The sequence below is a fragment of the Zalophus californianus genome, chromosome 17 (genome assembly GCF_009762305.2).
Source record: "Zalophus californianus isolate mZalCal1 chromosome 17, mZalCal1.pri.v2, whole genome shotgun sequence".
NCBI lineage: Eukaryota > Metazoa > Chordata > Mammalia > Carnivora > Otariidae > Zalophus > Zalophus californianus.
In genome coordinates this window covers 27,699,829-27,907,219 of record NC_045611.1, presented here as the reverse complement: position 1 = coordinate 27,907,219, position 207,391 = coordinate 27,699,829, and the positions used below count along the sequence as shown (strand labels likewise).

General features: G+C 44.4%; 9 protein-coding genes and 1 non-coding gene across 13 annotated transcripts in view; 7 read left to right on the top strand and 3 right to left on the bottom strand.

The window, feature by feature from the left end:
* Positions 1–660: 660 nt before the first annotated feature.
* On the bottom strand, positions 661–47,927 carry AMFR (autocrine motility factor receptor). 2 transcript variants are annotated; one of them, XM_027619602.2, is made up of 14 exons: positions 47,509–47,927; positions 38,145–38,237; positions 34,645–34,809; positions 32,950–33,102; positions 30,681–30,721; positions 30,391–30,523; positions 28,614–28,747; positions 27,635–27,745; positions 16,385–16,575; positions 14,253–14,356; positions 8,862–8,996; positions 6,017–6,100; positions 2,874–3,058; positions 661–2,212 (listed from the first exon to the last, which is right to left on the bottom strand). In XM_027619602.2, exons 1-14 carry the CDS (start codon positions 47,761–47,763, stop codon positions 2,065–2,067), a joined length of 1,932 nt encoding a protein of 643 aa, XP_027475403.1. In that variant the 5' UTR covers positions 47,764–47,927; the 3' UTR covers positions 661–2,064. The 2 variants fall into 2 exon arrangements, with proteins under 2 accessions (XP_027475403.1, XP_027475404.1); XM_027619603.2 differs by lacking the exon at positions 6,017–6,100.
* A 6,409-nt stretch (positions 47,928–54,336) lies between these two features.
* Positions 54,337–70,135, bottom strand: NUDT21 (nudix hydrolase 21). Its single transcript, XM_027619604.2, has 7 exons — positions 69,880–70,135; positions 66,415–66,615; positions 65,490–65,553; positions 60,960–61,049; positions 56,904–56,979; positions 55,724–55,838; positions 54,337–54,378 (listed from the first exon to the last, which is right to left on the bottom strand). Exons 1-7 carry the CDS (start codon positions 69,993–69,995, stop codon positions 54,357–54,359), a joined length of 684 nt encoding a protein of 227 aa, XP_027475405.1. The 5' UTR covers positions 69,996–70,135; the 3' UTR covers positions 54,337–54,356.
* Positions 70,136–70,340: 205 nt separating this feature from the next.
* Positions 70,341–94,030, top strand: OGFOD1 (2-oxoglutarate and iron dependent oxygenase domain containing 1). Its single transcript, XM_027620348.2, has 13 exons — positions 70,341–70,556; positions 72,229–72,374; positions 77,371–77,417; positions 80,302–80,402; positions 83,220–83,336; positions 83,880–83,971; positions 84,178–84,306; positions 84,590–84,703; positions 86,116–86,195; positions 86,486–86,799; positions 90,644–90,766; positions 91,203–91,261; positions 91,755–94,030. The coding sequence occupies exons 1-13, from the start codon at positions 70,403–70,405 to the stop codon at positions 91,914–91,916; spliced, it is 1,638 nt and encodes a 545-aa protein (XP_027476149.1). The 5' UTR covers positions 70,341–70,402; the 3' UTR covers positions 91,917–94,030.
* Positions 94,031–97,909: 3,879 nt separating this feature from the next.
* BBS2 (Bardet-Biedl syndrome 2) lies at positions 97,910–137,498 on the bottom strand. Of its 2 annotated transcripts, XM_027619824.2 has the most exons (17): positions 137,218–137,498; positions 132,068–132,295; positions 127,688–127,813; positions 127,361–127,423; positions 126,085–126,162; positions 122,525–122,629; positions 122,355–122,441; positions 119,126–119,261; positions 118,745–118,884; positions 117,521–117,665; positions 117,262–117,433; positions 116,702–116,831; positions 115,271–115,402; positions 114,645–114,782; positions 113,409–113,521; positions 99,360–99,508; positions 97,910–98,361 (listed from the first exon to the last, which is right to left on the bottom strand). In XM_027619824.2, the coding sequence occupies exons 1-17, from the start codon at positions 137,332–137,334 to the stop codon at positions 98,255–98,257; spliced, it is 2,166 nt and encodes a 721-aa protein (XP_027475625.1). In that variant the 5' UTR covers positions 137,335–137,498; the 3' UTR covers positions 97,910–98,254. The 2 variants fall into 2 exon arrangements, with proteins under 2 accessions (XP_027475625.1, XP_027475626.1); XM_027619825.2 differs by lacking the exon at positions 132,068–132,295.
* On the top strand, positions 136,030–146,318 carry LOC113936513. Of its 2 annotated transcripts, none has more exons than XM_027619826.2 (4): positions 136,030–137,250; positions 139,015–139,121; positions 140,802–140,897; positions 146,192–146,318. In XM_027619826.2, exons 1-4 carry the CDS (start codon positions 137,070–137,072, stop codon positions 146,294–146,296), a joined length of 489 nt encoding a protein of 162 aa, XP_027475627.2. In that variant the 5' UTR covers positions 136,030–137,069; the 3' UTR covers positions 146,297–146,318. The 2 variants fall into 2 exon arrangements, with proteins under 2 accessions (XP_027475627.2, XP_027475629.2); XM_027619828.2 differs by lacking the exon at positions 146,192–146,318 and adding an exon at positions 140,989–141,134.
* A 16,525-nt stretch (positions 146,319–162,843) lies between these two features.
* LOC118355948 (metallothionein-4-like) lies at positions 162,844–171,900 on the top strand. The gene is made up of 3 exons (XM_035725308.1): positions 162,844–162,934; positions 171,030–171,095; positions 171,663–171,900. The coding sequence occupies exons 1-3, from the start codon at positions 162,844–162,846 to the stop codon at positions 171,752–171,754; spliced, it is 249 nt and encodes an 82-aa protein (XP_035581201.1). The 3' UTR covers positions 171,755–171,900.
* Positions 171,901–184,404: 12,504 nt separating this feature from the next.
* Positions 184,405–186,011, top strand: MT3 (metallothionein 3). The gene is made up of 3 exons (XM_027619083.2): positions 184,405–184,618; positions 184,869–184,934; positions 185,772–186,011. Exons 1-3 carry the CDS (start codon positions 184,588–184,590, stop codon positions 185,879–185,881), a joined length of 207 nt encoding a protein of 68 aa, XP_027474884.1. The 5' UTR covers positions 184,405–184,587; the 3' UTR covers positions 185,882–186,011.
* A 7,189-nt stretch (positions 186,012–193,200) lies between these two features.
* LOC113936790 lies at positions 193,201–193,386 on the top strand. Its single transcript, XR_003524365.1, has one exon. It is a non-coding gene; the product is annotated as a U2 spliceosomal RNA (small nuclear RNA).
* A 9,473-nt stretch (positions 193,387–202,859) lies between these two features.
* LOC113936020 (metallothionein-2) lies at positions 202,860–203,852 on the top strand. Its single transcript, XM_027618841.2, has 3 exons — positions 202,860–203,019; positions 203,341–203,406; positions 203,599–203,852. Exons 1-3 carry the CDS (start codon positions 202,992–202,994, stop codon positions 203,688–203,690), a joined length of 186 nt encoding a protein of 61 aa, XP_027474642.1. The 5' UTR covers positions 202,860–202,991; the 3' UTR covers positions 203,691–203,852.
* Positions 203,853–206,871: 3,019 nt separating this feature from the next.
* Positions 206,872–207,391, top strand: part of LOC118356439 (metallothionein-1-like) — a 1,703-nt gene continuing 1,183 nt past the window's right edge. The window contains exon 1 of the mRNA XM_035725068.1: positions 206,872–207,026. Within this exon, the coding sequence (XP_035580961.1) occupies positions 206,999–207,026 (28 nt within the window). The 5' untranslated portion in view covers positions 206,872–206,998. The remainder of the gene's footprint in view (positions 207,027–207,391) is intronic.

Genomic DNA, 207,391 nt, shown 5'->3' with positions numbered 1-207,391 from the left:
GTGCAGGACTGAGAACCTAAAATGTCAACATAGAAAATGGAGGGAGTAACAGGGACCAATTCCAAAAGAGCGCAGAGAGGGCAGGGGCAACTCCGCCGCCACTCCCCACAGGCCCTGCTCTCAGCTGACAAACCTGAGCCCGCAGCCCGGCCGAGCACAGACCAGGCGCCCGCGGCCTGCACACAGCCAGCACCCGGGAGGTAGAGCGGGGTGGGAGCCGCCGCCCCCCACCCCCCAGTGTGGCAAGACCCTGGCCTGGCCTCCTGCCACCGCCTCGGTCCCAGATGCCCCCAAGAAGTGACAAAAGCCAAGAGACTGTATGGTGTCCAGGATCTTTTACTATCCAGGGACAAATTCTAAGGGTGCATTTAGGACTTCTCTTCTTGGGTCATTTAAGCAACGGATGGCGGGTCTCTGCTTTGATCACGGTCGGATTGCTTTATTCCAATGTCTCAACACCCTCTAAAATGGTCTCCAAGCCATTCCCTCTTTTCACACTTTTGAAACCGAAGAACGCACAGAATTAGGGTCACCTTAATGTGTGCAACATGCAGGGTGTATGGGCGGGGAGAAAACCCTCTAACGGAAAACACAGTGGGACCCAAGTCTGGCCCTTCTGGAAGAAACTGCCTTAGCTCCCAGCCACACACAACACACTGGAAGAGTTTGCGTTTTTATTATTGTTTTACAATAAAAACAAATAGCTATGGTCTCAGCAAAACAAAACCAATTTTTTTAAAAAAATCACAGAAATCTACTAACAGCATTTCAAGGTAAGGCTTTTGAAAGATTTATTCAAATAAATTATCTTGGCCTAAGCATTTACTCATCACTCTTTTCAATTACTTGTCAACATTCCAAAAACTTTAGTTGTGTAAAATACATTTAAACTTTGCCAATAATTTTAAATACTGGGTTCTTCCCCAAAGGACTACCATAAAACTATGCTTTAAAACAAAACAAAAACAAAAAAAAAACAAAAACAAAAAACTGAATCCAAGAGGACATAAAACCGAACTATGTAGCCTGTGACTGCATGTTTCAAATCCTGAAAGTTAATTTGTGTGAAGAATTTGAAGAACAAGTTCAGGACCTGGGTCTGGTCCGAGGGAGGTGCACTTAACATCTTACCTTTCTGTTTAATGAAACCAACAGGAGCAAAGTGATGAAAACAAAGAGCTCCAGGGAAGATACAAAAGAGATCTTTATTTCTCCAAGAAAGCCCTCCAACTGTGACTGGCCCAGTTTGTAAGGCCCTCCTTTTCTCTAAGGACCAAACCCACAGACTTCGGCATCACCTCATTTACTTGCCCAAGGAATTCAAACTGTAACCCAAAGCTTGCTGCTCAGCCCCCATGTCTGGGGTGGGGGGCTGTGACCTCCCGAGCTGGGGACAGACACGCAGGGGTGCTCGTGAGCTGCCAGAGCACCAGCGTTAGCGGGTCAGGGCTCGGCGGGCAGTCCCCGACGGACTGGGACACAGCAGGCCACCTCCTCCCACTCTAAGGCCCCGGCCTTTCCCCTCCTCCGCTCCACCTGGCAAACCAAGAGTCACTTTTCCAAGAGGCCCCGCCGGCCTGGGGCTCCAGGAGCCTGGAGCTCTGGCGTCGGGAGCGTTTTGAGAGCAGCGGTCAGGCAATCAGACGTACCCGGCGGAGGAGTTGGGCCCGGGCCGCACAGCCCACGTGGCTCCTTAGGAGCCCTGCCCCCGGCCCGCCTGCCAGAGTTGGAGCTAAGGACACCAGCGGCCACAGTGCCCTCTCCGAGCGGCTGCGACCCAGGAATCAGAGCTGCTGGCTTCGGGGGTCTCTAGCCACCCTGTTCCTCTCGGTCACCCCACCCCTAAGAAGTCCAGTCAACACCAGAAGAGATCATGCCTCAAATTAAAATGTGCAGGGTTTCTAAAGGGAAGAGAAATGTCACATAGAAAGTATTACAAAAAAGGATTAAGTTTGTCAGCCGTCCGAACACTATTAGACCACATGCTTTATACAGCACAGCGCGGCCAGGCCGGGCCTGGGCGGCAGTGCTGCCGGAGGCCACGGAGGGGGCGGCGAGCGAGCACTAGGAGGTCTGCTGCTTCTGGAGCCTCCGCTCGGCGGCCGCGGCCAGCATCCTCCGACGCAGGGTCACGGGGTCAGAGGTCATGCCCTCTGACGGGAGGCAGCTCTCGGAGGCTGAGTCAACTTCAGAACTTCTGTTCAGGAAACGCCTACAAAACCCAAAGGACTTGCGTGAGGGGCGAGGGAAGCTCCGGAACACAGACCCGCAGAAACACACGGGCCGTGTCTTCATCTACCGTCCCCCCGCGCCGTTTCACAGACACCTTCATGAGGCGGTCACTCGGCAGCAGCCCGTGAAGAAGACACGTGGCCCTGGACGGGAGCAGAAGCTCTGTGCCGCAGGGACGAGGCCCGCCGAGGGCCACCCGCAGGGACACCCCGAGCTCCAGCTGCAGGCCCGGTGGCTGGGAGGGCGCGCGCCTGGGAGCGGACAGCAGGCCGGGCTTAGCCTCTCTGGGCCTGTTTTTTCAGCCCTACATCTGTCACGTGAATGCAGTGACAGTGCTCCCTCTGGGAGGTCAGAGACTCTGACTCATCACCACAAAGGGCTCGGGTCCCAGGAGCACACAGGTGCTCTGAGGGTGGCCGAAGCCGTCCTCGGGAGACAACCAGCCTGCCGGAGTTACAACCAGTTAGGCCCAGACCCTTTGGTTTTCCAAGAAAGGTTTGGAATCTGAACGTTTCTAAAGGTTTTTCATTGTTGGCCATCCGTTTAAAAAGGCACGACGTGGGCCTGACGTGACAAGGAACTCTGGGCCACCGGGTTGTGACTGGAGATTTCTATGAGCGAGAGCCAGAGGATCAACTTACTTGCGCGCCTGCTGCAGGAGGTCATCCTTACGCTGGACCAGCATGCGCTGCCTCTCGTCCGCAGACTTGGAGAAGCGGCTGCCCCGGGCCTCAAAGTCTTCCCCCTCACTGGGCTCCACCTCCACCTCACTGAAATCCAAGGCCTCCTCCAGCCGGGGACTGAGGTCTAGCGGCACACGCTCAGTCTGGGCACAGAGGAAGCAAGGGACCGCTGTGACCACAGGCTAACCTCCCAAGCAGATTCCCCACCCAACCTAAGTGCCCCAAACAATGTTCTTCTGGACCCACGGGGAGGTATGCTGCCAGGTGGGAAACCAGCAGCATATGTGTAATGGCCGATGTGGGCTCTGAAAGGCAGGCTGCTGCATCAAGCTTGCGCACCACTAGGAACAGCACCTGACTCAAGCTAGATGTTCAGTATTAGTGAAATTTATTGTACAGGATTACCAGCATGAAAAACATAGGCACCTTGAAACTGTACTCTCAGAAAATAATAAAGTTTGCATTCTGGGAAGTTTTTGTTCAGCTCTACAAATCGCTCCAACACTTAAACAAGTCTTATCACATTTACTGCACAAATTTTACACCTTCACTTGACTCCGAAAACAGAGGCAGGCAGATTAAAAGGGATAAATTCTAAGACTCTTTTAAACAGCTATAAATCACATGATTCCTTGTGTAACAGGATTATTAAAATGGGACTCTCTCAGTTTTGGCTGAAGCTCTGAACACTAAGACAATGCCCAGGCGCCTCCACACACTTAGGCCGGTGCCCGAACATCTATGCTCCTGCTACCGGACGGACCCAGGCTGGCCAGTGTCAGCCCAGCACCTACCTCTAGGTGACAAGAAAGTTGAGGTGGAAGAGGCTGAGAGATTAGCCTCTTTGTAAGACTTCCTCTGTGCGGCACTTATCTGTCACGCAGCATCACCACCCTTCCCTGCCTTCAGCCTAGCGAGTGAGGCGACTTGAAGAGAGCCATGTGTCCAGACTAATATTCCCTGGAGTTTGAGGGCCCTGGGAACTGGTGGTGACTCACACACCTGAGGAATCTCGAGACAAAGAAACCTGCTTGTGGCAAATAAAAAAAGGCCGCGAGGGGAGCAAGTTCAACTGGCATGGACTCCAAGGCCCTGCTGCGGGCCCTGCAACCTGAGGTTGTTAAAACAGACTTTGCCCAAAGGCCCACTTGGAGGGTGATATGGCCTCCCCAAAGGTAGGGGTGGTCATAAATAGCCAGCCCAAGTTAGGGTTTCCAGTGCTAGATGGGGCAGGGGGATCTGTGAGGTAACAACTGTAATACACGTGCAAGTGCGCGCGCGCACACACACACACACACACACACACTGGGGTCACGTGGCCTAAGCCACCCTCCTCCTGAGCCTGACTCTCACACACACACACACACACACACACACACACACACACACACACACACGCCTAAGCCACCCTCCTCCTGAGCCTGACTCACACACACACACACACACACACACACACACACACACACACACACACACACACACTCTGGGGTCACGTGGCCTAAGCCACCCTCCTCCTGAGCCTGACTCGGGAGGACGTGGAAAGAGCAGCTGGTGAATGGAGAAAGAGATGAAGGAAGGAAACAAATGCCCACCCCCAGCCCTGCCGGCTCCCGAGCCAGCCTGAGCTCAGGCAGGAGAGAGGCTCTGCACTCAGTGCTGGCACAGTTAATGCCATGCTTGGGCTACATTGAGGTCTTTGCTAACAGACTGTTATCCAAGGACTTCTTACTTCTTGAGAATGACTAAAAACGCTATACAGCATGCTCCTTGTGAAATAAGTAATTTTCCTTCACTGTGCTAGAAAAAATTCAGAAATCTTCACGTTAACTGTAAAAACAGAGTTGGGGAATCAGGACAGAAACTGAACGTGCTCTCCCCACAGCGGCCCCCAATGAGCCCAGCACTCAAATCTAGGCTGGACCAGCTATCCAAAATCCCAGGAATGCAAAACTGAATCCCTTCTGCAAAAGCCAGGCACCATTTTATAAATGCGGCCCAATCCAAACGCGGATTTGGATTTGAAAACCTTAACTCAGCAAATGGATTTGAAAATGTCTTAGTCTTAGGGTTTCCCATCTGCAGGGAAACCACACACAAGGTGAAAGCAGCTTCCATGTCACTCAGCCATTAAAGCAGCTGCTTCAAGAAGCTCTCCGACTCCCTGCTCCGCGGGGAGCCTGCTTCTCCCTCTCCCTCTCCCCCTGCTTGTGTTCCCTCTCTCGCTGTAGTCTCTCTCTGTCAAATAAATAAATAAAATCTTTAAAAAAAAAAAAAAAGTGCCCAAGAGACCCTGGGGGACAAGGCGGCACCAGTGTCGAGCCCTAGCCCCGTGAGTAGGAAGCCCCACATCACAAACGCAGACACAAAATGACAGGGTGGTTTTGGGGTTTTTCCAGTCTCTTAAGAAAGTTTCTGGAAAGTGTGGTCATTGATTAAGCAAATGAGAATTACAGACGAGGGGTGTGAACCGAACCCCCAGGGTGGGGGACTAAGTGTGTGCTGAGGGGAGCACCTCGGCCCTGGAAACCAGAGGAGCTGCTTGTGAAAGGGGCGGCCACCCGAGTCACCCACGTGCGTACCTAGGCAGAGCTGGCTCCCAGAATAACCACACTCCTCCCACCTCCACACCGCTCAAGAGGGTCTCATCTGCGTGAAGTGCATGGAAGTATCTGGAAATGCCGAGTTGGGCAAGTGAGGTGTGGGGAAGAACTTGAGAGAGCCAAGCCCCATTCGGTCACCTTCTGGGTTCAGATGTCCAATCACCCTGAGTCCTGCCTATGCCCGGCTTCCCTCTGCCCCTGCTAGTGCTCAAGCTCAAGGTGGCAGAGCTGGCCCGGGGACAGCATGACTCCGTTCTCCTCCGGGTCCTGAGGATAATGCCTGGGGAGCTGGCTGCAGGCCCTGGGTAGAAATGCAGGCCATGCTGTGGGCAGAGCTTGGTTTGTTCATCTGAAATCCTGGGACCATGTGGCACAGGGCCTTCTCTGCCACCCCGGCCCCAGGCCTCATGAACATCAGAGGCGGGACTGAAGACCACCACCAGGCACCACAGGACTGCCCCTGGGGACCCATACACACTCTCTCCGGGGTGCAGACCTTACCTGCACAGAAGCTTCTCCCTCCTCCTGGTCTCCGTTTGGCCTTTCCACAGGACTATTCAATGCAGGCCTGATGCCATCTGGGCGCTGCAAGAGAAACGCCCCCACAGACAGTAGGGAGCTGCTCGGGGCTAGAGGAGCAGGGCCGGGGAAAACCTGGGGTACAGAGGGGGCATGGGTCCCCAGCGCCGTCTGGGCTTTGACAAAGTCTGTGGCAGCAAAGAAATGAAGCTACCAATATCAAAGATAAGACAAGGGAGCCCAAGTATCCAAAATCTATAAAGAACTTCTCAAACTCAACACCCAAAGAACAAATGATCCAATCAAGCAATGAGCAGAAGACATGAACAGACATTTCTGCAAAGAAGACATCCAAATGGCCAACAGACACATGAAAAAGTGCTCAACATCGCTCGGCATCAGGGAAATCCAAATCAAAACCTCAATGAGATACCACCTCACACCAGTCAGAATGGCTAAAATTAACAAGTCAGGAAACGACAGATGTTGGCGGGGATGTGGAGAAAGGGGAACCCTCCTACACTGCTGGTGGGAATGCAAGCTGGTGCAACCACTCTGGAAAACAGTATGGAGGTTCCTCAAACAGTTGAAAATAGAGCTACCATACGATCCAGCAATTGCACTACTGGGTATTTACCCCAAAGATACAAATGTAGTGATCCGAAGGGGCACCTGCACCCCAATGTTTATAGCAGCAATGTTCACAATAGCCAAACTTATGGACAGAGCCTAGATGTCCATCAACAGAGGAATGGATAAAGAAGATGTGGTATGTATGTATGTATGTATGTATGTGTGTATGTATGTATGTGTGTATAGATATATAGATATATATATAAAATGGAATACTACACAGCCATCAAAAAGAATGAAATCTTGCCATTTGCAACATGGATGGAACTAGAGGGTATTATGCTAAGCGAAATAAGTCAATCAGAGAAAGACAAGTATCATATGATCTCACTGATATGAGGAAGTTGAGAAACAAGACAGAGGATCATAGGGGAAGGGAGGGAAAAATGAAATAAGACGAAACCAGAGAGGGAGACAAACTATAAGAGATCCTTAATCTCAGGAAACAACCTGAGGGTTGCTAGAGTGGTGGGGGGTGGGAGGGATGGGGTGGCTGGGTGATGGACATCGGGGAGGGTATCTGCTATGGTGAGCACTGTGAATTGTTTAAGACTGATGAATCACAGACCTGTACCCCTGAAACAAATATTATATGTTAACAAAAAAACTTTAAAAAATAAGAAAACAAAACAAAAAACAAGACAAGGGAGCCCGAGGCCTGAGCTTGAGTTATCAACTGGCTCCCATTCAGTGTCTCCTCGGGAGCAGTGACTGCACCACAAGAACAAATCGACAGCAGGTAACACTGACTGAGCACTTGTTGGAAACCGGACATGACCATCTCATTGATCTTAACACCCTGTGAAGTAGCTACTGTTGCTCTTCTCATTTGTAGCCAGTCTGAGATCTTGGCCAAGGCCACAGATGCTCTGGAGCCCTGCCCATCTCCCTGAAAGGTCCTGCCACCTCAATGCTGGCTTGCCAGTCTCTGTGCCTGAGAACTCACTCTGGCTGCACAAGGTCACTGTGCATCCCACCCCAAGTGGCCCTCAACCAGCAGCTGATGGGAAGTGGCATCCAAACACTCCTGCTCGCCGCCCCTCCAGAGGCCCCCCATGGGATCAAACTCTAGACATCCGCGACACTAAGCTGCTCTAACAAGCCTTTACTGGCCGCCTTCCCTCCCCCATCTCACAGCCCCACCTGCTGCCTGTGTGTCCTGGAACCTTCCCAAATGACCCCCTGGCACTTGAATCCTTGAACCAGGGTCTGCTGCTGGATAATCCAAAGTCAACGGCCAGGTCAAAAAGGGAAGGACAGATGAACCACGTCTAACGTCAGCCCGTTTGACTCCAAACTCCAGGCTCGTTCTCTCTTGAAAAGGTTCTCAAGTTTTAGGATTTTATTAACAGATTTCCATATATTCTTATACATGAAGTTGAATGATTTGAATGACTCCGTGGTCATGTATTGATCCCTTGGGCCCGCCAGAAAGCTTGCTTCAAAATGTTAATACTTCGGTCAAATCACTATGTCATACATCTGAAACACTGTACATCAAAAGGAAACATAATATAACATTGTAGGTCAACTACTTTTCTAAAATTTAAAGTAAATAAATAAATAAAATGTTCCTACTCCTTGTACTCGAAGAGGTTATAGAATGGGCCAGGCAATCTGACCTTGTTAATACACTCACACAGCGATTACACCCAATGGAAAATCACGTCAATGTGCAAAGCCAACCAGGGACAGAGGGCATTACCTCCTAGAGCCGGGGGTCAGCAAACAGTAGCCTGCAGGCCAAATTCACCCTCCACCTATTTTTGTAAATAGATGTTTCCTAGAACACAGTAAGGCACCTGCACTCACATACTGTCCGCGGCCACTACGGTGGCAGAGCGGAGACCTTACAACAGGGACCCGTGGCTCACAAAGCCTAAAATATTTCTATCTGCCCTAAAGAAAAAGGTTGCCAATCCTTGTCCGAGAGGAACCAACACTATGACCTCCTGGACTGGCCAGGCAGGGCAGGCAGATTTGCAGCGTCTACCTGTACAAAAAATTTCCCCAATACATTTGTCTTTGTCTTACTCTGAGCCCCTGGGGTGGGTCTGTCCTCAGTTAAAATTTGCCAAGTTAGGAAATTCACAGAAACCCTTCATCAAATCATGAATGATATTCAATTAAGGAACTAAACAGTTAATCTTACAGGATTAAATCTTTGTGAAGACAGAATCCATTTTTCACTTACCTGTGTAGGAAAAGGTACTTGAATCCGTCCTTCTAAAATGTTATCTGTTGTTATTTCTACCGAGCGTGTCAGCTGGAGGTCCTGCAGCACGAGGTGGTATGGAACCTGGGGAAACATTTCTTGAATCTGATGAGCCTGGAGGAATACAAATACAGAGGCCATGGAGACGTTTGCTCGCAACAGTTACTGCTCGGGGCTGCGGGGTATGGCAAGCTCTGCACCGTGAACCTGGCATCCAGCCTTGGAAACACCAGCAACGGGCCCCTCTATTCTGCACGTCCCTGTCACACCTCACTCCTTCTGGCGGGTTTTTCCAGGATGCCAAACAGGTAACTTGGGACACCATCAATTTCAAAATAAAAAGAGCACAGAAATCCAGCTGCATCCCAAAACAGGCTCAACGAGAATGTTCCAGTTTTAAAAAGTGTTCATTTTAAAGATCAGTGTAACTCAGGTATTAAAAAAAAAAAAAGCGTCCTCCTTAAAGAACACTGCCGAAAAGGAACAAACTTCTGATACACAGCCACATGGATGAAATTCAAATGCATTAGGTTAAGTGAAAGAGCCTGACTCACAAGGCTATGTACTACAGAATTCCATTTCTATAGCATTCTAGAACAGGCAAAATCAAAGCGACAGAAGACAGGTAGGTGGTTGCCAGAGACTGGGGGTGGGGAGAGGAAGTGATGACAAAGGGGCACAATGTCATCTGGGGGAAGGGAGATGGAGCTGTTCTAGATCTTGAGGATGGTGATAGCCACACAATTGTAGGAGTTTGCCAAGATGCACAGAATCGGATACTACAAAGTGTGAATCTACCATATGTAAATTATACCACAACCAGAAAAAAAAGATTAAAAAGCATGTAAACTCGGAACACTAGAGCTGTAGGTTTCAAACCACACTCGAGAAACATCGGCGAGTCCACGTTGTGCTCTGAGCGGCAGCCGGGGTGCAGGGGACGATGGCACAGGTCTCCGCACACCACCACCCATACTCATATCAAAGGGGCCCAGATTTTGTTTTTCATGTATGTATACTCATTTCACAATGCTTACATTCATGGTTTTATTTGTGGAAAAGCCCCAATGATCAAAAGGAAAAAAGAACAGGAAAAATGGGATTACTTTAGAGGCACAGAGAAGTCTACCACTGGGACACTAGCTCGGCAGAGCACAGCATTACAGCCGCGGGAGGGGAAGGCATCCAGCCTCAGGGCCTCGAGAGCCGAGATCAGGGTGAGCCATGCACAGAGTCTGCTTAGTGTCTCACTGCGGTGGGAGGGCAAGACAAGCAAAGTCCAGCCACAGGACCCACAGCCCCCACATGCCTGGAACCCCTCAGGGTTTACAGGAATGGGAGCTGAGCATTTTTTTCTCCAGGTCAAATCAAAGCTAAGTGGAGAAAAGTCCATAAAAACCTCAACAATCAGGTAACATTCTTCTCTACTCTTAAACAGCTTCCCCTTCATTTCCCAAATAAAAACATGCCTGAGATTCATTTCACAAGAGCAAAGCTTTTCTTCCAGAAAATCCAGCGAGTTCAATATTGGATCTTTATAAAAAATGTATGGGTCCAGTACATTCATTGTGCTAAAAATACGCTATTCCAATCCGTCATGGAGCTGGAGGAAGAACAGCCAGAGCCTATCTGAGAATTCTAAATACCCCAACTTAGTCCTGGAGGTTCACGTGCCCAGGATTCTGATTTTTTCAGGGAGCAGGTGAGGTGATCCACCTGCAGAGCTTCAACAGCTGCCAGAGCCCAAAGTCCACAGACACAGAGCCTGACACCACCCGGTGGGTGGGCGCATCAGGCCACTCCACTGCAGACCATCTAGGCCCATTATGACATCACTCACACACTGCTGACGTGGCTGAGCGCTGCGCCAAGGAAGGAGGCGCCAGCAGGAACCCAGGCCTTTTATTAGGATGATGATTATTGCGGGCAAAAACATATAACCATCTTAACCAATCTTTCAAACCAGATGCATGTTACTGTGCAACACATCTCTAGCACTTTCCCATGTTGCAAAACTGAAACACTGAACAGCACCTCCCCAGCACCCTCTCCCCGAGCCCCTGGCAACTACCATTCTACTTTCTATTTCTAAGACAGTGACTAAGTTACATTCCTCACTTAAGTGGAACTGTGCGGTGTTTGTCTTTTCTTAGCTCGTGTAATATAATGTCCTCAAGGTGCATCCATGTCGTGGCACATGGTAAGATTTCCTTTTTTATTTTCATTTTTTTTTTTAAGATTTTATTTATTTATTTGAAAGATAGAGAGACAGCGAGAGAGGGAACACAAGCAGGGGGAGCGGGAGAGGGAGAAGCAGGCTTCCCGCAGAGCAGGAAACCCGATGTAGGACTCGATCCCAGGACCCTGGGATCATGACCTGAGCCGAAGGCAGACACTTAACGACTGAGCCACCCAGGCGCCCCAGATTTCCTTCTTTTTTAAAGGTTGACTAATATTCCACGCTTTCAGAATCCATTCACCTCCGACGGACACTCAGGCCACGTCTTGGTTACTATGAGCCGGGCCATCTATTTAAACCATTTCTCAATGGCACACCTGTAGCCTCCATTCCTCCTCCTAGCAAGGGCAGCTGCCTCTCTCTCCCGCTCTGGCTCCCAGCCCTGCCAGCCAGCCCAGGGTCTTCGCTCTTCCATGTTTACCTTCCTGTTTGTGCTGCACCTTTGAGCTCTCCCTCTCTAGTGATCACTCCCATTCACACCCCAAACATGCTTTCGAATCGATCTTTTAAAAAGGCCCATGGGTACTCAAAAGAACTGAAAGCAGAGCCTCCGTGATATTCGCACTTTCATGCCCATTGCGGCATTATTCACAAGAGCCAAAAGGTGGAAGCAACCCAAGGGTCCATCAGTGGAGGAATGGATAAGTGAAATGTGATCTACCCGGGCAATGGAATGTTAGTGAGCCTTAAAAATGAAGGAAATTCTGACCCCTGCTCCAACGTGGCTGAACCACGCTAAGTGAAGTAAGCCAGCCAAGAAAAGACAAACACTGTGATCCCACAGCTGTTCCTGGGCCAAGGGCTTGGGTGCATGGAGGAAAGGATGCGAGCGTGACTTCGGGTCCTTCTCCACAGCTTCTGAAACTTGTGTATAAATGGCCTGTTCAAAAACCTTAAAAAAAACTTAAAAAACAAAAACTCCCCTGATACCATAACCCTCTCAAGCCACCACCTCCATTCCTCCGCCCCCTTTTACAACCCAGTTTCTCCAGCTCCCACTCATTTCCAATCTACCTCAAGTACCCAGTCCCACAGGCCACGGAAACCGCTTACTCCTCTGCAGCGAACCCACCATCTGCATTCGGCGGAGTCCAACGTGTCCCCCTCCGACCTCACCCTCTGAGAACTCGTCCTCTCCTCCTCGCGAGCCAAGTCCTCTCCTGGGAAAAGACCGGGTCCCTGCCTCCAGGAGCACCTGCAGACCCAGGACTCCCAAGCGTCCCTCTCCAGCTAGATCAAATCCGCGCGGTCCAGACACCGCCACGGCATCTGCACTTGGATGGCTCCGGCCCAGCCGGAGGGATTGCAGAGGCCCTGGCCTCAGTCCTGCTCCTGCCCGACGCGGTATGCGGGCCCCCACCCACTCCGCAGCGTCACTGACACCCACGGCAGCGGCTGCCGCTCTCCGCTTCCCTTGCCCCCCGCCCCTCCGCCCAAAGCAATGTCGTCAAGTCCTGTCAGTTCATCGCCCGGTAAGTGTCTTCCTGCTGCCCCTTCTTTTCATCCTCACCTCCAACACCCTGGGCCAACCACCATCTTTCTCACCTGCACTACTGCAGCCTCCTGACTGGGCTCACGGCTTCCATCTCTGCCCCCCTGTAATCGTCTCCCAGAAGCAAATCATTCTGTTAATGTCCTGTCCATCCCCCAAGGGGAGGAAAAAGGCCTTGAACAACCTTCTAATACTTCCACGATAAAATCTAAACCGGAGGGGCACCTGGGTGGCTCGGTCAGTTAAGGGTCTGCCTCCGGCTCAGGTCATGATCCTGGAGTCCCGGGATCGAGTCCCGCATCGGGCTCCCTGCTCAGCGGGGAGTCTGCTTCTCCCTCACCCCTTCCCACCGCTTGTGCCTGCTCTCTTATAAATAAATAAAATCTTAAAAAAACAAAAAACAAATCTCAACTGGACTGTGGCCTACTAACCCCTGCGTGACTGGGCTCTGCAAGCTCACTCCACGTCACAGTCTTGGCCTCCAACTTGCTAGGTCACTTCCACAGGGACCTCCCTGCCTCCAGTGCTTTCTCACCTCATCGCCTACGGTTTGGTTTCCACTGCCTCTGTTTCCCCCAACTGCCTCCGTTTCCCCCAACTGCCTCCTTCTTGTCCTTCAGGTCTCAGCTGAAGTCTCGGCCCCTGGGAGAGAACTCCTCAGACGCCTCCCCTAACACAGCCTTTACCCCCCCATGCTAACCCTGCACATCGCTGGCCTTACTCCCTTCAGAGCACTCACTGCACCAGCGATGAGCTCTCTTGTTTGTGGTTGCAATCAGTCTCCCCAGCTGGAATCTACACCTCCTGGGACTGGGGCCCACATATGCCTTGTTTATATGGCAGGTGCTATGTGACTGTTTACCCCGCACAGTGCCTGCCGCAGGAATAGGCTTTCAGGACAGCTTTTCAAGTAAATTCACGAAGATAAAGGAACAAATGGGCAAATGAACCAGTGACGCTCTGAAGTACTGACCAGGCTTACCCAGGTCAGCCAGAGGCCCTATCTAAGCAGGACTAAGGTAGTGAGCATTTTAAGATTCCTGCATTTACCATCACAGTGAACACTAAGTTGCAATGATAATGACACATATTTCTCTAACTCTATAGAACAAAAATACACACCATATGATAAAGCTTTAGAAAAATACAAAGAATATTTGAAGAATATCCTTGAGCCACCAGCATGCATTGCATGCCTTCAGATCTCAAGGTATACACCCGTACCTCCACAGATGTGTGTGTGCTTGCTTATTTGGGGGAGCAAGGGGGACAGGGGTCTGGAAAACACACTTAGTAGGCCTAATACAACTTTTAATAAAAGGCCCATCGTTCTCTCTAGTCACTAAATCTCCAAATACTTTTGGCTACAATCAAGGAGAGTCCCAAGATTGGCCTAGATCACGACAGAGTGAGCATGGCAGGGCTCAGAAAAGGATAAAGTATCTGCCACACAACAAAAATGGAAGCTGGTTTCCAAAGCAGTTTCAAGTTTTAAAACACAGGAATTTAAGTGGTCCCAGTGAGTAGAGACAATGCCCCTGAAAATCCTGCTATTCTGCCCGAGTGCAGCATACACACTGCACACACGGTCAGCCCCTCTTCGATTATTCACCATCTGGAAGCGGTTAGTGCTCCTTACCATTGCATTCAGCTGCGAGTTGCTGGCCTGCGTAATGCCGAGAATGTTGGTGGTATGCATCACTTCAACTGAAAAACTCGGCAGCCAACTGGCGATCCGGGACCCTAGGACAAACAAGACCCCAGCACAAATTAGACATCTCTTTCCCAGTGTTGTCTACCCTGGAGTCAGCCACTCTGGGACACCAGCTGGTGCCACTGAGGCCTTACTACAGGCCAGGCCTTTTGTACCGAGAGATTCACATGGATTAGTTCACTTCATCAAGTCTAAAACCTCACATGGTACCATCTACTTTGATCCCCATTTTACCCTTCTCAGAGATGCCTCGGTGCCCTTGGTGTTTTGTCCCCAGAGCGCTCAGAAGTTAGATAACTTGCCCTAGATCATACAATTTAATTATGAGGGACAGCATCTGAAACCAGACTGGCAGGTTCCAGAACACTTCACCACCAGGCTCTCCTGCTTTCCCGTGGCTCTGGATCCACATGTCAAGCTGCTCGCAGCCTAGCAAATAAGGGAGGTTTTCAAGATTCTACAGCTGCTACAACAGGGGGGGTTTGTGCTCCTCTCTTTCACACTATACACAATTACTACTCGTGTGGACACATCACTTTCACAATTACGTTCAAGAAGTATTTTCTATTTAATCATCTGATTTGAAGACCCTGATTTTCTGATTTGATTCAAAATTGTTTTCAGAGTCCCATGACATAAGCTTATGGACTAAAGGCACCAAGAAGTCGGCTTCTTCTGCCATTTCCCTAAGAAAAGGGGAGCCTAAGATAAAACACCACCAGGGGCACCTGGGTGGCTCAGTCGGTTGGGTGTCAGACTCTTTCAGCTCAGGTCATGATATCAGGGTCATGAGATCGAGCCCCATGTTGGGCTCAGCACGGAGTCTACTTGAGATTCTCTCCCTCTCCCTCCCCCGGTTAGCTAGCACGCTCTCTCTCAAATAAACAAAATCTTTAAAACAACAAGAAAACACCACCAAGTATTGGCTGTGAAACAACCTGCTATCAAAGCCACACGTTTAGGGGTTATTTTTCTCTCCTTCACAAAGAGTCACTGAGGCATGGAATATAAAAAACAGGCTAAACAGCTGTCTCAAGGTCTTGCCCAACAAAACATGCCTGTTAAAAAACCGGATACTTATTTCATGTACTTACCAGGGAGAAAGAAAGTTGACTTCTCTATTTTGACTAAGTTTTTAGTAATAATTCGTAAACAGATTACACCGCTGGGCCCCAAGTGCACGATCTGCTGGCGTATTTCCGAGGTCATACCTGACAGAGGCCTTAACTGACAGCCAACAAAGCAGCCGCCTCTAAGCCCTCCAGTGGCCGTGGCCCAGCCAGCCAAGCTACCTTATCTCCTGCTCTCTGAGGCTGGACTCTCCTGCCCTTGATCCTTCTATCACAGGTCTCACCAACACACCATGGCTCCCGTCATGCTCCACCCTCAGAAACTCAAATCCCAGGTCTGAACAGCACACCTCCTAACAAAATTCCAGGAATGCCCATTTTAGGGTAACAAATAGGAACTCACAGAACTCAGTGGTATCAAAATTGAGGAGAATCCACAACAGCTTACCGTAATGTGAATTAAGGAAAGACGGTCAACCAGCCCCTGATGTGGGGCCCATGGCTTCAGAATTTTAAATATAGCTTTTACTACAACTCCTTGCAACACTGCCAAGAGGTAGAACATTCATATTTTATGGACAAGGAAAAGGTTCTACCTTGGATTCCACTTCTGATACTCACGGGAAAGGCTGCTCCATGATCCTGCATTATATGCTTAAGTACTATACCAATGCCATCAATTAGCGACGGTTAACTATTAAACTGATTAAGTGTGTTCCTCATAGGCATGGTTGAGTCAATACCTGGAGCACCTCCTCCTCCCCACTCCCACCCCCATATTCACAGAGAATCCAGCAAATGCCCAGCACAGAGTAACTCCCCAGGGCTATCCATACCTACTGAACACTTTCAATTAAGAGGGAAATATTTCTATTAAACTGGCCTACACCAATTTATAATTGGCCTACACATGACAATTTGTAGTTAAAACAGCATCCTCTTAGGGGAGAAAGCCCCTCAGGTACGGTTTTAGAGGTTGAGACGAACCATCAAAGTGGAAGAAGTGATTGTGCTGGTTCAGGCGAGGTCGGCCTTCGGCGGCTGCTACAGGCACCAAGTTCTCATCCAAGTTGTCTCCTTGCTGGTCCTCCCGGACCCGGTTATTGTCAGCAATATTAAGAGACATTCTGCATGTTGGGCAGGAGGTGTCTTGTTCTAGCCAGGAACGAAGGCAGGAGCTACGAAAAAGTCCAAAATAAGATGTCCTTAGCATATTTTGTGAGAATTCACCAGAAGCACTCTGAATGTAGCAAATGTGTTGCAATTTTGGCTTGTATTTAACAATAGTGAGATTTAAATATTGAGAAACGTTTGCTGACATTACCTTTTCACTGATATACTTCTAGCGTGTTCTGCCGTGAACATCAATTTGTCCACATACATAGTCACCTAATGAGCTCCTGGTCATGACCCTGCTCAAATAAGACTCCATCACATGGCCTGCCATCTTCCTTTCCAACTCCATTTGACTACTTCAAAATCCATGTGGCTGAATCACCCAACACCCTGGCCTACCGTGAATCTGAATCTTCTACTCCAGGGATCTGTTCTCTCAACTCTCCTTCAGCTACCCACGAACATGGTCATAACCTTGGCTTTCTCTTCAAACTCTTGACTTCAAAGATCTCACTCTAACTAAAGCTCCTCTCCTTCCAGCTCACCCTGAGGCCCTTATTTGCTGAGAGCACCCATCCACGACGACACCACTTTCTCATCAAGCATCACAACCCCTCACGTCCTCACTCTTTACCTCACTTACCTACAACCATTCCCTTATGCCCACCACCTCAGCTCCTCCAACCCTCTGTTGTTTGTACTTTGCTTTCCCGAGGCTGGAAGCTTCTTTTGTCCTCTCTCTCAGGAAATGACAATGCCCTAATTATGCCAGATGCAATAACTACTTGGGCTGTCCGTTAACAGGAAGTGAACTAACAAAACCAAGAAGGTGGGATGAAATGATCTCTAAGCTCCCTTCCTATTTTATGATAATACATTACCTTTCTTCTCAGATCTCAAGAAGCCTTCCCATCCCATAACATATTATCTTTCCTTTAAGAGTTCAAGGAGGGATACACTGTTGGTGGGAATGCAAGCTGGTGCAACCCCTCTGGAAAACAGTATGGAGGTTCCTCAAACAGTTGAAATTAGAGCTACCGTTCGATCCAGCAATTGCACTACTGGGTATTTACCACAAAGATACAAATGTAGGGACCCGAAGGGGTACGTGTACCCCAATGTTTATAGCAGCAATGTCCACCATAGCCAAACTGTGGAAAGAGCCAAGATGCCCATCGACAGATGAATGGATAAAGAAGATGTGGTATATATACACAATGGAATATTATGCAGCCATCAAAAGGAATGAGATCTTGCCATTTGCAACGACGTGGATGGAACTGGAGGGTGTTATGCTGAGTGAAATAAGTCAATCAGAGAAAGACATGTATCACATGACCTCACTGATATGAGGAATTCTTAATCTCAGGAAAGAAACTGAGTGTTACTGGAGTGGTTGGGGTGGGAGGGATGGGGTGGCTGGGTGATAGACATTGGGGAGGGTATGTGCTACGGTGAGCGCTGTGAATTGGGCAAGACTGTTGAATCACAGTTCTGTACTTCTGAAACAAATAACGCAACATATTTTAAGAAAAAAGAAAAAGAAGAAGATAGCAGGAGAGGAAGAAAAGGGGAGTATGTCAGAGGGGGAGACGAACCATGAGAGATGATGGACTCTGAAAAACAAACTGAGGGTTCTAGAGGGGAGGGGGGTAGGGGGATGGGTTAGCCTGGTGATGGGTATTGAGGAGGGCACGTTCTGCATGGAGCACTGGGTGTTATGAACAAACAATGAATCATGGAACACTGCACCAAAAACTAATGATGTAATATATGGTGATTAACATAACAATAAAAAAATTTAAAAAAAAAAAGAGTTCAAGGAGGGACTGAATAAAAAGTGCTCACAACCTCTGTGTCATTTTTAGTATCTGGGGACATGGGCACATATCATGTTAGGAAGGAGAGCCTCACCCCAATGCAATGATCCCCAGAACCCCTGGCAACCTATCAGTACTTAAGTATCAAAATTGTCCCTGAGGCCAGGATAGAGCTACTTCTTACCATCTGTGCGCCAGAAGAGTTTATGATAGTAATGTGACCAAAAAATGAGTGTCTACAGCCAATTCTATCACATTTGAAAATATACGTCACCTATGTATAAAATACCTGTTTGTGATCAAATAAATGATTATATTTTTTAAAAGTTCACTTCCCTTCCTCATAATAAGTAGATAATTAATTAATTAAAGTCTGTTTCCCTAATGAACACCCTTAAATCCCACCACCAGTAAAATTAGCCTTGTGTGGGACTACAGAAGTATGTCAAGATCCTGGGCACCCTCCAATAATGCTACACTGTGACACACTTTTCATCAGCAAACCTAATTTTATTTCGTATTCTGCAAAAACCTCCCACATCAAATACAATAGCCTGAAAACTCCAAGGTGAGAACAACCAGATACAGTGGCCTTAAAAATAAAATGCTAGAGTTCCCCAGCTAAAAAAACCAAACCTCAGAGAAAACAGGTTATTTTTTATGACTATACTAATACTCTATTGAAAGAATATTTCTCCCCCTTCTAAGTATGACACTTCAATGTAATGAAATATTCATTGGATACTCTGTAAAGACATCTTCTATGAAAACAAATTATCTAGCTATACAACCTGCTGGAATATAGACATTTAGTTTTATCACAAATTTAAATGCATTTGCCCTGTTTACTGTAGCGTAAGCCCTTGACAGCTGGCTTTTCTTTTTGTGTTGCAAGTGCCTGCTTTAAGCTTCGACGGCTGAGGCACTCACCTCCAAGATGACTCTCTCAAATAAACACACCGCCAACCACACGACTAAAGAGCCAGCAACCCCCCAATTTGTCTTAGAGATCTTGGTTGATTTCGATAACTGACCAAAGTAAGGTAGGTTATACTTTCTCTTCCTCTTTAACTCCTATTCTTACATGCTTTAAACTCCTATTCTTATATTTTAAATAAAGACTTATTTTAGAGAAAGGGAATGGGCGAGTGGGGGTAAGGGCAGAGGGAGAGGGAGAGAAGCAGACTCCCTACTGAGCTCAGAGCCCCGGCATAGGCCTTGATCCCATAACCCTGAGATCACGACCTGAGCCGACATCAACAGTCAAAACGCGTAACCGACTGAGCCACCCAGGTGCCCCTTTATTCTTATGTTTTAAATTCACCAACAGTGAGCCCACAAAACACTGGGCTTCCACCCTCCACCCTAACAAAAGCAGAACCCTAGGCCCACGATTCCATCCTAGTGACAACCCCACTGTGTGGCCCCAGGTGTTCCATGTGCTTTCTAAGACCTGTGATGTATAAACCCCTTTTCCCCAAACTTTCCTGATGGTTATTGCTAATGGTGTCTTGCAGTCATAATAAGAACCACAAGGACCAGTGCAGCCCCAATACTGATTATCGATAAGCTGAGACCAGCACAAAACAACTATCATCCCACCATCCCGTTCCCATTCTATTAACCAGAGCTACAGTGTAAGGCAAATCAAGTGGTCCTATTAATGTTTGCTCACTCAACCCAAGGCAGGTGAGTATTCTAAACACTAAACACTTGAGCAATTAGTAAACACTCTGAGAAAAATGAAAACAAAAACACAACATAGCAAAACTTATGGGATATAGCAGAAGCAATATTCAGAGGCAAATTTTATAACTAAAAATGCATGAAAAGAAAAAAGATTTCAAATTGAAAGCGTAACTTTGTATCTTATAGAACCAGAAAAAGATCAAAGAAACCCAAAGTCAGAAGAAGGAAATAATACAGATCAGAGAAGAGGTAACTGAAATACAGAACACAAAAACAATAGAGTAACCAATGAAATCAAAAGCCATTTTTTTTGTTTTTATTTATTTATTTATTTATTTGCCAGAGAGAGAGAGAGAAAGAGAACGCACAAGCAGGGGGAGCGGCAGGCAGAGGGAGAAGCAGGCTCCCTGCTGAGCAAGGAGCCCAGTGTGGGATTCAATCCCGGGACCCGAAGATCATGACCTGAGCCAAAGGCAGACGCTTAACCAACTGAGCCACCCAGGCATCCTCAAAAGCTGGTTCTTAAAAAAATATCAACAAAAGTGACAATTTTTAGGTAGACTAAGCAAAAATATAGATACAAAAATTAAAAGCAGAAATCGAAGTATGGAAAAAAAAAGAAATGAAAGTATGAACATTACTACCAACCTTACAGAAATGATAAGGATTATAACAGAATACTAGAAATAATTGTAATACAACAAATTAGAGAATACAGAGAAATACAGAGAAAAAATATAGGGCAAATTTCTACCAACACTGAAATTACCTAAATTGACTCAAGAAATAGAAAGGGGCGCCTGGGTGGCTCAGTCGGTTAAGCATCTGCCTTTGGCTCAGGTCATGATCCCAGGGTCCTGGGATCAAGCCCTGCGTCAGGAGCCTCTCCCTCTGTGCTCTCTCCTTCTGTCTCTCAAATAAATAAAATCCTTAAAAGAAAAAAGGAAGAAGAAATATAAAACTGCAACAGATTTATACAAGTAAAGAGACTGACTCAGTCAAAAAATCTCCCAGAAAGGAAAAGCCCAAGACAGGTTCACTGGTAAATTCTACCAAATATGTCAAGAAGAATGAACACCAATCCTACTCAAGCTCTTCCAAAATACAGGACAGAAAACTTCCTAACACATACTCTGAGGCCAGCATTACTGATACCAAAACCAGACACAGACACCACAAGAAAAGACAACTGCCAACCAGTATCTCTTATGAATATAGATGCAAAAGTCCTCAACAAAATACCAGTGAACCAAATTCAACAGCACATTAAAAAGATTACACACACCACGAACAAAAGGGATTTATTTACCCTAGAAATGCAAGTGTGGTTGAACATAAGAAAATGAATCAGTGTTAACACACCACATTAGAACAAAGGAAAAAAAAACATGATAATCTCAATAGAGGCAGAAAAATCATTTTACAAAACTGAACACTCTTTCATGATAAAAATACTCAGGAAACTAGGAATAGAAGGGAATGACCTTAAAAGACATTCATGAAAAACCCACAGGTAATATCACACTCAACTGAAGAAGACTGAAAGTTTTTCCTCAAAGCTCAGGAACAAGAATGCTTGTTTTCACCACTGCTATACAACATTGTACAGCAAGACCTAGCCAGAGCAATTAGGTAAGAAAAAGAAATAAAGGCTTCCAAATTGTAAAAAAAAAAAAAAAAAAAAAAAAAAAAAAAAAGGAAGTAAAACCAACTCTACTTGCAGATGATATGATCCTAAACTACTATAGAGCTAATCATCAAATTCAGAAAAGTTGCACAGTACAAAAGCAACACATAAAAAGCAATTATATTTCTAATCCAAACAGGAAATTTAGAAAACAATTCCATTTGTATCAATCCCAAAAGAATAAAATACCTAGGGCGCCTGGGTGGCTCAGATGGTTAAGCGTCTGCCTTCGGCTCAGGTCACGATCCCAGAGTCCTGGGATCAAGTCTCACATCGGGCTCCCTACTCCTTGGGAGCCTGCTTCTCCCTCTGCCTCTCTCTGTCTCTCATGAATAAATAAATAAATAAATCTTTAAAAAAAAAGAATAAAATACCTAGAAATAAATTTAACCAAGGAGATGAAAGTCCTGATACTAAAAACCACAAAAGATTGCTGAAAGAAATTAAAGACCTAAATAACAGGAAAGACATACCATGTTCATGGCTTGGAACACGTAATACTATTACAACAGTAATATTCTCCAAAGTGATCTACAGATTCAACACAATCTCTATTAAATTCCAAGGGCCTTTTTTGCAGAAATGGGAAAGTGGATCCCCAAATTCATACAGAATTGTAAGGGGCCCCAAACAGCCAAAACAATACTGAAAAAGTTGCAGGACTCACCATTTCCCAGTTTCAAAACTTACTACAAACATAGAGTAATCAAAACACCACAGTAGTGGAACAAAGATAGGCCTATAGACCACTGGAATAGAACTGAGAATCCAGAAATAAACCCAGTATCTATGGCCAACTGATTTCAGCAAGGGTCCCAAGACCATTCAATGGGGGAAAGAATAGATTCTTCAACAAATGAGGTTGAGCAACTGGACAACCACATGTAAAAGAATGAAGTCAGACCCCTCCTTCACTTCATGTAAAATTATTAACTCAAAATGGACCAATGACCTAAATATAAGAGCTAAAACCATAAAACTACTAGAAGAAAACAGGGGTAAATCTTCATGACCTCAGATTTGGCAATGGATTCTTAGATTTGACACTAAAAGTATCAGTAACCGAAGAAAAAATAGGTACACTGGACTTCAAAATAGTGAAAACTTTGTGTACATCAAAGGACATTGTCAAGAAAATGAAAATACAGCTACAGAATGAAAGAAGATATTTGCAAATCATACATCTGATAAAAGGTTAGTATCCAGAACACAGAAAGAACTCTTACAACTTATTAACAAAAAGACAAACAACCCAATTAAAAAATGGGCCAAGGAGTTGAAGAGACACTTTCCAAAGAAGATAGACAAATGGCCAACGGGCACAATCAATGTTCAGCATCAATGGTCATTAAGGAAATGCAAATCAAAATCCCAATGAGATACCACTTCCCACTAGCACAGCTATCAGAAAAACAGAAAAAATAAATGTGAAGTATAAAATGTGAAGAAATTAGAATCTCCATACATTGTTGGTGGGATGTAAAATGGTGTAGCTGCTAGAAAACAGTTTGGTAGTTCCTCAAGAAGTTAAACAGAGAATTACACATGACCCAGGAATTCCACTCCTAGGTATACCCCAAAGAATTAGAAACAGGTACTCAAACAGATACTTGTTCACAAATTTGATCATAGCAATATTTGCAATACCTAAATGGTAGAAATAACCGAAATGCCCATCAACAGATGAATGAGTACATAAATTGTTTATTATAAAATTATTTAAATTCAGCCATAAAAAGGAATGAAGTGCTGATATTTGCTACAACTTGGATTTGAAAACATTCTGCTGAGTGAAAGAATCCAGTCACAAAAGGTAGGATTCCTTTTTTATGAACTGTCCAGAAGAGGCAAATCCATAGACAGAAAGCAGATTAGTGGTTGCCCGGTGACGGAGGAGGGAGAAATGGGGACTCATTACTTTAATGAGTACGGGGTGTTACGCTGTGATGATGAAACAGTTTTGAAACTAGAAAGAAGTGGTAGCTACATAACACTGAATGCACTAAATGCCACTGAATTGTACATTTTAAGAAGGTTAACTGTATGTTACGTGAATTTTGCCTTCATCAAAAAAGGAAATCATAAACTTAATCTAATCATGTGCTTTAGATTTCTTCTAGACTAAAGTACACTCCTGGAGTTAGTCTTTCCAACTGTCTCTAAGCTCCTTTGGAGAAATGTGTGTGAATTCTCTGGTCTTCCAACCTCAACCAGCACTATACGTGCAGTTACCCAGCTGCAAAACCAGGAGAATCCCTGATTCCTCTTTTAGACTTCATTCTCACAGCCAATCCAGTACCACATGCCTGCATTCCTCTGATCTGTCCACTTCTCCCCAACCGCCTTCCACCACTGTAGCCCAAGCTACTCTCAACACATGCCTGAATCACTGCAGCCCTTACTAACTAGTCCCCCTGATCTTCTCAAGCTGCAAATCTGATCCCCAACCCCTCCTAAAACCCTTCAATGACGTCTCACCTTTTCCACTGGCCCTCAAGCCCCTGCCTGCTTCTCCTGACTCAGCAAACACCACTCCCCTCCTATGCTCTAAGTCCTGGTCACACCAGTTCTCTTCCAGTTCCTCCCACACACCCCATTCCCTCCTGCTAGAGGGTCACTCTCCTTTTGCTGACTCAAGTCCTACTCATCACCAAGAGTCACTTCCTCCAGGCTTGAGTCAGATTCCTTTGCTACAAGTTCTCAAGAATCACATTCCTTTCCTTTACAGCACTTCACTCAATTTATACTTATACATTCAGAAATGCGCCTGGCTAATTTATGTTCATCTCCTCCATTAAACTACAAGCTGCACAAAAGCAAAGACCATATCTGTGGTTTCCGTTTTATCCCCAGACCCCAACAGAACACCCAGCACATAAAAAATTCTATCAATATCTGTTCTCCACAAATGGACCCACAACTCTATGGTCAACCAATCTTCGACAAAGCAGGAAAGAATATCCAATGGAAAAAAAGACAGTCTCTTCAACAAATGGTGTTGGGAAAACTGGACAGCCACATGTGGAAAAATGAAACTGGACAAAAATTAATTCAAAATGGATGATGTGAGACAGGAAACCATCAAAATCCTAGAGGAGAACATAGACAGCAACCTCTTCGACCTTGGTCATAGTAACTTCTTCCTAGACACATCACCGGAGGCAAGGGGAACAAAAGCAAAAATGAACTACTGGGACGTCATCAAGATACAAAGCTTCTGGGGCACCTGGGAGGCTCAGTCGTTAAGTGTCTGCCTTCGGCTCAGGTCATGATCCCAGGGTCCTGGGACTGAGCCCCGCATCGGGCTCCCTGCTCCGCGGGAAGCCTGCTTCTCCCTCTCCCACTGTCCCTGCTTGTGTTCCCTCTCTTGCTGTGTCTCTCTGTCAAATAAATAAATAAAGTCTTTAAAAAAAAAAAAAAGATAAAAAGCTTCTGCATAATGAAGGAAACAATCACAAAACTAAAAGGCAGCCCACAGAATGGAAGAAGGTATTTGTACACAATGTATCTATACGATAAAGGGCTAGTATTCAAAATCTATGAAGAACCTATCAAGCTCAACGCCCCAAAAAGAAATAACCCAGCTAAGAAATGGGCAGAAGACATGAACAGACACTTTTCCAAAGAAGACATCCAGATGGCTAATGGACACATGAAAAGATGCTCAACACCACTCATCATCAGGGAAATGCAAATCAAAACCACAGTGAGATACCACCTCATAACCTGTGAGAATGGCTAAAATTAACAATACAAGAAACAACAGATGTTGGCGAGGATGTGGAGAAAGGGGAATCCCCTCTCACTGTTGGTGGGAATGCAAACTGGTACACTCTGGAGAACAGTTTGGAGTTTCCTCAGGAAGTTAAATATAGAACTACTGTATGATGCAGCAACTGAATTACTACCCAAAGGATACAAAAATACAGATTTGAAGGGGTACATGCACCCCAATGTTTATAGCAGCGTTATCGACAATAGCCAAACTATGGAGAGAACCCAAATGTCCACTGACTGATGAATGGATAAAGAAGATGTAGTATACATATCCACTGGAATATTACTCAGCCATCAAAAAAATGAAATCTTGCCATTTGCAACGATGTGGATAAGCTATTATGCTAAGTGAAATAAGTCAGTCAGAGAAAGAGAAATACCATATGATCTCACTCATGTGGAATTTAAGAAAAACCTGAACATATGGGAGGGGGAAAAGAAAAAAGGAAGAGAGGGAAATGAACCATAAGAGACTCTTAACGATAGAAAACAAACTGAGAGCTGATGGAGGGAGGTGGGTGGGGGATGGGCATTAAGGAGTGCACTTGTGATGAGCACTGGGTGTTATATGCAAGTCATGAATCACTGAATTCTACTCCTGAAACCAATACTGCACTATATATTGGGGTGCCTGGGTGGCTCAGTTGGTTAAGCGACTGCCTTCGGCTCAGGTCATGATCCTGGAGTCCCGGGATTGAGTTCCACATCAGGCTCCCTGCTCAGCAGGAAGTCTGCTTCTCCCTCTGACCCTCCCCCCTCTTATGCTCTATCTCATTCTCTCTCTCAAATAAATAAATAAAATCTTAAAAAAAAATTGCACTATTAACTAAAATTTAAATTAAAAAAGTATTTAAATTTAAAAAATTAAAATTAAAGCATATGTATTTAGCTACTGATGCTCAAGCTCCAAAGCCCTTCTAATATTAAAAAAAGAAGAAAAACAATTTGGGAATAAAAATGAGAAAAGGAAGATTAAAGATGTAAAGATGAAAACTTTCTCAACATGCAAAAATGATCACAGATGCAAAAAGCCAAAGATACCCCATAGATACCTCAACATCAAAAAAAATATCCAATCCAGGGCATCTGGGTGGCTCAGTCTTTACATCTGACTTTGGCTCAGGTCATGATCTCAAGGTCCTAGAATCCAGGCCCCTGTCTGGCTTCCCGCTCAGCAGGGAGTCTGTTTCTCCCTCTCCCTCTCCCCCTGCTCATGCTCTCTCTCTCTCAAATAAATAAAATCTTAAAAAAAAAAAAAAAAAAAAAGACGTCTACTCCATAGACACAGTGATTTAGATTAAACAGATTCAGCCCCTATGAGATCTCTAAGAATGAACAAGTAAGGCAGTGAGGGCCACAACACAGAGAGAGGCAACAGGACTCCCTGCCAGAGGAACAAACCTGTCCTGTCCTGCCCACAGATCTGGCGCATTCTTAAGAGATTTTCTGGGGGTGCCTGGGTGGCTCAGTCAGTGAAGCGTCTGCCTTCAGCTCAGGTCATGATCCCAGGGTCCTGAGATCGAGAGCCCTGCATCGGGCTCCCTGCTAAGCAGGGCATCTGCTTCTCCCTCTCCCGCCGCCCCTACTCCCCGACTTGTGCACAGGCCCTCTCTCAAATAAAAAAATAAAATCTTGGGGGGAAAAAACAGACTTTCTGAAAATGCTGTTTTGTTCTCCCTGATAATATAGTCACAGTTTTTCTGGACTGTTCAGTGGTCCTGGTCCAGTCCCCAACTCAGCCAACCTCCCTGGCATGTTGTTTCTCTGTTACTTTTGTGCATGTGCAAAATGGAAAAATACATTCTCTTGTCCCAGTGAGTGCATAAGCTGTTTGAAAGCAAGGATTCCCCCCATCCCTTTCTTTTAAATCTTACAGGCATACTTGTTCTACCTCAGGGCTGACATTGACAAGGAATATGAAGAGAGTCAGCAGACCCAGAAATTAGGATGGCGGGTTTTGAGTGGGGAACGGTCCTGCCATAGAGTGATGAGGCTGAGGGATGAAGGAGGACAGCCCAGAGCTTCCCACAGCACTCACTGCCAGCTCCACAGCCAGTCGGAGGTAATGTCCCCACCCCCTTGCCAGGACTGGTCCGGAGCCCGGGCACAAACAGCACCCCACGCCCTGGGCAGAACCCCAAGCCCTACTTGTGGAAAAGATGTCCGCAGGGCAGTTTCCTCGCGGCCTGCATGGAGTCCCAGCAGATGGCACAGTCGTCATTGTTGACAGCCAGCTCCTCCGGAGTTGCTACAGCAAACCTGTAAAAGACGAACGCAGCCAGCAGACCTCCGTCAGTTCCACACACATACACTGAGTGCCACGCCATAAACTTCGCCCTCTGACAGCAGTTACAGAGGAATCTGGGGCAGTTAAACGTTCCCAACCATCAAAAACATTACACCTGCTTTCTCTTCATAGCCCACCAAAGAGCAAGAAACGTAAACACGGAAACAAACTCTGTCTTAACAACAGCTGTTAGTTCCTTCAACATAACACATCAGCTAAAAATGATTTGAGGGAACATTTCTGGGCAAACCAGAGGAGTTAAGACCCACCCCTGGAGAGCCAAACTGTTCCCCTGGACACTAAAAGGATACCCATTCATCTCACATCTGCAGGCTGGCAAGTGAGTCCCTCCCTTGGTGAGCTTAAGAGCATGTGTGTAAACATGCATGTGGAAGGAATTAAGTGAGACCCACTTCATAAAATAGAGGACAGAGCCCAAGGAAGCTTCCGCTTAATGATGATGATGATGATAAAACTAATGGCAAAATAAGAACCACCTAGTATTTATTGAGCAGCTACTACATACCCATACTGTTCTAAGCATGTTACCTGCACTACCCCACTGGCTCCTCCCAGCAGTTCCAGGACAAAGGCTCTGCTATCATCCCTAGAGTGGAAGCAACTGAGGCACAGAGATTTAATTAAGGTGCCCCCAAATCACACAGCAAATCCTCACATAGGTAGGATTCGCACCTGGCAGTCCTTCTCCAGAGCCTCCACTTATCCTCTTCACCCTTCAGTTAACAGCTAACAAAAGTGGTTCTCGGATCACCTGGGATCTGTTATTATAAAAGATCTAAAACGAGTCCAGCTGGGCAACATCAGCGTGTGCTCACGCACCTGGCCTCCATGTTGCCAACCACACGCAAGTAGTTCTTGTGCCGGCGGATCCGACGCTGCACTTCGTGGAATAGGTAACGCAGCTGCATGAAGATGACCAAGCTGGCCATGGATAACCAGATGTTGCCAAATAACTTTGCAGGAAGGAAAGAGAATGAAACACACAATAAAAATGAATGTGAACTTGCTAGTGACAAAGGTGACGTATGTAACAGAAGCTCTTATTGGTGGTAAACAGGAACTGGAACAATCTTTCACCAAGCAAATGCAGGTATTTATCTCACTACCATAAACAATGTACACGCTCTTTGGCTTAGTCATTCCATCATCAGCTATCTTTTCTCAGGAACTAATCCGAAATTTAAAAGCTTTATGCACAAAGATATCCATCCATGCAATTATAAAAAAGAAAACCAGGAAATTAGCAAAATGCCCAGTAGGGAAATAGGTTGTAAATTCATATAATGTAATAGTATATAGTCATTAATTACATTTTTTATGAAATAAAGTTATATATTATACTATATTTACATATAACATTTTTAAAGATTAATTACATGGGAAAATATTTAAGTGAAAAAAGCCAGATAAAACTATCTCAAAAAACTAATGTGATAAACTATGTAAAGATGTGAAAATAGCAAACAACTGAATACAATCTAAATATCCATTATGAGGGTTGGTTAATTAAATTACTATACATCTATATGATGGAATTCTTATCCTGAAGGCATTAAATGGTTCCGAAGAACGGTGGCTAGCACAGAACAATACAGATAATACATTAGCTAAAAAAAAAAAAAAGCAAAACTAAACTGAATGTCCAAAATACAATCTCAATTTATGACTGTATGTATTTGAATATAAAAGGAAGCAATAAATACAATAAAACGTTAATAGTTATCCCTGGGCATTCGAGGGAGTTTTAAACAAAAGCTATACATGTTTTTTTTTAAATATGTTTTCAAAGTTATTTTCAAAAAGCATACTTAGAAATGTCCTGTGTCTAACCCAGTCATTTTTTTTAAAGATTTATTTATTTATTTGAGGGGGGGGGTATGGGGAGAGGGAAAGGGAGTTATAAGCAGACACCACTCAGAGCGTGGAGCCTGACTTGGGGCTCAATCTCACGACCTGAGCCAAAACCAAGAGTCATTTAGCCAGCTGTGCCTCCCAGGCGCCCCTAACCCAGTAATTTTTAAATGCATCTTTAACAGGCTTATAGTATAAATCAACTGCCCACCAAATATGTTGATTCTCACCATTATTAGATCACTGAAGTGCTAACCACGGAAGCAGATTTTCAAAACTGTAATTTCTTGCACAGCAAAGTAAAATGTAAATGATGAAGTAGGAGGAATTCCGTACAAATGCTTTCTTTTTAATTATAAAGCAGAAACTTTATGAATCCATGAAGTAGCTAACATTACGAGAGTTCCCATTACCCCCCACAAAGTAACTGCCATGTATCAGGAGCCACAGAAACTAGGGGGAGCATACGGAATCCTCTTAATTTCATGGTAGAAGAATGACCAGTGACTAGGTCAGTGGAGGTCACGGAGTGCCCTAGGAGGACAACAAACTCAAGCTGGGCTCCAGCCAAAGTGCACGCCAGTATTCTATACCCAGCGGCAGAAAGACAGACAGGCACAGCTGCGTTTGTTTTGAGAGACTTTACGCAGTTTATCCACAAATGTTTCATTTCTTATGGACTAACCAGGGTTTCTGATTCTAAAACACTTAGCTCTCTGTTAGAGCTCCTTCTGAGGAAGCTTACCAACATGTGAATATGGTGCATGAGGTCCAGGGACAAGAGAGTGAGCTCCATGACAAAATCTGTGTAATAGACATAGGTTCCTTTTCCCTCCCACGTCCCTTCATGGTTGAGGTCCCAGAGGTGAATTACATATCTGCAGTGAACAGAGAAAAATCGTTTTAGCAATTTACTGTTAGTTTAATCTGGCTTACACATGATGCAGTATAGTCACATTTTTATAGATTTTAAACATGTGACATCTTAAAAACTGTATGAGACCTCAATCGCCTCCCTCCCAAATTTCTACTTACCGTAAAATCACATGAGCAGTCCTCACTGTCACAAGAAGAGACTATAAAGAAAGATGTATTTTTTTCTTTAGTAAAATTTGGAATTGCTCAGGCCAAACTTAAATTTTACAAAAAGATAAAAGGCAAGCATTTCTCAGTTCAACTAAAACACGGGTTATTCAAGGGAGGGGGCGGTGGGGGCATGGGATGAATGCGGTCAGAAAGTAGAAACTCCCAGTTACAAGATAAATGAGGACTGGGGATGTAACGTCCAACATAATGACTGTAGTTAACACTGCTGTGGTACATCTGAAAGTTGTGGAGAGGGTAGATCCTGAAAGTTCTCATCACAAGGGAAAAAACCCTTTTCTTTCTTTTCCTGTATCTATAATGAGATGATGGATGTTAAGGAAACTTACTGTCATAATCACTTCACAATCTATGTCAGTTAATCATTAGGCTGTATACCTTAAACTTATACAATGCTGTATGTCAATTATATCACAATAAAACTGAAAGAAAAAAAAGGAGGTTGTTCAAGCTTACCAACTATTTTTTATCTGCTTCAAATTTCCACAGAATTCATGACCTAGAAACCAACTTCCACTGAGCCTTTTTTCTGTTAATAGGTGACAACTGATTACACCTGTCCATCTCCTGGGGCTGCCTCCTATAATCTTGAGGTTCATTCTAGTAATTTGACAACCACTTCTATTTTACACAGCAGGAAGTTACCATCGTTGATTACTACAAAGGGTGTTTGAATACTTGGTGATCCTCTACCCAAAGTATAGTTCAGGTACCCCAATCCAAGATGAGTACCTGCCCTCTACACAACGCTTTGTATACTCCCCTTGCCCACACAAAAACAAATAGAACGAAGGAAATAAAAAATAAGCCCTTCGCAGTATTTTGTATTATAGAAATTGGTATTAAAAAAAATCTCCTCTTAAACTACCAAAATAGAACTGTTACATTGTTTGAGATTTGGAAATCCCAATTTATAAATGGAAAATATTTTACATAGATTAACACTATAAATATAAAAATATGATTAAGTTCAAAATATAAAATCTCTAACATTATTATCTTGAAACAATCACAGTAATGAGCTAAAATAAAAATATGTACTACAGTAAAACCCAATAGGCCTAATTTAAATGTCTTTATTTTTAGGTATACCTTTTCCAAAGTTTGGCTTAATATTAATTAAAGTAAAAAGCAGGAAAACCAGACTATCATGCAAATGATGATTTATTGTAAAATATATCTGAAGCAAACTAATAACAGATCAGTGTAAAAAAATTTTTAGATTTTTTTCAAGAGAAATATACACATATAGACAGTATTCATTTAGAACTGCAAATGTTTTACTAAGTACTTAAATGTTCCCTTCCTAATTTTATACTACTACAACATATTCTGAAATCAATGTTATTAAGCAAAATTTAAAAAATTTTTTTTAGTTTCTAAAATGAACTCTTACCTCCAACATGGGGCTTGAACTCACGACCCCCAGATCAAGAGTCACACATTCCACCGACTGACCCAGCCAGGCACCCCAATAAATGTTAACCCTATTCTAACAAATTCCCAAATAGCAGTTCAAACTTAGTATTTTGATATTAGCTAATTAACTTTAATAATCTATTATTTCATTTTTTTCCTTAATAGTAGCAATTTTGGTAAAGATAAAAATATTTTGCCTTTGGCCTGAGGAAAAAAGCAAAGATAGCAACTGAATATAAGGACATACAAAAAAATTTTTATTTCTATTGAACAAAAATTTGTATTTTCAAAGGTTTAAAAAGTAAATTTAAAATATACATGAATATCTCAGATTAGTCTTCCAAAAGAAAGAATATAGCTTACATATTTATATTATCCTATAAAATTTTAATTTATATCCTAGCTAAAAAAATTCAATTTTTGGACTGTGCCACTGATCACTCTGAAACCTTAAATAATTCACTGCACCCTCTACACCAGTTTCCCCATTTATAAACAGGAATAATAAAATGAGTCAATACACTGCAGGTATTTACAGCAACCCTCAGCATACAGTAAGCACTACAGAAATGTGGGCAAAAATAATTATCTTTTATTATGTTGTAGCAAGGATTACAGGAAATCATACATTTTCCCCTTCAATACCAGTATGCAACACAAAAGCAAGGAATTCAAAACATGCTTGTTAAAACAAAAGACCAAATATCCCTCAGTCACAACATGGGTGACTTGAAAACATACAGGAGTATGATCCGAACAAAAACCCACGTCCACACCTTACCTCTGCTGCCATGAAAGCCAGAGTGTGCATCCCGTGGGTGTAGCCTGTGACACAGCAGACGACTGCCAATCCACAGCAAGAAAGCAGCATTGCGATCAACAGAGACAGAACTCGCCCGTGGCTACTCATGGGTGTGGTGGGAGAAAAGGAAAGCTGAAACGTACAAAACAGGAGAAGGAAGCTCATTCTTCACGGCACTGTTAAGCATCCCTGAGAAACTCAAGGGTAGTCTCCGTGTCTTTGCTCAGGAACCTGGGCTTAGCAGCGCCGCCAAATGCCAAGCACAGAAAAGCACCCCAGTGCCAGATGGTCAAATTCTTCAACCAACCTAAATATGAGCACGAGCTGATATTCAGAGATCTTTATCACTTACTTTACAGAATATTAACAATATACATCATATTTCCATCTCAAATTCTCAAGGATCCTCCTCCTACCAGTGGGATGATAAGCCTTTCTCTAAGCAATTTTCCAAAGGTATTTAAGTCTCTCAATATTCAACAGCACTCCAGACAGCACCAAGTTCTTTTTTTTTTTTAAAGATTTTATTTATTTATTTGAGAGAGAGAGAGAATGAGAGAGAGAGAGAGCACGAGAGGGAAGAGGGTCAGAGGGAGAAGCAGACTCCCCGCTGAGCAGGGAGCCCGATGTGGGACTCGATCCCAGGACTCCAGGATCATGACCTGAGCCGAAGGCAGCCGCTTAACCAACTGAGCCACCCAGGCGCCCTGGACGGCACCATGTTCTGTTGTGTTTCTTTCTCGATCTTGCTCTCCCCCTCCTCCTGAAAATTCACTGGGGGCATATTCCTACAGGGTTCGGGGCTGGGACAAGGGAAATGTCATCCAGGTGCGGAGCATCCCCTACCACGATGCTAGGTTAACAGTATACAAGGAGAGGCAACAGCGGGGACAGAGGTCTGGGCTGGGAGTCTGAGCAGGAGGGTGGAGATAACAAACCCGTTAGGGAGGTTGCGCGCTCCTGCTCCTGACCCCTGAAGAGCTTTCAGACAGAGATGAACTCACACAGAGGTGCAGGGACCACCTGTCCCCAAGGACCGGGTGAAGCGAAGAGCAAATGAGGCCCCGGAGTGGTGTAACTGAGGGGCAGAACTATAGGTGTGCGTTTACCCAGGACCCCTGACATTCGTCCAGGGGCACTGAAGAGTAAGGGTTCACCCCACAGCTCTGATCTGAAGTTGAGAGACAGATCTTGTACCCAGACAGAGAAGGATTCACTTCTCTCAGGACCCAGGGAGATAAGAGGGCTAATTCAGTCCTTGCCCAGGGGTGGAAACAGTGTAAACTAGTCCAAAAGAAGGTTCCAAGAATCAGAGGAAAAAAACGGAAGGAGACTGGAACAGAAAATATCTGGAAGACAGCCGCTTTTATTCAGCTTATACGTTAAGCTTTCCTCGAGCTGTGATGGGAACAGTTTGTGTAGGTGAACTGACCCCACGCCGGCTGTAACGCGCTCTGCTAGTGGGGAGGGGAGGGAACCTTCAGCAAAGACACTGATCCTGCATTCTGTGGCCGCTACAGGAAGTTCCTTAAGAAATAGGCGGTTGCTACCTGATCTGGGAGCCTTGCCCTGGAGACCTACCCAGGACGTGCCCGTTATGGCTCCTTCATCTTACACAATTCAAACCTGGCAAATGTGTGACTAAGCAAGCAGAGAGCTTGGCTAAAAACTCACATATTCAAATCGGTCCTTGCAGAGCTGAACCATCAGATGTAGAAATACAAGTCCAGCAAACCAGAGGCACCACATGACCACCTCTTCCACCGTCTGCACATTCAGCACACCAAAAATGAAAATGAACTTGTAGAAAATAAAATTCCAGAACTTGTCTTTGAGGTGCTGAAAAGACAAATATTTATAAAGGTTAGTACTGTTACATTTAACCTATTTAAGAGAGGTTAACACAACAAAAACTGCCTGCTCTGGAGAAAATACATTCTACATTCAGCTTTCTAACATTTGTTCGCAAGACATTAGAACGTAAAGAAAAAAATTAACTCTCTAAAGAATAAAGGTAAGGCACCTAGAAAGTCATGTGTAGACTGAATTGTAATCCCTCAGTTATAAAATTTTAGCCATCAAAAGGGGAGTGATATTAGTCTAGTACCTTGTATATTAAGAATAATACAAATACTTCCAACACAAAATTTTAAAAATGGTGAAGTCTATAAGTATCATTTTTAATACTTCTGCTCTTTGGATTTGTAAACAGTAGAAAAGATTTGGCTTTTTCTTTTTAAACATCCTTCAGATTAAAAAATAACATATGCTCATTCACCAGCCTATAATCCGTAAAAAGAGTAAAACAAAAATGCCTTAGCATTTTTATGCATTTTTCTTGTCTTCTCCTAATGTGCAAAACCTTAATTTTTGTGTACACTGCTTTATTTCACTTCTCATATTGTGAGAACCTTACTAGCATCAGTGAATAATCCGTGAATGTACCATTTTAGTGGTTACAGATGGACAATGAAATTGTTTTTGTCTCCCTTTGGAAAATGTTGCAATGAATATCTCTGCCAGAGTTTCTATTTCTTCAGCATTATGGAATCAAAGGTTACAAATGTTTTTATGGTTTCTAATAAGTACCACCCACCTGGTTTCCAAAGAAGTTGTATAAATGTACGCTCTCAGGGTTAGTGGGAGAGTACTTTGCCTACAAGGAGGCTATCCAGTTTTTAAAATCTTCACTACCCTGAAGAAAAAGGTCAAGGAGTGGAGTCTAGCCCCTAAAATACACTATCGAGCCATCTGTGGGAGGGGTGGGAACTGAGTAAAGACATGAGAATCGGGCGCCTGGGTGGCTCAGATGGTTAAGCGTCTGCCTTCGGCTCAGGTCACGATCCCAGAGTCCTGGGATCAGGTCCCACATCGGGCTCCCTGCTCCTTGGGAGCCTGCTTCTCCTTCTGCCTCTCTCTCTCTCTCTGTCTCTCATGAATAAGTAAATAAAATCTTTAAAAAAAAAAAAAAGACATGGGAATCAAACAGGACTCCTAAGTATATTCTCAGAAATAGTTCTGAATCACATAAATGTTTCACAAATTCAAACAATTAAAACAGAAAAAAAGCAAAACTGAATAGAAACAGAAATAACTGAGCCTAAATGTGTAACAAAATGAAGGATTACTGAAAGATGAGATTATTACTTTGAGGACTTTTAGCCACTCTCCTGACTGTACACCATTTGCACAAAGAACAAAGGGAACTAGGAACCTTTGGTGAACGCCTATTTCCAGATCTGGGACAGGTGAAGTACAAGGCAAACCCAGGACATCTTGTACCTGGGTTTTGAATCTTCACCCCACCGTGTATTTGCTGTGTGACTTGTAACGAGTCACTTAACATTCCCGTGCTTTGGTCTCCCCATCTATAAGATGGGCCTTATGAGCCTGGTATCCACCTCACAGAACTGCTGGAGAAACTCAACTAAGCTACTATATGTACGGTGCTGGGACATGTGCCATAGCAGGCATTATGCGCCTTAAAAAAAAAATTCCTTGCTCTAAACCTCCCCGGAACAGTTTCTTTTTTATCCTGCTTTCGGTATTCAGTGTCTTTGCCTCCAGCATGACTTTATTTCTTGAACTTTCTTGAATCACCCACAGAGCAAACCCATGTCAATTCTGCAGAGTTCTAACTCAAACTAGTGCTTGATAAATGCCACTGGATGACACTCATCAAAAAAAAAGTCATCACGGTGGTGAGCACAGCATAATGTGCACAGAGCTCTGGAATCACTGTTTGTGTAGCTGAAACTAAGGTAACACTATGTGTTAATTATACTCGAGTAACAAGTTTTAAATAAGTAAGTAAAATAAATGAAAGATGTGATCAGTACTGAAAAACTCAAAGTAGGATAACAGATGTGCCCGTTACCTCTAGGTATTGTAAAAATCTATATAACGCTCCAAGGTAATGTGTTCTGAAAATTTTGAACGGATATTTAACATTTCAGGAAAACGAAAGCAGTGGATTAAGGCCCACTGGTGCCAGATCAATCCACCAGCAAGGAGATGGCTTCCCTGGCCTGATCAATTTCTGGCCCGCAAGCCAGAAATTCTTCACAAAGAAAGAAGCATCAAAAGGAGCTTTTGATTCCTACCCCAAAACAACCTTCCACAGTGCTACCTGGGAGACCTCTGGAGTTGATATTTTCGAGAAAGTGCTGAATACTCACTAATGAAAACTCTCTGGGAGAACAAACAGTCCTGCTCATAACAGCATCCAAGGGCTCAACCACACAGTAACCTTGGTTTAGCTCTGAACTAGGACTTCAGCTGATCTGATAACAGGGGACTTATGTTGAAAGGGTAGGTAAGGAGCGAGGCCAATGCAGGTTCAAGGTAGCAGGTCCCTGTGTCTCATCGCAGGGATAAGATAAAGTGAAATCTAGTTCTGTTTGTATGTTGTTGTTTTAAGGCCAGTTCTAAATTCTTATTTTTAAACACACCGTTCTACATTCTATGCTAAAATCCTTGGGGGCCTGCCAATCTGTACGGTATGCTTGTGGCACATTCTTTATTAAAAGCATGTCCTGCTCATATACCTGCACCTTTTGGGAGTAATGTTCCAATGTCAGACTATCCCTAATCTTCTGCTGGTGGAATGACGAATCTTAATTTACTTGTCCAAAGGGAGAAATCTAAATCTCTCAGTAATTCCTTTGGAAAAGAACCTATATTCTAAAGAGTGATGTTTATTATTATTCGAACTAAAACAAATCTATGCTTCTTTAAAAACTGCATTCATGAAAGTCATGGGAAAAACAGCTATAAAGAACAGTATCAGGTCAACCTGGCTATACTGAATATGGACTGTGGATTCCATAAAGTATTTTATCAATGCTAAGTTTCCTGATTTTGATCATTGTGCTATGGTTACATAAGAAAATGTCCTTGCTCTTGGGAAATACATGCTGAAGTATTTGGAGGTCCAAGGGTATGACGTCCACAACTTACTCTCAAATGGATCAGAAAAAATACGTATAATATAAATAAAGACAAATGTGAAAGCAAATGGGACAGAATGTTGACAACTGTGAATCTGGATAAGGGTGTATGGAAGCTCTTCAGAGTATTCATGCAACCTTTCTGTAAGTTTAAAATTATATCAAACACAGAGTTAAAAAAAAAAAATCGGGTCACTAGAATCCATCCTTGCTGTTTGGACTTACCTGCCTCTCACTCACTCGAAGAGGGCCAAACACAATACACTGGATTAGCTTAGCCACCAACATCAAAACACAGCATGCAGTATTTACTAGAACCTGTAAACAAATCAAAGAAAGAAAGTTTATTTCCTCCTGTTGAAAAATAAAAGGTCTAAAAATTTTGTATTAGGAATTCAACATTTCTAAGGACTGAGCTTCCACAGTTCCCTACCAATACAAGATAAGTAATATTTGAAGGGGCACACTTTTATGGGTGGTGGGAGTAGAGATGAGGAGTGGGAAGGAGAGGCACCAGCTTACCAGTTAATCACAGAGCCCTGTCCCAGTATGCACCATCCAGCAGGCCACCTTTCCCTTCACCCTTTACTGAACTGTACGTAAACTTTACACTGAACATACAAAACTGTATGCGCACTGTAAGCCATAGGTGTCTCTTAGGTATATCATTTCCTACACTAAGATTTTGATAGCCTTGAAGAAAACTTTTCTCGAAATTGAGGTTATCATGAACTAAAATCCAGCACCCAAATATCTTACTCTGCCCTTCCAAACAAACAGCAGGTGAGGAGAGGGGTGATGGTCACAGAAAAGCCACAAGACCATAAAAAAATTGAGAACCCCCTATACATATATAGGGGTATGTGTATATACACATACATACTACAATGGGACATCATGTCAGCCAAAAGATAAATGTTCTCCATGCTCAGTGTTGGCCTTCAAGTAATGGTTCTGGGGCATCCGAGGGGAATGGAACTGAGAAACCAAAAAGAAGGAAGAAGCAAACTGGCAGGTGTGTCTGAGAACTGGAAGGCAACCAGAAGCCACCAATGCAAAACCAAGGCCTTCTTCAACAGGAGATGGGAAATCTCTTTACTTAGATAATTAAAAGATGGATATCCCGACACCTAAACAACAAATATAATGCTCACAAAATGAAAGAGTGGGCTGCCCTTGACCAAGAAACTAGTGGGGCACATCTTACCACCTACACTCAAATGATTTTAAAGGACCTTGATAAAGACAGTAAATATGACTTTCATTGAGAGCAATGGAAATGAACCCCAACTCAATGTAAAGACTGCTTTAACTTTTGATTGACTAACTTTACTGGAAGGTGGCCATATTCTTCTTCCTGGGTCATTCTTCCCTCTATTTTTAAAAGAAGCAAATGATATTGTCAAAGGAAAAAAAAGATGACTGAAAAAGTAATGCAAGAAAACAAGCTCCTTAAGATCTATCTCTTTAGGTCCTCCTTAGTATCTCACACCATGCACCCCTTTGGGAGAACATATATAATGGCAGCCCTGATTCATTACAAAAAGATTAAATTATGTTTAGTCCTATTCTGCCTAATGGGACAAGGAAATATGTGATATATTTTTAAAGAATTAAAAAAAATAGTTTGGCTGAAACAGTTCTGGTAATTAAATCCTGCAAATAATCAGGAAAAAACCCAAATCAGTTATCCAAAACATCCTATATATCCCTAACTTGTGACTCCCTGTCAAACAGCCCTATTTGAAACGGTCCAAAAAAATAGCTTAGAATACTAATTTTTAAGGAGATGAAATAGATGTGGAGAAGGTTCATTTTCATTGTGTTCTAAACCAGCCAACGGGAACTTTAGTCATGTTAATTAAGAAAAACTTCATCAGACAAAACCACAACCACAACCCTTCATGCCACATCTCCTAGCCGAGATTTTTTTTTTTTTTTTTAAGTAAACTCTACCCCCAACGTGGGGCTGAACCTCTTGACCCTGAGATCAAGAGTTGCATGTTCTTGCTTCAGGCAGCTGTGACCATGTCTTTAGAAACTGTGAGAAATAATTTCAAAACAGATGGGAAAAAATAATACCTTTTACAAATCATTTAGATATTCAACTTTCCAACATTATTATTCTGTGTGGTTACAGCATAGAGGGTCCATTTTAGTAATGTGTCAAACAACGTTCAACAGAGGAGATAAGACTTTTAGGTGGTTTGCAACAAAAAGATGAGAAAGTGGAAAAATGAGTCAATTGTAGGACTAAATAGTGATCCTCCACAAAGACTAGCCAAAGAGGCATTTAGCAATTAAAGAAATTTAAAATTAAAAAAAAAAAAAAGAGTTGCATGTTCTATTGCCTGAGCCAGCCAGGTGCCCCTGAACAGAATTTTTTAAGTCAGCCAAACATCCCCCAGCCTAATTACAACACAATTTAAAAAAAGAATTCTTGCTGGTTTTGCATGTAGGCATAGGAAATAAAGAAATAAAGTCCACACATTTAGCACCTACTTGTTCAAGGCATGTCGGAGGTTAAGAGACATGAGGGAGCTCTAGACCCCGCATTCAAAGACCTTTTAGAATCTACAGGACACAGAACTTGATAAGCATCTAACAGTACACCAAGCAGGCTACTGGGAGAGCAATCAATGCAGGAGAAGAAAGTAAATCTGGGGTGGCTTAATCATTGCTCTATCCAAAAGCACATTCTCGTATATCTTGGGTTACAAAACAAAAAGTAAAGTATTATTTACTATTTCTCAGTTACATTTCTTAAAGTTCAAAAATACAGTTTAAAAAAATTAGTATCTTTTTTTTTAAAGTGGAAGTCTGTCACAATCCCATCACTCATAGATAATCATTTCTTATTTAATTTCAATGGAAGATTTAAAAATTAGCAAGGCTAAGAAGGGAAAAAAAAAAAGCTTGAGAAAATATACTGATATTAGAAAGGGAATTTATGTAAAAAGGAGGAGCTAAACTTTTGTGAACTTTATATGAAAGCTAGAGCTACAGAGAATTGGAGGCAACTAAAAATTATTTTAAGATGATGAAGTGTTTTTTAAAACACCTTAGCGATTATTAATAAACTATTTATTCTATGTCTATTTATAAAAAATGACTTAATATAGGATAAATTCTCAACTTTAAAACTGATAAAGCCTTGAAAAATTGCAAATATGGAAAGAAATACAATGGTAGCATTCCTCACTTAAGAGCAAATCCCACCAACACTTCAATTAGAAAAAAAATCACCTGTACAAAAAAAAATTGGGGGGTGCCTGGGTGGCTCAGTCAGTTAAGCATCTGCCTTTGGCTCAGGTCATGATCCCAGAGTCCTGGGATGGAGCCCTGCATCAGCCTCCCCGCTCAGTGAGGAGCCTGCTTCTCCCTCTCCCTCTGCCTGCCACTCCCTCTGCTTGTGCTTTCTCTGTCAAATAAATAAATAAAATCTTTAAAAAAAATTTTTTTTTTACTGTGGTTCTATGTGTGAGCATTTGCTAAATTTCACACTGTATAAAATCGTTTGTTCCTGGGCCTCTGAATAGGAGAGAAAAATAAATGGATGAGATAAGTGGTGTTTTCTAACTGAAATAAAATATTTCATTCTAAAAAATAAATTAAGTAAATACATTAAAGCAAGTCCTAGATCAGATTCCATTAGGTCACCCAGTAATATTCTTACAGAAACACTTTAGCCCAGTTGTACATCCATAGAACCAGGACGAACCTTCTCACTTCCAACAAGCAAAACGAGGCTCACCTCCAGCACGCCTGGTCTGAACCACCACTTTATCCACATAGACCACCCTAAAAGTACTGACCTCATTTTATTGTTCTATGCAACCAGCTAGTTTTTCCTTGCAGGCAGAATCCAGACATAAATGTAAAGACAAGGGGTTCACTGGAGCACTGTTCACTAATAGCAGAAAAATGGTGGGAGGCAAGTTCAATAAACTGCCAGCCATTCAGTAGAATACAATGAAGCCAGGAAAACTAACTCAGCAGCTCTCTTTTTTACTAGCATTGTATGGGAACTTCAAGATCACGTGTTCACTGAAAAAAAAGCAAGGTGTAGAAACGCCATTACCATGTTACCCTGTATGTAAAAGAGAAAGCATATGCATACGTACACACAGACACATTTGTATAATCATAGATGTGAACAGTGTCAAGGACTTAATCAACCTGGATGTCTCCTGGTCTTCTACTTCACACCAGCATTAATTACAAGAAAATGGTAATAGGGGGCGCCTGGGTGGCTCAGTCAGTTAAGTGTCTGCCTTCGGCTCAGGTCAAGATCCTGGGGTCCTGGGATCAAGCCCTGAGTTGGGCCCCCTGCTAAGTGGGAAGCCTGCTTCTCCCTCTGCCTCTGCCCCTGCTTATGTGCTCTCTCACTCGCTCTCTCTCGTTCACTATCTCAAATAAACAAAATCTTAAAAAAAAAAAAAAGTGGTAATGGCCACTTCTGGGAAAGGGAAGCAGAAGAGTTACTTTTCACTGTACATCATCTGTGACTTCTGTACCGTGATCATGCATTATTTATTTTTTTAATTTTTCTAAAGTTTAGAGCCTAGTAAACTTTCTGACCAGTTCTGAAGTTCCACATTTATTTTTCTCACCATGACGGGAGACTGATAACTAGCAATCCCAAACTGGGTGGCCTCAATGATCCTCTTACATGGTATTTCTACTATATTAAAATGCTTCAGAAGTTTCTCTTATTTATAGCAATGTAAAAACCTTAAATAATATTTTTTAAGACCCCACCAAACATCTTTCTTTTGTATTAGCCTACACAAAATAAAAACAAGTTTTGTTTGTCCCTGAGCAGCCTATAACAGAAAACATCAGATAGTACTGACCCAAGGAACCCCTACCTAATCAGGCTTAAAGTAATTCCCTTTAAGGCTCCATAAGAAAATTTCCCTCCCAGAATGGTTCTATTGTGCTACCTGAGAACAACAGAAACTAAATTATAAGACAGTCTGGCCTGAGAGGAAAAGAGAAGAGAGCAGGTAACTCTCTTAAATAGCTTAGCCACGTTTATCACTGTGTAACCCTGGAGGTATTTTTGATCCTGTAAAATGCTGGCCACCAATGGGATGTTACTCATGAGCTTGTGATGAAATGTGGTTAAAGTACCAGGAACTGTTTCAAGAACAGGATCAATATGGATATTTCTTAGTCTCCTACTTAACACCAGCACTAACCACCACCTCCCCCACACAGCATTGTCTGTCTCTTCCCTGAAAGAACAACTGGAATATGTTATCTCTCTGCAGGCTCCCTGTGACAAGTATAAAATGCAAGAAAGGGGCACCTGGGCCGTACAGTTGGTTGAGTGTCCGATTCTTGGTTTTGGCTCTGATCATGATCTCAGGGTGGTGAGACTGAGCCCTGGGTTGGGCTCCACACTCAGTGTGGAGCTGGCTTAAGACTAAGACTCTCTTTCCCTCTCCCCCACCCCCCCGCCCCCGCTCTCCCTCATTCGTGCTAACAAATGAATACATCTTAAAAAAAAAAACAAACCCAATAAAATGCAAAGATGTATACTCCCCCTTATTACATGGATGATAGTGTTCCTCTTTTCACAATATCAGGGAAATAAGTGAGTTTATGTATACAAGGCACTCAGCATGCACATAGCAAGCAATCAAATTGTCTCTTTCCCCTCACCCTGAGGATCTTTCCTATATTTTTAAATTGTTTATCTAGGCTTATATCCTATTATTTAGAAGTGTACTTTTTCTTTAGCTGCCCCAACATTTCTAAAGCTATTTTTCTCTAAACTTCATTGGAATATTCAACTCATAAAGACTCAAACCTAGTAAATTACTTTTAATCCCGAAGTTTCGTAATTATATGAAAATGGGCTCTTTAAAGGAGTCGGCAACTTTTTCTCTAATGGGCTATCAGATAATAAATATTTTAGGCTCAGTAGGCCACACACTCTGTGTCACATAGTCTTCCCCTTAAAAAAAAACAACAAAACTTGAAAAACATAAAAACCATCGTTAGCTAAATAGACTGTACAAAACAGGCCAGGCCAAAAAGGCCACCAATTTACCCATCCCTGCTCTAAATGGTCAGTTCACTTTTCTCCATTTCCGTTTTTGATGGTTCCTTCCCTCCTACCCCACCCCCCGACTTCTATTTAAATTACTTGATTTGCATATAACTATGTCAGAACCTTCACACTTCTTTCGTATTCCCATTTCTCCATTTTACCATGTCCTGCTCTTACAACTTTAGAAGCAAATCTGTAAAAAAGGAAAATAAAAAACCAGAAAGGAGACAGTAATGAAAATAAGACAAATAAAGAAGTGGAAAAGCCAAATACACCTGTATAATTCAAAACAATATGGAATGGATCAAGAGGTACTTTAACGGAAGGGTCACCTGAAAATTGTAAAATAAGCCTAGAAATGAATAACAAAACCTAATCTCGAATGAAACTTTAGAATGAAAGTTCTAGAAAGACACGAAGAAACAAGTGGTCACATCAAACCTGGGGATTTGCTAGTATGAGAACCCTGGAGCCTCCCTAGGACCTCTTCTCAACACCCACACCACAATGCCACCTGGAGAGACCTCCTTGGGGGAGGTCTAACTCACAGTATCTCCTGGCCTCTTCCCATCCTCACCACTGCTGCCTCAGGGCACCCCTGAGAAAACTACCTCATCATGACAGTCCCTCCTCTCCTCCACTCCCACTTAAACCCTATGGCCCACAAAATAATGTCCTTGCTCCTTAGAAGGGCTGGCAAGGTTTACAAAATCTGACCCTCACCCCACATCCTATCCTCCCTAATCCATTTCTCAACCATCAGTGTGCCTAAAAAATCGCCGGGGACATTTAACAAAATGAAGATTCCAAGGCTCTGCCTTTCCCCTTGAATTGATCCCCGGATTCAATCTGAGAAACTACATTTTTCAAGTACCAGATTGTCATTTTCAGAAATACACCTTTATAGGGGTTGGTTACTTCCCTCACCTCCTGCAACTCCGAGGCCTCCCCTTTACCTTCCCAACTTCCCTCTTAATCATAGGACCCAAAGGAGTTGTAATTTAAGAGCCCAGTCTATGGGCCGCTCTGCAAAGGCCCTGCACTACCTTTCATACAACATCTGACCCTCACATGCTGTTTTCTCTACTTGTAATACATCATGCTGCTTGCTGAGATCCTTCTTACCTCCCAAGGCTGGGTTCAAATACCATCTTCCAAGCATCCTTCCCCTAGACATTACTTTCTCTTTCCTCCAGACCCTGCCGTATTTTTTTTTAAATCTATCTATCAACACTTATCAAATTTTGCTTTATTTGTACATGGATTGCTTTGAGGGTAGGGGAAAGGGTTCACAGCTATGCCCTCCAGAGTGCCCCAAATGATACCTCTGAAAGGTTCTGAATTGAGTTAACCAAAACCTCCTGAGATGCTATCAGACCTATATTAAATTGTGCTCTACAAGGATAAGTTTTAGAGATTCCAATATGCCAAATAACAGCCAGCAGGATTTGCAAATTGGCAGAAAGATCAGTTTTTGTTTTATCTTGCTTGGTTTTTTAAAAAATTGAATCTGAATGTCTTTGGGCAGGGTGCCAAAGGGATCCATTTTGACCAAGGCCCTACCATATATTCACTCAATCATGCTATCCATCAGGCTAAGGAAGCAGCCTTTTGAGATTGTGGCTCCTGCTCGGCTACTAAAGCATCCAGGTGCCATGGATGATGAGGAAAGCTTACAGAGCACACATGGAGTGTCTGAGAAACCAAGGCAGGCCAGCATGAAAGTGGTAAAACCACGAGGAAAGATGTTAGAAAAACTGTTAAGAAGATCAACTGAAAAAGGAAAACAATCATCAACAGATCAGGAAGAAATGAGAAACCTGCTCTAGGTAAGATCTCTAATGAAAAAGCCGAATGAAATAATAATTTCATTATTTTAATAATGAAAAAATTACTAGAAGAAATAATTTTCGCAGGAAAATCAACAGGCTTTATGCGGTGTTTTATGAAGAGGAGTTAACCTTGGAATTTGAACATGAGTTTGGTAAAAACAAAAACAAAAAACTCCTGGGAGGGGAAAATCACTAAATAATACTAGCAGTTGTTCTATAGTGGTTCCGTCTCAAAGGCTTATTTAGGTCTCATACTTACCTATCAAAGAATACATTATAATCTTAACATTTGGCAGAAACACTCTTCACATCACTTTAAGTTGTTTACCTGCTAACTCAAATGAAAAAATAGACTGGAGATAAGACAAAAGAGAGGTGAGTTGAGTTCTTTCTTTTCTCCCTTCTTCGGTTTACACAGTACCAAAATCAAGTACACAGCAGTGAAAGAATAAAACTTCACTCTTCACTGCCTTCTACTAATCTCTTCATTAGAAGGACCGGGAGACTTAATCCACAGCCCACCAAATTCATAAATCCCACAGCTTCCTGATGAAGCACAGTGGGATTAATTATAACAAATGAGTTGTATATCATTCTCTATCCTTGAAATATTAATCTTAGTCATTTACAGCCTACTCTTAACCCCAAATGGGAACTGTGGGAGAGAAGACAAGCCCCAAGACACCACAGTAAACCCAAGTGACAGACTTACATCCTGGAGCAACTTTTCTTATCATTTTGTGTGTGTGTGTGTCTGGGCACACACGTGTGCATGTACACGCATGGCATTTAAGGCCAAGGTGGAAGCAAAGTTCTTTAGCCAAAATACTGTTATCTGCCCAGCCTGAAATTATCTGTCCTAACAAGCGAAACCGGCATTTATGCCTTGTAGGTGCTGCTTATCTTGCACTGGCAGACAAACTGAAAACGTTTTAAAATGGATCACTAAAAGGCGAAAATCCTGAGTGAAAACGATGAGGCAGCTCTTAACTCTGAATGTTTTACTGCCCTCAGACATCAAAGGAAACCGTCATGAATCACCAGGTAAAGAGAACAGGGAAGGAAGCACGTTTTGTATGTGTGTGTGTGAGCCAAACAGGACAATCATATATACAAATGGCAAAAAAAAAAAAAAAAAAAGTTATGGGAGACAGCCAGTCTCCTCACGGAAATGTCCCAACACACCCAGATGCGTACAATTCTCCCCTAGCCAGCACAGGATTCGTCTCTGCCCCCTCCTCTTCACGGGCAACCCGCTAACATTACCGGGCCGACCGAGCCAGAAAAGCCTTTCAACTTCCCTCCACAATTCACTGAACCGCCGGGGTAACCGACTCCCGGAGGTCCTCGAGTTCCCTTCGGGGTCCCTCGGACACCCCACCCCCACCCCCACCCCCCCTCGCCCCTTCCCCTCCCCGGGCCGGGCCGCGTGCCCTAGCGCCCTCCGCGCCTCCCGGAGCCCCTTCCTCAAGCCGCCCCCGCTTTCGGCCCCGCCGCTCCCCCGGAGCCCCGCGACCACCGCAGCCCCTCAGCCTTGGGTCTGGCGGCGCGCTCGCGGGCGGACCCCGCCCCCCAGGCCCCGCACCCGGGCCCGGGGAGGCGACCCCGGCCCAGCCACGCCCCCTGCACATAATGGGTGACATGGCGGCCCCCCTCCGGCCCGCTCCTCCGCGGCGGCCCGGGCAGCCTCGCTCACCCACACGAACAGGCTGTCCGAGAGCAGGTACTGGGCCACGTCGCGGGCACGGGGACCGCCGGCGCTGGGCCGAGAGGGCACGGCCGGCTCCGTCTGCACCGGGGCCGTTGGCCGCTCCGGCTCCCCGGGCCCGGCCTCGGGCTGGCTGAGGGCGCGGTAGGCGCTGACGATGGTGCCGAGCAGGGCCAGGCCGCTGAGGCCCGTGTAAGTGCGGAGGCTGGGCCAGGGGAAGCGCTCCAGGAAGAGCAGCGGCATGGCGGCAGCGGCGGCCTCCAGGCCCCAGGCCTCCCCGCGCTGCGGCCGGGCTCCCGCGGCGGCCTCGCGAACGACGCCCTCGGGCTCTGGCGTCGCCGCCGCCGCCGCCGCCGCCGCGCCGGGCCGGGCCGGGCCGCTCCTGGCCGCTGGCGCCGCTCCGCCCCGCGCCGCTCCCGCTGCTGCCCCTGCCGGCGCGGAAGAGCCTCGGCGGGCTCGGGGCGGGCCGCCGCCCCCAGCGGGGCGCGGGCGGGATGGGCGCGGGGGCGCGGCCTCCGTCCCCCGCCCCCAGCAGTCGCGCCGCCGCCTGGCGGGCGAGGGCCCGGGCCGCAGGCTCTGGGGCCCGGCACCCAGCATGACCGTTCGCCGACAGCCCAGCTCGGCGGGGCCCGCGGACGCGGCCAGTCGAGCAGAAGCGTTACTCTGGCCCGACGGCGCTGGCGGGCGGTCGAGCCCAGGCAGTGTGGCGGGTACGCAGGGCGCGGGGACCCGGACACTCGGCCCTTGATTTCCTTAACCCATTCCCCCCCCCCCCCCCGTCCCGCTTAAGCAGGTTACTACCCCTGAGCACCCCTGTGGGCCTAGCGGCTTCCCGGGTGGTCCAAAGAGATGCTGCTTAGGGAGTAATAGAGGACCCTCAAAGAAAGAATATAATCGGTCTTTTTTCTCGCCAGTAAGGTTATCTTAAGTTTCTGTTGTGTACTAGTAGCCAGGAGCAGAGTCTAAAATGGACTTGATCTAGCAGGAAATGAAAATGTGTTCCCTCATACACCAGGTAGGTATATAAAACAGTGCAGCTTCTTTGGAAAGTTCCTCAAAAAGTTAAAACACACGGGTAACCATTTGACCTAGGGATTCCACTCCTAGGCATATACCCAAGAAAAATGGCAACAGCTCAAAACAAAATTTGTACACAAACTTTGGTAACAGCATTATTCATAATAAATAGCCAAGGGTGGAAACAAGCTAATGTCCCTCAAGTGATGGATGGGTAAGTAAGGTATACTCCATACAATGGACTGTTACTCAGCCATGAAGGTGAATGAGGTACTGACACATGCTACAACATGGAGGAATCCTGAACTTGTTAGGTGAAAGCAGCCAGACACAAAAGGCTACACGTTGTGGTTCCATTTATATGAAATATCCAGAATGGGCAAATACATATACAGACCCAGAAGGCAAAATAATGGTTGCTGGGGGGGGGGGGGGGGCAGGGATGAGGGAACTGGGGGATAAAAGCAAAATATGGATTTCTTTTTTTTTAATTGTGCTGTCGGCTCCACAACTCTGAATATACTAAAAGTCCTTTCGTTGTACACTTTCATAAAGCTGTAACCAAAAAAAAAAAAAAAAGTGTGTGAGCTTGGGGGTATTATTCCTCATTGTAGCTCCAAGGCCTAGAATTGTGCCTGCTCCAGAGTAGGTGCTCAGTATTTGTTGAATCTTACAAATTTTCAAAAGAAAAGGACTAAACCATTTTTGAGTCTCTTTAATGCCTAATATTCTAAAACTCTACTAATTAGAAAACAAAGACCTCTCAAAGTTATTACCATCCACTTTGGAATTTTTAGAAACATCCTATTCAAAAGCCTGTGATGGAACAAAACAATTTGGCTGGAGGGCGGGGAGGCATGGGTTACTTACACACACACATTTTAAAGTAGGCTTTACACCCAGCATGGAGCCCAGCAAGGGGCTTGAACTCACAACCCTGAGCTTGAGGCCTGAGCTGAGATCAAGAGTTGGATGCTTAACCGACTGAGCCACCCAGGCACCCCTCTGAAGGATTTTTTTTTTTTTTTTTTTTTTTTTAAGCATGGTCAAAACCCACCTTCTAAAATCAATTCATGTTTCTGGTTCTTTGCACTGTATCCTACTCCATGAGAGGACCTGGGGAGGAGGCAAGACACAGAGTAATGAACACTTAGTGTCCCCAGGAAGGCTGGACATAGGTATAGGGACGACCTTTCTCAGTTGAGTCCTAAAGCCCCGTGTGGCAGGAAGGCAACCACACCAAACCTTAAGGGGCCCGTCCAGCTTAAACAAGAAAAGTATCTTGAAGCTAGAGCTCTCTGCACTCCCACCCTCATTTCAGAATACCACTTATGCTTTCTGGATTCCTTGGAGACTTTGAGTTGGCCCCCCAGTCTCCCAATAATGACTAAGAGACTGAATTTTCTGTCGTCTTTATAGGATGGTGGCTCTGACTTGGCTTGATTTAAAGGAAATTTTTAAAAAGTATCAATTCAGGGTGCCTGGGTGGCTCAGTTGGTTAAGCGACTGCCTTCAGCTCAGGTCATGATCCTGGAGTCCCGGGATCGAGTCCCGCATCGGGCTCCCTGCTCAGCAGGGAGTCTGCTTCTCCCTCTGACCCTCTTGGATCTCGTGCTCTCTCTCTCTCTCTATCTCTATCTCATTCTCTCTCTCAAATAAATAAATAAAATCTTTAAAAAAAAAAAAATAAATAAAAAATAAAAAGTATCAATTCAGACAAACCAGCTTATGTAGATTAAGAATCACACCTACTTTACTGTTATTTACTTTTTAAATATCTGAAATCCTTTCATATTTATGACTTCATTTGATTTTCACCATTCTTTGAGAAAGGCTGAGTAGTTTTTTTTTTTTTTAAGGCTGAGTAGTTTTGTTGTTGTTAGAAGATTCTCAACATCCTAGAAACTGAACTACCTTATCTAAACAATAACCTTAAGTGTACTCCCACAGAACTCTGGGTGTTTCATTAGCTGGACCAGTGTGTTCCACTACTAAATCTAGCAGAGGGGGAAACAATAACCAACTCAAGTTGCAGGAGAAAAAGTAAGTTAATGGGTATACTTCAATTTTTAGCCTTTCTTTCATAACTTTTCATAGCTTTTTGGTACCTGCAATATACAAGCAGTAAAACTTCCATAGAAACTTTATAATAACTTTATCAGGTTTTGTTCAACTTTTGTTCAGATATAAAACCTTGAGGCTGTGATCTTATGACACAGGTGTTCTCATCTTTTGGGTACACGGTTTCTATTTAAGATGCTGAAATTACATTACACAGTATTACATAAGCAGCAAGCACAGTGTCACAGAACATGACTTCCAGGCAAGTCTGAGGGAAAAGAAGCCTAAAGGAACCAACACAGAGATTTATAGATGAGGAAACCGAGTCCCCCAATGATACAATACAGCAAAATCGTGTGCCAACTTCTAAATCCCAGTCTTCAGGTTCCAAATCCAGGGATTTGGAACTTCACAATGCAGGAAACTAGATCTGCCTAAGATCACAGTTAACACACAATGGGGGAGCGCCAGAGAGGGCAACATCAATGTCCCAGTTCTTCAGACCCTTGCTATTCTGTCAAGTGTCTCTTACCTAATGGCCCTTGGCCAACAACAATGAAAAAGAACCGTTTTCTAATGGCACACTAAGGTTAGAAGCCACACACAATCAGAGTCATTCTGTTTTATTTTTTTAATTGAAATGAACAATAAAATAAAATTTAAAAAGAACAGTGACCATTGTAATCAAACTTTTACTTTACAAATATAAAAATATAACCAAAACTTCAGTTTCTTTTATACATTTTAAGTGTAATGCCATAAAAATTCTCAAAGCCAAACCATAAATGATGCTAGTACACTATGATGTAAACACAGTAACCAAGTTTTAAGTTTGTGAATGCACTGATCTTTCCCTCAACAGATAACATAATACATTTTTCCCAATTCTTCTCTAGTCCTATGGTACAATTCATCACTAAGATACAAATTACACCTAAACTGGCTTCATTAAGACTCACTTAGGTTTTAGTCAGTTTTTTGTTTTTGTTTTTTGTTTTTTCACAAAAACAAGCTTGATAAATACGAGCTAATATTAAAATGTGTTTTATGGCTCAAGTCAAATTATAATATTATGTTTCTCATCACATCTGAACAACAAAGGAAAACTACTTGAAATGAGTCCAGTTTAACCCAAATAATAAATGATGCAAAACAAGTGGAATAATTATAGGAAATCAAACCTTTGCTACGGAAGCGGACTTGTTATACAGTCAAAAACCACTAAGGCTTCTCTGGCGAAGCAACATACAAAACCGCACACCCTCTGAAGCAGTCTTAGTGAACGGCACGTACTGTCCCGAACACTATGAAACAGTAAAAACATTAAGTCTGAGAAATTCTGACGTGGAAAAGCTACTCCAAGCATTTCATCTCAAGTGACTGAGCAAGTACTTAAAAAATATAGTCATTAAAAACCTGAGAGCTTAAGAGTCACATCATTTAAGAAAGGAAATTTTAAGTTGCTTGCTTGCTGGCCTGTTGAATTTAGAGGACCTCTACCTCTCACTTTAATTAAGCATGGAAGAAAACAAACTGGCTAATTTGGCTATGTTTTATATGCCAATAAATGCTAATTTAATGGAACCTGTAAATAAAATAACTGAACCACAATAAGCTAAGACAATGATAAAAAATAAGAACTCTCCCTGATCTGCTGTTAAAAGTATAAATTCATAAACAGAATCATCACAATGCCACTTTAAGCATTATCTACTTACTAAAAAATCATAATAGTCGTCATCACTTAGGAAAAAAAAATAAATTTCACTTTTCTTCAAAGGGATGTCAATTCTAATTATGACTGAAAACATTTGATTAAAACTTTTAGTGTTATCCCCCAACATATAGATGACTGACTCAAGCACTTACACTGCGAAGTAATGATCGAGAAAGACTTTCTAGGTCAAAGCTTACGTTGCAAAGGACATGAGTAGCTTCAAATCAGATCTCTTCAACTTATACAGCATTTTATAATAACACCAAGAAAAAGTCCACTTCTTTCCACCCTCCCCAAGTGGCAAGCGCTAGCACATCTGAAATGTGGTTACTATAGCTTTTCACTTGGATGCCAGAAGCAACCATAGAAAGTGGGCTGGATCAAGCTGTTTCCATCTCTGCCTTCCCCAATCTTGATAAGGCTCAGCTAACCAGTGAACTCACCAGTAAAATTATAGTAAGTTATAAATATGCTAATGTAAATCACGGGGGGGGGGGGACTAGCCCTTGAGGGAAGAGGACTATCTACAGAATTAGCGGCTTTTAAGGAAATCACGAATTATTTTTGGTCCTAGAGCCTGTTGCTAACCTACTAAGCATGAGCATGATCACAATCACAACTTGACACAACCTTGTGAAGGCTTGAGGGGACCTCAGCTAAATAAACTTGAACCTTTATTGACAGAGATGTTCTTGGTCTGATTTTCTCAAGTCTAAATAGGGAAGAATTTACAATATACCTTTCAACTCACCCAATATTTAAGAGACAAGGCCTGTGATCCTATCATAAAGATGTAAGAACTAATCAGCAGTTCACTTCTATCTCTTAAAACAGCTACCTCTCTTCTTTAAGTAGCTGCATCTTACAAGACCTCCTTTTCATTAAGCCTATAGTCAACACGCTTGTTATAAGGCATGCACAACATACTCGGACCATTATGCAATGACACAGCCAGCACACTCCTTTGCCCTAAGAATAATTTTTTATTCCCCAAAACCTGACCCTAATTTAGCAGTGTTATTTTAAAAAACTTCAAAATTTGGCATTTTTCCCGCAGGCTGACAAAATCTATCCCCTAACCTGTCTTTAGATTTGTTGATTCAAATTATCCCAAAATATTTTTGAAAAGGCTTGTCACTTGCTAAAACCAAATTTTCATTTCTATGGATATAAACTGAAATAACTAACTTGGTAATCCAAGAGTTCAAAACTTAACAGACCCACTTTTAAAAACTTCCTTCACAGATCACCATTTTACCATGGCCCTAAACCACATAATTTCACAGCAACACAAATAATTAACACCCCCATTATATGAAGGAAAAAAGTCTCAGCTCTCAAAAAGGCCTCTTTTTATACCAATTCCCAGGAGTTTCCCTAATCTAGCCAATTTTAATGGCTTCCCATATGTTTAAGGTCTGTTGCTTGTGAACAAAGGCCTGAATATATCAGTATGAAATGTACCAGTTAGTAATATACTGGGAGCTCTGCTGTAGTACAACTCAAAGTGTACTATTTGGTTCAGGAGTTGCACCTTGGGACTCCATCAAGCAAATCTAGTTCCCAAAAGTAACAGAAGTTCCTCATCACAAATCTAGAACACAGTCTTGGAGTATATCCCCAAAATGGCATCCAAACAAGGGTCCCATATACTCAACTGACCTAAACCTGCCATTGTCTCTCAACATCACCAGCCTAGGAGCAGGGGGAAAAAAACAGTCCTCACCTGTAAGAATTTTACAAGTTTAATGTGGAAAAAAAAAAAAAAAAAAAATACAAATAGAAAGAAGTTCATATTCTTTAATGTTGTACAAAAAAGTATGAGTAGAACCAAAAGTAAGTTAAACATTATCACATTTGTTTACACCACTATCGAGTTCTTCATATTAACTTTACTATTCAAACAACAGAAAGTAGGGAGCAATTTAGGGACTGGGAAAGAGATAAAAACCAAAACAAACTTTTCTACCATGTTTATTCTACACTGTGCATAGCTGTGCTCACAGAGACGGCTTCTTTTACTTCTCCACTGGGCAGGAATTCAGTTGTATATAAAATTGAACCTGAATTTTAGAAAGAACAATATCTTTATTAAAAACAGCATTATTTACAAAGTATTTTTTATCTTAGATGATAAAGAAATTTGGACATTTCTACACTCCCTTGACATTTTTGGCATTTTCTCACACCAAAACATGCTTTTCTCTCACCTGGCTCGTCTTACACATTAAGTAACAGCGTTGTTGAATACTTACAATTAAAAAAAAATTTAAGAGTACGCATTTGATTAATTATCCACTAAAAAGTTCCTTGAGAGAAGGAAAATTTTTATACCTCATTGTATTATGCCACTCAGCATAGTTCCCGATACCTGATAAACGGTGTTCAAATAAATGAATTATATGACTCTTTTTCATATCTCATACCTCAACTTTTAACCCAGCAGCAGACCAGAAGAGGAGCAAAAGATAAAGTTTGGTAAGTGTAACAAAATGGAAAGAACCAATTTCATACTCAACAAGCTTTCACAGAAGGCCAAAATCACGACTGGAACTGTTTTTGAACTAACATTTATTAGGCATTTACCAGGTGCCTGGCACTGTTCTAAGCACTTTATATGCATTTTTTCACTTGCTCTTCACAATTCTATGGAGTGGGGACTACCACCCTGATTTACAGGTGAAGGTTAAATAAGCAAATAGGCATAATCGTTTGTCCAAGGTCACACTGCCAGGAAGTTATTAAAGGTGGAATTTAAAAAAAAAAAAAAAGTGGAATTCAAATCCAAACACTGCCCACAGCATCTATATTCTTAGCCACCACGTTGTTCTGTGACTCCTATCTATAGAAGACTCTAAGGACCTCAACCAGTACAAGTCAACTTTTTTTTTAAATGCATTTCTTATACCTCTATCAGCCAACAACAACAAAAAAAACAAGAACAAAAAACCAAACTCCATGTATGTAAAAATTCAGGACTTAATCCCATATATCCCAGTAGACCTAAATACAGCATATTTCTAAGAGGAAAGAGAACATATTACACCAAGAGACTCAATTCTCCACATTTTCATATAGATAATTCCCCTCAATTTTATTATATAGTGCTGACTGCCATTTTACCATCTCTTCTCTGAATGCAGACCTCAAGCTTAACAGTAACAAAAATATCAGATGTGGGGCAGAGCACTCACCCAAATATCAGAATGTCATGCTGCAACTTGGAAGTCTGGGGATACTTTTAGTCAGTCATATTTAACCTATGGCTTGTACATACACTAAAAATCCATCTACAGTCTTAGTTTCCTTGAAGACCAAAATTCATAACTATTCCTTCTCAAGCAGTTCAGAATATTTTAAATTTGGCAATTTAGATGAATCAGCCACAAAATGTTCAACTTCCCATACCTGCTCAGAAGCTGAGGGAGACTAGAAATGATGGGTCCATATCCTGGTGCATTATCATATAATTCAAACAACGGTGCAGCTACAAGCTTGTAATTTTTAGGGACTGCAAACAAGGCTAAAATAAAACAAAACAGTATTCATTTCCTGTAAATTCTTACATAATCACTGCTTAAAATTCATTTATAAAGTAATCACCAGTTTTACATTTGAGAAAGTTTTGCGGAAAAAGATAATCCTCTTTAATACACTTTGGTTGTATCTTTCAAGCAAAGTTCATAGCGATAACAACCAAGAGCACCTTATAAGTGCTGGCCCTGGGAACAAGGGGAGAAGAGAAGAGCCTTCGGGTTTATAATTTATTTTGAATTCCATTTTAAGACTGTGACAAGAAACAATTATTTGTTAAAATGTACAAAAGACCTAAAGGTGGTATTTAAAAAATTAATTCCTCTGTCCCCTAAAAGTTTTAGTTTATCATAATGTGAACATCAGTACCAGAAGCTAAACAGCTATTTTAAAATACTACAATCTGTTATTTTAAGGCTCTAGTTAACCTTCCCCCTATAGCATGACTGGCACACCTCTGAGAAGAACTAGTTAATTCTGGGGCGCCTGGGTGGCTCAGTCGGTTAAGCATCTAACTCTTGATCTTGGCTCAGGCCCCCGCGCTCAGTGTGGAGTCCACCTGAGATTCCCTCTCTCCCTCTGCCCTCCCCCTGCTTATGCTCGCCCTCACACTCTCCCAAATAAATAAATAAAATCTTTAAAAAATAAATAAATAAAATCTTTAAAAAAAAAACAGTAGTTAATTTGGTATATACATAGTATATGTTTTTTTCTTTAAATTTTTTTATGTTAATCACCATACATTCCATCATTAGTTTTTGATGTAGTGTTCCATGATTCATTGTTTGTGCATAACACCCAGTGCTCCATGCAGAACGTGCCCTCTTTAATACCCATCACCAGGCTAACCCATCCCCCACCCCCCTCCCCTCTAGAACCCTCAGTTTGTTTCTCAGAGTCCATCGTCTCTCATGGTTCGTCTCATAGTATATGTTTTTGTTTCCACAATAAATCCAAAAATTCAAGGAACTTGGAGGAAACACAAATTTAAGTATTCTTGAAATTACTCTACAAAAGTTTTCAGATGGCTGCACTCTAAAACAAAATAACTTACCTTTCTCTTGTAGTTGAACCAAAAACAACTTCTTATGTTCCTTAGGTTTTGTAATATGTGCAGGAATATATGGGTACTAAAATCACAAAAGAGAATAATTTGCATTTGCCAAGACATCCCTCATACCTCCATGCCTTTATTTATCAACTTCTCCCATTTCAGACATTAAGATCAAGTATCAGAGACCATGTTCCTCATAATCCCAACACAATTTAACATGTATCCTGTGGTTTCATTTATTTCTTCATATGCCTCTTTCCCAATACAGCATAAACTGCTGGGAGAAACAGAACTCCTTCTAGTCTTCCCTTTACCAGAACCTGGTACCTAACAGATGTTCTAATAGATAAATGCTTAATAAATACAACATAATGAGTAGTAAACCATTCAACCATTCAAATCAATTAAATAAGCAGTCAAAGGATTTACAGCTTGAGAAATTTATAACCCAATGAAGTTTACTATATTAGAAGTTTATATATGGCCTGTGAGGTATCTGACAAGACACTCCTCCCCCAACAATGTCACATACACATATACACACACACACACACCCCCCCCAGATACAGGCTTCAGAGTACCAGATGAGTAGTCTCAGTGGAGTCCTGTCAGCTAGAAAGAGTCAAGTTGCTTGCGAAAATGGAGAAAATATTTTGAAGAACTTAAGGGATTCTAAAGAGAATTAGAGAGGGGTGGTTGCTAGCTCAGAAAGAACTCTGGCATAGTGAATTTGAAAAGTCAGAGATAGAGAACTCACCTGCACCTCCCCACATACATTCAAAAAATCTACTTTGGCTTTGGGAGTTGTATTTGAGAGCAGGGGAATTGGAAAATGCTGAAAATAGATATAAGGGTACAGTAGGATAAAACAGAGGTGGCCAAACGGAGGAAACGTCACCCACATTTTATGTAAGAACTTACACTGAGAAGCTACATGTCTTTCCCAAGACTACACAACTAAGTAGTGATACCAGGATTCAACCTCATCTATTCAACCCTTATCTAATGGTAAAAGCCTATTATTTCCCACTATGCTACCCCATTGGATATCCCAGTATTCAAGTTAGAAAAATGATACACCAGAACCATCCCTAAGGTATGATGAATGAAGACAACTGTCCCAGGCTGTGGAGGTGCCCTACACGATCATGAAAACCAGGCACAGTGGCAATGACAGACACAGCGGTGAGTAGCAGTTTGAACAGCACAGGCTACAGGACACCTGTGGTTCACATACAACAAAAGCTCCTAAACCATGACCAAACCAAAGTGACTGGCATTACCCCAATTGTCTTCTACTCGTGGCTATTTGTTCCTTTTCTTTTAATACTTTCTTCTCCAGTCTTCATCTTGGGAGTTTATTTTAAGCCAACTGCACTTTATACAAAAAGACAGGGAGATGGTGTCATGCTCTTTTCCCGCTGACACCTAACCAATACTCAAGTGTATTAAATAAACACACAACACTTACGTTATATCTCATGCTAGCAGAGCCAACCCTAGGGTTCAGTCAATGAAAGGAACTGTCCTAGGACTTTCGTAGGGGAGATGAATGAGAGGAGTATTCAGTAGCCAAGAAAAACTTCTGTGTTATTACTGAGCTTCCAGTTTGATTAAAAGAATGTTCAGAAACCAAAAAAACATTAAGTTATCATTCTATGTATCTTTGGACCAGGAACTTCACTATTTCCAGATGAAATTATACTTTCTTAAAGCCAAGACAATTTTCAGGGCATGAGTACTAACACCAGCTTCCACAGTGCCTTCTCTTCCTATCCCTCCGCTACACTACAGAGTCAGAAGGAAGAGGCAGATACAATCATCTTTTGTTTGGCTGGTATTTTGTAGAATTCTTAACCTGGAACATCTTGTCATGTGAAGAAGCTATCTAAGTCATAGAGCCTTGTCAACAGGATTCAGGATCAGAGGCTCCCATCAGTCAAAGGTAAGAAAATTTGAGCTCAGTACCATTATCAATCATTACAATATATTAAAACACAATGAATGTATTTAAATCCGTGAGGTCATAGGACACTTTAAAAAGTCACTGAACCAGAGGCTTTTTGTGCCCCTCATCACCACCCACCTCAGATCTCATCCCACCTCAGATTTCAGGGCAGCTGTGTTGGAAAGTGCCAGAAAGCTCCCAGCTTGCTGCCACTGTCTCACTCTCTGCTTTTCAGCCTCAAAGCATTTCCAAAGCCCCAGAAAATCTCACAACCAGTGCTCCGACTCAACGTGAAAGTGCAAGGGAGTTAATACAACCCTTATCCAATGGAGTAGGAGTCTCCACCCTTCCATCCTTCTAATGGAACAATTTTAAGGTCCAATCCACATGGTTCCTCACAGTCCTTAGCAGGATCAACCCAGCTGCCCATAGTTGTAATAAAATCAATTATGTACCCTTTTTTTTTGCCTACTGCTGTTTCTGGTCTCTCTATCCCATCAGTCTTACCAGTCTACTACTTTCTGGGATCACTTCCCAAACTATCTGTACCCAAGTCTTTGTCTTATTCTTTCTTTTGAATAAAGTCTTTGAAGGATACTAATAAATTAGCTCATTCTTCTGAAAAGACGCATCTATTCTTTCCTATACAAACTACACCTCAGGGTAACCAAACAGTTGATGAGAGAAGTTTCCCTTAATAAAAGGCTCACAACCCTAATGAATTAATACACCCAAGAAACTATTATCTATGAGCTGCTAACATTACAAAAAGAGACAACCAGACATTATAAAACTTTTGATGGAAACGCATGATACTGTCTGTGAGGGCCATTCCCCAAGATGACCCCCAATGGCGCCTGTCTCCTGGTATCCACACCTTTGTGTAGTCCCCTCCCACAATGTACTATGTTGACTTGTGTGACCGATAGCATACAGCAGAAGTCACGGTATGTCACTGCCAAGATTAGGTTACACGGACCACAGCTTTCTACATGGGCATGCTCTCTCTGTCTCCACCTTGGATCTCAAGCTCTCGGGGAAGCCAGCTGCCTTACTGGGAGTTACCCTATAGAGATGCTCTCATGGTAACAGAGAGAGGCCTCAGGTCAACACCCAACAGGGAACTGAAGCCTCCAGTCCAACAGTGCAGGAAGAGAGGCCTGCTAACAAACACATGTGTGAACCTGGGATCAGATCCTTCAGCCCCAGTCCAGCCCTGAGGTGATGTAATCCCAGCCAAGAGCCTGACCATAACTTCATGAGAGACCATGAGCCAGAACCACCTAGCTAGACAGCTCCCAGACGCCCGACCCTGAGAAATTAAGATAACAAATGTCTGCTGTCTTAAGCTGCTAAGTTTGGGGGTAATTTACTATGCAGCAATAACTAATATACCACATATGGTGAGCCTTATACTCCCCCACGAGCCAAATCCAGTCTCTTGATCTAACTACCAGTTTATAGGACAGAAATGAAAGAACTGTAAGTTCAATGACAACTGGCAGATGCAATCAGCAACGGTAACACAAAGGACTTTAAAAAGCTTGTTTTCATTAACAAATAAATTATGAGGAAAAAAAGAGAACTAGGAAACTGACCAGTCAAAAGAGACTTAAAAGACTATCCTAATTCAAACAAATTAGAGAACAAAATAAAAACTTGAAACTAGTCAGTTACACATATTTAATGCTATTATGAAATAATTTCTTACTCTTAGTGTGAGAATGTGAACTGTGTTGTTTTTATTTAAAGAGACTCTTATGTTTTAGAGACGTGTACTGAAATATTTACATCTGACATGATGCCTACGATTTGTTCCAAAATAATCCAATGTGAGGGCAGGGGAAAAGGCGTGGCAGGTGGAGTCTGACCATGAGTTGCTAACTGTTGAAGGTGGAAGACAGGTAATGGGATTCATGTACTTTTATTTATTCCTACTTTTGTATGTTGGAAATTTTTCTTTAAAAGAAAAAAATGCTTGGTTTTTTAATTTTTTATCTAAACTAATGAGAGAGAAAGTCAAATTCTGCTATACTCTTTTCAAAAGGCTGGAATTAAAGTAGTTTTCTACTTCCCCAAATGCCCAGCAAATAGAAATGAGCATTGACCTGAGGAGGTTCAAAATTTGGTCTCCACCAGTTACCAATGCAGTCATCAATGACCCAGTCTTGCAGGACTCCATCTTGACGACCCAGTATCTATCAAAAAGAAATAATACAGTCAGTAAACAACTAAATATACCTACCCATGAATATCCTTCTTTTGTAAGATACAGATTTCCTCTTTATAATTTCTTGTCTATTATTATCTGTCACTTGGCCCAGGACGTAACTATTAGTCCCAAAATGGCAATGTAGCATCAATCTAGGACCAACAAATCTGTTGTTATACCCTGGCCACACATGAAAATCCAAAGGTGACCAATTTCTTACATCAATGCCATACATACAATAGTTTTAAATGACTACCTAACTAAATTATAGAAAAAACTTTCATTTTTATAAATCTGTGTGGCATATTAAACTTGTTATTTTAATCAAAATTATACTGTGTAAGTTTTAATTGGTCAAACATGGTTTTACAAGGTTTACAATGAGAAAGAGAAGTTCCCTGGCCTGCTTTCCCCATTTCCATTGGCTGTAACTTTCAACTCTTAGCGGTTTTTCCCCATACTTGCCTCTATTTTTACAAGCATTCACCTTGTTTTTAAAGAAACTGTTTTAGTTTCAGAAGGTTGCTGGAGGGGAGGTGGGGGGGATGGGCTAGATAGAAGGTGGGTATTAAGGACACTAGTGATGAGCACTAGGTATTATATGTAAGTGATGAATCACTAAATTCTACGCCTGAAACTATCAACACTGTATGTTAACTAACTAGAATTTAGATAAAAACTTGAAACAAACAAAAAAAAGTTTTAGTTTCAGATTTACAGAAAAAAATGCAAGATGGTACAAACTTCCTATGTATCCCACACCCAGTTCCCCCTATTTACATCTTACACATTTGTCACAACTAATGAACCAATACTGCTACTTTATTAACTGAAAGTGAATACTTCATTCAGATGTCCTTAGTTTTTAAACTAATGTCCTTTTCCAGTCCCAGAATCTCCTCTAGGCTACTACATTTTTCCTATAGACTGTAACAGTTTCTCAGTTTCCTTGTTTTTTGATGATCTTCACAGTTTTGAGGAATACTAATCAAGTATTTTGTAACATGCCCCTCAGTTAGACTGGTATTATGGATTTTGGGGAGTTTGGAGAGGAAGACCACCAAACTAAAGTACTATTCTCATCTCATCATGTCAAGGGCATGTTATACAGACAGGACTTTTCACTGATGTTAACCTTGATCACCTGGCTGACATACTGTTCATCAGTCTCTCCACTGTAGTTACACTTTTCATGCATTCTTTTTGGTCATTTCTTGATTACTTTATATTTTTATAAACCTAAAGAAGCAATTAATACCCTCTACTACTGTGAGTGAGAATGTGGATCTTTTTTTTTTTTTTAAAGATTTTATTTATTTATTTGACAGAGAGAGACACAGCGAGAGAGGGAACACAAGCAGGGGGAGTGGGAGAGGGAGAAGCAGGCTCCCTGCTGAGCAGGGAGCCCAATGCGGGGCTGGATCCAGGACCCTGGGATCATGACCTGAGCCGAAGGCAGACGCTTAATGACTGAGCCACCCAGGCGCCCCTGAGAATGTGGATCTTAAACCTGTATCCTCCATTCATACTTTCTCTTCCACTATCCTACCATTATCAATATTTAGTTAAGTCTACATTCAGTATTTAAATTACTATGACTAGGTGACTCAGGCACACCAGAGTGTTTAGTAAACTATAATTGCATTTCTTACTATACAACTATCCTTTTCCTTTAGAGTTAGTAACTGTTTCATACATGTATCATTCACTATCACTACTTCACATTCTCCCAAGAACTTAAATTTCTTCTCAATTCAAATGCCAATTATTCTGTCAATTTCATTTTTCCCCAGGAGACACTTTCTATCATGCGCTCTGTCTTAGATGCTCTCTCAGCCCTGCCTCGCAAATGGAGTCCTAGGGCTTCCCTCTGTCTCTCTTCCATGTTGTTAGATCCTCTCTATATTTTGAACCCTGTATCTTCTTAGTTTTTTCTTTCATTTTGGTGGTGAACACCCTCCAGCAGCTTCCTGAGAAAAGTTACAAGAGAGATACTTCTGGAAACTCTGTATGTCTGGAAAGAATTACCTGCACACTTGATTTATGGTTTGATTAGACAGATTCAATGGCAGAAATCATGCTCTCTCAGAATTATGAAGGCATGTTACAAGACCTTTTAACGTCCGGTATTATTTCTAGGAATTCAATACCATTTCTGTTGATGCTTTGTATTTAACTCATGTCTCCCCTCCACTCCCCAACTTTGGAAGTTTTTAGGATCTTCTCTTTATCCTTACTGATTTAAACTTTCATGATGATATGCCTTTGCATGATCTTTTAACATTCATAATAAGAGGGCAGGCCAGCAGGTCTTTTCAATCTGAAAACTCATGTTAAATTCGAATTATTGCTTTGATATTCTTCCTCTGCTCTATTTATCTATAATCTATTTTGGTCCTTCTAGAATGACCCACTAATTTTATCTTTTCTCACCTTTGTTTTACCTTTTCATCCTACTTTCTAGATTTCCTCAATTCAATCTTTTAACCCTCTACTGAATGTTTTGTTTCTGCTAACATTTTTTCAACACTCACAGGTTCTTTCCCATTGGCTGAATAGTCGTTTTTATGGCCCAGTGTTCCACAGATGAGCTATCTCCTCTCATCACATCAAGAATATGTATTATAGGGGCATCTGGGTGGCTCAGTTGTTAAGCGTCTGCCTTCGGTTCAGGTCGTGATCCCAGGGTCCTGGGATCAAGCCCCATGTTGGTTTCCCTGCTCAGCAGGAAGCCTACTTCTCACACCTGCTTCTCTCTCCCCCACTCCCCCTGCTTGTGTTCCTGCTCTCGCTATCTCTCTCTGTCAAATAAATAAATAAAATCTTAAAATATATATATATTTATTATAATTTTATTTATTGATTGCTGAATTTTCTGTTTCTGTTGAGTTCCTTTTGCTTCTTTTGATCTTTTTCTTGTTAAGACACTTTCTCCAAAAGCCTGGCTCACAATTAAGGGTAAAGTACTAAGGTGCTTAGTTGTCACCTCTGAGTGATAGGGCCATTCTATTCTTTGGGAAGATTCCCAAATATCATCATCTGGAGGGGGTTTTTTGGACGGGTCACTTTCTCTAGAAACAAAACCTCCAACCTTCAGTCTGGGGTATATAAGCCTAGTTGTCACAATTCTATCAGTGTAGTAGAAATCTAGAAGTCTCACTATTCAGGATGTAAACTCTCATTTATTCTCCTCATCCCTTCTACTTTTTCATTATGCTTAGTGTTCTGAGTCAATCTCTACTGACAATCAATCACCAGCCAATCTTTATCTAACTGGAAAGAGTGTGAAAGACTATCTAGATACAGAAATACAGACTATCCATCAATCCAGTTTCCAATCCATGCATGCCCCCACTTTCATGGGCACATGGCACTTCCCATTCTTAAGCCTTTGTGGTGTTCTGAAGTGCTAGGTCCTGAGCTACTACCCCCCTGCTGGGTGGAGGTTTCCGCTAAGTCAGATGAGATTTGCCCATCTGCTTTTCTAGCTTCTAAAAATTCTTTTTTGCAATTGTCTCATTTTAAACTCCTTCAATCCTACTGAATTGCTATCTTTTAAAAACCCCTTTACTTCCTTTTTGGTGGATTTCTAAGAAGCACCTGAGTTAAGCAAGTAGGTTTAATCAGCCACATGTAAACAAAGTCCAAGCAGAGCACAGTATTTAAAACGTACGATGCACTTAAAAAAATACTGGAAAGATAAACCAATAGGTCAAAGTGGTAGAATTACAGGTGATTTTAGTTTTGTTTCTCCTTCTGCTTGTCAGTATTTGCCAAGATTTTTGCACAGAATGTGTATTAGTTTTGTAATTAAAGAGGGAAGGATGGCGTGCTATTTGGCCTCAAGTCTTCAGAAACAGACATTAGAGTGACTTTTAAAAGGTAGCACAATTTGGGTAAAGCTTAAAAGATGCGTGCAAAAATGAAAATAGCTTAACAGGAATCACTCTTGTTAAAACCCTATAGCGGCCTACGCTGCAACAAAACTAACTGCATTCCAATCTCCAGCTCCATGACATACTAGCTGTAAACATCAAGCAAGCTACTTGAACCCTCTGGGCCCAGTTTCCCTATCGGTAAAATGGGATTATTAGTACTTCTCCCTAGGACTGTTGTGATGATTGAAGGAGCTCCTGCCTGTAAAGCACTCAAAAAAGTGCCTAGCACAGTAAGTATTCGATAAATGTTGGCTTTTATTAACCATTATTGTTACATCAACACTTTAATGGAAAAAAAATGTTAAGTTCAGGTTCAACTTACGGAAAATAAACATAGTACTAACACTCTGTTGTTTAAGTTTTATTTATTGAAAACTATTCAAAATAAGCTTAAAAAATAAAAAGATAAAAAGCCTCATTATCCATTCAGTTGATGATGTTCAGATGGGCAAGGATAAAACCACCAAAGCAGTTAAATGGAGAAATACCTCTGTCATTAAGCGTTTTAGTCCTTCAACTTCATCTTCTCCTGGGTTAAGTTCACCACCTGGTCTGTATAAAGGTTAAGAATTTCAGCTTTCAACTTAAAACAATTTTAGGATAACAGGAAGAACACAATAGTTATTTCTATAATTTAACTGAATAACACATATTTCAATGTCACATAAGGCAATCAAAGCAAACAAATGTCAAAAGGAGGGGGAAGAATGTGCTGTAAAGTTGAATTCATATTAACTCACCAGACTAACAGTGCACAAACCCTAGCTTTAAACGAACAAAATATGTAACATAACCTAACACAAACAACTTCTAGCCACCAGTCTATCCCACTCTCTTTTCTCTGGAAGGTAATCTGGTCATAATGGATTCTAGAAATGCCCAAGGAGGCAATGGACCACATTCTTTAGGTCTGAAAAATGGGGCATTCTTCAAGAATTCCAAACTAAGGATTTGAGACCTCTCTTTTTGGTACAATCTGGTCAAACAGTTGTACACTAAATGTATAATACAGAAATATTTATGAGTTTAAATGATAAAACCAAACAGTTACCTATAAAAATGTAAGTCATTTTAAGAATAGGAAACACCATTCATCCTAAGAAAGAAATAATACCACTTGTCCTTAGTAATGGTACAATGACATCTAGAAATTAAACTTGAACTAATTTGCTTCACGGGGCTTCTATCAGGCTCAGTTATTAACAACAATATACAGAAACATGCAGATTGCTAGTTAAGGAATAAATGAACACTACAGTGGAGAAAAATGACATGATTTTCTCTTTCTAAAGACTCCATTAACAGGACTGTTTATGGAAATAAATGACTAAGGTCTAAAATTGTCTTCCAAAGCTGCACAAAACAGCAATCCTATTAAAAGTTGTCTAGCTGTTAACTTCCAATGACACTTACAATTTGAAGAAAGTTGTTCCCAGCTGTAGCAGTAACACATGTGGTAGCCGGTGCTCATGTACAATCAGAACCCCTTCTACAGTCCTTCTCATTCCAATTTTATCAAATTCCTCCCTCATGCGCTGAAATCTGGCTGCAACAGAGCTGTCCTTCTCATAGAGGGGCTCTTTTGTGCCAAAAGTATAATTGGTAAGAGGGTACCTGTGATCCAAAAACAAGTATCTAACATGAGAACCGAAGACCGTAATTTACCACGACAGATACCAAACACATATAAGGAAACTGTGGTTTAAAAAAAAAAAAGTGTTCATACTATACTCAGAGAACCAGGTTTTGTCCAGTTATACAAATTAATGTGACAGCAGATATCAGAATCCAGCTCTGGACTATAAGTCCAGAGCTTCCATTACATCAAGTTGCTACACCACACTTAACTTCCAAGTATAGATAACACCACCCCTCTAGGCCCTCAAATGCTTAGAGAAGTGGCTATCTGGATATCTGCTAATCCTCTGGTTTTAGATCATGGCTGCTAGACTAACAGTGCCAACCTGGCTAACACCCCCTTGGGCTCTTCTAACTAATCTAATCAGAAATTCTATTAATTATGGGTGCTAAGGACTAATACCTCTTTTTCTGTAAGGTGAGCGATCACCTTCCATCATCTCTTCAGTTACTTTTCTCCCAGTCAACTACCCTCAGACTTTTCTGGTACTACAACCCTTTCTTCTTCAGGTGAACTTGTCTTTTCCCTCCATATAAACCTTAACTTTCTGCATGTATTCTACCCAATATCCTTATTCTTCCCTTCTCGTCATTCAAATCCTTTGCCCACCATATCTAATCTGAATATTCTCCCCTCCTCTAGCAAGAATTCAAAATATAGCTCATGTAAAGACAGTTTTCATCTTGCCTAGTAAATATCAAATTTTTCCTTAAAGATAGTTAAAAATCCTATACTTATATTTAATCAAACATACCACCTTTTAACCCCCCAATCATAACCCTTACATTAAAGAAGCCTGATTACAAGTCTTTGAGTAAGAACACTTGGACCACATCTGCCTATTCCCTATCAAAATGACTTAACATTAAAAGCCAACAACTATATTAATTAATCCACTTAGCTATTCTTGAAAGGTAAACAAATCAAGATTGTCAAAACTTAACACCAAAGCCAGATTCTAGGCATGAATGAAGCAGCTCTTAAATAACTAACATATACGATTTCCAGGATCCTTTAAAGAATTTAATAACTTCCCCAGTAGACCCAACGCTGAATCTAACATCATTGCTAGCAACAATTTCACACAGTACTATGTGCCAGGCAATTTTTTATATGTATTAACATTTAGTTTTCACAACTTGAGTTAGAAAGAATGATAGCTGTACACATCTGTACTGTAAAAGCCAGCTCTCATATCAATAAAGAGATGCCATCAAAATGAAATGTAAGAATTTTCAGATATGAAATCAGAGTGCCAGCCCAGACATGCATTTTATTCCCATCACACTGTGAACTTTGCAAAGCAGGGACTACATCCTACTTGCTCACCACTGTATGCCCAGCATTATGCCCAGTGCCTGGTAGAAAGTAGATATTCATGCAGTACTTCCTAAAAGAAAGTATAGTAGGGGAGAAAGGACTTGTTTTCAAGTTAGATTATAACTCACCCAGGTGAACTACATTCACAACAGTGATTTTTTTCTGAATACCATATTTACATAGGAAACATTCTGTAAATTCATCAACCCATAACTTTAATGGAGCAAAAATAAAAACACTTCAAGTTAATTCTATACTAACTTGATGCAAATTGATCCAATAATGAAGTTAAATCAAGGGAAAACCGCAAGCCCTAGTCCTAATTACCAAAGTAATCCAGAAGCTGTGTTTTCACATTTTGAAAAAGAACATTTGCCTTTTCTGCTTCATGGGAATCTTATGAAGATGTTTTAAAGAGGGGATATGAAATTAAACTATTATGTTAATGTAATAGCTAGAGATATTAACTTGTATATACACATCTATCTAGCTACAGATTTCATAAACCCAACATTTTTATTGTCTAAATTTCCATGCCGGCACCCGTTTTGCCAAATAAAACAATAATTACAACCATCTCTTCAATTTCAAATCGCTTTTGAAGGGGAGAAGTTCACTTATTTGAAAGTAAAATAGAGAAACACCTGAAGTTTCTCATGGAAACACCAGCATCTGTAAATCCTCGCACCTTTTTTTTTAAAGATTTTGTTTGTGTGTGAGAGAGAGAGAGAGAGAGAGAGAGAGAGAGAGAGAGAGAGCGAGCGAGCACGCGCACAAGCAGGGGTAGCCTCAGGCAGAGGGAGAGGGAGAAGCGGGCTCCCCACGGAGCAAAGAGCCCTAGCGGGGCTCGATCCCAGGACTCTGGGGATCACAACCTGAGTGGAAGGCAGACGCTTAATCGACTGAGCCACCCAGGCGCCCCAGTCCTTGCACCTTTTAAACATTGACCAGCATAAACTGGCCACTTTCTTTCATTAGGGTCAGCACCACGGTGCCTCACAAACTCTCAGAAATAATTAAAAAAAAGAGGAGAGAGAGAGCATACTGACAATTTCTTGAGCAAGACAGAACTCCAATGCCAATTACCTGCCACTGCGAGATAACTTTTGAGAGTGACTTCGAAATGCAATAGCCTGAAGGGTTCAAACAGAAGAGTGTTGAAAATAAAAACACAGCCCACAATGGGTTCTCTGGGGCTACCTGCTGGTCCCCTCCACGGTCTGAATAAAAGCCCAACCTCAACAGTATGCACCCTCCCAAGATGGGGCCCGCTGGCTGCCTGGCTGCTGTCGCTGCGGAGAGAAGACAGGGGAATGCATAGGGGTAAGCCAGATGGCCCCGAGCACATGAATAAAATGTGGTGCATGCTGGAGCTCAAATACCAGTTAGGCCGTTAAGAGAAAAAAAACTAAACCTACGCATTATAGCTAGCTCTCGAAAGCTCACTGCTACAGAAGAGTGAAAACTGCAAACAAGAGAACATGATACCATCTATGCCAAAGAAGAACCCACAAAAAGCAATACCACATACGTGATGTGAAAACATAAACACTGCACAGGAAGAATGAACACCACGCTCTGCAGCTGGTTTCCTCTGGAGACGTGGGGAAGGGGTGAGTTCAAAAACAAACTTGGGATTTTCCTACTATGACTGAATCCAGGGGTATGGGAGCAAGCCCTCGCTCCGGGAACGGAAAACCCTCTCAAGTAGGACTCTAACCCCGTGGCGCTCGAGGACCACGAAGGGGCCCGTGGGATCTAGAAAGGCGCGCATTCGCGAGCGGGAGTGAAGGTGATGGGGAGACGTGGAGCCCGCCGAGGGCCGGGGGCGCGCCGGAAGAAGATCGGCAGTCTTTGGGAGCACTCACGAGGAAGAGGGTGCCCGCGAATGCAGCGCGCTAAGGACAGGCCGCACTTACAGGTTGATGGTGCGCTCCAGGGTGAGGGGCTTGGTCTGCTGGATGTACTTGTTGCCGAACTGGTTGACCCCCCGGGGCCAGCCGGTTTGTGAGCGATTGGGCGGCACCACGGACATGATGGCGAGCTCGAGTACTTGCGGCGAGAGGAAGTGGGGCAGGCAGGGAGACTTTCCCTGTGCGGGTAGCGGTTATTTGCGTCCCCCTCAGCAGACGCCACCCGCCATTAACATGAGAGCGCAAGAGGAGGCGAAGGCACGCCGGAAGTGCATCCGGGGCCTCTGGCGGCAGGAAATAGAGAGGCGGAGGCCAGCCGGGCCAAGCGCCACTAGGCCAATCGCTGATGAGATGGCCGCAATATCTAGAGCTTCCATTGGTAAACCAGGAATGGGTTCCGCCTCCTTTTACTTTGATACTTCCTATTGGTCGGCGCTGGGGAACACGGGAAAGGGGGCATTCTGGGAATTGTAGTCAGCCTAAAGTAGCTGCTTAATCAGTGTGGCGTGGGTCTGTAGCTTAAGAGAAGATGAATGGGAAACGGCCAGCTGAGCCAGTTTCTGGCCGGACGGGGAAAAAGGGAAAGAAGGAGGTGATAGCGGAGTTTTCGGACGCTGTCACCGAAGAAACCTTGAAAAAGCAGGTGTCTGAGGCCTGGAGCCGCAGGACGCCGTTTGGTCACGGTAACCGGGTGCTGTGAAGGGGGAGCAGGGTCTGGGGGGCCTCTGAAAGTCCTGCCACTCGAGCCGAGCCCCGGGCAGCGGGGCCACGAGGGAAGAGGCCCTTGGAGACAGTGTGACTTTGGCCACCTCTGACTCTCCTGCTGCCCTCTATCATTCCAAATTCGGTTTGGATTTAGAAATCTGAGAAGAGGAAGAAACGTAGGCCCGAGAGTTGGGAAGCAGAGGGCATGGCATGCAAGTTCGTAGTTCCTCCGAGGGCAATGATCGGTTATCCCAAAATCGTGTAGCCAGAGCATTTATTGTGAGCTGCCAGATGGCTGGCACCTGAGCTTACTCGTTTTTACACGCCTGTGGGCCGACTACGTGACCTATGGGAGTAAACGAGTGTTGAGCAAGGGAAGGAACTCACCTTGAACGATTCCAGCCTCAACTTCAGATATCACTTTAGAGGATAAGAATTCCGCTTCATGCAGCATGCTTTCCCTCCTAGAGTTTGCCATGATTTTGGTTTCAGTTAAGTGCTTTGAAGGGGTGAGTCCTGGGTGTCTGGATGCACATAAAAAGTGATAGCTCAGTGTCTAAAGGGCAAGCTCTGTACCCACAGGGACTTGTCAATATCCTCAGCTGTAGGATGGAAATAGTGATAATGTCTGCCACAGGGTTGCCGAGGAGATGAAGTGACATTATGCATGTAAAGCACCACTGTGTTTGGCACGGGGTAGGTGGTGGTGATGGTGGTGGTGGTGACCATTAATATTAGGAGGGTACCTAGAGTATCAGAGGCAATGGCTAAAGTGTTGAGACAGAAATCAAGGCATCGAAGAGTTATGCTTGAACCGATTTTTTTAAAAAAGTGTATGTTGTAACTTCCTCCAACAGTAACTTGGAGGAAAAAAAGGCAGGTTGAAGAAAAATTGCCAGCCAGTATTGCTATTCTCATTTTCTTTTTAGGGGTTGGGGGTGGGCAGAGGGAGAGGAGAGAATCTTAAGCAGGCTCCTCCCCCAGCATGGAGCCTGCGGTGAGGCTCTATCTCACAACCCTGGGATCATGACCTGAGCCAAAACCAAGAATTGGATGCCTAACCAACTGAGCCACCCAGGTGCCCCTCTATTCTCATTTTTCATTTGCTCCTCTCACTTTAATTTGGGGGGAAATGAGTAAAGAATCTAAAATATATTCAGTTCAATTAGCTGAATTGAAAACTCAAAAAAGAGCAGGAACCTTAATTTAGTGATATCACCTATACTCCTAAGGACTAGTATTTTAAACACAATATATTTAAAAAGTAGTATTGAGGGGCACCTGGGTGGCTCAGTCGTTAAGCGTCTGCCTTCAGCTCAGGTCATGATCTCAGGCTCCTGAAATCGAGCCCCGCATCGGACCCTCTGAGCGGAGAGCTTGCTTCTCCCTCTCCCACTCCCCCTGTTCGTGTTCCCTCTCTCGCTGGTCTCTCCCTGTCAAATAAATAAAAACTTTAAAAAAAAAAAAAGAAAAGGTAGTATTGAATGGAGTAAAGAAAAAGGGGAAGAGCTTATAATTCTTCCCCCAAGTCTTTAGGTACTAGATTTCTGAAAATTCATGATCATTCCCTTTTGTATTCCCTCTGCCATGCTACTTGGGTCAAAAATAAAAAAGGGGGAAAAACCATAAGTAATGTTTTCCTTCCAACAGAGGCCATTGCCATGGACATGGATCCCTTTCTTCACTGCGTCATCCCAAACTTCATCCAAAGCCAAAACTTTTTGGAAGGGCTTCAGAAGGAACTTTTGAACTTGGACTTCCATGAAAAGTATAACGATTTATATAAGTTCCAGCAGGTATTTATGTCCCTTTCACATTCACTCTTCCACTTAAGAAATGCTTTATCTACAGAATCATTCCTTACCTTTAGACTTGAGGTTTTAGATTGGGTTTGCCTTGGAGGGTCCTTGCCTTGACATCGCTAAAAGCATTCATTCATTTCACATAAGCTTACTGAATGTTAACAATGTGTTAGGTGCATAATTATTGCATGGGAGCCTCTGACATTTCCTGCCCTGTAAGACTAGACTAAGAGAGGTGCTAGTGATGGTGACAGATAGTCAAGAAATACAGTAAGCCAGTAAGTTAAGTACGTTATAAACAAAGGGGATTAAGTACATTTTGAGGATTGGTATGCTGAAGACAGTTGTACGTTGGAAAATAATACCTATTTAAATGTTTTAATTCATGTCTTTATTTTAGGTGACTTGATGTACTGCAGTACGCTGTGCATCGCAGTATGTCTGCAGAGAGTGAGGTCTATTCTTTTTTCGGTAGACAGTTTAATTTGGCAGGAAAGACCATATCAAAATCAGGGCCGGTTTTTCCAGTCTTAGAAGACAGGGCTCAGTCTAGCTATAGAAATACAGGTCATTGGCGCCTGGGTGGCTCAATCGTTAAGCGTCTGCCTTCGGCTCAGGTCATGATCCCAGGGTCCTGGGATCAAGCCCCATGTCAGGCTCCCTGCTCTGCAGGAAGCCTGCTTTTCCCTCTCCCACTCCCCCTGCTTGTGTTCCTTTTCTCTCTGTCAAATAAATAAAATCTTTAAAAAAAAAAAAAAGGAAGAAATACAGGTCATTGGTTTCCCCAGTTTGAGGGGAAATATCTTTTTAGTACCTGATGGACATGACTCTTGGAAGTCCTTTATAAAATCTCAAGGATATCAGCCCTTAAAAATCACAGAATAAAATAAAAATGGAAAAGATGAAGGATTATTTTGTTTTCTTTGCATTTAACCCTTTGATTTCTCTTTATCTGGGATAAGAGAGTAAATAACAGGATTTCCTTCTCTTACTTTTATTCTTTTGCCCTAGAGCTTATTATGTTCCCCAGTCTCTCTATCTTTGGGCCTTAACACATATAATTGAATTAACCAAGTTAAATACACACATGATATGACTCTTAGTAAGTCAGGAAATCTGATAAAATTAAACTTTTATCCTCGTGAAGTTACGTCGGTTAATTAAAAGTCACAACTGTCTGCCTTTGTAATTATATCAACTTCAATAACAGTAGGTCTCAGGGCGCCTGGGTGGCTCAGTCGTTAAGCGTCTGCCTTCAGCTCAGGTCATGATCCCAGGGTCCTGGGATCGAGCCCCGCATCGGGCTCCCTGCTCAGCGGGAAGCCTGCTTCTCCCTCTCCCACTCCCCCTGCTTGTGTTCCCTCTCTCGCTGTGTCTCTCTCTGTAGAGACAAATAAATAAAATCTTAAAAAAAATAAACAACAGTAGGTCTCTGTTGATTCAGGGCTATATGTATCTCTGATTACAACCCCTTAGGATTTAAACTGGTTTTTACTTGATGCAATTTGGTAGATGAAAACACTTCTAACTGTGATGTCAGTGAGTGGCAATATAATAAAAAGGGCTCTGGGTAATGAGGAGGGAGAAAAAGATTACTTTAGATCACATGGGTGTTAGGTGAAACTCTGCTGTGAATAATTTTTACTATGCTCACTTTGGGATTGAACTTCTTCATCCTAAAAGAGTAGATGCAAAACCTATTTTCAGTCTCCTGTCCCTTCAGACTTTGCTTATATCCCCTTTTCTTTGCTTGTGCTATGAACTATCTTAATAATGGGGTCTGTGACGTCTTACAACCTTCCTAAGCAAGTGTGTCAGTAGGAGTTGCCTGATATTCTGGATATTTGAAAGCAAGTGTTACTGAGTGCATGCTATATGCCATGCTAAGTGCTTTATATTTATTAATTCATTAATAAATTCTCATAACAGAATGAATGAATTAATTCATTAAGTCCTCATAACAGTCCTATGAAGGAGGTACCTTCCTATTCCTGTTTACAGATGAGGGGAGTACATTGGTTTTTTTTTTTTTTTCTTCCCTGTGACATGAAAGAAAGCTGTTCCTAGGGGCTCCTGGGTTGCTCAGTCGTTAAGCGTCTGCCTTCGGCTCAGGTGCCCTACATGGGGCTCCCTGCTCAGTGGGAAGCCTGCTTCTCCCTCTCCCACTCCCCCTGCTTGTGTTCCCTCTCTCGCTGTGTCTCTCGCTGTGTCAAATAAATTTAAAAAAAAAAGAAAGAAAGAAAGCTGTTCCTAAGAAAAAAATGCTTTTGACCTAACTTTGCCCCTCACAGAGGGCAGATTGGGGATTCTTCTGCTCCTCTTGACAGTAGAATTCCGTATAAGTTGTCTGTACTTTCTCAAATACTCCTTCTCTCATTCTCTGTCCAGCCCACTTTGCATCAGGCTTTTACCTACAGCTCCACTGAAACTACACTTGTCAGGCTCACTCATAACTTCCACATTAGTAAATCCAGGATTCATTTTACTTGACCTTCCAGCTGCATTTGAGCTGCTATATTACTTCTCCTGGAGATATTTTCTTCACTTTCGGGATACCACGCTCTCAGAGTCCTCCTTCTACCTCCCTGGCAAGCCCTTGGTTTCCTTTGGTAGGTCTTCCTTTTGTACCTTCTTTTTTTTTTTTAAGATTTTATTTATGTATTTAATTGACAGAGTGAGAGACGGCATGAGGGGGAACACAAGTAGGGGGAGTGGGAGAGGGAGCAGCAGGCTTCGGGCCAAGCAGGGAGCCTGATGCGGGGCTCGATCCCAGGACCCCGGGATCATGACCTGAGCCAAAGGCAGTCGCTTAACCAACTGAGCCACCCAGGCGCCCCCTAACTTCTTAATGATAGAGTACTTTAGGGCTTTGCCCTTGGGCCACTTCCTGGCAGATTTCCAGGGACTCCCATGGCTTTGCCTCTACTCTTGGATATCTGTTAAGTGTTTCACACTTAAGTCCAAAACTAAGCTCTTGGTCTTCTTCCGCTAAATCTGCTCCACCTGCAAATTTACCCAACCAGTGAATGGCAACTCGATCTTTCCAAGTGGCTCAGGCTAAAAACCTTCCATTCCTCTCTCACCTCATACCTAGTTTGTCAGGAAATTCTGCAGGCTCTCTCCTCAAAACATATCCAGAAAAACCCACTTCTGTCCACTTGCACTACCAACAGCCAGTCCAAGGCATCCTTGCCTCTCATCAGAATTATTCTATTAGCTTATTGGCCAGTCTCACTGCTTCCACTCTTGCCCACCTACACAATCACAGCCATTGTGTTCTTTTAAAATGACAATGGACCCAAGAGAATTGAAAACATGTGCACATAAAAACAGGTACACAAATGGTCATAGCAAGTTATTCATAATATCTAAAAAATTGGAAAGAACCCAAATGTCCATTACCTGATGAGTGGACAGATGAGTTTGGTCTGGCCACATGGTGGAATATTACTCAGCCAGGAACAGGAATGGCATAGCAATGCTGCTGCAACATGGAGGAGCCTTGGGAATATACTGAGGGAAGCTGGACATGCAAGGCCACGTGCTGTAGGATTCCAGTTATCTGTAATGTCCTGACTATGCAAATCCATATAGAGAGGCAGAAAGTAGATTAGTGGTTGCCAGAACCTTGCAGAAGAAGAGTATGTATGGTGACTGCCTAATGAGTATAGGGTTTCTTTTTGGTAAGGGGGTGATAAATGTCCTGGAATCAGATAGTGGTGGTGGTTGCACAACATTGTGTATATACTAAAATCTACTGAATTACACATTCAGATGGTTAAAATGGTAAATTTTATGTTACATGAATTTTATCTCAATTTTTAAAAATGTAAATGGGATCCTATTACTCCTTTGTTCAAAGCCTCCAAAGGTTCCTCATTTCTTTGTCAGAAAACCAAAGTACTTAGAAGAGCTCTAACGCATCCCATTGCCTCTTTGGCCTCATCTCCTCCTGCTGTCCCCCGTACTCTCTACACTCCAGCCACACAGTCTCCTTGGATGTTTTGACTAGACCAGGCATGCTTCACACCCAGGACCTTGAATCCTTTTTTTTTTTTTTTCCAATTAACTTATCTATTTTGAGAGAGAGAGTGTGTGCGTGGGGCAGGGCATGGCGCAGGGAGAGGAAGAGAGAATCTCAAGCAGCGTCCGTGCTGAGCGGGGAGGCTGACATGGGAGCCTCACAACCCTGAGATCACAACCTGAACTGGAATCAAGAGTCACGCACTTAGCCGACTGAGCCACCTGGGCACCCCAGGACCTTGAATCCTCTTTTTTTTTTTTTTTAAGGTATACAATGTTTTCTTTTTTTTTTTTTTTAGAATTTATTTATTTACTAGAGAGAGAGAGAGAATGAGAGATAGAGAGCACGAGAGGGAAGGAGGGTCAGAGGGAGAAGCAGACTCCCCACTGAGCAGGGAGCCCGATGCGGGACTCGATCCCGGGACTCCAGGATCATGACCTGAGCCGAAGGCAGTTGCTTAACCAACTGAGCCACCCAGGCGCCCCGACCTTGAATCCTCTTTGCCTAGACACTCCCTTTGGCATGTTTCTCAGCCTCCTTCAAGGCTTTGCCTCACTCAGCGAAATCAAGCCTGGCCACCGCGTTTGTACTTGCAAACCCTTTCCCATCTTCAGCACGCCCAGTCCCTCATAGCCTGCTGCTTTTCCCTGCGCCTTTGTCACCTTCTTGCATGCTAACCATCAGCTTTTTGTGTTTATTGTCTGTCTCCCTCAAAAAGAATATAAGCTCCACTGTCGATAACTATTTAAATATTTGTTGAATGGAATAAGGCCCAGGGGCGCTAAGTAACTTGCCCGAGTCACAGAGCTGCCATACAGCGGGGCCACAGGTCAAACCCAGGCAGCTTGGCTTCAGAGTCCAGGCTCTTCACCACAATCCTACACTGCAAGGGGACTCACTGAACTGCTTTCCTCTGAGTATAATATATGAAGGAAATCCTTTTTTTTTTCTTTTTCTGTGATCAAGTCGGATGATTTGAAGAAGAGAAGAGAGCCTCACATCTGTGCTTTAAGGTAAACAATCATATTTGTTGGGTGCAGAAAATGTTATGTCATATAACGTTATGTCATTACCCCATTTTGTAGAGGAGAAAACAGATTGAGAGATTCAAGGCTTCCTAGATGAAAACCAAGGGAGCTAAGCTACAAACTCAAATCAGTCTGATTCCAGGGCCCACCTTCTCAGTGATAAAATGTTCGACTTTGTTAGTAATTAAGGAAACACTGCTGGAACCATTTTTCACATATTAGGTTGGCAAATATTCGAAGCAAAATCCCCCAGTGTTGACAGAAGTATCAATCCCTTTCTTACATGATGGTTTTGAAAAATGTATCAAAACTCTTAAAATTATGCTTACCTTTTTATAGTGTCATTCCACTTATAAGAATGTATCCTGAGAAAATAATTAAGGATGTGCTCAAAAATTCCATACAAGGTTGCATGTTGTAATGTTGCTTAAAATAGTAGGAAAAAAATGTTCTAAAGACTTATTCATTTGAGAAAGAGAGAGAGTGCGTGCACTCTAGTGCAAGTTGGGGGAGGGGCAGAGGGAAAGGGAGAAAGAATCTTCAAGTAGACTCCCTGCTGAGCACAGAGCCCAGTGCGGGGCTCGATCCCATGACCCTGAAATCATGACCTAAGCCGAAATCAAGAGTCGGACACTCAACCCACTGAGCCACCTGGGTGCCCCCAAATAGTGAAAAACTATATACAAATTAAATGGCCATGCATTGAGATTTACATAGATAATGGTAAAAGCATGAGTGGAAAACTCTACAACCATTGAATATGACATGTGTGAATTTTAATACATGAGAACAATAAACCTGATTTCACCAATTCTAAGACACATTTCTTTTACATTTTAGCACTGCTGGGATCCTAAGACACTGCAGTGTCTCACAAATTACTATTGTGTCCTATTTTAATTGGCAACATTTTTTTAAGTGATAGCAAAATAATGATACTTCTTCCAGAGGAGGCATATTAGAGTTGATGCAGTACACTTGTCAAGAGAAAAGATGGGGCACCTGGGTGGCTCAGTCGGTTAAACGTCTGCCTTCAGCTCAGGTCATGGTCCCAGGGTCCTGGGATCGAGCCCTGCATCGGGCTCCCTTCTCAGAGGGAAGCCTGCTCCTCCCTCTGCCTGCCATTCCCCCTGCTTGTGCTCTCTCTCTCTTTCTCTCTCTGTCAAATAAATAAATAAATAAAAATCTTTTTAAAAAAAGAGAGAAAAGACGTTAAAACAGCACACACAGTGAATGATTTTTAAAAAAGAGATATATTTGGCTATCTGTGTAAAAAAGAAAAAAGAAGAATGGAATGTTTAAATCTGGCTAGTTGGATTTCAGATTTCTTTTAACAGTTTCTTTTTACTTATAGAGGGTTTTTCCCCCTAGTTTTGCTACAGTAGGCACATGTTACTTTGTAATAACTGTTTTTCATTTATACAGAAGTCATTTTTTTCTCGTTCTCTTTTTTTCCTCTGGGACCTTTTGATATATGATGGCAGTCTGCACAGATTGTTATTTCTTCCCAATTCTGAAGTATTACTCCTGTATTAACTGCACCTCATAATGTCTCATATTTCTTTAGACCTTTTGTTATTGTTGTTCCAAAGAGAGATACCTGTAAGGCATTATCTCTTTAGTTCACAGCACGCCTCTGGTAAGCATTTGCTGTGGGACTGAGGTTCCATTCTATTGCCACAGGATAATAACTGGATGGTGTGTTAGACAGGATTCCTTGGTCTATAGAAAGGTGATCTTTATACTTCCCAGTTGGGCTCTGTGATTTCTCCATTAAATTCGATTAACAAATAATAATGACAGAAAGTAACCCTGGCCTTGTGACCCTTTCATAGAGTGACTAGAGGAAGAGCTTTTTATGGAATACATTTGAGGAAGCCAGTGTTACCAGTAAAAGAAGGATTTAAGGCTTTGATAATAGTTGCTTAAACCATCAAGACTTTGCAGAAATGTTTGCTACCCACATCTCAAGCCTGGTTCAGCACTTTGTTCTGCTGGCTCATTAAATACAATTTGCAACTCTGTTTTTGAAGTTACATGGTATTTCTGGTTGGACCAACCTAGCACAGCGTTTTATAGAATTTTTTGGTTTGGTAATGTATAGTGTGGAAGAGGGACTTGGTATTAAAATGTTAGGAGATCAGCCTGGAGACTTGATACTTATGAACAGCACAGTTGCATTTTATGGGAATTCCAATTGTGTACATTTGGACTAAGATGATCCAAAAAATACTGTCTGTGTGTGCAAAATGTGAACTGACTTAAGTCCTTTCAAAATGTTTTCAACTCATGAAGAGTAACATAATTCCAAAGTTGATTGGCTGAGTGAGTTATAAATTGTGTTAAAGAGATTTCTATACAGAGAGCCCCATTAGCTGGCAAATGGAAATGTTCGGCATCTCTTATTGGTATCGTGCTAGCATCAGAACTTCTATAAAAGATTTTCCTGAGCCTACAGTTAGCATAATATTCACCATTATTGCAACTTAAAGTTTTTAATCTGCAGCAGTGTCACCCAAGTGGTCATTAAGCAGTGGAGTAGTATTTAGTGCCAAAAACCATGTCTAAAAATCAGTAACCTCGGAAAGGAACATCAGTGTGCTAAATTATGACAGAGGGCAAAGCATGCCCTCTGCCGTGATAGAGCATACTATCAATTTAAGAGGAAGAAAGTAAAATGAAATAGCAGAGCAAAACTATATTACAGTAGATGGATTTGTATTTCTTTCTCTTTCTGTCTTTATCTCACTTCCAAGTCCTAAACTGCGCAAGTTTAAAGTAAAGAAGCTACTACAGCCTCCGGGAAAAAGTAGCTGTGGCCAAGATCCAAACGCTGTGGCTAACAAGTTACCTTTGTTGACATTTCTAGGAAAGTTCTGTTTGAAGATTTCCGGACTTGGCTTGCTGACATTTCCAAGATTGACCTGGAATCAACTATTGACATGTCCTGTGCTAAATATGAATTCTCTGGTAAGAAAGATAAAGCTCTTGATGTTTAGAGGACTTACAGGCTTTAGCTACACAGTGGCAGCAAGAGCATCGGTGTGCCAGAATCCTAGACTTGGACACGTCCCCCCCATAGCATTAGGACCTTCTTGATAAGGAAGATTTGACCCGGTTCGTATACCAAAACTCCTATCTTATTGGAAGGTATAAGGCAGTGGTTCTCTTTGGTGAAAATATGATGAAAGCCATTGACCAAATTTTCAGAAAAATGCTGATAAGGTAGGCACACACACCAACTTCGTGTAGAGCATCAGGAAACTCGGAGGTGGTATTGTCAGCTCTACTCTTGGGCTTCCTAGGGAGCAAATATCCCTCGGTGCCTCTTTTTCTTTTTTTTTTTTTTCTTGTGGTTGTTCTTTGGAAGATAAGAAAAGACTACATTCTTAAGGAAGAATCTTCGAACAGTATAGAAGGATACAGTGTAAACCTTGACAGTTCCCTGCACTTTCTCCTCGTCCCCCTTTCTCTTCAGAGGTATCCATTGTCACCAGTTCCCTTTGTGAGCAAAGAAATGTCTTTTTGAAAGCGTGTTTGCTTTTTCACCTGGAAGGAAAAGTGTTTTCCTTTGTTTCACTAAGTAAAATTTTGATGTGGGTTTACTCTCATACAGTATAAAGTATAAGGGGGAAGTATACATTGGTAACCACTTTTTGAGGCTAACTGAGTGATACACAGGATGAGTCCTATCAAAAGCCCTTTTTTTAAAAACTTTTTTCTTTTTAATTGAAATCATTTCAAACTTACAGAAACGTAGCAAGCATAGTATAGTTTTTTCCCATTTTACTTGAGAGTAGGTTGCCATCCTGTTCCAGGACCCTCGTGTACTTCAGTTATTCCTACAACAAGGACATTCTCCTAGATGATGGCAATAAACCATCAAAATCAGGAAATTAGGATCGATACATTATTCCCATAATTCCCATTATTCCCATTCCCAAGTCAAAAAAATGACTTCTGTATAAATCTGCAGGCTCCATTCAAGTTCCATTATTTGGTCCTTGATTGCAAAAGGATCCCGTCCAGGATTGCGTAGTTATCATGCCTGACTTGGTCTCCCACAATCTAGAACAGTTCTTCAGTCTAGCCTTGACTTTCATGATCTTAAGTCTTCTGAAGGTTTACAGATGACTTATTTTGTACATTTGCCCTCAATTTGGGTTTGCCTGATGCCTCCTCATGATTAGATTCAAGCCTTGCATTTTTGGTAGGAATGTTACAGAATTATGTGGGGGTTGTTTTGTTTTTTGTTTTGTTTTTTTAGTGCATCTTATCAAGTGGTATATGGTTTCTATGTGTCATAGTCTAGTGATACTTTGATTACTTAATTAAGGTGGTAACTGATGTCAGGCTTTCCCACTGTAAACTTGTTCTTTTTCTTTCTGTAAGTGAATAAGAATTTTTTGGGGAGATACTTAACGATTATGTAAATATCCCATTTCTCCTCCAATTTTGATTCGCTTATTTTAGCATCCTCTGGCGTCCCCTTTACATTTATTGTCATTCTGTAAAGGAAACCTTCCTCTCTTCCCATTTATTTATTCATATATTTATGGGTCACTACTTATGTAACGGGTTGTAATCAGTTGCTATATTATAGTAATGCTCCTCTTGTCCCTGATTTGATCAAAGGGAGCACCCTTAAACTGATTTCCATGTCCTTTTGATGTGTCCCCATCATTCTTAATACATTTTACTTCCTAGCAGAGCAAGATTTTTCCAAGCTCATCTTATATGTCCCCTGCTCTAGACCCAGAGTTAGCCATTCTTCCAAAGAACCCTGATTCCTTTTAGTGACGAATCATGCTTAAAAATCAAGGTCTGGACTCTAGGTGTTTTGCTATTAGGGTGTCACTGCTCCCAGGCCTTTCAGTGGAGAAGAGGTAGCAAATACATGGATGCACACATGCACACGTGCGTTTATATGTTTATGTATGTCACTGTCTAGAAATATGTAGATATCTAACTAAATACCTCCATACATAGGAAAATTAATTCACATTGATTCCTACAGTTCCAATTCAACACCATAAGGTTTATCCCAGATTTCTCCATTTCCATATTTATAATTTCCTTCCTTAGCAGTGAGAACCATGGCTTCCGTCACCTTCAGGATATTTCTTTATCACAACAGTCCCTCCATGTGTGAACGATCACAGTTCACCATAGCAAATCCTCCCTCTCCTGCCCTGCAGGGATGCCTCCCTTGCTCAGTCCCACCTAACGGCTTTTAGAAGCATTAGCTCAAGAAATTAACGGGAACTGCTACCAAAAGATCTATGTACAGTGATGGTCATTTGCTTATTGAAGCATTTTTCTTAATAGATGAGAAATGGAAACAACAAGTCTAAGATTAATTAAAGGGGAAAGAAGGTAATTCATAATCCGTATAGTAGAATAACTACAGGGCCATTAAAAAAGCAATGACAGGTGTATATAGTGATGGTAGTAAAAAGGCCACAAAACAACCACTGTAGGACACCCTTTTTTTTTTTTTAAAGCAAACATATGTAGGAAAAGTGCTGGAAGAATATAAGCACAAATATTGTTAGTGATTATCTCTGGGGCCTGTCCATATGTGTGTTCTTCAGTGCTCTTAGAGTTCTCCATGTTCCCAGTTGTATGTCTCCGATTATAAAACAGGAGAAACGAGTGTCATTTTACAGCTGGAGGAGCTCACATTGCAGGTGAATATCAGATGGACTGATATTAAAATGCAGGGTCAGAGTAGCAACTGCTTCTTGTCAGCTTGGGGACATTAAAGTGCGTGTTGCACTATTGCAGATGCCCTCCTCTGCCATGATGATGAGCTGGAAGGGCGCCGGATCGCCTTCATTCTTTACCTGGTTCCTCCCTGGGACAGGAGCTTGGGGGGCACCCTGGACCTGTATGATGTCGATGGTAAGAGAAGTGCGTTCGCATCAGCACCGGTAGCTACTTCTGAGCTCTGAGACACAGCATGTGTCCTCCTTTGAGGAGGGGGAGCGGACACCAGCCCTGACAGCCGCCTCCCTACATTGTACTTGTAGTCGTTACTGCAGAGGTGGAGTCCATGAGCGTGAGGACTAGTCAGACCCTACTCCTGAGTACTGACCATGGAAAGCTCGAGCGCGTGGAAAGCTGCCTGGGGCCATCACTGTGCCCGGGACCAGTCTGTCTGACAGGAAGTCAGGGTCGTTTCCTAATGACTGACACCAGATGTTGCCTCTCGAAAACTCTTCCGAACTTATCCCAGCCCCGATCGATAATAGACAGATGGCGTAGTAAGAACAATGGTCAGCTAGCAGAACTGAGTGAAACAGATGGAAGGGGGTGGCGTTTTGGGATCTGCAGGGTCCATCTACTTCCCCTTAGAAATCAGAATTGTCAAGGTGAAACGAGGCGGCCTGAAAGTGGTTAGTGGTAATGAAACCACATTTGTGGTTGTCTTCTCTCCTGGCGCAGAACACTTTCAGCCGAAGCAGATCGTCAAGTCTCTTATCCCTTCATGGAACACACTGGTTTTCTTTGAAGTGTCTCCAGTATCCTTTCACCAGGTAAAGATTATAAGCCACAAATATACAGAGTACTAAGGATCATGCTTTTTAGTCCCCTGTTACCGAAACGTGAGAGCTTCCTGTTGGACTTCCGTGGCCAGGTTGTGCGCGCATCCAGCGTGACGGATCCAGAAGTGAGCGCGCCTCAGCTGGCAATCGTCCCCCTCAGCGGGTGCATTCATGCGCTGCTGGCCTTGCCCTTTCAGGTGTCCGAAGTCCTATCTGAAGAAAAGTCGCGTTTGTCTATAAGTGGCTGGTTCCATGGTCCTTCACTGACCCGGCCTCCCAACTACTTTGAACCTCTCATACCTCGGAGCCCTCACATCCCACAAGATGTAAGGATAAATGCTTGTTGTCAGGATTCTTATCTTAGAAGCTTTACTGTATGGTTTGTTTTCCTGATAATGAAACTGGACTTTGAGTTTCCTCCTTTGCTTTTCTTTGGTAAACTTTTGATAGTGTCTTTTTCTCAGGCAGAGTTTTCCAGCAATTTTATGTGTAACAAGGAGAAGATTATAAAGTGAGGCTTTGCATATATTTTACTAGCACGAAATGATGTAAGAACAAAAGCAATAGGAATTGTTAATTCACGTTTTGCATCTGCTGCTTCTTTGTAAGCATGAAATTTTGTATGATTGGATCAACCCTACTTATCTGGACATGGATTACCAAGTTCAAATTCAAGAAGAGTTTGAAGAAAGGTCTGAAATTCTCCTAAAGGAGTTCCTTAAGGTAAGCCAGCACGTTCTGGCCAGTGTATCTTGGGGACCTCAGTAGCAGGCCCTAACAGTCTCACGGCTATAAAAACTGCTTTTGTCCTTCTTGCTTCTTGGGTGGGTAAACAGGCATCACTAAAGGAGTTTTTGGTTAGTTCCTGGTTAGAATGTTTATATCATCTTTTTCATAAAATATACAGGTGATGCTAGTAGCCAACATTGGTACCAGTTGTATGCTTAGTGGGTTGAGTCCCTTGGGTGTTCCCCAGTTTTCTGGAATCTTAATGGTACACACATACATGCACGCACGCTTCTACGCTGAGAGGGAGCTGTATGTAGCTTCCTTCCTATTCATTTGGTAAATATGGTTTCCAATCAGCTTACTATTGCTTTTAGTAAAAGACAGATTATTAACTGAGCAGCAACTATTAATGAGCATTTGACAATAAAACGCAGCACATTTCAGTGGAGAGGGACTACGTCAGGAGTCAGAAGACTTAATATTCATGCCCTGGCTCTGTGGTTTTACTAATGAGCAAATCACTGAATCTCCCAGAGCTTGTAGGTCTTCATCAGTTAAACTGGGATAAGACCTGCCTTGTTCATCTTGAAGAGTTGTTGTGAGGGCCAAACGAGATCATAGACACTAGTGTGGTGCTTCACAGCTGACCCTGGGTCCATGGAAGCACAGTCCCAAGAGCTGTTCCTCCACGAGAAGCATACTGCCTCTCTCTCTCTCCCCCTCTCCCCTTCCCTCTTGAAATTTTAAAGCTGACATTAGCATATTAAGGAGTTTGAGAAGTATTACGGTAAATAAACTTTGATCCTATTTTATTCCGCTTACCTAAACCAGGCTTTGGGATCCTCTTTCCTGTTTTACAGCTGATAGGACTGCTGTTTTGAGAACACTCCTTGGGAAGCCACATTAAACAAGTATATAAAAAGCCTCTTGTGGAGCAGATTTCAATAGATTAATCAGCTTCTTGCTCTACACTTGGCTTTCTCTATTTAGAAAGCTGATTGCATAAAGGTGAGGCCTACAGAGACTTCTAGTATGATGACATTGACTGTCAAGCAGTTTCATTGTTTTTCCTCACATCTTATGAATTGAAGAGACCGTATTATGGTCTTCATTTTATAAAGGCAGGAGTCTGAGAGGTTTAGCGATTTGACATGAGACACACAACCACTAAAGGAAATAGCCCAAACTGACACTCGGGTCTCTTGGCTAAAGCATGCTGATGATTTATCCAGTCTTTGTTCTGGCTGTGCTGTATCAGGCCTGGGGACCTTGGGCAAAACGGGTGAATGTCCACTGGCCCTTTTAGGAATCAGCCAGCATGATTCTGCAGAGCGGCTTCACCTGCAAGACCAATGTGGGATCATAGAGAGACTCACTAACTGCTTCTTTCTTTGCTCATTTTCCAGCCTGAGAAATTTGCAGAGGTCTGTGAGGCTTTGGAGAAAGGAGACGTGAAATGGAGCAGCCGAGGTCCCCCTAACAAAAGGTAGAGCCACGACATTTGCCTTTGCGTGCAGCATCTGCCTGTTTGTCTGGAAGGCTCACTTCCGATAATAGGACATTTGCCAATGGTAGGACATTGGCCCTGGTGATGTTTCATTCCCAGGGACATCCAGTAGCAGGCCCTGACAGAACCTCACAGTTACAACAACCTGTGCTTTAGTAGGCTGTGCCAGGACTTCGGGAGCAGGGTACAAAACTAATGAACAGCTTTTCTTCCATGAGTCATTGTACAGGTGTGGCTTTGATGAACAACTTGGCATCACTGCTTTCCAGGTTTTATGAGAAAGCTGAGGAGAGCAAGCTTCCTGACATTCTGAAGGACTGCATGGAATTGTTCCGCTCCGAGCCTCTGTTCTTGCTGCTCTCCAACTTCACAGGCCTGAAACTCCACTTCTTGGCCCCTTCAGAAGAAGATGAGGTGGTGAACCAAAAAGAGGGAGAAGGAGCCTCTGCGGCTGATAACCGTGAAGAAGGGACGAGCCATAGGTCCCCTGGGCCAGAGAACCATCAGACGGCCTTCTGCAATAACAGCCAGCAGAGCCAGGGACAGACAGACCCAGAGTCAGAGGAAAATGAAGCAGAGGAAGGTAAGCTGTTGATATCAGTCGTCCTTACTTACCGTTAAGCATTCACTATTCAGTCATTGATTCATCTAACAACTATTACTCGAGCATCCATGACCTGCTAGGCCTGTTTTGGGAGCTGGAGGACAGAAGAGGCAAGGTCCCCGCTCTCCCAGAGCTTATGTTCTAGTGGGAGAGGATGGAGATTAAACGTGTACACAGACCACAGGAAAACGTACGCTAATAAAAGCGGTTTGCAGAAAACTTGAATAGGGTTGTGTGCTGAGGAACGACGACCGAGTGGCCTCTTAGGTGACCAGGCAACTGGAAGAACCTGTCTCAGGAGCTGCCACCTAAGCTCCGATCGGAATAACAAGAAGGATCTGTGGGAAGAATATTCTAGGTAGGAGGAGCAGCTCATACATTCTATTAGGCTGACAGTATATGTGAACAGTGGACAGAAATAGGACTGGCTTTGCCCCAAACTTCTCTAAAACATAAGAACATCAAAGAGAAGAAGGTGAACACAGCTTATTTCGGCCAAGGACCAATAATAGCCCAGGAAAAATCTCCTTGAATTTGGGAAAATAGGTAGAAGGAAATTATTAATAAAAGTAGAGGAAGTCTAAGGGCCCCTGCCTGTCTCAGACAGAAGAGTGTGCGACTCTTGATCTTAGGGTCGTGAATTCGAGCCCCACATTGGGTGTGGAGATTAGTAAGAAAAAATAAATAGGCTTAAAAAAAAAGTAGAGGAAGCCTTTCATTATCTACAGACAAGATCAAACAGAGAAAAATATAGGAAATTTAAGAGGTAAGGCTTCTGTGGAAATTTTGGCACCCGTAAGTGAGCGTACACAGCTCAGCACCTACTAAATCCGACGAGAAAATCTGCTGCCCGGTTCCTCTCCTCAGTTGTACTCTCCCTGCTTCCACTCTGATTTTTGGAGAAGGCCCTGGTTGCAGTTAGAAGAGCGAAGACAAGGAAGGTAGATGCCCACGGACACGTAGCCAGCAGTGTGACACAAGGACCGCATCACGCAGATGCTGTGGCCTCGCAGACTGACCTGTTGCTTTGGTCACCACGGATTTAGAACAACCAGAGCCAGGTGGCTTTTTCTGTGCTAGTCAATACACAGGATAGCCTTTCTTTAAGATAAAGGTTGGCTTTCCTTGATAATTGATACTGGCTTCTATACCTGGGCCCTGAAAGGAATCAGGTGAAGATCAGTGGGGCCTCATGGGCTTTTTTAAAAAAAGTATCTGTTGGGGTGCCTGGGTGGCTCAGTCAGTTAAGCATCTGCCTTCGGCTCAGATCATGATCCCGGAGTACCGGGATCGAGTCCCGCATCGGGCTCCCTGCTCAGTAAGGAGCCTGCTTTTCCCTTTCCCCCTACTTGTGCTCTCTATCAAATAAATAAATAAAACTTAGAAAAAAAAAAAAAGTGCTTACTTACCTCTATTCCTTCTTGGTTTCATTTTCATGGGAACCTGGACCTTGGAAAAAATCTATACAGGCAGCCAAAGGATGCTTTATTCTATTACTGAGCATCGACTGCATGCAAGGCCCTGGGCCAAAGCAGGTGGGAATACAGAGGTAAATGTGAAAAGTAACTGTAAAGTTCATCATCTTAAAGAAAATGGTGGGGACAAAGCCATGAAGGAGCAGAATTTTCCTATTTTATTAAAGTTAAGCTGGCATAAACTCGAATGAGAGGTTTTATAACTTCAGGATGTTAAATGTAACCCACATGGTACCAACAAAGAAAATAGCTATAGAATATATGTAGAAGAAAATGAGAAAAGAATTTAAACATTTCAATACCAAAAAATCAACTAAACACAAAAGACTGTAATGCAGGAACAAAAAAAACTATAAGGCATTTAGAAAACAAATAGCAAAATGACAGAATTAAGCCCCTTTCCTAGCAATTACCTTAAATGTAAATGTAATGTAAATGTAAATGACAATCAAAAGACAGAGATTGGCAGAATAGACAGGAACACAGGATCTGCTATCTGCTATCTACAAGAGACTCACCTGAAATCCAGAGACACAAATAGATTGAAAATAAAAGCATGGAGAAAGATGTTCCATGCAAATAGTAACCAGAAGAGAGCAGGAGTGGTTCTACTAATATCAAACAAAATAGACTTATCTATCTATCTATCTAAGTAAGGCTCCATGCCCAACGTGGGGCTCAAACTTACGGCCCTGAGATCAAGAGTTGCATGCTCTCCCGATTGAGCCAGCCAGGCACCCAAACAAAATAGATCTTAACTCAAAGATTAGAAGAGACAAAGAAGGACATTCTATATTTTTAAAAGTTCAGTACAGGGGCGCCTGGGTGGCTCAGTCGTTAAGCGTCTGCCTTCAGCTCAGGTCATGATCCCAGGGTCCTGGGATTGAGCCCCGCATCGGGCTCCCTGCTCAGCGGGAAGCCTGCTTCTCCCTCTCCCGCTCCCCCTGCTTGTGTTCCCTCTCTCGCTGTGTCTCTCTCTGTCAAATAAATAAATAAAATCTTTAAAAAATAAATAAAATAACAGTACAGCAGGAGGATACAACAATTACAAATCTTTATGCACCTGATGACAGACTGAAAATATATGAAGCAAAAACTGACAGAATTGGAGGAAGAAATCCGACACTTCTACAGTAGTAGTTGGGAGAGGTCAGTGCCCGAGAGGACTTAACCCAATAAACCAGCTAGATGTAACAGGTGTAATACAGAGCATTCTACCCACCAACAGCAGCATATACATTCTTCTCAAGTGAACATGGGACATTTTCCAGGACAGACGATAAATAGTCTCAGTAGATTTTAAGCTAGATACCGGGGCGCCTGGCTGGCTCAGTCGGTGGAGTATGTGACTCTTGATCTTGGGTTATAAATTCAAGTCCTAAATTGGGTGTAGAGATTACTTAAAATCTTTAGAAAAGTAAAAAATAAAAGATACCATACAAAGTAGCTTCTTTAACCACAACAGGATGAAGTTAAAAAGAAACAAGCGATCATCCTCCATAAAAAGACATGAAGGAACCTTAAGTGCATGTTGCTGAGTGAAAGAAGCCAGGCTGAAAAGGCTACTTATTGTATGATTCCAACACTGTGACATTCTGGGAAAAGGCAGAACTCAGGAGAGAGTAAAATCAGTGGTTGGAAGGGATTAGGAGGAAGGAAGGGATGAATTAGGTGGAGCACAGAGCTTCTTTAGGGCTTAACGCCCTATTCTGTATGATATGGTAATGATGGACACTCAACATTATGCACCGATCAAGACCCATAGAACGTATAGCACAAGGAGTAGACCCTAATGTCAACTATGGACTTTAGTCAATAATAATGTATCAGTATTGGTTTGTCAGTTGTAACAAATGAATCACACTAAGATAAAACATTAATAATAGGAGACAGGCAGTTGGCAGGGGGAATCTATTTAAAATTATAATATTCATATTATAATTTTTGGCAGCTAAATATATTCCATCCAGAATTTCTTGTAAAAAAAGAAATAGAACATCAAGTCCCTCTGCCCCACCAAATAGTACACGATACATTTCTGACAGTCACTGTAAGTAAGGCTGGTTTGGTGGAGCAGTAGGTCAGAGGGTTTATGGGAATGGTTTCCCTTTAGTGCTGGACCATTCCTACTTATTATTCCCTCGCAAACTCGCAGTTGTATCAAAGTTATTTATTTTCTTAAGCAGGCTCCACACCCAGCATGGAACCCAACACAGGGCTTGAACTCACGACCCTGAGATCGAGACCTGAGCTGAGATCAAGAGTCAGACACCGAACTGACTGAGCCACCCAGGCGCCCCTGTATCAGGGTTATTTTAAGTTTTTTCTGGCCTTCTGTTTCTTCTTAGACTCAAGTGTTCCCACATGCCAGGGAGAACTGAGGCGTTGGAAGACCGGTCACTACACTTTGATCCATGACAACAGCAAGACTGAATTTGCCCTAGACCTACTTCTCTACTGTGGCTGTGAAGGTAAGAGGCAGGAAGGACAACAGTGAAGGGGCAGTCTCCTGGTGACCCCCTCCAGCTGACCAATTCAGAAGTGATGTGCCTTGGCCGGGATCGCAGATCATAGAAGCTTTCTGTTGGAGGGGATCTTGGGGGTCATGAACTTCAGTCTCCCAACCCAAAGGATTTATATCTGACTAAGGAATGGGGTGATGTGGACCAAATCATAATTTCCCTCCAAATAACCGTCCTTCCAGGTGCGTTTTATATTCAATTCTTAGTTTTCATTTCTTACTCAGTGTGGATTGAATGGTAAATTCAAGCTCCTAAGTCATAGAGTTGGTTACTACAGAGCTCCCAGAACCTCCAGCTTTAAGCAGCATGGGATTGGCAGTGGAAGCAGAGGATGGAACTCCTGCAGTGAGAAATTTCTGAATGCTGTTTGTTTTCCCTTTGTAAGGCTGGGAGCCAGAATATGGTGGCTTTACTTCCTACATTGCCAAAGGTGAAGATGAAGAGGTAAGTTGCTTCTGACAGCAAACTGCCCTTTTTAGTTCTTGAGGAAGGTTTCATTCTTTAGAAACCCAATTTTTATGACCTTCTGCCAGTGTCTTTAGCTGATAAATCCATGATGGTCTGCCTGGCAGTGGTTCTAATTTCTAGTAGAAAGTACTTGGCAGGGAATAAAGATGCCACAGGATAATCCGTAAGCATTGCTTCTACCCTACTGAGAAATTCCATGTAAGCTAAGAGTTACATGGTGCATTCCCATGAAATCTTTTAATATATAAGAAATAAATGCACTGGGTAAAATCGTTTTGGGTATGTGTTGGAATGGGGCTCATTGGAAAATGCCTTGACAGCCAGAGCAATAGCTCCTCCTAGTAAAGGATCGTTTAAAAGATCCCTATCGCCAGTCTAAGTACATGATGTGAAAACATGGTGAATCATGAAGAAAAGAGTTGAGAATAAGTTCGGTGTTCTGATGTGTCATTGTATTTGCTTATTTCAGCTGCTAACAGTGAATCCAGAAAACAACTCTTTGGCACTGGTCTACAGAGACAGAGAGACTCTGAAATTTGTCAAGCATATTAACCACCGAAGCCTCGAACAAAAGAAAGCCTTCCCAAATAGAACTGGTTTCTGGGACTTCTCATTTGTCTATTATGAATGACAGGGCTGGGCAAAGCTGAAGGAAAGAGACCCTCGGGACTGGAAAGCATGCAGGAGCCACAAGGTGACCTGTGTGACGGTGTCCTTAAAATCTGTGTGTGGTAGGACTCATCATCACTGTCCTCAATCTAGACCTTGAGCTTGGAGCGAGGTACTTCTCTCTTGATTAAAAAAAAAAAGGCTTTTTTGTCTTTTTTTTTTTTTTAACATTGAGTTTTTCATTTTCCATAATGACCTTCCTTAGTGATTTTTTAAAAGTTTTTGTGTGTGATAAAATATACACAACGTCAAGTGTACCATTTTAACCATTTTTAAATGTACACTTCAGTGACATTCAGTATGTTCACATGGCTGTGCCCCCGTCACCACCATCCACCTCCAGAACCTTTCCATCTCCCCAGACAGAAGGTCTGTCCCCGTGAAAGCGTAGCCCCCCACCCCCAGCCCCTGGCAGCCCCCATTCCACTTTCTTTCTGTCTGTCTGTTCTTAGAAGTGGAACAATACAATATTCATCCTGCAACTGGCTTATTTCACCGAGCATAAAGTCTTCAAGGTTCATCCGTGTTTCCAGTGATTTTTTTTTTTTAATACTCAAGGCCGATCCTGCCCTTCCTAATCGCACTGGTTTAGAACATTGCAGAAACTTCTAGCCTCTTCTTGCTGGGCTCATGATACTTCCTCCCACTGCTTATGGCTTTGTTTCACTGACTCTCCTAGGACAGTGTAGACTTAGATGACGGTGTTCCTGCCTTGATAAACTCGGGCCTGGCCCAAACCACACGGCCCCCGCCTCAGGAGACTTCAGGATGGTAGAGAGGGCTGCTTGTGCCCTGTATAGTGGCTCCTGGGGCTACTGCCTTTCCATCCTGGAGTTGGGACTCTGGCCTCACGCATCTTTCCTTTTCCTAAACACTCTAGGGTCGGCTATAAAACTTGTTGCCTTTTTTTCTTTAAAAGGACAAAGGATAAAGGCCCCATCAAAATGCCAAGAGGCTGTGCACTCTGTTACATTCTTTTCCCCTGGACTATCGTGGGGGTTACATGAGAAGTACCACATGTCCATGTGGGTGTGCCAAGTGGGCATCGGGGTCACTGCATCTTTACCTGAAAGATGCTGTTCTCATTCTATTCTTGTCTTCTCATTTCCTCTCTCTTTTTTACACGTATTACTAGCTGTTACCATAGCTTTTATTGGGGGTTTTATTAATCAAGAGCAAAAGCACTGGGCTTTTATCTTCGTTAATCTCGTGACACTTTGAGTACTGACTGTATTCTAAAGTTGACCTTAAATGAGAGAATGAGGTTCACTTTCTTTTAGGTTGATGGCTTTAAAATTTAATTTCGCACCCCAGTCAGTAAAAAATGTTTTAGCATTTATACCCATTATATGGATATGTGTCTAGAAATTTTTCACATGCACTAATATTCAGTATTGTTACAAAACATATCTTTTTCCCAGGTGAGATGAGAAAGAAGCACCTAGAACTAGTGTTCTAATGGTGTCTTCCCATGCCCACATGGTACCGGGCCAGTGTACATGCATACTATTTTGGAGACCACAGTTTTTTCACCATGGTATAATAACACTCACAGATTACACCTACTGTGTAACTAATGGCTTACATTTCAAAGCTTGCCTTTTCTTTTCAGTTGCTACAGACTGATTTCACTCACTTGCTTTCTGGTGTGTTTTTATGATGGGGAGAGAGAGGGGTGAGGTTCTAGTGAACCCGTCAGTGGCGTAACTGGAAGCGGAGGGCCCAGGAGAAAGTGCCAGGCAGGTGAAACCATCACATATGCCAAGCTGGGAAAATAGAGACTCATGGCTCTAGGTGACACGTACGATGCCACCCAGCTTGTCCTGTTCTGGAGTGCTCTGTCTAAACCTTAGCAAACTACACAAGCGTTAAAATGTGCTTATTAGTTTCTCCTTAATCTCAGTGTGTCTATGGTCTGTCAACATGGCAGAATCTTCTATACACTATGGAAAAGGATTTCGGTGCCTGAAGGGAGAGCGAGTCCCTGAGGGCCAGACTCTGATGTTTGTGTCCGTTACATCATCTACAGCAGCTCCTCTTAGAGGACCGTGTAGCTCTCACAGGTCCCTTTCCTGCACTAAGTGACTAAGAAGCTGTTTTTCCTAGTACTTCATTCTTCCTCTTGATCTTTAGGGCTTCTGCCAGTGTCAACAACTGTTTAGTGGCAAAAGAGGAATTAAAACGTGGGCATCTTTGAAATACTTGTTTCAGGTAAGAGCTATGATGTTCACCTGTATAATATATGGCATCTTCTCTCTTAATTCTTAACAGTGAACCTCCAATTCTTATCATTCCTTTTAGTAAAGATTTTTTTTCCCCCAAAGAGAGCAGCTTTATATTTTTTCAGATTATATATATAATACATGTTCATTGTGAAGAAGCAGAACATGGAAAAATATAAAGGAAAGGTCATCCATCTGGAATCCCACCATCCTGTGACAGCCACTGTGGTACTTCGTAATGTACTGAGACAGAGAATGTGCCTTCCAGAGACTGCTTTGCCACTTCCTACAGCTGCATAAGGTCGCCCCCTAAGAACAAATCCCATTTATATGTTCATAATGATGGAAATTAAGAACGTTTTCATAAAGTTATTTTGAGAGCATATTAGCATTCTATTAGGAGGAAAAATAAAATGTTTAAGGAAGAACTCTATTAATAATCTAACTTCTGTCCCCCATTTTAAAGACGTGGAAAATGAAGCCCAGAAGGGAAAGAGGCTGGTTTTGAACCTGGTTTTGAACCTGGCTTTTCTACTGCTCATTGACTGGCTCCCACACTCCACTGAATGCGGTGGTTTCTTTCCCGCAGAATACTGAAGGAAAAAAAAAATCACTGCTTGGGCTACCTCTCTTAGACCAGTATTTCTTCAGCCAGAAGCTTTGGCTGTCGTATGTCTTCGGTACCAGTGTGTATTTCCTTATATGCCACTGACACTGAGTGAGAAAATGCAAAGCCCGTTAGAAGGGTCCTTGTGACACCAGCTTTCCATCCCTAATGAACTGAATGTTCCTGCAGAAACACACGATTTCTTTCTCTGATTGATGCAAAATCAGCTCATGTAGACAGTTCTGAAAACTACTTGGGAATCATCCATGTGACATCATTTTAGGAAAAGCAGATTTCTGTACCATACAAATAAAAAGATGAGTCAGGAGCTTCAGCATCTAGTGTGGGCAGGGGCCAGATGGGAAAGAGGCAAAATGCAAAACACCAAGCTGCAAACGGGTTCCTTACTGTACTTCAGTTTCAAAGTGAAAGCGGAGATAATTTAGTTCTGTGATCACAGGCCTCTGCACTGGCAGATTTGTAACTGCTAATTATAAACTTTGAAACATAAATAATGTTGGAACTCATTCTTGTAAAGCACTTCTAGGGTTGCATAATTGTTGTAAAGTCCCTAGTTCTGTGATGTTGGAAGCTCCTGATGGACTGGCTGAGGATAGGCAATTCCATGGAGAGCAGCAGGTGCTTCTCTGTGCTCAGAGCACTGGCTCAGCACCACTGGGAGGAGAAAGCTGATTGAGATGCAGCCCCTGTTCTCAGTAGAGGATTAACATCAATCTAAACACAGAATGTAATAAGGGTTAAGGAATAGCCACGGGAGGGGAAGATCTCCTGAGGAGAAAGCATTTGAACCAAGTCTTGATGTATGTGGGTAGGAAGACATGTGGGAAATAATAAAAACCATACTCTTTCAAAAATATTGAGTACCTGAATTTGGCAGGGGGCGGGAGACTTTTTTTTAAAGGGATGCTCGAAAAATGACTTCAACGCTTTCTCCCAGATACCAGGATCCTCAAGATCAGCTTTTCAGTGAAGGCTCAGTGTTCAATTAAAGCTTCAACAAAACGCAGCAACAAAATAGAGTTCAAACTGTGACTTCTTAGAAGGCCTCAGTTTCTATCAGGATAGAAAAATATGGCAACAAAACAAAGAGGCAACTGATAACCAAATAGTTTTTCTCCTCCTTAGGTTGAACACGGTGACTTATAAGAGGAAAAGAGAAGGTAGAAGGTTTTATGAACATTTTCATCTCATCCAGTCTTTACATGACTGGGAACAGTTGGAATAGCAGGAAGGGCCATGGCTAATCGGTTTCAAACCCACACCAGCACTCACCAAGCTGTGAGACCCTGTAGAAAACATTCTGCCTCTCTGAGCTCAGTGATAAATACCAAGAGGATCAAATTAATGTGAAAATCATCATTTGTAACCTATAAGTCAGGACTATTTAAAGACATTCTACTGCAGGTCAACCCCTTCGAGACTTGCTATGAGTATTTTTAGGGCTAAGAAGGAAGCTTTTTGGCTGAAGAATAACTGAATGACCTTTGATGAGATTATTCTGTTAGGATATGACCTGAGCCAAAGGCAGACACTTAATGACTGAGCCACCCAGGTGTCCTGAATAGTGCCATACAATTTAAAACCAGCACCAACTAAAGATTTTAATCTCAAAACGTATAGGTTAGACTATGGTTAAAATAGAAAAAGACTCTGGGGCGCCTGGGTGGCTCAGTCGGTTAAGCATCTGCCTTCGGCTCAGGTCATGATCTCAGGGTCCTGGGATCGAGTCCCGAGTTCGGGCTCCCTGCTCAGCGGGGGAGCCTGCTTCTCCCCCTGCTTGTGCTCTCGCACTCTCTCTCTGTCAAATAAATCTTTTAAATTAATAAAGTTTTAAAAAACAAAAAGACTCAAGAGTGGAACTCGAGTTTTGCCAGTAGCTCTGTGACTCTGGCAAGTAATTAATCCCTGTGTCTCAGTTCCCTCATCTTTGAAGCACACAAAGAAGATGCTTTACTACTTTCAGGGATTATGAAAAATAATACAGTATATGTGGGTGTCTTGTTTTTTTTAAGATTTTATTTATTTGACAGAGAGAGCACAAGCAGGGGGGACAGTAGAGGCAGAGGGAGAAGCAGGCTCCCCGCTGAGCAGGGAGCCCGACATGGGGCTCGATCCCAGGACCCTGAGATCATGACCTGAGCCAAAGGCAGACGCTTAACCATCTGAGCCACCCAGGCGCCCCTATGTGGTGTCTTTTGAGCTTATAGGTTGAAAATGTTAAACAAAGGTATTCTAGGGCATAGTCTCATAAAAATTAGGATTCCACAAAGCTCACATTTCAGTAACAGAAGAGGTCAACCTAAATGCCTAAATGGAAAAAACTCGTAAGATTAATTTACCACAGGGGGACGGCCTGTCTTCCCCACTACTTAGGAATGCTGTTAAGAAGTGAAAACTAGCGAATGTTTTCGTCATTAAACCAGTCCTGGAATCTACCTGAAGGCAAAACTTTCATTCTTAGGGAAGGAGCTGCTAGCTGTTGGTACAGACACCAGCTTTCTCCGCCTTGCCGACACACAGCTGGTGATATTTCCTAGCCTCTCTGCAGTGAGGTGTGGCCATGTCAGCTGACAGAACGCAAGTAGGAATGATAATATGCTATTTCTAGATCACAGCTCTGAGAAAAGCTTTCCCTGTTCTACTGACTTGGACATAAATCACGGCAAGGCCTTCTCACATCGGGTTCCTGGTGCCATCAGCCCTTCATCGTATGCAATGAACGTGAAAATAGTCACCCGAATCCATTTCCTGAAACTCCTTTCTCTAGAGAACTCCAAGAAAGGCTGCCCTAGAGGATGACATGGCTGCATGATCACAGGAAGCGGGGTCCCTGAATAACTATAGAGACATCCTGACATAAATGAGAAATAAATGGGTCATTATGAACTTTGAGGTCTATTAGTTTCAGTAGCTAACATTACCCCCAACTAACAGATCAACTTCAACTGACTCTCCCTTAAATGCAGGTGTGTTGCGTATACCCACCCGTCAGTGATAAAAGGCACACAAATCCAATACCCATGCTTGTGTTTTCCTCCACATCATGCAAATGGTTTCCGCAATTCTAAGACGGTGGTGACTACAGTTAACACAAAGTGCAATTCCTAAGTTTTAATGAAAAAATTTTTAATTACAAATTCAATTACAATTTCAAGGAAGATGTATCTATGTATCTTATACCAATTTTACATACATACTGAAAAACTGAACTTTGAAGCCCTAACATTTTAAAAGTATTCCCCTCCTCTACACAAACCTGGTATTATTCGGTAACAGTGCAACTGATTCTAAACATAGAAAGGGATGCAGTGGTAGTCTGCATTTGTACCATTCACCAAGGCTATTGACATTCCCAGCACCTGGGTTCACCAGGATGTGATTCAAGCAAACTAGCCTCGATTTTTAGGGAAAAACCCTTTTTAGGAATTTCATTACCTATTCTTTCCTTTCCTAAGAAGAAGCTGTTCCCACCCGCATGATTCTGAACAGCGTGTTGATGTTGTTGCTTCGAATCGCATCCCGACAAGCAGTGATCACCTGGTTCTTTGGTTTTCCAACTGTGTGGGATGAAACATCAAATCAGTACAATCCAAAAGATGATTAAAAGTGAAATTATAAATCAGAGTCCAGCTTTAAAACAGCATAAAACTAGGGTAGAAAAGAGATATATGGTGGGCAAATTTAATTTGTCTTACCACTCTCTAAAAAAGGTAACTGTGAGGGAATTTATCACAAACCAAACCTAGGGACCATCTCAAACCTAGAAATGAAGTCAGTTTTATAGAAGAGAATCAAAGCATAGATCCACCTAACAGAAGATTATTTTTTTTTTCCCTAAAGATTTTAAGTAATCTCTATACCCAACATGGGGCTCAAACTCATGACCCCGAGATCAAGAGTTGCATAGTCTTCATACTGAGCCAGGTGCCCAAGCAAAGAGTATTTTTTTTTAAAGATTTTATTTATTTGAGAGAGAGAATGAGAGAGAGAGAGCACGAGACGAAGAGGGTCAGAGGGAGAAGCAGACTCCCCGCTGAGCAGGGCACCCGATGCAGGACTCGATCCCAGAACTCCAGGATCATGACCTGAGCCGAAGGCAGTCGTTTAACCAACTGAGCCACCCAGGCGCCTGCAAAGAGTATTTTTCTAAAAGGAGGTCAAAGCATTGAGCCAAACAACAGATTTCAGGTATAAATCTCTGGCAATATTTCTGCTTCCTTTGATTTATTCTATGCTCTTTTTCTATATTTTAAGTTGGACATGTAGCTCATTAATTTTTAGTCTCCCTTTGTAAAAAACAGGTATATTTAAGGCTTTCCCCTTGGGTATATGTCACTAGGTTTTCCCTGGAGGTGCAGCAAAATCTAAGAAAAGGGGCTGAAAGTTTTCTTTCCCTCTGAAGTCTGCAGACTGACTAAAGCCAAACTGCGGCCAAGCTGGGTATCAAAGGTATGCTGCTGTCGGCCCCAGTATGAATTCTAGAAGCTACCACTAGCTCTAAGGGTTCTCACCCCCAAATTACAGACTACTTATAGTGCTACAAAAAGAGACTTACCCCGCAGACGACCAGCTCTTTGAATGGCCTGATTTACTGCTTTGAGGTTCCCCAGGAGCTCCATGTGGTTGTTACAGCGAATTTTGTATCCATTTAGCAAGTCTTTATTGAGGTCGTAGAGTTCCATGTAGCGGTTCTTCATGGTTTTCCTGTGTAATTCAACAGAAGTGTATTACCATCACTGTACCTCAATATGGCAGGCTGAGACGAAAACACTTGCAAATTTCTTACAGAAAGAAAACACCAAATTTTTAACTGAAATGTTTGCTTTGAAACATTGAGAAGTTCCTATCAAAATATCCCATTTCTTCCAGATACATGGAAGACAAGTGGCCCTTCTTGGTTAATTGGTCCATGGAACCGAGAATCATTAAGTGCCCACTGTGCTGGGGAGTAAGGAAAGGCAGGAAAGGCAAAAAGCTAGCTTCACAGTTTCTGATGAATATTCATTGGGCAAAAGTGACCTTATTCTTAATATTTTTAGACAACTAATAAATTCAGCTTCTGATTTTATCAAGGTTTTAAGAAATAAGCCTTAAACTTAAAACCACACTGAGACATTACTACACAACGATGAAAATGACTAAAATAAAATAAACTGATAAAGACAAATACTGGCAACGATGTAGAGCAACTGGAATGCTCCCGCCCCACTGATGGGAATGCAAAATGGTACAGCTACTTTGTAAAATGACTGCACAGTTTCTTTCAAGCTAAATACACACTTACTATGAAACCCACAAATCCCATTACAAGTATTTACCCAAAATAAGTGAAAACATGTCTGCAAAAAAACTGTACGCAAATGTTTATAGCAGCTTTGTTCACAATCACAGGAGTTTGGAAACAACCCAATTCAATCAGTGAGTGGATAAACAAAGTATGGTATATCCCTTCAGTGGAACAGTACTGTAGCCAGCAATAAAAAGTAACAAATTACTGACACAGGCAACAACATGGATGAATCTCGAAGGCATGAGGGTAAGTGGAAGAAGCCAGGCTCAAAAGGCACATACTATATGATTCCATGTATATGACGTTTTGGAAAAGGCAAAACTACAGGGAGAGAAATTGGATCAGTGGGTGCCAAGGACCAGAGGTGAGGGGGTTTGGGAGTACTGATGCAGAGAGGCACAAGGGTGCTGGAAATAGTCTACATCTTCACTGTGGCAATAGCAACATGGTTTTATATGTTTCTAAAATTTATGAACTGTAAACCTTAAAAGGGTAAATTTTCTGCTTGTATATAAGTTATATAGCAACTAAGTTGGCTTTAAAAAATAAAAATATACATCTGAATCTCTAAATGAAATATAAATAATTCAGGAAAAAAGGGATTTAGAGGTTGGTGGTCACTTTCCTCCAGTTTAGCAATCAAATGCCTAAACAACACCTGACTGAAAAAAGAAAAAAAAAAAGAGAGAGAGAGTAGAAAAGGTGCCCTGGAGATAACGTTGGCCAGCAAAAGCAAAAGCCTAATATACCTCAAAGAACAGGAAGAAAATGAATTGCAAAGTAAGAGGCAAACAGTCTCAATTTACAAAGGATACAAATTCGCAACTGGAAAAACTAAACTATAACATAATTTAGTAAAGTAGAAGATTATAAAATCAATATACAAAACTTAGCAGTGTTCATATATTCAAACAAAAAAAAACAGAAGACGTAATGTGGAAGAAAGATCCTATTTACAACTGCAAAAATAAAACACCTGGGCATAAACTTAAGAAATACTAATATCTACATGAAGGACCTAAAACATGACTGGAACACACGTAAACACATACCACGGTCTTAGAAGGCTAAACATCCTTGTAACAATGTCAGATCAAGTTCATAAATTTAACATGATCCCAAGAAAAACACCTATTTTTTTTTCTGGAGCTCAAAAAGATAAAGTTCACTGGAAAAGACAAGCCCAGTAGGCAGGAAGACCATAAAAAGGAAAACAACAGGGGCTGGGAGGAGGGGCACCTAGCCATACCAGAAAACATACAAAGTACCTATAAAGAAAAAAATAGTAGTGTCAAATGAAGAGACAAGACCAGTAGAACAGGATAAGGAATCCAGAAATAGACCCAAGTGCATATGGAAATAAGATACATGATAAAGGCAAGCATCTCAAATCATTGAGAAAAAATTGACTTTTAAAGTAATACTACTAAAACAGCACAGAAAAAGAGAAAACTGATTTTACCACTGTTATGCCAAACACCAGGATAAACTCCAACTGGAACAAAGACAAACGTAGAAGAGGAAAACATACAAATACTAAAAGAAAAAGAAATAGATGAATTATTCTATAACCTCGGGGTAGAAGTTTAATTAATGACCAATTTGACTATGTGAAAACTAAAAAGCTGCTACATGGCAAAAGCAAAAATAAATTTTAAAAAATCGAAGCAAAGGACAGATATAAATGACAAACTCTGCATCTCATATCACAATTAATATACCAATATATAAACACTCAAAATAATTAAGTAGTTAACACACGAAAAGAAATACAAATGGCCCTTAAAACAATGAAAAGAGGAGGGGGGCGGAGCAAGATGGCGGAGGAGTAGGAGACCTGGATTTCGTCTGGTCTCAGGAATTCAGCTGAATAGGGATCAAAGCATTCTGAACACCTACGAACTCAACAGGAGATCGAAGATAAGAAGAGTAACAATACTCTGAACAGAAAAGCGACCACTCACTGGAAGGTAGGACGTGCGGAGAAGTGAATCCGAGGCGATATTCGGGAGGACAGACAGCGGTGGAGGGGGCCTCCGCCGGCCGCTTCTGGCAAGTGCTAGAGCCGCGGAGCACAAAATCGGACCTTTTAGAAGTCGGCTCCGCTGAGGGACGTCGCTCCAGTGGCTAAGCGGGGGGTGGAATCCTCGCGGGATAGTGTGGTCTCAGGACCCTCGGGGTCACAGAAAGACCGGGGGTGCCTGAGTGCGGCAGAGCTCCCAGGTATCAGAGCGGGAAAGCCGGCTGCAGAGACGGAGCCGAGGCGCGGGCTCTCAGCTCGGGGTTGCCATAAACTGTGATCCGCGGCCCAGTCGGGCCACTGCTCCTCCAGCAGGGACCCAACAAGCGGCAGAGCCAGGGAGACTCCCCTTCCTCCCCTGGGAAGAGGGGCGCGGAAGCGCACCGCAGGGATCTGCTGGGTTTGCAGACTCCACATGAGGTCGGGTGCCAGACAGAAACGCTCGATCACAGGCCGGGTGAGCACGGAGTGTGGCAGGAAACCAGGGAGACAGGAGTGACTGCTTTTCTCTGGGGACACACTGAGGAGCAGGGCCCCGAGTTCTCAGCTGCTCCGGCTGTAGATTGGGAGGCCACCATTTTCACCCTGGTCCTCCAAAGCTGTACCGAGAGCTTGCAGGGAACAAAAGCGCCCGAGAGCAAACCCAATCAGCTTGCATAGCCCGGACTCACAAGGGCGGGGCAATTCCGCCTCCAGCAAAGACATTTGGGAACCACGGCAACAGGCCGCTCCCCCACAAGATCAGCATGAACAGCCAGCAAGCCAAGACCAAGTTTACCCATCAAGGAGAACGGGAGAACTCCAGCGCTAGGGGAATACTGCACATAGAATTCATGGCTTTTTTACCATAATTCATTAGTTTTTCAAAGTTAATTTTTTTAACTGTTCTTTTTTAATTTTTTTTTCCGTTTTTCAAGCAACATCTTATCAATCCCTTTTTTAAAAAAAACATTTTTTATTTTTCATTTTTAGAGTCATATTTTTATCCCTTCATAGTAGTTACCCTTATTTTTGGAATATATATATATATAAGTTGTTCTCTCTTTAAAATTTTGAGATACAGTTTCTTCTAACAGATCAAAATATACCCTAAATCACTAGTGTATGGCTTTGTTCTATTCTTCTGCCTGATCACATTCTCTCCCTTTTTTTGTCTTTTTTCTTTTTCTTTTTAAATCTTCTTTCTTTTTAAAAACTTATCAATTCCTTTTATAAAATCTTTTATAATTTTCATCTTTACAGTCATCTGCCATCCCTTCATTGTATCAACCTTTATTTTGTACATATATAAGTCTTTCTTCCTTTAAAATTTTCGCAGGCACTTTCTTCTAACAGACCAAAATTATGCCCAAAAGCTAGTGTGTGGCACTGATCTATGCACTAGCCTGATCATATTTGATCATATTCTGTTTTTTTTTTGTTTTGTTCTGTTTTTGTTTGTTTTTATCTTTCTTTTTCCTTTTCTTTTCTCTTCTTTCTTTCCCTTTCTTGTGCCCTGGTTTCAGGTATTTTCTGATTTGTAGAGAGTATATTTGCTGGAGACGTTGTTAACCTGTTAGCTTTCTGTTCTCTCATTCATCTGTTCTCCTCTGGACAAAATGACAAGACGAAAAAAATCACCTCAGCAAAAAGAACAAGAGGTAGTACCGTCTGCCAGGGACCTACTCAATACTGACATTAGTACGATGTCAGACCTAGAGTTCAGAATCATGACTTTAAAGATACTAGCTGGGCTTGAAAAAAGTGTGGAAGTTATTAGAGAAACCCTTTCTGGAGAAATAAAAGAACTAAAATCTAACCAAGTCGAAATCAAAAAGGCTATTAATGAGGTGCAATCAAAAATGGGGGCACTAACTGCTAGGATAAATGAGGCAGAAGAAAGAATCAGCGATATAGAAGACCAAATGATGGAAAATAAAGAGGCTGAGAAAAAGAGAGAGAAACAACTACAGGATCACAAGGGCAGAATTCGAGAGATAAGCGATACGATAAGACGAAACAACATTAGAATAACTGGGATCCCAGAAGAAGAAGAAAGAGAGAGAGGGGCAGAAGGTATATTGGAGCAAATTATAGCAGAGAACGTCCCTAATGTGGGGAAGGAAACAGGCATCAAAATCCAGGAGGCACAGAGAATCCCTCTCAAAATCAATAAAAATAGGTCAACACCCCGACATCTAATAGTAAAACTTACGAGTCTCAGAGACAAAGAGAAAATCCTGAAAGCAGCTCAGGAGAAGAGATATGTAGCCTACAATAGTAGAAACATTAGATTGGCAACAGACCTATCCACAGAGACCTGGCAGGCCAGAAAGGACTGGCATGATATCTTCAAAGCACTAAACGAGAAAAATATGCAGCCAAGAATACTATATCCAGCTAGGCTGTCATTGAAAATAGAAGGAGAGATAAAAAGCTTCCAGGACAAACAAAAACTAAAGGAATTTGCAAACACAAAACCAGCCCTACAAGAAATATTGAAAGGGGTCCTCTAAGCAAAAACAGAGCCTAAAAGCAGCATAGATCAGAAAGGAACACAGACAATATACAGTCACAGTCACCTTACAGGCAATACAATGGCACTAAATTCATACCTTTCAATAGTTACCCTGAATGTAAATGAGCTCAATGCCCCAATCAAAAGACACAGGCTATCAGATTGGATTAAAAAACAAGACCCATCCATATGCTGTCTGCAAGAGACTCAATTTAGACCCAAAGACACCCCCAGATTGAAAGTGAGGGGGTGGAAAACCACTGACCATGCTAATGGACACAAAAAGAAAGCTGGGGTGGCAATCCTTATATCAGACAAATTAGATTTTAAAACAAAGACTGTAATAAGAGATGAAGAAGGACACTATATCCTACTTAAAGGGTCTATCCACCAAGAAGATCTAACAATTGTAAATATCTATGCCCCTAACGTGGGAGCAGCCAATTATATAAGGCAATTAATGACAAAAGCAAAGAAACACATTGACAACAATACAATAATAGTGGGGGACTTTAACACCCCCCTGACTGAAATGGACAGATCATCTAAGCAAAAGATCAAGGAAATAAAGACTTTAAATGACACACTGGACCAAATGGACTTTACAGACATATTCAGAACATTCCATCCCAAAGCAACAGAATACACATTCTTCTCTAGTGCCCATGGAACATTCTCCAGAACTGATCACATCCTAGGTCACAAATCAGGTCTCAACCGGTACCAAAAGATTGGGATTATTCCCTGCATATTTTCAGACCACGATGCTTTAAAACTAGAACTCAATCACAAGAGGAAAGTCGGAAAGAACTCAAATACATGGAGGCTAAAGAGCACCCTATTAAAGAATGAATGGGTCAACCAGGAAATTAAAGAAGAATTTAAAAAATTCATGGAAACCAATGAAAATGAAAACACAACTGTTCAAAATCTTTGGGATACAGCAAAGGCAGTCCTGAGAGGAAAGTATATAGCAATACAAGCCTTTCTCAAGAAACGAGAAAGGTCTCAAATACACAACCTAACCCTACACCTAACGGAGCTGGAGAAAGAACAGCAAATAAAGCCTAAACCCAGCAGGAGAAGAGAAATCATAAAGATCAGAGCAGAAATCAATGAACTAGAAACCAAAAGAACAGTAGAACAGATCAACGAAACTAGGAGCTGGTTCTTTGAAAGAATGAACAAGATTGATAAACCCCTGGCCAGACTTATCAAAAAGAAAAGAGAAATGACCCAAATCAACAAAATCATGAATGAAAGAGGAGAGATCACAACCAACACCAAAGAAATACAAACAATTATAAGAACATACTATGAGCAACTCTATGTCAGCAAATTAGATAACCTGGAAGAAATGGGTGCATTCCTAGAGATGGATCAACTACCAAAATTGAACCAGGAAGAAATAGAAAACCTGAACAGACCTATAACCACTAAGGAAATTGAAGCAGTCATCAAAAATCTCCCAACAAACAAAAGCCCAGGGCCAGATGGATTCCCAGGGGAATTCTATCAGACATTTAAAGAAGAATTAATACCTATTCTCCTGAAAGTGTTCCAAAAAATAGAAATGGAAGGAAAACTTCCAACCTCATTTTATGAGGCCACCATTACCTTGATCCCAAAACCAGACAAAGACCCCATCAAAAAGGAGAATTACAGACCAATATCCTTGATGAACATGGATGCAAAAATTCTCACCAAAATACTAGCCAATAGGATCCAACAGTATATTAAAAGGATCATTCACCATGACCAAGTGGGATTTATCCCTGGGCTGCAAGGCTGGTTCAACATCTGCAAATCAATCAACGTGATACAATACATTAACAAAAGAAAGAACAAGAATCATATGATCCTCTCAATAGATGGAGAAAAAGCATTTGACAAAGTACAGCATCCTTTCTTGATCAAAACTCTTCAGAGTATAGGGATAGAGGGTACATACCTCAATATCCTAAAAGCCATCTATGAAAAACCTACAGCGAATATCATTCTCAATGGGGAAAGGCTGAGAGCTTTTCCCCTAAGGTCAGGAACGCGGCAGGGATGTCCAATCTCACCACTGCTATTCAACATAGTATTAGAAGTCCTAGCCACAGCAATCAGACAACAAAAAGAAATCAAAGCCATCCAAATCGGCAAAGAGGAAGTCAAACTCTCACTCTTTGCAGATGATATGATACTGTATGTGGAAAACCCAAAAGACTCCACCCTAAAACTGCTAGAACTCATACAGGAATTCAGTAAAGTAGCAGGATATAAAATCAATGCACAGAAACCGGGGGCATTCCTATACACCAACAACAAGACAGAAGAGAGACAAATCAAGGAGTCGATCCCATTTACAATTGCACCCAAAACCATAAGATACCTAGGAATACATTTAACTAAAGAGGCAAAGAATCTGTACTCAGAAAACGATAAAATACTCATGAAAGAAATTGAAGAAGACACAAAGAAATGGAAAAACCTTCCATGCTCATGGATTGGAAGAACAAACATTGTGAAGATGTCGATGCTACCTAGAGCAATCTACACATTCAATGCAATCCCCGTCAAAATACCATCCACCTTTTTCAAAGAAATGGAACAAATAATCCTAAAATTTGTATGGAACTAGAAGAGACCCCGAATAGCCAGAGAAATATTGAGAAAGAAAAGCAAAGCTGGCGGCATCACAATTCCGGACTTCCAGCTCTATTACAAAGCTGTCATCATCAAGACAGTAGGGTACTGGCACAAAAACAGACACACAGATCAATGGAACAGAATCGAGAGCCCAGAAATGGACCCTCAACTCTAGGGTCAACTCATCTTTGACAAAGCAGGAAAGAATGTCCAATGGAAAAAAGACAGTCTCTTCAACAAATGGTGTTGGGAAAATTGGACAGCCACATGCAGAAGAATGAAACTGGACCATTTCCTTACACCACACACAAAAATAGACTCCAAATGGTTGAAAGACCTAAACGTGAGACAGGAGTCCATCAAAATCCTAAAGGAGAACACAGGCAGCACCCTCTTCGACCTCAGCCGCAGCAACTTCTTCCTAGAAACATCACCAAAGGCAAGGGAAGCCAGGGCAAAAATGAACTATTGAGATTTCATCAAGATAAAAAGCTTTTGCACAGCAAAAGAAACAGTCCACAAAACCAAAAGACAACCGACAGAATGGGAGAAAATATTTGCAAATGACATATCAGATAAAGGCTAGTATCCAAAATCTATAAAGAACTTACCAAACTCAACACCCAAGGAACAACTAATCCAATCAAGAAATGGGCAGAAGACATGAACAGACATTTTTCCAAAGAAGACATCCAAATGGCCAACAGACACATGAAAAAGTACTCAACAACACTTGGCATCAGGGAAATCCAAATCGAAACCTCCATGAGATACCACCTCACACCCGTCAGAATGGCTAAAATTAACAAGTCAGGAAACGACAGATGTTGGCGGGGATGTGGAGAAAGGGGAACCCTCCTACACTGTTGGCGGGAATGCAAGCTGGTGCAACCACTCTGGAAAACAGTAATGGAGGTTCCTCAAAAAGTTGAAAATAGAGCTACCATACGATCCAGCAATTGCACTACTGGGTATTTACCACAAAGACACAAATGTAGGGATCCGAAGGGGTACGTGCACCCCGATGTTTATAGCAGCAATGTCCACAATAGCCAAACTGTGGAAAGAGCCAAGATGTCCATCGACAGATGAATGGATAAAGAAAATGTGGTATATATACACAATGGAATATTATGCAGCCATCAAAACGAATGAGATCTTGCCATTTGCAACGATGTGGATGGAGCTGGAGGGTGTTATGCTAAGTGAAATAAGTCAATCAGAGAAAGAGATGTATTATATGACCTCACTGATATGAGGAATTCTTAATCTCAGGAAACAAACTGAGTGTTGCTGAGTGATGGGGGGTGGGAGGGATGGGGTGGCTGGGTGATAGACATTGGGGAGGGTATGTGCTATGGTGAGCGCTGTGAATTGTGCAAGACTGTTGAATCACAGATCTGTACTTCTGAAACAAATAATGCAAGATATGTTAAGAAAAAAGAAAAAGAAGAAGATAGCAGGAGGGGAAGAATTAAGGGGAGTAAGTCGGAGGGGGAGAGGAACCATGAGAGACGATGGACTCTGAAAAACAAACTGAGGGTTCTAGAGGGGAGGGGCGTGGGGGGATGGGTTAGCCTGGTGATGGGTATTAAGGAGGGCACGTTCTGTGTGGAGCACTGGGTGTTATGCACAAACAATGAATCATGGAACACTATATCAAGAACTAATGATGTAATGTATGGTGATTAACATAACAATAAAAAAAATTTTAAAAAAACAATGAAAAGATGCTCAACACTGCTCACAATAAAACAAAATGAAAACCACAATGAGACCATTTCTTACCCACTGAGTTGTAAATATCTGAGAGTGTGCACTGGCAAGGCTGAAGAGAAACAGGCACTCTCAGATATCACTGATGAGCATGCAAAATGATATCACACCTATGGAGGAGAATTTGGCAATATCTTGCAAAATTCTGTATGCAAGTTATCATTTACTCTGGCAATTCCATTTCAGGACTTTTTCCCAAAAATATCTCGGCAAAAAGATGAAAAAACTTATGTAACAAAGCTATGGGCTGCAGCGTCATCTATAAGAGCAAAAGAGCAATCCGAATGGGGGGGCTGGCTGAATAAGCACCCAGAGAATGGGTATCATACAGCTGTAAAAACAACAAGTATCATCTCTGTACATGACTGTGAAGTGACTGCAATATTTTTAAGTGTAAAAAAGCCAGGCGGAGAAGAGTAATGTGCAATGATTTACCTCATGAGGGAGGAGATGTGAATGTGTGTATACGTGTGTGTGTGTGTGTTCAAATTTTGACTGGTTATGTACAGTGAGAGGGAGGGAACAGGATGAAGATAACAGAAATTAGAAGTTAGACTTTTCTGTACATTGTTTTTTGGGCTGACTTTGGAACCACATAAGGGTTTTAATGAATGTGTAATAAATTAAATCAAAAAGGAAAAAATGTCAGTTCCCACAAGACCAAAGGCAAAATGAGCCAACTGAAGCTAACTATATATCAAATTTGTAGCAAAACCAAAAGAGGGAAATTATTTCAAATATAATAATTTGACCAAAACTCCCCACTGGAATATACTCTAAAGACACAAAAAAACTAGAAAAAAAGTTTTTACTGTTTTCACCAATCATACTGTTGATGGTAATATTGGTATTATTCTAGCAAATACTCATGTGGATACTGGTTAGAGCCTTGAGTTCCAATGTAAGAAAGAAGAGATACAGCTTTAAAATCAAAGCTAAGAGCCTACATTCATAAATTTGAAATGGAAATAGTATGAACTCACGATAGTCTCTCATTAAAAATATACATATTTCCTGGCTCTATCCATTGAAAAGTCCTAGAAACAGTAACCAACCTAGTGGCAATGAGCACCTCTAATGTGCAAACTATGATCTCTAAATACCATTTCCCACTAAAAAGAACCAAGGCTCTTTAGAGAAATGGCTGATTCCTGATTCAGAACAGATGTACCAAATAAGCCTAAAACATCCTGTACGAGAAAACAAGGCCCTAACAGAAATATTGGCTACGTCCAAAGGTAGCTGTAGCCAACCTGAAAAGGTTTCCACTGGCCAAAGACAGCACAATTTTTTTTTTTTAAAGATTTTATTTATTTATTTGAGAGAGACTGAGAGATAGAGAGCACGAGAGGGAAGAGGGTCAGAGGGAGAAGCAGACTCCCTGCTGAGCAGGGAGCCCGATGCGGGACTCGATCCCGGGACTCCAGGATCATGACCTGAGCCGAAGGCAGTCGCTTAATCAACTGAGCCACCCAGGCGCCCAAGACAGCACAATTTAGACATCATACAGAATAACAAAAATGGATTGAAGCACATTAAATATGTTAAAATATGAGTTTATAAGGAATTAAAAATCTCACTGGTCAACATGGAGGATGCTAGAGAACCAACTCATTATTTTATTATTATTAATACATATTTCTTTTATTTAAGTAGGCTCGCATGGAGCCCAACGTGCGGCTTGAACCCTGAGATCAAAACCTGAGTTCAGGGACGCCTGGGTGGATCAGCCAGTTAAGTGTCCGCCTTCAGCTAAGGCCACTAACCCAGGGTCCTGGGATCAAACCCCACGTTGGGGTCCCTGCTCAGCGGGAGTCTGCTTCTCCCTCTCCCTCTGTCCCTCCCCCTGCTCATGTGCGCACACACTCTCTCTCTCTCTCTCTCCCCCTCTCTTTCTATCAAATAAATAAATAAAATCTTAAAGAAAAAAAAAACCCTGAGCTCAGATCAAAAGTTGGATGTTCAACCGACTGGGCCACCCAGGCACCCCCCACTCATTATTTTAAAGCTGATAAATAATCTGTCTTTCCTTACAAACAATACCTCAGGGTGGCGACTGGGTGGCTCAGTCTTTAAGCATCTGCTTAATTCGGCTCAGGTCATGATCCCAGGGTCCTGGGATCGAGCCCCGCATCGGGCTCCCTGCTCCATGGGAAGCCTGCTTCTCCCTCTCACTCTGCCCCCTGCTTGTGTTCTCTCTCTCGCTGTGTATCTCTCTGTCAAATGAATAAACAAAATCTTTAAAAAAAAAAAAAAACACAATACCTCAGGGAACCAAATGGTCATTAATCCATAAGGGAATGTTAGCTAAAAAATGAAGAAAAAGTAACAGAATATCACTGTTTTGCAAACTCCAAAAGAAATAATAGATCTAGGCAACAGTCATCAATGATTGATAATAGAATAGAAAGACACAACCAGGCATTATATGCTCCCTCATGGAAGTACAAAGCACCACTTAAGAAGTATTCATGCCTTGGGACGCCTGGGTAGCTCAGTCAGTTAAGCGTCTGCCTTTGGCCTCAGGTCATGATCCCAGAGTCCTTGGATCGAGTCTCACATGGGGATCTCTGCTCAACAGGGAGTCTGCTTCTCCCTCTCCCTCTACCTGCCGCTCCCCCTGCTTGTGCTCTCTCTCTGACAAATAAATAAATAAAATCTTAAAAAAAAAAAGAAGACATATTCGTGCCAAAAAAATTGAACCTGAATCTGATCATGCCTCTACATCTACCTACCACTCCAACAGAATTACAGGGGACAAAAGAATACTACTAAACATTACCACAAGGGTACAACCAGCAAAATCCAAAATGGGAAACCACAGAAGAGGGAGAGGGCTGGGAAAAAGAGCAAGAAAACATGTGGATTACAAGAAACTTAATCTTTGGTTTTCGCTTGAAAAAACCAACTTAAAACACACACACACACAACACACACACACACACACACACACACACACACACACACACCTGGGAAAATTAAACGCTGACTAGGTTATTTTGTGATACTAAGAAATTCTTTTCAGGGGCACCTGAGTGGCTCAGTAGGTTAAGCAGCTGCCTTCGGCTCAGGTCATGATCCCAGGGTCCTGGGATCAAGCCCCGCGTTGGGCTCACTGCTCAACGGGAGGCCTGCTTCTCCCTCTCCCTCTGCCTGCTCTACCTACATGTGCTCTCCATCTCTCTGTCAAATAATAAATAAAATCTTTAAAAAAAAAAGAAATTCTTTTTCTAAGTGTGATAATGTGGTTATTGTTTTTTTTAAAGGCTCACTATCTAGAATATCTGTGGCTGAAAGGATACAATGTCTGGAATCTGCTTCCAAATTTAGCCCAGTGCCTGGGAGAGGAAGGTGAGTGCAGCAAAAAGACCAGACGGGCCAGTAGGTGATGACTACTGAAGCCAGGTGGCAGGTATAACGGAAATCACTATATTACTTAATCTGCTTTTGTATGTGTTTGAAATTTTCAACAATATGATTATTTCAAAAATCACTTACTTCTGAGCAACACCATTTTAATATATGCTAATAACTCAGGCCATTCAGGAAAAAGACAAGCAGCCACCCTGGGCAAACTCTTGCCTGTAATGTAGGCACAGAAACTTCAACTATCACTGGTTACCGATTTTACTATCTCCACCTCAGTCACTCTGAGTGCCAAGATAAATTCTGCAAGAAGCTACATCTGCACATCTTTAACGGTTTTACTGTAAAATGTAATACACATTCGGAAAAGTTCACAGAACGAATGTTTGTACACCAGGCCCAGAAACGGGACTCTGCCACATCCCTGAAGCTCCCCGATGGGCTCTTTCTAAACACAGTCCCTCCTGCCCTAAGAGAGAATACTGTCTTAGATGATAATCTCTTCCCTGCATTTCCTTATAGATTCTTCATCTTGGTATGCTTCCCAAATGATATACGCTAGTGTTGTTTCCCAACTATATAAAAGGAAGCATTCTGTACACATTCTCTCGAGTCTTACTCCTTTCAATCTCCATTATGCCTCTAAGATTTGTCCGTGTTGTCACATGTCATCGAGACAGATGCATTCTCATTGCATGTCATAGCCCACTGTGCAATTATACCATAGTTCAGCCATTATATTGTTGATGCCAGTTTAGTCTGTTTCCACTTTGGGATACTTATGAACATTCTTGTACAAATATCCTGGTTTATATGTCGACACAAGTTTCTCTAGGTTATAAACCAGGAGTAGAGTTACTGGGTCATAGAGAATGCCCATTTCCAACTTCACTAACAATGCCAATTTATTCTCCAAAGTTACTGTACCAATTTATACTCCTACCGGTAGCATTTGAGAGTTGCTATTCCATATTACTGATATTTTTAACCTTGCACCTGTCCTAGCCTGGTAAATACTCACATGTTCCTCATCAGACGAGCATCTTCAGCTCGGACCAGCAAACTTCGGATCAGGTTAGAATTATCAGCCATCTCAGCACTGAGCTTCTGATGCACTGAATGATATTCATCCACCTGAAGACCATGAACACTCAGGAATTAAAAAGACCTCACAGACTTGGTGAAAACTAGTCAGATTGAGAAGACACTCTCGGCCATACACAGAGGCCCTTCTCTTTCCCGTTTACCTGTATCATCTCGACTGTCCCCCACTGTTTCACTTCCTCATCAATGAAATAATTAGTCTACGCTGCCTCCAATATGCAAGCTGACATTCCATCTGGATCTTTCCATGTCTTACCACCGGGAGCCCTAGCAACATACATAATATTTTAGAGATCTGGGGTAAGAATATGGTTATAATTTAGGGCCAGTCACGATCCTTTTCTTTTTTCTTTTGAATTTGGGCTGTTGGAAAGCACTGAACCAACACAGCAACGGAACTACAGCAGATAAGTGAAGGGCTAGCAAAGGAAAAGGTTAATATGACATATTTTTAAAAAGTATTCCCCTAGGGCGCCTGGGTGGCTCAGTTGGTTAAACGACTGCCTTCGGCTCAGGTCACGATCCTGGAGTCCCGGGATCGAGTCCCATGCCGGGCTCCCTGCTTAGCGGGGAGTCTGCTTCTCCCTCTGACCCTCTTCCCTCTCGTGCTCTCTATCTCTCATTCTCTCTCTCTCAAATAAATAAATAAAATCTTTAAAAAAATAAAAAAATAAGAAAAAATAAAAAGTATTCCCCTAAACCAAACAAAGAAAGCAGGGTGGTCTAGAGCTAAAGCACTCACTTTTATGAAAGAAATCCTCTAACTAGTCAGCCCTCTAAAACTAGTTGAAGGGGACACCTGGGTGGCTCCGTCATTATGCGTCTGCCTTCGGCTCAGGTCATGATCCCAGGGTCCTGGGATCGAGCCCCACATCGGGCTCCCTGCTCAGCGGGAAGCCTGCTTCTCCCTCTCCCACTCCCCCTGCTTGTGTTCCTGCTCTCACTGCCTCTCTGTCAAATAAATAAAAAATCTTTAAAAAAATAAAATAAATAAAATAAAACTAGTTGAAGTTTAACAATTCTCAAAAATTCTTTAAACATGACTGTCATTGTAACATACACACGTTTGGGGTATCATTCATCTCCTAAGAGAAACATTTCAAATTTATGACACTACCACGTTCTCACAAAAGCATCCAGTGGGTGACCTCACCTTAACTAGCACCTTTCGTAATTCCTCAAAGTAGACAGGGAAATCTGCTTCTACTTGAAGGTCTTCAACAGCAAAAAATGATGCCATCGACTGGATGATATCACCAGCCAAATCAATATCATCAGTATTTACAGTGATCTATCCAGGGGAAAAAAAAGAGACAAGCTTAGCATCCTCAATGCTAACAACAAACCCAGGTGAAACAGTACCAGAATTTCCCCATATTCAACATATTTACTGAACCTAAATGTGGTGGTAAATAAGACAGGGGTTAGCCCTGGAGGAAATTACAAACCAGGTGAGTCACACTTCTAGCAGCCGGCTAAAAGATCAATTGTCTGGCCTTGTAAACTGAACAACAAAATCATTCAAACACTGAAAATGTTTTTGTTCACCTCTGTATCCCCATTTCTTCCCGACTCAGAAAAGGAAGGGCTGAAAGGAAGGATGGAGGAAGACAGAACACCACCATTCTAGATTACACCCCAGTGTCTAAAACAATTAACAATAACAGACTACACTGAAACACATGGTTTTACAACGTTGAGACTGGTGCCACCCACCTTACCTTGCACTGAATGGTCAACAGTCCATAAGAAATCTATGCCCGTGACAGTAAACGTTACCTCTCCACTAAGCTTTATCTTTATATACAGCTGGCCACCGTTCCGTAAGGAAGTGAAACACACTTGAAATGGAGCATTTTGAATGTTAGTGTCTTCTGGTAACAGGAAGTTCTGGTTGAGCCATAAAACAACCTTAAAAATTAATAGGATGAAATGAACTTACATTTTTAAAGGACATTCTTTTTTTTTTTTAAAGATTTTTTATTTATTTGAGAGAGAATGAGAGATAGCACGAGAGGGAAGAGGGTCAGAGGGAGAAGCAGACTCCCCGCTGAGCAGGGAGCCCGATGCGGGACTCGATCCCGGGACTCCAGGATCATGACCTGAGCCGAAGGCAGTCGCTTAACCGACTGAGCCACCCAGGCGCCCTTTAAAGGACATTCTTAAGAATTACCCTTCTTTCTAGATTTATTGCTTGATTAAAAAAAGAATTATACTTCACACCCCCTCCCACCAAGAACACACTAATCACACTCCTTTTTCCCACCCCATACATGATCTCAAGTAACATTCATAATGTCTGGCCCCACAGCATGCATGACTTTAGAGCATTTTCAGTGTAGACATAATCTTATATGGAATGTAGGAACGCTTCGGGTATGATGCTAAGTCTGTTTATACAGTAGCTCTTCTGTGGTTATATCCTGGACAAACTATTCCATTCCACCCTTTGAACAAAATTTAAAATGAAGTATGCATGCAAACGCAGGAGAGACAGACACGGAGATACACCCACACAATAAGGAAAAAGTAAGTTTTAATATTCGTAAGAAGAGCGGTACTTACACGGGTAGCAGCACAAGGTCCATGTAAGAATCTACGTTAGAATCTACGTGACTACAAACCTCCCTGAGATTTCTGAAGTCCAGCCAAGGTTAAAGGCTACTAGTATTAGTCTTTTACCCTGTAAAAGGTACTGTCACACAAAGTTTGTAATCTGCAGGGGCCCCCTGTGAGGTGGGACCCTCCTCCCTTACAGATAAGGGCATTGAGGCCCGGACTGGTGAGGCCTGACAGCACTAAGAAAATCACGAAGAATTTAATTAGTTAAGGTAGCATCTGAACCCAAAATGTTCCCAGCTCTAACTCCCACTCTCTTTCCATTCCGAAGCAGGTTCCTCGTGGAACTCTGGATCAGGACAAGTACACCAAGACCATGACAAAAGAAAGAGAGGAATTCAAAGCTGGTGAGAATTTACCTGTAACTAAGGATTGCTAAAGTAAATAAGGTATGTGTTTTTTCAAAGTGAGAGGAGATATTCTAGCAGTATGTTCATCAGAGGTCATAAGCCAACACCAAACTACCTACCTCTTTCATTTCATAATTACTGCTACCAAATAACTCATTCATGTCATTTCCCCCTTCTATGAAAGAACATCCAAAGGGTTCTAAAGTGCAAAAACATTGAAAGAGAAAAGCCTGACACTCACCCTCTGTGCCCGTTCTGCAATGACAAAGTTGACATAGCTGAGTGGCTCTCTGGCAGGGTCGGGGCTGGTCAGCGCATACATGGAGAAGCGGGGAAGCTGTCTTGTCAGTTCAAACACATGAAACTGGGTGCTATGGTCAACCAATGGAGCACAAGAAGAGAAATGGGTTGTGTGGAATATTATTTCAAAATGCAAGGCCCAGAAAATAACTATAAAGTCACTACTGGGTCATCGAGTTGTTATTTGCGGGTTTCGCTGAAGGGGAAAAACCCAAAAACCTTGAGCATTAAGTACTACTACAGTAATGGGGTTTGGGATTAGCCAGAACATGAGTCTTATACATACACACAGACATGCACCAAGGGTTTAAAATGCCCTTTTTTTATTTTTGAAAGATTTCAAATTTGGGAAGTAAAAGTCATGGGAAATCTTACCTGGGTGGGTAGAACCATCAGATGGCTCCTTTGGCCCCCCCCAAAATCCGTGGCACAACAGAAAATCTACCCATTTGCCCTCCTCTAAGTGCTGGCTAGAAATGAACTGTGATTGCAGAGAGTCACCTGCTTCTGTAACCCACGAAGGTTTTCAAGTGCAGATCCACAGGGACATCTTTGGGAGGCGTAATTGGGATGCGGATGGAGCTGGAAAGGTTGTGAATGCTGGGGTGTACCACGTGGCTTTCACCTAGAAAAATTCCCTCGGCAAAAATCAATACCGCTCGGATGATGGTGTCTACAGAGAAGAAAGAAAACGGCAGTTCAAGAACCACTCCAAGATGGCAAAGGTATCCACAGACACCAGCTATAAATAATTTCTTACCATTAGAGGTGGAAATACACAATTCTGCATGAGCAGCCTGGGTCTCATGCCCCAGATTGACCGAGAGGGCAGTGTGCAGCTTGGTATTGGCTGGGATGATACCCCGAAGTCCATCAGCCTCACTCTGTGGACTGCTCAATTCAGCCTGCAAAACATGCCCCCACTTCCAACTCAGTCACCAAAGCAGTGAACTAATGTCAATTTTAAATAATATGGTTATTCGGCTTCAAAAGATTGACTCCCAACCATCTGATATTAATCTGATTCTTTAGAATTCAGAGGACTCACCTCATTATCACTCCCTTTCTCTACCCAGCCTCTTCCCAAGGGAAAAATTCCCTGTCCCTTTCTGTGGTTCAGGTTCACTGTACTCCACCATGCCTTTTATAGTTTTGGGGTTGTTCTTTTTTTTTTTTTTTAAGATTTTATTTATTTGACGGAGAAAGACACAACGAGAGAGGGAACACAAGCAGGGGGAGTGGGAGAGGGAGAAGCAGTTTTCCTGCCGAGCAGGAAGCCCGATGTGGGGCTTGATCCCAGGACCCTGGGATCATGACCTGAGCTGAAGACAGTCGCTTAACGCCCCTGGGTTTGTTCTTTTAAACAAGCAAAATTAATTCACTTAATAATAAATTCAAATACAATTACCCATGACAAGACAAATTAAAGTCCTACCTCCCAGCTCATCCTCCAGCCAGGCTTGGTACACACACACACACACACACACACACACACACACACACACACACACTCACACACACAGGTTTTGTAGTTGTCAACTTTTATGTTGTTTTTGAAAAAGGTAAGAGATACTCTATACATATTGTTCTTGCATTTTTTCACTCAGTAAGGCCATAGATATCTTTCTGTATCAGTCCAACTACATATGCCTCATTCTCCTGAGCTGCTTAATATCCTCCAGCACACTCCTTACTACTGATCAACATTTCAGTTGCTTCCAACTGTTCACTGCCACAGTGCTACCGTAAATGTCTTTGAACACGTGTGCAAATATTTCTATAGTTCAGCTGCATGGAAGTGGGATTTCCAGATTAAAGGATACGTGCCTTCTCCCCTATGACCCTGGCAAAAAGGCCAAAGCAATCCGTGCTTCCGCCAGTGGGCAGGAGGGGCTAACACTCAGTCTTCCTTCACATTTGCCATTCCCACCTCTCCAGACTCCCACTTGCCCTAAGGAAAATTTCCGTTTCCATGAGGTCCTACCTTGGTGTTTTCCTCATAGTTGCGGAGTTCCAGCAACAGATTCTGTTTTTTCTGACTCAGCTCTCGGATCAGGTCCTGCTCTACGCTGGTGTCCATGAGGTTCCCTCTCATCTCCGCTGTGCCTGGCAGGTAGCCCCGGACTGCACAACAGGAAAAAAACCCTCACCGCATGGAAGAATACCGCAGCATAGCCAGCTCTACTTTTAAATCAACTGTGCGTTCTTAAAAACCAAAAACCTAAGTTCTCATCCCCCCCAACAAGGTGACTTTATTAGGATCCAAGGATATCCATACAAACACTTTATAGTGAAATGTCCTGGCATACTGACCCAATCAAATTGAAAATCTGACTTTTCAAGGATTTTTCCCATCCCAATTTACTTTCCCCATCCACTGCACAGCAGATGAGCTGTGTGTGACCGTCCATCCGGTAATCTCCCTCCAGCACACCAGCAATTGCAGAAGAAAAGTTGTCTTTAAAGATGACCTCCCCAGTTCGGTCACTTCGAGCATCAACCTAAAAATAAAATAAGAACTTGAAAAATAGCTTATGCTTTATTTAAAACACACACACACACACACACAAAATTTTAAAGTCAGAATCAGCTCTAAAGGTCAGCTAGTCTAGCAGTTTTCAAGAGTGCTCCATGGAGCCCCATAGCTTCTCAGGAGACACCTATGATCCCTGGGGCTAAGGGGACCATAAGGGGCCACAACCAGCTACTTTCTTCTCTTTAAATAAAAGCTGTTTTGCTACTGGCCTTTACATAATGTCATTTGGAGAAATGGGTTGCCAGTTCATATACAGAGAATAGGGCAGGTCCAAAATGTCTGGGTTCAGATTCCAGCTCTGCCACTTACTATCTGTGGCCTTAAGAAAGCCTCTTATCCACTCCCTGCTTGGTCTCTTCATTTGGGGGTCAAGAACAAGAACCTGAAGAAAATAACCATACCTACACCCCACAGGGTTGGAATGAGACCTAAAGAAGTTAACACAGTAAAGCACTTAGAACAGGGGCACCTGGGTGGCTCAGTCGTTAAGCGTCTACCTTAGGCTCAGGTCATGATCCCAGGGTCCTGGGATCAAGCCCTGCGTTGGGCTCCCTGCTCAGCGGGAAGCCTGCTTCTCCCTCTCCCGCTCCCCCTGCTTGTGTTCCCTCTCTCGCTGTCTTTCTCTCTCTGTCAAATAAGTAAATAAAATCTTTAAAAAAAAAAAATAAAACACTTAGAACAAAGTCTGGCACATAGATGTATACAGGAAATGTGAGTTCTATATAAAAACGTTATCTTTATCATCTGTGCATATAAATTATATTTACATCTAAAGTTTGAAAAACACCAAACACCAAGCTAGCTCAACCTTCCTTCATATAACCTTTTATAATAACCCTGTTTAAGAGTCTCTCTTCCATGTAAAAACTATTGAGATACCCCAGCGAGCCCTCCCATCCTCACTGAGTCTCCCCTTCCCAAGAAAGGCAAATAAATAAATGATCAGAAACAAATGAACCCAAAAAACAACAATGAAGGATAACCACTTAAAATGATGACTTTTGTTTCAAGCAAGAACAAGTGTTATCAATAAAAGGGTAGCTATAGAAAATCTGGTAGAGCAATCATTTCAATGGCCAGTGCCATTCACCATTTTTGTCTGTTCATGAACATCCTTCTGGGCAAAACTTCACAACAACCACAACCAAAATAAAGTCATTTAGGTCACAGCCTACTACTAGCTCCTACCCCTTGTCTGGAGAATGTCACATTCAAGTATCCATGCTCTCAACAACAACATGTAAGCCTGATAATTACCAATGCTAAGGTTTGTGAAGTAATGAATGGTCTGTATTTACCAAAGCCCTTAGCACATTAACTCTCAGGGCCCCTGGATGGCTTGTCGGTGGAGCATGCAATTCTTGATCTCGTGGTCCCGAGTTCGAGCCCCATGTTGAGTGTAGAGATTACTTAAAAAAAATAACAACCCTCTAACTCAGACTGAACTGAACTTACTTCTGCATTTACACAGTATTTTACAAATAAGAGTTCATTTACTAAGAAGCAAGGCTACAAATTAATATTTCTCTGGATATTCTGCTCTTTGCTTTATCCAACATGGAGGTTTTGCCCTGGAGCAGAGAATGGCCCTCCAATTCAACAAACGACCTACTAAAGGTAAAGTTAATCGGCTGTTTACATTCATTTGGTATTTCTGCACCTATATTCACATGCTGGATCTGTATATTTCCCTTTTGTATGCTATTTCTGCTAAGTGTAGATATCAGTTTTTCTACTTATATAATGAACTGTGTTAATTTTCTTATCTTTTTTTATGTTCTGGAACAGATTATATAATAGAAATTCCTTAAAATTTTGAAAGCATTTAACTCTAAAAACATCTAGGTCCGGAGTCACATTTGAAGGTAACTTTTTATTTTTAAGGTAACTTTTGATAACTTCTCAAGTCTAGTGATTTCTAATTCTTGACTCAATCATAGTAATTTAATTTATATTTATAATTTATATTTATTTTCCCCCAGAATACGGTCCATTTTACAATTTTCATGTTTCTTCCTAAAGAACACAATCTTCCCCTATAATTTTTTTATTTTTTATTTTTTTTAAAGATTTATTTATTTGCAAGAGAAAGAGAGAAACTATGTACACAGTGGGAGGGACAGAGGGAGAGGGAGACAGAAAGACAATCTCAAGCAGACGCCCCACTGAGTGCAAAACCTGGATGGGGGGCTCAATCCCATGATCCTGACATGATGACCTGAGCTGAAATCAAGAGTCAGACGCTCAACCAACTGAGCCACCCTGGCACCCCAGTCTTCCCTTATCATTTTTAATGTCCACGCCAAAGACAAAACCAGGTAAAGAAGCAGGAACCAACACAACAGTTCTATAGAACCTGTTCTTCACACAACACCAGAGGAAGGTTACAAGGTCCTGGCCAAAAGCAAAGAAAAACTAAAGAAGAAAAGGCAGGAATTAGCTGATCTCCTTTAGGCAATCCAGCACTGTCACGCAAAAAAGCTAGGGCAAATGGTACCCATGGAGATCTGGCAGCTACTTAGACAGTTTCTAACAAGACAATCCTGACTTGCCAGAAGTCTGCAGAAAATTCTGATTTGAACTTAAAAAAGGAAAGAAAGCAGAAAGATTGTATTTTGAATTTTATGGCTGGGAAAACAATATGATAATATGATTCTTCCCATTAACTCTTAAGTTTTCAGTCAGTCTTAAAGATTAGAGAAGAGCTATACAAACAGTTCATTATTTGCTTATTAAAATTCCTTTTTTTACGGTCCTACACCTACAATCAACCTGATTAAACTGATTCTCATTTCTTCAAGAAAGAGATTTAGAAAGATCTTCCCAAAGATTTTCTCCCAAATTGGGCTTTTAAGACCAAAAGGACACTCATTCACTTGTAGTCCTGACGCTATGGCAGGAAGAAAAAATGTGCAAAGATTATGAAGTTAACTTTGAAAGCACAGTGAAGGAAGACAAGTTTATATTCTCATGTTACTGCTTCTGAGTTGTGCTGCCAGTATATCTCAAACAAACAGTCTCTGAAGTATACATACCTGAACTCTGTATTTAAACTTACCTTCCCATTGGACCAACCAGTTATCAGTTCACATACTCCATCAGAATTAAGGTCGAAAGCATGAATGCTCATGGCGTGATTTTTGGACTGAAAAAGAATTTCAGTAATTAGTTCAGAAGTCTTTCAATAAGTATAAAATCCCTGAATGTTGGAGGCTGAATTATACTAACTTTAATTCTCCAGTATCGGGCTGTTTTGTCGTAAACTCCAACTGTGCCATTGGAAAGCGCATAACCAAATCGACTGCCATACATGGGGCAAAGAGAGGTGATTATCTGCAAGAAATATAACACATAAAAACACAACATCTTCCCATTAAGGTTCAATTTGATGTGAGGTATGGCTTTATAAAATTGCATGCCTTGCTACCAAGTGTGTTAAAATTAGATTTAAATCTGTTAGAGGGGAATGTATTTCTCTTCTCTATGATCCATGTCATCTATTTCAGAGTTGGGTAATCATAATTAAATAAACTCACAAAGTTTGCTGTTTTAGATCAAACTTATGTCGCAAGTTTCAGCAAATTATTTTTAAAAAAACAAAATTGAGTGATTAAGGATGAAATAAAGTGACGTATATAAGACACAGAAAATGTACAACAGACAGTTATAAACACTAACTCAAAAAATGTTTTAATATCCTAAGGTCTAAATTTTAAAGACTTGTAAAACCCACAATTGAATATCTTTTATGTACATGCTTTTCTTTCTATGACATAATTTATTGCTTGCTAGAGATGAAAGATGTTTTTTAGAAGAAAACATAATTCTTTGAAAAGTACAAACCCAAGCACATGGATTTGTGTATGTATGTAACAATATACAGAATGTGTATATCATACAGAAATATTTATAGGACTGTTTTTTGTTTTTTTTGTTTTTTTTTTGTTTTTTAAAGATTTATTTATTTGAGAGAGCGAGAATGAGAGAGAGAGTACATGGGGGGGAGGGTCAGAGGGAGAAGCAGGCTCCTCGCTGAGCAGGCAGCCCGATGCGGGACTCGATCCCAGGACTCCGGGATCATGACCTGAGCCAAAGGCAGTTGCTTAATCAACTGAGCCACCCAGGCGCCCTATAGGACTGTTTGAGGATTTAACCCCTTTAAAGGGATAAAATTTTAGATACTGAACAAAATTATCCCTTAAAGTTAAAACCAAACCTTAATGATATCTAGGCTCTTGCAGATCTACTTTCTAATTCTGACACGAATACAAGAGATATTAAGAAATAAATTGTATAAAGCAGAGAATAGTTATATAATTTCCTCTACACCTACAGCTTTTCTACAAAACCACCCACTTCACTTAACTCTGAATGCAAAGTGCTGTGTAGGATTCCAGAATTATTTAGCTCAAGGCATTCTTTTGGCAATAGTCAGTACTGTTCAACTGCCAAACGAATTATAATTTTGCTGATCTGCGAAATGACATTTGAGCTAGGAGCAAAACCAAACCAAAAGGACAGGAAAATGGCCCTGAAATGAACAATTTTATAAAGTTCAGATTTTCATAAACTTAGCCCCAAATTCTGTAAGTCCCTTTGTCCTTCATTAATTAGTTCACTAGTTTCTCTCTTTTGTTGGACCAGGGACCAGAGGACCAACAGTCAGCTCAAGTCCCTACCTCTATTTCATGGTCTCCTGTCCTTGTCCAGGATTTAGGAAAAAGATGTTTCAAAGAATGTAGCCTCCTCACAACTAGCATTGACAATAAACAGAAATCCAACAAAATCTGAATGATTCCCACCAAATTGGAAAAATTTACTACCAACGTGAATGAAAGAAAAACGATAATGCAGGACACAGCACCTACAGACCAGTGATTCGCAAATCGGCATTTTTTTGAAGGGGGTAAGGAGGGAGTAGCAAACCCCTTTAAGAACCTAATGAAAGCTAAAGACACTCTCCAAAAAAAAAATCACACGTTAAGCACAGACACTTAAACAGAACCCCTTAGCCTTCATTAGGGTCATTAATTTTCTCTACCTACAACTACCAGTTTACAATTAAAATAACTTGACTGTATAAAAAGCATAGTATAACTAAGTGAAAATCTATAAGCCTTGCTATAGGACAAAGGTAAATTAACTAAATCAAGGATGACACTTTGTATATCAATATGCAAGTTTTGCTTTTTGGTCTTTTTTCGTAGTTAGTGGAACAGAAGCCTGACTTTCCTAGACAGCTTCTGTGAGTGGCAAGAAGCAAGGATAAGTGGCGAGGACGCGTTCTGAGGCCAGGGCCCTCAAGCTTTCTGATGCGGACTCTCAGACACAACCCGAATAAATTTTGCAGGATCCCAGCATCCTGATGGCTCAGACTCCCTTCTGCTGTGTTTGCTACCCCTTTAGAATGTTCACGAGCCACTGCTCCTTTATCGTCTTCTCCTTTCTTCCTTCAGAATGTCCTAATTCATTTTTCTATTTCCATCTTGCCCAATCCTGGACAACCAGCAGCAAATAAATATCCTAAGAATGCTAACACTACAGTGGATGAGGGCAATCTATAGGCAAATGAAGTTTGAACTCTTTCAGAAACATCCCAGGTTCTATTACATGAGTAATTCTTTTTCTTTTTTTTCAAGATTTTATTTATTTATTTATTTGACAGAGAGAGAGAGAGAGAGAGAGACAGCGAGAGAGGGAACACAAGCAGGGGGAGTGGGAGAGGGAGAAGCAGGCTTCCCACAGAGCAGGGAGCCCGATGCGGGGCTCGATCCCAGAACCCTGGGATCATGACCTGAGCCAAAGGCAGCTGATTAATCAACTGAGCCACCCAGGCGCCCCAGATTTTTACCTCTTTTTTTTTTTAAGATTTTATTTATTCATTTATTTATTTGACAGAGAGAGACACAGCGAGAGAGGGAACACAAGCAGGGGGAGTGGGAGAGGGAGAAGCTGGCTTCCCGCCGAGCAGGGAACCCAATGATGCGGGGCTCGATGCCAGGACCCTGGGATCATGACCTGAGCTGAAGGCAGACACTTAATGACTGAGCCACCCAGGCGCCCCATGAGTAATTCTAATCACGGAGAAACCAGCCAAGTTCTCCAACATCTGATTTTAAGTTTACAGACAGAAATGTGCCTAAGAAGTACTTAATTTGAATGAAGAAGAAAAGTTATAAAAATCTTGTTTGTGTGCTTCATTCAATCCCATTTAATATACATGATGAGGAGGAGGCAGACAAGGCAAAGCTCAAATCCTGACCACACCACTTCATAGCCATGACCATGTGTGAGTAATTTAACAAAGAAACTTAACACCAGTTTTCTCATCAGTAAAGAGGAATAATAATAATAATAATATCTACCTAATAGGGCTGTTGTAGGGTTAAATGAGTTTGTTCACATAAAGCACTTAGAACAGTATCTGGCATCTATTCGGAGCACAATAAATGGTTACCATTATTAGTGTTATTATCAATAGGCATTAACTCATTAAAAGAAAGGCCTTTATGTACTCCATAATTTTTCCCTTTTAATCAGTCTGTTCAAAATATATCTTTTTTTCCCTGCCACCACCACCTCCTCCCCCTGACTCTCAAAATATATCTTGATACAAGATTTTTAAGCGCATCTTTCTCTGTAATGTGCAGTTCTGTTTAACCCCCACAGTTTTTACCCCATAACTGTATGGGTTGTGAGAAGCCCCAGCACTCTCATCTGATGTGACATTTCACGGTACTGATCAACCTTGCCCAAGGTTACCATGACTCTGACGTGGCACTTCTTACCTCTGTTTCTGTCATTTCTGCCACAATCTCGTCTTCTTTAAAAACTCGGATATCAAAATCCTCTGACCCAACAAGAAGCTGAAAGGGAAAAGAATCATGCACAGTTAGTTCAACAAGTGAACCCAGCAGAATGCCCAGAGATAAAACAAAAAACTGCATGACACTTTATACACTGCTACTGCCACCCAAGACTTTCAATCTCCCAAGAATCTGGTACTCGGGAAGGTTCCTCCCATTGGGAAAGTCCCCAGATTCAGTTAGTGAAGAAAAAGTGGCCACTACAAGGTTTTATCCTTGCGTGCGGGCTGCACATCGTGCCAGAATATGTCCTTCCACCAAGCAGCTGAAAACGCTCCCCAGCTCAATGCCCTTCTCTGCCTGCGGATGGAAGCCAGAGACCAGTAGCCATGAACAAGAGACAGGTAAGTCAGCACCTGACACAGCACTTGGTGGGCTGCTCAAGAAGCTGATTCCTAGGGGCGCCTCGGTGGCTCAGTCATTAAGCATCTGCCTTGGGCTCAGGTCATGATCCCAGGGTCCTGGAATCAAGCCCCACATCGGGCTCCCTGCTCCATGGGAAGCCTGCTTCTCCCTCTCCCACTCCCCCTGCTTGTGTTCCCTCTCTCGCTGTGTCTCTGTCAAATAAATAAATAAAATCTTTTTAAAAAGAAGCTGATTCCTAGAGAAGCCATCACAATAATTTCAAAGGCTAAGAGCCCATCTCTAAAACTTTTCGATTCCTGGGGCGTCTAGGTGGTTCAGTCAGTTAACCAGCTGCCTTTGCCTCAGGTCATGATCCCAGGGTCCTGGGACCAAGTCCCACATCAGGATCCCTGCTCAGCAGAGAGCCTGCTTCTCCCTCTCCCTCTGCCTGCCTCTCTGCCTACTTGTGCTTCTATCTCTGTCAAGTAAATAAGTAAATAAATCTTTTTAAAAAATTATTAAAAAAATAAAACTTTTCGATTCCTGAAAATTTCGGTTTCAAAGCATCAGAAGTGAGTTGTAAGATTGTGAATATGGCTGTGGTCTCATCTACCATTCTGCCCCCTCTCCCTGCCCTGTCTTTGAAACATCATGGCCTTGATCTTTGTATTAGACAAACACAAGTGATGTATCGTTCAAAAGAGGAGAAAGACAAATGAGGCCAGTTAGCTTGTCATTTAGGCAAGAGAGCACCAAAATCAACCAAGAGAAGCTAATGCTTCTCTTAACACTGATGTCATAGTCATGGGAAAATTATTCAGCTGAACACACAAGTATCTCCTCCTCCACACACCTCTTTCTTACCATCACCATCAAAGTCACATAAGGCCAAGGAATGAACATTATCTCCAGTAACCTGAAAATAAAACCAAAGCTCATTAATATGCCATCTTTTTCTCACTTAATCCAAATACATTAGCTACATAAAAGAGGATTATACAAATCACCAATGGGTATTATCCAAATTACAAATGTTCTTTTTTTAATGTACAGAATTATAAATATGATTCTATTTCATTTTCTTATTCATTATAGTCAATAGTAAAAAATAAACAAAGCATAAAGAACATTAAAAGTAAAAATGTTTAAGAGGATTAAGAGAATGTTTTGTTCTTCATACCGTCCAAAAGAGATCATTTCCTTCATGGTCAAAACCCTGCAGAGCACAATTTCCACCAATAATGGCAAGAGGAGAGGAAATGTCTCCCAGTGTTCCCAGCACAACTGCATTGGCCCCATCTGCAACCTAAGAAAGACAAAAAACACAAAAAATCTGATTCAGTGATGCACAGGCACAGTGGATGTAACATATTTCCTTATTTTTATTTTGATACTCAAATCTCTGTCATCGTTTGTGAGAAGCCACATGGTCTCCTGAGAGGCAGGCCAGGGCCATGCACCAGGTACAGTCACTGTGGCTTACGTGTGCTTCCACAGGGATGAGCAGAGACCCAGGATCGACTCAGGCTGCTGGCCTCTCACACTAATCCGCCACAATAAACTGCTACACAATCTGAGCCTCTCTAGAACTATGAGTTCTAGAGGCCAAATGCTTGACAGAATCAAATTTATATCTTTAAAACGCCCAAGCTTTTATAATCCACTTCAACCATGTTGGATGGAAATCTTTTCAGTACTTATTACCTAGTTCTCTTGCTAGTACTCTTTTTAATTGTAAAGTTCCTGAGAAGTACAAAGAATAATAAAACACCTACATCCCCACCACCCAAAATTAATAAATGTTCCAGACTTCTTGAATAAAGCACATAAGCATAATTTAATTTATTTGTTAAAAATTCAAGGATATCGGGGCGCCTGGGTGGCTCAGTCGTTAAGCATCTGCCTTCAGCTCAGGTTATAATCCCAGGGTCCTGGGATTGAGCCCCGCCTCGGGCTCCCTGCTCCGTAGGAAGCCTGGCTTCTCCCTCTCCCACTCCCCCTGCTTGTGTTCCCTCTCTCACACTCTCTCTCTCTGTCAAATAAATAAATAAAATCTTAAAAAAAAAAAATTCAAGGATATCTTTGGAAATGCTAATTGTTTATTATATAAGAAAACAGTCCTTATTTATATAATCTGCACGTGGGAAAACTATAAAAAGACTGGCTATAAGGAAAGAAAAATTCATTAGAAATCAAAACTGCTAAATGGCAAATCAATCAAAAGATAAAAAGGTAAACAATAAACTGGGAAAACACCTACAATACCTAGGACAAAGAACTAATTTTTCTGTTAATAAAAGAGGTAATAGAAAGCAAATAAATAAGAAAAGGATAAACACCCAACCCAAAAAAAGAACAGGAAATTCACAAGAAATACAAATCACCAATGAACATGAAAATCTTCATTCTCACAATGTATCATTTTCAATTTTTGGATTAGAAAGATGAAAAATAATATGATCCATTGTTGGTTGGGGTGTGATAAAACAGGCACTCTCATATTCTGTGGGGAAGGTGGAAAATAATAGTCTTTGTAGAGAGCAATTTAGCAATACCTATCAAAAATCTCATTTAAAAAAGGCCTTTAACATAGCAATTGCAGAGGTGCATTCTTGAGATCATTAATTATGTGTCAACTTGTCTAAACCATGGTACCCAGATATTGAATCAAGTATTATTCTAGGTGTTTCTGTAAAGGTATTTTTTTAATGAGATTAACATTTAAATCAGCAGACTCTGAGCAAAGCAGACTGCCCTCGATAATACGGGTAGGTCGCATCCAATCAGTTGAAGGCCTTAATAGAAAAAAAGACTGACCTCCCTGGAGGAAGGATTCTGCCACCAGACTGTCTTTGGACTCAAGTTTCAACATCATCTCTCCCCTAGATGATGCCTAATCTGCAAATTTTGGACTTGCCAGCCTCCACAATTGTCTGAGCCAATTCCTTAAAATAAACCAGTTAATCTCTCTCTCTCCCTATATGTACATATACCCCTCCTACACTCAATTTCAGTCTTGCACAAAAATACAGAGAACTATCTTTGTGACCCTGAAATAGGCAAAGACTTCTCAGGACAGAAAGAGCACTAACTATTAAAGAAAACACCAAACAGCTAGACTTCCAACAAAATCAGAAACTTTTGCTCATCAAAAGACACCCACTTATTGGAATGAGCCACACACTGGGAGAAGATACTTGTTATATATATTGTTATTTGCTATATATGTTGTAAATATTATTTTATTTATGTATATATATATAAGAATTTGTACCCAGTATAGCCAAAGAAAATCTACAAATCAATAATACACCCAAAGTATCAATAAAAAACAGGCAAAAGACCTTTTTATTAGACACTTTACAAAAGAAGGCAGATAAGTGGGAACTAAGCACAAGAAAAGGTGTTCTACATCATTGGTCATGAGGGAAATGCAAAATGAAGCCACAGTAAGATACCACTTTACACTTTAAAATGGCTAAAATTGAAAAGACTGGGATTACCAAATGTTGAGAAAGTATGGAGCAACTGGAACTCTCATACACTGCTGATGGGAAGTGTGAAATGGTACTAGCATTCCTAGGTATTTACCCAAGATAAATTAAATCATATGCCCATAAGAAGACTAGTACAAAAATATTTATAGCAATTTTATTAATAATTGCCCCAAATTGGAAACAACCCAATATGTCCATCCCACCTATGATCAGAAGAATGAACAAACAAATTGTGGTATATTCACACAATGGAATACTGCTCAGCAACAAAAAAGAATTACTGCTCCATGCAACAACATGGATGATTCTCACAGGCATGCTGGGTGAAAGAAGCCAGATACCAAGGAGCACATTCTGTATGATTTATATGAAATTCAAGAACAGAGAAAGCTAAGCTAAGGTGACAGAAATCAGAACACTGAATGTCTAGGAGATATAGGAAATGACTGGAATGGGGCACAACAAAATTTTCTGAAGTGATGGAAAAATTCTATATTTTTATAAGGCATGTTGGTTACAGGGATCAAAACGCACTGAACAGTACACATAAGGTTTGTGCATTTCACTGTATGTATATTTTATCTCAATTAAAAAATACCAAAATAACTGCATTTCTAGGAACTTATCCTTGGAAATCATCAGATATATGCTTATCAAAATATCAACTGTAATACAGAAACTATGGAAATAACATAAATATGCAACAATATGAAATTGATTAAGCAAATTATTATATAGTAGCACAATGAAAAAAATTTAGAACCAATAAGAATGACGTATGGATATACAGTAACTTCATATAAAGATGTTCACAGTGTGGTACTGAATAAAAAGGCCACGTGTAAGGGCCAGGGAGTGGAAACAATATACATGTCCATTAACTGATAACTGGATGAAGAAAATATGGTATGTCCATACAATGGAAAATTCTTCAGCCATAAAAAAGAAATGAAGTACTGATACATGCTATGACATGGATCAACCTTGAAAATATTATCCTAAGAAAAAGAAACCAGTCACAAAAGACCATTTATTATATGATTCTGTTTATACAAAATGTCCAGAATAGGCAAATCTACAGAAACAGAAAGTTATTAGTGGTTGCCTAAGCAACACAGATTGGGAGAGAATGGGGACTACTAATCGGTACGGGGTTTCTTTTGGGATAATGAAGATGTTCTAAAATTGACTGTGGTGAGGGGCACCTGGGCAGCTCAGTCAGTTGAGCATCCAACTCTTAATTTTGGCTCAGGTCACGATCTCAGGGTCATGAAATCAAGTCCCGCATTGGGCTCCGTGTTCAGCATGGAGTCTGCTTGTCCCTCTCCCTCTGCTGCTCTTCCCTTCTCTCTCTTTCTCAAATAAATAATCTTAAAAAAAAAAACTGATTGTGGTGATAGCTGCACAAGTCACTGAATAAACTAAAACAACTGTATTGTATCCTTTAAATGGGTGAATTGTATGGTATGTGAATTATATCTTAATATGTTAATATATTATAATAAGTTCTAGAAAAAAGGCTACATGTATTTAGTATGATCCCATTTTGTAAAAAAAAAAATCATTTAGTAAAAATCAGTTTAAGGGTTGTGTTATTTCTGGATGGAGAAATTATGAGTATTTTTTTTTTTTGCTTCCCTATCTTTTCCATAATAAATATGAATAACTTGGGTAAAAAGCCTGTAGCCTGTAGATGGCAGAGCACAGTAAGTGGCTTCTCCTATAAACTACTATACTAAACTTTAATGCAAAGCTACCAGGAAGTCTGATCACTGACTTCCTGGCTCTTGGCTGAGCTCTCAATAGATTTTGACAGGTGGTGGTAGCACAGATGTACCTCATGGGGGACAAGCTGAAGTGGTGCCCAGTGGTTACCAACCATGATAAAACAAGTAAGTGTCAGGCAGAGTGCAGATGGAAATGGAAAAATCTCTGAGTTGTTTACATTACAAGAGCCATACAATAAGCAAACCAAAATAAGTGTCTCATCTCTTTCAAGCATAAAATACCAAAGGACGTTCATGAGTAATGAGAACGCTACGGTTGTAAAGGGATATACTTGCCTCTCTGTAGAACAAATCTGAGTTATTGTAGACATCATAAGCCAGAAGATTAGTCTGCGTCCCCACTAAAAGAGCATCATACCCAAGTTCTGGGTTCAGGGCTCCTGCGGTCAGGCAGCTGACTGCCTGGTTAATGTTGAGAAGCGAAACATCAGACTCCAGAGGGCTCTGGAAGACCCTAGAGGCACTGAAATGCTGGCTCCGAGTATGAGGATTGTGAATAAAAACCTAAAACAGAAACAGTTAATTACATCCCCTTAAGATACCAAAAATGTGGGCGCCTGGGTGGCTCAGTTGGTTAAGCAACTGCCTTCGGCTCAGGTCATGATCCTGGAGTCCCTGGATCGAGTCCTGCATCGGGCTCCCTGCTCAGCAGGGAGTCTGCTTCTCCCTCTGACCCTCCCCCCTCTCATGTGCTCGCGCTCTCTCTCTCTCTCTCTCATTCTCTCTGTCTCAAATAAATAAAATCTTTAAAAAATAAAAAAATAAAAAAGATACCAAAAATGTAAAATTAACATACATTTATTTTTAAGAGACCCAGGGTATTAAGAGATATCAACACTGACAAGAGGTCACTTTAATCACCTACAAAACTTGAAACACTCATACATAGTTCGGTGTATTGCTAGCTTTCAATTACTAGGAAATGTGGAAACCTAGTGGTTCTTAGCCTTCTCGAGAACAAGGTAATGGACCAGATGTAGTTGTTGCTCACCAGGGCAGCTTATCTGCTACCCACAAGCAGGACGTCAAGCACTCTCACAAACTAGCCTCCGCCTGGTCAACCTTCAGGAAGCGCTTCCAGCTACAACGTGATTGCATCACACTAAGAGGATCACATAACATACAGTAATAAACACTTCCTATGGTATCTTTCATCCAAGCACCTAACACATTCACTTCCTAACCCTGAAAATTGGTTGTTTCAGGAGCACCTGGCTGGCTTATTCGAAAGAGCATGTGACTCTTGATCTTGGGGTTGTAAATTCAAGCCCCATGTTGGGTGTAGAGATTACTTAAATAAAACTTTAAAAAAAAAAAACCCTGGTTGTTTTAAGAGTTAAAACATATAGGGCGCCTGGGTGGCTCAGTTGGTTAAGCGACTGCCTTCGACTCAGGTCATGATCCTGGAGTCCCGGGATCGAGTCCCGCATCGGGCTCCCTGCTCAGCAGGGAGTCTGCTTCTCCCTCTCACCCTCTTCCTTCTCGTGCTTTCTCTCTCATTCTCTCTCTCAAATAAATAAATAAAATCTTTAAAAAAAAATTTAAAAAAGTTAAAATATATAGTTTTAAAGTCTGATTGTTCATAGATGTGTTTTACAAACTTAAACTGAGTCATGTGGTCAAGCTTTTTCAAGGTTTCATGGTCTATACTAGTAAGACAGAATTAAATAATTAGTCCAAAGTTAATTAACTTAGCAGTTTCAACTCTCATAGATATAATCACCCCAAGAGGGGTCACTGTTTGTGGGGTAGGAGGATGTTAGATATTAAAATGGCTTGTGGCCCTCCAAAAGGGCACAGTACAAAAACAGACATGCAGCATATCTGTGGTATTAAAATTTCTTTAGGGAAATCTTCCCTGTCTAAAAAATGCAAAGTAAAAAACGGTGGGAAACACTGTATTAGAGACTGCTTAAACCTCTTCCAGTTTTAAAATTCACTGATTTTTATTTTTATTATTTTTTTAAAGATTTTATTTATTTATTTGAGAGAGAGAGAATGAGATAGAGAGCATGAGAGGGAAGAGGGTCAGAGGGAGAAGCAGACTCCCTGCTGAGCAGGGAGCCCGACGTGGGACTCGATCCCGGGACTCCAGGATCATGACCTGAGCCGAAGGCAGTCGCTTAACCAACTGAGCCACCCAGGCGCCCCCAAAATTCACTGATTTTTAAATAAGTATTTCATCCCTTCAATAGAAATCCAAAGAAGATTAATTTTAAGTTATTATCTAAACAGATAGCCTGCTCAACAAATAATTTTCAAAGGAATTGACTAGAAATATACAGAAAAGGTACATAACTATGGAATATCATGTTGATGTCCTCATTTGTGTAATACTTTACAACACGCTTTTATAAACATTACTGCATTTGATCCTCACAACAAGCCCTGGTTTACAGATGAGGTCAGAAGGGTCAAGGCCCTTTCCCAAGGTCTGGTGACTGGTAAGTGAAGAGGGCTAAGACCTGACACCTGGCATCTGGCATCTGGTTCCAGAACCTACACTCTAGCCACCATGTCTTAACTTCCTTTTAAATAGTTCGGAACAAAAGAATTCTTTCAGAGTCTTCCAGTAATTAGACAGGCTGAGGGAGAACAGGAAGGGAAATCACTAATGGACTACATATTCCCTGCTTATTGGAAAAGAAAGAGTTTGGGGTTTGTGGCCAACAGCAGCAACACTCCCAGGAGCAGACTTTTCCCTAATTCCCCTCCTGCTGTTCTCGGAGTCTCCAGGAGACCTACCTGTCCCTCGGGCATGGAAAAAGCCAAGCTCAGTCACACAAACAAATGGATCACTCCCCGTGCCTTCAGCCAAAGGACTGGCTAAAGTTCATGGAACATTTGTTCTAGCTGAGGGGATGCTACTGACAGGAGAAATTCAACGGGTCCCTTCAGCCTCATGGTGAGAGGAAACATGTCCCCAGAGAAAAACAGTAACGTTCATCTTGCAAGAAACCCCTTTTTAAAATATCCTTGCTCAAAACAAAACAAATAAAATCCTTGCCCAGGCTCAGAGACCCAGATTCCAGTAAGTCAGATTCACGTTCTCAACAGAATCCCACTTATAATGACAAAATCCTGTTTCTAGAGATGTGGGCTCCAATGGTCAAGGAGGGCTTTAGTCTTAGCTGGAATGTTTAATTGTTATTATTGTGTTATTGTTGCTTAATTATTTTTAAAGCAGAATACATTCCTGTATTACTTGGATCATAAAATGTTACCATTTTTTTAAAGTCTCAATATAAAATATCAGGTCATAACTTTTGAGATTTGTTTAAAGTTCTAAACAAAATATCCAATTACATAGGTCACAGGACTTTCTCTCTCTCTCGATCTCACTCTCACTCTATTTTTTTCTAACTCCAGAAACAGACCTAGACTCCAGTGTCCCTGTCTTCCATATTCAGTCACATTCTAATGATAGGGCTTCCATAGACACCTCTGCCTGACCTTCTTGCTTCTACTTCTACACTCACCTCCCTGCATTTCTGTTGCAGTACCAGCTAGAGTTGTGCTTTATCTTAAAACATTAATCAAACTCCATCACCCAAAAACAATGGTCTTTACATGGCCTACTGGCCCTATATGATCTGGCCCCTGGCTGTCTCACTGCTTCCTTCATTCCATCCCAGCCCCAGCAGCCTCCTGTTGCTGGAACACACCAAGCATATTTCCACCTCAAGGCCTTTGCACTTGCTGATCCTTCTGCCTGGAAGGCACTTACCCCACATATCTGCAGGGCTTGTTTCTTCCTTTTCTTCAAATCTCTGATCTACAGTTATCAGAGGCCTATGGATCACGCTATCTAAAATAGCAATCTCCCATCATTCCCATCCCCTTACTATTTTTCCCCCTAGGGAGACATTATCTGTGTGTTATTTATATGTATATATAAATATATTTTAACATATAAATAAAACATAAAATATGCAAATATAATATATATATACTTTTTCTCCCTCCGTGTCTAGCTCCCCCTTTCAAATGTAAACTCCAAATGGGTGACACTTCTCACTTTCAACCTTGCAACTACAAAGCTAAGAACAGTGTTCAGCTATAGTAAGCCCTCAACAAATAAGGGGCAGAGCCAATATCCACGGGACCTTTTCAGCCCATTTATTTAGCTGCTATGCACCCACGGAACCAATATGATTTTTTTTTTTTTTTGGCGTTTGCAGAACCTCTTAATAACTAACATTATTACATGCCAGGCCCTGTGCTAGGGGGCTCTACTTCATTACAGTACCTAATGAAAATGCATCATTACTTTCTACTTATGTATCCCAAGGCCTATCATCTAACATACAGCGTAGGTGGAAGTGTCTTGAAAACTATAAAACATTATATAAATATTAGCTTATTAAATCCACACTGGGTCAAGAACAGGTACTTTACCTTTCATATCCACCACTTTCTAGTTGCACGACCTCAAGCATTACTTTGAACCTCTCTGAACCGCTATTCTACTCAGTGAAGTGGGAGTAGGGACAAGAAAATAACAACAATTAGTGACTTACATGCCTATTAACTTACTTAGTTCTATGTGGTAGATACTATTATTAAGTACTTTGCCCAAGGTCATGAAATTAGTAGGCACGGGAGCCAGGATCACACCTCTGCTGTGCTGCTGTCCTTGGCATTGTAGCAAGGATGCCGAGATCATTCGTGTAATAAAGCTTTGTACCTGTTAAACATTATTACATTATTACGCTTGGTGTCACTGGTATTCCATGGATTTTGGTCATGCCTCCATCAGTACAGAGTGCCTTGATATGCCTTCTCTGCTGGATTTTAAGCTTTGTGAAAGTAGAGATTTCAGCTTTATCTCTGAACCCCCAACATCTAGCACAAAGGAGGTGTTCAGTAAGTCTCATGAATATTAAATGACCGTTTCATCTCTGTGACTCCCACACCTTGCACAGCACCTGGCACACTGTAAGCACATAACAGGTACTTAGTGAATAAATTCTAGGAAAAGACATAAATGTACACGGAATAAAAATCAAGTGAAATTTGAATCACTGAATTTAGGGGTCTTTGTATTTTTTTCCGTAAAGTTGTCTGGTTCGAGAGGCAATATGAAATAGTGAAAGGAGCTCCAGAGTGACAGGCAGAGAGGCCTTGGGCTCAAATCTGGGGTACGCTACCACTCCTAATCCTGACCAAACCTCTTCCCTCCTAGGGACTTTCCTTCCCTAAGCTTCCTATCTGCACAGGGGCTCCAACACTGTCCAAGTCTAAGTGCCTACAGACAAACTGCTTGGAAAAGTCCTTCATGCGAGACCCCATCATTCTTCCTTATTCTGCGCAGGGCGGAGAGTTAGGTTGCCGGGCAACCGTGGCTGGGGGCGGGGGCGCAGGGGCGCAGCAGCGGAGATCCTGGGAACTCGGCGGACCCGACTCCGTGCGGTGGGAACGGTTACCTTGCCCGCTTGGGTGGCAGCTGCCAGGCACGGGTGAGTCCCGTCGTAGCGCCCTATGGCCACCATGCGGGGGCTGATTTTGTGGCGCAGTTTCAGGGTGAACACGGGCAGCAGCATGATGGCGGCGGCTCAGGGGAAGAGGGCTCGCGGCCGGAGGCCTGCGCAGCGGAGCCGGTCTCACCCGCCGCGGTGCGGGGCTCCGGAACCCGCTGCTTCAAGCCTGGCGCGAACGGCGCGGGATCCAGCGCGCCCCCCCCCCGCCAACACACACACACCCACACCCACACCCACATCCGCACACAGACCGCCCACTCTTTCTGCGGCTGCGCAGGCCCACCTAGCCTCTTCTGCGGCTGCGCAGGCTCCACCCCGGGTCCTTCTGCAGCTGCGTGATTGGGCCTCGCCCCGGGCTGAGACTGAAGCTTCTATTTTTGGTGGAGTCGCGTGTTTTTGCTGCCGTAGCTTTACCTCGCTCGAGTCCCCTGTAAGAACATGTCTGAGCCGTTGCACCCCCGGGACTTCTCCTAGCATCACAACCAGGCTGCACCCCGGCAGATTCCACACACAAGTACCTCACTCCCAAAGGGAAGTTCAGGAAAGGTATCTTGAATGCCTGCTCTGCCTTGTGATTAGTTGTTAGTCGGGGGCAAACCACAGTAGTTACCTGCACTAAGTATACCAGTCCTTCCAGGATAAATAAAAATCGTGCATTAGACTCTCATATTTAAGTAGTCCAGCCCCCCGCCGTAAAATTCCTTATATATTTTTAAATGAAAATACACAAAATTGAAGTCACAAAACTTCCCAACATTCATTTAAATGTAGTGTGTTAGGCACTGTTCTAGAGAATAGAGGTTTAGCAGCAAACATACTAGTGTACTGCTTTACTGGAGCTCAACTGGCACCGACTTATTAGTCAGCAGAGACAAGCACTAAACAAGAAATACATGCAGTAGGTCATTTGGTGATGAGAACCATAAAATTAAAGGAGGGAAAAGGGGTAGAGGATTGGAGGGAGTGCAGTACTACATAGGGTGGCGGGGAAGAGACCTCAAGTGACATTTAGCTAAGGACTTGAAAGAGCCAGCATTGGGGAAGAGTGTTTCAGCAGGTGCAAAGGCCCTGAGCACTCCGTTTGGCTGCCTTCTAGAAATAGACATTTAGAAGTGAGGGATGAGATGAGTAGGAACCAACAGAGGAGACTGAGAAGGAGCAGCCATTGAGGAAGTAGGACCCGGACAGTATAGTGTTCTGGAAGCCGCGTGAAGACAGGGAGAAGGAAAATAACTGTGTCAGATGCTGTAGGTAGGTCTTAAAAGATGAGTTCTTGTTACCCTTGGATTCTGTAATCCCAGCTGTACAAATGAGCATCTTTCATGAAGCCTACCTTTGTGTCTGACTAGGTGTAACCTCCTTTGGAGATCATGTCAAAAGGCTAAATTTGAGGGCCTTCATGGAATGTAAGACCTGAGACAATGGCCCTCTGCAGCCCCGCTGATAGGCCTTGCCTCTGAGTCCCCCCAGCCCCTTTCTGCCCCACCACCTCCTCTGTCACCCGTCAAGACACCACAGTTCATAGCAGTTCCCCAACCAGCCTCATAATAGAAATTACCCTGGCTTGTACCCCGCTCTCATCCATCAGAACTTAATTTGCTTTGTGAAGTATCCTTCCCCTCCACCCCCAGAGTCTACCTCTACAAAGTTGTCAGCAACCTGAATCCACTTTGCTAATAGCTGATCTTTCCCACGAACAGCTTGAAAGGAATGAATCTCTAATAAATCATTTCGGGCCGTCAGTTTTCAGACAGTCTCCATATGCCGGGCAGTGTTCAAGGACCTGTGAAAACAGCAGTGGACAAGAAATGTGTAATTGGTGCCCCTGTGGAGTTTACAACCTAGAGGAGGTAAGGAGCAACAAACATTACACATGAAAGCAAATAAGATCATGTTATTTGGTCATAAGGCTGATATGCTGGATGAGGCTCAGGAAAGGCTGTCTGAAGAAATTTGAACTAAGATCTTGATGATAAGAGGGCGCCTGGGTGACTCAGTTGGTTAAGCGACTGCCTTCGGCTCAGGTCATGATCCTGGAGTCCCGGGATCGAGTCCCACATCGGGCTCCCTGCTCAACAGGGAGTCTGCTTCTCCCTCTGACCCTCTTCCCTCTCGTGCTCTCTATCTCTCATTCTCTCTCTCTCAAATAAATAAATAAAATCTTTAAAAAAATAAAAATCTAAAAAAAAAGATCTTGATGATAAGAAAGCAGCTGCCATTAGAAGATGTGGGGGAAGGGCTTTCCAGACAGAGTCAACAATAAAGGGAAAGGCCCAGGTTCGGTATGTTCCAAGATCGGAAAGAAGACAACGTGGCTGAAACCTAGTGAATGAGAAAGAGGTCACATCACCTCAGGCTGTGAGCCACACGAAGGAGCTTGGGTTTTACTCTTTAGCGGCAGACAAGTCCATGGCTTACTGGATTTCCATGTAAGGCTGGCCTTGGCCTCCATCCACCCAGCGAAGCCTCACTCACTTTATGGACTGCCTTGGTGGCCTCCTATTGCAATCAGCAGCAGCAGCATCACTAACATTTATATCACTAACGTTTCATTTTCTACGTGCCACCATTTCTAAGTACTTCATGTGGATGGCTCACTTAATCCTATAATAACCCTGTGAGGCAGGTGCTATTATTAGCCCATTCTACAGATGACAAAACTTTTCCACTCTCACCTCCTCCTTTCATGACTCTTCATTCGTGCCCCAGTTTCAACCAAAGAAAGTTCAAGCACTTTGACAACTTATGGAGATCAAATTCTGATCACCACTGGCCTCTGCAAGCCTCCTCTTCTGCCACCTCTTTCTTGTCTCAAACTCGATCCCTTCTTCGATGCTGTCTCTAGTTTCCCTGCCTTTGCTCACACTGGCCCTCTGCCTAGAATGTCCTTCCGTCACTTCATAACTCCCACCCATCTTTGGAGACGGATTGGACGTCACCACTCCAAAGAGTCATGTCTGTGCCCATATTTAGGAGGTAGCCACCCTATCATGGCAATCACATCATTTGCCATATTGGAGTTTTTGAGTCTTTGGATCACAATCCTAGTTAGGATCAGCAAGGATCCCCAGAAGGGTAGATAAGCCCCATCCTCCTTGACAAGCACTGATCAGAGCAGGGGACTTGGGAAGGTTCTCCTCTAAGGAGAAAGGAACAACAGCCTGGAGAGGCTGGCCCAGAGATGGCTCTCCCTCTCCCAACAGTCACAGAGTCTTCTCTACCTCTGATGACCTCCCCCTCAAGAATCACTGGCTCTTCAGAGGGGACAGCTGTCATCTTCACGTCAGTGACACCTGGGGCTCCTGAGGACCCAGGACTTGTGGGAAGTTGCTGGTGGGCTCTAGGCTAGCAACACTATCTAGAGGGTGAGCCCACAAGTCTCCAAGTATGAAGTCCTGAGTTCAAATTCCTCCTCCATCAGTCACTCGCTGAGGCTCGAGCCCATCATTTAATCCTAACACTCATATGTATTGAATATCTTCTCTGTGCCAGGCACTTGACACACACACTTACTCGCTTAATCCTCACAGCCACCGTCTGAGGCAGATTCTATCATCATCCCCATTTTACAAGAATGGAAACAGTCACGGCAGGTTGGATCACCAAAGCCCGAGGTTACACGGCTGGTAAGTGGCAGAACCAGGATGGCACACCCAGGTGGTCTGCCTCCAGGCCTTGAGCTATGAACCGCCCCACGTACTGTACTGTCTCCTGCAGTGAACTTCCCGAGAGCCAGCGTCCTCTTCTAGAAAAGAGAAATATCTGGAATACTACTTCTGGGGAGTATTATGATAATTATACAAATTAATATAAGTAAAACAATGCCCTGCCTTAATAAGGGCTTCCATAAATGGTTATTATGATTATTATGAGCTTTTTATGATTCTGTCTTGGTGAGAAGGCTACCTTTGACTTGTTAGGATCATTATTGTAATAAATTTGGTGCTCTTTTTTACTTTTTTTTCAGCAAGTAGCATTGTTTCTGGTTCCCTCTCAGCCCCAGGGTGGGGAGAAAAGCCCACCTAGCTAGACAAGGTCTGGTGGGAACTAGGTGAGACTGGGCTTGGAATGCTGATTTCCCTGGGCCACCCCTGCCCCCCGCCACCGCCGTGTCCTCACCTCGCTGTGTGAAGCAGCCCCACTAGAGGGTGTGCAGGTGTAAAGAACGGAGGTTCCTGCACCTCCGGACTCTGGATTACAGGCCTGGAGGCAGACCTGGTGAGAGGGCCCCTCTAGACAGAAGGCCTCCAACTGTCAGTCATGGGGTTGACTTCTGGAGAGTGGACTGGGACAGGGGGCCAGCCGCAGGAGGACTTTTGACTTTTCTTTTGTGCGCTGTGATGTCTGCTGTTCTCACAGCAAGATTGTACTTGGGTAATAAACATACACACACACTTTAAAATAAAGTAGTGTGCGCGGCGCCTGGGTAGCTCAGTCAGTTGTGTGTCTGCCTTCGGCTCAGGTCGTGATCTCAGGGTCCAGGGATCAAGTCCCAGGTCAGACTTTCTGCTGGGAGTCAGCTTCTCCCTCTCCCACTGCCCCTCCCCCCGCCCCTGCTTGTGCACTCTCGCTCTCAGATAAATACATACATAAAGTCTTTTAAAAAAATAAAATAAAGTAGTGCGCAAGTGGGGATGTCTGTGAATTTCAGAGATCCAGATCCACAGCCCCTCCCCACCCTGTTGCCCCAGAACCTGCCTATAAAGGACCCCAGTCTTAAATTTCCCCAAAATTACGGGGAGTGGCCATTAGGATCTCTCCCTAGTGCACAGAGGGGCAGGGGCCAGAGACCACTGGAGCAGAGCAGGTAGCACAGGGTCCGGCTCTGTGAGAACACTTCACGAGCAGCCTTTCCAGGGGTCCCCTCCTTCAACGCTTCATCGCCTGACCCCCATCACCTGACTCCGGGATGGGTCTGCTGTGGGCCGGGGGGTGAGGCTGTACGTCTGGGTGTCCTGTTAGCCCATTTCACACATGTGAACAGTGAGGAAGTGAAGACTCATATTTCAGGCCACTTACTTAGCAGCATGTTACATATAAAAAACCAGAAACTGCTCCTTCTGGAAGGTAGACCGGAGAAAATGTACCGCTGCTACTACTCATAATAATAGTAGAAGCTAACACCTGTTGAGCACCTACTATGTACCAGACTGCTAAATTCCTTACTTGTATTATTATGTGGCTTAATCCTCACAGTAAGGCTATGAGATAGGTAATATTCCCATTTTAAAGGGGCAGAAGCTAATTTCAACTCCAATTTTCTTCTACCCTGCCCCCCACCACCCACACATGTCCCCGAATTGGTAGGAAACCTGGTAAACACCATCTTAACCAGGTGATCAAGATGGATAACGAGGTAAAGTCATGTTATCATGCAAGGCATTTCACCTCTGTGGTACTGTCCCCTAAAACCCATAAGCCCTGTCCGATCACGAGAAAACAAGAGATAAACCCAAAATGAGAGATACTCTACAAAATATGCCTCAAAACTGCCCGAGATGATGAAAAGCAAAGAAAAACTAAGAAACTGTCACAGAACGGACGAGATTCAGGACACATGATTAGGAAACACAATCCTGGATTGGATCTTGGAAGAGAAAAAAAAAACAAAACCGGAGAAGTCTGACTAGAGTTTATAGTTTGGGTGGTAACGTTGTACCAATGTCAATGTTGTGCTTTTGACAGACATACTGTGATTATGTAAGATGATACCATCGGGGGGGGCTGGATGAAGAGTCTGCAGGAAGTTTCACATAGTGCTGGGTTTCGGGATGGTCCTGGAGGGTAGGATTGACTATAAAGGGGCACAAGGGAACTTTTTGGGATGATAGGAATGTTAAATATTTTAATTGTGGTGGTGGTTACATAGATGTATATATCTGTCAAAATTCATCAAACTGGGGCGCCTGGGTGGCACAGATGGTTAAGCGTCTGCCTTCGGCTCAGGTCGTGATCCCGGGGTCCTGGGATCAAGTCCCACATCAGGCTCCCTGCTCCTTGGGAGCCTGCTTCTCCCTCTGCTTCTTCCTCTCTCTCTCTCTCTCTCTCTCTCTCTCTCTCTCTCTCTCCCTTTCTCTCTCTCTTCCTCTGTCTCTCATGAATAAATAAATAAAATCTTAAAAAAATAAAAATTAAATTAAACTCATCAAACTGTACATTTTAAATAATTTTATTGTATGTAAATTATGCCTCTAGGAAGTAGATTTTTTTTTAAATTTTAAATCGAAATTGAAATTGAAATTTTCAAAAATTTTAAATCAATTTTTAAGTCACATACATAAAATCCTTCAAGGGCTTCCCATTACACAATAAATAAAATCCAAAATCCTAACTTGGCCTACAGAGCTCTGGTGTCTGTGAACCATCCCAACACACCAAGTGTGACCTCACCTCAGGACCTCTGCACTTGGAGCTCCCTCCACCTAGAATGCCGTGCCCCCAGATCTTGTCAAGTCTGGCTCGCATATGTCAGTTAGGTCTCAACTCAATACCTCTCTCCTCGGAGAGGCCTGCCCCACGGCCCATCTCTCTCAGTGTCTCCCAAGCTGCTTGATTTTCTTCAAAGTGTTTATCTCTTTCTGAGAATATTTTATTTATTTTTTGACTTGGTTGTTGTCTGGCTCTCCACACACAAATGCAAGTGTCTTGGCCACTTCGGATAGAGAAGCCCAATAACTAGCAGCTCCCCACACCCCCACGTAAAGAGAGAGAGAGAGAGGTAGAAGTCAGGCAGGGAGAAGCAGATATAGGATTTTATCCCTCGTAAGAACTGCTCATGGAGAATGTGACTTCTATTTGCTGAAAAAACGAACTTCCTCATCCTGAATGCCTGAATCAGAGATTTGTCCATCACTGGAGAACCACAGGCCAAGTCCTGGGTCAGGCTCCTTTCATCACACGTCAAGGAATAAAGCAGGCCAGCTCTTCAGAGGAGGCTGAGGTGCTAGCCCAGGAATAAGAGCCAGGCAGCCGGGGTGAAAGACACCAGGACTGTTATGCAACATTCTTGTTCTTTCCACAAGAAACATTCCAGCCTAACATCATCCAAGCACCTTCAGCAGTTCCTGGCACCTAGTGGGCGCTCTTGAAATATCTGGTGAGTGAATGATGGTCTGATTCAAATAAATCATACCACATTGTATATACCTGCTCAGCAGGACCTACTACAGCACCTTACAGTCTTTTACACCTGGAATGCTCCGCCCCCAAATCTTGTCAAGCCTGGCTCCCGTATGTCAGTCAGATGTCAGCTCAATGGCCCCCTCCTCAGAGAGGCCTACCCTGAGTCCCCAGGCTCTCCCTCTTTCATTACCCTGCTTTATCTCTCTCACCTTGTGGTATTGGCCTACATAACTTCTCCCCACTGACAAATTCGAAAGAGATTGTATGGTTTGTACTAATAAGCAGTGAGAAGGGGTGCCTCTTTCTTTTTCTTATTTTGCACCATGACACCCACAAGACCATGCCTGAGATTCTGGGCATGATTCTGAATATGATTCTGGGTGAGCCAGAGACTCCCAGAGAGAAGGGAAGCTGTGGGGAATTGATTACCATTTGCACACAGATGAGGAGTAGGACTTTTTTTTTTTATAACAACAATAAAGCAATGCTGTGCATCACACTTTCAGTTATGTAAAGTCCTATTCAGTAAGTTATATTCAAAGACTCTTTAGGAAAATAAAGAAAGGATTTGGTCTAGCATGATTCAAATATAATAGCCTTGCCAAACAATTCACTCAAAGAAATACATTTCGATTAATTTTTGTTGATGTTCTTTCCAACCTTCTCTGGCCTGAAGCATCAGCTTCTGATTCTGAAATACCTCTGTAACTGACCTACATTGTGACTTTTTTTTTTTTAAATCTACATATCTACTCATGACTGATGAAAAACTCCTCCTGCTTCCATCAACACCTGCCAAGCCCATGGTGGTAAATGGTGGCGATCAGAAGGCGTAACCAGGGGACACCTGGGTAGCTCAGTCAGTTGGGCATCTGCCTTCGGCTTGGTCCTAGGATCGGGTCCTGCGTCGGGCTCCTTGCTCAGCGGGGAGTCTGCTTCTCCCTCTGCCTGCCCTGCCTGCCATTCCCCCTGCTTGTGCTCTCTCTCTCTGACAAATGAATAAATTAATTTAAAAAAAAAGAAGAAGAAGAAGGTGTAACCAGAGGTGTGCTGACAGTGACAAGCTTCTCTGCCAGGGCAATGAGGACTGGGAGCCTTCGAATGATTTTGAAATTAAAGGAGGCCACGGCACCCAAGAGGTAACCCAAGAGGTTAGCCCAGCACCCAAGGAGCAGAGAAACCGGCTCCCAGCCCAACCTGCCTGCAGGGTGCAGATCAAAGCTGATTGCTGGAGTCTGTTCCAGTTTCCAGTAGCGTGCCCTTTATAGCCCCCTGGAGCCATACCTGGGTGTGGGCAGCATCAGACGCTGGCTGAGGCTTGACTCAGCTTTAGTAATTACCCATTTGGGTGGGAAGCCAATGGCTGGGGCACCTTCTCTGGAAGTTTGAGTTTTTCTACTTTGGTATAAATTCTTACATCTGAAAGCACTGTGCAGCTTTGGAGATGTGAGCCTCATATCTTCAGGGGGCAAAGCAGGCTAAAGAAATTCCAATCCCGTTTCTACAATCATGGCATTTGCCAGTATGAAAGGGGAGAGATCACCAGCCCCGGCTTCTGACCATCCAGCCTCTGTTTGAATACTTCCTGTGACTGGGATGCCCACAATTCACACGATTCTCAGAAATCTCTTACTTACTTTATATTATTTACATAAATCTGTTTATATTATATATATATCTTTTATATAAACTTACATAAGTAATCTCTTACTCGTGTTACTATACTGAGCCACATATCAGTCTCTCTGTAGAAACAGACAGATTGACTTCATGACTCTTCCCCTTGTCGGCTCTTCAGGTATTTGAAGATAGATCCTCATCCCTCCGTAGCTTCTTTATGCTGAACACCCCTAGGTGGACCCTTCAAGGCTTTCTTGGAATATATGGGCACACTTTACCATGACTTCTTGCTTGAGGAGACTGCAGATGTGATCTATTTTGAATGCCCCCCTCCTCCCAAAACGAACACAGAGGTCCTTCCCCTCATCTGCCAAATTTTCCAGAAGCGACCCCAGGAAACAAAGATCAGGGCTTTTTTTTTTTTTTTTTTTTTTTTTAAGAACAGACCAAAACAAACTGGCCAAGATGCTAAGGCCTGACGAGTCCCTGCGGGACACAGAGGCACGTTCTCAACCAGGATTGTGAGAAACTGAACCACGGAGCTATTTACAGAGGTGTGGGCAGGACTTGGGAAACCAACGCAGGGTCAGGAGGCAGCAGTGGAAGCTGTGACCGCCCGTTATGGACTGAATTGTGTCCCTCCTCCCCCAAAAAAGTATGTTGGAGTCCTCACCCCCAGAACCTCAGAATGTGACCTTATTTGGAGAGGGTCTTTGCAGAGATCATCAAGTTTAAGAGATGTCATTATGGGGGCGCCTGGGTGGCTCAGTCTTTAAGCGTCTGCCTTCGGCTCAGGTCATGGTCCCAGGGTCCTGGGATCGAGCCCCGCATCAGGCTCCCTGCTCAGTGGGGAGCCTGCTTCTCCCTCTCCCACTCTCCCTGCTTGTGTTCCCTCTCTCGCTGTGTCTCTCCCTGTAAAATGAATAAATAAAAATCTTTCAAAAAAAAAAAAAGATGTCATTATGGGATCATCATCCACACAACTGGTTTCCTTATAAAAGGGGGAAATTTGGTTACAGACTCACACAGAATGCCACATGAAGATGAAGGCAGAGATCAGGGTGATGCTTCTACAAGCCAAAGATGGCCAGCAAACCCCAGGAAGAAGGGAGGAGCATGGACCAGATTCCCTCTCAGGGCCCCCAGAAGGAATCAATCCTACAGAGACCTTGATGTCAGACCGCTAGCTTCCAGAACTGTGAGAGAATAAATTTCTGTTGTTTAAGCCACCCAGTCTATGGTACGTTGTAATGGCAGCCCTGGGAAACAAACGCACCAGTCCTAACCTTTCCCCAGGGTAAGGAACTGTATTGCAGGAGCCCAGTGAAGGGGGATCTGGCTGGAGCTGCTTTCACGGAGGTGGCAGCGCAAGGAGGGAGCTGAGCGCTGAAGACCACCACCATGCTCTCCTCCCCCCACCCCCCCAGTCTCCTGCATCACCTAAGCCAGTGGAAGCCAGCAGGCAAGGGAGGTGGGAGATGCAAACCGGGAATCTACCTGGAGGAGCACATTGTCCACACTTCTCTTATGACCTCTCTGTGTGGGCTCCTTGGCAGATACAGCAGGAAGGGAACTCAGGAGAGCCTCATGCAACACTTCCATCTGACCTCTGAGAAAACCATGTCCCAAAGAGGGGGTGTGACAATGCAGCCAATATAACACAGAACCGATCCTTGAATTCAACAATCTGGATTCTCAGTCATGCATTCCCGCTGAATTAGAGGGCTGCTGCCTGTTTCATCACTGCTGTCTTGTCCACTCATGCACCCTCACCCCTTTAGAATGCTGGCTTCTTGGAATATTTATTTTTTTTAAAGATTTTATTTATTTATTTGAGAGAGAGAGAATGAGAGATAGAGAGCACGAGAGGGAAGAGGGTCAGAGGGAGAAGCAGGCTCCCCACCAAGCAGGGAGCCCGATGTGGGACTCGATCCCGGGACTCCAGGATCATGACCTGAGCTGAAGGCAGTCGCTTAACCAACTGAGCCACCCAGGCACCCCCTTCTTGGAATATTTAATGTAGTGTTGAAGTGGTAATGCTTTGATACCCTATCAAATTAAAATATATAAAAGCATATATAACAAAGATCTGAAGAAATGGGAACCTTTGTCCCCTGTCGGTGGCAATACAAAATGGTGCCGCCGCTGTGGAAAGCAGCAGGATGATTCCTCAAAACATGAAACATAGAATTACCACATGATCCAGAAATTCCACTTCTGGGGATATACCCAAAGGAATCGAAGACAGGGACTCAAACAGATATTTGTCCAACAATGTTCATACAGCATTACTCACGATAGCCAAAAAGTGGTAACAACCCAAGTAGCTATCAGGATAAATCAAACAGATGAATGGACAAATCAAACAGATGAATGGATAAATCAAACAGATGAATGGATAAATCAATAAGATTCATACCGTGGAATAATATTCAGGCCTAAAAAGGACTGCCTCCATGCTTCAACGTGGAGGAACCTTGAAGATATTAAGCCAAGTGAAATAAACCAGACACGAAAGAACAAATATTGTATGGTTCCACTTATATGAGGTACAAGAACAGGCAAATACATAGAGTAGAATAGAGGTTACCAGGGGTGGGGGGTGTGGAGGAGGCAGAATGGGGAGTTATTGTTTAATGGGTATAATTTCTGTATGGGATGAGAAAAAAGTTCCAGACATAGTGGTGATGGCTAGTTAACACTGTGAATGTGCTTAATGTCACTGAATTGTATACTTAAAAATGGTTAAAAGGGTAACATTTAGGGCGCCTGGGTGGCTCAGTTGGTTAAGCGTCTGCCTTCGGCTCAGGTCATGATCGCAGGGTCCTGGGATCGAGTCCCGCATCGGGCTCCCTGCTCAGCGGGGAGTCTGCTTCTCCCTCTCTCTCTGTCCCTCATCCTGCTCATTCTCTCTCAAATAAATAAAATCTTAAAAAAAAAAAAAGTAACATTTAAGTCATGTATATTTTACCATGGTACAAAAGAATATATTTTTAAAGAATATACATTGAAAAGGAAGTCCTCCTCCCACCCCAGTCTTTGCCATAAGATCCCCTCCCTAGAGACCCTCCTGAGACCAGTTTCCTGGACCTCCTTCTGAAGATGGTCTGGGATGGCATAAGGAAGTCCTCTCCTCCAACTTTAAGGCCACAGAGTGGTATTCCTGTACAAAGCCTTTCACATAGAAAGTGTCGGACTAACATTTGAAATCAACATTTGCATTTTAATAAGGTAGACTACCTGAACTCCAAAGAATGAACTAGGAATGGTAGCATTTCAGAAAATCGGCCAAGTGTGGGTATTCATGAGGAGAGGGTGGGGGATACAGTCTTCTCAGTTCAGCTTAACAAACATGTACGGAGGCCACACCAGGAGAAAGGGCCTTTGCTGGATGCTGGTCTAACAATAGCCAAGAGCTATAAAGCTCTTACCATGTGGCAGCTACTGTTCTATGCACATTAACTTATTTACTCTTTGCAACAAGCTTTTGATGTCGGCGCTATTATTAATTATTCCCCTTTTACAGATCAGGACTCCCAGGCATGAAGAGGTAAGTAGCTCACCTAAGATCCCATAGCTAATGAATGACGGGACTGGGGCTGCACCCACAGAGTGGGGCTCACTTGTACAGTGCTGGTGCTGCCTCTCGGGCACGCACACGTTTACTGAATTTCACAGTGGGCCCCGGGCTTCCTACCGAGAGAGGTGTAAGGATGCCTTACACATAAGCCCCGTGCTCGATGACTTAACAGCTGCAGCAGGGGCACAATTCACCATAATACAAGGCAGAGAACGGACCGATCAGGGTTAAAAGAGGAACATATGCAGTGTTCTGGAGGTTAGAAGAAAGATGCCAAGAAATGCCCTGTGGAGGAAGTAACTTCTGAGCGTGAAGGAAACCAACATTTATGGAGCAGCTACCCCACACCAGCCACTTTGTGTGATGAGTCCTCCTGACAACCTTATCACCCCCATTTCTCTGACCAAAATAATTGAGGCTCCCAGAGATGACATTAAAGTGGGGAAGCTGGGATCCTCTCCCAGCATCAGCTATCACTCAGAGCCGGTGGGCGGGCAGGGGCTTGGGGGGGGGGCGGTGCTTTCTGCAGTGAGTTGCCAGCAAGGTGTTCCCAAGGCCAGTGACATCAGCCCTCCCCTGTTGGGCATGTGGGGGATCTTTAGTCTAATCTTAATGTGAATCGTGGCCAATTAACAAGCCAAAAGCACTTTGAAGATGACATTGTGCATATAAAGGGCCTGTTCCCACAGTTGCAGGCCGTGATGCAGGACAAGACTGTTTAGGGCGTGGATTGTGGTAGTGACAATGTCTCAGCAGGGCAGGAATTCCTGGGGCAGAGGAGCCCTGAGCCAGGAGGTTGAGCTCATCCATCAGGCTGGGTTCCAAGAGAAACCTGGCTGTTTCTAGAAGGATCAAAAGAGTCTCTTAAGGGCGCCTGGGTGGCTCAGTCGGTTAAGCGTCTGCCTTCGGCTCAGGTCATGATCCCACAATCCTGGGATCGAGCCCCACGTTGGGCTCCCTGCTCAGCAGAGAGCTTGCTTCTCCCTCTCCTGCTGCTGCTCCCCCTGCTTGTGCACGCTCTCTCTCTCTCTCTGTGACAAATAAATAAATAAAATTTAAAAAAAAATAAGTATATATATAGAGAGAGAGATAAATGTGATAACATGCAGATCCGAGTAAAAGGTATATGTGAGTTCTTTGTATTATTCTTGTAAATTTTCTTTAACTTTGAAATTAATTAAAAAACAATAGAAAGATATAAGCCAAAATCTTACTAGTGTTGTGGGCTTGCCACTGAGCATTTTTTTCTTTTTGCCTATCTACACTTTTCTTTGTTCCTTCTTTTCCTTCCTCCCTCTCTCTTTCTCTTTCCTCCCTCCCTCTGTCCCTCCCTCTGTCTCTCTCTTCCTTCCTCCCTCCCTCCCTCTTTTCCTTCCTTTCTTTTGAAAAAGTAGTATGGTAAAAGTAATTCACCCTTGTTTTGTTTTTTTTTTTTAAGTCATCTCTACACCTAACATGGGGCTCAAACTCACAATCCTGAGATCAAGACGCACATGTTCTACCAACTGAGCCAGCCAGGCACCCCGAAGGTAAAACTAATTCAAATGCTATAGACAAGTCTCCAGTGTAAGTCTGCCTTCCAGCCGAGCAGACCCTCAGCTCCTCAGCCCCCCTCTCAGAAGTAACCACCACCATTATGTCTTCTTTGCCTCTCCTTGCAGATGTATTCTGTCCATATACAAATGTGGATGTCTACGTAGCCTCTTCCCACTTTCCCACCACAAATGGTGGCATCCTTGCTGGGCACACGATTCTGGACCTAGCTTTTCCTCAGTTAACACTATATCTCTTCATGATCCTTCTGTATGGGGACATATGGGGCTACCTCATATCTTTAAGGGCTGCCTAAAATTCCATTGCATTGATGTGTCATAATTCTTTGAACCAGTCCCCATTGTCTTACCCAGTTAGTCCTTTTCCAATCTTTTATAAGCAAAATTACGGTGAATTGCACCCACTTCTTCGTGCACAATGTGCAAATAAATATATAGGATAATTTCCCACAAGTGGAGGTGCTGCGTGGAAGTCCATATGCCTTCCCCATTGTGGACGCAACTGTGGTTGGCCCGCAGGCTGCGCATGCCTATCTCCTCACTGCCTCTGCACGCACGTACTTCACATGTTCGGATCTCTGCCAATCAGATAGACTTTTTTTTTTTAATGATATCTGGTTGTAGTTTTAATTTGCACTTCTATTATTATAAGCATAGATGAGTATCTTATCACTTGCTCTAAAAGCCATTTGTATTATTCTGTCATCTCTCTCTGCATGTAGATGAGTGGTCTAAATCCTCTGCCACAGACCTAGGCTTCCTACAGAGAAACCCACAGCATTAATCCCAGGCTGGACTGAAAAGAAAGGGATCTGCAACTCCTGGTGCATCTGGACCAGAGCCATCTCAGTGACTCCGGTCTCCTTTTGGGTTTACTAGCTGTAAACCAAGGGCGATAATTTACCATGGGAGCTGGGAGCGTGACTCAGCCCAGGCCCAGGCCAGCACCCCCACCACCCCTCTGAGCCGCCAGCAGCTGGTGCCCGGCCCAGGGCAAGGCTGTCCTGGGACTTTGCAGCATGCCGCCTGCCCCATCCTTGAAGAACAGAACTTCTTAGTCCCTCTGGGTTTCTGTTTTCTCCCCGAGTCTTTAAAAAGCTGTGGTGGGAACAGAACGCTTCATTCAGAGGAGGCCCTGAAAGGCCCTTTGGTGCTGCATCCGGTCCAGGAACCAGCTCCATGTTCTCTGAAGGAGAAAAGACTTGGACAAAAGCTGGCATCCTGAGAACCCTGGAGGTCAGGCCCTCGTTAATTAGCCACTGGCGTCCCTGCCTCATTAGCATGCAAGCACAGGCAGAGCGGAGCTGCTGCTTCTCCAAGCTGCCCCTGGAACCACCTCCGCTCAGAGGTTGCTGTTAGGCATGGGATTTTTTTTTTCTCCATCCAACACTTGCAGGGAGATCTCTACAGATAGGGGCTTTTTCTACCACGGGACCTGGCTGAGGTGGGTCATCGCCGGGCTGCCGGTCATTATCTTGATCATGCCCTTCTTGTAGACAGAGCCCAGGGTTTGGAAACAAATAGACTGGGATTCAGATCCCCACTCTGCCCCTTCCTGGCTGGGTGACCTTAGCAGATGACCTCTTGGAGCCAGTGTTCTCCTCGCAAATATGGATTTACAATAGTACCCACTGCATGGGTAATGTACTGGTGTCTTGGGACACAGAAGATGTGCAGAAAGGGGATTTGAAGATCACAGAAGAACAGAATTAGAAGGGATTCATCTGCCAGGCTTTTCCTTTAAGAAGATCAACCTAGGGAAATAAGCACTGCGTTCTAAAAAAAAGACACAATCAAAAAATCCCAACCTGTCCTTTCGGGTTGACGTTCAGAAACTTCTTATTACGCTGTTACCTTCAGGGTAGACAGTTAAAAAGTAAGATCGATCAGTCAATCAATCCTTGCCCTCGCTTTGAGGGCCCCCTGTGAGCAGACTCCTTTCCGCTTCCTTGCCTCCCTCCACCACTCAGCCTTGGGGCTCTGTTAGGGGACAAGGACAGGTCATCCTGAGATGGGCTACTTTGGCATGAAGATTGTGTTGAGGTGAAGGCGATCAGGACCCTGTGGGCTCAAGAGAAACTCTGCCCCTCCTCCAGTTACCTAGAAGAATCTGAATTGGGGGTCTTTTACAGCATGAGGGTTACTACCAGAGCTAAATTTTATCTGAGTGACATCTGTACGGCAGGGCAACCGTCTAATCACTGAACATCTGCTTTTCTTCTTATGGTCCCATACAGTGCATTCCTTCACTCTGGAGTCCCAGGCCCCTACCCACTTCTCCCTCAGTTCGGGATGACACACATGCTTCATTTTGCTGGACTGTCTTTGGAATTTCCACGTGTGTGTGGCTTCCCCCATCCCTACGCTATTAAATTTGATTTTCTCTTAACCTGTCTCGAGTCAGTTTGATTCTCAGTCTAGCTAGAAGGACGTTTGAGGGGACAGGAAATCTTGCTCCCACCCTGCCCCCTCTGACAGCTCCGAGGCCCCTGCCAGTGGGCATCTCTCAGGTGTGTGAACACTTAGAGCTCCCTTATATCCCTCCGCCAGCCCCTGATCATGGAAGCTCCTTCTACCTAGACTCTCTCCCCCGACTCTCCTCTTCGCTCTGGCTAACTCCTGCTCGACTACAGATTGCAGCTGAAGCATTCACTTATTTAGGATGGGAGGGGGGCGCTGAGGGGGCCTGAACCCCCAGATAGGTGATTTGTGCCTATAACCCTCTCTCCAAAGGTTCTGTCTTGTCACGTGCGCTGCACGTGTGGTTTCTGACTCCCTGGGCTGCAAGAGCCACCAGGCTGCATGGCTAGAGCCGGCGCTGTGACTTACTGTGACGGGCACCTGGAAGGGCTCACGGCGTGTTTGCGAAGGAAGAAAAGGGGAACAGGAAGGACGGAAGGAAAGGACAGGTGCGTGGGGGGACGTGAATGCACGGAGGGGCTTTCTGGAGGCCCTCAGCGGAGGGCAGCCTCCTGTTCATTTCCCATCTGGGCAAAGCCCCCTGGAGATGGGGAGAGGTTGGGACAGATACAGTGGTGGCACTTGAAGAAACAAGCCCTTTGAAATCCCCTTCTGAACTTTGCTGGGTACTTACTCTTAGAAGCTTCAAAGTTGTTTACAAACCCCAATTACCCCCACACGCTGTGGCCCCAGGCAGCCGCCAAACTTGGCCTCAATGTTCCTGTGTGCAAGTTAGGAAACTGAGCCCCACAGTTAGGTTCTCGCCTGGGGCCCAAAGAGGAAATGAGCCTGAAGGGCTGCTTGTGTTCTCAGGAAACTACCGAGCAGAGCAAGGGCTAGAAACTGAAAGCACTTTGGGCCTCAGTCCGCTGAGTGAGGGGACACTCCCTGCTCTACAACCCTTTAATTCTCTGCTGTGGATTTACCCAGCCCAGGGGTTATAACGAGGCAGCACCCAGGCAGGCCGCATTTGGCCCTCAAACGTGATGTGTTGGTTTTTTTTTTTTTCTTCTCAGTTTTCTTCTTCTTTTTTTTTTTTAAATAGAAGATTTTGTAGAAAAATGGAAGTTTGAGGATTCTCTTGAAAGATCAGAAGGCCTGGCAACACTGGACCCACAAGTGCCAGTGCCACAGCTGTGAGGCTAGCTGGAGCTGAACGGTGGCTCCCTCCTTTATTTACACGGGGCGCACGTGTGCCACCTTGCCGCAGACCCCGGTGTTCCCTCTTGTCTCTGACCTAGCTTCCTTCACTCATTCATGAAACCTGCTGAACCTTCTTGGCATCTGAATCAAAGCTCTTGAACTATCTCTTCCCCCTTAGTTACTATCTCTAGCTGCATTGGCCTTTTCTGGGTTTCTTGTAAAAACCAAACTCTTTTCAGCCACAGGACCCTTGCATATGCTGTTCTGTCGTCCTGAAACACCCTTCCCCAACAACTCTCAGTGGAAGGATCACCTCCTCTGGCTGAATTGGGTTTCCCTTAATATATTATCTAGAGTTATCTCACATGCCACATCACACCTTGTAATTATTCATGGGTGTGCTTACTTGCTAGTCTTCTATCTCCCTTATTAAAATACAAACTCTTGGAAGGCACAAACTTGCATGGTGTTATTGGTTGCTCTGTCTGCAGCATGCAGCCCAGAACCTGGCTCCCCTTGGGAACTTGATAAATATTTGTGGCATGAATGTGTGAATGAATGCATGAGTGGGACCCTGCCAGGCCCACTGGATGTCCATTCGGTGGAAAGCGGCCAGTCATTGCTGTCTTCCTGCAGGGCTGGTAAGAGGATGCCGTTTTCCCAGCTTCCTTGTGGCATTCACTCAGGCCCATGTTTGCAGGCACATGTGTTCCCTTTTCCAGAAGCCCTGGGATAAAAGGTGAGTGAGAACACTTCGGCGTATTTGCATTCAAACCCAGATACCTGTGTGAGGCAAGGACAGATGACTAAAGCCATCAAAGGGACAGCAAGACTACAGAGTACAAAATGAGGTTTCTTCCAGGTGCAGAAAAAGAGGCCTGGCTTAAATTAAATCTATAAAGTCCCAAAGTGGATGCTGAGAGGGAGGCATGATGGACACCCAACCTCAACTATGAGGAAAAGGAGAGTCTCCCTTGAAGTTTAAAAGAGTTTAAGGCAAAGAAAAGCCACCTCCCTCAACCTACTTTATGCAAAGGACCTTATGATATCTTCTACCCCAAGACATAGGATGAGCCAAGAATAAAAACAGGGTTTAAGAAAGTTTCAGGAGCACCTGGGGGGCTCAGTCAGTTAAGCATCTGACTTCAGCTCAGGTCATGATCTCAGGGTCCTGGGATCGAGCCCCACGTCAGGCTCCCCACTCAGCAGGGAGTCTGCTTGTCCTTCTGCCCCTCCCCCAACTTGTGTTTGCTCTCTCTCTCTCAAATAAATAAATAAAATCTTTAAAAAAAAAAAAAAACCCACAAGAACTAAACAAAAGAACCCACAAAACTACTGGTAATGCTCCCATAAAAGGAATAGGCTATCATCAGAGGTGATGAGCTCCCTGTCACTGGAGGAATACAAGTGAGACCCTGGAAGCCATTTTTATGACTCTTGTACATGGGATTCCAGCATCAAGTACTGCTGAGGTTTTTCACTTGGTGGTTGTGAACAGGAGAGTACTCAGACCCTCTGACATTGTATGCAAAATTTTTTCTGGATGAGCATCTTCTTTTTCATTATGCCAAATGTTGATAAGTTTTTTAGCTTCTCAAAAGGGTTTATGACTCAAAAAAGATTAAAAGTCACTGAGAGGAACTGATGAGGGCACCATTTTCCCAAACTGGCTGCACACCAGAATCATCTGAGGGGTTAAAAAAATATGAGACCCTCTCGAACTCCCACTCCAAGCTCACTGCATCAGAATACCCCCCCACCAAATTGTGTTTTTTAAAGGGTCTCACTGGGTGATCCTGACGACCTCAACCAAGCACTGGTCTGAAGTCTCTAATAAATAGTAACCAAAGGCCTCGGTGAATTTTAAGCAATTTTGCACCCCCAAAGCTCTAGAGTTCCAAGACAGAGGTCACAAAGCAGGGCCCCATGGGCTGTTCTGGCTTATGAGTGTGTTTTTTCAAGAGGAGGGTATTTAAAAATAATAAACAACTTTGGTCAAAGGTTAAAAATTGGAATCATTCACACACACACACACACACACACACACACACACACACACACACACAATTCAGACTTCCAACGTCTCCTATAAAATGCAACACATTTCTCTGATAAATCCCCTAGAAAAGAACGGACAAAATTAAACCCTAATTCCCAAATCTCAATATTCCGCTGAAGCTTACTGTTTGCCACAGTCCCCATCACTCCCTGTTACATACAATCAGCTTACTTTGCTCTTATGAGTTAACTGCCTAGACCCTGCAGACACTTAGTCGGAGACCCCTATGTGAAGCTTCCCCAGAAATTCACCAGCTTGAGAGATTGTTGACTCCAAGGTGTTTCCTAAAATGAGACAGAGGCTGTCTGTTCCTGGCTGAGCTGGGAACCGAGGGGCCGTTAGGTCTGCACTTTCCCCAGCCCCCTGCCTCCCACCCTGCTGACATCTAGGAGTTGTCCTTTAACTCTGTCCAGCACTGGGCCAAGGACTTCAAAGCCACATAAGATCCAAATTGAGTTGACACTAATCCTCTTTGGCCTCAGCCTGTTTTCCTGTGCCAGGCAGAAACTTCCCGCCTCTGCTCGCTTCCTATTAAAATTAACAAGCGTTGCAGGCAGGCATCAAAGGCAGGGTTGTGTCTTTAATATTCCAGGCAGGCCCAGGCTGTGATTACAGCCCCTCCCCCGTCTTCCTCTCTTCCAACTGAATTGGGGAAAATGGTTCGGCTGAGAGTGCCAGAATCAGAACATTGGCCATCCTTGTCTGTTTGATATTTGCACCAGGGAAAATTCCGGGACCAGCAGAACATCTTCACAGCAATTTTCTTCAAAGTGCCCTGCAAAAACTGGCCAATTATTTGTAAGAGGCAGCCTTAGAAGGGTGTGTTATTATCCCTATTTTACTGGCAGGGACATGGAGGTCAAATGGCCTGCCCCGGGCCAGTGAGAAAGAGAGAGAGTGAGATGGACGGAATCAAAGCAGTGGCAGCCTCCTTGTCCATCTGAGGCTCACACAGACCTGCATCTGGTCCAGAATTCTAGCACAGGCTTTCGTGCCCAGCCGGGTTGTCGTGACCACCCCTCCCGTTCTCACGCTGGGCTTCCCAGACCTGAGCTGCAAGAAGATAAGAGGTCAGTAACCCCACAGGCACTGATGGGGCGACGAGCTCTGTCATCAACCCATCTACTACACAGAAAATGACTGTGGTGGCTAATTATTCTCCTCTACAACCCTCAAACTCTTGTCTTTGTTTTTTTCCTCCATAACTTTAATTGGGGACAATCTGATTATCTTCAGAGAACCATGTATTTATCCTGGAGTAATTCACAAATTGAATAGTGCACTGTGGTCCCGAGTTATTAGCGGAACCCGGACAGGTGGGAAGGGGCTGGATGGTTGCAGGCTTGGTCCCTCTACCCGAGACACCTGTTCAGACAGAAGTCCACAGACACCACCACCCCGCCAAGATTGTGGAACTGGAAGAAGCTTTGGAGGTCTGGTGAGCCCACTGTTGGCAGAGCTCACTGCAGGGGCTGCAGGTCCTGAGCTGCTATATTCCCACCCACCTCTTTGGAGGAAAAGCACGGCCAAAAAGTGCCTGCAGAGAGTGAACAATTAGTGAAGTTTCTGGAAAAAGTGGCTTTGATCCCAATGCTTTAAAGACAAACTGCTTTTCTGGGACTTTGGCTGAGGGGGTCGCCCTTCCAGAAATCATAGAGCCAGGCATCTTGCCAACAGCTGTCTCTTTACCGGTTCCCAGAACAGAGTGGGGAGGGACTATGGACACCTCCTCGGCGTTTTGGGGAAACTGAGGCCCCTGGCAGAGAAGTGCACTTGTGAGTGAGTGACACCAGCGAGTGAATTTAGAGGATTCCATTGCCCTGAGTCCCAGGCCGGTCTTCTTGCCTTAGGAGAGAGAAAATACAAGAGAGAAAGGGAGATGTGTGAAGGCAGAGAGGAATGAGAGAGGTGGAGGAGGACGAAGGCCACGAAGGGGAAGGAACGCAGAGTGAGAGAAGACAGGGAGGGGAGACGCATGCGCAGGGCAGACACCCTGCTTTATTTCACCGCGCGGGCACATGGTTCTGTGATGCCCGCCAATGGTCTTCTGGGCATTTCGGCTCCCCAATTATACCAAAACCTTTGTACCCCTGGGTGAGGCATGTGGCACGATGTGGGGCCCTAAGCGGTTGCTTCATCTGAGCAGGTGGTTCTTGGAATGGCCACACTTGATAGTCCGAATAGGAGGTTTCCAAAGCCCGGGGAGGTTTTTTTCCTCCCCGCAATACATCACTTCACCCAGCTGGTCTGCACCTGGGTGTGTGGGGGAGTGGATGATAGGCAAGGCACTGCCCCGCTCAGAGCCTCAGGCTCTCTATCTGTAAATGGGTTTGAGATGGAGAGGGTGTTTAGACCACATTATTGCCCTTACAGCCCTGGCGTTCTAGACCTATGTTAATTCCAGTTCTCCTGCTTCTCTCTTTCTTCAGGTATTCTGAGAGGCATTACAGGGCAAATGCCGAACCTCTTACTATAAATACATTTCAACTGGAAGGAAGGGTTTCTAAACAAAGGGGATAAAGTGCAGAAGCCTAAAATGAATTCTGCCGACTTGACCATTCCTGCAGGGGGCTGAGTGACTGCAGAGAACTCAAAGGCTCAGGATGCTCCGGGCTGCCCCTCCACTCCCCACCAGACCCTGAGTGTCCTTCCTGGGGACACACCAGGATATTCATCTTCTTCATCACCCAAGGTCACTGAGCCCTCTGAATGGGGAAATTATTAAAAACCAGTGACATGGAAAGACAGATGCAGGCTGTGTGGCAGAGAAAGTGATATAAACTGGTCCCAACGTCGGATCCGTTAGTGTGATGCCCCACCGAGCTATCGGGAATGCAGTGTGTTAGCAAGAATACTGGACCATGGAGAGGCGACCCAAATAGCCAAAAATCTTATAATAGTCTGCTCAACCTCAGTAGCAATTAGGGAAGTGTAAATCAGTAACCAAGGAAATGCCATTTCTTATCTGTCAGACTGATGAAAATTAAGTCTGACAATATCAAGTGTTAACAAGGACAATGACACTCAGGGAGGACATTGGTCACAAGGGTGTAAACTTTTGGTGAGCAATTTGGGAATATCTAGGAAGGTAGAATAAGCACATGACCTTCCATCCAGCAAGTCTGCTCCCAGCTTTACCCCCAGGGAAACCCTAGCACATGTCACACAAGGAACCACATATATGTGGCAATCCATAGCAGCAATGTTCATAATAATGGAAAAGGGGAAACGTCTAAATGCTCATCAACAGTGAACAGGATCGAACTGTGAAATAGTCTTGTAAATAAATCATAAATTTCAAAATACTGGACAAAAACAAAAACAAAAAGTTGTAAAAGGCTCCATGGAGAATGATGCCATTTTATATGAGGTTTACAAACTTGTAAAACAAGACCATGTAATTTTTATAAGTACATATATGTGTAGTAAAAGTAGAAAAGCATGCGTGGGCATGGTAAACACTTGGAGAAATTAGTTCCCGGGTCCGGTGGTGGGGTCGGAACAAGATATGGGAAGTTTACGTGACAGGTTTCCACTCTCTTTGTTTTGTTCTTTAAGTCATTGAAATGAATAGGACTTGATGTTAATATTTGCTAACACTGGAAGTTTCCATATTTGACTTTCTATTCTTATCTGTTTTTTAGATCATTCAGAATATAATTAATAATTTTATTTATTTAGGTTTTTTTAGTTTTTTTCAGATAATTAATAATTTTAAAAAGAGAGAAAACAAGGACGGTCATTGGGCCAGAGTTCTCATTGAGATTCCAAGTGCAGATCTGCAAACACCCACCATTCCTTTGGGCAAGTCCACTAGCCTTGAAGGCAAGGCTGGTTTAATGGTTTTCCCATTGCTTCTATTGGCAGCACCACCCGCACCCCAGATACCATTATTATATGAGAGGAGGTGGGTGGAATGCACATGACGAAACAGTTTAAAAAGAGCAGCTGCCCCATTTTTTTAAAAAAAGATTTTATTTATTTATTTGAGAGAAAAAGAAAGAGCATAAGCAGAGGGAGAGACACAAGCAGACTCACCTCCCCCCCACCCCCGAGCAAGGAGCCCAAGCAGGGCTTGATCCCAGGACCCTGGAATCATAACCTGAGCCGAAGGCAGACGCTTAACTGACTGAGCCACCAGGCACCCCTGCCCCATTTAAACAGGGGAAGAGAGGAGAGATGAGACCTAGCATCCATCTGCAGCAGCCCCTGTAATACACCTCCATGAACCCCCAGGGCTGTGAACTTGCACAGCGTGAAAACCCCCACATTCCATGAGGAGCTCAGAGCTTACCTAGACTGGGAGAAATGAAGGGCCGAGACCAGAGTAAGGCAATTGAGGCACCCAGGGCACAAAATCTAAGGAGCTACTTACTGTCAGGGTCATTCAAGCGCCACCCTGCACTTGTGTGCCCTACGTCCAGCTCGCCTTCTCTTTTTCTGACAGCTATTGACATACTTATTGCCCCTGCTGGAAAGCAAATTCCTGATGACCAGGCCCTGTGTCTGGCTCACTTGCCCCATTGGGAGAGCTAACCTGAAGCCTAGTGCACAGTAAGCCCTGAATGTTTGCTGAATGATTGATGGAAGGGAGGGAGGGAGCAAGGGAGGGAGGGAGGGAGGGAAGGAAGTAGGCAGAAGAAGGATGAAGGAAAGTTGGATGGACAGACGTGAGCCTCTTGCCCCATCTCCAAAGCCCTAATCTGGGCTGCCAGTCAACCCGGGCCAGCCACTTTGCTGCTGGGGGCCATGAGTGTGGGTAATTGTTGGCTTTGGCCTTACTCATCCTTCCTCTAGGGCCGTGTGCAAAGCGGAGGGTTTCACTTGCCCAGTGGGTACTGAATTACAGCCCTGGAGCTGGAGTCCTATGTAATTAACCAGCAGCCGCAAGCTCTGGAGAGTCTGTGAAGTCTGCCAAGCACGCAGGTGATTGGGCATCGAGCGAGGTGGCTCCTAATTAGCCTTGGCCTGATTTTTACTATCCACAGAGCTGAGACCTGCGTCCTCAGAGGCTGGTCACGCACTGGTTGGGGGGTGGTTCTTTACCTGGGCTCCGTGAATGGAAGCAGGGGCCAGGAAAACAGAATTCTGTGTGTGTGTGTGTGTGTGCGTGTGTGTGTGTATTTTGATTGGAGGGAAGAGGCTTTCTTGGAGCTATCCTGAGACAGAACAGCCCCAGATTCCCTGGCAGGTGCAGCTTTCTCAGTCTCTCCGTCTTTTCTGTCTCTCTCTTACACACACAGAGATACCCACTGTTACCTTAGCTGTTGGAACAAATGTCTGGAAACATATATTTAAAGGAAATGTGAAGAACCTTAGAGTTTATCAAAATCTACAGAACCTCCTCCTGATGATAAGACCTTCAGACCTTGGATCACAGAGAAGGAAGCATGGTGTCAGCCCCGCAGGGGAGGAGTAATAATGCATGGGCAAGGAGGGTGCTGCCCCTGCTCCTCTCAGCCAGCCTCCCACCCCTAAGCCTAACCCGTCAGTGTTTGGGGCTCTGTCACCCCTCTGTGCCATGCTTTTTTCCAGGCCAGGCCATGAAACAGATTTGTGACAAAGGTATTTGCCCTTTACGTTCTTTATGGCTTCCTACCGCTCCTTTGATTTTTCTATCCTCGCATTACCTGTCCTGCTCCTTCCACTTATTATCATCTCCCTTCTAAAGATGGCAAACTGTTGTTTGGAAAGGTGCTATGCCTTGCCAAAGCATCGAGGCCAAACTCCAGCTGTATCTGACTCCATATCAAGCTGCCTATAAACATAGCATGCGACCACAAACACAAAGTCTTAATAATATCTACCATTCCTTGGGCACGTACATGTTAAATGCCTGCTCCATGAGTAGACCCAGTGACCCCCATCTTATAGTCGGGGTTCACAGAGATAAGGGAGATGGAAGAGTCAGAATGCTAGCCGTGTGCGAAGGACCGCTGCCCATAATATTCACTATGCTCTCTCTCGCTAGAGTGTGAAAGGCTGCTGAGGAGCCCACGATCAGTATGAGGACAACTAGACCATGGCTCACCACCATGTGGAGGTTAATGGCCAATGAAGGTGGGAGGCAGGGACATGCAAATTACACTGCTGTGAGGTACCATTACACTTCTTCACACTTATCAGGTGGGCAAACATCTGAAAGTCTGAACACAGGAAGCACTGGAGAAGGAACTGGGGAAATGGGAACTCTCAGAAAAAAGAAATTGCTTGAGAGAGTGTAAATTAGTATAAGATCTTGGGAGAGGGATTGCCCCCCTACCACCTAGCCAACCTTCAGGGATGAGTGAGTTTTGTATACTGATGTACATGACATGAATGGGGACCTTCCCTGCGGTATTTTTATAATAAAGAAAACATGGTACAAGGGTCTAAGGCAAGGGAAGGGAAGATGTAAGGGGGCCAGGTAGGAAACGAGCTGAATCTTCCCAGGGGGTGACGATGGCCCAAACTGGGTGGCAGGGGTGGAAGTAGACGAGACCCAGAGGGGGATCTGGTTGGAGGTGAGGTGGGGAGCAGCAGCTCCGTTGGGGATGGGGTTTGAGATGCTGTTCGACATCCACGTGGAGATTTGTTGAGTAGCAGCCAGAAATATGGGGCTGGAGTTCAAAAGAGAGGCCATAGCTGGAGATGTAAATTGGGAGTCACCAGCACATAGATAGTGTTTAAAGCCATAAGCCTCTTAATTTTTTATTTCTTATAAATAGCTGAAGTAAATATGACCATGTTGACATCTGTTAATTCTGGGTGGTAGATACAATGGTGGTTATAATACTCTTTTTTGTACTTTTTTTTTAAGATTTTATTTATTTATTTGAGAGAGAGAGAATGAGAGACAGAGAGCACAAGAGGGAAGAGGGTCAGAGGGAGAAGCAGACTCCCCGCCGAGCAGGGAGCCCGATGCGGGACTCGATCCCGGGACTCTGGGATCGTGACCTGAGCCGAAGGCAGACGCTTAACGACTGAGCCACCCAGGCGCCCCCCTGTTTCCCCATTTGAACAACAAGAAGCTGGCCCACAATTTCTCAGGGTTCTTTCAGGGCTAACCATCCAGGATTCAAGCTGGTGCCTCATGGGGTCCCTGTGGGCCCAGATGGTATCCGCCCACCTCTCACGCCTAGTCCTGCAGATAAGGCCAGAAATACCCCATAAGGGGGCTCTATAGGTGGAAGGTCAACTCTGCCTCCAAACAGATGAAAACTGTATGAAGGGGAGTCAGAAAGGACAGGGCCCCACAGTCCCCAGGCCCTCGGGAACCCAAAAGAAATTAGGCTGAGATTAAAGGCAAAGAACTTTAGTGACAGAGCAGAGACTTTTAGTAACAATATTTAAACAGTTTTGTTTTTTTTTTTTTAAGATTTTGTTTGTTTGTTTTTGAGAGAGAGCACAAGCAGGGGTGGGGAAGAGCAAAGAGAGAGAAGGAGAGAATCCTCAAGCCGACTCTCTGCTGAGCACAGAGCCTGACGTGGGGCTTGATCTCACGACCCTGAGATCATGACCTGAGCCGAAACCAGGAGTCGGATGCTTAACTGACTGAGCCACCCAGGCGGCCCACCGTATTTGAAAAGCCTGAATGCATCCTCCTCAGGACCCCAAGACAGGCTGAAGAATAGTCCGTGGCCCTGAAACATACAAATGGGTGTGTGGCTGAACCAATCTGCCAGGTTATTAACAGGCACAGGAATTGATAATAATGCTATTGCTAATAAGTGCATATTACTATGCATTCTCCCGCTTAACCCTCACAAGGACAGTGCCGTGCGTAAGGTTATCATTTTCATGAGCCAGACGAGAATTCAGTGCAGGCTCAGAGCGATCAAGCAACTTGCCCATGTCGTGCAGCGGAGAAGAAACAGAGCCTGGCTGCAGGACTCTGGATCTCAAGCTCTTTACAGCTCTTGCTGAGCAACAGGTTTCTCTCATCTCCTCTACAGGAGCCAGAGAAGACAGCCTAGATGTAAGTCTGTGAACTGAGCCGTTTATTCATCATCAGCCCATAACTATTTACTGAGCGCTCACTGTGTGGCAGCACTCAGTGAGTCTGGCCACGGGGATGCTGAGATTAATAAGCTCAGCCTTTGTTCTCGCGAAGCGTGTTGTCTAGAGAGAGAGGTCAGTATCTAAACCAGCATAATAAAACCAATGGCTCCAGGCTGCTCCTGGGGTGGGGGAGGGGGGCACATATGTCCAGAGGGTCCCTGTGTGGGAAAAGATGGTGATTCCCAGGCGCCAAGCATGGACCAGGGTGTGTGTGGAGTCATGGCACAGGGCTTTTCTCTGACCTCATCGCCCGGCCGAACCGCCATTCCTGAGCCATGAATCCCAGAAACTTTCTGGCAAAAAAACGCTGGGCTCAGGAACGTGTGTTTAGCTTTTACCTTGTTGGGAGTGGGGGAGACTACAGAAACCCTGTCATTTTGTGTGTTGTAAGCCAGGGGTATTGGCTGCTTCTTTGGAACAACCTGTTGTATTGTTCTGAGAAGAACCCTTGATATATGCACAAAAGTCAAAAGAGGCCATACCTGGACAAGGAGACATTTAGGACTGGCTCAAAGGGGCCCCAGCTACTGTGGGGTAAGGAGAGAGCTGCTATAGGCTGGACTGCTTTTCTGCAGGGAAGTTCCTACTTTGGGACCCCTTGGGTGTGGCGCCTGGGTGGGAGGTGGGTTCACCAATGAGATTTAAGAGATGCACAAAACCTCTGAACTTGTGGGGGAAATGTTGTATTTTGTGCTTTTTTTCTTTCTGGGTAGAGGATTGAGAGCTTTCATCAGATTTTCCTAGGGCTCCTTGAATGCCCCAAGAAAGCGAAGGATCACATCTTTGAAGATTAATTAATACTTCTTTGAAATATTAATTTTCTTTCTTTTTTTTTTTTTTTAGATTTTATGTATTTGTTTGAGAGATGGGGAGGGAGAGAGTAGCAGAAGAAGAGGGAGAAGGAGACTCCGCGCTGAGCAGGGAGCCCAGAAGTTCTAGGGAGGACAAAGGCAGTCAGCCCCATGGGCATCAGCAAGGCACAAAGAGGATAGGTGGGGGCAGTCTTGTATTGTATGCAGGACTCGATCCCATGACCTGAGCGGAAGGCAGATGCTTGACCAACTGAGCCACTCAGGGGCCCCTGAAATATTAATTTTCTAAGTGCAGATTTAAGCTATACCTGCAGCAATTGCACGTTTTTGGGGTGGTGTGTGTATTTTTGGTTCTATGCTCCATGCCAAGATCCGGAGCTGAGACCCAGAAGACAGGCAAAAGGGACCTGTGGGTGTGCTTCCCCAGGCACTGGAAGAAGGCCCGTGTAACAGACACAGGATAGCCTGGGGCAGAGTTCAACATGCTCCCGACTGCCCGATGCTACACGGGGTTGTTTCAAACTGCGCAGCCCAGAACCTGGAAAATAGCTTCATGCTACCTACGGGATTGAATTTTGAGATTTTCATTCCGCTGGGGCCTTAAGCAACATCATAGTGTCAGTCATCCAAGGACGAAGCCATTCCTGGCTCAGAGAAGGAGGGAGGGGAGCTGGTTTGGATGAAGGTGTAAGGAAAATCCCTTCCTTGCTCTGGGCTCATGGGTTGGGCTAGACCTTCTAAGGCATTGATGTCTGCTGCAGGGCACACACAGAAGAGGTGGGGGGAGGCTGGTCCTGCCAAGACATGGGCCGGAACTGGGTTGGGAATGTGGGCCCAGGAGGACGAAACCAGCCTCGGAACTCTGAGAGCAGCCCTGCCCAGGCAAAGGTTTCCTGGGATGTCCTCCTGACCTTCTCAACTGTAAGCTCTGGTGTTACTCACCCTTGGCTCCCCAGTGCCTAGCACAGTGCTGGCCCTGAGAAGGAGGTGAATGAATAGAATGTGCCTCGATCCCCTGGAAGGCTGTGAACTCCTTGCAGGCAGGGCCCATTTCTGGATCAATACAAGACCGCCTCCACCTATCCTCCTTGTGCATTGCTCATGCCCATGGGGCTGAATGCCTTTGTCCTCCCTAGAACTTCTCAGCTCAAACCCATGCTTCCAGCGGTCCTTCTGCATAAGTGATGGAGACCCCAGCAATTTACTAATGGAAGGAGCTATCACCATTGGTTCTGGCCATGTCCCATCTCTTTTGCCTTTCGGAAAGGTGACAGTATTTTCTTTTAAAGATTTTATTTATTTATTTGAGAGAGAGAATGAGATGGAGCATGAGAGGGGGGAGGGTCAGAGGGAGAAGCAGACCCCCTGCTGAGCAGGGACCCTGATGCAGGACTCAATCCCGGGACTCTAGGGTCATGACCTGAGCCGAAGGCAGTCGCTTAACCAACTGAGCCACCCAGGCGCCCCACGGTGACAGTATTTTTCAGTAGAGGTCCTCAGTACCCACATGCAGGAGCCTTGTGCATTTATTTGTCCATTTCTCACTCAATCGCTCATTCATTTGTTCACTCCCATGCTCACTCACACGCTCACTCATGTCTTCAGTCATCTGACTATTCATCTCATTCATTCGTTCATCTAAACTTGCAGACCACTGCAGAATTGAGATGCTTCAGACAACAGGTCTTGCCTCTTAGAGCTCCGAGATTGGGGCACAGGGCACAAGAGCCATGAATACACACAGTGGGGTAAAAAGTAGTAAACTGCATGAGAGATATACAAACAGGTCACTGAGGGGTCACAGAAGGAAAGGTTTCTTCCACTCAAGAAAGGGCGAATCAGAGACAGCTTCCTGGAGCAAGCCTCAGCAGTAGCAGCTCCAGAATTTCTACATGGGGAGCGGGTGAGGGTGGCAGCCTTTGGAGGCAGCTTGAAGCTGCATCATCAGGAGGGCATGTTCCATAAGACTGAGTATCAGTCAGCTGCCTGATCATGATGAGATTGGGGAGCTTCATTCTCCCACCAGCATCCCCCTTGCTTCTCCCACTCAAGAAATGGCATTTGATTCATGCCTCAGTAAATGAGGAGCATTTATCTGGACTCAGGGTGGTAGGGAAAGGATGAACACCTGACGGGAGCAAAAGCCTGGATGTGGAAAAGTTCAAGGCCAAGTACAGGGAGCCTGGAGTCCTTAGGTTTTTGTTTTTGTTTTTTTTAAGATTTTATTTATTTGAGAGAGAGAGAATGAGAGAGAGAGAGCACATGAGAGGGGAGAGGGTCAGAGGGAGAGGCAGACTCCCTGCGGAGCAGGGAGCCCGATGCGGGACTCAATCCCGGGACTCCAGGATCATAACCTGAGCCGAAGGCAGTCGCCCAACCAACTGAGCCACCCAGGCGCCCTGGAGTCCTTAGGTTTTGATGGAACAGGTAGAAGGAAGGAGTGGACAGGGACCTTGGAAAGGTAAGTTGAGCTTGGAATGCAAGACTAAGGTGTTTGGGCTTCGTTCAGCAGATTGTGGGAGCCACTGAAGGTTTTGAGCAAGAGAATAACATGGCCAATGCTATTTGGGGGCTCGATCTCTGGGGCAAGGTGGAGAATGAAAAGGAGCAGGCAAGACCACGAGAGGCTGGTTCCAGGCCCCTCCTAATGTTGGGGGGTGGGTGGCAGAGCAAGAGTGTAAATGAAGGTTCACATGTCACTAGCTAAAATATCTAAAAGTTACAAATCAAATGAACACATAAAATACTTTCTATCCCCCTACCCTGACAAAGAGAGCTTCATAGCAACCTGAAGGGCCAGGTTCAATGTTTAATTCTCAAATCTTCACACCGGAAGGTGCCGAGAGATCTGCCCCATGGCCCCAACCTCCAGTCTGGGGCCCACATCCAGTCTTTTTCCATCTCTACCTCCTTCCCTCACTGTGAGAGGCCTCATGCATGCCTGTGGGCACCGAGCCCACACATCCAAACTGTTCATACCCCCAGCACACAGCTACCTCCAGCCACACTTCAGGCCTAGAGGGACACACACTGGCTGAGCATCTGCCCTTCAGAGCCTGGAGCAGAGGTCTGAGCAAACCTTTGGAAGCAGGCTGGCTTGGGATGAGAGAAAATTCCAGAGTCCAGAGCATTACATGTGTGTGGTCTAGAAGGAGAGGTTGCACGCTGCCCCTGATTTTTGTCCTTCTGAGTCTGGGGGACATGCCAAGAGAAGGCCCGAGTGGGACGTTCTAAAGCCCAAGACCCCAGGTAGGGGCCCCCTTCTGCCCGTGGTAAGGGCTTTCATGACCAGGGGAGACAGAATGAGGCCCTGAGCCAGGCCTTGTGAAGGAGGGAGCAGAAATGGCAGATTGCAGAGGACTTGGAGACCAGACAGGTGTGGCTGCCCATCCGAGCACTTTGAGTGCCATTGAAGCCTGAGCCTGGCTCCTTGACACCTTGGCACATGGGTAGATGGGTGGGTGCAGCCACCTGCACCCCTTGTGACAAGCATCCAAATGACTGTAGTGCTCTCCCCTCTCCTCTGCCCTCCCTCTGCCCGCTCTCTCCAACCCCCAGCCTGCGGTGTCTGGCTGGGCCGTGTGCAGGGCGTCTGGCCCCAGGGACAGGTGGGGTGCGCCCAAGTGCACACCTACACAGCTATAAATAGGGAGCCTCCGGCAGCTGCTCACTCAGCTTCTCTTCCCCAGCTGTGATAGTGCTGGAGCGTCTGGGACGCCTGGACCATGGACCCTGGGGAATGCACCTGCATGTCTGGTGAGTAAGGATGCCCACTCGGGGGTCCTGGAACCTTGCACCAGCCTCCGATATGGAGCCCACAGGGCTCTGATGAATATTTCTCTTCCTCCAATTAGGAGCTGCCAACGGGCTTTGTCTCGGACCAGTGACCTCTGGGGCAGTGCCCACTCTGTTGCCTACCAGCCTGATTTGCTAGAATTGAGACCCTGGCTCAGGGGGCGCTTAGTGTCAGGCCCCTAGGGGCAGCCACCAGAGCTAAGGACCTGGCGATCTGGTTTGGGTCCCCTGCTGCCATTCACTCCTGACACTTCGTATTTCTGAACCTCCATATCCTCATTTGAAAACTAGGGTCACGGGCGCCTGGGTGGCTCAGATGGTTAAGCGTCTGCCTTCGGCTCAGGTCATGATCCCAGACTCCTGGGATCGAGTCCTGCATCGGGCTCCCTGCTCCTTGGGAGCCTGCTTCTCCCTCTGCCTGTCTCTCTCTGTCTTTCATGAATAAATAAATAAAATCTTAAAAAAAAAAAAAGAAAACTAGGGTCACTTCTCCTCAACTGCCCACCTCCCAGGGCTGTTAAGAAAGTACTAAAATTATAAGGCACCTGGCAGAGGTCAAGGGAGTCATTAGAAATGTATGTGGGCTCCCAAGTCTCTGAAACGCCTTAATTCCGTGGAAGCACGTAGCGCAGGAGGAGAGAGGTCGGAGTTTGGTGGCATTTTGGGCTTTTATGACCTTTGGAAATGGTATCAAGAATTCTCATAAGCCTCTCTGGTCCTTAGCGGGACAGGTCTGTACCCCAAACTTGCCAAAGAGACAGAAACTTCCAGCGTTTTGACACTCAAAATTTGACACTCCAAATGATAGGTGGGATGATTTTTTTTTTTAAGTGTAGATGGTTTTTATATGAAAACAAGCTGAGGCTACAGCTCTCACTTTGAGTTATGTCCCCGGTTCTTTCTCCTGCCCATTCAGGGTTTCCATCTTGCCTGATGCCTTGAAAAGGTGAAGAGGGTATACAAGGCTTCCACAGTCCCTAGGGGACCTTGGGCGTGGTATACCTGGCCTGGTCTTAGTGGTTCTCAAACCCGATCGTACACCAGAATCATCTGGGTTACTTTTTAAAATAAGATTCCCGGGGCACCTGGGTGGCTCAGTCGTTAAGCGTCTGCCTTCGGCTCAGGTCATGGTCCCAGGGTCCTGGGATCGAGCCCCACATCGGGCTCCCTGCTCAGGGGGAAGCCTGCTTCTCCCTCTCCCACTCCCCCTGCTTGTGATCCCTCTCTCGCTGTGTCTCTCTCTGTCAAATAAATAAATAAAATCTTTAAAAAAATAAAATAAAATTCCCTTCCCCCACCCAGACTTATGAATCAGAATATCTCAAGGGTCGGTCCCATGAATCTGCATTTTAGCAAGCATCCGACTGAGGGGCCCGATGCAGCCACCCCAGTTTCCATCTGGGGACTGTGACGGGGAACCATCCACGGACCCGTGCCCCGGGGCGGGGGGAGGGGGTGCTCAGCAGCATCATTCTCTTGCCCAGCCCCTCCCCAAGGACAGCCCAGAAACCCTGCCACCTCGCGTCCCCATTTGACCGCAGTCCTCACGCTTGGGGCTCTGTCCTCTCTTCCAGGAGGAATCTGCATCTGCGGAGACCATTGCAAATGTACAACTTGCAACTGTAAAACATGCCGGAAAAGTGAGTTACGCTGAGCGGGGATGTGGCTGGCCGGAAGCTAGGAAAGTCTGTTCCCTCCCTTCCCAACCCACCAGCCATGGTGGGATGAGGCGGGTTCTGGAGGCCTCGGACCCATTTGAGAGGGATCTGAAATGACAGCTGAGCCGAGGCCTCGGGCAAAGCTCCTGAGGGGGGCAGCCTCACCTGGGGGTGAGGGCCTCCACTGGGTTGTGGGTGCTCGCGGAAGAAGAGGGCTGTGGGGAGGTCCTGCTATGCCCAGTGCCGGAAGGGACGGAGCACTGACCTAGAGTCAGGAGCTCTGGGTTTTAGTTTCAGATCTGCCACTGACCAGTGACCTTGAGCCAGCCCCTTCCCCTCGCTGGGGCAGCCGGTAGACTCTGATGACCCCTGAGATCCCTCCTGGCTCTAGCATCCCACAGCTTGCTGCCCCAGGGTTTTCTGCTAATGTGGATTGAAGCCTGTGGCCTGCTCTGCCCTTCCTGCTTTCTCTTAAGTGGTGGGAGAGGACGTGGTAAGAGGGGGGCGTTGACCCCCAAATTGACCTGTCCATCTCCTGAACCCTTCCAGGCTGCTGTCCTTGCTGCCCCCCGGGCTGTGCCAAGTGTGCCCAGGGCTGCATCTGCAAAGGGGGCTCGGACAAGTGCAGCTGCTGCCCCTGAAACACATCCGTTGTGCTGGGAGCCAAGGCCCAGGAGGCGTCTGTACAGTGCCTTAGTCAAGAAGTTGGAATTATTGTACAATATAGGTTATGCTTTTTATATATTTGCTCAGATGCGGTGTGGGTCACCTTCATGTAAAGGGCTTGAAAAATAAAGGTTTCGCTCATGGTTGTCTGGTGGCTCAGAGCAGTGTTTTGCCCTAACCCAGCAGGACCGAGAAGGGCTGACACCATTGCGTACGGTAAGCGTCAGCCTGCACCCCTTCTGCAGGTGGCTGCTAACCGTAGGAGCCGGCAACTCTGCCTCAGGGGGCTTCCTCCAGCTGTGGGGAGCTTGCTTGAGGCATGCACAGAGCAGCCCAGGAGTACTGGGGAGTCAACACCCCTGGGGACAGCCCTTAGCTGACAACAAACAGGAGTCAGTGGATAAACACCCCCCCCCCCCAGCATCTCTACCCTTAGGGTGGGACAAATCTGAGACGTTCCACACCATGCCCCAGAAGTCCCCAGCAGCGCAGGGCTCCAATAGCCCATGGCGGTACCCCGCTCATTAACATACCCCATATTGGCTCCCTTCCTTCCCTGCCTCACTTGTCCGTTTTCCTCCCAGTGCTTCCTGGGATCCCCACCCAATGAAACCTCTTGAACAGGGTCTGCTTTGGGACTAACTGATCTTAGCCGGGCTCTCCTGGCATAATGTCGGCCCAGAATGCCTTGTTGTGTGAAGAGTGCTGTTTAAAGAACTTCCATGCTGGGGGCGCCTGGGTGGCTCAGATGGTTAAGCAACTGCCTTCGGCTCAGGTCATGATCCTAGAGTCCCGGGATCGAGTCTGCATCGGGCTCCCTGCTGAGCAGGGAGTCTGCTTCTTCCTCTGACCCTCCCCCCTCTCATGCTCTCTCTCTCTCAAATAAAATCTTTAAAAAAAAAAAAAAGAACTTCCGTGCTGAATCAGCCATGAACTCCTAGCGAAGGATGTTTGTGTGCATCTAAAGAAAATCTCCAAGGCCAAGGCACCAAGGGCATTCGCTCCCTGGTTTGGGTATTTGGGCCCACTCTGGACTGGGTTGATGGAACAGACAGAGACCAGGAGAAACTGATGCTGTTCCCTGAAGTTCTTGCAGTTCACAGAAGTCAATGTAAAGAGAATCCAAGGTCTCTACCCACCTCCCTGAGATTGCTGACACACATCAGAGCTTTCGCCTGCTCTGGCACAAGTCCGACTAAGCTTGATGACTGTCACTCCTGCCATTATGTATGATACAGCCCTTACAATGCACCAGCCACTGTGCTGAGCCTTTCACACACACTCATTTAGTCCCCAGGGTAGCCCTGCAAAAGGGTGGGTTGTATGGAGGAATCCTTGATTTTTTTAAAAAATCCCTTATTTTTAAATAGGTCTACATGCACAATGTACAAAATACAAAAGATCCATAGGGTATAAGTCTCCCCACCTTAGCGCCCCAGCCCCTCCTCCTCAAGACAATGACAGTAAGCACTTAACTTGTGTAACACTCCAGCAGTGTCCCTGCCCGTACAAGCACGTATGACATGCCTTGCACGCACACGGCAGTGTCCTATGTACCTGGGGAAACTATGTGTTTTCCCTTATACAGTTAATTCTCTGCCAAGTCCTTTTTTCCACTTAAGAGAGAAGAGTAAGTAGAGGAAAAAATAGGAAGATTGAACCACAAAAAAATACAGTGACAAAACAAGAATTAGTGGATGAAACACAGTAGGAGACAAAGAGAAAACTCTACACAAGTCTCTCCCACGGCAGAGTCACCGCTGAGCCTAGCACCTGCCAGGGACCGTGCAGAGCAGGGACCATAAACATCTATAAGAAGCACTGACAGGGTCGCCTGGGTGGCTCAGTTGGTTAAACCGCTTCCTTCAGCCCAGGTCATGATCCCAGGGTCCTGGGATCGAGCCCCACATCGGGCTCCCTGCTCATGCAGGAAGCCTGCTTCTCCCTCTGCCTGCCGCTCCCCCTGCTTGTGCTCTCTCCCTCTCCCTCACTCTCCCTCACTCTCTCTCGCTCTCTCTGTGTGTCAAATAAATCTTTAAAAAAAAAAAAAAGCACTGACAACAGTGAGCCTTCCTCTCCCTAAAAATGCCCATATAAATACCTTCACTCAACTTTACATGTGATCTTAGGGAACTCCCAAACCCACTGAGCCATCTCTAGATCTGCGCGAGATCTGAGTTAGGCATCTATGGTCCATGCATGCTGTTATTTAAAAGAATAAAGTGGTCTATTAATAGATTAAAATATTAAGCACCTACTACCTGCCAGGTACTGGGCCCCACCTCTCCCCTGCATTATTTTCATTTTAATCATCACAACATGACCTCACGAAGTCATTACTGTTAATCAACTCCGTCTTCCCCAGAGGGGGAAACCAGGGCTCACAGAGGTTATGGGACTCGCCCAAGGCTACACAGCTAGTTTATAGAATTGAGATTTCGAATCCAGATTTACAGACTCCAAAGCTGTGCAACTGAGAGCAAGTGGAGATGCAGAAACAACCTAGTAGAAGGACCGAGGTGAAGGCTGCAGTCCCTGGAGGCTGGCGCTGCGGAGGGGAGGGAGAGACTCGGTCCCCTCTCACCCACAAGACCACCCCCAGCAGAGTGTGGATAACTCAAGCTCTGTGATGGCGTTCATGCTGCCAAGGGCCTGAAAGCAGGGCCCAGCGGAGGCTGGGAGCAGCTGTCAACTCCACCAGCCTATGTCCAGGTGGCCATCAGAGAGCAGCAGTCTTTTTGTTTTTTCCTCGCATTTCGAATTGCCTTTCCCCCCTTGCTATTTGTGGAACAGTTGAATATGTACTGGCTTCTTTCCTTATCTTCTGTACAACTGTCATTCTGGGGTCTCTTTTCATTGTTCTCCTAAGCTAGACCCATTGCTACTTGGGTCCCCCATCGTCCTCTATCTTGGGCTCCTTTCTATTTTGCTGAAGTACCTCCTCAAGCAATTTTTGTTGTTGTTACCAAAAGAATGGATTCCCTAAATGTCAGAAAACACCTTTATTTTTCCCTCATGCCTGTTTGATAGTCTGGCTGGGTATCAAATTTTAAGTCCAATATAATTTTTTCTTAGCACTTTTGAAGGCAGTGCTGCATTATCTTCCAACGTTTGGTGTTGCTGCTGGGAACACCAGCATGACCTGCCCTTTCTTTTTCTTTTTTTTTTTTTTTAAAGATTTTATTTATTTATTTGACAGAGACAGAGATAGCGAGAGCAGGAACACAAGCAGGGGGAGTGGGAGACGGAGAAGCAGGCTCCCCGCTGAGCAGGGAGCCCGATGCGGGGCTCGATCCCAGGACCCCGAGATCATGACCTGAGCCAAAGGCAGACGCCCAACGACTGAGCCACCCAGGCGCCCTGCCCTTTATTTTTCACTGGGCGCTTTTGAGAAATTTCTCAGGCTTTTTGCAATCCTCTTATTGACCTTTTAAAAATTTTGGTCCATCCTATTTTAATACATTAAGAGCTTCTTCTCTGAACATTTACCATAATACCTTATTTGTTTAAGTCCTTTCCTGAATCTCTCCGATGTGTGGGAAGTTTTTTTAAAATGTTTGTTAAGTTTCCTCTTTCTTGAACTATTTCTGGCGTGAGCCAAGCTACTCATGCTGTTTGACAAAGTCCAAGTATGAGGGACAATCCTGAGAAATCAGGAGACTCCACAGCTGGCTCCTGCTACTTCCTTTCATTTTATTTGCGGCAATCTTTATAATCAATTCTGGGGTTTCATGATACAATGATTTATAAATTTAGTTATGTCTATGCAAGCAATCATAATGAAACTGATTCCAAAAAGGCCCACGATGGGCCAAGACGTGAAAATACCCAGTGTCCTCCAATCTGTAAGGGAGCTGTTGGGTCCAGGCCCGGTAAAAATTCCTATTGATGAGATTCCTCAGGCACCTCTGAAACATTAGAAAAATCTCATGACATTCCACAGGACAGGAACCTCCCTATGTTGTATACAAAACAGGAGGCCACCTTTGGTATGCCCCTCGAGGCAAGCCCCTGGTGTAGGATAACTTCCTTGCCCTTACTCCCATTCCCTATACTGGAGTTGATAATGAGGACATAAACAAATGGTATAAGATTAAAGGAACAAAGGGTGCGGGCATCATCTGACAGCCTCTGGGAAAGGAGTGATCCTCCGTGGTGGTGTCTACGGAGCAAGGACAAGAGACCTATAGCAATGGAAGAAGTACTTTGATAAGATAGGGTGCACCCATTGTAAGCTGCCTTTGGAGAAAGTAGATAACCTTCATAGGTCACGCTGTTTTCTAAATCCGAAATGATGGCGATAAAATAAGATCACATGGAAGAATGGAAAAACAAGAAAACACTAACGAATAAAAAGAGTCCCCCCCGAGGCTATCGGGCGGGGGACGCTCGCAACCGGATCGTGTGTCCGTGTCTCCTCACTGCCGACGCCGTCCTTTCCTTCAAGGACCCTCCCCCCGCTGGAGCTGCACTCCGGCATATTTCTGCTTTTCTGAGCTGTAAGCAGGCTCTGTGGGTGTCAGTGAGGTTTGCTGACTGGTAGACTTGGTTTAGCACGCCCAGGTGGGGAGCCAGCCGGCAGGTGTGACCCACCCCTCAGGGCCAAAACCAAAAGGGCCCTCCTCTGACCCTATTCTGCAAGCCCTAGCCCCTCCTAGACTGGTTACTCCATTTCTTCAGAGACCTCTCACAGCCTCAGCTTGCGGGCAACTGGCGGGGTTGTACAAGGAGGGGGAAAGGAGGCCAACCTGATGAGTACGTGGTAGGCTACAGCCACTTCTTCCCTCGGTCCCCATCCTGGTTTCTGAGACCACTTCCTCTTCCGCTATCCCAGCCTGACTCCCCCAACCCCCTCCAAAACCAAGTAACACAGAACCCCCATACACTTCTCTCCTTTTTGATCTGAGCTGTGGCTTCCTCTCTGCCCATTTACTCATCAGTGTGATTTGACCAATTCCAGTATTGCAGAAAAATCTGGTAACCTCTGGCTCAACTGATGTGCTGTCCGAGTCATCCTCCCCCGCACCGATTCTCAGCTCTTTTATTAGTTTGTCTTGTCCTTCTTTGTTTTTTTTAGTTTCTTTCAGTGGAGTCTCAGGAGAAAGAAGAGGTAAATGCACGTATTCCGTCTCCCATCTTGAGCCCCAAATTCCAGGCTAGGCTTCTTAGTTGGATTATGATGTCCATTCTGCAGGCGAGAAAAGTGAGACTCGGAGAAGTTAAGGCTCTCTCCCCAAACTCAGGCAGGACTAGGTGAGAGACAGACGCTTGGAGACCGCGGGGTAAGACAAGTTGGGGAAAAGGCCAAAGCCCAGAGTGAGCAGACTAGTTACAGGCGGCCATGAGGGGTGAAACTTGAGCAGTGCAAGGAAACACCAAGAAAACACATTTTTACATCAAGAAAAAAAGAGCTTTCTCAAGGAAGAGGTGCCCGGAGCAGGAAGGGGCTGTGTCAGGAGGCTGACACATCACAGATTGTGTTCTTGTGCTGCCTAAGGGACAATGAGAGGCTGTGACAGTCTGCACCTGCTCGGGACAGGCTCCCACTTGGATGGAAACCAGAGGAAGCCTTGACGGGGAATGAAACGCAGGGCACAGGACGAGGAAGGAAGTTCCTCACGCGGACTGCAGGGGACGCTCGAGGTCCAGATGCAGGTGCGGAGGCGTTCGCTCTGAGCCCGGCGCCAGAGTTGAGGTCGCTATTCCCGCGTCAGTCTGGCGGCGTCTGGGGCCCAAGAGATGCCAGAAAGGGCTTGGAACCTCAGACGAGGCTGCAGGTAAGATAAATCAGGCCAAATTCTCCAAGGGCCGGTTAGGTGTAAAAAGCCCTTCACAATGTGTAAAGCACGCAGATTCACAGGACGTGAGGCTTTTAAAATAATTTGGCAATGTGGGTCCAAGAACCATGAAATCCTTCTTATTTGTCCCAATAGCTTCACTTCTAGAAAGCTGTCTAAAGAATTCGTCACAAATTCAGGGGAAAATAAAAAAAGCCTCACTCCCACGAAAAGATTCGCTGCAGTACCATCTACAATTGTGAAAAACTGGAAAGGGCCTCAAGTCTATGAGATCGTTCAAGTACGCTGCGGCGGCACTCACAACAGGATATGATACAGCCACTAAAAATGCAAAAACGCAGGAAATAATTATGGCAAAATCTGCTACAAATTAGGTGTGCAGTCATTTATTTTGAAAAAGAAGCTACACAGAATCAAACTATGGAAATGAAAATACGCTACAGTGTTAACAGTGGTTGTGTTCAAATCACAGATAAAAGATAATTTTTACTTTTCCTTCTTTTTTCTTGGTCTTTCTGGATTTTCCAAATTTTACTGAAGTAGCACATTTTTAAAAAATAAATACTGTTTGACAAGGGGGAAAAAATGTATCCTTTGAGCCGGACATTCTACTGTAGGGAATGTTGTATCCTCAGGAAAAAATCATGAATATACACACAAAAAGCCACCAAGATGTTTGCCACATCACGGGTTATAACAGTGAAGATTTGGAAATGACAAAAGTGTGTCTGTGTAGGAGACCATTAAATAAATTGTGTAATGAACCTACTAAAAAGTGTAGAAGTAAAATTGATTTCATGGGCAGATGGTCATAATCTGATAAGCAAGGAAAAAGTCATTTATAAATCAGTGTATACTGTAGGCTTCTGCTTTTATATTTGAAAGAATTATATAGATTTTTTAATTTTTCAAAATTTCTGCAATAAACAAAGAAGGAAGAAGAGGAAGAGGGAAGCTAGACCCAGATGTTTTTGAATCTGAGGTACAGGTGGCCTGAATTGTACAATTTATTTTTAAAGTTTTGTGGGGTTTTTTTTGTTTTTTGTTTGTTTGTTTGTTTGTTTGTTTGACAGAGAGAGACACAGCGAGAGAGGGAACACAAGCAGGCTTCCTGCCGAGCTGGGAGCCTGATGGGCTCGATCCCAGGATCAGGACCTGAGCCAAAGGCAGACGCTTAACGACTGAGCCACCAAGGCGCCCCAGTACGAATTATTTTTAGAGGTAAGGATGGGACAGGGTACTTGAAACTGAAACAGTCTTGGAAAGTTTGGGCCACGTGACCACGATACACGTTGGCTCAATGGAGGCTTCCCTCCCTCTCCATGCCCAGCCTCACCATCCACCTTCCCTGGCAAGTGCTCTCACTTACTTTCTCATATTTCAGTTCCCAAACACCTTCGACAAGGAGGCAGGGCGAGGCCTGACTATCCACATCTGCCAGAGGATGAATCAGAGGTCCAAAGATGCAAGCTGGGGATAAGGCAGGGGTTCTGATTCCCCTGGCTCCCTTCCCTCCATGGCTGAGTTGCTAAAAAAAACCATCCTGGATTTGTTATAGGATAAAGTAAAGCAGGGTTTCTCAATCTCTGCACTATTGACATGTTAGGCCAGATCATTCTTTTGTGGGGAGGTTAATCTGGGCATTGAAGGATGCTTTAGGAGCATCCTTGGCCTCTACCCATTCGATGCCAGCACCATGATAACCACCACCACCAGCATCACGTTGTGACAACCAGAATGTTCTCAGACATTGCCAAATATCCCTGGGGGCAAAACTGTTGACCGTGGAGAACCACTGAAGTAAGGTGAGTTGTGAGACAGAACTTTAATGCTAGGTCAGGCTGCTCTGGGCTGGTTTCTGGGAGAAGGCGATGCTGCCTGTCCCCAGACCTGGGCAGTGGGTAGTGGGGGAGCGGGGATCTAATGGGGAAGGGAGAGAGGGGAGATTGGTTTATGCAGAAAGCATGGGCACCACCATGTCATGTACCCTCCCAGCAGCACTTAGCTTACTATGTGTGGATTTTTTTTTTTTTAAGATTTTATTTACGGGGCGCCTGGGTGGCTCAGTTGGTTAAGCAACTGCCTTCAGCTCAGGTCATGATCCCGGAGTCCCAGGATCGAGGCCCACATCGGGCTCCCTGCTCAGCAGGGAGTCTGCTTCTCCCTCTGACCCTCCCCCCTCTCATGCTCTCTCTCTCAAATAAATAAATAAAATCTTAAAAAAAAAAAAAAAAAAGAAGAGTATCACTAAAAAAAAAAAAAAAGATTTTATTTACGTATTTTGAGAGTGAGAGAGAGAGAGAGCACGAGGCGGGTGGAGGAGAAGGAGCAGATGGAGAGGGAGAAGCAGGCTCCCCAATAAGCAGGGAGCCCGATGTGGGGCTCGATCCCAGGACCCTGGGATCATGACATGAGCCAAAGGCAGACGCTTATCTGCCTGAGCCACCCGGGTGCCCCATATGTGTGGATTTCTTATGAAATGCCTCGTTGCCCAGATAGTGGGTTCTCAGAAAAGACAGACGTTGTCATTGTCCTGCTCCCCTTCGTACCTGCCATTCCTAACACAATGTGTGGCTTAAGGCAGTGTTCAATAAATGTTTGTGGTAGAGAAGGAGAGAATTTACCACCACGTTGCTCATTACACAAAGCAGGATGCTGGGGGCCACAGGGTAACTTCATTAAGACATATGTAATTTAACCTGACTCTTCACAACCCAGCCTTCAAGAGGTCCCATAAAAAAGCGTGAGCCCAAAGTCAGACTCCTAGTTCTCACATTGATTCCTTCACGCAGCATTCAAAGACATTTCAGGTACGCAGGGAGCTTTGCTAAGCATAGAAGGGAGGAGACGAAAGAACCTCCTCGCTCAGCCTCTGCCTTTAGGGACCTCAGAGTGTGTCAGGGAGACTATTGGACTACCCTCTCCCCTCTCCTCCAGGGAGGAAAATATTTAGACAAAACCCCATAGAAGTTCCAAGAAGGATGGGTAAGTCCAGCTACAGGCAGGAGTGAAGACTGCCTGGAGGAGGGAGGCATCGAAGCACTGTTTGCTGAGCACCTGGGACGTCTTCAGCAATGTGCGTGAAGAATCTCCTGAATGTTCACCATAACCAAAGCGGTAAGGAGTATGATTATCCCCAGTGAATAGCGGAGGGAAACTGGTGAGATTCAAAATCAGGTCTGTCTGATGCCAAAGCCAGTCTTCACTGGCTGCATTTTAGGAAGAAGATTCTGGCAGGAGTGTCAGGGTGGTCTGGGATACGTGAGCAGTGCAGGACCCCCATTATCCTGATGTGGGAGCCCAGCAGACACCCAGCGTGTCTCCTGCAGTTTGGGGGCCCTGAGGGCTTTCTCCTGATGCCCCAGCTAAAATGGACCCTTCCCTCGTCATAACCCTCTCCCCCTAGAGCCATGGAGCTCCTGCCCCCACCACGCTCAAGAGCTTCCGCGAGGGATGGCCCTTGAACTCCAACCCACCGATGCCCAAACCAGCTCAGCTTGGGCCCTGACTTTAATGATTCCCACTCCCCCCGCCCCCGGGCCCCTCATTGAGAGGAGATGGGCAGCCCCTTGGGGAAACTCTGCATTACAGTCCTTAGAGCTCGGAGCAAACCCCAGGAACCAAGGTATTGGCACAGTTGCTGGGGTCAACCTGGCCAATGTCTGAAACCTGGAAGCTCAGAGGCTGCCTTTCCCCGCCTTCTCCTCCAACACTTTCCATCCCACGAGTGATCAGAGAGAAGAACAGAATCTTCCCGTGGCCTTTAGAGCCCACGCAAAAGGTGCCAATGCCTGGCTGGGAAGGATGCAGGAGAGCAGGAGAGAAGGATCCCGAAGCCACGTTGGTCGTGAGCGCTCAAGGGATTGGCCTCATGTAGGGCAGTATTTCCCTGATTGCTGTCCTTCGAGAACCACCTACTCGATTTTAGGCATAATCACGTATCATCTGGTCTATTATTATACTTAAATTTATTTTAAAAGGAGGTCTTGTAGCACTACTGTAGAGGAGAAACTGAATCATTTGCCACAAACAGGAGGTAACCATGGAGATAGAGGATTAAATTTCCAACTAACTTGTTCCACGGCAGGCTGAGGCTCCCTCCCCATCCTTACTCTGCCTCTTTACCTTCTCTGTGAGCCCCGGCCCCTTCTGCTGCTTCAGCTGCCCCTGGATAAAGTTGCTCACTCAACATTCTTCTACTAATAAAGCCATATCTCTCCAAGAAACGACTTTACTTGCAAAGAAGCACATTTGCAAATTCTTTCAGCACACCACTATTTGCCCAGGATCCTAAACTCTCGGTCAATTGTTCGGTCCCAGGATAGTAATTTAGGAGACCCTCTGAGGGCAATGCAACATCCCAGTGCAGCACTGAATCAAGATCGACCCAGGGGTGGGACTTGCTGGACTCCTTGCTTCTTTCTGAGGTCATCTCAGAAGATGAGCTAACCCAGGGGCTCCAAATGGCTTCCTCTGAGGCTCAATCCCAAGGAAGTCTGAGAGGCCTGAGGGGGAAGGAGGGGACAGCTCTGGCTGAGTGTGTTGACATGCACATTTCACTGGCAGGGTAAGTCCTAGATACTGAAGCCTTGAGGCCAGAGTAGCCTTAGGCAACATGAAAACAAACAGGAAATCAACGGCAATGCTAGAGTTGGTGAGCTCTGTCATCTGAAACCGCATGAAGCCAATGTTGAGAACCAACCTGGACTTCCCATTAAATACCTCGATAGATCACACCATAGCATCTCCTGAGACTCTTGGTCGTCTTCCGCTTTTCTCCTCTTTCACTACTACTGATGCTTAGACTCACAGACCAACACAGGGGGGAACCCGCAAAGCCTGGAGGAACCAGCTAGCTCCACCCCTCAGATGAAGCCATTTGGAGGCCCCTGGGCCTAGCTCATCTTCTGGGGGAGGGAGGGTTTCCAACCAACATTTGGAAAGTGCTGATCCAGCTCTGATTGAGAACAGAGGCTCACTCTGCATGGGCGATATTTGGAGCAGTGCTCAGGTTCTGCTCCAGAGTCAGCAAAACCAAAGTCTGAAAGCTCACCAGACCTGCCTTCCTTGGGAGGCAGCCTAGGGATCACCTCTAAAGAGGGAGGGATGGGCGCCTGGGTGGCTCAGATGGTTAAGCATCTGCCTTCAGCTCAGGTCATGATCCCAGGGTCCTGGGATCGAGTCCCGCATCGGGCTCCCTGCTCAGTGGGGAGCCTGTTTCTTCCTCTGCTTCTCTCTCTCTCTCTCTCTGTCTCTCATGAATAAATAAATAAAATCTTAAAAAAAAAAAAATAAAGAGGGAGGGATGCAGGTCCTAAGGGGGGCATCTCCTTGAAAGAAGTGGAAGCTAGGGTTGGACAGGTGATAAGAACACTTTGCGAGGGCTTATGGGGGAACGTCCATTCTTGGGCAGGCAGTGGATTTCCCCTCCCACCTCCACCTTTCCAACGTTTTATTGCAGGGATCCTGGAATTCATTTCTCCCTTTCTTTCACCCTCCCTCCCTTTTTTCCTCCCTCCCTCCCTCCCTTCCTTCCTTCCTATTATTCTCTTTTTTTTAAAACTCTTGTCTCTAGGAACACCTAGGTGGCTCAGGTCCTGATCTCAGGATTGAGCTCCACATGGGGTCCCTGCTCATTGGGGAGTCTGCTTGCCCCTCTCCCTGTGCCCCCTCCCCCCGTGTGCTCTCTCACTAGCTCTCTCTCTTTCAAATAAATAAAAGCTTAAAAAAAAAAAACCAAAAAACTCTGTCTCTAGATAAGCCTGGTCCCTAGGAAGCCCACTGCAACTCTGAAAGGTGCTTGCACCACCAGCAGGTGAAGCGAGGCCTCTCCACGGGGGGTCACCAGGTGACTGACTGTCTGAAATGCCACCATTAGCAATTCTTTCTTCTACTTCAATAGCCCTTGACGGGTTATCCAGTGCTTTCCTTTGCTCCCCAGTTTCCTGGGGATTAAGTGTGTTCATTTGCTGAGCAAGGCCAGTGAGGCTCAAAGGAAGGAAGTGATCTGCTCTGGGTCCAGCTTCTGGTGGCCGCGGGCTACGTCACTCCGATCTCAGTCTCCTGTGGTCACATGGCCGCCTCCTCTTCTGTCTATTCTGTGTGTCTTACAAGGACAATTGTCATTGGATTTAGGGCCCAATCCAGGATGATCCTCTCTCGAGATCCTGAATCGAATGACATCTACAAAGACCATTAGTCCAAATAACGTAATAGTTAGAGGTTCTGGGATTTGACATGGATATCTTTTGGGGGCCTTTTCTTCAGCCTACCACAGGCACAAGGGACTCCACAGGAAAAGATAAAAGGAGAGTTGCTGGGATGCAGCCACTTAGTACCACCACCCGGTTCGCCCCAGGACTCCCCCCGTCACCCCAGCCCTGTCCTTCAGGCTTCCCAGAGCCCCGCCCCTCCCAAATCCAGTTTGCAAGGCCCTTCCATTGGTGTTATGATTCTTTTCCCATTTCGTGGGGGATGAGGGAATGGGGCCCTACAGCAGCAGGGTGCTCACCACCCCATTTGGATGAATCGGGCGCCCCAGAATGCTAGAATAAGAGGAGATGAGAGGCAGGGGAGGGCTGGGGAACGTGCAGCGCCGCTTTCTGAGGGGGTAAGGGCGCACTTTCCTCCGGGGACCGCTGCCGCGGAAGGACGCGTCCCCATCGTCCCCATTGGCGCTCACGGCCGCGCGCACACGGACGAGCGGGGAGTGTCGCCCCTGCGCACGCAGTGGGAAGGGGGCCCCGCAGGGGAGTCGGGGAGCACGCGCGCGCACCGTGCACACGGCAGCGGGCGGGGGGGGGTTGACGGGGGAGGGGGGGTCCGCTGCCGCAATGCGCGCCTCCGCCGAAGCCCAAGTGCCCAGATGGAGAGAGGGGGCGCCGTGCGCGAGCGGGCTGTGCTTGCGCGCCCCCGCCTGGGGCTATAAAAGCCTCGCCACCTGCTGCCACTAGTGCGTCCAGTTGCCCGGAGAAGCCAGTTCACCTCCTCCAGCGGCAGCTCCTCTGGACATGGACCCTGAGACCTGCCCTTGCCCTACTGGTGAGCCCCCGCCCCCAGCCCGCGGCACACCGCGCCCCTGACTTGCAAAGAATCCCACGCCCTACGGACCCGCTCAAGGACATTTGGGGGAAGGGATCCTCCCTGTTTGCCATTTTTAACCTCGTCGAAGGGTGGACGTGGCTATATCCCAGAGGGCGCTGAGGTTTGACACCCCATCTCCTCCTTTAGGCCTGGCCGCACCCCAGTTTTAGCACATTTAACCCTTCCTGTGGCGTCCCCCCCCCTCTAGGTGGTTCCTGCACCTGCGACGGCTCCTGCAAGTGCGAGGGGTGCACATGCACCTCCTGCAAGAAGAGTGAGTGTGGGGACCCCCCCGCCCCTGCCCCCTCTGCTCCCTGAAGTCAGCATCTCCCTACGCAAGATGGAGAGACCCCGAGGCCCCCTATTACGTTGCTTTTGACACTTACTGGGACAGAATCACCTGGGGAGACCATAAGATGCAGCCGCCCAGGCCCCACCCCCAGTGATTGGAACAGTAGGCCTGGGGCAAGATGTTTTTGTAAATCCCTGGCTTCTCATGGGGAGCTGGGATGGAGAACCCCAACCCTGGTCCAAACCCTCACCTCCAAACCTCAGTGCCTGGGGAAGCCGGTGGCGAGGCTGGGGGCCAGCTCTGGAGTTATGGTCCCTTGGTCCCTCTCAGGCCTTTGAGGATCCCCTCAATGTGACCTCCCCCAGTCTCCCCAGGAGCAGTGTAATATGCTTGGTGAGTAGGAGGTGGGAGAAAGGCTCCCTTCCTCCTTGGTGTATAAGACTAACCATAGATCCTCCCACCGGTCTCCTGGAACCCCTACACCTCTATCATCTCGGCTCCTCCAAGTTTATCCTTCAAGTCCCTTTTCAAGGCCGTTGGCCCTGTGATGCTTCCTCCTTACGGTCCGGCACTACCTCCACCATCCCCGGGACGCCCCTGCATCCACCGAAAGGGCTGTGGGCTACTTCCCAGACACTCCTCCCCCGTGGTAGCCCAGCATGCAGCTGGTACACCATAGATGCTGAGTCACACAGGGTGTGAGACTAGGACGGGGGGCCGCGACTAGGGCCCTAGCACCGCTCCTTGTCCCCCTCCCTTTGGATGGAGACCGATGCAGGGAGAGGCCATCAGCCTGGTGGCTCCTGATCTTATCTGCAGGCTGCTGCTCATGCTGCCCCGCAGAGTGTGAGAAATGTGCCAAGGATTGTGTGTGCAAAGGTGGAGAGGGAGCAGAGGCCGAGGCTGACAAGTGTAGCTGCCGCCAGTGAGGATGCGCCCCTCTGTGTGAACCGCGTGTGAAGAGAGCTGGGTGGCCCAGTGCCACCTCTCCTGTGGTGGCTGTGTCCCCTTCCTCTGCCAGCCCCTGGCAAGTGACAATAAATCCCATGAATGGTCTAAGCCAAGGACTGGTCTCTTCTTAAAGGGGAAGGATGTGGGGGTAGGGGGAGTCTAATCTGAGGGAACTGCCCCGTTGAAAAGTGAAATCCTGAGACATGGCCACTGTTCTGCTTGGGGTTGGGAGGGAGCTCTAGGCACCCCCCCCCCAACCTTCAGATGGCACTTGAGCCTCCTACTAAGTCAAGCTCAAATCGGGGGACAGGGAGACCAGACCCATATGCTGGTCTCTTGCTCCCACCTGTCAACTTCATGTTCTTCATCTGTACAGCGGGGTTGGGGGGGGAGTTAAATCACAGTCCCAAAGCCCTGTGATTCCTGTAATGTTCTAGTTGCTCCTGCAAAGCTGCCTGTTGTCAGAGCCATCAGAGGAGAGAGTCCAGGAGGCCCAGGGGCCTGTCTTGGCAAACTGTCAGCTGCGTTTCCAGGGTCACCACCCTGAATAGCCTGTCTCCCCGAAACAGATTGTTCAGCTCCTTTCAAATCATCTCCTTTGGCAGTTTGTCTCCAGCCCCTTTTTCTTCAAGGGCAAGTAGGGCAATAAGAGCTTTTATCCACTGTGGTTGTGATCCAGTCCTTGGTGAAAGAGAACACTCAGATCTACCTGGGCTGGCTGAGAAGGGAGAGACAGAATTCCGGGAGACAAGAGTTTCCCAGCAAGAGGTTACAATGCTGTAAACACATCGATTTTCCTCCAGGTTAGTTTTTCAGGACAGCTCATTCAAAAGCCCACCAGGATTTATTTTTAAGACCTAATAGGCTGTGTAGAAAAATAGAGTTTGAGACAAACCAAACCAGTTCTGAAAAGGAACAGCAAAAAGGGTTTGCTCTAACCCACTAGCATTTCTTGTTCTAAAGCTCTAGGAAGTGATGTCAGCTCAAGAATAGATCCGTTGGACAGAGAGGAGGGTCCAAAAACAGACCCTGTGTAGCTGGGAGTAAGAGATGATCAGATTAGTGGCAAAAGGATACACTAGTCAGTGAGAAGCATTGGAACATTTGACTATCCTTTTGCATATTGTGTAAAAAGTATTTTCGATTGAGGGGCGCCTGGGTGGCTCAGTTGGTTAAGCGACTGCCTTCGGCTCGGGTCGTGATCCTGGAGTCCCGGGATCGAGTCCCACATCGGGCTCCCTGCTCAGCAGGGAGTCTGCTTCTCCCTCTGCCCCTCCCCCCTAATGTGCGTGCTCTCTCTCTCTCTCTCTCTCATTCTCTCTCGCAAATAAATAAATAAAATAAAAAAAAAATAATTAAAAAAAAAGTATTTTCGATTGATTTAAATACCTAGGAGCAAAATCAAAGCTATAAAAGAATCAGAAGGGAAAAATAGGATGTTTTTCACCCTATTTTCATCCTATTTGCCCGATTCATCCAAATGGGGTGCTGAGCACCCTGCTGCTCTAGGGCCCCATTCCCTCATCCCCACCCTCCTGGGGTGGAGATGATTCTTTTAAATAAGACATAAAAGAAAAGATTGATACATCTGAGGACTTGTGCTAAGTCCTTTTAAGTACGTTACCTTACTTAATCCTTAAACTCTAAAACAGTGGTATGATGATTATACCCATTTTACAGATGGGGCAATAGAGGTGTGTTAAAAGATAAACTGAGGCATATGTGTTTATTTGAGCAAACATTGATCGAAATCAGGCAGTCTCCAGTCTGGCAGATAGAAAGGTGTTCCAAGGAGCACAAAATGAAAGACTTTTATAGGCAGAACAGAGCAGGACCAATGAAGTTATAATAGGACGAAAAAAGAAAAAGGACAAGAAGAAGAAAAAGAACAGGCTCAGGTCATGATCTCAGGGTCATTGCTTCTACCTTCCATGTAGCTAGAACATGGTAGAGTCAGGATTTGAACCTAGGCTAACTGACTAAAATCAGACCCTCAGACCTAACCATGCTTGTTTTCGTCCTTCTGGCTTGCCTTGTGTTACAAAACGCATCAGAACAAACCTGAATCACCTCACACTCATTACGATGATGTTTTTGTCGGTCGGAGCTACTACAACGAAATATCACAGACTGAGGAGCATACAAACAACAGAAATTTAGGGTGCCTGGGTGGCTCAGTTGGTTAAGCGACTGCCTTCGGCTCAGGTCATGATCCTGGAGTCCCGGGATCGAGTCCCGCATCAGGCTTCCTGCTCAGCAGGGAGTCTGCTTCTCCCTCTGACCCTCTTCCCTCTCATGCTTTCTATCTCTCATTCTCTCTCTCTCTCAAATAAATAAATAAAATCTTTAAAAAAAAAAAACAAACAACAGAAATTTATTTCTCGTGTGTCTGGAGTGGAGAAGCCTGAGATCAGAGTGAAGGCCCTCTTCTGGGGCAAAGACTTCCTACAGCATGGCAGAAGGGACTAGGGAGCCCTGTGGGGTCTCTTTTATTTTTATTTTTATTTTTTTTTAAGATTTTATTTATTTATTCCTGAGAGACAGAGGGAGAGAGAGAGAGAGAAGCAGAGGAAGAAGCAGGCTCCCAAGGAGCAGGGAGCCCGATGCGGGACTCGATCCCAGGACCCTGGGATCGTGACCTGAGCCGAAGGCAGATGCCTAACCATCTGAGCCACTCAGGCACCCGCTGTGGGGTCTCTTTTAGAAGAGCACTAATCTCATGCATGAGAGCTCCACCTCATGACCCAGGCACCTCCCAAAGCCCCAGGAGACACATTCAGACCATAGCAGATCACTACTATGAAAGAACAAAGTAACAAGTGTTGGCAAGGATGTGAAGAAACTGGAATCCTTGTGCTCCAGTGGTGGAAATGCAAAATGGTGCAGCCACTATGGAAACAGAATGGCAGCTCTTCAAAAAATTAAAGATGGAATTACCATAGAACCCAGCAATTCCACCTTTGGGTAATACCCAAAAGAAATGAAAGCAGGGTCTCAAAGAGATATTTGTAGACCCATGTTCATAGCAGCATTATTCACAATAGCGAAAAGGTGGAAGCAATGTAGGTATCCACTGATAGAAGAATGGGTAAACAGAATGTGGTATATACATACAGTGAAATATTATTCATTCACTGAAAGGAAAGAAGTTCTGGGCGCCTGCGTGGCTCAGTTAGTTAAGCAACTGCCTTCGGCTCAGGTCATGATCCTGGAGTCCCAGGATCGAGTCCTACATCGGGCTCCCTGCTCAGCGGGGGTCTGCTTCTCCCTCTGACCCTCTTCCCTCTCGTCCTCTCTGGCTCTCATTCTCTCTCTCTCAAATAAATAAATAAATAAAATCTTAAAAAAAAAAAAAAAAGAAAGGAAAGAAGTTTTGATATATGCTACAACATGAAGTTGTAAGCCAGTCACAAAAAAGACAAAACTGGGGGCACCTGGGTGGCTCAGTCGGTTAAGCATCTGACTCTTGATTTGGCTCAGGTCATGATTTCAGGGTGGTGGGATTGAGCCCCTCTACGAGCCCGGCTCAGCACGTGGAGTCTGCTTGTTCCTCTCTCTCTCTCTCTCTCTCTCTCTCTGTTACCCGCCCCCCACCCTGGCTCAGGTGCCGTCTCTCTCAAATAAATAAATAAAACCTTTTTAAAAAATATTAGAGGAGAGATGCCTGGGTGGCTCAGTCAGTTAAGCGTCTGCCTTCAGCTCAGGTCATGATCCTGGGGTCCTGGGATCGAGCCCCACTTTGGGCTCCCTGCTCAGCGGGGAGCCTGCTTTTCCTTCTCCCTCTACTGCTTTCCTTGCTTGTGCAAGCTCTCTCTCCATCAAATAAATAATCTTTAAAAAAAAAAATGTTTAAGAAGGGAGCCTGGCTGGCTCAGTTGGAAAAGCACACAACTCTTGATCTCAGGGTGGTGAGTTCGAGCCCTAAGTTGGGTGTAGAGATTACTAAAATAAATAAATAAATAAACTTTAAAAAATGGTTATGTCATGGTCAAATACAGTGTGTGTGTGTGGGGGGGACCAACAATAAGAAATAAACAGCAGGATTTAAAATTTTCCAAGGATATAGGGGTGCCTGGGTGGCCCAGTCAGTTAGTTAAGCGTCTGCCTTCAGCTCAGGTCATGATCCTGGGGTCCTGGGATCGAGCCCCACTTTGGGCTCCCTGCTCAGCGGGGAGTCTGCTTCTCGCTCTCCCTCTGCCACTCCCCCTGCTAGTGCTCTCTCTTTCTCTATCAAATAACTACATAAAACATTTGACGGAGAGACACAGCGAGAGCAGGAACACAAGCAGGGGGAGTGGGAGAGAGAGAAGCAGGCTTCCCGCTGAGCAGGGAGCCCGAGGGGGGGCTCAATCCCAGGACCCTGGGATCATGACCTGAGCTGAAGGCAGATGCTTAACGACTGAGCCACCCAGGCGCCCCCATAATGAACACCTAATAAAAAGGATGATGTAAGCACTGGGTGTTATGCACAAACAATGAATCATGGAACACTACATCAAAAACTAATGATGTAATATATGATGATTAACAACAATAAAAAAATTTAAAAAAAAATAAAGAGACACCTTAAAAAAAAAAAAAGGATGATGTAAGGCACACATTGGGTGGCTCAGTCAGTTAAGCGTCTGCCTTTGGCCCAGGTCATGACCCCAGGGTCCTGGGATTGAGTCCTGTATCAGGCTCCTTGCTCAGTGGGGAGTCTGCTTCTCCCTCTGCCTGCTATTCCCTCTGCTTGTGCTCTCTAATAAATAAAATAATAAAATCTTTAAAAAAAAAGATGATGTAGGGCTCTGGGTACTGCTATGGAAAGATCACCACAACCTATGATTAAGTAAAAACAAACAAATAAAAACCCCAAAACCAAACATGTAAAATGGTACATATAGTATAATACTAATTACATTAAAAAGGGAAATTAAAACTTCACATATAGGGGCACCGGGGTGGTTCAGTCGGTTAAGCGTCTGCCTTCAGCTCAGGTCATGATCTCTGCATCCTGGGATAGAGCCCCATCCGTTGGGCTCCCTGCTCAGTGAGGACTCTGCCTTTCTCTCTCCCTCTTCCTCTGCCCCCCACTCCCAGCTCATGCTCACGCTCTCTCTCTCTTGCTCTCTCTCTCAAATAAACAAATAAAATCTTTTTAAAAAAACTTCATATATATATGAAGAGTGGGATTTTTCCAATCAAAGGAGATCTTTAGCTTTATTCATATTAATCTTTTAGAAAGAGACTGCATTCGCTTCTGTTTGGTTAATTTTTACGTATGCAAGTGAATACCACAACTTACTTTTTTTTTTTTTTCCCACTCAACCATGTGCCTTGGAGATATTTCTGTTAGGACATAGATAGCTAATAACTGCTATAGAGTGTATCATGGAATGATTATATCACAGTTCATTTCAAAATTTTCTTACAAACTAATGGTGGATTCCACTTTTTCCAACATGCAGACTGCGGCTCCTTCTCGTACACATGGGTCAGTGAGTTTCTCTGAGTTGTGAGCTGATACGTCAAATTGCTGGAGTACAAGAAACAGCCCTTTTTATAGATCTTGCCAAAAGTCCTTCACTGGGACTGTTCCAACTTGCATTCCACCAGCAATGTCTGGGAGTGTTCAATGCTCCATTTCCCCATCAACCCTGCATATTAACCTTGAATTTTTTATGTCAACCTGATGGGTGAAAATGACATCTTAGATTTTAAATTACACCTTTCCTTTTAACAGTAAGGCTAAGCCCCTTTCCGATGATTTATTGGCCCTTGGTTGTCATTTTCTGTGAACTACTGATTCATGTCCTTTGTCCTATTTTCTATTCATTTGTTTGTAGTATTCTTATTGATTTGTAGAAGCTCTTTGTATATGTTGGCCACTGATCCTTTGTTTTCTATCTGCTTTTTTGTTTTTCAGGAAGTTCTCAAAGGTTTCAGGCTTCTGGTGGAATTCTCTTTTCTTGTTTTTTAACCCCTTTTTAAGATATAGTTTACATGATATAAAATTCACTGATTGTAAGTGTACAATTCAATTATATTAACAAGTTTTTAGAGTTGTGCCACCATCACCACAATACAGTTTTAAAATATTATCATCATCCAGAAGCTCTGCTGTGCCCATTTGCAGTTTATTCTTGCTCCCACCACCAGCCCTAGGCCACCAGTGAATGACCTGCTTTCTGTCTCTATCAGTTTGCCTTTTCTAGACATTTCATATAAATGGAATCCTACATAGTCTTTTGCATCCTTCACTTAGCGTAGTGTCTGAGATTCATGACACGTAGTTGCATGTCTTAGTCATTCATTCGTTTGTTTGTTTGTTATTGCTGAATAGGTGTTTCAGTGTATGGATATATCACATTATATTTATCCATTCACCAGTTGATGGACGTTTGAATTGTTTGCACTTTTTGGCTCTTTCAAATAATAGCTGTGTTCATAGATGGCTATGAACGTTGGTGCGTGAGTCTTTGTGTGGACATATGTTTTTATTTCTCTTGGTTAGATATTTAGGAGTGGAAGAGCTGGGTCTTACGGTAGCTCTGTGTTTACTTTTTGGAGAAATTGCCAAATTGCTTTCCAAAGTTGCTGTACCATTTTACATTTCCACTAGCAGTACATAGGGGTTGTGTGTTTTCCACATCCTTGCCAGCCCTCCTAGATGCCTGAATTTTTTACCCTAGCCATTCCTAGGAAGTGTAAAGTGGTATTGCCTTATGGTTTCAATTTGCATTTCTCCGATATTAATGATGTTGAGTATCCTTTCATGTGCTTAATAGCCATTCATGTATCTTCTTTGCTGGCATGTCTATTCAGATATTTTGTTCATTATAAAATGTTTTACTATGGTAAAATATACATAACATAAAATTTACCATTTTAGCAATTTTCAAGTATATAGTTTAGTAACCTTGGATATATTCATGGTTGTACAACCATCACCACCGTCCATCTCCAGAACTTTTCCATCTTCCCAAACTAAACTCTATCCCCATGAAACAATAACTCCCCATTCTTGTCTCTCTCTAGCTCCTGGAAACCACCATTCTACTTTCTCTATGAATTTGACTACTCTTGGTGTCTCGTGTAGGTGGCTTCATACAATATTTGTCCTTCCGTGTCTTATTTCATTGAGCGTAATGTCTTTAAAGTTCATTCATGTTGTAGCATTTGTCAGAATTTCATTCCTTTTGAAGGCTGAATCACTTTTCCATCGTATGTGAATGGATTTGTTTATCCATTCATCCATCAATGGACATTTGGGTTGTTTCCAGTGTTTGGCTATTGTAAATAATGCAATGAACACATCGCTTCTCGGCCTTTTGGCTAAGATCAAGTGTAGTAGCTGTTCTTATCAGTTTAATAATGCAATGAACACGAAGGTGCATATATGTTTTCCATTTAGTGTTTTCATTTCCCTCTGATAAATACCCAGAAGTGGAATTGCTGGATTATAGGGTAGTTTATTTTTTATTTTTTGAGGAAATTCCATACTGTTTTCCAGAGTGGCTGCACCAGTTTGCATTCCCACCAACAGTGCTAGAGGGTTCCCCTTTCTCCACATCCTCACCAACTCTTGTTATTTCTTTTCTTTTTGTTAATAGCCATTCTAACAGGTGTAAGGTGATACCTCATTGCGGTTTTGATTTGCATTTCCCTAATGATTAGAGATGCTGAGCATTTTTTCATGTATCTGTTGGCCATCTGTATGTCTTCTTGGGAGAAATGTGTCCTCTGCCCATTCTTTAATCAGATTGTTTAGTCCTCAGCTATTGGGTTATACGAGTTCTTTATATACTTTGAATATTAACCCCTTCTCAGATAAATGATTTGCAGACATTTTTTCCCATTTAATAGGTTGCCTTTTCATTTTGTTGATGGTTTCCTTTGCTGTGCAGAAGCTTTTTAGTTTAATGGAGTCCCATTTGTTTATTTTTGCTTTTGTTCCCTTTGCTTTTGGTATCAAATAAAAAAAAAAATCATCACCAAGACTGACGTCAGGGAGTTTTCTGCCCATGTTTCTTCTAGGAGTCTTATGGTTTCAGATCTTACATTCAAATCTTTAATCCAGTTTGAGTTATTTTTTTATATATGGTGTGAGATAGTGGTCCAGTTTCATTCTTTTGCATGTGACTGTCCAGTTTTCCCAACACCATTTATTGGAGAGACTGTCCTTTCTCCATTGTATATTCTTGGGTCCTTTGTTGTAAATTAATTGACCATATATGTGTGGGATTATTTCTGGGCTTTCTGTTCTGTTCCATTTGTCTATTTGACTGTTTTTATGCCAATAGCATACTGTTTTGATTACTACAGCTTTGTAATACAGTTTGAAATCAAGGAGCATGATGCCTTCTGGTGGCATTCTTTAGAGTTTTCCATCATTCAGCCTTTTAATAAATGATCTTTTCCCTCTTTCCATGGGATTTTGAGCAGACACAGGAGATATACATCTCCACTGAGCTGCCATCTCAACCTGCCCCCCCCCAACCATTTCCTCACAAAAAAATATTTATGAATGCCTAAAAATCACTATGCTCTGTGGTGGACACTGAGGAGAGATGAAAGGAAATAGTCTCGGCCCTTCAAGGAACTCACAGACTGGTGGGGAGGGTAAAGCCATCGTAAGACTCCAGAGTGGAATCCTGTATGCTTTATTCTTTTTTTAATTTAAATTCAATTAACTAACATATAATGTGTTATTAGCTTCAGAGGTAGAGGCCAGTGATTCATCAGTCTTATATAACACCCAGTGCTCATTGCATCACCTGCCCTCCTTAATCCTGGATGCTTTAGAAGCTGGAAGAAATTTAACAGACCATGGCACCCGGGCTCTCCTCATTTTAGAGTTCAGGAGGCTGAGGCCCAGGGAGGGTGAGGAAGTACAGGCCAAAGCCCTGGTGGCTTTAAGAAGGGAGAGACTCCACCAAGTTGGGAGATCAGGGAAGACTCCTTAGAGGAGGAGGCATCTGAAAGAGGTTTTTGGGGACGGAAGGAGGGAGCAAAAACATGGAGTGTGGAGTGTCACATGTGTTTGGAGGAGGGTGTGAGATGCCCTGATCCTAGGGTGTAAGTGCTTGGGGACAGAAAAGGGAAGTTGAGGCCAGATTAGTACGAAGGGAGTGATGCCAGAGGGTGTTTAGCTGCTCCTTGAATGCAGGCTTTCAAAGCTGACTCTCCACAAGGCAGGTCTCGCCCTTCCTGGCTTCTGGCAGGACTCCATTTTCTCCATCCCTCTGCATTATTAAGCACCCACCCTGAGCCGGGCACTGTGCCAGGTGCCAGAGCTAGGACAGTGTGAGCGCAGCAGAGACAGCTCACAGCCTAGTGGGGAGTCAAAGATTAAATAAAAAAAAAAAAAAAATCACACAGTGCACTAGCTGCTGGGAGAGGCTGTGTGGCAGAGGGCCCAAGCGCACAGGCTCTGGGGAAAGACGGCCTGGTCGGGCCCTTTGCTAGCGAATGGCTTTCAGCAATGTTACTTAGCCTCTCCGAGCAGCAGTCTCTCCCTCTGTAAAATGTGGGTGACCAACAGTCCCTATCTTGGGGAGCTGTCAGAAGAATCAAGTGAGCTTGCACATGTACAGCACTGAGCACCTGGCACAGGATCTGGAGGACGTAAATACTAGCTGCTTTATCACTCGTACCTGTCACTGTAGTAAGCGCCACAGAGAAGACGTGCATTTGCAGATAACAGAGACACGCCGGTATTTTGGGTTCCGGGAAGGTTTTTCTGAGGAAGTGACCTCTAAGCTGAGACCCAACAAAACGAAAAGGACAGGGGTGGAGAGAGCATTTTAGGCAAAGAAAGCAGCCTGCGCAGAGGGCCTGAAGGCAGAAAGCACCCCACCATCTTCGCCCGGGGTAGCCAGACTTTTAAGATGGCCTCCATCATGCCATGAGGCTATATTCCATTACTCTGTCATGCTGTGACGCCATGATGCCATACTCCACTCCTCATGCCCCTGGGCATCCCTCCCCTTGAGTGTGGTCTGGACCTAGTGACTTCTTCTCACAAATACAACACTACAAAAGCAACAGGTTGTCGCTCTGTGTTAAAATGACCGTGACTTCCGTCTGATCACACTTTGCAGTTGGCACTCTCTCTTGCTTGCTCACTGTCCTGTTGTGGGATGCTCTAGGGAGAGGCCCGTGTGGCCAGGAGCCAAGGGAGACCTCTAGCTAACGGCTTATGAGTAATCAAGGCCTCAGCACAGTAGCCCCCAAGGACCCAAATCTTGCCAACAACCCCATGAGGGAGCTTGGAAGCTGATCCGGTCCCAGCTCACTCTGGGGATGACTGTGGCCCTGGCTGACGCCCTGCTTGCTGACCGTGAGGGAACCTGAGCCCGAGGGCTAGCTAAGCCTTGCCTGCCTTTCTGATCCACAGAAACTATGACGTAATATTTGTGTGTTGTCTTAGCTGCTATATTTGTTATGCAGCATTAGATGACTAAGACACCTCCAAAATGAAGGCAGTGTCAGTAGAAAGAAAAGGAAGATTAAGATCACACAGATGAGGGCACCTGGGTGGCTCAGTTGGTTAAGCAACTGCCTTCGGCTCAGGTCATGATCCTGGAGTCCCGGGATCGAGTCCCGCGTCGGGCTCCCTGCTCGACGGGGAGTCTGCTTCTCCCTCTGACCCTCCCCCCTCTCATGTGCTTTCTCTCTCATTCTCTCTCTCTCACATAAAGAAATAAAATCTTAAAAAAAAAAAAAAGATCACACAGATGATACCTGGGACAGGAACCGTGGAATCCTAGGCTCTCCAAGAAGAAGGGACCTAACCTCTCTCCACCCCCCTATCTGATGCTGGAATCACCAGCCTCTGTTTCTATTGCTATGGTGACAGGAAACTATCTTCCAAGTGGGTCCCATTCGGTCATGGCCAGCTCAAATTGCAAGAAAGGCCTTTCCCATCTGGAGCAGAGCCTTTATCCCTGCAGCCCCATCCTTGGCCAGGTTCTGCCCTTGGGACCACAGAGGACAAGCCTAATTTCTTTTCGGCATGGCATAAACACTAAGTGTGGAGTCAGAAAGTCCTGGGTTCAAATCCCAGTGTCGCCGTTTACATCTCTGCCCCTGAGCAGGCCATGAACCTCCAGGGTCTCGTCTGCAAAAAGCAGTATCTGCCTCGTTGAGCTAAGTGAGATAAATTCAGGATGTCCTTAGCACCAGGCCTGGTACATAGCAGGTGCTCGATATTCCCCATGGGGCTCCTGGGTGGCTCAGTGGGTTAAGCATCTGACTCTTGATTTTGGCTCAGATCATGATCCCAGGGTCGTGAGATAGCCCCAAGTCGGGTTCCATGCTGAGTATGGAGCCTGCTTAAGACTCTGTCTCCCTCTCCTTCTGCCTTTCTCTCCACTCCCTGCTCGTGTGCTCACTCTCAAAAAAAAAAGTATATATAGCAAATGTATATATATATATATATATATATAAAACATACCATTAATAGTAATAATATACTAATATTGTATTTATAGTAATACTATTGATATTAATAATATATATACTATATATAGTAATATATAGTATATATGTTATTCCTCAAAACTACTCGGACAGAGATGCCTGCAAAGTCACTGACTCCTCCCATCAAGACATAGGGCCTTCATTGTTTCCCCTTGAATCTGGGCAGCAGGATCGGGGACCGCTTGACCAACACAACATGGTAAAACTGACCTGTGCTAGTTTCAGGGCCCAGGGTTTGAGAGACTCGTAGCTACCATGCCTGACTCTCGGTCCTTGTGCCTTTGGAGCCCTGAGCTGAATGGAAGGAGCCTCACTGCCCAGAGGCTGCCATGCGGAAGAGGCCACATGTGGGAGCTCTGGTCACCAGCTCCAGCTGAGCTCAGCCCTCCAGCCATCCCTGCCAGGGCACAAGATACGTGAGTGAAGCTGTCTTAGATCTTCCAGTCCAGCCCATTCACCAACTGAATGCCACCAAGTGACTTCAGTCGATGATGCACAGAACAAAAGAATGACCCAAACGAACTCTGTTGGAATTCCTGACCCCCAAAACCAGAGACAATAAAATGGTGGCTGTTTAAGCTACTAAGTTTCAGGTCGTTTGTCACACAGTTATAGACAATCAGAGCATCCACTGTGCAAATATTCGAAGGTAACTTTTCTTCCAGAATGAACCTGTCCACCCCTCTCGACTGTTGTTCACGAGATGGGGTTTTGAGTCTTAGGACCATTGTGATCAACCGTCTCCTGGACATTTGAAGCCCGACATGAAGACAAACCTCAGGATGGTCTGGCCCACAGTGCCAGTTGGGACTTCATCCAGAATGATTTCACTAAAAAGGAAATGATTCACTCACTACGGCTTCAGGGATGGCTGGGTCCAGGTGCTCCAGTGAGGTCAGTCTCCATTTCCTTTGTCATGGTTTTATTTTCAGGCTCTTCTCCTAGAGACAAAAGGCTTTAGAAACTCAGCTTCACCTCCTCTCAGGTTCAAGTGTAGATGGAAAGAGTAACTTCATTTTCCCAGCATTCCCAGCAAAAATATCAGTGATTCTCTTTGGTTTGTGGCTGGGTGAACCCACGAGAGCCAATCCCTATGGCCAGAAAGGCAAAATGGCCTGGAATCCCAGAGATGAGGTCTCTACCATACAAAGCATATGAACCAAGAGTAGGGAGGAGAGATTCTACAAAGGAGAACTATGGGTACTACCATAGGCGAAGGATGAATGGATGGTTGGGCAGCAGAGTGAAAATTAATAGGAGAGTGAAAAGTCACCTCCTTCATTCTAGATAACATACTTCTATTAATGCAAGCCAGGGCCACATCATTGCCTCACACCGATGATTCCCATCAGATTAGCAGTGTGGTATTTTTCCCCATCTAATGCTTCTTGGCTTCATCTCCCTCACTCTCTACCATGCTAGGGATGCAGACATTGGAAGGTCCTTCCTCTCCAGCTCCATCCCAAGCACAGTGAGGTTTTCAGGGGCATGTCAATGAGCAAGACTAGGGCCAGGTCCCCTTTGCTGATTGGTCATCCCTCCCCTTACTGAGTCACAATGATTGAAGGCAGCAAGCAAATTTTACTGCCAACATGGATGGCCCAGACCCAAGGCTAGATTCAAGACTTCTGGGGCAAAAACAAGCCCTATTGTCTCTTCATACAGTTGGATTGTTTCTCCAAGTGGACCAGTGACCCCCTGATTGGAAACCAGGACTTTTGCATATAATGTGCAATATATGCATATAAGAACCTGGTGCTCAGGGGCGCCTGGGTGGCTCAGATGGTTAAGCGTCTGCCTTCGGCTCAGGTCATGATCCCAGGGTCCTGGGATCGAGTCCCGCGTCGGGCTTCCTTCTCCTTGGGAGCCTGCTTCTCCCTCTGCCTCTCTCTCTCTCTCTCTCTCTCTCTCTGTCTTTCATGAATAAATAAATAAAATCTTTAAAAAAAAAAAAAAAAAGAACCTGGTGCTCAGGAAACTGACACCCATGGGGGCAGCCCCATGGGCGCATAGGGAAAAGTGACACCAGGGTCCTAGCTAGGATGGAGGTTGCCTTCAGGGACGGGGGAGCAGAGAGGGGGAAAGTCAGTCCAGCCTGGGAGGAGGTGGGCCAGTGAGCTAAGGAGGGTGAGTGAGATTCAAGGAGTTGTATTCCAGCCTGCAGTTGGAAAGTTGGCATTGCCCTGGAACATTTGGAAGGGAAAAGCCCACAAGAACTTTCTTTCCCCGTGTAGCGGAGGGGAAGAGTGGAGGTAGCATCCAGTTTCCTCTCTGAGGGGGCACACCCTACTTCCCTGCTCGTGTGGGTCTGGCCGCTGGGTAATGGATCTTAGATCATCATCCTTGGAATGCCCAGAGTGTGTCATCCATGTTGGCAGTAAAATTTGCTTGCTGCCTTCAATCAACGTAAATAACAACAACAACAACAACAACAACAACAAAATCTGCCCACTGCTCCAGGAGGAGACCCTGAGGGCACTAGTCCACAAGGCTGCCGGACACAGGGAGACTTCCGAGACCTTGGCTCTAAAATCAGAGAAAGTTTGCAGGTGACCCTCGAGTTCTAGTACAATTGGGTCATTTGACAGGATGGGTAAACGGAGGCTTGGAGGGGCCCTGGCACGCAACTGCGCCCAGGTCACTCAGCGAGTGAGTGGCAGTGACCATTAGAATTTAGTCCTTCTGATGGCAGAACTCTCCTGCCCTGCTTGGTGCTCTCACTGGAGTGAGCACACAGGTCCCAGGGCAGTGGGAAAAAAGTTTACTTTCATTTTGTAATCGGCCCTAATGTAAGGTGGGGGCTGGGGAAGGGGGGGACATTTAAGGGGATAACCTCCATTAATTCATCTGACAAATATTTATTAGTACCTACTGCAGACTTGGCCCTGTGCCCCGGGGCGGAGCCACATTTTTGGGGCAATGACTGTTCTTGTTTTCAGCAGCGCGCTGGAATGGGGAGGGACACAGATATCAATCCAAGAATCACACACGTTCCCACATATTACAGACATGGAAAGTGCCAGGAAGAAGGACAGGATGTTTACCCGTAGGTTCCATGGACATCCTGACCGAGCACGGGGTTCAGGACGGGCTCCCGAGGAAGTGACGTTTCAGCCGAGCTATGAAGACATTTCCACAGGACCTTACAATAAATGCTACGAGAACAGCCTGTCCTTGCCCGCCTCCTCACTTAAGTCCCGGCTGCAGCAACTGGCATTCCCTAAGCTTCCTGGAAACTTCCAGCAACCAAAGGTTGCTGACTCCTCTGATGACACACTCTGGGCATTCCAAGGGTGATGATCTAAGATCCATTACCCAGCGGCCAGACCCACACGAGCAGGGAAGTAGGGTGTGCCCCCTCAGAGAGGAAACTGGTTGCTACCTCCACTCTTCCCCTCCGCTACACGGGGGAAGAAAGTTCTTGTGGGCTTTTCCCTTCCAAATGTTCCAGGGCAATGCCAACTTTCCAACTGCAGGCTGGAATACAACTCCTTGAATCTCACTCACCCTCCTTAGCTCACTGGCCCACCTCCTCCCAGGCTGGACTGACTCTCCCCCTCTCTGTTCCCCCCGTCCCTGAGGGTAGCCTCCATCCTAGCTAGGACCCTGGTGTCACTTCCCTATGCACCCATGGGGCTGCCCCCATGACTCTGAGTTTCCTGAGCACCAGGCTCTTAGTTTCTTGATCCTTAACTCTCCCCTGTTGGTGATGTCTACCCTTAGATGATCTATCCTTAGCATCGGCTGGACGCTTTGATTTGAATCACCAGGCTCTGCTATGCACTAGCTCTGTGACGTTGGGCAAGTTACTTAACCTCTCTGGGCCGCCATTTCCTCCTCTTTAAAATAAGAGTAAGGGAGGGTGCCTGGGTGGCTCAGTTGGTTAAGCGACTGCCTTCGGCTCAGGTCGTGATCATTCTGGAGTCCCTGGATCAAGTCCCGCATCGGGCTCCCTGCTCGGCAGGGAGTCTGCTTCGCCCTCTGACCTAACCCCCCCTCATGTGCTCTCTCTCTCTCAAATAAATAAATAAATAAAATAGTTTTTTTAAAGATTCTATTTATTTATTTGAGAGAGAGAGAATGAGAGCCAGAGAGCATGAGAGGGAGGAGAGTCAGAGGGAGAAGCAGACTCCCCGCCGAGCAGGGAGCCGGATGTGGGACTCGATCCCGGGACTCCAGGATCATGACCTGAGCCAAAGGCAGTTGCTTAACCGACTGAGCCACCCAGGCGCCCAATAAATAAAATCTTTAAAAATAAAATAAAATAAGACTAAGGGATAGTCTTTACCTCACAAGGTTGTGTTTAAAAACAAAATTCAGGGGCGTCTGGGTGGCTCAGTCAGTTAAGCATCTGCCTTTGGCTCAGGTCCTGGTCCCAGGGTCCTTGGATCGAGCCCCGCATCAGGCTCCCTGCTCCCCGCTCGGTGGGGAGCCTGCTTCTCCCTCTCCCTCTGCTGCTCCCCCTGCTTGTGCTTTCTCTCACTCTCCTGCTCTCTGTCAAATAAGTAAAATATTTTAATAAAATAAAAACAAAACTTAGTAAATTTGAAGATCTAATTGGCTTTACTGCATGATTCATGAATCAGGCAGCGTCCCATCTGCAAGTGGAGGGGAGCTCTAAGGAGTTGTACAAAGTGGAAGGTTTTTATAGGAAAGAGAGTGGGGCAAGAAGTTAGGAGCAAGGGAAAAAGAAAGGATTGTTGTAGGCAAGGTCACCTTCCCTTAGGTGGAAGGGCAGGGGTCTTATTAGGTGGATCACTTCATCTTCCTTTGGGAAATAGGACCCTGGTGACAGATTGCCTCCTGGGTGCTGATCAGAAAATTCCTGATTGACCCCTAAGACTTACATTTCTGGGGGAGGTTGAAACTGCAGTTAGGTTAGGTATTAAGCCCACTTTGGTGACTTGGTCTAAGTGACACCATTTTGGGCCTGTGATTTTCTTTTTCACGGTAATTACAGGATTAAATGAGAGCCGGCAGATAACACACAATCACACACAATCACACAATAAAGCACTCCACATACACTGGATGGATATGTTATCCATAACCATGCACCCCATGGGCTTACTATGCTGTTAAAATTATTAAGCCTTGACAGGTACAAAGAGGTTTTTGTAATCTGTCTGCACTTCCAACCGATTTTTTTGTCCAAGCAGAGTCCCTAAGACCCGTTCCCCACCCCCTCCCAGCTTATGTCCCCCCCCCCTCCTCCCCACCCCCATCCCTGTCCGCGTTCCCAGGCAAACGAGTTCAAGCACAGACCAGGAGGGCGAGGGGCGTGGGGGAACAGCGTGCTGGGCACACGGCCCAGCCACCAGGCACGCGGTGTCCCGGCTCTGCACCCGGCCCTCCCTCGTGCGGGGTGGCCCGGGGCTCACGGAGGCGGCTTCTGGGAACCGGGGCGAACGGCCGTGTGCACAGCCCCGTGCGCCGCGCGGCCGCGGGTGATGCAGCGCGGGACGTGTGCAGGCAGCGCCGGCGGGGCGGGCTTTTGCACTCGCCCCGGCTCCTTCCCGCTATAAAGGCGGCCCGCCGCGCCGCCCTGTACCACGCCTCTCCGAAGTGCCAGCTCCTTCCTCGGCCGCTGTCCCCGGACTCCAGCCACCGCTTCTTCTCGCTATGGATCCCAACTGCTCCTGCGCGGCGGGTAAAGAGATCCGGGCGGGGGCTGCGCGTCGCTTCAGAGCTAGAGAAGCAATCTCTGACGCCCTCTTCTCTTCCTGGCCACTTAGCTTCGGGGGTGCTAACTGCCCTTTCCCAAAGCTTTTTGGTGCACCTCTCTCTAGGTTGATCGAGGCACCCATCCCCCCCCCTCCCCGCTTATACCGATAAGGGGTCGGACTTCATGGCTGGGTCCCGGTTCCCAGGGGTTGGTTGTGGGAACTGAGACAGAAACCCGGGCAGCCCGCATGTATTCCCGCGTTCGAGTCCAGGGACAGTAATCATCGCTTGCCTTTACTCCTTGCAGGTGGCTCCTGCACGTGCGCCGGCTCCTGCAAATGCAAAGAGTGCAGATGCACCTCCTGCAAGAAGAGTGAGTGAAATCTTTGGTCCTACATCCCCTACCCACCCCTACTCTCTCTACCCCGAGGGGAGTTTGAACTGGACACCTGAAGCTCCTTCAGCTGGGGGAGGGAAGGTGCTGCCTCCACAGCGCGCCCTGTCCCGGACGACCTGAATCCTCTGTGCCCAGCGCTCATCGCTGCCTTCCCCTTCCCTGCCCCAGGCTGCTGCTCCTGCTGTCCCGCGGGCTGTGCCAAGTGTGCCCAGGGCTGCATCTGCAAAGGCGCATCGGACAAGTGCAGTTGCTGTGCCTGATGTGGGGGAGCCTGCGCCCGATGTAAATACAGCCACGTGTACACACTGCAGTGTTTTTTTGGTGCTTTTTGTTTTGGGTACAACCCTGACCCATTTGCTACATTCCTTGTTTCTTTTTTCTTTTTCCTATAAAATATGTGAATTATAAAAGTTGTCGACTTTATTTATTGCTGTTTTCCTTTGCGTGCCCACCGGGACTAGGGTGGGGAATTCGACGGGAATTGCAGAACCTGTTTTCTAAATACAAATGTTAATTCCCTAGAAACTGAGTGCCTTAAGGCAAGCCAGGTGACTTCACAGAGCTTCACCTTCTGTAAAATGGAAGGATATTATGCCAGAGGATATAAAGGCCCCGGGGCCCTCTGTTCTCATGGCAATTTTACTTTTTAAATGTCTATTCCCACTGTGGGGCCTGAACTCATGACCCAGAGGTCAGGAGTCACATGCTCTACAGAATGAGCCAGGCAGGTGCCCTGTCGATCCAGACTTTAATCATGCTCCAAGGTTTCTCTGCCCAACCTCAGTACCTCATGGATTCTAGGCTTGAAAATGACTACAGGAGGTAGTCACCTTCAAATGCTACCTAGGCCTTCTAAAAAAAACCTGTGGTAAAGACGATTTTTATTTCTATCCATCCCAAACTAAACCTTGGTAAAATATATTTCATGAAAATGCCATAGAACAATATAAAGCCCATGTTTTTAGATTGAGCACACATAATTTCAATGAATGCATGAAAAACAAGTAAAATAGAGATTTTAAAACGCCGCACATAGATGTTCACTGAAGGTGTTTCACTGAGCACGAGAGAGAACTCACAAATGCCCCAGTGCCATGGACCACTCACCTTGAGGAGCACTGTCATCCCTCCCCACAGGGCATTTGGCCTGCTCCCCGCCATTGTGCCACTGACGGGACACCCTGTACTCCTGAGAGTTCTCTGGTTTGACTTGGCTCTGGAACTTTGGAAGTTCCTCCCTAGGTCAGGCTGGAATCTGTCCCTCCAGAATCCAGTTGTCCTTGGCACCTTGAAACCAACACGGACTAGGGAACTGGGAAGTGGCCAGCCATTTCACAGCAAGAGGGAGGATACCCGAGAACTGGTCTCAGATGAAATACTTCATGGCTTCCTGTGCACGGTGATGGCCCATTCTGCGCTTTGGAGGGCATGGTGTTTATTAGGCAGGAGTAAGCCCTGAGTGACTTGTAATTAATGCCAACGGTTAGTCCCCCTGGCTATTTGTGGAGGGAACTGCTACTTGATGTTTGATCAAAGGGAAGAGGGAGTCACGGGGTCCGGAGTCAGGACGCTGCTTGCCGCTGCTTGCCGGCAGGTGCCTGGTGTGAAAAGAGGATTTCAGAAGGCAGCGTGTGTCCAGGGCATGAGCTTTGGTGTCAGGCGGTCTGGGTTCACAACCAACTTTGCAACAAGTAGCTTGGACAAGCTGCTCATCCTCACTGAGCCTCCATTTCTTCCTTTGTAGAAAGCAGATTCTATATATGGGGATTAAATGAAAGGGTCCTGGCTCCTGGCCAGGGCTTAATAAACAGGGGTCATTATGTCCGACATTGGTGGAGACAGAATACTGTTGGATCCCAATAAGCTCTTGGGGAAAGGGTCATTAGTTAGAAAGCATTACTCTGGGTTGGAGGTTAAGGATGGGATTGGAAATTTGCTGACATGGTGCTAGGGGACTCGATCCAGGGACTCGATCCAGGGACTCGATCCAGGGACTCCAGGATGATCACGACCTGAGCCGAAGGCACTCGCTTAACCAACTGAGCCACCCAGGCGCCCTAAAATGAGAGTCTTATTCTAACATAGAAAATAGCCAGGGGCGCCTGGGTGGCTCAGTTGGTTAAGCGCTGCCTTCGGCTCAGGTCATATCATCCTGGACTCCCAGGATCGAGTCCCACATGGGCCTCCCTGCTCAGCAGGGAGTCTGCTTCTCCCTCTGACCCTCCCCCCTCTCATGTGCTCTCTCTCTCTCATTCTCTCTCTCAAATAAATAAATAAAATCTTTAAGAAAAAAAGAAAATAGCCACAAAAGTATATCCAGTATATAAGAATATATAACTATATATTTCACTTATGGATCACTTTTTTTGCTACTCATGGTTATGTGGCCGCCTACTCTTATTGAAAAGATTTCATGCAGTGGAGAAATGTAGACATTCCCAGGCCAAAGCCAGGCTTATCACGGACCTTCTCTTTCCCTTAGAAAACTGACTGGATTCATCAGAGTGTAATTTCCTAGCTGTGGGACTTTGGCCAAGTAACTTAGACTTCTGTGTTGTAGGTATCCATTAAGAAAAAGTGCTCAAAAGTAAGAGTAATTCCCTTTTGGGGTCTTTGTGAGGGTACACAAATCAAAAGTGAATATAATATGGCCTGGCACATACTAAATTCTACTTAATTCTCAGCATGTTGACACGGAAATAACTACTTTTCTTTGTTATTTAGAGCCAGGTCTCCGTATCATCTTTGAGAGGAGATACCCATCTCACCCTCTGGAAGCCGCTGGGAGTGGGGTGCCCCGGCAGGCTGGGGGTAGCACTAGTTTTTGATGCAAAGAAGGCCCGCACAATCGCGCGCATATATCCGTTCGGACATGCAGAATGGAAAGAGGCAGAGGTCTGTGTCCGCCTCACGGTGTACAGCATAAAAGGGCCTGAAAGCCCAGTCCTAATGTGGGGACACCGAGAAGACAGGCCAAAGGAGGCAAAGGGCACATCCACCGCCCGTGCTCTGCACACAACTCTCTCAGGTCTCTCGCCACACCCACCCTCCACCCGGCGCCCCTCCCAGCGGCGCCCCTCCCCAGGCCCGGGTCGTGAGGGAGAGGCCGGGGTTGCACACGGGCTCCGGGAAAGGGCGACCCCGGGGACACCGGCCCGGGGCCCGGGGCGGGGAAGTGGGCGAGGACCCAGGCACTGGGTTCTCGGAACACCCGGGAACAGGGGCGGCTGCCGACCTGCGGGAGCCGACAGGGGGCGGGCAGGGAGGTTGGGACTCGGCGTGTCGCCCGGCGCGCAGTCCCTCGGCGCGCTGCGCAGCGAGGCGAGCCGCCCTCGGGGACTCTTGCGCCCGGCCCGGCCAGATGCACACAGCTCGGCCGAGGCGCCGCGCGCCGCGCGCTCTCGGCGGGGCGGGTGCAAGGGCGGGGGCGGGGCCTTTGCGCCCGGGCCGCCCGCTCCGCCTATAAAGTGAGCCCGCGGCGCCGGGGCTCCACCACGCCTCCAGCCGGTAGCCGTGAGTCTCCGTGTCGCCTGCTTTGGACCTCCGTCCTCAACTCGACTCGCTCGAAATGGACCCCAACTGCTCCTGCTCCACCGGTAAGGGAACCCCCTGCTCTGAGCCTTAAGGTGGGGCACGCTTTCCCGCCCCGGAGCGCGTGTCCTCGGGGTTAGAGGGGCGGGTTTTGGAGCTGGACCTGGAGGTGGAACTGGAACTGGAGCTGGAGCTGGACCTGGACCTGGAGTAGACTCCCGGAGTCCGCACGTGCTGTGCGCTGTCCCTGGCCAAGCTCCGGAGAGCATTTTAGAGTTTAGAGCTGAGGGTATTGCGGTCACGTCGAGGTCCCCCTGTTGACCGGGGGCTGCTGACCTGGAACTTGACAGCAGGTGGGGACATTGCATCCTCAGGGTTCAAGACCTAGGGCCCTGGCCCCCAACCCAGCCTGCTTGGGCTGAGCCCGGAG

Coding starts and splice junctions, on each gene's coding strand:
- OGFOD1 (XM_027620348.2), top strand. CDS start 70,403: ATGAATGGGAAACGGCCAGCTGAGCCAGTTTCTGGCCGGACGGGGAAA. Junction 83,337..83,879: donor GGACCTGTATGATGTCGATG/GTAAGAGAAGTG, acceptor CTCCTGGCGCAG/AACACTTTCAGCCGAAGCAG. Junction 83,972..84,177: donor CTCCAGTATCCTTTCACCAG/GTAAAGATTATA, acceptor TTGCCCTTTCAG/GTGTCCGAAGTCCTATCTGA.
- LOC113936513 (XM_027619826.2), top strand. CDS start 137,070: ATGCGAGACCCCATCATTCTTCCTTATTCTGCGCAGGGCGGAGAGTTA. Junction 137,251..139,014: donor GTGGCAGCTGCCAGGCACGG/GTGAGTCCCGTC, acceptor TCGGGCCGTCAG/TTTTCAGACAGTCTCCATAT. Junction 140,898..146,191: donor AGCCCGAGGTTACACGGCTG/GTAAGTGGCAGA, acceptor TCGGCTCTTCAG/GTATTTGAAGATAGATCCTC.
- AMFR (XM_027619602.2), bottom strand. CDS start 47,763: ATGCCGCTGCTCTTCCTGGAGCGCTTCCCCTGGCCCAGCCTCCGCACT. Junction 30,722..32,949: donor TGGCTTTCATGGCAGCAGAG/GTAAGGTGTGGA, acceptor CTTTCTTTATAG/TCTCTTCTTGTGACAGTGAG. Junction 28,748..30,390: donor TGCACCATATTCACATGTTG/GTAAGCTTCCTC, acceptor CTTCCTGCAAAG/TTATTTGGCAACATCTGGTT.
- MT3 (XM_027619083.2), top strand. CDS start 184,588: ATGGACCCTGAGACCTGCCCTTGCCCTACTG. Junction 184,619..184,868: donor GACCTGCCCTTGCCCTACTG/GTGAGCCCCCGC, acceptor CCCCCCCTCTAG/GTGGTTCCTGCACCTGCGAC. Junction 184,935..185,771: donor ATGCACCTCCTGCAAGAAGA/GTGAGTGTGGGG, acceptor TCTTATCTGCAG/GCTGCTGCTCATGCTGCCCC.
- NUDT21 (XM_027619604.2), bottom strand. CDS start 69,995: ATGTCCGTGGTGCCGCCCAATCGCTCACAAACCGGCTGGCCCCGGGGG. Junction 56,980..60,959: donor CAAATTTTGAACCTCCTCAG/GTCAATGCTCAT, acceptor TTGTGATTTTAG/TACCCATATATTCCTGCACA. Junction 54,379..55,723: donor CTCCCTCAGCTTCTGAGCAG/GTATGGGAAGTT, acceptor TCTAAAATTCAG/GTTCAATTTTATATACAACT.
- LOC113936020 (XM_027618841.2), top strand. CDS start 202,992: ATGGATCCCAACTGCTCCTGCGCGGCGG. Junction 203,020..203,340: donor CAACTGCTCCTGCGCGGCGG/GTAAAGAGATCC, acceptor TACTCCTTGCAG/GTGGCTCCTGCACGTGCGCC. Junction 203,407..203,598: donor ATGCACCTCCTGCAAGAAGA/GTGAGTGAAATC, acceptor TCCCTGCCCCAG/GCTGCTGCTCCTGCTGTCCC.
- BBS2 (XM_027619824.2), bottom strand. CDS start 137,334: ATGCTGCTGCCCGTGTTCACCCTGAAACTGCGCCACAAAATCAGCCCC. Junction 127,424..127,687: donor GAAATGATCTCTTTTGGACG/GTATGAAGAACA, acceptor TTTTATTTTCAG/GTTACTGGAGATAATGTTCA. Junction 114,783..115,270: donor AGATAAAGCTTAGTGGAGAG/GTAACGTTTACT, acceptor TCCCCTGGATAG/ATCACTGTAAATACTGATGA.
- LOC118355948 (XM_035725308.1), top strand. CDS start 162,844: ATGTGGAGGTTAATGGCCAATGAAGGTGGGAGGCAGGGACATGCAAAT. Junction 162,935..171,029: donor CACTTCTTCACACTTATCAG/GTGGGCAAACAT, acceptor CCTCTCTTCCAG/GAGGAATCTGCATCTGCGGA. Junction 171,096..171,662: donor CTGTAAAACATGCCGGAAAA/GTGAGTTACGCT, acceptor GAACCCTTCCAG/GCTGCTGTCCTTGCTGCCCC.